At 45.1% G+C, this 233784-nt stretch overlaps 3 protein-coding genes and 1 non-coding gene across 10 annotated transcripts in view; 1 reads left to right on the top strand and 3 right to left on the bottom strand.

The window, feature by feature from the left end:
* LOC137300344 (hemicentin-1-like) overlaps window positions 1-49138 on the top strand; it is a 270914-nt gene extending 221776 nt beyond the window's left edge. Inside the window, exons 82-106 of the mRNA XM_067969428.1 lie at window positions 701-891; window positions 2999-3212; window positions 5914-6048; window positions 8799-8989; window positions 9532-9613; window positions 10816-11085; window positions 12303-12473; window positions 13759-13929; window positions 16908-17078; window positions 18635-18805; window positions 21901-22071; window positions 23334-23483; window positions 24993-25130; window positions 27374-27495; window positions 30455-30698; window positions 32063-32122; window positions 34219-34338; window positions 34748-34882; window positions 36725-36844; window positions 37211-37336; window positions 38955-39083; window positions 40100-40438; window positions 43695-43814; window positions 45158-45284; window positions 45402-49138. Of these exons, the coding sequence (XP_067825529.1) occupies window positions 701-891; window positions 2999-3212; window positions 5914-6048; window positions 8799-8989; window positions 9532-9613; window positions 10816-11085; window positions 12303-12473; window positions 13759-13929; window positions 16908-17078; window positions 18635-18805; window positions 21901-22071; window positions 23334-23483; window positions 24993-25130; window positions 27374-27495; window positions 30455-30698; window positions 32063-32122; window positions 34219-34338; window positions 34748-34882; window positions 36725-36844; window positions 37211-37336; window positions 38955-39083; window positions 40100-40438; window positions 43695-43814; window positions 45158-45284; window positions 45402-45759 (4226 nt within the window). The 3' untranslated portion in view covers window positions 45760-49138. The remainder of the gene's footprint in view (window positions 1-700; window positions 892-2998; window positions 3213-5913; window positions 6049-8798; window positions 8990-9531; window positions 9614-10815; window positions 11086-12302; window positions 12474-13758; window positions 13930-16907; window positions 17079-18634; window positions 18806-21900; window positions 22072-23333; window positions 23484-24992; window positions 25131-27373; window positions 27496-30454; window positions 30699-32062; window positions 32123-34218; window positions 34339-34747; window positions 34883-36724; window positions 36845-37210; window positions 37337-38954; window positions 39084-40099; window positions 40439-43694; window positions 43815-45157; window positions 45285-45401) is intronic.
* Window positions 49139-54074: 4936 nt separating this feature from the next.
* prdm12b (PR domain containing 12b) lies at window positions 54075-71028 on the bottom strand. The gene is made up of 5 exons (XM_067969497.1): window positions 70692-71028; window positions 68864-69054; window positions 60868-61023; window positions 58877-58991; window positions 54075-55903 (listed from the first exon to the last, which is right to left on the bottom strand). The coding sequence occupies exons 1-5, from the start codon at window positions 70909-70911 to the stop codon at window positions 55518-55520; spliced, it is 1068 nt and encodes a 355-aa protein (XP_067825598.1). The 5' UTR covers window positions 70912-71028; the 3' UTR covers window positions 54075-55517.
* A 20861-nt stretch (window positions 71029-91889) lies between these two features.
* fubp3 (far upstream element (FUSE) binding protein 3) lies at window positions 91890-184628 on the bottom strand. 7 transcript variants are annotated; one of them, XM_067969842.1, is made up of 19 exons: window positions 184492-184628; window positions 149425-149530; window positions 146634-146664; window positions 145455-145504; window positions 143570-143641; window positions 143235-143292; window positions 141439-141604; window positions 137667-137765; window positions 134902-135000; window positions 133552-133654; window positions 130802-130902; window positions 129532-129676; window positions 121030-121193; window positions 117853-117926; window positions 116838-116917; window positions 114753-114869; window positions 110333-110401; window positions 95986-96125; window positions 91890-93574 (listed from the first exon to the last, which is right to left on the bottom strand). In XM_067969842.1, the coding sequence occupies exons 1-19, from the start codon at window positions 184600-184602 to the stop codon at window positions 93566-93568; spliced, it is 1794 nt and encodes a 597-aa protein (XP_067825943.1). In that variant the 5' UTR covers window positions 184603-184628; the 3' UTR covers window positions 91890-93565. The 7 variants fall into 7 exon arrangements, with proteins under 7 accessions (XP_067825943.1, XP_067825941.1, XP_067825947.1 ...); XM_067969840.1 differs by having other exon boundaries at window positions 146634-146667; XM_067969846.1 differs by lacking the exon at window positions 184492-184628 and adding an exon at window positions 170591-170713 and having other exon boundaries at window positions 146634-146667.
* Window positions 127635-127706, bottom strand: trnag-ucc (transfer RNA glycine (anticodon UCC)). Its single transcript has one exon. It is a non-coding gene; the product is annotated as a tRNA-Gly (tRNA).
* Window positions 184629-233784: the final 49156 nt, after the last annotated feature.

Raw genomic sequence — 233784 nt, forward strand, 5'->3', positions numbered from 1 at the left:
TGGTCATTTTGTCATTGCTGTTTGTGGGATCTTGCTGTGCGTAAATTGGATGGCACATTTGCCTACATAACAACAGTGACTGCACTTCAAAAGTAATAGAATTGAGTGTGAAGCGCTTTGGGACAGCCTGAGAATATGAAAGGTGCTATATAAATGCAAGTCCTTCCTTTTCTAAATTGTTAGTGGGACTAATTGGATAGCACTTTCAAAGAGCCAGCACAGGCACGATAGGCCGAATGGCCTCCTTCTGTGCTGTATGATTCTATGCAAGACACCAGCAAGGTTGGTTATTAGAAGAGAAGCTGACGTACAGCAATAAGTAATGATTTCGTGACAATAAACCCTAGATTATAGAGGGAAGGAAAGACTGGGGGAGGTGAGGAGTTGCACAGTTTTGAGGTCCTGGAAATGTGAGTTAGAGTCGGACACAGTGAGGGTGCAAGAAGGACAAATAGTGTGTAAAATGGAGCATCCGGACCTTAGAAGGAGCAGGAGAGAAACATTTAGAGGAGTCATGACCACTGGAGTATTAATAGAATGGAAAAAGATTGCAATCGAGAGAGGTTGGAGCTGATAAAAGGATTGTCTGCAAACTTTTTCTTGTGTTCCATCTAGGAGTATGACAGAGATGCTAGAAGAATCTCCCCAGATACGGGTGAGTGTATCACACTCCGTTTCACAGTGCTTTCTTTTGTTGCAGTTCCACCATCGATACTAATTGGTCAGTCCGAGTTTTCAGTGCTGGAGGATTCGCAGGCCCTCTTGCCCTGTGCTGCCCAGGGATCGCCTGAACCCATTGTATTTTGGGAGAAGGGTGGTGTGGCAGTGCCTGATATTCCAGGAAGATTCACCGCGCTGCAGTCCGGGGAACTGATAGTGGAAAACGCAACGGTAGGCAGCTGCTCAGCCCACAGACTTTTACCTGCGTCAGAAAAAAGCGCATCAAGCACATTCCCATAGTTTCTTGTTGAGACTCCTGTCTTCTCCTGAAGGTGCTGGCTCGTACTGGAGTGTAGTTCCATAGACGCGGACAATCCTCCAGCACTCTGTCCGTTTGTGAGACCTGATAAAAGTCTTGACGTGATAATAAGTTGTGGAGAGTATTACAGCCCGAGCCTGTTCTCAACTGTTGTTCTCGCACACCCTCATTTTTCAAGCAGGGCTCACTTTGAAGGGCAACGTTGAGTGATTTTCCTTTCCCGAGAGACCCCTTGTAGCACCTGTACCACTGCCACTCTTGACTGAGATAATCTAACAGACTGAGAGGCAAACTTTGGCCCTTCCTGTGTCATTGTGTCAGCTGTGGCTCAGTGGGTAGCATTCTTGTCTCTGAAGTCAGGGACTTGAGTATAAAATCTAGGTTGACACTCCCAATGCAGTACGCTGAGGGAATACTGCACTGTCAGAGGTGCTGTCTTTTGGATGAGCCGTTAAACCGCAGCCCCGTCTGTTCTCTCAGTTGAACGTGAAAGATCCCACGGCACTATTTTGAAGAAGAGCAGAAAAGTTCTCCCCGGTGTCCTGGCCGCAATATTAACATCACAAAAACAGATTATCCGATTATTATTTCATTGCCGTTGGTGGGATCTTGCTGTGCGCAAATTGGCTGCTGCGTTTCCTACATTACAACAGTGACTACACTTCAAAAGTACTTAATTGGCTGTAAAGCGCTTTGGGACATCCTGAGGTCTTTCTTTTATTGGGTCAGCACCACACCAGGTGGCAAATTTATCAGCTGAACCATCAGGCAACCCCATCCACTTCTTCTTTTAAAAGTTATTTTCTCTCCCTTTCCCCTTCTCTCTGTCTCCTTGTGCCATTCTGCAGCGGAGTGAGTGGGCAGCCAGCTCCTTGAAGGTGGGCAAGATCAGCCACCAGTCGTTTCTCCCTCTGAATTTCTTTCCTTCCTTCCAGAGAAGCCCCCAACTGTCCATTCAGCACCACCCTGATACTGTGGCTGAGATCATGCATTCAGTGTATGGACAATAACAGGCGCTAACCCTTGAGTGGGAGCTCCAGCACTGTGCCACCGCGCAGTCTTAACCATGGTTCGGATTGGTAATGGCAGGTGGTTGGGATCCACTTCTATCAGTTCAGTTCTCGTTCATACTGAGAACAGTGTACTGGCACAAAAGCATCATTTACATTATTTTATTTGTTGTTAATATTAGTGGCTATCCCCTGGTGTTTAATCACTATGAGTCAGATGGTATGTAGTTTTATAAGGATAGGAGCATTATATCACGTAGTGTGCAATGTATTAATCTGCTGCTAAGGAGCAGGTGTGTATCATGGTCTGTTCCTTGAAGTCAACGGGGCCTAATGGCTGTAAGATCCTGAGGTCAATTAAAGGCTAATTGTTCTTAAGGATATGCTGTGATCAACTAGAAAGTGTTTTCTGTTCCTTGGAAGTTTCTCTGTAGATTGGAAATGATGGGCTTTTTTTGTTTAAGTGTGACATAGAAATTAACATGTGTGACAAAGTGTGACAGCTGAAGTGTGACAGTTGAAGTGTGATGAGCATGTCTCAAACGTTTTATGTATGTCTAGATTGGTGCTCATCGAGATGAGCGACAGTGAGATGCAGGTCATTGCTGGAAAATGGAATACCTCTCTGGTTGTTTGGGCTCTCGAAGGCCGATTTTTCTGAAGACGTGCTGCTGGGCATTGTCGGGGGTGGGGGGGAGGTGGAGGGGTCCGAGCCTCGCCTGACATTTCCCGTCCATTAATTTTACTATTCCCTGCCGGTACCGTACATTCGCAACATCAGCCCATCAGTATCAGCGTCAAACGCCACCAGCACAGGGATAGTTGCAGAGTAAAGCTTCTCCCGCCTAACAATTTGCCTTAATCCCAATTTGCCTTAATCCCAAGGAATATTTCCATTTCCCATACCAGCCCGTTTAAAAACTGTCAGTTTAGTGCTGCATTTTTGGGTAGCCCTGTGCCCACAGGAAGTGGGCTGAGAATGATTAACCTTCTTTTCTTCATCCCATAGCCGGAGGATGCCGGAGTCTATACCTGTACGGCAGTGAGTGCTGTCGGAAAGGACAGCCATGACATCCACCTGTCTGTAAGCGTTCACCCTGCGTTCACGGAGCTCCCTGCAGATGTGTCTCTCCACAAAGGGGAAAGGCTGTTATTGACGTGTGCAGCAAAAGGCCTTCCAACTCCATCCATCAGCTGGACCTTCAATAACAAGCCTGTAGCAGGTATGAGTGTGAACACCAGCGACATACCAGTACTCCCAGTATCCACTATTTAACAAGGGAGTCATCTTCATGGAAAATGCAGCTTTAGTAATTCATTTGTTATCTTCTATTATACTAGTTTAGCCGCCTTCCTTTCCTCAAGGTGCTGGCCTTCCTCACCCAAGTGGCTATTCTTCACTCGAGAGCCGACACAGAGAGTGTTGGCAGGCTATCTGAGCAAATCCTGATCCTGTCCTCACCTCTGGTTAACACATGTGCACTTGCCAGTAGGGATCACTGGACAGCAATTAAGAGCAGGAATCCTGGCTGATTTCTCTGCTCCCTCGCCCATGGGCCGTCAAGGCCAATTACGCCCCCCACCCCCACAGTTAACCTGGCTGAGATCCCACCAACTCAGGACAGACTGGGATTCAAACCTTTAAATCATTTGTTTGAAAAAAAACACGTGGTGAAATGATGATCCCATCATTGCATAATTTGCACATGATGTGACGGAAATGGTGTGCAGCTCTTCTGGATTTCTCCCCAGACACACACATGTTTTCCAAATCCTTCTTCAGGGAAGCAGTGCCTTCCCCGTCAATGTCTCAATCGGTACGTGCACTGCTCGTACTGAGCGGAACTGAACCAGACAGACCCACTGAAAGACCCCGGGTTTGACCCCTGTTCTGCCTTGAGCCAGCTAATCTCAGCTATAGTTGGCTTCAGCACTCCTGGATGGGGAATAATCAGCCAGCATTCCTGCTCCCACTCGTCATCCAGTGTACAGACATAGGGTGGGAACAAAGATGTTTTTGTTGGTGATGGACATCACAGTCGAATGGCCTGCTGAGGCTCATTGTTCAGGCTTAAGCGTGAAGAATGGCCTCTTGGTTGAGGCATTGTGTGGGGGGTAGTCAATGTCTGAGGAACTCTATCCCATTGTACATTATTGCCTTCACAAGAGGAAGACTGGGGTAGGGAGAATAAAATACATAACCTCAAACACACATTTACTGGCTTCATTAAACATTCCAAGAGGTTTTATGCTTGACCAGGGGATGTCGAAGTAATGGTTCTACCTCGTATTTTAATTATCTCTTTTGTCCCCATTGCACTATAAAACCAGCTAGATCACTCACTGCTGTCATTATTAGCTTTACTTGGTGTAGGTGAGAGTACAAACGGAGGAACTTAAATCCTAAATAAATACATTCTAAAATGCTGAAAAACTCCCATTCTTGAACAATGGAACTAAATCTCTATTTTTTGAGTAAAACTGGGGCATTTACTGTAGATTTACCCTCTAGATTTGTTGGATTAAAGATCAGAATTAGATCAATGGAGTTTCTGTGTTCAGATTGTATTAGCCAGGCTGAATTATAACCAGGTCATTGTAATATGGCATACAAGAGGATTTTTTTCATACAGATCTGCAGTCTTTCTATGGGCCATTTAATAAGCTGCGAGACCAGTGAAAGATGACAGATATATGAATGCCAGATCATCAACACAGGTTGTCCTAGTCATAAGTATCAGGTTTTCTGAGAGCGCTGTGGTAGCTTGCTCATGTACAGTCTTGTTGTGTCATGGAATTATAGAGTGCAGCATAGGAACAGGAGTAGGCCATTCAGCCCCTTGAGCCTGCTCCACCATTCAATTAGATCATAGCTGATCTGTAACTTCAACTCCATTTACCCACCTCAGGACCATAACCCTTGATATCCTTACCTAACAAAAATCTATCGATTTCAGCCTTGAAAGCTGCAATTATCCCAGCATCCACAAACTTTTGGGGGAGAGAATTCCATATTCCTACTACCCTTTGTGTGAAAAAGTGCTTCCTCATTTCCCTCCTAAATGGCCCGGCTCTAATTTTAAGATTATGTCCCCTCGTTCTTGATTCCCCCTTCAGAGGAAATAGTTTCTCTGTATCTACCCTGTCGAATCCTTTTAACATTTTAAACACCTCAATCAGATCACCCCTCAATCTTCTATACTCAAGGGAACTCAAGCCAAGTTTATGCAACCTGTCCTCATAAATTAACCTTATAAGCCCCGTTACCATTCTGGTGAATCTGCGCTGCAGCTCCTCCAAGGCCAATGTATCCTCCCTGAGGTTCAGTGCCCAAATCTGAACGCAGTACCTCAGATGGGGTCTGAACGAGGCTCTGTGCAACTGACGCATAATTTCCTCCCCTTTGTAATCCAGCCTCCTTGAGATAAAGGCCAACATTCCATTAATCTTTAGCATCTGGCTGGGTCATGCAACGGTAGTGTGTAGACTCGAGCCTGTGAATTTCCCCTTGCAGGCTAAGATCCTGAATTTCAGTTGTGCCTTAATCTGCGTTTGTGTGGGGGAGATGTGGGGATGGAGAAGAAGGAGATGTGGATTCAGAATGAGCATGAGGCAATTCCCATAGGGAAGGAGGGAAGGGTGAGTCTCCCCCAGATCTGCTTTAACGCACCTCCTAATAAGCAGCTCAGGAAAGGCATTAAAAGAAGTCTGGAAATGTGCTACCCACTGGCCAGCGAATGGTAACTTGTATAGCAGAACCAAAGAGGGGGTGGATTCATATTTAAACAGTTGGGGGTTTCACTAATCGTGAAATAAGGTGAATAGCATTGAATTTTTTTCTACATCGGGTTAAACCAGGACATTCATCCAGCTGCTGAATCAACCAGATGTGCTCATCCTGTCTTACTCTGTTTTGTCCTTCAGTGAAAGTTTCTAGGAATGAAGGTCTGAGTGAATTAATTATAGAAAAGGTTTCCAAAGAAGATTCCGGTACATACGTGTGCACAGCAGAGAGTGCTGTAGGGATGATCAAAGCAATTGGATTTGTCTATGTGAAAGGTAAAACTGCCGACCGCTATATTGTCTGTTACATGGGCCAGTGATTACCTTACATTATCTTTTGGGAGCAATAATAACTTTCCGCCAATCTTGGGAGTAAAAGTAACCTTATGCACGGTTTGGGGGTAATGTTGGTTTTCTAGTGGGAATAAAGATAATTGTTCCTGATAAATTGTGCAGGACAATAGTTGGGTTATGTGTGCGGGCAACTTTCTCTGAGTGAAAGACAATGCAATATTGGAGAGGGTTCAGAACAGACCAACAAGGAAGATTCTGATGTGTAGAGTTTCAAGTTAGTTGAAGAAACTCACACACTAACAGTTTTCAATTGGAGGAAAGAAAGTTGAGAGGGGCGAGTGGAACCTTGAATATCCACCACCTGACCTATAATGAAAATTGAGAATCGACACTATACTTCGTCTGACACAGTGAGATCTCAGCTCCAAATTGGTCATTTTAGATCACCTTGTCACTTGTGCAAATAAGGCCTCTATATTTCCATTTAAAAAATGAGATATTCTTGGGGGGAAAAGACTAGCAGCTCGACTTCTGGAATCAAAGTCCTGAATCCCACCGATCTCCAGGGTCAAAGCTAAATATCAGAGCTGCATTGGTGGGATGTTCCAGCAGGTTACGGATGGTGGGATGTTCCAGCAGGTTACGGATGGTGGGATGTTGCAGCAGGTTACGGATGGTGGGATGTTCCAGCAGGTTACGGATGGTGGGATGTTCCAGCAGGTTACGGATGGTAGGATGTTCCAGCAGGTTACAGATGGTGGGATGTTCCAGCAGGTTACGGATGGTAGGATGTTCCAGCAGGTTACGGATGGTGGGATGTTCCAGCAGGTTACGGATGGTGGGATGTTCCAGCAGGTTACGGATGGTGGGATGTTCCAGCAGGTTACGGATGGTGGGATGTTCCAGCAGGTTACGGATGGTGGGATGTTCCAGCAGGTTACGGATGGTGGGATGTTCCAGCAGGTTACAGATGGTGGGATGTTCCAGCAGGTTACAGATGGCTGGATCACGAGGACGTACACTGCTTTATCAAGAGCCAGAATCTGTGAGAAGTTCATTAAAAACGCTCAGTTACATTATAGCCAGTTTATGCAAAACTAAGACCTCAATCTCACAAAAATTATTCAAGAGCGTGGATAATCAACGTTCTCCTGTACCAAGAGGCACAGCTGACGAAGTTGTAACAGACTATTTAACTTAACCTGTGATTGGAAAAGTAGAGGACATGGGTTTAAAATTAACAAGCCTCAATTGAGCTTGGATGGTTTCTCAACAAAAAAGTGGACTAAAGTAATCAATGCTATGCTGATTAACTCCTTTCAAAGGAAGCTGGATGACGTTTAAGAGGTGGATTGGAGTTTATGAAGATAGATATAAATGAACAAATATCCGAGGAATATGGTGGGACCCAGGAAAGGTCATCTGCGGAATGCAACTGGTCAGAGTTGAATAATGTAGACCAGGGATGCCCAGACCTTAGGCCCCTTACTTATGTACCATAGAGTCCTGCAGCTCACATATAATCAATGACCGTGCAAAGCACTGACCACCACTTCAAAATTAAAGATAAAAAATAAAACTGCAAATGCTGGGGATATAAATTAGAAACTGTCTTTGTGTCAATAAATTCAGATAGAAGCACTCCCGCTAAGGTGAGTAACAGATGCGTTTAGAATTTTCCCACCAGTGAGAGTGCGTTGCTGTCAAATTACCTCTCCAAGTGGCCGGGCCTCCAAAATTAAAACAGATGAACCCAATAGAGTAAGGAATAGAAACCGAAATCGAAACAGTTTCACCAGGACACGATGAGCTATTGCGGGCAGTGAGCTGCAGTATAGATAGCCCAGATGTAGTCTGTAATATTCCATTGATATCCCAGAATTGTCCTAGGTTACGAGGAAGAGCCTGCTATGAGCTTTATCTGCCCGGAGGCCTTACCTGAGGTCATTGACCTAACTACAAGTGATCAAATAGGTTTCATGGAGTCCATGATAGTGCAAGTTATACATGTTCTGTAAAACAATGGAGATGAGGGGCCAAATATTTTTTTCTCGCTCCGATTAGTCAATAGTATGACCAGTTCTCTACCTCACTTTCCTCTGGTTGCTAAGCATTTAAAAACATCTTATTCATACTGGAAAGGTTTCCTCTGATTCCTGATCCTAGTGAAATCATAAATCTGTTCTTTTAGAACACTTATATGTTTTCATTGAAAATAACGAAAAGGAAATCTTCCTGCTATTTTTGCGATGTCGCTAACGCAACGCAAGCAGATGATATCTTCCTGCTTACTGGCCACCATCATGGAAAGATTTACTTTGTCTCCTGCCACTGATGTACACCCTCCACTGGTCAATTCACAGTGTAACATGGTGTCAGGAGCAGTGGCGGAGGGGGAAATTTTAACCTAACTCGCCGGGCGGGAAACCCAAGGGATCGGGTGGAAGGCCGGTTTCACCCCCCGTCCAATATTACTCTCCGTTGACTTCATTGGAGAGTTAAATCGGACGGGGTGTAAAACCAGCGTTGCATCCGATCCTGTCAGTTTACCAACAGGCGAGTTAGCTTAAAGTTGCCCCCTCTAGAGTCTCTACCCTACTGTAGCTTGTTGCCCTGTTGTCCCACCTGATAGAGGCTTTGTAGAATTTGCCAACTTTGAAAGGGACCAGGCCAGAAAAAGAAGATGCGTTGATAATCCCTCTGTAAACGCTGATGTTATGCTCCATTTTCAGAGGCACCAGTTCTCCGAGGAGAGGTCAGTGCTTACCAGACGGAGCCCCTGGGAGGGAATGTCGTTTTGAACTGTGACGCCCATGGTGATCCAGCACCATCAATAAACTGGAATAAAAATGGCAGTCCCCTCACCATTAGTAATCGTATTCGCCAAATGAATAATGGTTCCCTGGCGATCTACGGGACGTTGGTAAGTCTCACTTCATCGCATATCAACTCACTCATGGCACAGACTGTATTGGAGCAAGCTTGAAAATTTCTGTTCTCCTCACTCATTCTTTTCTCTCTCCCTTTTCTTCCTATTTTTTCTCCTGTTGTACCGATCCTCACTTCTGGTTGTATTGCTGTCCCGTATTGTTCTCTATCTCTCTCTCTCTCTCTCTCTCTCTCTATCTCGCTGCCCGCAGCTGCAGGCCTCTCCTTTCCTCCCAGTTTTTCAGGCGCGGGGCTTAGCCAGGAGGCAGTGCTGCACCTGGACTCGGTTCAGGCTACGCAAATGTCCTGATAGAGGACAAACAGGGACAGCTGGCTTCTCGCGGGCACAGCGTACAATGGTCAGGTACAATGCGCCTGCTGGGAGTCGGCTGGACACCCAAAAAATAGAGCTCAGCAAGGTTCATACCCATTCTGTTGGTGTGGGTTTTTTCCCCCATTTCACAGTTAAGCTGTTTTTAATGCACAGGGTTGATTTCCATTTCCTTTTCACTGAAACGTCTCCTGACTTCCCGACAGAACGAAGACGCAGGTGATTACAAGTGTGTTGCGGTAAATGAAGCCGGGGTCGTGGAACGGAAAGTCACTCTGATGCTGCAGAGTAAGTACACCCACGGGGGCACATGACCACCCTGTTAGAGGCCCAAATGCCGCTCTTGCGTCGTCTTGTGGCAATTGGTGATTCTTAGGGTCTTTTGACTTCCAGTATCGATCTTAACAACTCATCTCACCGACACACGGAACCAGAAACATTACCTCCTCTGTAATACTGTACGATTCATTGAATTTTACTCCCAAGTACATTATAAACCCGCAGACCCTTGATTGCGGGAGCCTAAATAGCACCATGTTAATGGGTGGATTGGCACTGTGGTTACTATCCTTTGCCAAGTCTGGGACCAGGCTGGGCAGAAGCCCTGGCTGCAGCCTCCCTTTGAATGACGAGCATCACTGAGGTTGCCAGGGGTGACGGAGACCGCTGAGAGTTGAAATCTAGGACAGCCGATCGCAGGTCACACCAACGTCGGATGTCAGGGGAGGAACTTATTCATCAGAAGGAGAATATAGCAGATACTGCAATTCCACAAAAGGAAATGTTTCTTTTCCAGAATTCTCCAGTGAAGATTACCTCCGTGCTCTTTGTGTTGTGCTCTCTATAAATGTGCTTTCTATACGTGTTTTATGATTTTGCTGAAAAGCGCACAGGTCAAATCGTCCCTGTTGGCTTCCAGTTTATATTTTAGACATTTCCCTGACAGCCTGCTCAAAACAAGACTCGTCCAAAAACGAGACATATGGTCACTAGGGTCTGGCTGACTTCCAATAGAAGAGCCTCATTCCCATAATGCACTGTTTTAGTGAGCATACTCTGTGGAAGAGGCCCTTTTCCAAGCTGTAGAAAATAAACTCTTAGGAACAAAGGAATTGCTGGACCCCCAAATATCTTGTTCGCCTTCTACCATCCTGGCATTCGTATGATATAATGATAATGCACTTGTTGACTAATTATAGCAATCTATCTCTATCAATTAGTCTACAGCAGACCCAGAAATGGCACGAGGAAAACCCCCAGTGGTAGAGAGATTTGGGAACCATAGGCTAAAGTCACGTTTTTCCTCCCAAGCCTGCTGCATATGTCATGTCTTGTCATCTGAAATGCTTGGATTTCACATTTCATTGCAAGGATTAATTTGCATTCTGCCATGAAGTGAGGCACGGTAGAGTAGTTCCACTCACGGTGAGCTCCACTTAGTCAGTCCGTCTGATTTTAATTTGTTGAACAAATTGTTTCCCTTTCTGCAGGTGCACCTGTGTTCACTGTGGGACCTTTGGCCACGGTTGTGACTGTAGGGGAGAGAGTCTGGTTGCACTGCCAGGCGGCAGGCGAGCCGTTGCCCACAGTGGAGTGGACCCAAAATGGGCAACCAGTCAGGGAGAACGAGCGAGCGGTAGTGTTACCAAACTCCACTCTACATATCCTCTCCACTGAGAAGGAAGATACAGGAGAGTATGAATGTGTAGCTCGGAATCTCATGGGATCTTCCTTCATAGGAATAACTCTAACCGTGCAAGGTAGGGAGGACACTATTATGACTAGTTTTCTCTGGGGGGAGAGGGATTACTGCACTGGATTCAATGACCTGAAAATGGGCATTTTTCAATGCCTGACCTTTGCTTGCATTGATTTAATGAAATAAAGACCTGCATAAATATCTGGTCTCGATTGAAGGATAAATACAGATAGAGATGATTGTGTATATAAGTGATATACTTATCAGGAAAGATTGAACAGGCTGGGGCTCTTTTCTCTAGAAAAGAGAAGGCTGAGGGGTGACCTGATAGAGATCTTTAAGATCATGAAAGGGTTTGATAGGGTAAACCTAGAGAAGATGTTTCCTCTTTTGGGGATGTCCAAAACTAGAGGTCATAAATATAAGATAGTCGCTAATAAATCCAATAGGGACTTCAGGAGAAACCTCTTTACCCAGAGAGTGGTTAGAATGTGGAACTTGCTACCACAAGGAGTAGTTGAGGCAAATAGCATTGATGCATTTAAGGGGAAGCTAGATAAACACATGAGGGAGAAAGGAATAAAAGGGTATGCTGATAGGGTTACATAGAATTACATAGAATGTACAGCACAGAAACAGGCCATTCAGCCCAACAGGTCTATGTCGGTGTTTATGCTCCATATGAGCCTCCTCCCTCCCTACTTCATCTAACTCTATCAGAGGGGTGGGAGGAGGATTGTGTGGAGCATAAATGCAGGCATAGACCAGTTGGGCCGAATGGCCTGTTTCTATGTTGTAGACTCTGTAACTGTATGTAATCAGTGGAACATCATGGTTCCTGAGCCACAGAGGGAGGGCAAGGAGTGTAAGGTTAGGTGGATATTCTGGGAGCCTTGGTTTCACATCTCATCGCATCTGTAACAACACAGCACTCGCTCAGTACTGCACTAAAGTGTCAGCCTAGACTATGTGCTAAAGTCTTGGAGTGAGCCTAAAAATTCTCAACCTTCTGATTCAGGGGCAAGTGGATGGCAACTAATGCAAGCTGACACTTTGAGTTGTTGAGAGGGAAGATTGGCCAACACCATTTATTTTTCCAATTGACCAGAGAACATTCATTCATCATTTTTGTAAATACCAAAATACAAATTAAAGCTAAAGAAAAAGGCCCAGGACTGTTTCTTGCAACCTCTCAGAGGAGGTTGCTGAATGCTGGTGTATTCTGGTCCCATTGGTGGGCCATCCTGTTGTTCCGACCAGTTACTTTCTCTGTTCCAGTGAACGGTGGGTTCTCCGAATGGTTGGAGTGGGGGCCATGTAGCGTCACCTGCGGACAAGGAATAGAAGAGCGAATCCGTTTGTGCAACAACCCCTTACCGGCCAATGGAGGAAGACCATGTCGTGGCTGGGATGTAGAATCAAGACAATGTGACACAAAGCCTTGTCCAGGTAAGGATCTGAAACTGTGTCACTAGTTCATCATAACCCATTGCTAGTTACATAGAGCCTACAGCAGAGAAACAGGCCATTCGGCCCAACTGGCCTATGCTAGTGTTTATGCTCCACACGCGCCTCCTCCCACCCCCCTTCATCTAACCCTATCAGCATACCCTTCTATTTCTTTATCCCTCATGTGTTTATCTAGCTTCCCCTTAAATGCATCTACACTGTTCGCCTCAACTACTCCTTGTGGTAGCGAGTTCCACATTCTTATCACTCTTTGGGTAAAGAAGTTTCTTTTTGAATTCCCTATTGGATTTATTAGTGACTATCTTATATTTATGACCTCTAGTTTTGGACTCCCCCACAAGTGGAAACATTTTTTCTACATCTATCCTATCAAACCCCTTCATAATCTTAAAGACCTCTATTAGGTCAACCCTCAGCTTTCTCTTTTCTAGAGAAAAGAGTCTCAGCCTGTTCAATCTTTCCTGATAAGTATAACCTCTCAGTTCTATTCATAGGAAACTATGACTGTGACCAGTAGGGTCCAATGTTGCCACGGTGATTTCCTAACACTAATAAATAGCCTATGGCATTGCGCACTGTCAGTAAATGAATATAAATTTCTCTATATACAAGTTGGCGATGGAGTTGGGCGAGAGACTTCAGAAACTCGCTCCACAGCACCAACTACTGGCCAGAGCCTTCAACTGCATCAATGTAGGCGACTGTTTACATACAGGGCTTCCATTCTAAATGTTTACATAGGCAGTTTCAATGTTAAATGTCACCATAAAAGCATGACCAAAAATCATGACAACAGGAAATTTACATGCACGAGATATTTAATAATATCTGGATTTATTTATTTAGTATTTTGCCCTCTCCTCTCCTGAAGATGCTGACCCTTGCTGAGCAACAGTTCCATGGGTATCAGCATCCCTCTGGTACCTAATGGCCCCTTCTTCATGTGTGAGCCTGGACAGGAAATGTCAGCAGGCTGTTCAACTCTTTAGGGCATCCGACCTTATCCTTAATCAAAATCCACACAAACGTACTTTCCAGCGGGGGGGGGGGGTGTAGCTGGATAAACGTTTTTCCCCCTCTAGCCCAGGGGTGCTGATGCCAGCTGCAGCTGACCCGACTGAGATCTCGTTAGCTCAGCGGCGAACCCGGGTTTGAACCGGGGACCTTCCTGGTCTGAAGAGTTCGGGAGTGCAGCTCCCGGCGAGCCGCAGCGTAACTCCTGTGCCATCGACGGTTTGTAATTGAGCTGTCCGTTCTCTGTTAGTTCACGGGCGGTGGTCCGAATGGAGTGAGTGGGGAGACTGTTCACGGAGGTGCGGACAGGGGAACCGGACCCGTGCGCGAAGCTGCAACGACCCGCCAGCGCAGCACGGAGGCCGTCCTTGCGAGGGGAAATCAACCGATGTGAAAAAGTGTGCCTTCATTCCATGTCCAGGTAGAACAAAAAAAACGTTTGTTTCCAACCGATAAGAAGTGTGTTCATTCAAGCCCATTGCCAATGAGAACATTGTACACAAATTCATCAGCCTAAAAAATCAGAACCTCATAGTCAGTCACATTCCAACTCACATCACATCATGATGTTTCATTGTCTTATCATTTTGCTTGCTGAGGTAAATGTATGACGAACTCAATTCATTTTGCTAATCTTCAGACTCCCAACGGGAAGTTCCTTTCGCCTGGGTGAACTGCTATTGTACATTTTCAAATTGTGCTGAAACAAACACTAATAATACAGTAAAAAAAGCTACTCGGGTGTTGCGAGTATCTCTGTCTGAAACACAGCCCAGTGTGTGCATCGCGCTGGAAAGGAGGGAAAATGAATGATTGGATTACTTTCCCCAATCCCTTTAATGATGCACTTCATCAGTTGTAGTTCAATATCGACGCCAAGTCAGAGCGTTTCTTATGAAAGTAGCTTGGATTGTGACTAAGAGTCTGATATTCCACCATTTCAAATACCCACTAACATAGTGAGGCTATAATGGGTGACTATCCCTCTGGGGGTTTTTTTTGCCTTCCTGCCTATGGGGAATCAGCCAACCTCCCCTGCACAGTCAAGGTTGAGATCATGAACTCAGCATGTTAGAAATTGTGTTCGCAATTCTGCGTTCTACTGTTCCATGTGCTATGTTAGCACATAATCCCAGTGTGTGACATCTGGCTCTTTCTCTCTCTCCCTTTTACCTGCTCTGTTTCTCCTCACTGCCGTACTTCTTGGTTGAGCCAAGAGAACGAGATGCTCTGGGCTGGACGGTGAGAAATACAGTGTATTATTCCGCTGCTGAAGTGTAGGTTTGTGTCCCTTTAAGGTTACAAAGTCTAATTGATAATTAAACACTAGATGAGTTCATATGTCGGTTAGTTCAGAGGCTGCAGATATGTGGTTCTGGCATGTTGCTAGTATGTGTAAACTTTTATATTATAGAGACAAGGGAGCATGGAATAAAAAAAGGGCATTTAGCCCATTGCACTCATTCCTTCTATGGACCAATGCACAAAATGTTCTATCATGGACTCCCCTCGACCTATTTAATTTCCTGAGGGAAAATTCTACAGAAATTTTCCTTATCCCAGAAGTAAGCCAGTTGGAACTCCAGAATATCTATCTAACCTAGCCCCACATCCCATATAATGCATCATAGGCCCTCATTGCCCTACATTCACATGGTCCCAATTGCCCAGGAATCATTGCAATCCAATACAGCATTTGATCAACTATCCCTACTTGACTTATAATCCTCTTGCCAGCTATTTATGCATGTTTTTTTCTGAATTTGTTAGTCAAAACAGCATTAACTATTTTAATTCCATGCATTTATTACTTTCTGGGTGTGGGGAGGGAGTCCTTCTAATCTCAGGTCTTGCGTGGAGCTTCTTGATTGTACACTCACAGTATCATAGTATCACAGTGTGGTACAGCACAGAACATAAGAAATAGGAGCAGGAGTCGGCCATTCGGCCCCTCGAGCCTGCTCCACCATTCAATCAGATCATGGCTGATCTTCGACCTCAACTCCACTTTCCCGCCCAATCCCCATATCCCTTGATTCCCTTAGTGTCCAAAAATCTATCGATCTCAATCTCGAATGTACTCAATGACTGAGCATCCGCAGTCCTCTGGGGAAGAGAATTCCAAAGATTCACAACCCTCTGAGTGAAGAAATTTTTCCTCATCTCGGTCCTAAATGGCCGACCCCTTATCTTGAGACTATGACCCCCTAGTTCTAGACTCTCCAGCCAGGGGAAAACAGCCTCTCAGCATTTACCCTGTCAAGCCCTCTAAGAATCTTATATGTTTCAATGAGATCACCTCTCATTCTTCTAAACTCCAGAGAGTATAGGCCCATTATACTCAATCTCTCCTCCTAAGACAACCCCCTCATCCCAGGAATCAATCTAGTGAACCTTCATTGCATCCCCTCTAAGGCTTCCTTAGGTAAGGAGGCCATTTGGCCCATCGTGCCTGTTCTGGCTATTTGACAGAGCTATCCAATTAGTCCCACTCCCACTGTGGCTCTTTCCACACAGCCCTGTACATTTTTTTCCCTTCAAGTATTTACCCAATTCCCTTTTGAAAGTTATTATTGAATCTGCTCCCAATACCCTTTCAGGCAGTGAATTCCAGATTATAACAACTCGCTGCGTAAAAAAAGTCTCCTCATCTTGCCTCTGGTTCTTTTGCCAATCACCTTAAATCTGTGTCCTCTGGTTAGCGACCCTTCTGCCACTGGAAACAGTTTTTCCTTATTGACTCTATCAAACCCCTTCATGGTTCATTTCTTCTTGTTCTGTGCACACAGAATAATTTTAATAACCTGTTTGTACTGACGTTATCCATTTTACTCGACTTTTTTCTTTAAAATCCAGTTCATGTCCCCTCTCAATTATCTTCATGCCAATGAACATAAATTCAGTTCCAAAAGTGGTGAATTCCGAACCTTAAGCCTGTCCATCGTTAGGACGAGACAGACTAGATGCAGGGAGGATGTTCCCGATGGCTGGGGAGTCCAGAACCAGGGGTCACAGTCTCAGGATACGGGGAATGCCATTTAGAACCGAGATGAGGAGAAATGTCTTCACTCAGAGGGTGGTGAACCTGTGGAATTCTCTACCACAGAAGGCAGTGGAGGCCAAGTCATGAGATGTATTCAAGAAGGAGATAGATATATTTCTTAATGCTAAAGGGATCAAGAGATATGGGGAAAAAGTGGGAAGAGTGTACTGAGTTAGTCGATCAGCCATGATCATTTTGAATGGCGGAGCAGGCTCGAAGGGCCGAATGGCCTACTCTTGCTCCTATTTTCTATGTTTCTACTCAGCGGTTCGGCCTGGTGTTTCACAGAATGTGATCGCTGGCTGTGCAACGTTAGCTGTTCAGAGACTGACCTGACCAATGTTTCCTCTCGACAGTGGACGGACAGTGGACAGTTTGGAACAGCTGGTCTCGCTGCTCAGCTTCCTGTGGGGGAGGTGTTCACCAGCGCTCCAGGTCGTGTTTTGACCCCCCGCCTCAGTACGGAGGCCGTCTGTGCGAAGGGAGTGATGTCGACGTTGAATTGTGCAATATCGAGCCGTGCCCAGGTACAAACATGTCAATCAGGAAAGGGGCGGAGCTCCCAGGGGGGTGGGGGACACTCCACTTGAACTATTTATTCCAATCGGGCGAGCCGGTAAATGAAGGACGGGCGGAGGGACAGTGTACCGAGCTCCTGTGTGCCCCACAGAACCGTAAGGATGCAGCTGGTCCCATCGCCTCCCCGCGTGGTGAGTTCCCAATCTCAGCCGTGCTGCCATCAGTCAGGAGGCACTGAGTGGAAACCAGACGCTTCCCACAGGGGAAAGCGAATTGGAGGGAAGAGTCTCTCCCTCGTGCTCTTTCAACACTCCTAGTGGCCGGTTACATTGTAGTATTGTTGGAAGCCTGGGAATGGGCCTCCAATATGTCCTCGTGGCATGGAAATAGCAAAGAAAGTCTTGCATTTATATAGCGCCTTTCACAATCTCAGGACATCCCAAAGTACTTTACAGCCAATGAAGTACTTTTTGAAGTGTAGTCGCTGTTGTAATTTAGGGAAACGTGGCAGCCAATTTGCGCACAGCAAGGTCCCACAAACAGCAATGTGATAATGACCAGATAATCATAAGGGAAAGTACGATGAGGAGAGGGAGAGAAAAATAACAGGGCCAGGAGAGGTGAGAGGGGGCCAGGCAGTGTATTCAGTTGGAACGATTTGGCCCTGAGAATCCAAAAATCTATCGCTCTGAGCCTTGAATATACCCAACGTCTGAGCCTTCTGGGGTAGAGAATTCTAAAGATTCACAACCCTCTGAATGAAGAAATCTCTTCTCATCTTAGTCCTAAATGGCCAATCCCTTATCCTGAGACCATGCCCCCTGGTTCTGGACTCTCCAGTCAGGGGAAACAGCTCCTCAGCATCTACCCTATCAAGACATCGCAGAATCTTATATGTTTCAATGGGATCATCTCTCATTTTTCTAAACTCCAGAGAATATAGGCCCATTCTACTCAACCTCTCCTCATAGGACAACCTTCTCATCCTGTTAATTGTATCCATATAAATTGATTTATATCATTCAGTGTCAATTGTATTCAGGTGGTGCGCATCAATTGGGAACTCTCTTGTATCCATTTATATGAGAGCGGATCTAGGGTGTAGTGCGGGTAATGTGGATCTCTGTGAATAAAGGCTTGGAAGCAACTGAAGACCAGGCTCTAGTGTTCTATCCTTCACCACCTGGCTCTTCAATTCGTAACAATCCCAGGAATTAATCTGGAGAATCTTGGCTGCACTGCCTCTAAGGCAAGTATATCCTTCCTTAGGTAAGGAGACCAAAACTGTACACAGTACTCCAGGTGAGGCCTCACCAAAGCCCTGTACAATTGCAGCAAGACCTCCTTAATCTTGTACTCCAACCCCTTGCAATAAAGGTCAACATACCATTTGCCTTCCTTCTGGCTTGTTGTACCTTGCATGTTAACTTTCTGTGTTTCGTGTATGAGGACACCCAAATCTCTTTGAACACCAACATTCAATAGTTCCTCACCTTTTTAAAAAATATTCTGTTTTTCTTTTTTTTCCTACCAAAGTGAATAACCTGACATTTCATGTTTGCAGTGAAAGGGAACTGGAGCCCCTGGGGGTCTTGGAATCCGTGCAGTCGGACCTGCGGAGGCGGGCAAAGCAAGCGCTACCGATCATGCAGCAACCCCCCTCCTGCCAGTGGTGGCAAGGCTTGCTCAGGGGCGGACGTGCAGATGCAGAGATGTGGCACAGACCTGTGCCCTGGTAAGTTTGAATTGAGCGCCCGCCCGGCAGAACAAGAGGTGGATCAGTCTTATCTCGAGCCGGACAGGGATTCACAAAAAACAAGAGGCTGGTGGACGACGCCTGCCGGGCAACGTGCTGACAGCCCAGAGGTAAAGTCTCAGTCTCCGGCCCTGAGGCTTACAGTCCAGCAAGATCCCAGCTTCTCTCACGTTTTGGTTGCTAGTTAGCTGGTCTCAGCTCGGGCTGCTGTAGGGTCACTACAATCGGTCACTCCGCTTTTTAAGAAAGGAGAGGGAGGGAAACCGGGGAATTATAGGCCAGTTAGCCTAACATCTGTCGTGGGGAAAATGCTAGAGTCTATAATTAAGGATAGGGTGACTGAACACCTCGAGAATTTTCAGTTAATCAGAGAGAGCCAGCATGGATTTGCGAAAGGTAGGTCGTGCCTGACAAACCTGATTGAATTTTTTGAAGAGGCGACTAAAGTAGTGGACAGGGGAATGTCAATGGATGTTATTTATATGGACTTCCAGAAGGCATTTGATGAGGTCCCACATAAGAGACTGTTAGCTAAGATAGAAGCCCATGGAATCGAGGGAAAAGTACGGACTTGGTTAGGAAGTTGGCTGAGCGAAAGGCGACAGAGAGTAGGGATAATGGGTAAGTACTCACATTGGCAGGATGTGACTAGTGGAGTCCCGCAGGGATCTGTCTTGGGGCCTCAATTATTCACAATATTTATTAACGACTTAGATGAAGGCATAGAAAGTTTCATATCTAAGTTTGCCGATGACACAAAGATTGGTGGCATTGTAAGCAGTGTAGATGAAAAAATAAAATTACAAAGTGATATTGATAGATTAGGTGAATGGGCAAAACTGTGGCAAACGGAATTCAATGTAGACAAATGTGAGGTCATCCACTTTGGATCAAAAAAGGATAGAACAGGGTACTTTCTAAATGGTAAAAAGTTAAAAACAGTGGATGTCCAAAAGAACTTAGGGGTTCAGGTACATAGATCATTGAAGTGTCATGAACAGGTGCAGAAAATAATCAATAAGGCTAATGGAATGCTGGCCTTTATATCTAGAGGGCTAGAGTACAAGGGGGCAGAAGTTATGCTGCAGCTATACAAAACCCTGGTTAGACCGCACCTGGAGTACTGTGAGCAGTTCTGGGCACTGCACCTTCAGAAGGACATATTGGCCTTGGAGGGAGTGCAGCGTAGGTTTACTAGAATGATACCCAGACTTCAAGGGTTAAGTTACGAGGAGAGATTACACAATTGGGGTTGTATTCTCTAGAGTTTAGAAGGTTAAGGGGTGATCTGATCGAAGTTTATAAGATATTAAGGGGAATGGATAAGGTGGATAGAGAGAAACTATTTCCGCTGGTTGGGGATTCTGGGAGTAGGGGGCACAGTCTAAAAATTAGAGCCAGACCTTTCAGGAGAGAGATTAGAAAACATTTCTACACACAAAGGGTGGTAGAAGTTTGGAACTCTCTTCTGCAAATGGCAATTGATACTAGCTCAATTGCTAAATTTAAATCTGAGATAGATAGCTTTTTGGCAACCAAAGGTATTAAGGGATATGGACCAAAGGCGGGTATATGGAGTTAGATCACAGATCAGCCATGATCTTATCAAATGGCGAAGCAGGCACGAGGGGCTGAATGACCTACTCCTGTTCTTATGTTCCAATGTCTCAGTGACCCCCCCACCCCACCCGAGACAGGGATAGGAAAAATCAACCAGATTGATTCTGATTGCTGCTCAGTGACTTCTGCTGGAAAGCGGGAATATGTGGATGTGGGATGAGAACAGCACTGGGCCTGGTTGTGATGCTCGCTAACCCCACCCCTACCATGAAATGTCGTACACTGTGCAGTCTTAACAACAGAATGGCCATTCGCACAGACTCAAGAATAGTTGGACAATTGCACCATCTACTGACTAATGGGAGCAACTGCAGCTCGAATCAAATCCAATTAAAACACACCCAAACTGTAACATTCCCTGATATCCAAACCTGTTGCCACGTTTCCAGCTCCCACTGCTACAGAGAGATTGTATGTCACCATCCTTATTGACCCTGACAATGCTGTGGTGACTCTTTGCTGAGCCAACTGTGCCATTTCTGTGCTGGAACACAGCCGAGGTCCAAAATCAGCCGTCCCTTCCTCAGGATAGTAAAGCAAGTGGCATCGTACGCAATAAAATTCACATCGCCATAAAAAATAGCTAAATAAATTATCAAAAAGCAGATTTAGAACTTCTAATGCTGCTCTCTAACACACTCACTGCCGTGGGTGTCACTAATTTCTGACACACTCATTGTAGTGGGTGTCACTACTCCCTGACACACTGGCTGCAGTGGCTATCACTGCCTCCTGACACACTCGCTGCAGTGGGTATCACTGCCTCCTGACACACTTGCTGCAGTGGGTGTCACCAATTTCTGACACACTCGTTGCAGTGGGTGTCACTGATTTCTGGCACACTCGCTGCTGTGGGCATCACTGCCTCCTGACACACTGGCTGCAGTGGGTGTCACTGATCTCTGACACACTCGCTGCAGTGGGTGTCACTGATCTCTGACACACTCGCTGCAATGGGTATCACTGATCTCTGACACACTCGCTGCAATGGGTGTCACTGATCTCTGACACACTCGCTGCAATGGGTATCACTGATCTCTGACACACTCGCTGCAGTGGCTGTCACTGGTCCCTGACACACTCGCTGCAGCTCATGATGCTCTCAATGAGAACTGTATGCAGTAATTGGGCAAATCTGAACCAGAGTTATACCAAATGCCACGTTGATGTGAAGCTGAACTGCAAAATATGTAGCACAGCCGGCTTATTACTTGAGAGAATACAGTGTAAAATAATCCTAATATTAACACCTGTAAATTGTAACACTGCCTTTTTCAACTGGTTATTGACCCTCAGTCATTCCATTTCAATTTAAAGGGCCTAGCCGTCTAAACCAAGTGCCGGGGAGCAGAGGTTACAGTTACGTCCAGTATATCGGAGCTCTTTTAACCTGTATTATTAATTCCTTGTTGATGAAATGCTCTGTGATGCTGTCTGAATGTTATCTGTGGCAGTGAATGGAGGTTGGAGTGCCTGGCAGCGTTGGAGCGAGTGCTCGGCCTCCTGCGGAGCAGGGAAGCAGTTAAGACGGCGACAGTGCAACAGCCCCCCCCCGAACCGCAGCGGAAGAGCCTGCCACGGAGAGAGTTTTGAGACCGCCAGCTGCAACCGGCGTCCCTGCTCAGGTGAAAGGGCAGCGAAAAACAGGCCAAGGGCCTGCTTCAAAAGCACTAGTTAAAGTCTGGGTGGCGGAGTGGGTTAAAGTGCATCGTTCGTCCGGCAGACCCGGGTTCAAATACAGCGCCATTAGAACGTGAAGAGTGTTTCCTTTGGGTGCTGGGAAATGAGTTTGGGTCAGTTTCAAAAACGACGTTTTGCTCGCGCCTCTGAGTCAGAAGGTCGTGGGTTCAAGTCCAACTGCAGATACTTGAGCGCGTAATCCAGGCTGACGCTCCCAGTGCCAGTACGGAGGGAGCGCTGCACTGTCAGAAGTGCCGTCTTTCAGATGAGACATTAAACCGAGGCGTAAAAGATCCCACAACACTATTTCAAAGAGCAGGAGAGCTCTCCCCGGTGTCCTGGCCAATATTTATCCCTCAACCAACATCACTAAAACAGTATAGCTGGTCATTATCTCATTGCTGTTTGTGGGATCTTGCTGTGCGCAAAGTGGCTGCCGCGTTTCCTGCGTTACAACAGTGACTAAACTTCAAAAGTACTTCATTGACTGTAAAGCACTTTGGGACAACCTGCGGTCGTGAAAGGCTGTTGGAGATGGCAGCATCATGCTCGTCCAGTAGGGGGTGATCTTTTGAGCTTGGGGTTAGGACACGTTTCCCCTGTTCACCATTTATAACAAAGCTGTAAACAGAGGATAATTTCACTACAAAATAGCGAATAAGAAGAATCACTGTACCGTGTTGGGACAGTGCAGAGGGAGTTTCACTGGTCCTAACCTGGGAATCTTAATGGGACAGTGTAAAAGGAGCTTTACAACAACAACAACATCTTGCATTTATATAGCGCCTTTAATGTAGTAAAACGTCCCAAGGCGCCTCACAGGAGCGATTATCAAACAAAATTTGACACCGAGCCAGATAAGGGGATATTAGGACAAGTGACCAAAAGCTTGGACAAAGGGGTAGGTTTTGAGGAGCGTCTTAAAGGAGGAGAGAGAGGCGGAGAGGTTTAGGGGGGGAATTCCAGAGCTTAGGGCCCAGGCAGCTGAAGGCACGGCCACCAATGGAGGAGCGATGAAAATCAGGGATGCGCAAGAGGCAAGAATTTTACTTTGTGTCTAGCCTGCACCATCCTGAGTGGGGAGTGCTTGAAATTCTGACACTGGGTGCCTGCAATATCCCATTCCCCAGTGAGCACAGAAAAAAAAGCCTTTTGTCTTAAACAAATCTTTGGATTCCTCATAACAGACGCTCCCCGTTCGTTCCAGGTGTTCCGCTGAGAGCCAGAGGGAGCCTGATCGGGATCATTAATGACAAAGAATTTGGAGTCGCATTCCTTGACGCTAACATCACGGAAAGCCCAGCTACAGGCAGCACAACCGTTCAGGCAAACATCCAGAACATTCCAGGCCCAATCGGTTGGTATTTCACTGCCCGTTGTGGGCACCGCCTGTACTGTGTCATAAACCGTCAGCCACCGCTCTCTGTTAGCTCCGCTATTTCCTTCCCCCCTCTCCCCAGTTATAAATATGTTCAGATAGTCACTTATTCCCTCTCCTTTGAGATGTTTCGATCTGTGACGGACAATTTTTTTTATTGCCTCTTCTCCTGATTTGGCATTAAGTCTGTCGCGGGCACCGGCCTCCCTCCCAGTACCCTGCCCGCACGGTCATCCTTTTCTGCGTCAGCCTAGACACTGAATGTTGGCAGGACCGTTCAACCACAGCTGTCCTCACCCAACATCTGATATTATAGCAGGGATCACAAGATAGTGATCGGGAGTGGAAACCATTGCTGAAATTTTTCCCCTCCCTCCCTGCCTAGCCCAGGGGTGGTGAGACCAATTGTAGCACCCCAGTTAGACTGTGTATTAAGCTGACAGTTAGCATTTGAAACCTGTGTCAGTTGGCCAGCTGTGTATCCCCTGATCTGCGTAGCTGCTCATCTGCATATCTGCTCGTCTGCATATCCACTCATCTGTATATCCTCGTCTGCATATCCACTCATCTGTATATCCTTGTCTGCCTATCTGCTCAACTGTATACCCCCTGGTCTGTGCGTGCCTCGTCTGCATATCCATTTACCTTAATGTCCCTTGGTCTGCATTTCCGCTTGTCTGCATAATCGCTCATCTGTTTATCCCCTGGTCTGCGTATCCCCTGGTCTGTGTATGCACTTGTTCGTTTTTTCCAAAAAAAAATCCCAAAAGCAAATAATGCAAAGACTGTAACAATCGCACAGCCAATAGGATTGTTTGGAGAGCAGGTCTGCGGGGGTGGGCGGGTCAGTCGGTCGAGTCTCAGGGACCGAACCAAACTCAGCTGCAGCCAATCACAACCCGCAAGTTCAGTGTCCATCAGCCAACTGAAGCCCATCAAGTTTGGCCAAGCTGGAAATCACAACATAGCAAGCTCAGCTTACCGAGCAAATCACAGGCTCCCGAACCAGACCCCAGACAATCACAACATAGCAAGCTCAGCTTACCGAGCAAATCACAGGCTCCCGAACCAGACCCCAGACAATCACAACATAGCAAGCTCGGCTTACCGAGCAAATCACAGGCTCCCAAACCAGACCCCAGACAATCACTGTCTAAAGTCAAAGGTGTGACGGAGTGTTGGGACATAGTTTCCTGCCCGTAGTCCCTCGTGTCTCACCAATCTTAGTCATGTTGCTATACACCAAACTCAGCATTCAGCTCTCTGTGAGATATAACTCAGTAGAAGTATTAATGTTAATAACCGTTCTGATGAAAGGTCATCGACCTGAAACATTAACTCTGTTTCTCTCTCCACTGACTGACCTGCTGAGTCTTTCCAGCATTTTCTGTTTTTATTTATGATTCATTTTAATCTTTTGTTTTAAAGGATAAACGAAATATTTGGGTTTCTTCATTTGACCTGTGCTACGTTTGTTCGATGTTCTAGGTCCTCTGATGAGAGTGCTGGCCTCCACTTTTACACCGATTTACTGGTCAGCGGCCTATCCAGCACCTGGAACACTCAATGGCTTCTCACTGACAAAAGGAGTTTTCAGGCAAGAGTCGCAAATGGAGTTTGCAACAGGTGAGGGAATGTGAATAAGGGGGATCACTGGTGAGGGAAATGGGCTTTATTATTGAGAGAAAACAGTGCTGCAATTGGAAATGGAGGATGAATCTAACCCAAGGTGGGTAATGTCTGATCAGCAAAATCTGACCAGAATCCTAAAATCAGAGCCCAAAGCTCCTCTGGTGCCAGGTGTGTCTGATCATTTTGATTCATAAATTATTTTTCCCAGTTTATCCTCAGTCATGAGCAAAGCTGGGGTAATATAGAGGAAATGTTCTAACTGAGAGCCCTGTAATGAGAGTGGAGTGTAACAGACAGTGTTATAACTGGCTGATTATATTGAGAGTGGAGTGTAACAGACAGTGTTATAACTGGCTGATTATATTGAGAGTGGAGTGTAACAGAGAGTGTTATAACTGGCTGATTATAATGAGGGTGGAGTGTAACAGAGAGTGTTATAACTGGCTGATTATATTGAGAGTGGAGTGTAACAGACAGTGTTATAACTGGCTGATTATATTGAGAGTGGAGTGTAACAGACAGTGTTATAACTGGCTGATTATAATGAGGGTGGAGTGTAACAGACAGTGTTATAACTGGCTGATTATAATGAGGGTGGAGTGTAACAGACAGTGTTATAACTGGCTGGTTATAAAGAGGTTGGGGGATAAATATGGGGGAATTATTTGTGTTTCAGATGTCATGCTTTCTAATTCTCAAATGGAAATAACCCAGGATCTGTGTCACGGCTGCTTTTGCCATGGCAGCCTGGGTCATGGGAAACTAAGTGTGCTGCAAACCCACATCTAGTCGGGAATAGTGCACCCAGACTTCCTGTTGACCAGATGCACTGTTCAACTTGCTAGTCCGTGACTGCACAGACTGGCCAAGACATCTTGCGTCACTGCTGAGAGAATATCTCCTTGTGAGTGATGATATTGTGCTGTTGTGTCGTGACGTCACTACCAGAATGTGCTGTCACTGGAAAGGTCCATTTGCTGGTCCATGGGGGGAGAGCAGCAACAGTTGGGAACAACCAATTAAAAGGGGGTTTTAAGGGGCCATTCACGTCACAAAAAAAAAAGCCTGTTGTGTTTATCATGACGCCACTGCCAGGTGAAGGAGACTCGCACTGTGGGTGTTGTCAGGTGTTTTTTAATTCATTCATGGGATATGGGCATCTCTGGCGAGGCCAGCGTTTATTGCCCATCCCTAATTGCCCTTGAGAAGGTGGTGGTGAGCCGCCTTCTTGAACCGCTGCAATCCGTGTGGTGAAGGTTCTCCCACAGTGCTGTTAGGTAGCGAGTTCCAGGATTTTGACCCAGCGACGATGAAGGAACGGCGATATATTTCCAAGTCGGGATGGTGTGTGACTTGGAGGGGAACGTGCGGGAGGTGGTGTTCCCATGTACCTGCTGCTCTTGTCTTTCTAGGTGGTAGAGGTCGTGGGTTTGGGAAGTGCTATTGAAGAAGCCTTGGCGAGTTGCTGCAGTGCATCCTGTGGATGGTACACACTGCAGCCACAGTGCGCCGGTGGTGAAGGGAGTGAATGTTTAGGGTGGTGGATGGGGTGCCAATCAAGCTGGCTGCTCTGTCCTGGATGGTGTCGAGCTTCTTGAGTGTTGTTGGAGCTGCACTCATCCAGGCAAGTGGAGAGTATTCCATCACACTCCTGACTTGTGCCTTGTAGATGGTGGAAAGGCTTTGGGGAGTCAGGAGGTGAGTCACTCGCTGCAGAATACCCAGCCTCTGACCTGGTGTAGGTGACTTGTGCTGTGGGCGTTGCCAGGTGTAGGTGACCCGTACTGTGGGCGTTGCCAGGTGTAGGTGACCCGTACTGTGGGTGTTGCCAGGTGTAGGTGACCCGCGCTGTGGGTGTTGCCAGGTGTAGGTGACCCGCGCTGTGGGTGTTGCCAGGTGTAGGTGACCCGTACTGTGGGCGTTGCCAGGTGTAGGTGACCCGTACTGTGGGCGTTGCCAGGTGTAGGTGACCCGTACTGTGGGCGTTGCCAGGTGTAGGTGACCCGCGCTGTGGATGCCACCAGCTGACGACCAATATAAACCAGTGAGTCAGATCTTGTACGGAGGCAGCGATCTGTTTGCATCGAGTGCCGTACGTTTATCCTACACGTCTGTGTCTATTCTGTGCCGTGCACATTCCCGAGCTGGGTGGGTGCCCACTCCTGGCACTCTGGCAATGCTGCTGAAATACCCAGTTTGTGCAGCCTGATGGGCTGATTGTGGTTTCTGTTTTTCAGGTGAAATCCTTCGAATGACACATGTTGCCCGGGGGGTGGATGCAGACGGCGTGATCCTGTTTGACATTGTGATCAACGGTTATGTTCCCAGAATCATCGCGAATGTGGACATTGCTGTGAAGGTGGGTAGATCTCTTTAACTATGCAACTAGTGTGATGGTTACTAATCATACACCCTGTCCTGGTTAACCACCAGGCAATTTGACGTTAACCAGCTAAGTACCAGGTTACCAGAGCAGATTTCATGTATCTTCTCATTCCTAAATTGTCGCTGGGTTAAAAGTGTTGATTTTTGTATATTTTAAGGGTCAGATTCCCCTTTTCCAAAGGTCTGTCTTCCCTTTCTTTCTCTTGGGCGTTCCTCAACCTTAAGTCCAACCAAGAGACTCCTACGGATGACCTACTCCCCCCAACTCCACCACGGCGTCTCTGAATGTGGCCATTTTGAAATGCATGAGAAAAGCCTTTGTGGGGGAGGGGGAAAGAATCTCCATCCGATCTTTTCCTTTCTCCTTATAGGGAAGCCCCTGGCGCAACCCCCCCCCCTCCCTGCCCCCAGCAATGAGCCTGAGCTCAGGGGCTCAACGTGGATCAAAGGGAAGGGAGGGATTGCAAGCGCCAATCAGCATCTTAAGACTCCCATAATGCCCTGTGTTAGTTCTCCATCTCAGCTCTATCTCTCAGCTCCGACTCTCAGCTCTGTCTCTCAGCTCCGACTCTCAGTTCTATCTCTCAGCTCTGACTCTCAGCTCTGACTCTCAGTTCTATCTCTCAGCTCCGACTCTCAGCTCTATCTCTCAGCTCTATCTCAGCTCCGACTCTCAGCTCTGTCTCTCAGCTCTATCTCAGCTCCGACTCTCAGCTCTGTCTCTCAGCTCCGACTCTCAGCTCTGACTCTGAGTTCTATCTCTCAGCTCTGACTCTCAGTTCTATCTCTCAGTTCTATCTCTCAGCTCTGACTCTCAGCTCTGACTCTCAGCTCTATCTCTCAGTTCTATCTCTCAGCTCTGACTCTCAGCTCTGACTCTGAGTTCTATCTCTCAGCTCTGACTCTCAGCTCTGACTCTCAGTTCTATCTCTCAGTTCTATCTCTCAGCTCTGACTCTCAGCTCTGACTCTCAGCTCTATCTCTCAGTTCTATCTCTCAGCTCTGACTCTCAGTTCTATCTCTCAGCTCTGACTCTCAGCTCTGACTCTCAGCTCTATCTCTCAGTTCTATCTCTCAGCTCTGACTCTCAGCTCTGACTATTAGCTCTATCTCTCAGTTCTATCTCTCAGCTCTGACTCTCAGCTCTATCTCTCAGCTCTGACTCTCAGCTCTCAGCCCTATCTCTCAGCGCCGACTCTCAGCTCTAACTCGGCTGTTGTGTTATCTGGATTGATTCCCCTATGAGAAATGAGGGCAGTTGCCAACCATCATGATGTCATGGCAGGAGAATCTCCGCACAAGATGGCTGCTCCCAGTCTGCCTCTAGCTGGCAGTTCTAGGGTATATAAAACAGGGTAACAAGGAGTGACTGAGAGGCTCTTGCAAGAATAATGATAGTTCTTTTTAGACTATTTATGATTATGGAGCAATTCAGTCGACTTTATTTTCCTTTAGCCCAGTTCAAGATAAGTAGGAAAAGTGTTAGGCCTGTGTCAGTTCAAACCCTCCCCATTTAAGTTTATAAAGTGTTTGGCCTGGCGTGGATTAACTTTTCAGTTGTATTTATTTATTTGTGCCTTTGAAAGAATGGAATCTGTTCTGATTTAATGATTGTTTAAACTTTGACTCATGATTTTAATACGTTGTAATCGTCCATTTCCATTTAAATGTCAGCATACAACTTACATTCTACTGACCATATTACATTTTGTACACTTTTCAATTGGCTGGGCTTATTCCAGATGCTTTCCAGACTTTTAGTAAGTCTGCTGAGACATATGGCAGAGATTAAAAACTGTTTGCTTGGTGTGATTGGCTCTGTCCTGGTTTATTGGTGTTAAACAAGGTTTCCCATCTGTGTGCTGCTGTACAAATTAAGATAACACAAAACAGAGGCAGTTCAGTGCAGACATTTCAAATGTATGTGGGATTTTTTTTTTTAATGACCAAAAAGACATAGGAAGGTAGGAATTGCCAGACAAAAAGACCCATTTAGTTGGCCTTCTACCATCCTGGTCGTCGCACAATACAACGATAATGGAGTTGTTGACTAATTGTAGCAATCAATCTCCATCAATTAGTCTACAACAGACCCAGACACGAGACGAGGAAAACCCCCAGTGGTGGAGAGCTTTGGGATCCATAGGTCTAAAGTCACCTGTTTCCTCCCATGCCTTCTACACTTACCACAAGTCATGGACAAAATGATGGGCAGCTTTGTGAACACAGGGAGAGATATGTGTTGGACACAGGGAGAGATATGTGTTGGACACAGGGAGAGATATGTGTTGGGAGGACCACTGGGGTTTGTTTATGTTGCACCATTATGAACGTTAGTAGCTTGGCAACACCTGGACCAATAAACATTTCATGAAGCTTCAGCATTGATGTGTTTGCTGTCCATTGTGTTTAGTGCTCGTTTCTCGGGCTTTACAAAGAATCCACGTAAAGTTGTGAGATCGAGCTGCTGATAGTTTAATTAGCAAATATTGGCCAAAGTGCTCCTGAGACGTACAGACCAGGCAGGTCCCAGTTTTGCTCCCTGAGCTGTGTTGACTTAATTGATTTATCTTGGGCACTACAATTGGCCTCAGCACCCCAGGGATATAGAGGGGAAAATCAGCCAGGGTTACTGCTCCTGATCACTAGGCAGTGACCCATACTCGAAAATGTACATGTGGCAACATCGGGCGCAGGCAGGATCCGGCTCGGCTGTGGTGCCCCTCATGGGCAAATAGCCTGATCTGCGGCTCAAACATGAAGAGTAGTCACCCGAACAGACTACCAAAGTTTGTCCCTCTCCAGTGGAACCATACCCCACCAAACAGTGAGCCAAATGCCAACTTTCCATCTATGGTCGTTGATAATGAACTTATGGAAATTAGCCTATTTTAATTCTAGTCCATCACTTACTCTTATTGTTTTAAATGTAGGATTTCAGTGAAAATTATGTTCAGACGGGCCCAGGGCAGCTCTACGTTTGGTCGACCCAAATGTTCCTTCAGGATGGCTCCCCTGTTTCTTTCCAATGTAACCATACCATCGTGTACGAGCCTGGGCTGGGTCGCCAACCTTCGCTCTTTCAGATTCTGAAGGCTGAGTACATCTCTGTCTACTACACCGAGGAGACAGAGGAGCTGAGTTTCCAGATCACGACCTCCTTCAGGAAGGGTGAGTGCTGAAGGTTCAGAAACTGTCGGCTAACAGGCTCAAGTGAGAAAAGATGTTTCTCAGCATCTCTTGAAAACTTCCGACGTCCGTTTTATGCTCATTCATTTGATTTTCCGTCCATCCAATGAATCTCACTCAGGCAGGGGGACAGGCTGAAGACCTGCTACTAGGCCTCTGCCAATGAGCAACAAGGATGATTCCAATTGTTCGGAGGAGGAGGGTGAGGAGAGGTTAAAAAAGCTAAGTCCCAATGGAATAATCCGCCCGGTAGGGGAGTAGAGATGCAGTCTTTAGGGATATTCAAATGTTGGACTCTAAACTGGGAGACTTGAAATACCAGAGAGAACATAAGAAACAGGAGCAGGAGAAGGCCATACGGCCCCTCGAGCCTGCTCCGCCATTCAATCAGATCATGGTTGATCTTCGACCTCAACTCCACTTTCCCGCTCGATCCCCATATCCCTTGATTCCCCTACAGTCCAAAAATCTATCCATCCCAGCCTTGAATATATTCAATGACTCAGCATCCACAGTCCTCCGGGGTAGAGAATTCCAAAGATTCACAACCCTCTGCGTGAAGAAATTCCTCCTCATCTCAGTCTTGAATGGCCGACCCCTTATCCTGAGACTATGCCCCCTAGAGGTGGGCCAAATACAAACATACAAATGGGCAGGTAAAGACCAGCTGGTCCATCAAGCCTGCCCCACACCATGACGGCTGGGGCATCATGACTAGACACTTCCTTACCTCCCCCCTCCACCCCACCCACCCTGCCCCCCAGCCACGCAATCTTCTGGGGGAGGCAAAAAAAAAACGAGAAAAAGCCCAGGGCCAATAAGGGAAAAAATACTCTGGAGAATTACTCTCTGACCCCCCTCAGTGGCTTACCTCATTCTTTATTTTGATTTATAATGTTTTTATTGCCAAGCATTAGAAGAGAAGAGAAATAACTTGCATTTATATAGCGCCTTTCACTAACCCCGGGACGTGCCAACGTGCTTTAGAGACAATTGAGTACTTTTTGAAGTGTAGTCTCTGTTGCAATATAGGAACCAAGGGATTTGGCAGCAAAATTGGCCTCACTGTGATGGTTTCATCACTGGAAAATAGAAACTATGCTCTGGGTTGCTCTGTCCCCTCAGGTGTATGTCTAGAAATTAAAAATACTTGAACATTTCAATTTACTTTGCGTTTGTAACCTCAGCCAGTACTGTTCCGGTTTTTATCTTTTGGTAAATATTTAATCTCTCCTGAAGTGCAGCAAATAAAAATAAATATGTCTTGGGGGTTGGGGGAGGAGGGGTAGCTTCGTGGATCATGGATCTTCCCACTGAGTTCTTGTTTGAGTCCCTCTTGCCATGCGTTTCAGATTCCAATGGAGGCCACTGTCCCAGGGGATTTATACTTGATTCAGCATCGTACTGTGCAGGTAGGCTCTAGTTAAAGTTACAATTGCTGAGGTTGAATTAAAATAGATAAGGCTCTGCATCCAGGGATCAGTAGTGGTTAGATGGCACTCCAGTTGCTTTGGAGCCGGTAGGTTCTGCTTTTCTGTGGAACTATATTAAAGCCCATTGCAGTTCCAAAGCCACTTGCCATTGTTATCGAACTCTCTCTCAAACAATTATTGAGTCTCGTATCCAGAAGTGGAAACAGTCTTTAGACGATTGGGACTTTCAGCTCTGGGTTTGGATTCAGCCTGGGCCGATGAGCTGAGATTCGTCCCTCTTCCTCCCTGTATGTGAACCCGTGCAGAATGGGTTTGGAATAGCCTCAAGCCAGTTACCAGTGGGCATAGACCCACATTGCAAAAACTGTCCCTGTCTCAGCATTGATTGGCACTGATTTAGTGGCTGGTGTGAAAAATGGGAAATGCCACATCAGTGCAGTAGGAGGTGCGGTTCTGAGGTTGGGCCTGAGGCACGTCATTGGACAGCAGACAGAGGGGTTTCCTCCGTGTTGATGCTGACACTGGGGGCACAAGGTCGGAAAGTATTCCCTATCCCAGCACTAACATCCCTCACCAATATTCATAGATTACATTTTTAAAGTTTGTTCTTGGGATGTGGGTGACACTGAAAAGGCTGCATTTATTGCCCATCCCTAATTGCCTCGAGAAGGTGACATGGGCCCTCTCCGTGATCCTCCTGCGGTGATGGTGCTCCCACGGCGGTGTTAGGTTTGGGGATCCCAGGATATTGATCCAGCGACGATCGAGGAATAAGGATATTTGCCCAAATCAGGATGGTGTGTGACTTGGAGGGGATCTTGGAACCGGGAGTGTTCCTGCAATACTGCTGCTCCTGTCCTTCTCGGTGGTAGAAGTCACACCAAGTGTCTGAATAACCAACTAATGTGATTGGAATAATGAAGGTAAGATGTTGGGAGGCCTTTGGTTGCCTTTTAATGATTTGGGAAGCTCCCCATGCCTTGTGTTTCTTCCTCTCATCTCTTGCATAGAAGCTGTGCAGTTTGATAAAGTTGAATTATTGGGTTGTCACCTCATCTATTTTAGGCCATCTTATTTACCCTACTCTTGCCATCTGTATTTTGCATGTTTAAATGTCGTAACATGTTATCCGGACAATCAGAGATTAGATGCGACTTATTTTGTGCTCAATATTGGTAGGAATTTGTTGAGACAAACTATGGTATCAGGGAACGACTACCTAATGGCCCTTGCTGGAAAGTGCATGTCCGGGTGTCACACAAACACAGAGTCAGGTTCAGCTGTGGTGCTTCCATGGTCGAATAGCTGCGGACTCTCCCGGCTCAAACGCAAAGAACTGGCCCTTGGGTCAGGTGCTGGAGGGCTGCCAGAGCCCGCGGATCTGTAACCCCAGCAAGGTTCAGGAGTCTTTGGGGGAGGGGAGAAAATTGGGGAACAAAATAGATGGTTCACGATAACGTTAACTGATTTTTAGTTCACTCATGTCTTAAGAACAATTAACGTCTCATAACTCCACACTGTGTGAGAGAGTCGACATACCACAATTTATAGTCTGTCTTATTCTTGTCCTTGAGCGCTCATTGCAGGCTCTCTCTGGATGATACCAGAACTGAGAGGTTATGACTATCAGGAAAGATTAAACAGGCTGGGGCTCTTTTCTCTAGAAAAAAGAAGGCTGAGGGGTGACCTGATAGAGGTCTTTAAAATTATGAAAGGGTTTGACAGGGTTGACGTAGAGAAAATGTTTCCACTTGTTGGGGAGACAGAACTAGGGGCCATAAATATTAGATAGTCACTAATAAATCCAATAAGGAATTCAGGAGAAACCTCTTTAACCAGAGAGTGGTTAGAATGTGGAACTTGCTACCACAAGGAGTAGTTGAGGCAAATGCATTTAAGGGGAAGCTAGATAAGTAGATGAGGGAGAAAGGAATAGAAGGATAGGCTGATAGTGTTAGATGAAGTAGGGAGGGAGGAGGCTCGTGTGGAGCATAAACGCTGACATAGACTAGTTGGGCCGAATGGCCTGTTTCTGTGCTGTAATTTCTATGTAATTCTCTGTCCTGTTTGTTTAGATGAGAATGAGTGTGCCGCGGGCAGCCCCTGTTCACACACCTGCCATAATGCCATGGGCAGCTTCTCCTGCGCTTGTCCTGCTGGCTTTACCGTGGGATTCAATGGGAAAACCTGTGAAGGTAAGAGATGCCCAAGGGGATGGAGAAGAGCTTCAGCGATATTTATAACTCTGCTTATTATTGTTAGTGGAAAATTTGGCACGAGCGTAAAGAGGGGAAAGTATACCGTCTGTGTTTCTACCAAGAACACGAGAGTTGCTGCAGCTGCTCCTCAACGATCTTTATCAATCCAAATACAGCATTGTAGCAGTGAAGCTTCATGTAGCCCTGGCCCTGCCTGTGGAGCTCTGTCCCAGTGCTGGTGACCATTGACACAATCCTTCTCCTTTTCCGATGACCATTTCCCAGAGAGTGTCCTCCAGTTCTACGCTCACAGTCTAAGTCCAATTGTCTGGTTACATCTACATCATCTGTACTTTAAGACCTGGATCACCTCCTCTGATGGTCCTCTTTTCTCCATTATTGACAGATGTTGACGAATGCCAGCTCGGGACCCACATGTGTAACTTTGGGCAAGACTGTCAGAATGAGGCAGGTTCATACCGCTGTCTGGTGCGATGTGGAATTGGTTTCAAGCAGTCCGCAGAAAGAGCTAGTTGTGAAGGTAATGGAAGAGCGAGACACGTGAACTGTATTAAAGGATCGGGAATATCGTGCTTAGAAAAAATAATCAGGTAAAAATAAACAGCTCCAATGAGCTGTGCTACAGAACGGTGGGGCCCAGTTGCAAGTTCTCACTTCCCTCAAGATCCATACCCATGATGGACAAAAACTGCTCCTCCTCCTCCTCCTACTGTCCTACCATCCTCCTCCCCCACTCCTCCTCCTCCCCCACTCCTCCTCCTCCCCCACTCCTCCTCCTCCCCCACTCCTCCTCCTCCCCCACTCCTCCTCCTCCCCCACTCCTCCTCCTCCCCCACTCCTCCTCCTCCCCCACTCCTCCTCCTCCCCCACTCCTCCTCCTCCTCCTACTGTCCTACAATCCTCCTCCCCCACTCCTCCTCCCCTCATACCTCCCCTACCCTCCCATCCTCCTCCTCCCATCCCATCCTCCTCCTCCCTCTTCCCTCCTCCACCCCTCTCCTCTCCCATCCCATCCTCCTCCTCTCTTCCCATCCTCCCCTCCCATCCCATCCTCCTCCTCCCTCTTCCCTCCTCCACCCCTCTCCTCTCCCATCCCATCCTCCTCCTCTCTTCCCATCCTCCCCTCCCATCCCATCCTCCTCCTCCCTCTTCCCTCCTCCACCCCTCTCCTCCTCCTCCCTTCCCATCCTCTCCTCCCATCCTCCTCTCCCCTCCTCCTCCCCTTCCCTCCTCCTCCTCCTCCTCTCCCCTCCTCCCATCCTTCTCCTCACCTCCCATCCTCCCCTCCCATCCTCCTCTCCCCTCGTCCTCCCCTTCCCTCCTCCTCCTCTCCTCCTCCCATCCCCTCCTCCTCCCATCCCATCCTCCTCCTCCCTCTTCCCTCCTCCACCCCTCCCCTCCTCTCCCCTCCCATCCTCCTCTCCCCTCCTCCTCCCCTTCCCTCCTCCTCCTCTCCCCTCCTCCCATCCCCTCCTCCTCCTCCCATCCCATCCTCCTCCTCCCTCTTCCCTCCTCCACCCCCCCTCCTCTCCCCTCCCATCCTCCTCTCCCCTCCTCCTCCCCTTCCCTCCTCCTCCTCCTCCTCTCCCCTTCTCCTATCCCCTCCTCCTCCCCTCCCATCCTCTTCCTCCCCTCCCCTCCTCCTCATCGCCTTCCCACCCTTGGCTTCCCCATACCTGCTAACAGTCAGAGTGACAGAAACAGAAGCCTGTGGGAGTAGGTGGCATCTCACTCTCCGCTGGAGTTCTTCCTGGTGCCTCTGATAATAAGGAGGAGAAATGGACTGAAAATGAGATTACCATGGAAACCATTGGATCGATTGCCATTTAATTCTGTTTGCTTCACCATTCATCCCTTATTATATTTTCGGAAAAAAAACTGTAACGTGGAACTGAGCATTCTAAGAAAGAAAGACTTGCATTTATATAGCGCCTTTCATGGCCGCAGGATGTCCCAAAGCTCTTTACAGCCAATGAAGTAGTTTTGAAATGTAGTCACTGTTGTAATATAGGAAACGCGGCAGCCAATTTTCACACAAGGTCCCACAAACAGCGATGGGGTAATGACCAGATAATCTGTCTTTCTGATGTTAGTCGTCCGATATCCACAGCACTTAGTGGGAGACACCGGATAACTTACTGATCAAGAGCAGGAACTTTGGCTGCTATTTGATTTCCCTCCCTCCATATGCCAGGAGCACTGAGGCCAGTTGTAGGATCCCTATTTCTGCCCTGGTTGAGATCAGCAAACCCAGCACAAACCAGGAGTCTTGGGGGCTAGCATCGCAACGATGGTTTAACAACAGAGGGGGGATAATTTTTTTTTTAAAGACTCAATCTCTCTCTTTCATTTCTCCTTGTAGATATTGATGAATGTGAGCAGTCAGCCAGCTCCCCGTGCCACCAGCGCTGCCTCAATGCCATTGGCACCTATCGGTGTGCGTGTGAGCCCGGTTACCAGCTCCAGGGACAGCACTGTATCGGTGAGTGTCCATTCCACTGTCCGAAGGCAGTTTTTGGCCTTGGTTATTTATTTATTTTCTCCTCTCCAAAAAAAAAACTCCCGAGAGAAAACAGCCAATCAAGAAAAGGAATATTAATAGTGCCACTGGATCTTTTCACATCAGCCTGAGAGGGCGGACAGGCCTTCAGTTTAACGTCTCATCCGAAAGACGGCACCTCCGACAGTGCAGCACCTCCCTCAGTACTGGACTCAGACTTTGTGCTCAAGGCTTCTGACCCAGAGGCGAAAGTGCTGACATCAAATGTATCGTTTGACTGTATCACGCAGCCTCTTTAAAAAATGTGGCGGACGCAGTACTCAGGGGGGTTTATCTTTCCAATCGCAGATATCAACGAGTGCATCATGAACGTGTGTCACCCGGACCAGCAGTGCCAGAACACGGAGGGAGGTTACCAGTGCATCGAGAGCTGCCCTCACGGCACCATGAGGCTACCCAGCGGAATCTGCGGCGGTAAGTCCCTCGCACGTTTACCCCAGCCCACCGAGCGTCAGTGGGAAGCTCCTTCCCGCAAACTCTTGGGGCAGCCTTTCCCTGAATGTTTTCTTTTTTCAAACCAGCCTCTCCCATCACGAGCTCCATTTTAATTTTGCCCATATTGGGGAATGAGCACTTAACGTGTTGTTCCTTCTACTCGCTAATTTAACCCGGAAACAACTCACGTTTTTTTTTTAGTCTCTCCACACCTGCCTCTCACTAAATTGGTGCTACGGCCTCGCCCCTCCCCCTAACTCTGTAACCTTCTCCAGCCCGTGACCCTCCGTGAACTCTGCGTTCTGCCTCCTGTGCATCCCCCACTCCCTTCGCCCCACCATTGGCGGCCGTGCCTTCGGCTGTCACAGCCCTAAACTCTGGAATTCTCTCCCTAAACCTCTCCACCTCTCTCTCCTCCTTTTAAGAGGCAGCTTAAAATCTATCTCTTTGCCCAATCCTTTCGACTCCTGTCCTAATGTCTCCTCCTTTTGGCTCGGTGTCAAGTTTTTCTTGTTTGATTACACGTTCTGTGAAGCGCCTTTGGGACGTTTTACTACATTAGTTGCTGTTAAGTACAGTAAGAAGCTAATTGAAGCTAATGAAGATTTTATGACTAAGCCACATTACACAAGTACACATCAGAGACACCTAGTTTGCACACAACACACCACTCATACTGCAGCTGTACTGTCCTAACTCAATTCATGCGTTATGCTTGCAAGTTATGTTGTAGCAACTGTTTGATGGAACAGCAAACACTGATAATTAGACAAGCAAGTAAAGTGTTCAGTCACGAAATCCCGTGGGGTTTCACAGGTCTCGTGCCAGAGTTATGGCGGGGGTCCAGCGGGACTCCAAGGCAAACGGGGGGAGAGTGGGGTCGTACAAGGACTCTGCTCTTTCTGGGAGTTTCCTGATTGTCCTTTCCTTACGAGGCAAATGTCAATAATTGGTGGGGGTGGGGGTTTGGGTGCGGGTGGGAGCATGAGACCAGGAGAACGGGAAGGGGCAGCCTACGCAGTGAGTTCCCACTCCTGAGGCTCATCTAGGACCCTCAGCACACTGAATGGGCGGAGGTGTGCTGGCCTGGCCTCCAGGAAAGACATACACAGCCCCATCCGTTGAAGAGATTAATTTTTTCTTTTGGACAGTCAGCTCAGTTTGGGGGGGGTGCACTGTGTGCCCCGATATCATCACTGGGAGAGCAGTTGCTCCCCCCTCCTATACCCCAAGTGCAAGGGCTTAACAGCTCAGTACCTCACCACGCCATTGTTCATTTTTGCACTGAGTCATCAGGGGGTGCTGTGTGTCACTTGATCCAATTGCTTTTTGTCAGTAAGGAAGTATTTCTCCCACAGATTAATAAATTTAATCCCTACTTTTTATTTTTAACTATTCCAGGAGCGACTTATACGAAATTGGGTTTAGATTAAATTCGAACAGTCTCGAGCGACATTTCATCCCAGTCATCGCCGTGCAGTGTTGGGTTCGACCCTTGACCTGCTACGGCTGGTTGCTTACTCCTCCCCCATGTCCATTCGGAAGAGCGGAATATTCCAATTTCCCAGTTCCCTCACCCACTGTTTCTTCTCCCTAGATGTCGACGAGTGCAAAGGAGGGACCCACATGTGCCGCTACAACCAAAAGTGTGAGAACACGGTGGGAAGTTACCGCTGCAGCTGCCCGCGGGGATATAGGTCGCAGGGGATGGGCAGACCATGTCTGGGTAAGTGGCTGAGAGAGCGGGGAGGGGGGGAAGAACGGAGGATGGAAACGCTCAGAAGAGCCCCGAGCCTCATGGCCTTGCTGCAGCTCCCGCCAATGTTGTTGTTTTATACCGGGTCGAAGCCAAAGTTGTCAGCGAGGGCGCACTCGCCCGCCCCCCTAGTGGCTGGATGTAAAGTGGCATCGCTGGCGGTCTGGGACTCGGTTGTCCGTCTAGGCTTAAGGTTAGCGGATCTGGTTGGACGTATTCCTGGAGGTATCGTCACATGAGCCTCCCGTCTCCAACCGTCAAACAGACTTCCCCTCCCCCACACACTTTTACAACTAATAAACAAAAGTGTTCAAAGAAAATGGAAAAAAAAGACCCACGGTTTTTTTTAGTGCCCTTGTGGTTTTTCTCCCGGGGTGTTTTTTGCTCGCAGCGATGTCCAGGAGATTAACCTTCAATCCCTGGAGACTCCAGGTCAATCCTGGAGGGATGGTAACCCTAGTCTAGGCTTTCAGCAATGGACATTGTGCGATGTGTGGCAACTGGAAAAGGAGGAAATGGATGGAAAAAATATCCCCCATGTAAAATAAAAGTCATTCTAACAGTGAGGCTCCCTCTCTGAAGAGGGCCGTTGGTAGCGCTGCCTCTTTAAAAGGGGGTCCTGGTGCTGATACATCCTCCAGAATGTTGTGAAGCCCCCTCCCCGTTGCCTGCAAGTTCATATAGTTATTTGTTACACTTTTAAGCATTTTGAAAAGAGACCCTTAGTTCCCAGCAGATCTGAGGGGCACTGCCTGTCGATCAGGAGGTCTTACTAATGACATCGGGTGGGAGAGGGGACTATGTGGAGTTAGTCACTGTCCAGGTTCAAATTCAGAATCAGCAGAGAAGTCTCGAGTCCTTAAGAACCTTCTGGAAATGTGAGTGCTATGCATGGAAACTTTTCCTGCTTTCCCGCTGCTTCCAATCGATAATACTTTATTAAACCCAATTTATTCCCCCCCCCACGCCCCATCTCCTTGCAATAGATGTGGACGAATGCCAACAGATGCCCAAGCCCTGTGTCCACCAATGCCGAAACCTGGCCGGCAGCTACAAGTGTTTGTGTCCTCCTGGGAAGCTGCTCCTGCCCGATGCCAAGTCCTGCGCGGGTTTAGAAAAGCCTAAGCTGGGCAATGGCACCATCTCGAGCTTCAGGCCGCAGCTGGTCTCCATCGGTCAGTTCAGTCACGGCCAGCAGACCGGCCAGAACCAGATTAACCCCTTCTACACCTGGCTGGGGTGGAGCACAAACAGGGAATTTGAGATGCAAGACAACAGGAAGTCGTGTCCCGCTGGCTACAGGGAGAGAAACGGGGTGTGTACAGGTGAGTGATGCTTTCGGCAAGAAATTCTGATTTAATAATTCATGGTTCCCAAGGTCTTGTCTTTAGCACAATTCCGTCCATTCTCCACTGAGAGTCCAGTCTTTCAAGAACTTCCTGTAGGAACACAGGGAATATCATAATCACCAAGTCCATGGAAACTAAAAATTGGCCACTGGGATTCTCGAGATGCCCTCGTTGCCGGGAGTATGTGTCGTGCTTAACTTTTGGTTCAGGGTTATGGGCACTCAGGAGTGAGAAAATAAAGAATGGTAGGGTGGGGGGAGAGTGAGAGAATTGAAGAGAAAGAGAAGAGGAGGAATAAGAATAAAAGAAAAAATAGATTCATGTAAACAAAACTGGAAATCAAACAAAAATGAAAAACAGCAAGTGATGTACAACAAGTCGGTCGGCAGCTGAAAGATAAAGGGCGGGAATTTGCTGTGACCGGCTCTGAACATCCTGTGGATAAAAAGTACGAAGATACTTACTGCATGGCCCACGCCGTCCACTTGCTCCGTTTTCAATTCTTCTCGAGTGATGCACTCCGAGATCAGCGTAGGCCCTCATGCAGGCAAGTAAAACTCATTCATTTAAAGTGACATTCCCTATATTAGTCTAAATAAAAAATTTAACAATAAATAAAAAGTCAAGGAAATGATTTATAATGTAAGGAACCATACAGACATTTAAAAATTTTTTAAATATATGTTTTAATTTTTTTTAATGATCAAAAAATATTAAAATAAGAATAATTAGACATTCCGCATTTTGAAAATGTAATATTTTGTTTTGCAGTCATTATAAGTAATGTAGGGCTGGTATTTTCAAGTGTACCTTCTCGTGGTGTAAGTATCTTTGGTCCAGATGGGTGAGTTTATGGATATTTGCTGATTGTAGTGTAGGTGGCCCTTTAATTCGTAACTTGTCAAAACACCGGTGAACTAATCTGAGCAAGTTTGCGATTTCGGGGTTTTACTGCACATGTGCGCTTTTGCGAACTTGCTCCGATAGATTCGACAGCGGTTGGAGAGGGCGCCGTTATGGAGCAGCGTCCCGACTGAGTAAATTCTGCCCCAAGTTTCAGGGGCAGCCTGTTCATCAGAATCCAAAGGCAGAAAGAGTCAGAAAAGAAAAGCAGCAAGAAAGCCAAAGAGGACCAGGAGATGGAGAGGGGAGAGGGGGCAGGGGAGACGAGGTGGGGGAGAGGGGGTGGGGAGACTCGGCGGGGGTGAGGAATTGGTCAGTCTGGATGGGCCACCTTCTCCCTGATCACTGCCGGTGCTGCAGCTTCATTGCCCAGCAGATGGTGCCATTGGTCAACCAAATCTGCCTGTCCCAGATTCTGGCTGCAACTACCAGAAGATACTGTGACCGGGCAGAAAATATTTAAATGGGATCATTTATATCGGCTGTGCAAGTAGATTAACTCTGTGATTAAGGGATTAGATTTGGTTCCAGTGCAGTCTCTGCATGTGCAAAATTCCAGTGTATTTGCAAAGCATGTTGAGTATTACAATTAAAGCCCCTTTAATGTCACAGAGCTGCTAACACTGTACTGCACCTGTGTGAAATTCCCACTCCCCATCAGCCACTGTTGTCACCTCTTGAAATTACACTGCCCCATCGGCACTGAATATACAGGAGAGTTGTGTGCTGTGAGTTTAGGCCTCCCAGGAAACTGGGATCCAACTGCTGAAACATAGGAACGTAGGCCATTTCGCCCCTCGAGCGTGTTCCGCCATTCAATGAGATCATGGCTGATCTGTGACCTAACTCCATTTACCCGCCGTAGCCCCATATCCCTTAATACCTTTGGTTAACAAAAATCGATCACACTCAGATTTAAAATTAACAATTGAGCTAGCATCAAATGCCGTTTGGGGAAGAGAATTCCAAACTTCTACCACCCTTTGCGTGTAGAAGTGTTCCCTAACTTCACTCCTGAAAGTCCTGGCTCTAATTTTTAGGCTATGTCCCCTAGTCCTAGACTCTCCAACCAGCGGAAGTAGTTTCTCTCTATCTATCCTATCAGTTCCCCTTAATATCTTGAAAACTTTGATCAAATCACTCCTTAATCATCTAAATTCCAGGGAATACAACCCTAGTTTGTGTAATCTCTTCTCGTAATTTAACCCCTGGAGTCCAGGAATCATTCTAGTAAAACTGGGTGAAGATCTGGTTTGGAACAGGTTTGTGATTTCTACACACAGATGGAGAAGGTTGAGTGCTGAGCGGGAACATGAAGGGATCTGGGATGCTGGGGCCGTGGACCTGTCAAGCCAAGGAGATTGGCTGGTCTACAAACCTCCCAGTCAGAGGGGGATTTTATGAGGGTGCCAAGTGTCAAAGGTGGGAGGTGTAGCTAAACTTACTGGGGAGTCTGGGGCTCTTTAGACCCCTGGAAGCTTTGGCCTGTCACAAACCCTTCATTTATTCTGTGTTGATGTAAAATGTAGCCAGTATAATGAGATTAGCATTGTGTATATTATAAATTACAAGTGATTGTTCAGCTACTCAGTATGAGGGTAAGTTGGAAGGGCAGGGTCAAGATATATAATTGAGGTTAGATAAGCACGCCCGAGTTTTATTTGATTTACCTTTGGCAATACGGTGTGTCCCGTATTGAACGGGAAAGTCTGTTTTTAGTGGTCTCCACCCCAGTAACTGGGCCCATTTCACGTTTACACAATCGATTCCCATTTTGTGCACGCTCAGTCGGACGGTGTTTTGCACCCAGTTTCGATCTGAGCAAAGTGACGCTCGGCGAGAATTTGGGACTGTGGGAGAATTTGCAAAACTTTTTCTTAAACTGGTACAACATGGAGCCCTTACAGCCTTTGGCGCCATCAGTCTGGACTGCATTTAATCACAGAATGGCAGTGATCAACCCATGGCACCACCCAGTGGCTTCTTTCATTATGTACCAGTTTAGGACCAAACACAACTTGTTACTTTATTGCCCTCCTCCCCCTCAGCTCCTCACTTAAGAAAGAAAGAACCTTGCATTTTTATCACGCCTTTCATGACCTCAGGACGTTCTGAAGCACTTTACAGCCAATTTTGAATTGTAGTCACTGTCGTAATGTAACGTATCGTGCGATTAAACAATGTGGGCAGGTGAGAGCTAATGAAACAAGTGGGGCAGAAACGGTGCCGGGGTCCCGAACCAGAATCCAGAGTGATGTGACCCGCGGATGCCTGGCGACATGGTCTGTGGCTGACTTGTGTGTGTGTTTTTTTCTCCCCCCCCCCACAGACGTCAACGAATGTCAGACTTGGAATTTCTGCCAACACGATTGCAGAAACACACAGGGCAGCTACCACTGCGTGTGCCCGTCTGGGTATCGACTGCTGCCCAATGGTAGGAGCTGCCAAGGTGAGTGACCGTGGGCCGGTAAATAACGCTGGTGGAGGATGGTGCTCGCCATGGTGACAGCTGGTTCCTTGCGGTTTACCCCATCGGTGAAATAACCGACTTTTTCCCCTCTCTGATTTTCTCCGGGAGATGCCGACTCCTGGCTGGTTCCCGGCTGGTCAGTCGCTTTCCGGTGCCAGCCCGTGTGTGTGTAGTGTATGTGTTGTGTGTGTAGTGTATGTGTTGTGTGTGTAGTGTATGTGTTGTGTGTTGTGTGTGTGGTTTTTGTGTGTGTGTGTGTGTGTGTGTGTGGTTTTTGTGTTTTTGTGTGTGTGTGTGGTTTTTGTGTGTGTGTGTGGTTTTTGTGTGTGTGTGTGGTTTTTGTGTGTGTGTGTGGTTTTTGTGTGTGTGTGTGGTTTTGTGTGTGTATATGTGTTGTGTGTGTGTTTGTGTGTGTATGTGTTTGTGTGTATGTGTTGTGTGTGTTGTATGTAGTGTGTGTTGTATGTAGTGTGTGTTGTATGTAGTGTGTTTGTGTGTGTGTTTTTGTGTGTGTGTTTTTGTGTGTGTGTTGTTTTTGTGTGTGGTTTGTGTGTGTGTTTGTGTTGTGTGTTGTGTGTGTGTTTGTTTTGTGTATGTGTTGTGTGTGTATGTGTTGTGTGTGTGTTTTGTGTGTGTTTGTTTTTTGTGTGTTTGTTTTATGTGTTGTGTGTGTGTGTTTGTTTTATGTGTTGTGTGCGTGTGTGTTGTGTGCGTGTGTGTTGTGTGCGTGTGCGTTGTGTGCGTGTGTGTTGTGTGCGTGTGCGTTGTGTGTGTTTGTGTGTGTGTGCATGCGTGCGCCTAGACAGTCGGCAGGCTGTTTGACAATGGAAAGCAAGACGACCAATTTTGATTCTGCAGTCACCCGATGTCCAGCATCAGTCAGGAGAGTTCAGGAGAGGGAGCTACTGGTTACTTTACCCCTCCCTAATCAGGGGCACTGAGATTAGTTCATTCAGCACCCACCAGCAATTGAACCTGACACCTGCCTGGTCTGTTTGGCTCAGATGTTGCATTTATTAACTGAGACCTCCCGACTTTGGCAAACCAGTCCCCAGATTTTAGTGAGGACTTTGCAGGATCTTCTGGGCTGGTGTGCCTTTGTCATGTCCTGATTCGATGCCTGGCTCACAGCCGAGTGGCCTGTCCAGTTTGATTCTTTTCTAGCGGTTTGATACAACTGAGTAGCTCGCTGGGGTGAGTCATTGAACAAGAAAGGATGAACTTTGATGGGCCGGTTGCCCTCGCCTTTTGTTAGGTACGCTGAGCTAGTTTTATTCTTATTATTAACACCCCTCCCATCCGTCTTCATTCTTTTGTTTCAGACATTGACGAATGTCGGGAACAGAACATTAAGTGCGGACAGAACCAGATGTGTTTCAACACGAGAGGCAGCCATCAGTGCATTGACACGCCATGTCCAGCCAGCTACCGCAAGGGAGCCAGTCCGGGGTAGGAGGCAATGTTGTACTATCAAGGCTTGGGAAGAGTCCAAGGGTTTCAGTGGGGACCTTTATTTCTTGAGCCCGAAATCCATTGCTGTCTCTCTTTCTCCCTTTTCCCTTCCAGGACCTGCTTCCGACGCTGTGTCCTGAACTGTGCCTCAGGACCCCTCGCCCTCCAGTACAAGCTGCTGACCCTCCCGCGCGGGATCCCAGCGCAGCACGACGTGATCCGCCTGTCGGCCTTCTCGGAGCGCGGCGTGCTGCAGAGCAGGACCAACTTCACCGCCGTCGAGCTGGAGCCGGGGAGCCCGTTCGCCATCCGGGCGGAGGGGGGCCGTGGGATCGTCCGCACGACACGGCCGCTGGTCGAGTCCGGGGTGCACCGGCTGAAAGTGCGAGCCGCCACCTACAGCGAGCGCGGGCCGCTAAAGTACCAGAGTGTCTTTGTCATCTTTATAGCAGTGTCCCCCTACCCTTACTGAGGCAGCGGCTTAAAGAGGAAGGAACACGTTGGAGGGAAACAGTGTTGGTTCAAAGTTCTGTCCTTCTATGTTGCGAAAGAAAAAAGATAGTTCGTCGTTTGTTTTTTTTTTCCCCTCAGTTTTTCCACCTCAGACAGTGTGACCTGTCGGCTCTCCGGAGCTCAGCTCTTCCACGGTGTGTGTTCATGTCCTCGTCACGGTTATGGACCAACAACCCAGAGATTTTTGAGTTCAGATCCCACCGTGAAACTGAATTCAATAAAAACTGGTCATTTGTTGGGGGTGACACCAGAAAGAAAATGAATGTTAAAATTGCCGTTTTGTTTTTTTTTAAAAAAAAACCCCCAGCTCGTTCTGCAGTTTCCTTCAGATTAGAGAACCTGGGCCTATGGGTGACGCTCGTCCACACCGCTGCACCTTAATGCCCTCTGAGCGGACGAGCAAACCATCCACAGTGGTTCAAGAGGGTGACGCACCTCCTCAGGGTAAGCAGAGTCGGGCAATAGATGCAGTGCAGTAACAAGGAGCAGCTCTGTCATACGCTACCATTTGAAAACATCGGGAGGCGTCTCTTCAGGCTAGCCTGAGAGCTGAGAAGGAAACATTCAAGCCCGGTAAGAGCCCGCTGGTCCCAGCAGGACACTGAGAACTGGTGCCTTTTTTGAGCAAAGCAGCAACGAGTATTTTTTTTTTGTTTCAATAGTATACTTTATTCATAAAACTTGCAACGGTACATATCACACTTCAAACAATACAATTACACATCACACATGGTACATTACAGTCCATGACACTCTGGGGTGCCTCATTGCATTACAATCAGTACAGATTTTCAATTACAGATACAGTACGTTACATTACATGCATTAGTTCTTATACGTTCAGCCCGAGGGAGTTTTTCTTGGATTCCAGCCGTGACCGTTGTTTTTTCGATATAAAGTGGTGCAGAACTCTGAGCAACATTGGTTCCCCAAGGACTTGCCATCCCCTTTAAGAGAAGACGGAGGTGGACCGCTCTGTCAAATTGAGGCCGAGTCGGAGGATTGACCGAAGAAGCCTTGACCCCCCCTCAAATATTTAGCTTCTCCTGAATTTGACACAACTTCCACGGATATTCCGTCGCTGCTTTTCAAAGGGATTTGTTTAAGAAATTTTTGTCAAAGTTTTTTTCAATGTGTACTTTTTTTTTAAACTTAACCGATTGTTGGCTGCCTGTTTGAAACGAGAGTCAGTCCTCTCCGTCAGACTGTGTGTGAGGACCAGTAACAAGTAAAACAACACAGTGAGGGGTCTGTTAACAGAGGATGTACATGGTGCAGGGACCCTGTTTATGTGTTAGGGGGGAGGGGGTTGGTCCATCTCGACTCGATTGGAGAATGTTCGGGGGGTTGTGTCTCTGTGAGAGAGCCATAGACGAAGTGCAGAGAATTACATCGAATGTACAGCACAGAAACAGGCCATTCGGCCCAACTGGTTCCCGGTGTTTATGCTCCACACAAGCCGCCTCCCACCCCTCTGCATCTCACCCAATCAACATATCCTTCGATTCCTTTCTCCATCATGTATTTATCTAGCTTCCCCTTAAATGCATCTACCCTAGTCGCCTCAACTACTCCTTGTGGGAGCGAGCTCCACATTCTATCCGCTCTGGTTAGAACTAAAGAGGTTTCTCCTGAATTCCCTATTGGATTTATTAATGACTATCTTATATTTATGGCCCCTAGTTTTGGTCTCCCCCACAAGTGGAAACATCTTCTCTATGTCTAACCTATCAAATCCTTTCATTATCTTAAAGACCCCTCAACCTTCTGTTTTCTAGAGAAAAGAGCACCAGCCTGTTCAATTTTTCCTGATAAGTATAACCTCTCAGTTCTGGTATCATCCTTGTAAATCTGTTTTGCGCCTTCGCCAGTGCCTCTATATCCTTTTTATAATATGGAGACCAGAGGCATGTGATTTGTCAGTACCTGTAGCCTACCTGAAGCTCTGTATTACAGAGAAGGCAGCTTACATGGTTTCTCTAGTAGTTCCCCACCCACAGCTTTCCTCCCTGCCTTTAAAAATCTCCTCAAAACCTATCCTTTTAATTGCGCCTTCAGGCAACTCTCCTATATACTCCATCACTTGGTTGATGTCTCTCCTAAACCCTCTACCACTCAGTCCCCCTCTCTCCTAAACCCTCTACCACTCAGTCCCCCTCTCTCCTAAACCCTCTACCACTCATTCCCCCATCTCTCTTAAACCTTCTACCACTCAGTCCCCTCTCTCCTAAACCCTCTACCACTCAGGCCCCTCTCTCCTAAACCCTCTACCACTCAGGCCCCTCCCTCCTAAACCCTCTACCACTCAGTCCCCTCTCTCCTAAACCCTCTACCACTCAGGCCCCTCCCTCCTAAACCTGCAACTCAGTCCCCTCTCTCCTAAACCCTCTACCACTCAATCCCCTCTCTCCTAAACCCTCTACCACTCAGTCCCCCTCTCTCCTAAACCTGCAACTCAATCCCCTCTCTCCTAAACCCTCTACCACTCAGTCCCCTCTCTCCTAAACCCTCTACCACTCAGTCCCCTCTCTCCTAAACCCTCTACCACTCAGTCCCCTCTCTCCTAAACCCTCTACCACTCAGTCCCCTCTCTCCTAAACCCTCTATCACACAGTCCACCCTCTCTCCTAAACCCTCGACCACTCAGTCCCCTCTCTCCTAAACCCTCTATCACACAGTCCACCCTCTCTCCTAAACCCTCTACCACTCAGTCCCCTCTCTCCTAAACCCTCTACCACTCAGTCCCCTCTCTCCTAAACCCTCTACCACTCAGTCCCCTCTCTCCTAAACCCTCTACCACTCAGTCCCCTCTCTCCTAAACCCTCTACCACTCAGTCTTCCCTCTTTCCCAAATCCTCCACCGCTCAGCCCCCCCTCACAAATGTCCCAGCACCTCCTGCCTCAGTTTCCTGGGTCTCCACTTGCCAGACGTCCCAGTGGAGGTTCACTGTGGGCCTCACTGTGTGCGCTCAGAGTGAAGGATCTGAGAGAGGCAGCAAGCAGTTGGATGGCCGAACAAAAGTAAGTCCTTTATTTGTTAGGGTCATTGTCAATATACAGTCACCAAAATATGTTTAATGTTCCTCAGTCCTGATTGAGCTGTTTTATATATTGCAGCCCTCGATGCCTCAGAATGTGTTGCGCTGAATATGAGATCCAGTGTTTGGAGGGGCAGTACTGGCAGAGCAGTCACAGCCCTGTGTCAGACAGCTTTGATTTTTATTGTAAAACAGTGCCACAAATTCTGTGTGAAATGCTTTTTTTCCCTATTTATTTGTCCTTGTGCAGTGTCCGACCACGGTCAAGGGAACATTAAAATGAGGAATTTAAAATAAAAAGTTTTAAAATGCATGTCAACTTTTATTTCAGCAAAGTGTGAAAGGACCGAGCACTCTGGATTTGGTCTCATACACGTGCACACAAACACACGCACACACACTGACACACACATGCACACACAAACACTCACTCAAACACATGCACACGCAAACACACACATGCACATACACAAACACTCACTCAAACACGCACAAACACACATGCACATACACAAACACTCACTCAAACACGCACAAACACACATGCACATACACAAACACTCACTCAAACACGCACAAACACACATGCACATGCACAAACACTCACTCAAACACACACAAACGCTCACTCAAACATGCACACACAACCACACACACACAAATACAAATGCACACGCACACACACACAAAACTACAAACCTTTTCGCCTGATTTTACATTGCCGGCCACCCATTGTTGTAGCGTAAATCGAGCAGCTCCCAGCGATCAACAGCCGCGATAGCCCAAACCCCTCGATGCCACCAAACATTTCTGCACACGTACCTGACAATGACCATGAAAGAAAGATTTGCATTTATATCGCGCCATTCATAACCTCAGGGTGTCCTAAAATACAGCCAATGAAGTATTTTTTGCGTTGTAGTCACTGTTCTAATGTAGGAAATGTTGTGATGTTGCATTGAGGGTCTGAGTGAGCAGAGAGCCAGATGTAGAGCCATAACATCTGTAATTAACATGCGAAATAGACTAGAGGCCGAAGTCTTGGCTCGATCTCCTTGCAGACATGCTGACCCGTAGGAGAGGAGAGGACGACCACCCTCACAACCATCTCCTACAGCATCACCACCTTCTCGGCCACCAGCGGCTAGTCGGGGCGAAGCTGCTCTCCCTCGCCTGCCCCTTGGGGTTTCTTCTCCATGTTTGTCTCTTAATCACCTGACTCTTCCACTTTGGTAAAGGCGGTGAACGGGTTAAATTGCCTTTGGAGGATCTCAGAATTTTTGTCATCCGACTGGGACGCACCCTTTAATTGTCCTCAGCCCCTTAAAATTTCACTTACGCTACATTTTCCATTCCCACCATTAATGCGCCCCCTGCACCTGGAGCTTTGCTGCAGAGCTGACCTCAGAAAATTGGGTGCAAACAGCACACTTCCAGTTGAGTCTCTGCAAACCCACCAATGGCTGTTCCAGGCTAAACTAGGCCAACAGAGGATCATAGAATGATACAGCACAGAAGGAGGCCATTCGGCCCATCACGCCTGTGCTGGCTCTTTGAAAGAGCTAGCCAATTAGTCCCACTCCCCTGCTTCTTTCCCCATAGCCCTGCTATTTTTTCCTTATCAAGTATTTATCCAATTCCCTTTTGAAAGTTACTATTGAATCTGCTTCCACCGCCCTATCAGGCAGCACATTCCAGATCATAACAACTCACTGCTTGAAAATATTTCTCATCTCACCCCTGGTTCTTTTGCCAATTACCTTAAATTCGTGTCCTCTGTTTACTGACCCTTCTGCCACTGGAAACAGTTTCTCCTTATTTGCTCTATCAAAACCTTTCATGATTTTGAAGACCTCTATCAAATCTCCCCTTAACCTTTTCTGCTCTAAGGAGAACACTCCCTACTTCTCCAGTCTCTCCTCGTAACTGAAGTCCCTCAAGGATTGTGTGTTCATCTCATCAGCGGCATGTTACATAAGAGGTGAATGAATGGGATGCTTAGAGAAACAGATGGATAGAAATAAATAGACAGGTAGATAGAAAGATTAGTATGGATGGAGAATGAATGGACAGACAGATAGAGCCGAGTGCATATTAACCGTGGTCCTGATCAGCTCCTTCTATCCCGGGTTGACTGACTCCAAGTACAAAGGTTCTACATTACTTTGTTCAGTGGATGATATCAAATGGGAGACTTTTTTTTTGATATAAACCTTGCTACCGCTAAATTCAATGTATGCACAGAACTGATCGGAGAGACTGGGAGCGACACAGGGACTGAGAGGGAGAGCGAGAGATTAGATGGAGAAATCAGCCGATCAGCAGAGAGAGAAAAGAGGGCAGCAGGAAAAGAGTTAGAGACCCCACAGAAAGATAGAAATCGAGAGACATACAGAGAGAGAGAGCTCTGCAAAGAGAAATAGAGACTCACAGGCAGATAGATAGAAACCCACAGAGAACTCGAGAGATCTGCAAAGACGGGGAAGTAGTTAAAAACAATCTGTGGAGATAAACACAGAGATCCACAGAAAGATAAAGAGGGATCTGAACAGAGAGAGAGACACCTTGAGAAATAGAAAACAGCAGAGAGATAAAGAAAGGGAGACTGGCGGAAAAAATAGAACCGCAGAGCGACCCACGGATAGAAAAAAAGAGAGGACTGCAGAGAAAGGAGAAAGAGAGAAAACAGCAGCAATAGATTTAGAAACCAAGTACCAAAATGAGATCTACAGAGAGATAAATAGATTCGCAGAGAAAATGACACCTGGAAAATAGAGACCGGCAGAAAAAGAGTAGAGACCAATCAGCAGAGAAATGGAGAGATCGGCAAAGGAAGCAGTTGAGAGAAACCATTAGAGAAAAGGGGACCGAGAGAGAGCAGCAAATGGAGAACCTATGAGAGAGAGAAATAAGTTGGAATGTGCGCCTCTTCATAGAATCAACAAATCATACAGCACAGAAGGAGGCCATTCGGCCCATTGTGCCTGTGCCGGCTCTTTGAAAGAGCTATCCAATTAGTCCCACTCCCCCGCTCTTTCCTCATTGTCCTGCAAATTTTTCCTTGTTAAGTGGAGATCCAATTTCCTTTTGAAAGTTACTATTGAATCTGCTTCCACCACCCTTTCAGGCAGCGCACTCCAGATGGGTATAGACTGGCAAATGATGATAAAATATATGTAGCGATGAGCCAACCACAACAAAAAATACAATTTCTTGCTGCGAACTCGGCAGTGAGTGAATCACTGGGTCAGGAGCGAGAGAATGCAAACATCACCACCTCTCCCCTGTGCTGCCCTTCAGTCTCCGATAATTGCGATTGATTTTTTTTTTAAGTCTTTTTTATTGTACCTGGGCTAAAATATTTTGCTGTTTCTCACCACCAAAAAACATTTACAAATGTTTCTGCGCAGATCTAAGTGAGGTCAGTGACTAATAAACCAGCTCTGGGTTGTTCAGTCGTTCAGTGAATGAGTTCACCCCTTTCAACAACAACAACTTGCATTTATATAGTGCCTTTAACATAGTGAAGCGTCCCAAGATGCTTCACAGGAGCGATTATCAAACAAAATCTCACACCGAGCCACATAAGGAGATATTAGGACAGGTGACCAAAAGCTTGGTCAAAGAGGTAGGTTTTAAGGAGCATCTTAAAGGAGGAGAGAGGGGGGAAGAGATTTAGGGAAGGAATTCCAGAGTTTAGGGCCGAGGCAGCTGAAGGCACGACTGCCAATGGTGGAGCGATGAAAATCAGGGATGCACAAGAGGCCAGAATTGGAGGAACGCAGAGATCTCAGTACTTGGTGTCTCAGCCCACGAGGTGCCCTGTTGTGTATAAGTAAATCACTGAGTGAGTAGTTAGCTGGGGATGTGGGTAGACAGGCAGATGGCTGGACTCGCCTCCTTCTGGCTCAGAGGTGAGAGTGCTACCAGCTGAGTCAAGTTGATGGTTTTAAAACAACAACTTGCATTTATATAGCACCTTTAATGTGGTAAAACGTCCCAAGGTGCTTCACAGGAGCGATTATCAAACAAAATCTCACACCGAGCCACATAAGGAGATATTAGGACAGGTGACCAAAAGCTTAGTCAAAGAGGTAGGTTTTAAGGAGCGTCTTAAAGGTGGCGAGGTGGAGAGGCGGAGAGGTTTAGGGAGGGAATTCCAGAGCTTAGGGCCTAGGCAGCTGAAAGCACGGCCACCAATGGTGGAGTGTTTAAAATAGAGGTTGCGCATGAGGCCAGAATTGGAGGAGCGCGGAGATCTCGGAGGGTTGTAGGAGGTCACAGAGATAGGGAGGGGCGAGGCCAGGGAGGGATTTGAAAACAAGGATGAGAATTTTAAAATCGAGGCGTTCCTGGATTGGGAGTCAATGTACGAGCACAGGGGTGATGGGTGAAAGGGACTCGATGCCAGTTAGGATACGGGCAAAGTTTTGGATGCATTCAAGTTTAGGGGGGTGGAAGATGGAAGGCTGGCCAGGAGAGCAATGGAATGGTGAAGTCTAGAGGTAACAAAGGCACGGATGAGGGTTTCGGCAGCAGATGGGCTGAGGCAGAGGTGAAGATAGGCAATGTTACAGAGGTGGCAGCAGGCAGTCTTGGTAATGGAGTGGATATGTAGTTGGAAGCTCATCTCAGGGTCAAAAAGAGAGAGGCAGCAAATAAATCTAAATTTCCCATCAAAACACATGTGATTAGTGGAATTTTCAGAAATAAGGTACAGTTTATTCAGGAATACAAGAAAAAAAAGTACAGATTTATTTATACATTTGCATACAGTAAACATTTACAATTCAATATATATAATTACAAATGCAATGATATGTCAGGCAAATATCTCGTTTAAATATTTACAAAGTAAAGTGACAATTATTTTCATTTTCTTTTGGAAGCTGCACACAGTCACTGCAAACAATGTTTTTTTGTGGTGATTATTAATATATAGTTCACTTCACAGCTTTCGCAAGTTGACAAGGTGTACATGGCGCTGCAATAAGTCAGTGTAGACAACAGGGGGCAGCCAACACCAGTGCACTTTGATACACAGACCAGGTGTGTGAGGACGGAGTGGAGACGGGGAAGGGACTGAGTCTGGTGCCCAGTTACCCCACTAAGGACTTATTAATAAATCAAGTGGGACTAACTCCGAATTGAAATTATAGTCAAACTACAATAAGAACGTGATCCCCTTTATAATTAAATAATCTGAGTGTTTCAGGAGCTGACATTAACCCCACTGGAAAAAAAAATTGAAATAAATTCCATTATGGTGAGAGACTCACAAGTCAGTTGAATTATAAAAGGATTTCTTTTTATTATTACAGGGTTTCATTCTAAAAGGGGGTTTCGTAACAAGGTTTACTATAAAAAGAGTTTCATTGTAACTTGGCAGTGGTGCCATTTGGTCCTTGCAGAAAGAAGCACTTTATTCAGTCCCAGGGAGCCTCCTGGTCGTGTAATATTGAGCTATACACATCGAGATGCTCCCAAGTTCACTCCCTGGCCTCTATTATGTTAGCTGATGTCAGTATAATTAGCTTTAGCCCTTTCAAGCTAGGGCAGAGAAAATCAGACAGGGTTCCCACTCCTGGTTACTACCTAGTGGCTCCTACTGGAAAATGTGCCTGAATGGACATCGGCCTAAGAATACACTAGGCTCGGCTGTGACTCCCCACACAGTCGAATAGCCTGCACAAGACTCTGCCTGGTATGAAGAAATACAACTACAAAGAAAGACTAGAAAACTTGGGGCTGTTTTTGTTAAAACATGCGGGGATTACAGGGGTGATTTGATACAGGTGTTTGAAAGGAACGCGACAAGGTGGATTGAGGCAGATTGCAGAGTCGAGAACGAGGGGACAGAGATATAAAATTATATTTAGGGCTGAGAGCAGAAGGGACTTTTCTTTTTTTAACGCCGAGGTTTGTGAGGTTGTGGAAAGTGATTGAAGCAGCGACACTGTCAACAATTAAGAATTGTTTAGCTGGGTGGTTGAGGGAGAGGGGAATAAAGGGATTTGGGAACAAAGCGGGCAGATGGGATTAGGACTCCTGCTCATATGGAGAATAAACACCAACACAGCCCAGCTGGGCCAAACAGCCCTTTCCATTTTGTAATTTCTATGTCATTCTATGGTGGACACATGGGCGTGGATGTCAGGACGTGCTCAGTTTGAGTCAATACCTTCAGGAACAGAGGACTAAGGGGAATGGGTCAGTTGGGTAGAGCCCATGGTGAGGTAGCTTGGACATGATGTACGGAGCAGACTTTGATTGCCTCATTCCAGGCTTCCTTATGGTCTTGTTATCTACTGGATTTTTTTTTTGCATTTTGATGATTAATTGCAGGACATTTTACCACTTTTTTTTAAAACCAGACATGGAAACCGATACAGCAGACATCATAGCGTACGTCAGCTACACGTGGGAGAGGGCGAGGGAGAAAAAAAAAACAGACCGACTTCAGGCAAACATGACATTTCTGTGCCTCTGACCATTTCCTTAGCCCTCCGATACGCTTCACAGGTCAAAACAGAGGGTGAAACTAACCTCCATTTGGAGGAACGAGTCTGTTTCCATGGCGATGTTGTTCATGTAGACGGCAGTGAAAGAGTCTGTGTTCTTCTACAAAAGTTTTTAATTAAAAAAAAAACAATAATTTCTAATCACGACGAGACTCCAGTCACAGCACCATGGTGGGGATGTGGTGTGCCAGGGTGGCAGAGTGGGGCACTGCCAGAGTCGGGGAGTGGGGCTGGAGCGAGCCAGGGGGAGGCCGGTGCCTGGCGCTCTTTTGGTGGGCCCGGAGTCCTGCCAGCTGGGAGTAGGCGCTCTGGCACACCTGGCACTTGTATGGGCGCTCGCCCGTGTGCAGGCGCACGTGATTCCTCAGCGTGGACGACTGGCTGAAACGGCGGTTGCAGAAGCGGCAGATGAAGGGCTTGTCCAGGGTGTGGATGCGCATGTGGGAGCGGAGGTTGCTGCGCGAGTTGAAGCCTCGATGGCAGATCACGCATCGCATCCGTCCCACGCTGCTGCAGCCAGAGCCGTCCGCTGCGTTCAGGTCATCTGCGGAGAAAGATAAAGCAAATGTCTGTAGTGGACGTCTCCCATATTGCCAGAGTATTGCGTCCGATCCTGGAAGGACATCGAGGCCTTGGAGAGGGTGCGGAGGAGATTTACCAGAATGGGTACCAGGGATGAGGGAGTTCAGTTATGTAGAAAGACAGGAGAAGCTGGGATTGTTCTCCTTACAGCAAGATGGTTATGGGGAGATTTAATAGAGGCATTTAAAATTATGAAGGGTTTTGATAGAGTAAATAAGGAGAAACTGTTTTCACTGGCAGGAGGGTCGTTAACCAGAGGACACAGATTTACGATGCAGAGAAATTTTATTTACGCAGCAAGTTGTTATGATCTGGAATGCACTGCCTGAAAGGGTGGTGGAAGCAAATTCAGTAGTAACTTTCAAAAGGGAATTGGATAAATACTTGAAAAGGAGACATTTGCAGGGCTATGGGGAAAGAGCAGGTGGGAGTGGGACTAATTGGGTAGCTCTTACAAAGAGCCAGCACAGGCACAATGGGCCGAATGGTCTCCTTCTGTGCTATAAGAGTCTATGATGCTGTAATTCAGATCAGCACAGTAGAGGCATTGTGGCTAGTAGGCTGGCAGGAAATGAACAGAGAGTATTGTGAAGTTTTTTGGGCTTATTAAGGTGAGGAACATCAGTAGCTAAAAATATTTAAAACCGCCTTCAGCATCAAGCAGTCACGGATGTGGCACAAGCAGCGTTAAATTCAAGGGAAACTTCCAACTACTCAGCCCCATCACACACACCAAGCTCAGGTTTTTTTTTATTCGTTCATGGGATGTGGGCGTCGCTGGTGAGGCCAGCATTTATTGCCCATCCCTAATTGCCCTTGAGAAGGTGGTGGTGAGCCGCCTTCTTGAACCGCTGCAGTCCGTGTGGTGACGGTTCTCCCACAGTGCTGTTAGGAAGGGAGTTCCAGGATTTTGACCCAGCGACAATGAAGGAACGGCGATATATTTCCAAGTCGGGATGGTGTGTGACTGAAGTTAATGTAGATTAAAACTCCATGGACACTGCCTCATCCAGGTCAGTTACAGAAGTCAGATACAGATTAACACTCCTTTTACACTGTCCCTTCATGCACTCCTAGCTCAGGTACAGAAATTAGATACAGATTAACACTCCTTTTACACTGTGCCTTCATGCACTCCTAGCTCAGGTACAGAAGTTAGATACAGATTAACGCTCCCACTACATAGTCCCATCTGTATGCCCAGGTCAAGAACAGCTAACTTTAGATACAGGGTAGAGTTTCTTCTGCTTTAATCTCAACACTGTGCCAATCACACAACAGTATCCCATTCCATCCTATGTGACATTCCCATTTCCCACACAAACCATCCTGAAGGCATCTCTAAATAAAACTCTCAATTTGGTTTCCAAATAATCCCCAGTAAAGGGCACTTTTTACCCAAACTCATTTCACTTACGAACCTTGCAGCCAACAGAGAGGAGACAGTTTATCCCTTCAGTCTGGGCTGGGCGGAAGCCAAATCCCAGAATGCAAAAGGCCAGTGTGATAGCTCACTGCAGCCCCCAGTCCCAGAGTGGGAGAGGACGGTGTGATAACTGACTGCAGCCCCCAGTCCCAGAGTGAGAGAGGACGGTGTGATAACTGACTGAACCACACAGTCCCAGAGTGGGAGAGGACGGTGTGATAACTGACTGAACCACACAGTCCCCTAATTCTAAAGCTTTTATTGATTTTAGTGTGCGACAAACTCCTAAAACGGTCATTTTTATTCCAAGTGTCAGTATCTGTGAGACAAAGACAGGAGCGTGGTAGTGTGATATTAGGGTGTGATTTCCAACATTTTTTATCAAATTCCGATGTCCACTATTTTAACAGAGGCATTAACCCACTGGGTAAGTGATCACAGGATCATAGCATCATTTCCAGACTGTAATGAATGCCCAGGTCTCAAGTTACCAGCTGCTGACTGTGGCACAGCACGGCTGAGCTAAGGCAACAGAGCGTTAAGGTGCAAGTTGATAGCTACTCATTGAGGGAGAGGCTGAAATGAACTGAACATTTAGGAGGAGTTACTAAGTGGACATTAGACGTTTCCTCAGCGAGGGTGAGGGAAAATAAACGAGCTCTCGCGCCCCATGGCCACTGTTGTGCCGATACAATTGTTCGGAGAAAGGGAGGCGTGGGCAGAGAAGGCTGGCAGAGGGCCCCTTGCCTGCCCTCTCAGCTGCTCAGTTACATGAGACCTGGAGAGACCGAAATTTGTTTCTTTCAAAATAACCGACAATATTGAGGCCAGGATCAGGCTCAGTTGTGATGACTCCACACCCATCCATATAATCAACGCACCAATCAATCTCCAGGGTCATACAGGAAATAAATCTATTTGGGAGGAGATGATGGAAGGCGATCAGTGCCCACAGATCACTACCCAAACACGAGGGAAAGTTTTCGTATTTAAATACAAACAAGTACAGCCTATCTGGAGCGATAACTACAAATCGAATATTCTAGAAATGAGGCATCGACCAGGAATTGTCAGCGGTTTCTACGCTGGGAGCTGTTCACAATCTGCCTCCATACTCTGGAATGCTCTCCTTTCTGCCCTTTTTACCATCAAAAGCCCTCTCAGAACTTAGCGCTTTAACCACGACTTTGCTCACCTCTTCTAACTCTTCTCCCGTGGCTGATCAGCACCAGTTTTTGCCTTGGGACGTTTTATTACAGTGAAGGGGCTACATTGGATGCAAATGGCAGCCACACCCTTTTGAATGTGGTAATTCTGGTAAACTAGTTTGCATTGAAGGGCCATCTCCTCGGGGTAACAGGTGATTAATCGATATGATTTTTTATTTGATAGTGTTTAAATAATCAGAGTCTCCGTTCCTTAACATTCCCCCTCCCCCGATAGGCCCGCCACTGTCAGATAACCATCAGTCTCTGCCAGTATTATTCTGCTGGTGTAAACAGTAATTACCATCTTTGTTCTTTTTCCTGTGTTCCTCCTCTATCCCTGGGACGCCTGGGATGCCGAGGAATGTGTTCTGTGTATTTCCGTACCACACCAGCAGCTCCTGGTCAGGGGGAATGGTCTGCGGGAGAGGGGGGGCGGGGGGGGGGGGGGGGGGGAGGAGAGAAAGAGAACAGGACGTTGCTTTAATCCATGTATCTATTACCATATTAGAATGTTTAACTGCTGACTTACAGTATTAAACTTTACATACATCTACTCCGCATCTGCAGACCTGTAAATCCATGGTTTAGACACAGTGAATACTTCCCTTTATATGCCCCCATTTGATGCTTATCAAAGTGTGAGATATCAGTGCTAGGGATTGGGACATTATCCCATTTCAGACGTCCATTGTCTGCAGCCAGCACAGCCAGTCAGGTACAGCATGGGTCTGATGCAGAGTGAACCTCCTGCTGCTCTACCCCATCAACCACTTCTAGATCAGGTACAGCACAGGTTGGATGCAGAGTGAAGCTCTCTCTAATCCACCCCAACCCAGTGAGAAATGCTCCAAACTAATTTCACACAAGATCCAGCAGGGAACAAAAAAAAGAGAAAGAAACCTTCATCCCAGCAGAAAAAGAGAAAAAACTTTTAACCCATCATTCTGGGCTTATTTATTCATGGGACGTGGTCATTGCTGGCGAGGCCAGCATTTATTGCCCATCCCTAATTACCCTTGAGAAGGTGGTGGTGAGCCGCCTTCTTGAACTGCTGCAGGTTCAACCGAGTGGCTTGCTAGGCCATTTCAGAGGTCATGATGTGGAGATGCCGGTGATGGACTGGGGTTGACAAATGTAAGGAATCTTAGTTGGACTATAACCTGGTGTTGTAAGATTCCTTACATTTTTCAGAGGTCAGTTAAGAATCAACCACATTGCTGTGGGTCTGGAGTCACATATAGGCCAGACCGGGTAAGGACAGCAGGTTTCCTTCCCTAAAGGACATTAATGAACCAGATGGGTTTTTACGACAATCCAGTAGTTTCACAGTCACCGTTACTGATACTAGTTTTTTCAAACCAGGTAAGGGGGATATTCTAACCCACTGTATCACCCAGTTTCCCTGCACCCTTCTAAGTGAAAAGCATTTATGTAGCGAAAGAAATTGTTCAACAAAAGCACCACACGGAATGTTAAATCTCCTCCAAAAGGTGTGCTGTAAGCTGAGCTTAGCCGGGTGAACAATGGAGCACTGGAATAGGGAGGGCAGAGAGGAAAATGTAACTGAGAGCCCCTCCAGACTGGTTTCCATTGACACCCCTACTAGAAAAACGCGGGCGTAGGCCAGCTGATCTGTGATGCCCCTGTGGTTAAATAGCTCACAATGGCATTCACTGTCTGGACTCACACGTGGAAGAATGGTCACTTAGTTCAGACTGGCCAGTGCCCTTGGAACCGAACATTGGTCAGCTCCTTCAGCAGGGGTTACAAGGAGCAAATTAAAGGGAAAATAAACCTCCCCAAAAATATAAAACAGCAGAGTAGTTAATGAGCAATGATTTTTGCGTGTTTCTAATAACAAGTAAGTTGAGGAGACGTCTGGTTAATAACACTGACCCTTGCGATTACAATAAACCATTTAGAAGTTTATTCTGACCTGCTGAGTGTTTCTGTCTTTATTCTGGATAAATATCATTATGTCCCTCTGTAAATTATGCTCCAGTTTCAGTCCACTTGTTGTTAAACCTCTGGAGCAGCGGTTTAGGTCACCAGGGACCTCTCGTGTAGCAAATCCCACAGCCCACACTCGGCTCGGCTCGGACTGCAAACCGGCTGGAGCGGGACTCGACCCTGCACTAATCCCCGAGCTCACCGGCCGCAATCAAACCCAGGATACAGTATGACCCGGGCTAGGAAAACACAGCCGGCCCGGCCCGGCCCAGCCCGGACTGAACCCAGGTGAAACTTGACACAAGTCTCTGGTCCCGGAGTTGCGGGCCGGGCTCCCCTCACCTCGGTGGCTTTATAGTAGATGTTGTTTCCGATCTGGACCACTTCTAAATTCTGCTCCTGCTCGTTCCTCGCACACTTGATGTAGGTCATCCAGCTCCGGTGGTCCTCCTGACTGGCGTCGATGAAATATCGGACGGTGCCATCGTCATTAAAAACCTGGGACAGAGAGGGAGAGGTCAATCCTGGGACACCGACCCCCCCCGGCCCCCACCTGGGACACCGACCCCCCCCGGCCCCCACCTGGGACACCGACCCCCCCCGGCCCCCACCTGGGACACCGACCCCCCCCGGCCCCCACCTGGGACACCGACCCCCCCCGGCCCCCACCTGGGACACCGACCCCCCCCCGGCCCCCACCTGGGACACCGACCCCCCCCGGCCCCCACCTGGGACACCGACCCCCCCCGGCCCCCACCTGGGACACCGACCCCCCCCGGCCCCCACCTGGGACACCGACCCCCCCCGGCCCCCACCTGGGACACCGACCCCCCCCGGCCCCCACCTGGGACACCGACCCCCCCCGGCCCCCACCTGGGACACCGACCCCCCGGCCCCCACCTGGGACACCGACCCCCCCCCGGCCCCCACCTGGGACACCGACCCCCCCCGGCCCCCACCTGGGACACCGACCCCCCCCCCGGCCCCCACCTGGGACACCGACCCCCCCCCGGCCCCCACCTGGGACACCGACCCCCCGGCCCCCACCTGGGACACCGACCCCCCCCCGGCCCCCACCTGGGACACCGACCCCCCCCGGCCCCCACCTGGGACACCGACCCCCCCCCCCGGCCCCCACCTGGGACACCGACCCCCCCCCCCCGGCCCCCACCTGGGACACCGACCCCCCCCCGGCCCCCACCTGGGACACCGACCCCCCCCCGGCCCCCACCTGGGACACCGACCCCCCCCCGGCCCCCACCTGGGACACCGACCCCCCCCCGGCCCCCACCTGGGACACCGACCCCCCCCGGCCCCCACCTGGGACACCGACCCCCCCCGGCCCCCACCTGGGACACCGACCCCCCCCGGCCCCCACCTGGGACACCGACCCCCCCCGGCCCCCACCTGGGACACCGACCCCCCCCGGCCCCCACCTGGGACACCGACCCCCCCCGGCCCCCACCTGGGACACCGACCCCCCCCGGCCCCCACCTGGGACACCGACCCCCCCCGGCCCCCACCTGGGACACCGACCCCCCCCGGCCCCCACCTGGGACACCGACCCCCCCCGGCCCCCACCTGGGACACCGACCCCCCCCGGCCCCCACCTGGGACACCGACCCCCCCCGGCCCCCACCTGGGACACCGACCCCCCCCGGCCCCCACCTGGGACACCGACCCCCCCCGGCCCCCACCTGGGACACCGACCCCCCCCGGCCCCCACCTGGGACACCGACCCCCCCCGGCCCCCACCTGGGACACCGACCCCCCCCGGCCCCCACCTGGGACACCGACCCCCCCCGGCCCCCACCTGGGACACCGACCCCCCCCGGCCCCCACCTGGGACACCGACCCCCCCCGGCCCCCACCTGGGACACCGACCCCCCCCGGCCCCCACCTGGGACACCGACCCCCCCCGGCCCCCACCTGGGACACCGACCCCCCCCGGCCCCCACCTGGCACACCGACCCCCCCCGGCCCCCACCTGGGACACCGACCCCCCCCGGCCCCCACCTGGGACACCGACCCCCCCCGGCCCCCACCTGGGACACCGACCCCCCCCGGCCCCCACCTGGGACACCGACCCCCCCCGGCCCCCACCTGGGACACCGACCCCCCCCGGCCCCCACCTGGGACACCGACCCCCCCCGGCCCCCACCTGGGACACCGACCCCCCCCGGCCCCCACCTGGGACACCGACCCCCCCCGGCCCCCACCTGGGACACCGACCCCCCCCGGCCCCCACCTGGGACACCGACCCCCCCCGGCCCCCACCTGGGACACCGACCCCCCGGCCCCCACCTGGGACACGGATACTGACCCAAGACAGACTCACAACTCACTGTACTAAAGGATTTCTGTGTTTTATATTAATAAAAAGCAGGAAACCTATTCTGGTTCCGTTTACAAACAGGTGACGGAGGTGTAAATGCATTTAGAGTAAACAGGGCACAGAATAGGGAAAATTAATCTGATTTTTTTTTTGCAAAAGCAATACCATTTTTCCCCTGAAGATCGTGTCCCTTTAAAACACACGTTCAAATATTTCGATTTAATTCTATCCTGATTGAGCTGCTGAAACTCAGACCTTCACCTGGTTACCCAGGGTGACAGGTCCATCTCCCCTGATTGAAAACCGAAGGCAAGTCTTTCAGTTTCTTTTGGAATGTCCCCATTCACCCAAACCGCACCTTCCCCCTTTCCCTCCCCAACACAACTTTACACCCTGAGCTCACCTTGAACCCCAAACTGCACCTGGGTCTCTATCTAGCTGGAAATCCCGAGCTCCCAACTGTCCGATCCCAACCAGTCTTCAAAATGAGAAAGAAATGTACACTTCAAATTCCGAGAACCATAAATGGGCAAATGGGAGAGAGTTTGATTCAGACGGGGTCCATTCCAAACTGGACCAGAGGAAAGTCGCAGTGAAATTGAGCTGAATCAAAGGGAGCCAGGTCACCCTAAATCCTTAAGGACCCAGGAGAAGGTCACCCTAAATCCTTAAGGACCCAGGAGAAGGTCACCCTAAATCCTTAAGGACCCAGGAGAAGGTCACCCTAAATCCTTCAGGACCCAGGAGAAGGTCACCCTAAATCCTTAAGGACCCAGGAGAAGGTCACCCTAAATCCTTAAGGACCCAGGAGAAGGTCACCCTAAATCCTTAAGGACCCAGGAGAAGGTCACCCTAAATCCTTAAGGACCCAGGAGAAGGTCACCCTAAATCCTTAAGGACCCAGGAGAAGGTCACCCTAAATCCTTAAGGACCCAGGAGAAGGTCACCCTAAATCCTTAAGGACCCAGGAGAAGGTCACCCTAAATCCTTAAGGACCCATGAGAAGGTCACCCTAAATCCTTCAGGACCCAGGAGAAGGTCACCCTAAATCCTTAAGGACCCAGGAGAAGGTCACCCTAAATCCTTAAGGACCTAGGAGAAGGTCACCCTAAATCCTTCGAGGACCCAGGAGAAGGTCACCCTAAATCCTTAAGGACCCAGGAGAAGGTCACCCTAAATCCTTAAGGACCCAGGAGAAGGTCACCCTAAATCCTTAAGGACCTAGGAGAAGGTCACCCTAAATCCTTAAGGACCCAGGAGAAGGTCACCCTAAATCCTTCGAGGACCCAGGAGAAGGTCACCCTAAATCCTTAAGGACCCAGGAGAAGGTCACCCTAAATCCTTAAGGACCTAGGAGAAGGTCACCCTAAATCCTTCGAGGACCTAGGAGAAGGTCACCCTAAACCCCCAGGACCCAGGAGGTCACCCTAAATCCTTAAGGACCTAGGAGAAGGTCACCCTAAATCCTTCGAGGACCCAGGAGAAGGTCACCCTAAATCCTTAAGGACCCAGGAGAAGGTCACCCTAAACCCCGAGGACCCAGGAGGTCACCCTAAATCCTTAAGGACCCAGGAGAAGGTCACCCTAAATCCTTAAGGACCCAGGAGAAGGTCACCCTAAATCCTTCGAGGACCTAGGAGAAGGTCACCCTAAATCCTTAAGGACCCAGGAGAAGGTCACCCTAAACCCCGAGGACCCAGGAGGTCACCCTAAATCCTTAAGGACCCAGGAGAAGGTCACCCTAAATCCTTAAGGACCCAGGAGAAGGTCACCCTAAACCCTTAAGGACCCAGGAGAAGGTCACCCTAAACCCTTAAGGACCCAGGAGAAGGTCACCCTAAATCCTTAAGGACCCAGGAGAAGGTCGCCCTAAATCCTTCGAGGACCCAGGAGGTCACCCTCAGAGTTCCTGGTGGGTGACCGGCCCCAGTAGAACTGTAGTCCAGAAAGGAGTCAACTACTTCAGGAGAGAAGGGGTGGGGGTGAAAGCTGATGAGGGAGAAAAAAAAAAGTGAGTTTGAAAAGTGCAGAAATAAAAAACACACTGAAATGGTTAAATGTCCTGAAGAGCTTTGGGAACCGGTCAGTGTGTTTTATTTATAGATTAGAATGGTTTAAATTAGAATCGATACTTAAAAATAGAAAAATATAGACAAATCAAAAAATTACTTGTAAAAGTAAAGTTGTTGTTAGACCTAAACCATCCGAGAGTGACGGAGAAAGACGACACGAGAGGCAGAGAGGCAGATGGAGACAGAGAAAGAGAGAGATGGGGGAAACAAAAGAAAGACAGAGGGATGGGGAACAATAGAGAGAGATTACATAGGATTACATGGAATGTACAGCACAGGAACAAACCATTCGGCCCAACAGGTCCATGCCGGTGTTTATGCTCCACATGAGCCTCCTCCCACCCCTCTTCATCTAACCCTATCAGCATATCCTTCTATTCCTTTCTCCCTCATGTGTTTATCTAACCTTCCCTTAAATGCATCTACACTATTCACCTCAACTACTCCTTGTAGTAGCGAGTTCCACATTCTCACCACTCTCTGGGTAAAGAAGTTTCTCCTGAATTCCCGACTGGATTTATTAGTGACTATCTTATATTTATGGCCCCTAGTTCTGGCCTACCCTGCAAGTAGAAACATCTTCTCTACGTCTACCCTGTCAAACCCTTTCATAATCTTGAAGACCTCTATCAGGTCAGCCCTCAGTCTTCTCTTTTCTAGAAAAAAAGAGCCCCAGCCTGCTCAATCTTTCCTGATGGGTATAACCTCTCAGTTCTGGTATCATCCTAGTAAATCTAGATGGGGGAACAAGAGAGAGAGCAAGAGATGGGGCAATATGAGAGAGAGAGAGAGAGAGATGGGGTACAAGATTGAGTGAGAGTCTGGTGAAAGAAGATGGAACAGGACACAAAATAGATAGGGTTCTCTCCCAATTATTTCTACAGTTCATTTCACAGGCACATTTATAAATCAGACTGGGCTGGGACCCAGCACTCCTTTTACATACACACAACTTTCCCAATCGGGAAATGTTACAACTCTCAGGATTGCTGCACTTGTCGGATGGTGTGGAGAGAGGTATCAAATACAGTTATCCTGCCTTTATTCCTGGTCTACTTTTACACCATCTGAATCAGTCTCAATTCCATGTCCAACTATTTCTGCAAGGATTCTGTCTCTGATCCCAATCTAAGTCCACCTGTATAGAACCACTGTGCAAGAAATGTTGCCCTCTATAACCCCTATACAGCCAATGTAATTTTTTCTGGTCAGCACAAGTGTCTTGAGACATGTTAGAAATCCATCAGCTTGTTGAAGAATGTCCAAACCAAACTACTCAACAATCTATGCAAGTAGACTTTCTATTGGCACAATGTTGGAAGCACACTCTCCCCATCGGGACAATCCCAACTCCGAATTCACAGAGCGTAGATACAGATGGACAGAGCCAAGACTTTGCAGCCCCCAAGTGTGTTCAGGGGAACTGCTGGAGTTTAACCAAATAAACCGGTCAGTGTAACTGACCAGCACAGAGCACTGGCAAACTTCCCACAGCTTGTTACCCAACCAGTTTGGGCATTGGATTTTACGGTTATATTAAACTGAGGTGGAAAGATCCCAGCCCCAGCAACAGGTTTACCCCATCCACATTCTAATACTGAGTCAAGTTGGCTGGTACCAATCATCCATCGCCAGGTGCGTGGGGGCTGTTATCCCCCTAGGGGCTGTTTTCCCCAAAAACCAGGTGTGGGGGGGGGGGGGGCTGTTTTCCCCTATAACCAGGTGTGGGGGGGGGGGCTGTTTTCCCCTATAACCAGGTGTGGGGGGGGGCTGTTTTCCCCTATAACCAGGTGTGGGGGGGGGCTGTTTTCCCCTATAACCAGGTGTGGGGGGGCTGTTTTCCCCTATAACCAGGTGTGGGTGGGGGGGGGCTGTTTTCCCCTATAACCAGGTGTGGGGGGGCTGTTTTCCCCTATAACCAGGTGTGTGGGGGGGCTGTTTTCCCCTATAACCAGGTGTGTGGGGGGGCTGTTATCCCCTATAACCAGGTGTGTGGAGGGGCTGTTATCCCTATAACCAGGTGTGTGGAGGGGCTGTTATCCCCTATAACCAGGTGTGTGGGGGATGTTATCCCCTATAACCAGGTGTGTGGGGGGGCTGTTTTCCCCTATAACCAGGTGTGGGGGGGGGGGGGGGGGGAGATGTTATCCCCCTATAACCAGGTGTGGGGGGGGGGGGGGGAGATGTTATCCCCCTATAACCAGGTGTGGGGGGGGGGGGGGGGGGGGGGGAGATGTTATCCCCCTATAACCAGGTGTGGGGGGGGGGGGGGGGGGGGGGAGATGTTATCCCCCTATAACCAGGTGTGGGGGGGGGGGGGGGGGGGAGATGTTATCCCCCTATAACCAGGTGTGGGGGGGGGGGGGGGGGGGAGATGTTATCCCCCTATAACCAGGTGTGTGGGGGATGTTATCCCCTATAACCAGGTGTGTGGGGGGATGGGCTGTTATCCCCCTATAACCAGGTGTGTGGGGGGGGGGCTGTTATCCCCCTATAACCAGGTGTGTGGGGGGGGGGCTGTTATCCCCCTATAACCAGGTGTGTGGGGGCTGTTATCCCCCTATAACCAGGTGTGTGGGGGCTGTTATCCCCCTATAACCAGGTGTGTGGGGGATGTTATCCCCCTATAACCAGGTGTGTGGGGGATGTTATCCCCCTATAACCAGGTGTGTGGGGGATGTTATCCCCCTATAACCAGGTGTGTGGGGGATGTTATCCCCCTATAACCAGGTGTGTGGGGGATGTTATCCCCCTATAACCAGGTGTGTGGGGGATGTTATCCCCTATAACCAGGTGTGTGGGGGATGTTATCCCCCTATAACCAGGTGTGTGGGGATGTTATCCCCCTATAACCAGGTGTGTGGGGGATGTTATCCCCCTATAACCAGGTGTGTGGGGGATGTTATCCCCCTATAACCAGGTGTGTGGGGGATGTTATCCCCCTATAACCAGGTGTGTGGGGGATGTTATCCCCCTATAACCAGGTGTGTGGGGGATGTTATCCCCCTATAACCAGGTGTGTGGGGGATGTTATCCCCCTATAACCAGGTGTGTGGGGGATGTTATCCCCCTATAACCAGGTTGTGTGGGGGATGTTATCCCCCTATAACCAGGTGTGTGGGGGATGTTATCCCCCTATAACCAGGTGTGTGGGGGATGTTATCCCCCTATAACCAGGTGTGTGGGGGATGTTATCCCCCTATAACCAGGTGTGTGGGGGATGTTATCCCCCTATAACCAGGTGTGTGGGGGATGTTATCCCCCTATAACCAGGTGTGTGGGGGATGTTATCCCCCTATAACCAGGTGTGTGGGGGATGTTATCCCCCTATAACCAGGTGTGTGGGGGATGTTATCCCCCTATAACCAGGTGTGTGGGGGATGTTATCCCCCTATAACCAGGTGTGTGGGGGATGTTATCCCCCTATAACCAGGTGTGTGGGGGATGTTATCCCCCTATAACCAGGTGTGTGGGGGATGTTATCCCCCTATAACCAGGTGTGTGGGGGATGTTATCCCCCTATAACCAGGTGTGTGGGGGATGTTATCCCCCTATAACCAGGTGTGTGGGGGATGTTATCCCCCTATAACCAGGTGTGTGGGGGATGTTATCCCCCTATAACCAGGTGTGTGGGGGATGTTATCCCCCTATAACCAGGTGTGTGGGGGATGTTATCCCCCTATAACCAGGTGTGTGGGGGATGTTATCCCCCTATAACCAGGTGTGTGGGGGATGTTATCCCCTATAACCAGGTGTGTGGGGGATGTTATCCCCCTATAACCAGGTGTGTGGGGGATGTTATCCCCTATAACCAGGTGTGTGGGGGATGTTATCCCCCTATAACCAGGTGTGTGGGGGATGTTATCCCCTATAACCAGGTGTGTGGGGGATGTTAAGCTCCCCTCTGTTGCCCAGTTGCCACTCTCCTTACCTCCCACATCAGGTTGTTGTTCTTGTACAGGTCCACGTGTTCCGGGGAGATGACCCTGCCGGTGAACGGGCCCATTTCGGTGCCGGGTTTAATCCAAGTCTTGGAGAAGATGCCCAGCCCTTCCCCGGGGATGGAGCTCTGGGCTATAATCACCTCGGAAGGAAGCACCAGACTCGACAGCTTCTGTACTTCTGAATCGGAGGAAAGAGGAGGTCGGTGAAAGTTTCCCACTAAAGACCCTGACTACAGCAACACAACGGTTGAATTGTGGACGGGGGAGGCGCTTAAAATAATTAAAGTCGGCAGATTAAAAAAGTGTCCGTCTTAAAGGAAACGTCGAGTAGAGAAAGGACATTGAAACAATATTTATTAGTTAAAAATTAGAGATAAAACATTCCTGCAAAGAAGGAAACTGCAGTTATTATAAATTCTAGGAATAAAAATACTGGAATCGCCGCAGGAAACTGCATAAAATTAAAATTCAGATGTTTAAGGAAATAAATAAAAATTCAGGGAATGGATTTCATCTTTAGATTGTAATTTTATATTTTTTGATAGCTGATCACGGAGTGAGATGGACACTTTGAAACACACAACCGGACGAGCCGGATTAGGGCACTGAGCTCAACAGTGAGAAAGGCGAGAGAGTGAAAGGGGACAGAGGTCGAGATTCCGAAATTTAGAGGGGCTGCGGCTGGAACGGGTCGCTCGGTGGGAGAGCTGGTTACAAAGGACATTCGTTTGGGCATGAACGAAACTTTCCTCCCTCTCTCTCTCTTCAGTGCACAGAACTGGCTCGTTCAACTGGAGATTTTTATTTCAGGTCAGAAATTCGAGTCAGCAAATGAATTTAAAAAGCCCCCGTCCCTAAAAAAAAACCACACAATTACCCACTAAACGTGTAATAAGTGTAAATACTGGTGAGCAGATGGCTAAATATTACCCTAAATATAGAGAAGGGGACGAGGAGGGGGTTGAGATTGGAGCCGCTGAGACCCCGGCTGACAGTCTGTTGGATACCTGATAACCTGCCCATTACAGGCAGACTCTCTGACAGTTCGCTATCTCTCCGTCTCATTCCTGGTTTTAAAAATAAAAACCCTTTTCTACTCGCGCCTTCCTCCCCACCCGCTCACAACCATTGGGAACCGAATAAATTCAATTGATATTGAATCAAAAGGGAATTAATTAACTTTCAAAGGGGAACTGGATCTCAGCTTAACAAGGGGGAAAAAATCACAGGGCTATGGGGAAAGAGCAGGGGAGTGGGACTAATTGGATAGCTCTTTCAAAGAGCCAGCACAGGCACGATGGGCTGAATGGCCTCCTTCTGTGCTGTGTGATTCTATGATTTAGATGATACTCTAACCATTCACCTGCACCTTCCACCTGCGATAGCTCAAAATATTCCAGAATATTTCAGATATCAAATACAAATCCATCTTTTCGTTTTTCGATCGAAAAACCAGGACGGTAAAGTTTCATTTATTTTTTTTATCCTGAACAATCTATCATTTTTCTTATCTAAATATAACACCGTATTTATTCATAATCTTTATAGGGACCCGTCCAAATTCAATTGGTTATATTTCCGTGGTCCTTAAAAAAATGAAAGCATCGAAATATATTTTTGCAAAACGCTTATTGACCAAAAATAATGTTCTAAATCTCACGAAAGTACTTGAAATAAAACCAAAAGTGATTTCAGCGGGATCTATACGGGATTCCGCCTGTATCTCTGTATTTTACATCTTTGATGTTTTAAAGGTCTGTATCAATTATTGCAAAAAGTTTGGAGCCGATTTCCCGGTTGCAGTTTTTCACTCACCCCCGGTGAATGACTGAGCCAGCGCCTCGGCGGTGAAGGCAGTTTTCTGGCCGCTGCTGTTACTCTTGTCTTCGAAAAGTTGCTCTCCCAGGACGTTCCTCCATCTCCCGTACAGAAAGCTGTGGAGGATGTCGGAAGTGATGATCTCCGCCAGCGAGAAACCGTGAGGCTTGAAACCGGCTTTGAGAGCCAGGGCGTCGGACGGCAGGACAGAGCCCATGGTCTACGGGAGACGCTTTCCCCCCCCCCCACAATGGCAGTGGATGCAATGGGGAGAGACGGGAGGGTGAGAGGAGAGATGCTCTGGAGGAGGAAGAGGGAGAGACAGAAGTGTGTGTTTGTGTCTCTAGCACGCAAAAAAAAATCTCAGCCCTCTTTATAGCCGCCTGAATGACCCCCTAATTGGTTATTAATGACCTGACGTCTTAGGAGAGGCTGGTTACAGGACAGACTATGAGCACTTCATTCTGTAGAGGGAGGGAGGGAGCGTCCAGGACTCGTCCCACCAGCCCTCCCCTGTGCACCTGTTGGAGAATCTTTACCGGGAGCCCCACAGTCTACATGAACATTATTCTGTCCTGCTTATAATTCAGGGAGAATCCGACAGATAAGGAGTCTCCTGCCTCCAGGGACTAAACACAAACTTTGCTCCCTGACGCTCTGCGGCTCCCTGTGCAGGTTTACAGATCGCTGGAGGTGGAGGAGATTGTCAGGGCAGATAACCGTGCGGCACCAAACCCACGTGTTTTACGCATCGTTAATCGACTCAAAGCTCATTGTAAAAAAAAAAATTCCCAGAGAGTCCTCCCCCCTCATATATATTTATATATAAATATGAGTTCACACTGGGATTAAATCTTCTCGCTTTGAAACTTTTAAATTCTTTCACCGTCCTATGAAAAGGATGGTCAAAGGAGTTGAGAGGAGGAGAGCCTGTTTGAGACATTACTCAGTTCCCCATCTCCCAGCAGCACAAAGTTAAGGAACCGAATCCAACTTCGAATATTACCAGAGAGAAAGAAAGTTTCCAATTTAATATTCATTGCTGCTAATCAGACGGGGCCGCGCATTGTCAGGAGGACTACAATATTTGTCGGATTTTCAATAGTCCGCTCCTTTTTTCATCTTTTTAAATACATTTTAAATGTTAGACAGGGGCGATTACAGTGATTGATTTGGAACAGAAAAGCAGTCTGGCCCGCAGCGTCCCGCTGATGGAACATCTTTATTCTCCTCTTACTCTCTCTGGTTCCTCATTCACGGCGATCAGAATATAATGTCAAGGCGGATAACAGTGGAGAACATCGATCTTTCACGCCCATTCTTGATGAGGGTTTTTTTTTATATATAAAAGCGATCTTTGACACTTAAAGACGTGTTCTTTCTCCCCCCCCGGCAAATATTTAAGACCCAAAACTGAAGGACCCGGCTAAACCTGGACAAGTTTAGGAGCCTGATCGGGAGCGGGAATGAATGGGGAGGATTAATGATATAAATATCTCCGATATATTTAAAATGCAGAGTGAGAAACGAGTCGGGGGTGGCAGGGTAAAGAAACTTGCGAATGAATGACAGTGGAGAACAGAGATTAGCGATAAACAGCTGCCTGGCTGCTTTTTTCATTGCTCGCTCCTTTAGAATTTAATAGAGTGGGCCCAATAGGTTCTACACACGCTGGGATGAGTTAGATTTATAGCAGTTTAAACATTTATTACATTCAACAGAAAAAGAAGGGGGGAGGGTGGGAGGCAAGAAAGAAAGCGTTCATTACTTTAAAGGGATCCATCGGAGCCAGAGAATATACCCGGGCAGAGGGGCGCCTGCTAACTTTTATATCGTGGTCTTGGATTTTAATGTCAGATCGATTATAAAAATCTCCTTCACTCATCATTGGAGAAAGGGAATATTTTTTTAAAAATGCTACATTTCCCTTCGTTTTGAAGTTTAGGCAGCAAAAAAAAAAACCACCCCAAAAAAGTGATTCTCTGCCTCAAATGGAGGTTTTTCTCAACCTCTCCCTGAGTTCAACATCTGTTAGAAAATCCAGGCTCCGAGGCAATCAATCGTCTCTCCCTAAAATCTTATCCTAATTTAGTTCATATTAAGCCGAAAGGCCGGTACCCGTCGCCCGCCCACCCAGGTTAAATGAGGCAGCTATTTAAAAACAAAACCCCTCCTACATTATCATAGAAAATAGTCGCCTTAAATATTGTGAACAAATAAAGGACAAATTAGATATTAAAAATGTATTTAAAATGGAAAGAGAATGAGAACCAAAGATTAGATTGTTGGTTATTTCATTTTCTGTGTAAAACGAATACATTAATATACAGCACTCAAACCGAACACATTGGACATCGTTTTGTATATAATAAATCGATATAAATTCGACTCTTATTTTCTATATGCTGCCGGCTCTCAGTCGCTTATTTCAGTTTCTGTGTGTCAGATCTCCCACACTTTTATCATCCGTTAGTTAAAATCTAAATGTTATTTCGGGGAATTTTATCTCCCCCCCCCCTTAAATGATCAGAAGATTCGGTCAATAAACTATGCGCCTTTCCGATAGATGTTTAAAACTGCATTTTTAAGAAAACGCAACCGAATCGCAAATATTACCGTCCAGTAATGGGGTCAGGTTTATTCCATCATTTCTATACATTATTATTTAAATTGCTTTCCTTTCTTTCACACGCGTTTTCGCAAAGGTCTCACTTGACTCCACCTCAAGCGGTTTTAAATTTCATCAAATCTTATTATTTCCTCTAATTTTGAGCCCAATCAAAATTCAAAAGAATTTTTTTTAAAACAAAAGTTAAGCCGAACTCTCTGTACATCGCGTGAACGTCCCTTTTTAAAAAAGTTTTAAAGTAAAACTTCTTGGGGAAAAAAAACACACATTTAAATAAAAAGTTGAAAACGCGTAAATATATCCTAGTATGCAAGGGAGTCTTTCTTTCCAATTTGGTTCAATGGCTCAAAGCGGCAAGCGGCTGTTCCTCGCCTTTCTAATGGAAAATGGCTACAAGATCGCGAGGACAATAGACTTCTGCAAATGTTTTTCAATAGATTAAACTCACTGAGTGGGCATATTTTAAGAAATAGTGCACAGAACCTGAATGCAAGTGCGGGATGAAAGCGGAGTTGGGATTAATGGGTGGCGACGTGCCTTATTTGTTAGGATCAAATTTAATTAGCCCTGTACGACCCTCGACAGACAAAAGACCCTCAATATGTATCCAATTTGAAGCTCATTTTGTGGAGGTTTCTGTGCAACAGGCTTCATAAAAGTCAAAGGGAGGAAGGAGCTGCAAAAAAAACAATAAGGAGTTTGGGAAGGCAGGTGACTCACACGCGTAAAGAGTGTCCTTTGGCACATACTGAACGATAGAGACTGGACCTGGGCTGTTTCCCCTCAGGTTTTTTTTCTATATCTCTCTCTTGTAAAAACAGATGAAGATCGACATGTGAAAGGACTAAAAAAAAGCAGAAAAGGATCGAAGCAGCTTGTATTGAACAGCCATTCTCAAAGCTGACAGCACTTGGGGATGGAGGGCTGTGGGAATATCGGCAACTGCTTCCCTGGTTAGGTACACGCAACGTTTACCCACAATAAAAGGTTATTATTGAAATATAACAAGGGGATGTTTCAATGGGAAATGGCTATATAAGCGACTGCATCGGCTGGAGACAGGCAGCGGGTGAATTAGAGACAAGGAGAGAGAGAGAGAGGGAAAAGTCACAGGGACAGAGGGGGCAGATAGAGGGAGGTAGAGAGATTTAAAAGTGACTGAGGTAGAGAAGGTGAGACGGAGAAAGACAGCGAAACCGAAAGAGGCAGAGGGACAGAGGGAAGAGACAGGTAGACGGAGAGAGATGGTAGGAGAAAGATAAAAGGGAGGAAGAAAAGGAGAGAAGGAATGACATAAATGGGGAGATACAAGAGACAGAATAGATAGATAGATGCTTGATTACAAAATTGGTGCTATTACTGGCCCCACTTTAACACCGACATCAGCGCATTTCCAGTAGAGCCGAACAGCCAGGCAATGTCAGCTCCTATTTCTGGATGTGTATCTTTGTGAGTATTGTAGCCGCTTCCAGTGAAGCCCAGTCCACCTGGCCCGTGTCGAGCCCCTCGGGGAGATTGCTGTCTCCAACACTCATCTGGAGACAAGTGGAAACAGTTGTGGAGTCGCGTGTACTGCGTGTACCTGTAGAGCCCCTTCACTCCTCCAATTTAGACTCCCATTTACTCAGCAATATTTGCTGCTCCGTTTTGAAATCATTTCGATTTTAATTCAGTTTTGCATCAGTAAACCGACCCTTCGGAAAACTCACCAACGTCATTCAATTGTGGGAAAGGGATTCATTCGATAGCAATCGGTTTATTTCACGTTCTTACACATACGTGTTGGGAGGGCGAACACCAAGGGTGGGTTAATCGATACCCGCTGTGTTTAACCGATACCCGGTGGGTTTAACCGATAATCTGCGAGTTTACCGATACCCAATGAGTTTACCGATACCCAGTGAGTTTAACCGATAATCGGCGAGTTAACCGATACCCGCTGAGTTAACCGATACCCGCTGAGTTTACTCCTCTCAGGTCTCTTGAGTATGTTATTGCTCTGGTGGCTGGGATCGGGTGTTTGAGGCCGGATTAAGCGGAATTCCCAACCAGGAGCTCCCCCCCTCTAGACTCAGACTTATAACAAGGTTACAAAATATTCTTATCCGGATCTTTTACATTAAACCCAACAATCCAAACCAGCGAATCCCCGGTAAAAGACACATTCCAGAATTCGATGGCGCTGTTGAAGCAGCGCAGTCCTGGCAGGTTAACGGCATTGGCCAGAAAAGGTGGTTAGACCAGAAGACAAGACACCACGGAGGATACGGAGTTATATTATTTGAATTTACAAGCAATTTAAAGCAGTGGGAATCGTGGCCCAGGTTCCCCAGTCCAATGTTAAAATATTTTGATACAGTATCACACACCTGCACCATAAATGAAACACATTATCCTGAGTTTTTTTGCCGCTGTGTATCTGCCAGGTTGTTTTATGATATATATAAAGAGAGTATAATTTTATAGCACCTTTCACATCCTGTCTAACCTGCCCGCCTGTTATTTGCTGCAGACGCTTTTTCTCCTGTCCAAATGCGCGCACTGAATGTGGTCACTGAAGGGGGTGTCTGGCTCTTCAGGATGAGCGAAGTGAAAAGGCGATGACAATAATGTTTGGAGATGAGACTCCAACACACAATCTAAGCGGACAATGCAGGGCAGTACTGAGGGGGGAGGATTCTGTCCTTGGATAAGACATTAAACCGAGACACCACTTGGTTCTGGTGGTTCAAGTGAAAGTTAAAGAGTACGGTGTTCTCTCCTGACGTTCTGACCAACATTCCTCCCTCAACTAACAGATTAACTGGTCAGTCACCTCATTGCTGCTTGTGGGATCTTGCTGTGTGCATTATGGCTACCCATTGGCCTAGGTAACAATGACTGAATTTCATAGCAGTTCGTTGTGTGTGAGGCCCGTTGGCATGTTTCTGATATAAGGCTCTGTGTCAATCATAGAATCATAGAAGTTACAACATGGAAACAGGCCCTTCGGCCCAACATGTTCATGACGCCCAGTTTATACCACTAAGCCAGTCCCAATTGCCTGCACTTGGCCCATATCCCTCTATACCCATCTTACTCATGTAACTGTCCAAATGCTTTTTAAAAGACAAAATTGTACCCGCCTCTACTACTGCCTCCGGCAGCTCGTTCCAGACACTCACCACCCTTTGAGTGAAAAAATTGCCCCTCTGAACCCTTTTGTATCTCTCCCCTCTCACCTTAAATCTATGCCCCCTCGTTATAGACTCCCCTACCTTTGGGAAAAGATTTTGACTATCTACCTTATCTATGCCCCTCATTATTTTATAGACTTCTATAAGATCACCCCTTAACCTCCTACTCTCCAGGGAAAAAAGTCCCAGTCTATCTAACCTCTCCCTATAAGTCAAACCATCAAGTCCCGGTAGCATCCTAGTAAATCTTTTCTGCACTCTTTCTAGTTTAATAATATCCTTTCTATAATAGGGTGACCAGAACTGTACACAGTATTCCAAGTGTGGCCTTACTAATGTCTTGTACAACTGCAACAAGACATCCCAACTCCTGTATTCAATGTTCTGACCAATGAAACCAAGCATGCCGAATGCCTTCTTCACCACCCTATCCACCTGTGACTCCACTTTCAAGGAGCTATGAACCTGTACTCCTAGATCTCTTTGTTCTATAACTCTCCCCAACGCCCTACCATTAACGGAGTAGGTCCTGGCCCGATTCGATCTACCAAAATGCATCACCTCACATTTATCTAAATTAAACTCCATCTGCCATTCATCGGCCCACTGGCCCAATTTATCAAGATCCCGTTGCATACATCAATGAAGCTGCGTACATCACAAGACCGATACAAAGGGAATACTTTTTTTTGGAGGAGGGGGAAATATCTCAGAATACAGCAGAAAATAGAATTTAGTACAAATTAGACGAAGATCAGGGTGGGGAGTGACCCAGCAGGCACTAATCCGGGCACCCTCCTCCACACTGTGTTCCACTGCCCCATCCTCACTCTGCTCCACTATCCTGGGCCTTACTGCACTCCATTCCCTGGAGCCCCCCCTCAACATTGTGCTCCACTTCAAATCACATAGAATGAACAGCACAGAAACAGACCCCATTCGACCCAACTGGTCTATCCAGTGTTTATGCTCCACACGTGCCTCCTCCCACCTTACTTCATCTCACCCTATCAGCATATCCTTCTATTCCCTTCACCCTCATGTGTTTATCTAACTTCCCCTTAAATGCATCTATGCTAGTTGCCTCAACTACTCCTTGTGGTAGCGAGTTCCACATTCTAACCACTCTCTGGGTAAAGAAGTTTCTCCTGAATTCACTATTGCATTTATTAGTGACTATCTTATATTTATGGCCCCTAGTTCTGGTCTCCCCTGCTAGTGGAAACATCTTTTCTACGTCTACCCTATCAAGTCCTTACATAATCTTAAAGACCTCTATCAGATCACCCCTCAGCCTTCTCTTTTCCAGAGAAAAGAGCCCCAGCCTACTCAATCTTTCCTGGTAGATATAACCTCTCAGTTCTGGTATCATCCTAGTAAATCATTTTTGCACCTTCTCCAGTTCCTCTATATCTTTTCTATAATATGGAGACCAGAACTGCTCACAGTACTCCAAGTGTGGTCTAACCAAGGTTCTATACAAGTTTAACATAACTTCTCTGCTTTTCAATTCTATCCCTCCAGAAATGAACCCCAGTGCTGGGTTTGCTCTTTTAATGGCCTTGTTAACCTGTGTCATTATTTTTAGTGATTTGTGTCTCTGTACCCCCAGCTCCCTTTACTCCTCCACCTCATTTAGACCCTTATTATCTTTTTGTCTGCTAATTTTTCTCAGTAACCTAAATTTCTTAAGTCAAAATAAAGTTTCAAATAAAATATAACATCAAAAAATGACACATTTCACAATAACATGATTAAATTTACCCATAGAATCGTTTTGGCTCCATTTAGTACCTTAATTATAATTTTTAGTTCTCCCTCTCTCAGAAGCCAAGGTTTGCAGTTGATACTTTCCCCTAGAACTATGAATAAACTGCTATCTGAAGGGAGATTCTGTAATCTGAGTATATGCAGTGTGCACCATTTCTCGGGAATTTGTCAGCCCAACAGGAAGACTATTTCTTTTCAGCTTGTATTTATCTGTTTGATTATTTTTCCAAATTATTTGAAGAAAAGTTTAAAGGCTGAATTTCAAAAGTTTTACTGAAGGAAAGTGAATATGGAGTGTTTTTCTGTCACAGGGAAGTTGTCAGAAAGGGAGAGAAAAACAGAACCAGGCAAAGACCTCTTCCAGCATGACAGACAATGCCGATTGTGCACTTTTTATTTTAGTTTATTTTGGAACTTCAAAACAATCCATTATTTTTCTCAGTAGAAAAATAAAATTCTGGCTTTATGTACAATAATATCTCAGTTTGTGTTTTTGAAAATGATTTGAATGCACTCTGGATGAAAGCAATCAATTTTTTTATTTCAGAAAGCAAGTCAAGCTGAGAGAAAGAGAGAGAGAAAGAAAGACACTGCCCTCTATTTACATTTATAGTGCAAAGCAAATCTCTGTTGGCAGAAGATTTGTTTATGCAGTGGGTGAGTGAAACATTAATTATTTGCTGTTGAATGGCAAAACCTAGAAAGGTGTCAGGTAGTTTTTTTTCATTATCGTCTAATTGACATAAATCATTTTATTAGGTTCATGTCCTAAAAAAATGGTGGAACTTTTAGGTAAAGAATGTTTCCTGAGGCAAATTTGGAGAGAGGTTATAATCGACAGCAAGACTAGACAGAAGATGCTGTTTGTAGCTCGAGCTCCTCCCAGCAATGTTCCAAAAAAGGAAACAGAATTTTTCTGGTTGAAATAAAAAATAATTTCATTAAAGCAGCCGTGTGTTTATTTATTGTTACAGAGAGATAGTGGAATCTTTATATTTATTTAATACTATGGCACTTAGTTATCTAAAGAAAACAGTATCTTTCAGGAACCAATCAAAAATCAATGTCTCTGTGGAGATCTCTTACAGGCTTGTGCTGCCATACTTGGAAGCCCTCTCCCCTTAAATGCTGTCAGACTGGATCTCCTCTGCCCCATGTCTTTCCTCCTGTCAGACTTTATGAATTTAGTGAGTCAAAGCTCACTCCACAGTTCCTGCTCCATAGTGCTGTCAAAGCCCAGGACCTAATGTACTGCTGCTAAAGCCCAGCTCGCACAGTGCTGCTAATCACTAGGCATCTACCTACAAGCTGATATGTCTTGTGTGCTACCTTGCTGTATATTCCGGGATTTAGAAAAGGTAACAGATTTAAAAATATACAGATAAAGGGATATATAATAATAAACGTTATTATGATTTTCACAGAATAATGGACAGTTACAGAAATCAATCCCAAAATACCTGTAAAAGTCCCAGACTAGCATGTAATAAGAACCGAATTTGATTTATTCAGTCTCTGTAAATCAGCAGCTCTAATAATAGATCGTGCATTAAATGGCTCATCATCCCTATTGTTATAAAACATATCCAACTCACCATGAACAATGCCATGAGAGATCCATTATTATTATATAATGATTATACTGTACAGTTATAGAATAGCACTACTATACATAATAACATCATCATTGCGCTGTACAGATTATATAACACTGCTATATCTAATATATTATTATGCTTGTCCTGTCAACCCTTTGCCATTATAAATTTCTGTGTCCACATTTATAATAGGATTTTCCTATGTAAACTTGTTAAGCTGTAATTACATCTTCCCTCTAGTGGAGGCACTGCATTAGCACCACGGCTGGGAAGTGTGACAAGTTACATAGGCAGTTTCCCAGTTTACTTTACAAATGTCGGCACAGGAATTTTTAATGGAAATATAAAAACTTTACATCTGCATGACCTGATCCAATTACCTCTTCCGCCTTCCACCCTCTAAACCTGCTTCGCCTGGTCTTGATTCCCTGTATCTATCGCTATGGGCGATCGACTAGTAATATATTAAAAATTCTTATGGCTGCTTGTGCTCCTTGTCAACCTATTCCATTACAAATTCCTGTTTTGCTATTTAAATATAAATAATAATAGAAACTCAAAGTATATAAAAGGACAAAATGTAAGACCTTAAAAAAACTATTTCTGTGCACCTTGGCCCAATTATCCCCTGGCGTCTAACACTAGCTGCACTTGGTCCTGATTTCATGGCCCCAAAATTCTGACGAGGGGGAGGGAGGGGGAAGGGTAGAAATGAGGTGGATTGATCAATCGGGGGTCAGAATTTGGGGCAGATCCCTGGGATTAAGTCAGGATGATGTCACCCACCCTAAATGCCATCGATTTTGCCTTCGAGTCCGCCCACATAACAAATGCTCGTATTTGACAGGTGTTTCTGTCAGAACCTGAGGACATGGTCAGAAGTAGTTTCTTAGAGGGGAACTGCAAAGGCTAAAATCATCCAAAACTTTTTGTTGCCTTGGTGTTTCTGGAACTTTTTTTTCAGGGCTGCACCTTGGGAGCATCAGGCTTAAAACTGCAGTATTTTGGGAGAGTCCATTTGCATTGAATGTGGAGAATGACATCCAAGGCTTCAGAATGGGATTCCCAATGGGCATTCCTTTGTATGTGCCTTATCTGTTGAAGGGAGAAGAGTAAGATGAGCAAGAGGCTGTCATGGAAGCCTGGAGAATCAGGCAGCATCTGAGAAGAGCCAGACTCTCCTGGAGAAACCCTGCGAGCAGAGGCTACAGATCACGGCGCTTGTTTACCAACATCTCATTACAGTTACGTCTCCAGAGCCTTCATTTTACTCCTCGGGTCTTGGAAGAGCTTTGCTTCCTCTTGCAGGATGAGCTGCAGAGCTCTTCAAGAACAAGGAAAGCGCTCCTAGTGCAGGAGAAAGTAACAACCGCACCTAATTTTTTTGCCAGCAGCTCATTCCAGGGGGCTACTGGCGACGTTTGCCGAGTTAGTCAATATGCAGGGCATTTTTGCCTTGGACAGGTTACAAATGCCTTGTGTGCCAGGGTACCTCAGCTCATCTCATTTGACCGTGGAGCCAGGCAGATGAATGAGCTGGCTATCAATTGTTATGGAATTATAGGTGTAAACTGTGGCTCAGTGGCTGAGTCAGAAAGTTATGGGTTTGAGTCCCACTCCAGGGACTTGAGCATGGAATCGAGGCTGACAGTACAGTAGTGACGGGGTGCTGCTTTTTGGATGAGACGTTAAAGCAAGGCTCCATCCGCCCTCTCAGGTGGATGTAAAAGATCCCATGGCACTATTTCAAAGAACACAGGTAAGTTCTCCCTGGTGTCCTGGCCAATATTTACCCCTCAACCAACATAACATAAAAACAATTATCCAGTCATTATCTCATTGCTATTTGTGGGATCTTGCTGTGTGCAAATTATTTGTTGCATTTCCTACATTACAACAGTGACTACACTTTAAAAGTACTTAACTGGCTGTAAAGTGCTTTGGGATGTCCTGAGGTCATGAAAGGCGTTATATAAATGCAAGTCTTTCTTCTAGAATCTCAGACATTCCCAGAGTTTTTGGGGTAACCAACTACACACAAACAACACTGCTGTATAGTATGTAATAATAATATGGCTATATGTTATATAGTAATCAGTGTTCTGTTCACATTATACAACACTGCTACATATTAAATAACAGTGCTGTATGTTATATGATGCTCATACTGCTATACAGATTATATGATAGTGTTATATAATCAGACTGCAAACTGAGAGTGAGATTTTCACCAGCATGTATTCGCTGAAATTTTTACCAGTACTATGTTGTAACTGAAAATGATTCCATTTAGAATGGGGAGATCTGCATTTGAATCACTGATCATGGAATCATAGAAAATTTACTGAAGGAGGCCATTTGGTTCATCGTGTCCGCGCCAGCTGAGGAACGAGCCACCCAGCCTAATCCCACTTTCCCGCATTTGGTCCGTAGCCCTGCAGGTCACGGCTCAAATGTTTGCATCCAACTAAACATTTCCCTTCTAAACTCAGATATTAGATTTTGGACAGCGTCCCCTAGCTATATTTTTGGTTACAGTCCCAGTTACACCCAATCTGCTCAAAGGAGCCTCAGAGAGAAAAGAAATAAGAGCAGGGAGGTAATGAGTGTAGCTATTAGTGGTGGTGCTCAGCTAAATGCAGAACTACCTTCCCCTTTAAAAGGCTGCCCTGGAAGAGCTGGCCTGCGTCCGAACTGTTTAAAGGTCAGTTTGCACTTTGTAAAGAAGCTCTATCTGATACACTGCGGTCAATAATTAAATTCTTCTGTCTGAGTGGGTCCTATCGGCTTAGGTTAGGAATGACTGGAGCAAACTTGGTCCAAAATGACTTTGGACAGTGTCAAAGCAGGTCCCAGCGGACATGAGGGTACAGCATCAAACTGTTCACAGTTCAGTACCAATTAAACACTAAACTAGCAACCTCACTCAGACAGAGCACAGATTCAAGTGTTGCTTTATGTCAGGTGGGTAGAGTCGAAATTTATAAAGAAGGGACAAGCTTCCTGGGTCTAATGGCCTTGTTCATAAAAAAATCATGTTCTCATTCTAAATTGAATCCAGAATAATCTCATGAGTTTGTGTCCTGGCAGTGTCAGGAGTCCATTATCTATGTAATTAAAAGTCACACCTCTGCAGCATTACAGCTCCATAATGGTCAAGAATTTGTGATTGGCCCAACTAACCATTACCTGTTGATTGCTTCATATTTAACCAATGGGATAGTGCAGCCAATCCCAAACCAGTTTCATTCACTAGATAGGTAGGAAAGCTTCCCATCAGCAACAAAGAAGCACCACAAACCATTCAATCGAATGATTGATTCTTTTTTCAAACCCAGCAAACTGGAATTAGTAACGACCAGAAAATGAACCATTCAAATTGCTCAAATCATTCCTTTGTACTGTTTTCAGATGCCATCTTCTGCATCGTTCACTTCAGTGTATAAGCTGAAATTAACATTTACTCCAGAGCTGAATCCACACCAGAGTATAATTTGTTACGGAAGCAGTCAGTGTGTGCTCAGGCACTCGTGTAAACAAACACTTGGAAACATTTCCCATTCTACGTCAACAGTAGAGGTGCCAGGACAAAATGTTGAAACCTTACATTAACTTCATGCTCCAGAGTCCAAGGCTTGTGCACACACCACAGCAGTGTGTTGTCTACAAGCAGCAAGAGCTACTGTCTTCAGATGGTCCTGTGGGTAAGAAACTGTGTGGTATGGTGCTGTGCAATACAGACCAGAAGGTTAGGGTCCATCTCTGGTCTGTGTTGAGTTAGTCAGCCGAGGCAGCATTGGGCATATGGCTCAGTATCCCTGAGCAAACAGGGAGGGGGGTAGGGAGAGGGGAGGATTTAAATTGGCCTGATCACTGCCAAGTAACTCCTGCTGGAACTGCACGAGGTGGACATCTGTGGAGGGCAGGATCACGGTTGACTGTGATGCCCTACATAGCAACATACATGGCCTTGGTTCACACATAGGTGTGTACTGGAAATTGTCTGTTGCGTTTTCTACATTACAACAGAGACTACCCGTCAAAAAGTACTTAATTGGTTGTAAAGTGCTTTGGGACGTCCTAAGGTCGTGAAAGATGCTATATAAATGCAAATTCTTTCTTTAAACATCACCACTTAAAACTATACGATTCAGAATTCAATAAGCTTAGTAATAAATAAAGAATAAAAATAAAACCTGATGCTGGATTCCCAACAGAATGGATTTGAGATAAATATTTGATTCAACATGACCCCCCTCAGATTAAAGATGGAATCCAAGCCTTGGGGCTCATTTTAAAAAGCAATTACAAAGATTTATTATAATACTTTTGTTTTTCTGTTACATTTAAAAGAAAAATGAGTGGCTGCCTCGATAGCTGAGTTGGTTACGTTTACTGCCCAATGTGTATTGAACTATATGGACAGGATGGTCCTGGGTTCATTTCATAATCTCTGCTGAGTTAGCTGACTTCAGCTGGCAGCGGTGCTACAATTTGCCTCAGCACCCACAGACCAAGGAGGTTGGAGGGCAGGAACTCAGACAGGGTTCCCACTGCTTGCTTCTTGCTTCACACTTGAAGAATAATCATTTGGATAAGTTACCAGAGGGCAGCTATGGAAAGACCCACGAGAGAAGAAAAGTAGAGGACAAAAAGAGTTACTGAGCCTGACCACGAAAGAAAGGACTTCCATTTATAGAGCGCCTTTCACGGCCTCAGGACATCCCAAAGCACTTTACAACCACTGAAGTACTTTTTTTTGGAAGTGTAGTCACTGTTGTAATGTAGGGAGCTGAATGAACCTTAGTACAGATATGAACATAAACCCAGGGATGATTCATCACCAACTTTATGTTATTGGGCTCAGTAACCCTTTCATGTCAGTACTCCTGACGATGCAATCAGCGCTCACAGTTTAAAGAAGAATATTTTAGCAACTGGTCTGAACTTGAGAGTTGAACTATTTGATCTCAGCAGGTGTTGGTAGGAGTTCTATAATTGGCTTCAATTGTCCCTAGGATGGAAAGGGGAAAAACCTGCTCCTGATCGTCAACAGTGATCACCACTGAAAAGTGCACACGAATGGAGAGAACTGAGCTCGGCTTTGATGCCCCAAGCAGTAGAAAGCCGGCCAACACTCACTATTTAGGCTTACGCACAAAGAATGGTTATTGGTGCAAGATAGCAGAAGAGAGCTGAGGAATGATACCGCAGCACAACCTAGCACCTTCAGGAGAGGGAGAAAACGGAAAAGATGGAGGAAGGGAGAGGGGGATGGGGGAAGTCATAAAAATTGCTTTTTTATTTTACTGGAACATGCTGTGAAAATCCCTCCACCGCCCGATCGCAAGAGGAAGACAGCTCTGCAGACAGCCCCAAACTGGCGTGGTATCACCTCAACACCAGCTGATCTTAAGTAACAATTGAATGGACACAAGTAATCATGCGGTAAGCACAGGTTGGAGGCGCCAAGAAGACGACCCTGGCTGACAGCACAGAGAAAAGGAAAGGCTGGGCGGCTGGCACCTGCAGCAGGCCACTGACCGCGTCTCAAGACACATCCAATCAAAAGGAGATAAGCATCTCTTTCATGTTACAATCGGATTTCCTTCTAGTAAGAGACCCTCCGGATAATCGGATCACCAGTCAGTGCAATTGTTACACTCATTGCCAAGGCTTCAAGGAAGAAATTACACGTGGATTATTAAGTACTGCTGGTTATTTGAAACTTATTAATGACACAAGGTCAGTCATTCCACAGAGCGACTGAGGCCTCTCTTCCTCCACACATAGCAACAGCTGGTAAAAATCCAAATGGAAAATACCATGCTGCTTGCATTTTATTTTATTGGACAGTTGGTCGACCTTGAGAACTGACACCTAACCTTTTGAATACTGAAGCCAGATAAACACCAAGAATTTATTTTTTTGGGCAAGTAACCAGATTGTGTGGATTATCCAAACTTCTTGTACTTTGTCTTAAAGGAGCGGTGTTTCTGGGAGAATCACTCGGTTTCTACTACCAATAATTCCAACAACGAAAAGGTAATTCACTGCCCCCCCCCCTCCCCTCCCACCACCGTCTCTCCTGAAGGCGGATTCATGCTGCCATTTGGTTCTAAAGGTTCCCCATGTGGTCAATCTTCAAGTTTGAGCCTGGACAGTGAATGTTGGCTGGGTATTTGCCAGGGGGCAGAAAGGGGCATCGTTGTCAAGCCTGATAATGTCTTCCTCAGATATCCCCACCCCCACCACCCCAACCAAAACAAGATTTTTAAGCATGGGTCCCCAACAACGATTAGAAGTGTGAACCCTGGCTGATTCTCCCCTACTCCCCCTCCCTAGCCCAGGGATTCTGACGATAATTGTAGCACGCTTAGTGCCACCCTGGCAGAGATCAGTTAACTCAGATGAGCACCAAAAGTTCTTTCTGAAATAAAAACAGAAAATGCTGGAAACACTCAGCAGGTCAGGCAGCATCTGTGGAGAGAGAACAGAGTTAACATTTCAGGTCAATGACCTTTCATCAGAACTGGAAGAAATGAGAGATTTAACAGTTTAGAAGCAAGTAGAGAGCCAGGGAAAAGGGATGGGGGCGGGGGGATATAACTCTTGTATTCAAATAGCACCTTATGTCATTAAAATATGTTAAAATGCTTCATATAAACATCTTTCAGAGTGCAGTGGCTTATGTGGGCAAATACAACATCCATTCTGTGCCAGCAACATGAATGGTGGCCAGGCCACTGGGAGAAACTCCCTGCTGTTCAAATACTGCCATGGGATATTCACAGCCACCTGAAAGGACAGATGAGATATGGATTAAGGTCTCATCTCTGACAATGCAGCACTCCCTCAATGCTATTAAGGAGTGCCAACTTAAATTATGTGCGCAAGTGCCACAATCTTCTGATCCAAAGGTGAGAGTGCTACCAATTGAGCCAAGCTGTTCTGCCTATATCTTGTTATGGAACCTAACAAGCAAAAACAACAGCCTTGTTCCATTCAGGTAGCGAATGGGGCAACGGCATAAAATGTAAACATGTACACCGAGGATTTTACACATACAACAAAATCAATTTGAGGACAGGTATAAGAGGAGAAAAAACAATTCACAAACTTATTGTATCAAGAAACTACCAATATCTATTCTTGAACTGCAGCCACAATCATTATTCTTCTGCTAAGCAACGTACCTCAGACCATTGCCCATTGGTTTCCACAGCTAATTCAGGAGCTGCTGTGTTCTTGTAGCTAGACACCTGCATGGTGGAAAGTTCTGAAGATGCCTTTATGGATAGGAAAATCTCAATTAATCCACAATGCTCTTAAAAACTTGTACATGAGCACCAAAAATAGTTTAGAGATTGGAGAAAAACCATCAGTGCTGGTCAGGTTGGTGGGCTCGAAGAGCTCCCACTCTTTTTGGGGTTGCAGGGGTTGACCTGTATCAACCTGTGCGATACCACATCCCCAAAGGGGAAAGAGCAGTCAAAACTATAGAACTTCTGCACTGTCAGAGACTCCGAACAGTAATACTAATTGCAAGAACTACAGCATTAGTATGGACCAGCAGAACAGCATCACATCTAGTCCCTACCCAGGCACTACCGCTATAACCTTGGTCTAGGAGAGTTTGGCATTTTGAGGCATATTTGGCACATTTTTAAGTGCTGCTGCCTTGGCAATGATCAAAATCTTGAAATTGATGCCGAGTACTTAGAAAGGCTTCTCTGTTTTGTCTGCCACAAAAGGATGTAGCACCTTTATCAAGGTAATTAACTATCTTGACCTGGCTATTGCTTCTCATTTCTAGAGTTGCCTATGTAAGAGCAGTGACTGCACTTCAAGAGTAATCCATTGATTGTAAAACACTTTGAGAATGTCCTGAGAATGTGATAAGGTTTTATATAATTGCAAGATGTTATTGGGAGATTCAGCCATTTTAGTTGCAATAAGATTACTAAGTTTGCCTTCCAGAAAAGCTTTACTAGATTTTGTAGGTCACAAGGCCAGTGAGTCGTAGAGGTGGTAAAGTTTAGTATTGTTGCCATATATATGAAAGGTGACCCTATGCTATGGATAATATTGCCAAGGGGCAACATACAGATGAAGAGTTGGGCAGTTAAGTTTCAGAACCTGGGGGGTGTCGGAGATCGGACTGCATTCAGAAAAGGTGGAGGGATTGAGGGTAGGTTTATCAAGAAGTAGTGTGATTACAGCAGTTTTAAAAGGGCTAATCAGGGGGAGGGGAAGAAGAAAATGTGCTGAGGCGAGGGAGCAGTTGGCAATTCACTAGTAGGTCATGGAAGGTAATTGACTTGTCAGGAGCTGAGTTGGGAACAAGGTGAAGTGACCAGGCAGAGTTGTAGATGAATCTGGTGAGATCTGGGGCGGAGACAGGGAGAAGCTATAAAGTCAGGGGGTAATTAGGGAGGAGAGTGAGAGAGATTGGAGGAGGTTGAGGCAGATAATTAGATAGCCTCAATTTTGCAGACAAAAAAAAATCATCAGCTCTTCATGTAAGGCTGGAGAGAGCAGGGGGGCGAGCTCAAGAGGATACTGACAAGTGGAAGAGGAGTTTGGGATCACATTTGCCTCCAGGATAATACTGGATAGGAAAAGGATTCCTGCAGAGAGATAGAGCTAAAATCTGAAATTGGCATTAAATCAGAGGGTAGCTGACTGCTTGTTGTAACACTATGTCATAGACCAGGGTTCCAGGCTGGTGTCTGGCTGATGCTGAGTCAGCTATTCTCAACCTGAGGAGTAGTCAATTTCTAATTGGCCTCAGCACTACTGGAGTAGGGAGAAGTAGGGGAGTGAGGGGAACGTGTCCCTGTACCTCATCGCTATCCAGTGACCCCTGCTGGAAATGCACAGGGACATCAGATTGCGACAGGATTGGGCTCAGCTGCAATGGCCACCACAGTTGATAAACCTGCCAATACTCATATCCTAAATGGCTACTAGGGAAGAGGTAGTAGAGAGATGGCTTGTGCCTATGCAACAGTACCCAAATCTGAGCAAATACTTTGGGAAGGGAAAAATAAATGTGGTGGGGGAAATCAAAAGCTCAGTCATCTTGTACTACTATTGCATGTCTTCCAGTGTTGGAAAAGTAGTGCCATCAGGGAAGCCCCTGGAGGAAAAAGGAGAGTAAAAGAGCAGAGAGGATGTGGGCTACAGGCACAAAACTGCACATACATTGGCTCAGGGGCTAGAATTGGTTTGGGAAAGTGGGGCGGGAAGAGACTTCACATTGGTGCAGCACAAGGCTCCCTTCTGAAGTTGGGATTAAATCAGAGCTGGATTTTTTACATCTGGTGAGACTTGGGAATACTTAATACCGACACGGTGTAAAATATTCCATTCTCCCAAACCAATAGCCCTGATCTTGAGTACAAAAATCTGCCCCAAAAGTTATAAATTGCAACATGACAACTTAATTTACTGAAATTACATCAAGATGGTGTAAGCTTTGCTGTACAATATTCCAACTTCTTGGAGGGGCTGTAATTCTAATCACTGACATATATTCAAAGTACCTAGGCACGCAAAACCTACCAATAATCCGCCCAAATGAGGGAGATATCCCTATGTCATCAGAAACACTTCAAGAGACTCAATCTAACATATCCCTGAAGCCAATCACCCCTCCAAGAACAGCAACAACCTCTCTAGTTCATTTAGAAAAAGTAAGTCAATTAGGAAATATTTTGTTCCATTCCCTCTATTCAATGTTCGATGAATCAATGTGCAGCTGTATTTTGAAAGCTGAAGAGGACACTTGGCACTCAGTGGGTTTCTGCAGGTAACAAGGCCTACCAGAAATGAACGCCAGGAGTTCATGGCTCATGAAGCTGATGCACGCTGGGATCAGAGGGCTTGGAGCGATTGTGCTGGGATACCAATGAACTTAGCTGTCTCCCTAGCCTCCGGTACACTCCAAAAACCCCAGGCTCAGATGATGATTTGAGATTTTGCAAACATGAGTTTCAGGTCATCACAGGACTGGGAGAGAGTCCTCATTAATAAAGCTGGTGAAGCTTCATAGTAAGATGCAGGTTCACAGCCATGATCCTCTACTCACTGAACTCCAGATCCTTTCTCTGCTTTTGTGGTGGGGGAAATTCAGGCCACATACAAGCAACCAGCCTCAGAAACAGATGGAAAAATACTTCAACAGGGGCAAAATGACAATTCAACTTTTTTTAAAAAAATTAAATTTGAGATAGATGGTGAGAATCAGTCTTTGAGGAACATTTGTACAGCACAGATTCAGACATTCAAATTACCTACTACCCACTGTGGCTCAAATAACTAAGAAAATAGATGATTGCTGTTCTGATAATTGTAGATATTCAAACTAGGGGAAAAAAGCTGGTTGAATAAGTGATCCTCTGCCAACCTCTCCTCTCCACCCCACACTCCTGTTGCAACCTCTCAGTGAATCCATCGTCCAGTACTATGCAATGCTTGAGTATACATTTTTCGCTGTGCAGTTTTATTTTATTGATACTATTGTCTGATTCTCTGAAATTTTCTCATTCCTCCTGAACTCTAAATGCACTGCCCGTTCCCCTCTCTCCCCCTCTCACTGTCCGTTCCCCCCCTCTCCCCCTATCCATTCCCCTTCTTTCTCCCCATCCTCACTGTCCGTTCCCTCTCTCTCGCCCCATCCTCACTGTCCGTTCCCCCTCTCTTTCCCCCCCCCAACCTCACTGTCCGTTCCCTCTCTACCCCCCAACCTCACTGTCCGTTCCCTCTCTACCCCCCAACCTCACTGTCCGTTCCCTCTCTACCCCCCAACCTCACTGTCCGTTCCCTCTCTACCCCCCAACCTCACTGTCCGTTCCCCCTCTCTACCCCCCAACCTCACTGTCCGTTCCCCCTCTCTACCCCCCAACCTCACTGTCCGTTCCCCCTCTCTACCCCCCAACCTCACTGTCCGTTCCCCCTCTCTACCCCCCCCTCACTGTCCGTTCCCCCCCTCTACCCCCCAACCTCACTGTCCGTTCCCCCCCTCTACCCCCCCAACCTCACTGTCCGTTCCCCCCCTCTACCCCCCCAACCTCACTGTCCGTTCCCCCCCTCTACCCCCCCAACCTCACTGTCCGTTCCCCCCCTCTACCCCCCAACCTCACTGTCCGTTCCCCCTCTCCCCCATCCTCACTGTCCGCTCCCCCTCTTTCCCCCCATCCTCACTGTCCATTCCCCCTCTTTCCCCCCATCCTCACTGTCCGTTCCCTCTCTCTCTCCCCATCCTCACTGTCCATTCCCCCCCTCTCTCCCCCCCCCCCCCATCATCACTGTCCATTTCCCCCCCCCCTCTCTCTCTCCCCATCCTCACTATCCGTTCCCCCCCCTCTCTCCCCATCCTCACTCTGTTAAAATCAAAGTTATTATACATTTATTGCTATGGATTGACTTGCTGGCAAAACAGCCAAGTATGCAGTGTGGGACTGGAGTCACATGTAGGCCAGACCAGGCACAGGTGGCAGTTTCCCTTCCTTGAACATTAGTAAACCAATTGTGATATTAAAGACAAAATAGCAGCTTTCATGGTCATTTTTTAATCTGGTGCTAGCCCACAAATTACCAGATTTTTTGAATTGAATTTTACAACTTGCCATTGTGTGATCTGAAATTGCGACTTCTGGGTCGCTAATCCAGTACAATAACCACTACATTGCCCTAATCCAATTACACCAACTCCTACTGTAACTCATTCTCTCTCAAGACCTCAAAATTAACTCCTTAACTCCATGATATCTTCCTCCTACAAGCCATCAAAAGCCAAGCATGGCATCACCTAATCACTATGTCTTGATTCGTTCCATCCTTTCTTCTACCATTTCTAACCCTGGTGGTGTTCTGCATTAAGGATTTTGGCCCTTTTCCAAGGGCTCCTCAATAAAAACAAAATCTGACAGATTTCAATGTAGGAGTGGCGAGAAGAGGATAATACCAGAGGTCAGCTCTCCATACCCACCAGCAAATTAAGCAAAACCAAAAAAAGTCAGGCCAAATTTCCCACAAAGAAATGTTGTGGACATTTTATTATAGAGTGTAAAATGCAAGTGTCAGTAAAATAAAAGGGATACATCTCTTTAACATGCTGCACAGAGCTGTTTTTCTCATTTTAAACCAGTCGCACTTTCCAAAGTTAGACATCTCGAGCATTAATAGAAAAAAATCAGTACAATTTAAACGGAATGTCCAGTAAACTTCAGGTCATTAAAAACAGAACCGAAGTCCCCGGTTATCTACACTGTTAACTGTACAAAGGCAAATACTACAAGTTAAACAGCTTCAACTTAATAACATCCCTTTTTTAATCAACGTAATTTTTTGTTTCACATACGTAATTAATACTAGGATTCATTCACTTGCTAAACATAATCATACATATTAGATCACACCACGTAAGAATAAGAATTAAAAAATAGTCATTAGCATGGCTCGTGGAGACTTTGACGAGTCCATATTTGAGAGGTGTATACCAAACACAACCAACCTTTTTTGTATTTTTTTTTCATACTAAAAAATAAAACCTGTACTTTCATTTATTTGTCTCATCTTTTCTCATCAGGCAATTACACAGACAGGTGCAATCTAATCGCAGGACAGAACCAGAAAGTGTACGATCATCAAGTCTTTAGCACTTTGGGGGCCCCTTTCAGACATGCTTACAGTCCAGGATTTTTTTTGGGGGTGGGTGGTGGCAGGCTACAGTGCGAATGGTATTGTTCTTCCATTACATCCACATGCAGATGTGCACCCTGCTGCTGTTCAATTTTCATTCAACAATTACAAAATGTGCCTAGATTTGTTTTTTTTTATTTTTTATAATATTTTTAAATCCTCATCTTTGCCGACAGTCACCTACGTAAAACATGTATTTTGGAAAAAAGTATTAAATTATTATTCACAGTTCTCATTTTCAACTCCTTATAAAAAGAAGTTTCTGTTGTGCTAACTTCTTTTTTCTTCTTTCCCCCCTCCCTCCCCACACAGTAGAATTAATGGACCAGTACAAAAATTTACCAGTCCAACACAGTTTTGTATTTAGTGCCCACTCACATAGGGATGGAGGCACAGTTTCACAAAAGTGAGACATATTATATATATATATATATAATATATATTATATATATACTGTGGTCGTTAGTACCTTTCGGTCAGTACTGTACAAAACTCCAGACCGATACCTGTGACTCGTATGTTGCCATTACCGAGTACCAGGATATGCAGTACCAGCACCAGTATTCCTACCCATCTATCGCTGGGATGTATACAGTTCAACAATGCACCGTCTTTGAACCCCCACATCCACACTACTTTATACTTTTAAAAACTTAGCCTGTAGTGCTGCTGATGTAGGGGAGTAATCTTTTTTAAAAATTTTTTTTTAAAAAAAAACAGAACCACCATTCGCATTTTAGCCTGTCCATACCGTGGTGTTGATTTAAGGGTCCCCGAGTGTTCAATCCACAACATCTGCACCCCTCATGTTCACTATTACTCCATTAATGGTAAATCTAGAAAGTTATCGTAATAAGTATTTTTTTCTCTAGTGTTCAGAAACAAAAGTATAAGTTTTTCTTCTTCAAGGCGTCATAAATCTTTTCAACCTTTTATTAAAAAAGGCTCCACACCCATAAATGATTCAAATATCTTCACAAGGACGTCAAATTATTGATCCTGCAACAGAGAAAGAAAGACAGTGAATGTTAGAATGCATGTTAAGATTGCCAGGGCAGTAGAACAGGAGTATTGAGAAGGGTAGAAGCATTTGCTGTTGATTTACAGGAGAAAGTAAAAGGTTTTCCTCTTTTTCTGAAGGCACTCACTGTTGCTGGAGTATGGTTCCTTGGGCACAGCCGCTCTTCACTATCTTACCCAAGTGCTTATTCTTCATGGGGAGCCTTGACCTAGAGTGTTAGTCAGCATTACCATATTGGGGGCATCACAGCTCTATCCTATTCTCATCCAACATCTACACATATTTTCCACTGAATAGTGACCAGGAGCAAACCCTCAGGCTGGTCTTTTTTGTGTCCCTATTACACAGATGCTGAGGATAATTCTAGCACCCATACTATGGTCAGTTGAGATGGGCTAATTCAGCACAGGCCTGGGAGCTTCCTAACCTGCATGGCACAGTATCACACATGGCAATGCATTCACCCACAACCATAAAGTAAAAGTTACTGTTCTATTCCTTACATCAGTGCAGATAAATGTTTCTATATATTTAAAATTATGAAGGGGTTTGATAGGGTAGACGGAGAGAAAATGTTTCTGCTTGTGGGGGAATCCAAAACTAGGGGGGACAAATAAGATAGTCACTAATAAATCCAATAAGGAATTCAGGAGAAAGTTCTTTACCCAGGGAGAGGTTAGAATGTGGAACTTGCTATCACATGGAGTAGTTGAGGTGAATAGTATAGATAAGCACATGAGGGAGAAATGAATAGAAAGTTAGACTGATAGGGTGAGATAAAGATGGGTGAGGAGGATCACGTGGAGCATAAACCAGTTGGGCCAAATGGCCCATTTCCATGCTGTAAATTTTAGGGACTATAAATTTATGTTCTGTGGCTCAGGATTATGATTCAGTTAGTAGCTATGCCATTAAAGACCAGGAAGGTCTTAGGTTCAATCTCCGGTCTGTGCTGAGTTAGCCAGGGTAGTAATAAGGGTCGTTAACTGGCCTCAGCATCATCGGGTTAGGAAGGGGAAAGAAAACCACAGTCAGAGTTCATTCCTGATCACTAAGTAGTGAGCCCTGTGGCCTGAAGTGTGCGTGGACGCTGTGCAAGGACAGTGCTGGGTTTGGCTAAGGTGCTTGTTGACATTCACTGTGAAGACTACAAATGAATTACAGCTAATTGGATACGGTACTGGTGGATATCTGGCAACACCCGTGGAACCACACCCAAGCCAGGAAAGGAAGGGAGAACACTGACAAGAAAACAAGTATAACAATTCCATTCACTACAATGTAATTTAATTTATAACAATCAACTGCTTTACAAATAAAAGCTGTTTAAAACCTATATGTGGAAAGGAGAGGAAAGAAGAGAAGAATCGATAATCATAATGGAACCTGTCCACTTTCAGAAGTTAGACGCTGCATTAGGTAGCACAGTATTTTAGTACCCGATTCCCACAATCTTATAAAGATGGTTTTGCCCAGTAAATGAGATTAATAAAATCCCAATTTCCCTTGGTTGCCCAGTGGTTTGAAGGTTATTGACCGATTTCTTTGCTGCTACCCATGGGATTATAGTAAGTGATTCACCAGCTGGCTTCTGCCAGGGACACCTCAGTCTGGCAGCATTGTGCCTTTTCAATCCATTTGGAAGTGGCAATTTATATTCACATGCACTGGATAACGCAAACAACTTGCATTTATATAACATCTTTAACACGGTAAAATATCCCAAGGCGTTTCACAGGAGTGTTATCAAACAAAATGACACCGAGCCACGTAAAGAGATATTTGGACAGGTGACCAAAAGCTCGGTCAAAGAGGTAGGTTTGAAGGAGGAGACAGAGGCAGAGAGGCAGACAGGTTCAGGGAGGGAATTCCAGAACCTGGCGCCTAGGCAGCTGAAAATGCGGCCGCCAATGGCGCGGTGATGAAAAATCAGGAATGCATAAGAGGACAGGCAATCTGAGCAGTTGCCGGTAAATGCAGTCAATGCAAATATTGGAAAGCATTTTTAAACTTAGAGGAAAAAAAGGACTAATATGGACCCCAATACTTATTTTTACATTTGGCTTCACTTTTACCTTCCACCCCAATTTAATATCCCTATATCAACCAAGCTAAGAGAGAGTGTGTGAAGCCAACTGCTTCATACAATGCTCCTCAGTACTCGAGGTATCTCAGGACAGCCGTTTCCTCAGATTGCCCCTTCCCTCCTTGCAGGAAGTGCACTTTGGACTACCACATGGTGACCCAGCCAGGATTGGGGACTCAATGCCGTGAGGGATAACTGGCATTACTTGTGTCCCACCACTCCACAGTGGGTGTATTACTGTTCCAGGGCATTGTGCCACTCTACCAGCACCCTGGTAATTCTTAATCAGCACTACTTGCATACCTGATGACCAGGGGCCTGCCCTTGCTGTGTGGCCTGTCCATAGTACGCTGCCTGCTGTCGGTAATATTCTGCCCAGGCTGCACTGTAATCTGGTTGTGAGCTCTGCTGTGGAGTCCCGGGGGCAGTTCCTGTGGCCTGAGCTGATGAAGGGGGGAAAAAAGGCAACAGGATTATATCGAATTTCACACAAAAAGGCACCAAAATTGTAAAATTTAGCATGACAGATGTCACAATGAACTGGAGCATTGATTCAGCAAATTAGTCATTTTTTTCCTATTGAGTAGAAAGGAATAGAAACTAGGGAGGGTGGTGGGGGGTGGTAGGAAAAAGAAAGAGGGCAAAGGTGCTGTGAGCAATAACAAGTGAAGCAGGTGAGCAGTAATTTGCATTCTGCAACTTTACAGTGTAGAAACTTAGCAACAGGAATAGGCCATTTGTCCCACTGAGCCATCTGTCATTTTGTTAGCCACAGCAGGTGTCTCTATCTCATTTTCTCACCCTTCTTCTATATCCCAAGTATCTATCTCCCTTCCAAACACGATAATTGATGGCCACCACCCAGGCTTCAAACAATGCTGCTCAGTACTCTAGATACTGAATACCACCTCAGGACCACCGTTTCCTCAGACTTTCCCTACCCTGCGTGCAGGAAGTGAACTTGTAGCTGCCACACAGTGACACAGGTTTCAATGGTGAATGACATGCATTTCTGGTGACCCACCATTCCACAAGAAGCAACTGATTCTCCCTAGCCTCGATTCACTTTTAACTGACTTAGTTCAAATGTTATTTAAAATATATTGGGCATTTGTACTATACTTCCGAGCACCAAAGTAAAGAAATCATAAAACAAAAGCTTTCTAAAACCATCTTTAAAAAAGACTTGTATTTATGTAGCGCCTTTCATGACCTCGGGATGTCCCAAAGCACTTTGCAGCCAATTAAATACTTTTGAAGTGTAGTCACTGTTGTAAAGTAGGAAATGCAGCACACCACAAGTTCCCACAAACAGCAATACGACAATGACCAGGTAATCTGTTTTAGTTGTACAGGACACCTCTACAAAATAGTGCCGTGGGATTTTATTATTCGTTCATGGGATGTGGGCGTCGCTGGCATTTATGGCCCATCCCTAATTGCCCTTGAGAAGGTGGTGGTGAGCCGCCTTCTTGAACCGCTGCAGTCCGTGTGGTGAAGATTCTCCCACAGTGCTGTTAGGAAGGGAGTTCCAGGATTTTGATCCAGCGATGATGAAGGAACGGCGATATATTTCCAAGTCGGGATGGTGTGTGACTTGGAGGGGAACGTGCAGGTGGTGTTATTCCCATGTGCCTGCTGCTCGTCCTTCTAGGTGGTAGAGGTTGCGGGTTTGGGAGGTGCTGTCGAAGAAGCCTTGGCGAGTTGCTGCAGTGCATCCTGTGGATGGTACACACTGCAGCCACTGTGCGCCGGTGGTGAAGGGAGTGAATGTTTAGGGTGGTGGATGGGGTGCCAATCAAGCCGGCTGCTTTGTCCTGGATGGTTTTGCCCAGTAAATGAGTAATAAAATCCCAATTTCCCTTGGTTGCCCAGTGGTTTGAAGTTTGAGTGTTGTTGGAGCTGCACTCATCCAGGCAACTGGGGAGTATTCCATCACACTCCTGACTTGTGCCTTGTAGATGGTGGAGAGGCTTTGTGGAGTCAGGAGTTGAGTCACTCGTCACTGAATACCCAGCCTCTGACCTGGCTCTTGTAGCCGCAGTATTTATATGGCTGGTCCAGTTAAGTTTCTGGTCAATGGTGACCCCCAGGATGTTGATGGTGGGGGATTCGGCGATGGTAATGCCATTGAATGTCAAGGGGAGGTGGTTAGACTCTCTCTTGTTGGAGATGGTCATTGCCTGGCACGTGTCTGGCGTGAATGTTACTTGCCACTTATCAGCCCAAGCCTGGATGTTGTCCAGGTCTTGCTGCATGCGGGCTTGGACTGCTTCATTATTTGAGGGGTTGCGAATGGAACTGAACACTGTGCAATCAGCGAACATCCCCATTTCTGACTTGATGATGGATTTTACATCCACCTGAGGGGGTAGATAGGGCCTCAGTTTAATGCCTCAACCGAAAGACGGCACCGCCGACAGTGCAGCACTCCTTCAGTATTGCATTAGAGTGTCAGCCTAGATTTTGTGCTCAAGTCTCTGGAGTGGGACTTGAATGCATCACCTTCTGACTCAGGTGAGTGCGCTACCCACTGAGCCACGGCTGCCCCCGATATTTAGTGGATCCGGTTTAAGACTTTTCTCTGAGTCAGATTCCTAATTAGAGGGATTATAATTTGCAAAGAAAATTTGATGCCAAAGTTTGCACTGCAGTGACAAATGCAGCATTAAAAAAAATTACACATTTTGTGGTCAATTGAAACACTGTGGTAAATTAGATAAAATTCAGTCTTGTTCTGGACATGCAAGGAACATTTACTGCAGTTATATTGGTATGTATTTTGGTGAAAGGGGAAGGCATGGGAGAAGGGGAGAAACAGCTACCTGTGCTTCACTGGATTAGGTTTACTAGAGTTTATGATTATGCAGAACAGAATGTGGATTCTAAAACTACTGTGATCTCCATACACTATGCACAAGCAGCATATAATATCCTTGTAATGGCAAGTGGGAGTTGGAGATAATCGATTAATTTGAGTGGGCTTCTTGATGTTGGGGGCATAAATCAGAGTCCCACCCTCAGTTCCTGTGTAAGCAGCAGCAGCAACGCTGAAAGCAAGGGCCGAGGAAGGCTACCATCACAGTTCCTCGGAAAGACAGTGACACAGTCTTGCCACCACTTGCCTGTAGAGCTTTCCCAGCAACTGAGGGCATTGTTGGAGCCAGAAACAAAAGTTGAAATGTGAGTGCTTTTGAAAAATCACTAAAAACTATTAGTCTGGCTCCAATCTCCCAGCTACTAGGAAAGTTCTGTGAGGATGGTAAAATTGTTTGGGAGAATTCCAGTTAGTCAACTATATCCATATTCTTAGTGGCTCTTTCACCCTCCTACCCATTAACCGCTAACTGCACTGTAAATACGGCAAAATTCAGTATTTGCAGAAACACTCTGCTCCACCCTTTAAATGTCCTATTCATTATGGGTCAGTTTTGACTGGTGCAAAGATCCTTAATAACTTTCAAACACAAAAGACCTTTTGGGTATATGGTAGGGAAGAAAACAGAAGACCCCAATCCCTCCAACTAATCTTTTCATCAGCACTTTATTCCGATCCTTTTGTTCCATGCTCATACTGTAGCAGTTATCCAATCAATTTCATTAAATTTATGTTCTTTCCTCTTTTTTTCCCACCCTCCTCTTCCCCTCCCCCCACAGATGTCATGCATATGTGGATATTGAATTACATCCATGGATTGACATCAATTTTGATAGACAAGTATTTCCTTTCTTCAAAATCAAAGCAAGAACAATAATCATGGGGAAGTGCAGACACTAACCCGTCAACTATTTGCACCATTTTTGCTGGTGACTGAAGTGAGCCTAGTTTAAACATACTGGACCATTTTGGCTCAGCTACTTAACAGGAAGAGCACATGCAAATTAATCAGAGGCTATCGGGAGTGAGAGGCCTGTCGAAACCCTTTCATGCCACTCCTGAAACACCTCATTTTCTTCGTACTTATTTTGATGCAAACTTCTAAGCAGAGGTGCACATAAAATAGGGAAATCAGGGAATGAGTATAATAGACTTATACCATGTGTGCTATATAGTTAGAGATTTAACATCGGACACCAGAACAAATTAATGTGCGACACCCAGTCTAATCGCCCAGAAATGGAGCAATTTCCTCAATTCCTAGCAGAGTTTGAGTAGAAGCTTTTAATATTTTACAATAGCTTGCAAGGCTATGGGGAAAGAGTGGGGGAGTGAGGCTAATTGGATATCTCTTTCAAAGAGCTGGCACAGACACGATAGACCGAATGACCTCCTTCTGTGCTGTATCATTCTATGATATCACGCCTTTAATGTAGAAAAACAAGGTGCTTCAGAGGCGTAATCAGACAAAAATGGTCGCCGAAACAAGAGAGATATGGGGGGGGGTGACCAAATGCTTGGTCAAAAAGGTGGGTTTTAAGCAAGGTCTTAAAGGAGGCGAGGGGGTGGAGATGCAGGGGTTCAGGGAAAGAAATCTAGCACGCAGGGCCTAAACGGCTGAAGGCCAATGGTGGGGTTGGGGGAATGCACGAGGCCAGAATCAGAGGAATGGAGTAATGGGAGGGGATTATAGAGCTGGTGGAGATTACAGAGATAGGGAGGGACAACAACATCATGAAGGAAGGGATTTAAATACATGGAGGAGAATTTTAAATTGAAGTTGGGGGAGTGGTATGTCAGTAAGGACAGGAGTTCTGGGTGAGTGGGACTTGGTATGGGTAGCACACAGGCAGCCGAGCTTTGGGTGATTTGAAGTTTAGAGAGCATGGGAAGCCAGCCAGGAGAACAACGAATAGTCAAGTCTGGTGGTGACAAGTGCTTGGATGGAAGTTTCAGAAGATAGGCTGAGGAAGGGGCAGAAGCAGGCAACAATGCAGAGATGGAAGTCGGCGATCTTTGTGATGGAGTGGGTGCAGAGTCGGAAGCTCTGTTCGGGGTCGAATTGAATGTTGAGGTTGCGAACAGTCTGGTTTGACCTGGGACAATGGCAGGGGAGGGGGCTGGAATTGGTGGCTAAGGTTATAGTTTGTGTTGGGGGCCAAAGATGATGGAAAAATTTTTTAAGATTCTTATAATTTATGAAATGCCAACCTCATCGAGAAGTGACTATCTTCTTGTGTATCTAATAAACTGTAGATTTCCAAAAAGGTGCAAAAAGATGATAAATGGATGAACTTAGTGAATGTCTACTCAGAAATTCCACAAGAAATTACAAGTAGTTCCAAATTTCTCATTTTCAATTATATGGTGGTGCAGTCGTGAAAAATATGCTTTTTGCTGATGACACCATCCGCAGAGTGGTTATACCAACCCCCTTAAACACAACTGGTGGTCAAATCACTGCCGACCGGGACAAAACTGGATTGTGGGGGGGGGGGCGGGGGGGGACAAACAGAGCGCTATGTATGGTGCCGAGACCAATTTGGTAACTGAGTGTGATGGGTCAAAACTAGGGCACTAATTGTGGCATGGCAAGCTTTGGGGAAACAATTTATAGATTAGGCATGGCAAAAATTTCATAAGTCGTGGAAATCATAGTAAAAATCATGAGAAGGTTTTGAGGGGCCATGGCTCTGATCTTTTTGCTGGTGTTCCTGAGTGGGGTACTACGGAGGGCTGTGTAAAGTACTGGCTGCTATGTCTGAAATCTGGAGAATAGAGTTGCTTGAGATGCTATCGTGTTTGTTGGTGGTGGGGCAGGGATGTACCAGTTGGGGGTCTTTGCCACTTGGGATAGGGGGAAGAGGTGGGGTAGGGGGAAGAGGTGGGGCATGGGTTGATACAGAGATCACATTTAGCAGTTTACTGGTGTTCCAGGTAGACCCAGTTTAAGGATGGAAGGATAGGGAGCTGTACTTTTACCACATACGTTCTTCCTGAAGGTGCTGGATTTCCTTGCTTCCTGGCAAATCTGAGATAAGCTCTGTCTGTTGTGTGAGGGATGTATCATTTTCAACATGGATTTGAAGTAGATATTTTGGGGTGCGTTTATGCTTGGACCCATTTAATCTCCAGGTTCAATCTCTGTACACAATGCTCCGTAATATGAATTACACTGCCCTAAACGAGCACCATGATTGAGACATGCTCAATTTATAAAATTCCACTCAGTAACACAGATCTGCCGGCTGGGATTTTGCATGTCGAGCGTTTTCTGTTTGCAGCACTCATCCAAGCTGAGAGATTCAAATTACAACAACTTGCATTATAGAGCGCCTTTAACGTAGTAAAATGCCCCAAGGTGCTTCACAGGAGTGTTATCAAAGGAGTAGTGTACAGGGATGGAATGTAAAAATTCTGAGAGGATCAAAATTAAAAATACACCAAAAGCATTCCAATCCAATTGGTGTTAACTCACCCTCACATGCAACAGAAATAGTCTACTTCATAAGTGCCAAAGAAAAGGAAGATAGAAATAATTGGAGGGTAAAAAAACAGAACCAGATTGAAAATCACCAGATCCATTACAAAGGTACAACCTCAGTCATGATGTTGCTCCACCTCCATTACATTTATTGAACTCCTCGGTTTGGTAATTATAGCTGCTCTGTATTAAGACAAACAACTAGCAGAGGGGTCTGGAAAATCTTCTGGGACACACAACAAACTTGCATTTGAGGACATACAGCACTGTATGTCCTCAGATGTCCCAATGTGCTTCACAGCCAATTAATTACTTTTCAAGTGTAGTCACTGGCAAGTTAGCAACATCCCTCAAACAGCAAGTGAGATGAATGTTTTTTTTAAGCTGGTGTTGCTTGAGGGAGGAATGTTGGCCAGAATGCCAGGAGAACGCCCTACTCTTCATCCAATATCATGGGATCTTTTACACCCTTCGTTTTAATGTCTCATCCAAAAGACGGCAATGCAGTACTTTTTGCGTATGCCACTGAAGTGTCAGCCGAGATTATGGCTCAAGTACATAGCGAGGCTTACGGTGAACGTGTTACCAACTGAGCCAAGTTGACAATTGCCTCAGTTGGTATTACTCTTGCATCTGGTACTTCAAGAAAGTTCAGTACCCACCAGCAGTTTTGCTGTTCTACAATACCTTCATCTGCCCTCTAATAGAATATTGTATTTCCGCTCAACAGGACACAAAGAAAAGCCATCATTGCTCAACTAAATCCATGCAAGGGGATAAGAGGATGATTTGCCTCACACCAGGATCACTACATTAAAAAGAGACGTGACTGGGCAGTTAGTTCTCTAAGGTTATGAGTGTGAGCACCGCTGGTGCTTAAGTGAGACCTTCACAACCTTCTGCATCAATTCAAAAAGTCCACACACAATACCAGCTGCAGAGTTTCATGCACTGTTTCTGCAGGTGGAACACTCTCTTCTAGACAGTATCACTCCCTGCAATTCTATCCCCTGTATTCAGAAACTTCAATGCGAAGTTAACCATCATTTGCTGAACCAGGGTCACTGAGACAAGCATTAGCCTATAAGAAATCTATTGATTTGTTAGTACCTGCTGCTGGATATGCTACATGCTGCTTTCCAATCATCCCTCCAAATGAAAAAACTGTAAATATGTAGTTATTAAAACTAACCTGCACCTTCAGAGGCAAAGTACGATAACATCAACTACCTGTTAGTTTATAATGAAACAGTTCTAAAGACAGATCATAAGAATGTACCTTGCGATTATTCCATTTTACAAATACAAATCCTCTATTATTCACCTAGTTATTTCCTGCTTTTTGAACTCCCATTCCTGCTATTTTCTCTTCATGCAATACTCGTTGCTAATTTAGATTTTCTGTTACAGCTGTTAAGTTTTGTAGTCAGTTTATTCTTCACCAGCTTATGCCTGCTGTCCTCCAATCATTTATTTAGCCTCTTGCTCTTCAGTTCTTCCTGCACTGATCCTTTTCCAGCAACTTACCTCAATCTCTCTGAAAATCTACAACCGATGAACATATTTTAATGTATTTGGCTATTCCGCCCAGATTTGATCCCATATTCTAGTGCTTGCGTGGTTGACAAGTAACCAGCAGCACAGACTCTGCTCTTCACTCATTATAAAATGTGTGCAAGTCATTTAAAAGCTTACCCTAGTCAAATCTGAAGTCCCATCCATCCAGATAATTAGATTGTTCATCAGCGCGATTGCATATTTATACCCAAACTATTCATTTCATATACCTGCCAGCAGGTTAGGTTGTTAGAAGATAAGATTTTAATAGTAAGTCACACAATATATGATGTTAAAAAAAATGGTAACAATCAGTTCATACCCATTTGATGCACATCTGAGCCCCTTAGTAGAGATAGCTAAGTAACAAGCCTTACAGGATAATAAAACATGGAGATAATTTTATACCAGATGTTTCCATTCAGCGAAGTGACAGTGTTACAACAGATGAAGCGCTCTGCTGGTAATGAGGTCACAACCCACCGATGGTTCATGGGGATTACATTTATGAACAGCATAATAGCCAACTGCCTGTGCTAACAGCTACAATTCAACAATGGCTCTATTGTAAATGAACATACTACCCTTAAACAGTAATCTGAAATAGAGGACACAGCAACAATGAAGTACAATACTATTTTCCCTGGTTCAATCATTCCCTCCCACCCTCCCCACCCCCATAGATGGAGCTCTAACCTGTGTTCCACACGGGGGCGGGCTCCTTAACTCCTCCAAGTGGAATAACCTGCACGTCTCAAGGCCCTCTATGCTGTGAAAAGGCAAGTCAGCAGCTCTATGACGCTTTAAAAAGAAACTATTAAGTACAAACAGTATGTCAAAAGTTTCGCAAAATGTTGGATGGCTTGTTACTCCCATCCAGTTGGAGCAATGTTAGATGATGCACTCGGATACTTTGTCAATGGCTCCAGGGAATCCTGGTTCAGCACGTGTCATGGCTATAATTATAGCATACAAGGTGGCAAGTAATCCAGGTCATCCTATTCCAGAGAGCTACCATCATAGCTTAAACTTAAATTCACCATCCAATTTTGTTTGTATGTTATTTTGGGACCATGTGAAACAGCCAGTTGTTCCACACCAGCTTGTGCACTGAGCACAAAGCTTGCACTCAGGCTGTTAAAATGACTGGAGCAGAAAACCACAAATTGCATTCTACAGGTGTTTAAACTAGGCCATAAAATGGTTTCAAAATGCAGCCCAGAATGGCAGATTTAAGGGAGAGAAATGCTTGTGCAATACACTTAGTGCAGAGTCAGTGACTCCCAAGGGTTGTGAATGTATTAATCACAAAATAAAGGCAGTTAACAGATTAGCACTTACAAATGAACCACGGGCAAGGGACAGAACTTCACAAAGGTAAAGCATCACACTAGGCAGAACAGATTTCTGCGCACAGAGAAAATGAATTAGAATTAGTTGTTGTATGGCGTTTTTTAAAAAAAAAACTGAAGAAATGTCCATAAGGGTATACAACGATTAATTCCATGTATACTATTATTAATGGCTCAGGCTTATAGCAAAACTATTGTTCCAAAACCCTCATTTAAACTGCCTAGGGCTGTTTCCTGTTAAATTGATTTCAGTGTTTGCTTGTGCCAAGGACGAACAAGATTACAAATTTCACATTTAAAAAAAACTCCAGCATTTTGGAATCAGAAAAAAGTGTTAGATTAGTACGGTACAGCACAGGAGGCAGCCATTCGGCCCATCGTGCCAGCTCTTTGAAAGAGCTATCCAATTAGTCCCACTCCCCTGCTCTTTCCCCATAGCCCTGTAAAATTTTTCCCTTCAAGTATTTATCCAATTCCCTTTTGAAAGTTACTATTGAATCTCTAATCAACCAGAACTATAACAGCTGAGTTCTGTTAAGTTAAAAAATCTGACATCAGTCTTCCATGCCAGCAGTGCGAGAACTTTCTTGATCCTGGATCCAGTCAGCAGACCCTTTGCTTTAACAATTCCAACACTTCACTCCTGAAGCTTCTACCCCAGGCTGGGGCATAGTTGGCACTGCAGTGAATTACTCAAGTGGCCATTCTTCATACAAGCAGAAAGGCAGTGCCCAGGCTATTCCATCATAATAGACACCTCAGCTGAGCCCATCTCTGGCTTTTACAAGAGGGGGTTACGGGATAATAATCATAATAATAATCAGGAGCAGGAACCTTGGTTGGCTGCACACCTCCCCCAGGGTTGGGGGGGAAAGGAAGGGGGGGTAGAGAGACACAGAAACCAACCATAGCATTCCAACAACCACTCAAGCTATTAACAGATTGAACACGGGACTTTCAGGTTTGCATGGCACAGCACCACATCAGGCAGCACAGGAGAGACAAAGAGTTGACTGGGTTTTGGGAAGGGTATAAGAGACAAGGCAAATGCACAGGGATCAGAGGGATGATATGTGGGCGTTTCTTCATTGCTACAGAAACCCCCAAAATTTAAGACCATGCCCATGCAAATTATTACCTAAGGCTAGCCTGGGACTGAGTCTGATGGACAGCAATATCACTGTCAGAAATGGCCAATGATTGGAATTGACAACAATAAAAAATTCTTGGAGACTGAGGCAATTGCTTGAAGTTTACAAATTGATTATAATTGTTAAACATTTACACATTTGCTATCACGTCCCTGCCAGTTCTATAGACACCAGAATTAATAAAAGCCCAAGAGTTTGGTCACAAAATGCTGTGAATTAAGCAATCATATACACTGAATTATTTTGGTATTGTCCAATATTAAAGCTGCACTGACCCACAGCACCTCTCATTACTACTCTCTGGCAGCTAAGTGGCCTGTGCATACAACCCAGCAACAACTCATTCTCCAACCCTAACCCCAACCCCTGCGCACCGGAGCGGAGATCACGGCAGATAAGTAAGGGATCTGTCTTGCGTTTTTTCATACTGGTGCTACATCAGCAGCTGGGTGTTTAAAGGCCAGCTTCTTTTGTGAGCCTTTACTTAAGACTTCAGAGGAAAATAATCATGCAGTAACTGAGAAGCACTGCAGCTTTAAAGGAAAGTTCAGAGCTCCAAACAACGTCTAATACAGTTGCATTTCATGGCTCCCGAAAGCATAGTCAAATCAGGACCTTTCAATAAAAATGAGATGGACCTTTGGCAGTGATTAAACAGCAGCACCTGATGCGTTGTCTCATGCAATCTGTTTCTTTTTCACTTGAGGGGTGTTGAGCACAAGAGAATGAAACAAAATTTTTTTCCCAAAAATCATATTCATGCATTTCAGCCGGTAGCAAGCAGAACAATGGCCGACACTGAAAAGATCATCACAAGGTTCCCCCAGAACATTTTGCAGCTGTTGGTCAGAAGATGGAGTTCACACAATCTGAAGAGTTCACCTTGCAGACAATGTTTAAAAATTGAGACTGGAAAGAAAAATAGTTGAAATTGGACAGATTGGGTTGTATTACAAGGCAGTAACAGAAGGATGCAGACAAACCTCAGCTTTTCTTCCCTTACTTGCATTGTGGATCAATTTCAAAAAGCTGCACCGACCAATCTTCGCGTCGCTACCTAAACAGTGAGCATTACTGGCCAAATGGACCATAGAACCGTCACAACCAAGTCCAGTCCTATTCTTAACCAACCTCCAAACTTCCAGCAAGGGCATATGAAAAAAGCTGACTTCGCCCTTTATTAACTAGGGAATGGAGAGCCAAATTATAGCGATATAACACCAGGGATTGAACTGGGGGAATTTCCCCAATCTGTATAGCGCAATGCCACAGTAGTTGTTTGGTCATGTGATTGATGTTTTTAAAATTTAAATCTCGACCAAGAGCTCCTTTGATATGTACAGAATAAATAATTTAAAGCTAGAAGTGAAAATGGATCCATCTCAGCGAATATCAATTCCGCCCTCATGCCACATAATGAAATTGTTAAATTGTGTAATGGAAGACCGTTGAGCCCTTGATGTAGAAGTTAATTTGAAATGGCTCCAATTCCATCTTTTAGTCTTCAAATTCCTTTTATCCTGCGCGTGTTCACAACAGAACTCTGCAAGAAGGTGGCTAGCATTTGCCCTCGGGGCACTGCAAGGCCATCTTAAATCAGCGACAAACAATATCAGCAGCCAGGAGATGGCACAAGTCACCAAGAGGCGTGGACCCCAGCAGCAACCACAAAAAAAACCCTCTACATCAATAGCTCAGGAATCCTTTACTCTGCTTTTTGAAGAGCTTGCAGTGCTGCTTTGACCCTGAAGGGCTTCTGTCCTTCACATAGGCTACAAATGGCATTAAAGAGGCAGGGGAAGGGAGCATTTAGACATAAAAGGCTGTAGAAGAACAAGGAAATGAAAACAGAGCGAGAGACTTGGCCAAAGTCATAGGACAAGACCCTTCAAAAAGGTCAGGACCAACTACAGGTTCCACCTGCTATAGGCGACAAAGGATCCTTCATGCTTTATCATTTCAAGATAGAACTCTTAATATTCAACAAGTTATTGATTTGGATAAAGCATTAAATACTACAGATGTAATCAGGTTTACAGTACAGAGAATGGAGTCGTTTAAAATAGATCTAGGATTGCCTTGTTAGAAAATTAGATCCTTGGATTAGGATCACCTGCAGATACTCCCAATAGTTCAAAAAGACAATTGCCACTGCCTCCTAAATAAAGCAGGCAAAGCTCTCAGGCAAAGATTACATTCACAAGATGTGTCAACATAAAAGTCAACATATAATTTGTGCACAACAAAAATCAATTTACAAAGGGTCACTTTAAGGCTGTACGAAATTGCCCAAAAGCACTGCATATCACGCTCAAATATATGCAACTCTTTTAAAACTATACTTCGAAGCCATTCCGGTGTGTCTGATCACAGTTGCTTACTGCCTGATTTGCTGGTCACTGAGTGAGATGAGAGATGGATAGAACCGATCAACAGGGATTTTCATAATATCGCCACTGCTCCAAGTTACACAGGTCTGATCTGAACAGCCACACAAAGCAAGACTGCCGAACCACAAACCTCCAACAACCAAAAATATTAGTGAAAAGTGATTAATGCACATCCCTTCAACAAAGCAGTCTTTCAAATCCTGCAGCTAATTGAGGGTCTTTTCACAAAATAACAGAAAAGGTTAAGAGATCTGATAGGGGTATTCGAAGTTATGAGGGGATTCGATGCGGTAAATCGGGAAAAACTTTCCACTGGTTGGCGAGTCGGTAACAAAAGGGCATAAATTTAAGATCAACAGCAAAAGGATGAAAGGAGAGATTAGGAGAATTGATTTTAAAAAAATATATAGTGGGTTTTAGGACATTGGATGCTCTACCAGAAAGTGGTGGAAGCAAAATTCATAACTTTTGAAAGGGAAATGGATATATACTTGAAAAGGAAGAATTTAAAAGGGTGCCGGGAAAAGGGCAGGGAAATTGGACGAAGTGCATTGCTCTTTTAGAGAGCTGGCACAGGCACTATGGGCCCCACGGCCTCCTTCTGTGTTGCAAAATTCCATGATTCTGATTATTTCTATTAGCTGGAGTTTAACACAAATACAATTCACATCTAACCATCCAAAACTGGCCATAGTAAGCAACTTTTATGAAACAAACTGCACAGCAGTTACAAAAAAGCCCACTCCCCATCTAGTATTTGGACACTCTGCCCCATCCTTCTAATGTTGCAATCTTGCTCTTCTTACCCCCCACCCACTACTCCACCCAGACGTTCACTGTGCAAAGTATGAGATGGGATTTTTATTGGGCTTATTCTCCTTACTCACCAGATGAACAAGCCAAAGCTGGCAAACTTGTATGGCATTAACCTCACAGCATTGCTGCAGCAGCAACCCAGACGTTGGTGGCAGAGACCTGAAATAAGAGAGCCACTACGGTCCCTGGAGGCATCAAAGCCCTTCCGGAGAAATATTTCCGGACTCCCTGGCGGTAGTAGCAATGGAAAGTGCTGACATCACTCGCCGCCATCTTTTGGCTACAATACAGGCAAGTAACGTGGTGTTCTGCTCACTAGCTAAAAATAAAAGATACAATCGGCATGCAGTGTCACTGGTGGTGCCATGAAATCAGCTGTGCAGTGTAAATAAGGCAGATCCCACAGCACCGGGAGTCCACTCCCCACCATATTACAGCAGCTTCCACTTGCAGTTCTGTACACTTTCGAGCAGCAGGACTAGACTCGAGTCTGCAACTCCCTGCGCTGCATGTTCCTATTCTGGTTGATTTGACTGGGGTACTGACCAGAGGTCAGCCCTGTATAATTCCTCCTCCTCCCCCACCCCAGAGGAATAGGTAAAATTCAGTGAGCAAGTTACCTGAGCCACACATATTTCCCCAAATCACTGCTAATAAAGCAGTGCTGGAAGTGTCCTGTGTAGTTTGTCAGTTCTATTTCCCAGATAACCATGAAAGCTGCAGGCTATTAGAAAAGTTAAGGGGAAGCTCGACCAAAGCAAGGTTTAAAAGGGCATAACTCTTTTGGGGAGGAAGGGGGAGACAGAGACACAGAGATGGGGTGAGAGAAAGGAGCGAGAAGGAGTGAAGGAGAAGACAGAAAGAAAGTGAAAAGAAAAATGGAAGAGATAGAAAGGGGAAAAAAACATTTCCCTATTCCACAAAAGATGCTTTCTGCAAATACCCTTTGAGAAGACAACTCAAGCTCGAATGCCAATAGTTTGTTCATTTGTACAAAATATCAGTCCAAGAAAGGTGCATACCAAGTTTTTTGTAGTAATCTTCCCAGGCTTTGGAATAATCCAGCTGACCAGTTTGGCCACCATTCTGATCTGTGGGCAGGTTTAAAAAAATTACATTTCACAAACTGATATAAAATACATCATATTTCAAAAAAGATCAGAGATCTTTTGCAAAACAAAAGGAGCCCTGGTACTCAGAACATCTTCAGACCAGACTAATCTCAGTACACTGATGGCAGAGTAGTAACGTGCAGTTAGCAAGTGTTACTAACTTTTGACCAAGATTCATAATCCCGACCAAATTTTGCTTGAGGACAACTCAAACTTTACCCCTCCCACACAAATTGTGTTAGATTCTTACTCCATCTTATGGTCTTCTGATTGTTTTTTTTTGGGGTGGGGGGGGGCTGTATTCTCCTCCCCTCAATTAAATATTCATTTCTTCTGCTATCCATAATCAGATTACACCAGATGACTCAACATGCTGTACTACAGAATGACAGAATGTGGGCCCGCATGGGAAATTCCTAATTTAATACTTGGCATTATGGATTGTGCACCTAGCCCCAAAGTTCCAAATCTCAGCCTCGTCACACAGATGTGGAGATGCCGGTGATGGACTGGGGTGGACAAATGTAAGGAGTCGCACAACTCCAGGTTATAGTCCAACAGCTTTATTTGAAATCACAAGCTTTCGGAGCTTTGCTCCTTCGTCAGGTGAAGTGAAGAGATGCATGTAGGCACAGCATATATAGTCAGAGAACAATGCCTGGCGATTACAGATAATCTTTCTAACTGCCCTTTATCACACCTCCCCGGCAGAGAGATAATCACAGCAATCAAAGGAGTGAATGGTGTTCAAACAGGTTAGTCAGGGAAACATTACATCCAAGAATACTGAGGTGGGGTCACAAGGGGTCAAATGTAGCAGATGCTGGGGTTTGTATTAAAAAGAGATAACTTTTTTTTGGCTGGAAATTGCAGCAGATCCGGCCGCATCTGTGTATGGAGAACAAGCCAACTACGACTTGAGTCTGGATGACTACGTCAGGTGGGGTTACATGTAGCGTGACATGAACCCAAGATCCCGGTTGAGGCCGTCCTCATGGGCTGGACCTGCTGCGATTTCCAGCCCAAAAAAAGTTCTCTTTTTAATACAAACCCCAGCATCTGCTACATTTGACCCCTTGTGACCCCACCTCAGTATTCTTGGATGTAATGTTTCCCTGACTAACCTGTTTGAACACCATTCACTCCTTTGATTGCTGTGATTATCTCTCTGCCGAGGTGTGATAAAGGGCAGTTAGAAAGATTATCTGTAATAGCCAGGCATTGTTCTCTGACTATATATGCTGTGCCTATATGCATCTCTTCACTTCACCTGACGAAGGAGCAAAGCTCCGAAAGCTTGTGATTTCAAATAAAGCTGTTGGACTATAACCTGGTGTTGTGCGACTCGTCACACAGAAGCAGTGAGCAAAGACCAAGTGTTTCCAGACATGCAAAATTTTCACAGCAGCACCCAGCAAAGGCCTGCACTCTTAGTTGGGGTGAGCCTTGCAATATGGAAAACCAAAGGGAAGAAATAAGACAAGACTTCTCCCTCCCAAACTGTTACATTCTTTAGTCTAAATTGTATGGTCGTTCAATTTTGGCTGCCGGGGGGGGGGGGGGGGGGAAAGAGAAGGGGGCTAGAAACTCTATTTTCTTTCCCACCACTGAAATATGTTTTTGTGCTGTCACTGATCACATTACACTAGGTAGTGTAACTGCTGAGCAGATCCAATTGATATCATCGGAGGCTTTATCTTGCAGTCCAAACACATATCCTGCTTTGCATGCCCATTTCTGCATGAGATGCCCAGGAGAGTTGGAGGGGGCAAGCACAATAGCATTTATCCATCCGAAATTTATAATTAAATTAGACAACTCTGCCAATGAGCCACTATCCTGAATGAAACATGGAAGAAATACAGGAGGCATAGCTCCGAAGCTATTACTGAACTCTGGAGGTGGGGCAAGGGAAAGGAGGTCCTGAATTTTGAGGAGGGGGTGGAGAGAAGAGGTGGTCTTAACTCATTGCAATCTGCAGGACGACATTTAAAATAGTTTAGAAGCATCAACAAGAATCCTACATTGAATTTTAGTCCTTCATACCAGGAAGTGCATGGTACTGCACAACATTTTGACCTTGAGACAGTGGAAAGAGGTTCTTCAGGACCATTTAATGGTAGGACAGCTGATCAGGAAAACAATGAAGTACAATAGGCTTTGGACAGAATATAACTAACAGGCCACACGAAGGTAGAAGAGGCAACCAAGGAATTCCCCGCATCTTTGGAGAAAGGGTCGGGGGGAGTTTGAGGCACAACTGACTAATTTAGGAACTCTCAGAGAACTGCAGCTACAAACTCCTACTCAGTCACTCTATGGAACTCCAATTCATCACATGAATTAGCAAGGATCACTAATCAGCAGTGAAACATTCATCCTGTATCAAAGCTCTGCAACAAACCCCTCTCTCCTCCATCCCAACAAGTCTGTAAACACCAAAATATTCGTAGCATCACTGAGCTTTTGAACAGTTTCCGAAATGTAAGCATTCTCATTTGATAGAAAATATCAAGTGTGGAAGTTGGTTGAGAGGTTGATAGTTATTCGAGCCAGAGCGAGTAAATTATTTTGTTTAAAAAGTTAGGAAGACCCTGCACATGGCACCACAAAGTACAATTCTTTAAGAGTAAAGCTCCATTTAATACAAGGTTTCAGGTTAAGTTTGAAAAAAATCATGGCTCATTTTGAAAGCACACACATTAATATGACAGTAGTGCTCGTGTAAGTTATACTACTAAATGCCGATGAAGAATGATCCCAATATGAAATGAGCTACTTGGATCATGATTTCTGGAAAATGGGGATTAAAAATAACAGACATTTAAACCTTTGCAGCACAGCTCAGTTAATACTGTTTGGCAGCTGAACGCCGATTAGTCAGCACTGCACTGGTTACTATCGAAAGTCGCTCAGCCAGTGCTCTTCTGCATTTCTCAGTGGTCCTGACAGCTTGTTTGTTAACACGTGTTAAAACTCAATAGTGCAGTTCAGAGTCCACGTCACTTGTGATCCTGGGCTGACAAGATCTGATTGGTTAAGTGTAGTTCAAGCATTATTTTTAACCCAGTCTATTAGGGTTTGTTCTTAACAGGTTCTAAATTACAACTGGGACAAACCACTTTTGGCTACAAACTGAATTTTGAACCTTGAAAGGGATGCGAAAGGGACTGTGCTCCAGTTAGAAGCAAATAAAACAATGCATTCTATTTTAGATTAATCTCAAATGAAGGATAGTTTCATGGATAGTCTTTCCTGTTTGGTTAACAAGCAGCTTTCACAGACCACTAAAGAGATAAGAAGCTCACCACAAAGGGCAACATATTGTACACAAGTTCTGAGGGAAAAGGTAGAATATACTGTTTCTATAATGACCCACACAACTGTAATACTTTTCAAAAGTCTTAGCTAGTGATTCAAAAACTAATTTGCCAAGTTTAAATAACTTAAATTGTTCTTCATATAATATCATAATAGAGCCAGCCTACAATACAACAGCCCAGTGATGGGTTCCCATCTGCAATGTTTTTCAAATGCTTCAATTTAACTACAGTGACATAGCATGTAAACACATAGAACAACACTTATTGACTGAAACTAGACATTGTAGGAATACACATTTTGCAATAAGGATTATTTGGTGGTGGGCCATTTTTTGTACCCAACCCTAGTATTATGCAATCCTGGGTCAGGAACAGCACAGAAATCCCCTCTACACCAACCCAACAATCTGCTTCAACTCCTAATCTCAGAAGACCATCTCCCCGACTGTACACTGACATCTCCAATTCCCACACCAGGGATTCTTGGGCATTGCCAATTTAGTGGACAGTTTTGTGCTGCGGACTTGTACACACTAAAAATAGCAGAAACTGGAACTATACTTCAGTCCATAAGCATCTGTAAAGATGTTAACATATTGTATGTGGGCCCTTCGTGAGAAATGGAAATGACAGCCCCATAATAGGGGAGGTGGGGGGCGGGGGGGGGGAAGAGAAAAGAGAGAGAGACCAGCAATTTGTGTTTTACCTCACACTTGAAATTGTGTTGAGGCTATCCCAAACTCACAGCACCCTTAACAGATAGACAGACAGAAGACTTTCACTCCAAATGCTTGGTCTTGATTTGGACCGAGGTCTCAGATGAGAGGACAGTTTAGAACATGTGCCATGCCCCTAATAGGTGGGGGGGTAAAGTAGAGTTTTAATATTAGAAGTGATACCACCGTTGATTCTGGAACTGCACAGGTAATAGCTGAAAAGTGCTGGGCGGCAGAAAGTGGAAGGTATTTGCCCGCTTTGTTGAAAAATTTCTCTTTGCAAATACACACCTGAATTTTGTTGCGAGTTCTGCCCCATTGTTGCTTGCTGTTGCTGGCTAGGCTGCTGGTAAAACTGGGAGATGTAGGCTGACCAGGCTGCTGTACCCAAATGCTGTGCAGTTTTACCTAGACACACACACAGTGTCACAGTAACTATCACTGACTAATTTTGGTAGCTATTACTTGTGTGGTAGGAATAGTTCATTATGCAGTGACATTACTGCCTGTGATCTCAAATTCCAATTTTTAAAAGTCTAATTTTGAATCATGTGAAAGTCCCCCCCTCCCCAACCAAAATGTGTATCTAAAGGAATCAGAATCCAATCCCTGTTAATGCCGTCTTGGTTGTTACCAGTGATATTGGATTATATCAGTTTCCTATTGAATTCCTCTTCACGGGAAAGATCACCAGCAAGGTCAACATTAACCATCTCAATACATCCACCCTGTCACAAGATGCTTTAGTGAAAGCATAAGTGATAAAAACAGGATAAGATGATTAGTCAACCAAGTGAATGGGCTTTCAAATAGCTTTGTCAAAGTATATGCATAGCTTTTGAAAGGGATTTGGGAGGTGTGGGGGGGGGGGGGGCGGGGAGGGAAGAAGAGTTAATGCCCCATTCAAGGCTACCCATATCTTCCACAGTATACAAAGAAGCTGAATGGTAAGAGATACTGCACTGAGTCTAACCTAAAACATTGTGCAATGCAACCTCCACTTAAGAAGCACCCTCAATGAGGTGATAGTGGGAAGGAGCAGCTCTCTGCTTCTGCAATGGAATTAGCTGGGAGATGGTGGAAGACTTAAAGCCAAGCACGCAAGCTGAGAATACAGTTAACAGGCTAGTGCTGCCCAGTATGTAGCAGCTCCACTGTAGTTATTTAACTGGAAAAAAGATGAACCCAGTCTGGTCAGAACAGACACCATCTCCTCATCCCTTTGTCCAGGAATCCATACCAGAACATAAATTATTCCTATGCAGCATTTGATTCGATATGAACAATATTCATCCATAAATTATGTTAGTACCATTTTGTCCCAGACTTTTCATCACCCTTTACTCATCAATTTTAGCCTTCTGTGATTCATTACACTACCCACACATTCACATGCTGGACTGCTTTTTAAAAAATTATAAACTCTCACAATTCAGGACAAACTGTATAACAGGGGTAAAAGAAAATGGTTAGAAAGCAAATAAAAAACAGAAAATATTGGAAACAAACAACTGGTCTTTCAACATTTGAAAAGAGAAAAGATGGGATAATATTTTGGGTGCAGACCTTTTGTCAGAACTGTTCCAAGGATCCACATCCAAAATGTTAACTTATCGTTCCTCATTTATTAATGAATCTCCTCTGGCTGTGCTCATAGGAAGTTGGAGGATATGTTGTTTGAAGAGGAGCATTATATGATGTGATGGAGAATGTATTATTGTGGTGGTATATTTTAAGCTGTTGCTGGACATCATGGGAATGTTGGTAGGTTGCTGAATGGCGTGTGAGGTTGCACTGCTGACTGAATGGAGTAGGCCTCATGGTCTTTTCCTGCCCGTCTTCTCACACGTCATACGTAGAATGCTGGGTTTGTCTGACTGACAGGTCTCCTACAGCTTGGAGCTGTTCAATTGTTGAGTTTGATTTAACTAGTCTGTGCTCTGCTGCAGCTGTTGAGAAAGTAGAGGTCAGGGTTTGGAGTTGATGTTGGAACTAACCAATTAGAAGTAAAATAAATTTGGATGCACTGGAATAAATTGGGAAATAATTGTAATGAATCTGACTATGATTAAGACTGGCTGAGATGGATGATAGAAGCAAATCTTGCACTTACAGGAACTGTGTGTAGTGCAATTTAACATACTGAATGGATGGATAGAAAAATATTGCTTAGCCTGTTGAATTTCAATAGCTGCATGTGCAGCATGAACTTTTACACACTCCGAGAAGGGTGATGAAAAGCCTCTGCTATACCAGGCCTTTAAAGAATAACTGGAAACCAAATTAAAACATCCAACCAATAGTACATTGGGCTGGTAAAGCTCCGAAGGACAAAAAGAAAATACAGCTGCTGTTAGATGTAAACAAATCACTCACTTGGATCCTGCTGTCCTTGCTGCTGCCAAGGCTGATACGTACTTCCCCAACCCTGTGTCATAAAGGCTTGTGGAGGACCACTATGTTTGAAAAAGAATAAATTAGCAAGATCAAAATTTAAATTGAACCACATCCCCACAGAAGTAAAAATTTCTACATTGATCTTGGTACGTGCTATCCACCCAGTGAGGATTCAATCCCATGCTCATCAGTTGTTCAATGGTTAATTAGTGACTTCTTTGGGAGCGGTGGTAAATTAGACTGTCTTTCTTCCAAGATGATTAGAAATTAAATGACAGACTTGGCATTGATACCCAAACCAGGCAGGTCTGCAGCACTCCAGGGTCTGAGACGAACCAGCAAGCCTGGTTCACGAAGAGGACTTTGGGGGTGGGGGGGGGGGGGGGGGGTGGTGGTGGAAGAAGAGAAGTAGTTGTCCCCCGTCAGACAAGCAGTGGTAAAGTTACCAGTGATCTGTGGTGATACGTGGCGTTGTTTTAGGTTGCTAAATTGTGCACACCTGGGTTACAAAAGCCTTGGGTCTGGTCAACCTGTGCCTTTGCTGTCTGGACTTACTGCGTGGTATGTGTCCCTAAGGGCCAAATGTGTGTGCACCCAATATTAGACAAGGATTTCTCAGTAGTTTGGTTTGGAGACTCAAAACATGGTAATTGGCTTCCACACGTATCAGAGACCTGGTTGACCAAAAAACTCTGAAAACCCTGAAACATGGTATTAAACAGACACATTGTTAAAGCCCCTCCGGAACCCTCCCCCAAAAAGAAATTAAACAAAACATATGGAATATGGAACATGGAACACATCAGAAAGAAAGTGCATGAGAGGCAGTGGTAAACTGGCCTGACATATTACAGTTTCCATTCCAAAGCAACCACTCCTCGTCAGCTCAACAAGGAGTACGAACATTAAGTGAACATGGATTCTGCTGAATGAAGCCAAGTGAAGACAATCATCCAAGGATAAAATGTAAATACTGCACAATTATGACTCTTACTTTTGATGGTGTCCAGGTGGTCCTTGACTATAAGGGCTTGTGTTAAATCCTCCAGGGCCACCAGGCCCTGGACCCTAAAAGTACACAAAAAACATAAGCTAACAAGAGAAAGAAAGAACTTCAATTTAGATAGCACCTTTCACAACCTCAGGATATCACGAGCACTTTACTTGAAGAATTTTATTTTGAAATGTAGTCGCTGTTGTAATGTAGGATCAGCAAACAATTTGTACACAGCAAGGTTCCACAAACAGCAATGACACGAATGACCAGAGCATCTGTTTTAGGTGTTGGTTGAGGGATAAAACTCCCCTGCTCTCCTTTGAATAGTACAGATCTTTTATGTCCACCTGAGATGGAAGACGGGGTCTCTGTTTAATGTCTCATCCAAAAGACAGCACTCTCAACACTGAACTGAAGTGTCAGACTAGATTATATGCCCAAGTCTCTGGAGTGCGGTTTGAACACACTGGCTTCTGCATTAGATATGAGTGCTATCACTGAGCCAAGGCTGACACCTGAAAATTCAGTCTCCATCAGGTGGATTAATCCAAGCACTACCATTTTAAAAAGATGTTTTATAGAATATTTCAATTTTCGCGACACAGAGCGGGCGGGGGGCGCGCGCGACACAGAGCGGGCGGGGGCGCGCGCGACACAGAGCGGGCGGGGGCGCGCGCGACACAGAGCGGGCGGGGGCGCGCGCGACACAGAGCGGGCGGGGGCGCGCGCGACACAGAGCGGGGCGGGGGGCGCGCGCGACACAGAGCGGGCGGGGGCTGCGCGCGACACAGAGCGGGCGGGGGGCGCGCGCGACACAGAGCGGGCGGGGGCGCGCGCGACACAGAGCGGGCGGGGGGCGCGCGCGACACAGAGCGGGCGGGGGCGCGCGCGACACAGAGCGGGCGGGGGCGCGCGCGACACAGAGCGGGCGGGGGCGCGCGCGACACAGAGCGGGCGGGGGGCGCGCGCGACACAGAGCGGGCGGGGGCGCGCGCGACACAGAGCGGGCGGGGGGCGCGCGCGACACAGAGCGGGCGGGGGCGCGCGCGACACAGAGCGGGCGGGGGCGCGCGCGACACAGAGCGGGCGGGGGCGCGCGCGACACAGAGCGGGCGGGGGCGCGCGCGACACAGAGCGGGCGGGGGCCGCGCGCGACACAGAGCGGGCGGGGGGCGCGCGCGACACAGAGCGGGCGGGGGCGGCGCGCGACACAGAGCGGGCGGGGGCGCGCGCGACACAGAGCGGGCGGGGGGCGCGCGCGACACAGAGCGGGCGGGGGCGGCGCGCGACACAGAGCGGGCGGGGGGCGCGCGCGACACAGAGCGGGCGGGGGGCGCGCGCGACACAGAGCGGGCGGGGGCGCGCGCGACACAGAGCGGGCGGGGGGCGCGCGCGACACAGAGCGGGCGGGGGGCTGCGCGCGACACAGAGCGGGCGGGGGGCGCGCGCGACACAGAGCGGGCGGGGGCGCGCGCGACACAGAGCGGGCGGGGGCCGCGCGCGACACAGAGCGGGCGGGGGGCTGCGCGCGACACAGAGCGGGCGGGGGGCGCGCGCGACACAGAGCGGGCGGGGGCGCGCGCGACACAGAGCGGGCGGGGGGCGCGCGCGACACAGAGCGGGCGGGGGCGCGCGCGACACAGAGCGGGCGGGGGGCGCGCGCGACACAGAGCGGGCGGGGGCTGCGCGCGACACAGAGCGGGCGGGGGCGCGCGCGACACAGAGCGGGCGGGGGCGCGCGCGACACAGAGCGGGCGGGGGCTGCGCGCGACACAGAGCGGGCGGGGGCGCGCGCGACACAGAGCGGGCGGGGGCGCGCGCGACACAGAGCGGGCGGTGGGCGCGCGCGACACAGAGCGGGCGGGGGCGCGCGCGACACAGAGCGGGCGGGGGCGCGCGCGACACAGAGCGGGCGGGGGGCGCGCGCGACACAGAGCGGGCGGGGGGCGCGCGCGACACAGAGCGGGCGGGGGGCGCGCGCGACACAGAGCGGGCGGGGGCGCGCGCGACACAGAGCGGGCGGGGGCGCGCGCGACACAGAGCGGGCGGGGGCTGCGCGCGACACAGAGCGGGCGGGGGCGCGCGCGCGACACAGAGCGGGCGGGGGCTGCGCGCGACACAGAGCGGGCGGGGGCTGCGCGCGACACAGAGCGGGCGGGGGGCTGCGCGCGACACAGAGCGGGCGGGGGGCGCGCGCGACACAGAGCGGGCGGGGGCGCGCGCGACACAGAGCGGGCGGGGGGCGCGCGCGACACAGAGCGGGCGGGGGCGCGCGCGACACAGAGCGGGGGGGGGCGCGCGCGACACAGAGCGGGCGGGGGCTGCGCGCGACACAGAGCGGGCGGGGGGCGCGCGCGACACAGAGCGGGCGGGGGCGCGCGCGACACAGAGCGGGCGGGGGCGCGCGCGACACAGAGCGGGCGGGGGCGCGCGCGACACAGAGCGGGCGGGGGCGCGCGCGACACAGAGCGGGCGGGGGGCGCGCGCGACACAGAGCGGGCGGGGGCGCGCGCGACACAGAGCGGGCGGGGGCGCGCGCGACACAGAGCGGGCGGGGGCGCGCGCGACACAGAGCGGGCGGGGGCGCGCGCGACACAGAGCGGGCGGGGGCTGCGCGCGACACAGAGCGGGCGGGGGGCGCGCGCGACACAGAGCGGGCGGGGGGCGCGCGCGACACAGAGCGGGCGGGGGCTGCGCGCGACACAGAGCGGGCGGGGGCGCGCGCGACACAGAGCGGGCGGGGGCGCGCGCGACACAGAGCGGGCGGGGGCTGCGCGCGACACAGAGCGGGCGGGGGCGCGCGCGACACAGAGCGGGCGGGGGCGCGCGCGACACAGAGCGGGCGGGGGCTGCGCGCGACACAGAGCGGGCGGGGGCGCGCGCGACACAGAGCGGGCGGGGGCGCGCGCGACACAGAGCGGGCGGGGGCGCGCGCGACACATGCAGAAGAGAAAGAGCACTGACAAGATGTTAAACACTTCTCATAAGGAGGAGGAAAGATATCAATAGTGTCTCCCCTCACACCTGATTTACAACAGCACTGGCCAGCATCTGGGATTTTTTTTTGCAGATAAAGTTTCTGAACCAATAGCTAATCTGTAAAGCAACAGTTGGGGATGGAGAAAAAAAAAATGGAAAATTTAGGTGGCAGTGAAAAACTGAGAAAAATCTCACCCCATTGATTTTTTCTTCTATTAACTGTCTAGCATGTTCGATCTGTTGTAGAGCTCCACGGATGATGAATATTCGGATATTAGGGTCAGAATTTGGTGGAGGGTTTCTCTGTAGTTCTACATGTGCTCCTGTTTGCTGGTTAATGCTTTTGATGGTCTCTCCACCTGAAGAACAGGATGGAAATGTTAACGTGCCCTCACAACAGTTTCAACTATACAGTTCTTTCCAGAATACAATTAGTTGAATTATATATACACGTTATCGCCTAGTAATCCTGCAGTAATGTCAGGTATCCTTAAACCACTTGACACGTAACTGAAGTCACTGGCCTATCTAAAATGAACTACACCGTAATCGGATGCAGATGTTGAGGCAGTTTGTGAAAAGCCTCCCCCGTGAAGCTTAATTGCAGTAGTGAAGCGTTCACTGATTCATCTTGAAGGATTTTGGACTTTTCAATATGGACTTTTAATACCAGTCTTAAGGAAAACTAAAAGGATGGACTAGAAACCCTGGATTACTTGCTAAAAGAGCAGAATTTGGTTACAAGTATTAACCGAAGGCTAGAACACAGAACTGTTAAAACCTGACTGTTGAAGACGGCTTGCTGGGAAGCTTGACCAAGTTTGGAAAGCTATTATTGCTCCAGACCGTTGAAGACTAACTGAAACTTGATGTATTTTAACGGATATGAGGATGAGGTTCACGATAAGACAGCTAGCTGCCTGACTAAGTCTTGGAAGACTGTGAGAAACAGTCATATACATCAGCAATGCTTTCACACTGGCGAGAAAGATATAAAAACAGCCATTTTCGTAAGTTCAAGGAGACAATCCAGAAGCAGAGACCAAGAGACTTGGATGTTAACCAAGAATTAACCTCCGTCTCCTGAAGCAGAAAAATTGATTACGTTTCAAGATGTACTACTAAGGTTTAAGCATCTCGATGTATAAAACTGCTGTTTTAATGCCAATAAAAACAATTATTTAGAAAAGTTTTCAGCCTTGGTTGATCCTCACCTATGGGTACCCCAAAGTGTAAAGAGTTTTAAAAAATCCTATAATCTAATCAGTCACTAAATGTAGTCAATGGTTAGTAGACCAGGCTTCACCCTGAGCCCTAGTAACATGGTCTCAAAGGGACCATAAGACAATTCTACAAATGCATCACATGTAAACTACAGCTCCCAAAAATATGAATAAACTCTGCAACTTCAGAAATCTCAACAAGGCAGTGTAGCTTCTACAATGCTCTATATCAAACAAAATAGAGATTTTACACATGTAACTCCAAGTTGAGAGCTGGGATGGGGAGGAGGGGGCTACCTAGCTCATTAACACCTCCCAGAAATCAAGTCAAGTACAGCACAGCACAGGCCTAAGAGCAGGTTGCTTGCCATTCCACTGGGAAATGGAGGGGGTTCAGGAAGCCCAAAAGGGAGACAATAACATTGTATAAAGTTCCACAGAGAGCATGCATTAACTAACCAAGGTTTATAGGCTCCAACATAATCCCAGGGATCTAATCTTCATAAAGCACCTGGACATTGCTTGTTATGTTCTGATCATAGAATCATAGAATGATACAGCACAGAAGGGAGGCCATTCGGCACATTGTGCCTGCTCTTAGAGCTATCCAATTAGTCCCACTCTCCTGCCCTTTCCCCACAGCCTTACTAATTTTTTCCTTTAAGTATTTATCCAATTCCCTTTGGAAAGTTATTATTGAATCTGCTTCCACCATCCTTTCAGAAAGTGCATTCATTTGAACCATTTGTAGCTCACGCACAAGCATCAACTATTTGACTTGCAGCATATGTACCAACTTTAGTTAGTACTTAGGAAGTCAGAACATTTCAAATGTCATGCAGGAGAGAAGATTGCTGTAGTTTAACCTGAAGACAGCCATTATAGTGAAACAAATATAGATATCAAAAATGGCCACGTTCTCCAAATTGATCAAAACACAAAAGTTGGATGTGTCGGAATCTCCTTCACAACTAGACATAGCATTCTTTGTCAGAAAACACCAAGAATAGGACAGCTGCCTTTTGCTAATTGTACGTATCTCACTATTCAGTGTTAGGATTTCAGATTTGTTTTTCTTGGTTACTTAGTTGGGGGGGGGGGGGCAGTGGAGGCAGAGGGAAAAGACTAATTGATGGCTAAAACAATTAATTAAGTTTTAATATCTGATACATGGACCTTGTACTTGTTACTCAAGATGATTACTGGAAATACTCCTGTATAAAAACCACACATTAGAAATACTGACAACCTAAATTGTTCACTAAACACAAGCAGAAATTAGTGCCAACACATCAGCACCACAACCATCATTGGAAAATGCCTAACAGTACAGACCAACTATGCAAATATAATGCATAGGAATAAAATGCAATCACATCTTTGAGAACACTTTATAAAAAAGACAGCATTAACCACAAGCAATCATTAAAGAACTATGCGAAGTCAGAACGGCAAATGTGTGAGACCAGCGCAAGCTATCGTGTTAACAATTCCTGTGACAAAATCAGGTCAGGACATTTGACTTATTACCAACAAGCACAAGGGCCCAAGCAAAAACCTCATCAATGAACAATGGTGCTAACTTTATTAATGCTGTTTGACAACATCACTGCAAAATTCAGAAACATGCTGCTGCAATATTTGCTGAACCCTGTCAGCAGTATAGATCAAGCTGGATGCACTTAATGGTCCAAAGCATAGAATTCAAACAGCCTGCAACTACAGCAAGTTTTTTTTTTAAACTCTCAAAAAAGGGGTTAATGTGCTGAGTTTAATTTGAAAAAACTGTTCTGCAATTTGCTCCGTACTGCAAAAAAAACCCCGGTTAATCTGTAACTACGTATTTAGAAAAACAAAAGCTATCCTATAAAATTTAATAGACTGTAAAAAGCCTGTGAGCAATTACTAAATTGATATTCATGTGTTAAAGAAATTCATTCACAAAGATTTCTCTTGTAGCACAATTCTTCCCCTCCCCCAAACAGTTACTGTGGAAAGTGCCTTTTTAATTGCATCCTTTTGTAATGTTTGTAGACAGCAGGGACAGTACCTGTTAAACATATGGAAGCCAAGGAACTTAAAAAAACGATGCTATTCTCCAACTAAATCAATTAAAGCGTGGCCTTCCTAGATGTAGCCAATTTACGCCTTCTCTTTACTGCTTTATTCACCGAACAATCTGAGCTCAAAGCCTTTTCAAACCCGCACACTGATTAAAATCTAATGTTTATGTCCTAACATCAATTACTTGTTGAGTTGTGTGTGCTTGCTCTGACTGCTTCTCTCACTCCGTCCCCCCTCCTCCAGTGTGTCCAAAGAGCTGCCCTTGGTGGTTAATGCACCCACTGGGGGAGGTCACTCACAAGACGCTTGGTGGCCAGTCACAGACACGTTCAACAGTCAGTCTATTCTTCCGCCTGACAGGGGTGCAATGTGAAACCAACTGCAATGGTACTTGATGAAAATTGTAAAGCAATTAATCAAACCACTAAAAAGACAGCAGTGACACTATCCAGCACTAGAGAATTATCCATCAATTTTTTTTTTTATCATGGTAATATGGCGTAGAGAAGTAACGATTTATCTTCTAGCTCCTGTCTTCACCCAACACAGAAAGCACTTGACGTTTCTATTGCCTCGTCACCTTTTCAGAATTCTTTCAGCTGGTCAGAGCCACTGAAAAGGCAATGCCGGACATCAACTTTAGAGACTGGGAGATAGAGTGATCCTGAAAAGACCCATGAAACATTGGTTATGCAGTCAGATTTCAATTGCGCTCCCTCCAAAAGAGGGAAGGGGGTTTGGGGGGGGGGGGGGGGGGAGGAGTTTGAGAGGAGAGATTCACACAAGATCATGAACCGAAACCTCAACCACCAACAATTAATGTCACATTAGCCTCATATTGTAACTCACATTAAGCTGTGGATGTGCACAATGAGGTGCTGGGTTTTCAAAGCGTGTGCTTCTTCACCCGCCCCTGTTCTCACAACCACAATATAGTTAAATGAACTGGTCTTTTTTATGTGTGTTTTGTGATTTTTGGGGGGGGGGGGGGGAGAAAGAGAAATAAGAGAACCAATTTTCCGTGATCTCAAGTCACGTTTCATGTTAAAAACAGCTCCATTCAGCCATCATTAGTTTAGTTAAAACAGGTCAAGGGTTGTGTCAGAAATTTAAGCCACTTCATTATTCTCTTCATGAAAATGTAAAGGAGTCCTACAAAGTTTAAGTCTCCAAAAGACAGGCTTCAAAGATCTCTCAGACTTGAAAACGGGAAAATATGTCTTTTACATCTCAAGCTACTCTTTTCTAGCTAGTTTACGTTTTACCCTCTTGCTGTAAATTAAAAGGCTAAAATTTGAATCACTCCTTTCACACGTTGGACATCAATAATAAATGCTTCTGAACGCTAACATATGTAGTGTATATAACATAACATTAAGGCAGTAAGAAAGGTTTGGTTAGGATAGCTTATTAAACATATTGTTGAAACAGTTCAGACCTTAAACTCAATTAATGAAAAAAATGAGAGTAGGCACCGATAAACCCCAGTGTAATTTTTGGAAGAGAGGAGTCAGTTTTGGCCAGTTACTCCACCTGTGACTTTAATTAGCTTTGTGAACTATGCATTCAGTATCATATGCTTATGCACTTGTCCACACTTCTTAAGACGTCTTCACTTAATAAAATCTTGAATCTGCCCAGAACACACTTTAAATCCAGTATTGTCACCAGGTTCGTTTAGTGTACTGTTAACAGTAAGCTAGAGAGAAAATCATAATTAACCAATATGCTTTAATAGCATTTGACATTCTTAAAGCAGCTCCTCAATCTGCTTCCATCACCACCATCACTAGATACTTTACCTTAGCGTTATACAGTACAAAATTCTCATCAAACGTCAAGTCCAGAGTGAGAAAAAGTCTCAGGCCATCAAGCCCACCCCATCCAGGGCCCATGTAATTATTCTATCATGGACTGAACCTTGACAACCACCACCCCTGTTGATCCCTACTTTAAGGAACACCAAGTTTCTTGCCTCACATCCCAAGAAGAAAAAACAAGCAGTGCTGTTATAATACTAGAATCCTCAATCCTACTTTTCAACAACCACAGATCCAGCATTTCTTTTAAGCACTTGACCCAGAATCAACTAGCTTCACTTGGAGTCTGTTCCACATGCCCATTACTACATAAGGAGGAGCGGGAAGGGGTTTCTAATCTATAGCCTTGCTTGAAGCTTGTGAATGTTGTACTTGCATTGTCTAGTTATTGCTCATTATACAATCTAAATAAGCTTGCTTACTTCAAGGCAAAAATCGAAGGACAAAATCGGTAATTGCATGACTCGACTTTTAAAAAAAACTTTTGAGTGGACAGTACAAAAATCTCACGCTCACAATTACACTTTACAAAAAATAACTAGTGACAATACTGAATATCCATATAGCACATTGGAGGAGAGGGAGGCAGAATGTATAGGAGAATGCGGATTTCTTTCGTTATACTTTCAGTGGACATCAGACTACAAGAGTGAAGACACAAAACTGGTTTGAACTGGAACGTCACTTTCACTAGACTTTTAGCAATTTATGCTTCACCATCACAGGCAATAAACATGGAGTAAAGCAAACTGACAGCAGCCACAGCACAGGGAGCACAAGTGTCACACCACTCACTTCTAGTACAATGCTGAATTCAATATACACTGCTGTCCCGACAGCAGCTCCAACCTCAGTGACAGCACCACAAGACAAAGGAGGCAGAACAGTCACCTCAAGAAATACAAAGATCGCTTAGAGGTGAATTTAGCAAAAGCCTGATTTATGCATTGCTGCCCCAGCAGCAATACAAATGCTGCCACTGGCAGGACAAACTCATCTTTTCTGGCCTCCTGCAAGCTGTTTTGCTCAGCCTGTCACACAGACCAGTAATAACATTCCCTTCACGAGCTTGTACCCACCTTTCTAACCTCCAGGGCAGTTCCTGTGACCAGGAAATAAAAGTTTAAAATTGTGCACAAGCAATTTTGATGGTGTTTCAGTGTTACAGAATCTGCCAATTGCCCCGTAATACAACCAGAGTGATTTCCCCAGCATCAACACCCTCAGACTATACTACTGAATCATTGAAGTGCACAAAATGGCGAGGGTACTGGGAAATTGCAGAAGGTCGAGGCAAAAATTGCGGCGATTCTCCATCATACTCTGGAGAAATTGCAAGCTATAGCGGGCATTTCACCACCACTACTCTATTTGGGAGTGCATTCTAGTTAGAATCATAGAAGTTACAACATGGAAACAGGCCCTTCGGCCCAACATGTCCATGTCGCCCAGTTTATACCACTAAGCTAGTCCCAATTGCCTGCACTTGGCCCATATCCCTCTATACCCATCTTACCCATGTAACTGTCCAAATGCTTTTTAAAAGACAAAATTGTACCCGCCTCTACTACTGCCTCTGGCAGCTCGTTCCAGACACTCACCACCCATTGAGTGAAAAAATTGCCCCTCTGGACCCTTTTGTATCTCTCCCCTATAGGTTTCTGATGGAAATAAATGAATATGAACACTTAACTGCGATGACCGGGAATCGAACCCGGGTCAACTGCTTGGAAGGCAGCTATGCTCACCGCAATACCACCATCGCTTCACCGCAATACCACCATCCTGGCCTGAGTTCTGGTATTCCTTTTCCCCACCCCAATTCACAGGCATTCTTCCCTTTTCCAATTTACACCTGCCTTCTTCCCGCCTCCAGTTCAAGCTGATACTGTTATCCACTTGCTCCAGTTCACAGATCAAGTGGCAGAAAAGTAATTCCCCGGTCCACCGTTTTGTCTCTCCAAGCATGTGTGCAGTGGCAGTAGGTTGCTCATTTGCATGTATGGCACTAATGTATGACAGGGGGATCACAACTGGGGAAAGGGTTGGTAAGAATACATAGTCTAACTTGCTGCCTCTTACCTTGGTTTAAATATAATTCAGTGACACCAGCCACTATTGTGCCTGAGACCTCCATATATTAGCCTTTATGGTATAACAACTGTTTCCCACCATTTATTAAAATACGAGCAGCTCAAAGCATGGAATTAAAAGGAACATCACACGCCAATGGTCTGACCCCAAACACTAAAAGATCCTGGCCTGAGTCATTCTGTTTTGTGGAGGCACCAAGTGGGAACCAGAATTCGAATAGAGAGAATCTCCACAGGGTATAGCTAGCAGCTGGCTAAAAATCAAAGTTGGCTTGGGAGAATATATAACCCGTCCCATCAAAACCGTAGGAAATGCATGGCTGTGAAAAGTGTCAACTCTAAATGCTTCAGTTTGTAGTGGAAAAGTTTTATCCTGCAGCACTGTACAAATTGGAATGGAAATGCTATTGCAGTTCTCAAGAGGTTAAAAGAATCCCACTGCATAAACAGTTTAAATCAGAACTGCAACTGCATTTCCACTCCATACATAGTGATGCAGGATAAAACTTTTACACTAAAGCAAATGTTTGACAATTAACCCCGTCACCACCACTTCTTCAGCGTGTATATGCTCTGTGATGAAATCGTCTCATTTAAAAAGCTAAATTAGACATATGAGAGAATGCATGGGAATGGTAAAATGGGAAGAGATACTGGAAGGAAAAGATGTGGAAGGAAGGTAGAATAGTTTCAATGGGATCGTTTTTAAGATGCAAAAGGAATTTATCCTTGAAATAGGTCAGGGACAGAATAAAAGAGTAAGACCAGTTGGGCTCACTAACAAAGTTGTAAAACACATTAGAGATAAAGACAAAAGATACAAAATTTTTCAATGTTCAATAAAGGAATACGACAAGATCTATAAAGATAGGCTGAAGAATGCCAAGAAACTGAAAGGGCTACAAAGAGGGATCACAAGGGAAACATAACGCAGAACAGTAGAGTGTTCAAGTATGTCAGGAGTAAACAAAACGTGCAAAGAGGGGTTGGCCCACTAATAAATGACAATGGGGAATTGGTATCTGAAGATAGAGAAATTGCTAAAGTACTTGACAATTTTTCAACAATGTTCACAAAAGAAATGGGGGAGAAATGCCAGAATTGGGATATAGTTTAAAGGTGAGTACAGAGAGAACATTTTTAAAATCGTGAGGGGACATATTGGAGAGGTTGTTGAAGCTCATGATGGACAAGCCTCCTAGCTAACAACTTTCATCCCAGAGTTCTGAAGGAATTGGCTCAAGCGATTGTTATTCCCAAATACAACAAACGATTAAGCAATTGAAGTCTTTCACAAAGCCGGAAGAGTTTTTTTCTCAAATTTTCCTCCCTCCCCTACCAAAAATGTGTCCCCCAGTAAAAAGTTCTGCTATGCCATTTCTAGTTTTCTTTCAATGTCATAATTACCATAATCTTCTACAGTTGTACAATTGCAGTAATGTGAAGTTTCCAGTTAATTATTAAATTCAATGCAATTATTCAGTCAGATCATCATACCTCTTCCAATAACTAAGCCACATTTATCAGCGGGTATTGTATACGTTATTTCCTGCATTCCACCTGGGGGTCCCATATTCCAGTCGCTACGTCCCCTACCCCGTCCTCTTCCGGGACCACCAAAGCCAGATTGACCATCCCTCTCCTGAAAGAATGAATATGTATTAAACAATGCAGAGCAGAAATACAAATACAGTTTTGATACTATTTACACCGAGACGTTGATTAACCACCGTCAGAGTATTGTGCAGAGACAGGTAAAACTGATTATTTTAATGTTGGGGTGGACGACCAGTTTTATGATCCAGAAGCAGACTGGTATAGCAACATTACACAAACCCGTTCAGTTGCAGCAGTTTTACTTCCACTAGAAGCGTTCATTGAGCTCTGTAAATACACTCCATCCAATGCAATGAAACTAGTGCTGCAACATGTCAATTTACTTCATCGGTCCACCAGATTCTCTATGTTTTAGTAGGACCCATTCCTCCCTCAAAAATGGTACAATAGTTTAATATAGTAATTCAAACTGAAATGGGGAAAGAGAAATGGGACAGGACATCATCATTTGCTTTAAACATTAACATTGCGCCCACAATCAGGATATTTTAAACATTACTTGTCAGATCTCACGTGACGTTGCAGACGCGGAATTAAAACCAAGTACAACCTTCAAGTGAGTCAGGGTTAGAGGGCAGAGAATAATTTCTGCCGACATTAAAATGAAGACTGAATTAAGTTATTTATTCTGCCCTTAATTTTATATCATGCTTTGATTTGATATTATAGTTAAACAAAACTTAGGGAAATTTGAGAAGCAGAGCTTGTTGGAACATAGGGATTTCTCAAATCTACACTAAAAGATCAATAACACACCATACCTTATATTGACTGCATAGTAAAGTTTCCCTTAAAACCAGGCAGATATATCAGGCACGGATGTAGCTTTTAAACTGCAATCAGCAGCAACACTTTACAAACAAAATATTAAGTATTGAGGCCTTTTGAATTAGTCTGCCCACACTTAATGTCTAGGCTCATATATGAAGGACAGCCCCTTGGGTAAAGTGCGCATGGAATCCTATCCCACTGTGCGCCAGTACCTTCAGAAGAAGGGAAGAAATCTAGGTGGGGAAGGAAGGGAGAAGAAAACGATTGAGGCAAAACTAAACAAAGTGACCAAAGAACAAGAATATAGCAATCAACAGATTTGTTAAACTATACATACTATGTATTTTTCTTTGCTTAATAGAAGCATTTACTTCCTCACCTGGGCAGTGTGAATAAGTTCATTAATCATATGAGCAGCATGTTGACACCTGTCTGGAGGTCCCATCACCTGAGCAATTCTGTCTGGCATAACACCATCGTCTGGAAGAAGAAACAGGTTGGTGAGAGATACATACTTCCTTCTGACAGTTCAATGTATCTCTTACAAAGATTGGGAGTGGACAGGGAAAGGCCAAATGAAATCCTATTAATGATGGGCAGAGAGCCAGGATATGTTTTACAGTTTTGAGAGCTTTAACTATTCCTAAACCAAATGACTCAACTCTTTCATTTTAATTGATGAGTAGCAACTCATGCAGCATAGGAAGGGTTAAACAGTAAAGTCAGAATTTTGTGTTCAAAATTATAGGGGGATTTGATAATAAATAGGGAGAAACTGTTTCCACTGGCAAGAGGGCCCATAACCAGAGGACACAGATTTAAGGTAATTGGCAAAATATCCAGAGGCGAGATGAGGAAAATATTTTTTACACAGCGAGTTTATGGTGATCTGGAATGAACTAATTTAAAGGGCCGGTGGAGGCTGATTCAATAGCAACTTTCCAAAGTGAATTGGATAAATACTTGGAAGGGGAAAAAATTGCAGGGCCATGGGGAAAGAGCAGAGAAGTGGGACTAATTGCATTGCTCTTTCAAAGAGCCGACACAGGTGCCAAATGATTCTATGATCTTATGACTGCTACCACTAAACAATCTTATAACTCTCAATGGTCCCAAGGCCCCCTCATTGGCACTATGGATAAAGACACCACCCAATGTAGCACTCGTCACACAGACAAAACATTTGAACTGAATTAGCTGATCTCTGCTGGAGTAGTAGCTGCGATACTACAACTGGCCTCAGTAACCTTAGACATGGAGGCGGGGTTCCAAAGAAAGAATCCAGGCAGCATTGCTGCTCATCTGTTGACTCCTAGTGAGGACATGATCACACTTAGCAGTGACACCCTCCAGAGTCAAATAGCCTGCCAACAGTTTGTCCATAAAGAATGGCCACCTGAATGACATACTGTTCACTCCGTGCCCATAGAGCCTCACCCGAGCAGGAATCGATATCTTTGGAAAGAGCATTGGAATGGGGATGGAGGGAGAAAAACAGAAATGGAAATCAGAAATGGAAAAAAAGTCAACAAATTGTAATGGGTAGGTTTGTTTCCCAGCATAGTGAATGAAATGGCCTGCTATTTTTGCAGTGTGGGACAACCTGAATATCTCACATCCAAACGCACTCGATACATCTTGGATAGAAAAATGTGACCATTAGGACCCTTTCATTGAAGTATTTCATCTTTTCCCTAGCAAATTTTATGTTCAAAATTATGAGGGTTTTTGATAGAGTAGATAGGGAGAAACTGTCTCCACTGGCAGGTGGGTCGGCAACCAGAGACAGATTTAAAATAATTGGCAAAAAAGTGAGGGGGGAGATGAAAATTTTTTTAAAATTTATTATTCAGCAAGTTATGATCTGGAATGCAATGCCTGAAAGGGTGGTGGAAGCAGATTCAGTAGTAACTTTCAAAAGGGAATTGGATCTCTCCTTAAAAAAAAGGAAAAATTTGCTGGGCTATGAGGAAAGAGCAGGGGAGTGGAACTAATTGGTAGCTCTTTCAGAGAGCCAGCACAGGCACGATGGGCCGAATGGTCGTCTTCTGTGTTGTATGATTCTATGAAATACACATAAGCCATCTGGAAATGAACATCTAGCAGCAGTTATATTAATAAACAGGCTTATTAATAGACAGCCAATTTTAAAAACAACCAGTGCTTCTTTTCATTCTAATGAAGGCCCTTCAACACCATGATCAAATATTAGCCTTCTGAAACATAATTGCTGACCTATGCAGTGATTTAAAAGTTGCTGTGCTGGATATCAGTCAACTGGATGGGAAGAGAGGTACATCACAGGCATGGTTTGAAAAACAAAAATGCAAAAACTTGAAGTGACTATCGCTTGTAATTAAAGATAATTGGAGGTTGTGTTTTATTGTTGCTCAAGTCAAACAGGATTATTTTGGAAGGTTTCTACTGAATTTTACGGCTACCTTTTTAATCCTGCCCCTTAGTCCTCTAGGCGTCATGGCCTGAGGATTTGTTTTAAACCCAACTCTTATTTCCAGTAAACTCTGAAATGGATTTTGCTGAGCTACTTTGTCAGACCAGATTCAATTAGCTCAATGCAACTATGTAAATTATTCAATCTGCATTTGGAAAACCTTCAACTTCAGTGCTGTCAGTAGGATTTCAGAGAAGTAAAATGATAGAAGTGTTAGTTTTTCAGACATTTTCCATTTTCAGTAAAGCACAGTATCCACTTAAAAGGTGAAGAACATCCAGCAGTAACACACTTGGGTTTTTATCAGAAGAGCATTTTCAACTACTTAACTACTGAAGTATTGGCGGTTACAGGTTGGTAACCGGTTGTGGTAGAACAAAAAGCTAAAATGATTTTGGGGTGACCCTTCACTTTTGCACTTCCTGATGAATTACTCTCAAATATTACCTGTGAGCACTTGGCTCCAAATTGTACAAGTTCAAAGAATATGGGTAGAGGTGCAGGAATGTTTGGGGTTGCTGTGAGCTGGTCAGCAAAATAAAATCAGGGAAGTGTTTTTTTCTTTAAAAAGATGTAGGTAATTTAACAACCTACAATAAGAGCTGTATTAAAATCCAAACTGAATGGATCCCTTTTAGAAAACTGCCCCACTCACAAATCAAGCAATGTCTCTTTACCTGGTTTAAACTGAATCCTGACACCAGCATCATTTTGAATCTTCTTTATCATTTCACCATTTCTTCCTATTACAATACCAACAGCAAACCTAGGTACAGCAACCTGGGAAAAAGAGAACATTTTAATTCCACATATACTCTCGTAAGTTGGTCTTTACAAATGTTTAGCACAGTACATCAACTCCAACCTACCTACTCCAATCAGTGGGATGACTGTTTTGAAAGTAACAAGAATTTTCAGGAACAGGAAGAGGCCTTTAGCCTCAGCAAATCTGTTAACTTTTTGACAGATCAACTAACCGATCTGCTTTTTTCATAGAACTTCACAAACAATTAACCCTGGCAACCAGGCAAATATGCTGGACCTGCAGAACAAGAATCCAGCATTTTTTGTTTATAAGATTTTGTTTATCTCCTACACCAACTTTCTCCACTTCCTTCCTGAAGGAATAGACTCCTTGCTGGGTTACAGTTCCTTGGACACAGATGCCCTCAGGTAATTTTCCCACATGATCATTATTCATGTCAGTAATGAGTGTTGCCAGATTGTTCAACCATGGGGCATACCAACCAAGTCCAATTCTGTCCTCACCCAACGTCCATTTCCAGCATGGGCCACTGGATCATGACCAGGAGCAGGAATCCTCTCAATTTTCCACTCCTTATCCCAAGGTGCTATAATGTCTCTATTGGCAACTGAGACTAGCTCAACACAGACCAGGAATTGCACCTTGGACTTTCCTGGTTTGGAGAGTTTAGCTACTCACTGAATAATCCCAGGAGCCACTTGGGGAATTAGCAAGACCTGGCTGATAAATATACAAATCACATTACAAAAATTTCAAAAAAAGTCTCAAACAGTTAAACCTTAATAGGATCTGGATTAATTGAGATATGTGGGAGAACCAGCTGTTTTCAAGTGCATTTAAATCCATATTGATGGGGATAATCCAATGTGTGCATCCTAATTATACTTCAACGACGCGCCATGGTTATACTTAACAGGCATCTGTGAGGTGAATCAGTCACTCCTGCTAACATAGGCACAGCAACTAGAGCACCTAGAGTGTGTGTGCAGTGAATATAACCTAGCTGTTCACACCTTGAATAAATTTACTGGTATAAAAAGGTCAAACTCATGCCAACAGGTAAAACGGCTTTTTCATAATGTATGACGCAATACAGGTAACTGTGGTTTTATGGTGTATGATGCAATGCAGCTGCAATGGAAAGAAAGTCAGGCCAAATATCATTGGAAAACATTATGTGCCTATTATAATTTCAACCCCAGTCCATCACCGGCATCTCCACATTATTATAATTTCAACATACAATTAATCCAGTACTTACATCTACACTATTTCCTCCCATTCTGGAACCAAATTCATTCCGCCTGAAATCACCTTGATCTTTATCTCTTATTATTTCCAAGACCATCTCTTTAGCTTGCTGGGGATGGGAAGGAAAGGCAGAGAGGGGAAAAAACAAGGTTATTGGAGTAGATGGTCAACCATTTGCACAAGGACCATGCATCTGTGAAAAAAATCATTTTGAGCAAACATTCATCACAGCTTTCAAGGCAGTTTACCATACTTGGCTGCAAAAATGAAATTCTTTACATTTTCAATGTTAAATAAAGGAATTTTCAGTGCTCAAAACAGTCACTGAAATCAGCTCAGCAAAGTACAGTACTTTTTTTGCTCCCCTATTAAAAACAAAGTTCTTGATCTTAGTTGTCAGGGCAGATTCTAAGCAGAGTCTTAGAAAGCAGCAAACAAACTATGTTGCTCACGATCATGATAGAAGAACAGTAACCGAAACACGGCAGCCCTGAATCAGAATTGGCAATTAAATATTCCACGGTATCAAACCTTCAAGAGGGATCAGGAAGGAGGGGCAGCAGTGAGAAAATATTTCATAACGCCAGGGTGTAAGGATTCGAATAGAGAAGTGGTCCAAAATAGAATGACTTTGGATTGAGCAGAGAAATAGCAAAGGATCGAGTCACATTACTGGAGTATATTATAGACTGCTGACTAGTGGAAAGGAAAGAGAGGTCAACATTTGCAGACAAAATGAGTCATAAATGTAGGGGATCTTAATTATCCAAAAATAGACAGATAAAGTAAGTGTGTGTAAGGGAGGGTTTCTTCCCATGTGTTCAGCACTTCAGTCAATATGTTGCTTCAACAGGAAGCACGCACTACATGACCTGGTTCTGGATAATGAAGTGCAGCAAGTAGGGTTCCTAAAGGCAGGCAATCATTTCAGCAACTATGACCACAATACAATTAGGTTCAATTTAAGAATAGAAATGGGAAAAGAAAAGTTAAGGACAAGGACTGGGGGGGAAAAAAAAGGAAATTATAGCGAGAAAAAAAAAATCTTGCCCAGATCAAATGGGAAAAAAAAATTGGCAAATAGAATCGTGGATTAGCAATGGGAATTAAAAAACAGAGGAAGTAAACTGTAGTGTGCTCTGGTCAGGCCACACCTTTTGTACTGAGTCCAGTTCTGGTGAAAGACATGAGGGAGACATTCAAGTACTGGAGGCAGCGCAGGGAAGAGCCACTGGGATGATCAACAGTGTTAGAGGTCTGATTTATGAGGAAAGGTGGGTTAAACTTGGGCTTTTCAGAAGGGGTCTGAGGGGTGATATCATGAGGTTTATAAAACAGTAAACAGTGTGGCAAAGGTAAATCCAAAAAATTAAGTCAAACTAAATTGAGAGAGTAAAACGAGGAGACACCGGTTCAAATTAATAAAAAGCAAACTTGGGACTGAAATCAGAATTTTTCTTCACGTAAAGAATAAATAATACACGCAATGTAATCCCAGATAGAATAGTGGCGACGAAGAGCCTAGAATCATTTAACAAACAACTGGATACTACAATGGAGGAATTTAGGTCTTTCTGGATGGGTGAATTATGATGGGCTGAATGGCATTCCTCATTCACAAATATCTAGTGGACCTATGGCAAAGATAACGGCACATGGCATGAAAAAGAGCATGGTGATCCTGGAGAGAGAGATCGCTGGAGGATAGAAGGCAAACAGTAGGTGGAAAACAAGTTTCATGACCAAAAAGTTGTAGTGAGCAGTATTCCACAGGGGTCTGTGTTGGGGGGCACTCTTATTTTCTACATACATATATGATCTGAGCTTAGGATTTAAGGGAACATCGAAATTTGCTGATGCCACCAAATTGGGGCGGTATGGTAAACTGCAAGTGTGATTGTGAAGTACAGCAGGACTGAGGCAAGCAAGACAGATGGCAGACGCATTCACTGTAGAAAAATGTGAATTAATATATTTTGGAAGAAAGGAAATACTCCTGAAATGGTTAAGATTTTAAATGGAGTGGAAGGACCTTTGTGTACCCATACACTGGTCATTAACAATATCCGCACAAGTAGATAAGGCCAGACAAAAGGCAAACAAAATTCCTGTCTTTTTTAATCTACAGGCATAGACTACAAATGCAAGGAACCAATGAACTCGTAAAAGACCGTAGTTAGGCTGCAATTGCAGTATTGTGCGTAGTTTTGGGCACCGTTATAGGAAGAATGAAGGATTGTAGCTATGAAGAGACACTAGAAATTAGGTCTTTATGCACTAGAAGTTCTGTGTGAAATAATTTGCTGCCACTTTCACAGATATAATTTGAGAACAGAAAATTTAAAGAATTTCATATTTACACTGACACACATCAAGCTATCTTTTCAGTTGCAGAATGACCTAGGTCCAGCATTCTGTACCTATTTCAGATTTTCCATCTTTGCAATATTTTCTTCATCAGAATATGGCACGACATAGAAATGAAATTGTGCCTGTTCTCCCAGAACCCAAGACACGGAATTTGCAGTTTCCCATTTTACCAAGTGTTAAGCAAAGTCAACACTGACATGGTGAAATGGCAAGGTTAAAAACGGCACCGGTTTTGATTAAAACAAAATCAGTGTGCCCTTGAACACTTTCACACAAGGACTTCAGTTTTCAATTAGGGAAACCCAATTTTGATGAGTAGCATAAAGTACACTGGTATAAATTACAAGGAAACCATGCACTAATCAGCTCTCATTGTCTCAAATCTGTGCACTGAGGTCAACTCACCTGTACTTTGTAAGGATCCCCTGTAATCCTCAGTGGTTTGTCTGCACCTGTGGGAAGTGGCCCATCCTGAATCATGATCATTTTTACACCAGTTCTCTCCTGAAAAAGAAAAGGAAGGGTCATGCCCCCACAAGTGGACACAAACACCCCATAGTCTGTTAAAAAGGAAGTTAGCACATTCAGTGGTCCAGCCACATGGTTAACTTCTCATCATGGGTGTTACGTTAAATTTCTAGTTATGGGCTTTTAGCAACGCAAACCTACCCGTTTTAAGGGATAAAGTGGCTCAGGATTAAACAGGTAGGTGGATTTAACACTTATATTTGCCATAAAAGGAGATGCAATTGTCATTAAAAGTGATCACTGAATAGGTAACTGTCTCATAGCAGAGGATGGCTGAAGAGCAACAGTGTAGATGGCCTGTGCCTAAATGGCCACAATAAAGTTCAGCTCAATGTAACAAACTATACAATATAGTTGTTTACATCAGGTGTACCATAACTTCCTCTCTGACCCATCACTATTCAAATTACAAATACCAATTTGCCCACATTATGCACCTAGAAAAAGGACTGTAAAGGTTCTTAAGTGTTCCTTCAATCACACAGCAAGAAAAAAAGTTAGATTTTTAGCATATGTACAAAGTACGCCCTCCTCTTTTCTATGCCCTCTCCCTAAAATGTGCAGTTTCAAAAAAGAAAAACTTTATGGAGCATTAACACGCTCCCCTCAGAATACTTTTTGCAGACTTGCAAAAATGACTAGTTACGGACAGCCTCTAACAAATGGGGCAAAGCTCAGTTAAAGGAATACTCACACTTAACGGAATACTCCAAGCTAAGATTGCCTCATCCGATGACATTCAGCTGACAAATGCATTCTCCAAGACTCATGTTAAAAAAATTTGAGGTGCCTGGCATCTCGATCTGGATTTCCATCTTTGCATTTCCATTGCTGGGTTATGAAAATATGACATTACTTGGGCTGCCAGTGGTCCTCCCCCCTCCCTGGCTGCTCACTGAAAATGCTGACCAGAGAATCCTGCAAGCCAAGGCTGAAATGATGCAGCATCATGTTTCTGTGCTTGGAAAGTAGAGCAAGTCCATTTGGAAAGACATCCAGCTCATTAGCAATTTTTAAAACGATAGCCACGGGCACTTTTGGATGAGCCAAAAACTGACGGGTAAGGTCCATTTTAGCCTTATCCTCGAGTTTCCCTTAGATGCAATAAGCCTCATTTGTACCTATCCAAAGAATTCTCATCGTACAGAAAATAGGGGGTTATTACAGCACTGTTTTTTGCCCCTAAGGGGGAGAATGTTTGTTTACAACTGTTGCAAAGGATGATAAAGACTGAATAACACTTAGATTGAAAGTCTGTACCTATAGCATACATACTCAAGAAAACTTTCCCACGCCCCAACTAAATATATAACATCACTGAGCAACCCTGGTGAAGCACCTCCAGTTTTCCACAGCTGTGCAGAGTGAATTGCACAAGAGCCAGTTTAGTACAGCTCATTCAGACATTTTTGATATAACCACTATAGCTGCTCACTAGGAACAAGCATTGATTTTTTCTCTTTCCTCTCAACCAGCCCAAAAACAAAGGATTAAAGATAGTCAAACCCTATTAAAAGTTCAATCTGCATTTTGCTGAATGCTATTCAAACTCTACAGAGCAAAATTAGGGCAGATTGAGACGGAATGATGCTTTCATAGGACATTATGTGACAATTGTCAACCAGTCACCTTCTTCATTATACCAGGACTGAATTCTCTACTATTGTTGGAACCTGTGCAACAATTTGTGGAGGTTGTAAGAAGGCCAGAAAAATAAGGCAGCGAGCCAAACAGCAGCAGAAAACAGTCAGGGGTGTCTAAACAATGGCACATGGGCCACTTGCAGTCAGCAAGTCCTAGTTATCCAGCCCATGAATGCCAGGTAACTTGGTTCTATATATGGCTGTATTTCTTACTCGCTGGTTTGTGCCATTTCAATTTTGTGGGCCTGGAGGTTTGCAAAGAGATGTTCTTAATGCTGTTCAAAACCAAAATACTGCAGATGCTGGAAATCTGAAATAAAAACAGAAAATGCTGGAGAAGCTCAGCAAATCAGGCAGCATCTGTGGAGAAAGAAACAGAGCTAACATTTCAGGTCGATAACCTTTTATCACAACTGGAAGATGTTAAGGGTTAAAGTTTTTGAGCAAGTACAGAGCCAGGGGAAGGGGGAGGGGAGGAAAGAACAGGGAAGGTCTGTGATAGGGCAAGAGTGATTAAATAACAAAAGGGATGATGGTGCAAGGCAATCTGAAGTTAATGAAACCATAACCAGATCATAACCACTGCTCCCATTTTTTCAGTCAGTTAGTGCTGGTAATGGTTCTGCTGCTGCCATTTACAGTTACTCCTGATCAATCTTTTGTTTCTTAACCTGTCCCATTACCACCTTCCTTGCCTCATCATCCCTTTTGTCCTCTACCTATCACAGACCTTCTCTTTTGTTCTTTCCTCCCCTCCCCCCGGCTCTGTACTTGCTCAAAAACTTTAACTCTTAACATCTTCCAGTTCTGACAAAAGGTCTTCGACCTGAAACGTTAACTCTTGTTTTTCTTTCTCCACGAATGCTGCCTGATTTACTGAGCTTCTCTAGCATTTTCTGTTTTTATTTCTTAATGCTGTTACCCCATTGATGGATAAATCCTATATCAGAACACCAAGGTCTGTTAGTATTAGAGACTTGAGATATATGCAAATTAATGGAAGTGAATGAACAAACAAATTTGCATTTATATGGCTTTTCATGTCAGAATTCCCCAAAATGCTTCACAATGAATTACTTTTGATGCTATTAGGTAGGCAAAAACAGCAGTCAATTTGTGGACAGCAAGGTCCCACAAGCAGCAACAAGATAAATGTCCATTTAATCTGTTTTGGTGGTGTTGGTTGAGGGATAAACGCTGGCCAGGACACCAGAACTCTTTTGCTCTTTGAATAGTACCAATTTACCAGACAGACAAAGCCCTCGGTTTAATGTCTCAACCAAAAGACAGCATCGCCAACAATGCAGCACTCCTTCAGTACTGCACTGAAGTATCAGCCTAGATTTGTGTGTTCAAGTGGGGCTTGAATCCACAACCTTCTAACTGAAGAGACAAGAACAATGATTTGAAGTCTGTGAAGCTCTATAGTCTGTGCCTAAGCAGCCCACAATGACAAAAAGCTTGGACATATCTTGGGAATAGTAATACTGGAGCACTGCAACTAGAATTTCAAGGAAGTGCAACAGATGATGCATGAACTTTTCATACTTTGGCCACTTAAGCTGTGAAAAGCCAGATGGTAAATTATAGATTATAACTTTCAAAACATAGGCTGTGTCTGAAAAGGGTATTTTTAACTATAACACACTAGGGTAAAGCACTGGTGGTTACAGGTTTGTGGAAGCAATTTGAGGCCGTGAATTTAGAGCATTTAAAATTAAAAAGTATTAGCTTAATTGCATTTTCCTCCAATATATTAGTACCAATACACCAAATAAATTTGTTCACTGTAAAATGGACTCTGCGGATGAATTTAAGACAGCAGGCCAACTACCAGAATGTATCAGTCTGTCCTGAATGTTCACAGTACAGGAGGTATGACCAGTAAATTGTTGGGCCCAAGTAATTCACAGATTTTAAGATCACATAATATGCTTGTAGTAATTGAAGATTTGAGATAAGTTTGTTAGAACCGACTCCACCATATTGTCACAGGCTTCTCTTACCTGCAGTTGTTTAATGGTTTCCCCTCCTTTGCCGATGACAAGACCCACTTTGCTGGCCGGGATTTGGATTTCCTGTATAGCGCTGTTGGAACCATCAATGTCGTTGTGAAAGCCAGGTCCGTTCCGACACCGATCCACAATCTGTCCTAGGAGTCTTTTCGCTTCTCTGATTAATAAACCAGCACATCACAGTGATCGGCCAAGTCAGTCTTAAAAGTACAGAACTACACAATTCAAACAAGTTTGCATGACTGAAGTAATTAAATTACATTCAACAAAATACTCCACAGGAATGTCATAGCATCAGACTGATGTAACCCTTTGCTACAATCATTTAGTTTTGTTGTTAGCTGGTTGAAGATTTCCTTTGGCCAAAACATTAAAGAGCTCGTTAAATACTTAGCTTCCAGAAAAATTCAGTCCATTTCAGGCAGATAGTTCCATGAGCCTGATTTCCCTGGGATGGGGTTTCAACACACCAGCACTCTAATGTGCTGTAGCACAGGACATAGATTCACAAGAATCCCTCAATTCCATCGTTCCTAGCAGGTGAAGACATCAAGCAGAGGCTGGGTGCTGCCTCGTATTTTGAAAGGGAAGGGAAGGAACAAGAGGAGAATCACTACAAATCATTCTCATGCGTCTCTGCACAACGCATATGTATCATTGGCAGAGGTCCGGGAGTCTGAAGTGGAGAATGTTGTTCAAAAACATTGAGAACAAAAGATTACAAGCCACAGGCAAATGTGCCGCTGCTTTAACTATCTTTTGTGCTAGAAATGACACATCATTGACATATCAGTGTTTGAAAAGGCATTTCAACACGAGTCATACAATTAAAAAAGAATTAGTCTCTAAACAAACCCTGGAGGGCTTATTTATAAAATCTACACTAAGTCACATTTAAGTCTTTACTATTTAAGTCTTATTTCCCATATTCATAGTTATTAGTAACAACCGTGAAACTCATACCAGTGTACAAGTTCCCTTATATTTAAGCTATTATCCTAGTGCAGTGGTCCTCAGCTGGCAGACTATGATCTGTGTCAGGTCTTGGAACCACACTGTGGGCCACGCAGGACTTGGCAGTACAGGTGGCATGAGCCCAGCAGTCCATCAACTTTTGTCCCTTCTGTTTATCTTTGGTTAACCATCGCTCAAATGAAGCCAGTTGTGCACATTTGATTTTTCTTGCAAGAGTAGATATAACAGCAAAATCTATCTTATCTTGTCCATTCCAACCCCCTGGGGTTAACTAAAGCAACACTTATCTGGGGTCAACTAAAGCAACACATAAATCTATCTTGTACAGAAATTTAGCAATTCTTCTAGTTTGAAGTGAAATTCAAGTTTCTCCTTTTGACACTGGACAGAAATAAATGTATGGCATGAAAATAACACAGTTGCTGAAATAATACCCATTAAGAGTTTTTGGCAGCTGAACATAGAGTTGGACCTGGACCTCAGTAAGATCGATAGCATTGGCAAGTGGACGTTGGCTGAATATAATTGGTGGCCCCATGTCCTAAAAAGGAACAGTACCATAGCCACAGACTATTTGGTTCCAGGTTCAAGGGTGTCAAGTCAGAGCAGCAGTAGGTGTGCTATAGTTAATCTCAGCACCCTGGGCTTTGGAGCAGGGAGGATGGTTGGTAAGGCAAGAACATTTGTGGGAGGGAGAATGGATACAAATGGACATAACAGCATGCATGAAAGTGCAAATTATATACCAGATTTTACAATAGCTTACTATGTCAAACATATACTCAGGAAAACAGAAGACAGACAACACTTACTCTATGTTCTCTGGGGAGCCTGTTAATGTGCAGGACCTTTCTGGGAGACCTCCACTATCTTGGGGGGAGGGTGCAAAAAGTAAAGTTAGCTTAACAGGAAATGAGAGTTCCTGGTACCACAGCATTACTACAAAAGAGTTTAAGACAATATTTGTCAAGCCAGAACAGTATCAATATTGCACATCAACCTATATTGGTTAGACAATAATGGTAGCAGGATTACATCACAATATCTAAGACAAACAAATGCATTTTAAAATAGACTTGAAAGGTGTAATTTTTTTAAACCAGAAACTGAAGATGATCTAGCCTAATCTAAACAGCCAAGTGCTTACCAGGTGCAATCTGAATCTTGCAGCCAGATTCCATCTGTATCCGAGATATCTGTTCTCCTCCCCTGCCAATTACTGAAGAGAGCAATAGCAATAATCTGAGTCAATATGACAGGAATATCAATACTACCTTAGAGAAAGCAGCCCTATTCTGGCCTACATAGACTTGATTTGAATACGGCCTGTCTAAAGATACTCAGTTCATCTTTCATGATGCATCAAATGCAAAATATATAGAACATTAAGACAGCCATCTTTGAGGAACTACAAAGAGTTATCTCCAATACATTTAAGTAATATTTAGACAAGCAACTCAGCAGCAGTATGCAGGGACTCAAAATGGCGGCTGCTAGTTGACATCCCAGAAATGACCAATATTCAAACTACACTGTGCCCAAGCTGCAAATTTCACCAATTCTCAGCTGGGGCAATAAAAAGAACATTCCACCAGTAGGAGGACGACGACACAGCAGGTCCCACCCCACCAGGAAAGCACTTCCCACCAAAAAGATTATGTAGAAGCATCAACCTGCACACAGAAGCTCATGGCTTGTATGGCTAAAGGAGGAAACTTGGTGGCAGAAGTACAGAAACAAAAATAAAACACCTGGACAATCTTTGGGGATACTGGGGAATTTCAAAACTTTGCCTTTCACTCACCTCCCATATCCTCTAAACTGAATATCTGTAGCAGCAACCGAGTTAAGTGTAACACTGTAATCAGATACATGTATATGGATTCCATTCAATTCTTAACTGCAGCTCAAGCAGGCAAAATGGACATAGTCAAATCACTTCTTGTAAGAGTTACTATAGGTTATGATCCTGTAGATTTATACAGATTTTTTTTTAAAAATCCATCTAAGAGCTTCTCTCCCTAACTGGAAATATAAGCACGCAATCCTTTGCCAGGCCTCTACAAATATTGTTCTATAGCTAACCATTAAGTATGCAAGAGCAAGGTGACACTTTTTCCTATTAGGCAAACCTCACCATTCGGTTCAGCATCTCCCTAGACAATGCAGTCAATGGATTGACGCTCAACTATTCAAATTCTGCTGCACTGAACTCACATCTTATCAAATTACTTTTTTTTCTAAAAAATGAAGCATGTAGCCACTGACTGAAGCCCCATGTTCCTCCTGGCTGTGGCTCAGCAAATTGAACACCTGCATCTCACACCAGTCACCACCTCAACAGCTGAAAACACCAAAGAGGCACGAGATAAGATGCAGGCAAAAAAAAAATCTGAACTTTTTTCTTCTCCTACCTTCTCCTGCATCAGTCAGGGAATAACCAGGTTGGCATGTTTCATTCCTCTGTAAACATACCAGCAACTATGTGTACAATACCAACCCGAGTAAGGTAACCTTCCTAAAGAAAGACTTTCTGTAGTCTACCCTTTCCACCTCCACCCCCGCCTCCCCCCTCCTCCTAAACAGAAACCAGCTGAGATCAGAAACTTGCCATGCAGACAAAATTAGAGCATGAAACCACGTTTTACTACTGCAGCAGGTTTATAAGATCATGTACCAATCAGGCTCTTATTGGATTTCAAAACAATTCTGATTTCACAACACCTGTATGTGGATGTGGTAACTAATTTCTGAGCCAATTTGTACTGGTTGAAAGAAAGCAAACATTTTGATCCTAAATTTTTTAAAAACATGCTTAAAATATCCAACTGTACAACAAACATCCAGAGATCCAGCAGAGATTCTAAATTCCAATATATGTGAAAATATGAGATCAATCTGGAATAGTGAGATCAGTATAATTAATATTTCACAAATAGAATTTTGTACAAATGTTTAAATGCAACCTTACTGCGTTTAAAAATTAAACTGCAACTTAAACCATTTATATTCTCCAAAAGTTTCATACTTACTGAATCCAACCATTTTATCAGGCACTTTGTACTCTTCAGACATTATAGTCCTGAAAGAGAAGAATATTACAAGATGTAGTTTACGAAAACATTAGAATATCCTGGTTTACATGCACATTGCAATATATAAAAAACAAGGTAACTGGAGCATATTCCTCTCCACAATTGTGACAAAATTACATTAGTATAGGAGGCAATTTCCAGGCTTTAATCACAATAAAGGGGGCATTGATTGTAAGGAAAGTAACTGGCTATTCTCAAGTTGACCATTTTTTTCCTTTTAAACTCTCAAGACTGTGACTTGGTTTCCGCCTGGGTCACAGCCAACATTACAGTTGGATATTGGTGGTTTTGGGATGCAAGTGATGGAAAAAGACTGAAGTCAGCTGGGGCTCTTCCCTCCTTTGAGCAACCACCTGGCAGTCATTCATTATTTCAATGATAGCTCAAACGAAATTAGAACTCACTAAGGGGAAAAAAATTGCAGGAGCAGACCATGGTTTTATCCTTCTGTGCTGCATTATGCAGAAACCAAACAGCTTCTTGCTACATTCAGCAAAGCTCTTTTAGAAATCACACAAGGAAACATTTTTGTTTGGCCGGGAATGGGGGAAAAAGGAGGGAAGTGGGGGGCACGTGTTTGGTGCAAACGTGCCCGTATGATCCACTCAATCCCAAAATGTGTACAGACATCCTGCAACTACAGAAACATTACATCTCAAGAATAATCACAACAGCTAAATCTCCACAATCCCACCATCCAGTTACAGTGCACTTTTTGGAACTGGTGCTAATGGAAGCGAAACCCATGCAGGTACTGCAACTACTGCAAGCTGTGCAGCAAAGCACAGAAGTCAATATAAAAATTATGCAGCAGTGTTGCAGAAATAGTTGTAATACAACTGTAAACCAGTTTTCTTTGCAGATTGTGTGCCTCATATGTAAATTATGCATGCATCTCTGTATTGCCACAATGTTGGGTGATTCTACATTCACACACTTTTTAATAGGACCATCTGGAACAAAAAGCAAGGGTCACATATGATAAAAAATAATTTCAAAAGTATTTTTACTTTCAGCATCTGGTACTAACTGCTCTGGGGAAGCTTAAAGTTGTGTAGAACACTTGCATACATACTACAGATAGATACATAATAATTACAACGGTCTGTTACTTACCTTTGATGTACCATTCCCCCAAGCTGGTTCCCTACTGAGAAAAGGGAAAGGAGAATTAAAGTCTGAAAGCACAAATACACCTCATGCAGATTTCTCCTAAAGACTCTTATGCTGGTGTTAACACGCAGGAGTACAATGAACCAGATTCCAGAATGGACCTTGTCTTGGTACCATATTTATAGTTACGCATTATAACCATAATTTTTTCACTGAGGTTTGCTGTCTGCAAGGCAGCTACATGAAACAGAAAGATAATCAGCATTTTCCCAACTATAAATGCAAGCAGCCTCCCAGTGGTCTGTACTGGGCCATGCGCTTACAACAGGTTGAAGAAAAATAAATTTGTATGCAAACTATTTTTTTTTAAAAATCGGTAAGAGACTGAATGTTGAAAAAAACTATCTTTCTTGTGCATTTACTTTAAATCAAGAAACCAAGGTGAAGGACCAAGTTCCATAGTGCAGAGCACAGAGGTTAAAAGTGAATTTATTCAACAACAACTTGCATTTATATAGAGCCGTTAACATAGAAAAACATCCAATGCACTTCAGAGGCGCAGTCAGGAGAAAATGGACTCCGAGCCAAAGGGAAGGATCCAATGGAGAACGAAGATTGAACATAGTTCTTAACTTTAAAATAAACCCAAGAGGTAAGCAATTTCTTACTGGGTAGCTGAATCAAATTTGACTATAGTAAAAACAGCAACTGTACTGCATACAATCAAGAACATTTGGACTCAAATGATGAAAAGATACTTAAAATTGCCTTAGAAAACTGCTAGAAATCCTTAGGAGAAATTAATCTTTAATAGAATAAAGAGTTTAAGCAGCTCCGTTAGACTTCGAAGGAATGCCTAGAAGTAATACACTGGGGAAAGGAGTTAGTGGAAGAGTGGAATTATATTTCAAATCAAACACACTCAGATCAACTGAACAGGCCACTTATAAAGAGCAGAGAGTTTATGATTTCTAACTACAAAATAAAAACATAAAAATATTGTTTTTTGGGTGGGAGGGGGAGAAGGCAGAAGGTGGAGGACAAAAAAGCAGCATGTTCTGAGCCACAATTGTGTTATAGAAACTTTATCTTGCTGTTCAGCTACATTACTTCACAATGTTAAATCAAAAATACAAATACATTCTCCTTTTTTGTCCTGTGTGCACCTCTGGATGTAGCAATACCCCCCAACAGTACCAGATTAGCTACCGGTAGCACCAATGTTTTCTGGTCACCAGCCGACAATGCCTGAACGCAGTCTTAACAGGCCAGCAAAGCAGTTTTGTGCTTGCTGGCCTGTACAGGGCATCCCAGTCATCGAGGAAGATATAGTGACCAGCTAATTGGGAACAGTGACTTCAGCTTCCATGTGCATGGCTACATGGTCCCACAATACATCAGCACGGTTTCTATATCAGGCATGAATCTGGTGCTACAGAACTCCTTTCTAAAACAGTTCCGCAATATAAATGTGCCACTAATCCAGCACTGTGCTCCTCATTCTCCAGCTCCACTAATCAACATTATTTAGCTTAATAAACTTGGAACTATATTTTCACTACTTTTGTTCTCAAAAGTGCAGTTTTGGAACTGATGGGGAATTGACAAGTTCAGCTTCAGCATTTGGATCGCTCATCAGCAAATGTTATTTCCAAAGACCAGTTTAACAGTGACTGCCAAACAGATAAAGCATAACTGTGCTGAACACCATGCTGCCTGACGCACATGTTGCACACGGATTCTCCCACCGGTATCAGGTCAAAGTGTATACCATTTCTCCCTACTCCAACTAAAAATGGAAGAGCAACTTTCAGCTACCAATTTTTGAAATAAGGTACATTTCAGAGCTGAATGAGTAAATTCTTCACTTTATCACATACGGAATTTTTCTTCTTCAAGCAGATAAGCATTAAAGATGCACAGACAATAGCAAACTATGTGGACAGCCAGTTACAACCAGCTTTGTAAACTGCCAATAACTTCTTTCTCTTACTTAACCACTAGATCCAGAACTGTGAGACCCAGAAAAAGAAACTGGTGGATGGAGCACCAACTTTAAGTTTTTTTGTTCTATTATGTTGTTCATGAAAACAATATTATAGGCCATGAGAAGATTGTAAAATCTATTTTGTTCTAAGCTTAACTAACAATGAAAGCATATCCATTGAAATTGATTCGCTGAAGGTTTGATTTTATTACAGCTTTACCTCCCCATTACCACTGGGCCAGCCATTAGTAAGTGGAGGTCAAGTATACGAGGAATCGCCAACAAATTGGGAGAAGAGGTAATCTACCTCTATTGGTAGTCTCGCTCTTGCCCCCTACGTTGCACTGTAAAAGTCTGTTCCAAAGGGATCGCGGTGCAGAGAATACTGTCTCCCTTTCCTTCGTCCATTAACGCCAAGCATCACCTTTGCTAAGATGACAGGTAAGTAGCTTTTCTGCTCCATTAAGTCTCAAACCAGCTGCTCAGCAGTGTACAATTATCAAGTCTTGCTTAAGTGACACCACTGTGGGAAGTGCCTGGCCTCCTTGCAGTACCTGATAAAAGCTTGAGAGTCGTACCAACGAATCACTGGTGTAAACACACATCCTATTACTCTGGACCAGTGGACTAGAGCTTCTATGTTCTGTGCCATGTTTGTTCTGATAAGATTTTAAATCTCATTATAAATGTGACTAGCAAAGATTATGCAAATATAGTCAGAGCAAAAGAACTCTAAAATCAAGTGGCTAAATTGAGAAACAAGAAAAAATAATGCTGTCAAGTTTGGTCAGCAACACACTGGCTTACCCCCATCATCCAGTGTCCGTTTTTGAGTCCCATAGCCATAAACTGCAGGATCTACCACGGGAGTAGAATTGTTCAGATGTGACCCACCATCTATTTTAGCAGCAATCTTCAACAGGGGAGAAAAAAACAGCAGCATATTAGCATTTTAAAATCAAGTGCAACATTTGAAACTTTTTTCATCTGAATATTTGCTTTACAACTCGCATTAGCATTAATACTAGATAGTACCATTCAGGATAACTTGGGTTTAAATGGAGAAGATTCCATCAGTGCAACTTTGAATTATATTTATAAAGCACCACTGCTATAGCAAGATGCCCCAAGGTGCCCCACGTTTGGAGTCAGATACGAGTAGGAGCAAGGGTGGAATTGGAGAAGATGGCTAAAGAGTTAAATTTTAAAGAGGCTTATGAAATTGAGAGGGTGAAGCAAGGCAGATGGGTTCGGGGAGAGGATTCCAAAGTGCAGGTGGAAGGGTGACTGAAGACTTCGCCACCAGTGGTAAAGTGTAAGGAGAAAGGAACACGCAGTGGACCAGAGTTGAAGCACTGAGTGTAGAAACAGGGTTATAGGGCTGAGGAAGTTGCACAGGTAGTGAGGATTGAGGCCTTGGAAAGATTTGAAGACAAGGATAAGAATTTTGAAGTTGATGCGCTAAGGAATGAAGAGCTAGCAACAATCAGCAAGGATAGGAGTGGTTGGTGAACAGGACAGAATGTGGACTACAGAGTTCTAAGATATTAATATTGAAGTATTCCAGTGCTTTCCTCATCTTTCGTCCTCCAAACTGGTTCAGTACCAGTCTAGTACACCTTTCCTACACAGCATTAATTGGCAAGCACATCAGTGTAACTGTTGCAATATTCCAGGTATCACTGTCATGGTGTGTACACAGCACAACACTAAACATTACTCTAAAGTTACAAATGCAATTGTGAAACAAAGTAAAAACAATGCACCTTAATCTGACATGCCCCAGGAGCAACTTAAAATGGAACAGCACCAAGATCAAGTGTTTTGACAAAACTACCAAGTAATAGAAGTATTTAAAATTATATACTGAGGATCTATGTTCTTTTTTGGGGGGAGGAAGGAAGAAACGGGCAGAGCAAGAGGTGCCGACTGTGGTCGGAGCATGTAGCAGGCCTTAAAAGCTTTGAATGCTTGTGCACTCAAACTGTAGAGTTCAAACTCTGCCAAGTGTATTCAATGGCCAAAGTTACGGACAGGTTCAATGAAAGCCCTGATTTCCAAGTGGTGAGTAACTTAAAATTTTGCCAGCACTGGTCTGGTAATGACCAACTCCATAGAGTTATACAAACCTGGGGCAGAGATTATTTAGTCAGGACTACTGGTGTAAATCAGGTGCACGATTCCACAAAATATTAAAATTAAACTAAAATCAACAGCGGAATATTAAAGAGACTTAATGTGGTCAGAAGCTAGAAAATATAATTGTACTACAATAAGGGAGGGTACCTAAACCCCACACACCATGGAATACTGGAAAGATCATAATGGAGACAGAAAAGAGGGGTGGGTGGAGTTGGGTAAGAGAGGAATATGGAGAGAATGCATTTCAGGTGGAATTGCTATAAAAAAATAGGATGAGCTAGTGAGGCCTATTGATCTTTTCCGGTGTCTAAAATAAATTTTATGACCAGAAATAAGCTAGTGAATTTGGAATTCTAAGGGAATACTTGAAGTGGAAATGCCCCACTATCCATTCAATAAATGCTGATGAATAAATCTATTGCACCTGGTCCCAGGGTAAGCATTTTAAGACATTTTTCATTACACTACACAAGTACAAGCTTGCAAGTCTTGATCTGTTACTGGCAAAGGAGGGGCACTGATCCCTGAACACCAGCCGGATTTGGCTGAACACATGGTGCTTGAGCCCGTCTGACAAATTGGTGAAAGGAGTTCTTTTTGCCATTGTGTTTGGAAACACTTTCATATCTGGCTACAATTCTAGATTGTACTGGCTGGAAGATACTAAGCACACTGATTATATACAATGTATCTAACTTTTTTGGGCTGTTTTCTCTCATCTCCCTCCCCTGAAAGTGTTAATTTCTGTCAGGTTATTGTTTCCACTTCACTGGGACGAACCTTGCCCAAGTATCCAATACTTATGTGCAGGCCTGGGCAGTGACCATATTTGTGAGTGGCATATTAACATTGAGCCAGCTCCCGTCCTCACCAGGTACGCACACGTACATTTCCCAGGAGTCGTCAATGAATAGCAATCAGATTCTGGCTGATTTTCCAGTCACTAGGTGTCTCTCGTCACCCCAGCTGAAATTAGCTAATTCGGCACCTGGACTTGAACCTGAGGCTTTCTGGCCTTTATAGAATCATAGAAAGGTTACAGCACGGAAGGAGGCCATTCGGCCCATCAAGTCCGCGCTTGCTCTAAGCAACAGCAGTCCAGCTAGTCCCACTCCCCCGCCCTATCCCTGTAGCCCTACAATGTTTTTCCTTTCAAGTACTTATCCATTTTCCTTCTGAAGGCCATGACGGTGACTCAGTTACACATCGATTTTTTTTTAATCAACTGAGCCATTGGGGGAGCATGTATATTATGGGATATATTTACTGAAGTCTTACCAAAAGTTAAAACAATATTGTACTTTTAACCAATGATTCCCAAGCTATCTTGTAAGCTCCACGCAATACACCCTTTCTAACCAACACAAAGATTTAACAGTGACCTAGATTATCAGGAATGCACACACAAAGCCATTAGTTTGCCTTAAAATCTGTACAGTCTGCTGAACCCGAACAGAATAAAATATATCTTATTCTCCAAATATGGTCCGAACAGTTACAATAATTGAAAGCGCTGCAAGCTGCTGCTTTGGCTAATGTACTAACAGATTGATTTGAAGCACAGTTAAGCAAAAAGGTGCCCGTTCAGTGACTGTCAGTCACTAAAAAGGTCCCTGACACTAAACCACTACTATTACCTGGGCAGTAAAGAAGTCACTTGACCACTAGCTAGTGACAATCAATACCACCAAAAAACAGATTAAGTGGTCATTCATTCTATTACTGTTTGTGGGATGTTAATTTGTGCAAGATGGCTGTCGCATTTTCTTACATAACAGTAACTACACTTCAAAGTAATTAGCTTGCGAACTGCTTTGGAACATTTGAGATGTGATAAGGCATTAAGTCAATGTTCCTTAATGTACAATACTCTTAATTCATCACCAAATTGCTCCCACCAGTAACAGAGCTGTAATCACACTATTATAGAGCTCAAAATACAGTCCTTCATACATAACCCAAGTTTGGAAAAAAAAAAAATCTATAATTGTACTGCTGGCTGCTTTTCACTACTCCCCAAATGGACACAATGGGCCGGGTGTTCCTGTGAGTGGCGAACGAACAGTGCCATTCGTTATATTTGCACTTGCCCACAGACTTTTCATGGACTTTTCCACGGCAAGTTCCTCTCATCAGGTACGCAATCCAATGTGGCGCCCTCTACAGGGCATCTGTGACCTGTGTGAACGGGGCAAGTAACTGTATCCCCATAACCAGATTGAAGCATCGTTAATGAGCAGCGTAGAGTCAGAATCAGGAAGTTAAGTTAGAACAGTGAATTCAATGTCAAATCTGGAACAGAAAGCAAAATAAAGTGTAAGAAATATTGAATTAAGAGATAGTTTTTAAAAACTCTAATGTCCAACAATTAAAATCTGAAGAAATGAAACTCCACACTTGTAAAAGTTAATTTTCAGTGCCAGTTAGGTTGTTTGGCAGTCATTAAGATTTACCACACCATTAAAAGGGAGTTTAAACTCGAAATGACTTGACGGACCTTTTTCTGGGGAGATTAGTTCATATCGATCAGGTCAGTGCAGGAACTTCACGTCGTTTCATTCATTTGAATGGGGAGCCAGCTGGCGAGGTGTTGTTCTCGCGAAGCTGACGGAGCAGCAGGGCATCTGGTACAGCAACTTCCGGATTTCCGCATTTAACTGCGCACGTGCAGTTGTGAGAAGTTGCTCTACCATTTGCACAGAAATAACAGTGAGCTGTTAGCCTCGCCATTATTTTTACAGGAAAACCTGTCCCATTATGAAGTTTCACCGTGGCTGGTGGTAACACTCTTGCCCGAATCAGGAGGTTGTGGATTCAAGCTCCACTGTCGAGTTGAACACATAATCCAGGATGACAGTTCAATGCAGTACTGAGGGAGTGCAACATGGTCAGAGGAGCTGCCTTTTGGATATGCTAAACCAAGGCACTATTCAATGAACAGCCAGGAGTTTGCCCGGTAACCCTGCCTCAACCAACACCACCAAAAATGGGCTGTCCGGTCATTCGTTCGCTGTTTGTGGGACGTTACTGTGCACAAATTGTCTGCCACGATTGCCTACAACAGTGACTGCACTTCAAAAGCAATCCACTGTTTGTAAAACACTTAGGGATATTTTGAGACACAAGATACAGTGACACCTGTAAATTAGGGACACCTGAGGGACTTGTATCAGGTGTCTTTTATTTGCAGATGTCCCTATTTTCAAAATGGTCGTTTTATGTATAGTAAATTATTTGGGACTGTCAATCAGTGTCTCTTTTTTGGAGGTGTCCCTTTGTACAGGTTTCACTATAAATACAAGCTCTTTCTTTAACACAACCACCAGTACACATCACTGAAATCCTACTGACCACAGTGGTAAACCTTGGAAGAGATCTCAGTTTTCTCAGTCAGCCAGGAAACAAGAGGTTGCCGAGTGGATCGGTAAGCTTTTTCTTTATGGTAACAGGTTTTCTAGTAGGGATATTCTTAAAGCTCAATGCAATGGCATTCAACACCATACATAAGTAAGCACGGCTTGCATTCTCGCTCTTCAGAGAGAAAACATTACGCAACAGTTGTAGCTGAACTCTGCCAAGTATTGAAAAAACACCACTGGTATCACACACGAGTTTGAACATCAGCTGATGCAATCCTAGCAAAGGCTTGCTACAGTTTTTGATAACTACTGCTGTTCAGGAGCATTTTAAAGCAGAGTCCTACTGAACTTGGGCAGCTGAGAACACAAAACTCAACAGAAACAAACTTAAACAGTAAAAGTGATTGCTCCAAACTCGCAAGTATACAAAAAAAAGCAACACAGAACTTTATGCTATTACTGTACTCACTTCTCAAAGATAACCAGTTATGGGCTCTCCAACATTTGAATGATTTTACCCCCTATCATTTCTTTCTTTCAAAAAAGCCGGCACATGCACGACGGGCTGTACGATTCTATGATTCTATCATTTTTCTAACCTCTTCTGAAGCTGCTAACTAATGCTGAACATGGTTTCACAGTCAGGGAGCCAGCTGGTACCTCATTCAAACCTCCATTAGTCACATATAGCGTCATACAATGATATAGCACAGAAAGGGGCCATTCAGCCCATTGGGTTTGTGCTGGCTCTTTTAAAAAAAGCTATTTAATCAGTCCCACTCCCCTTTCCCCATAGCCCTGCAAATTTGTCCCCAAGTATTTATCCAATTCCCTTTTGAAAGTTACTATTGAATCTGTTTCAACCATCCTTTCAGGCATTGCATTCCAGATCATAGAAATGTTACAGCACAGAAGGAGGCCATTTGGCCCATCGAGTCCACGCCAGCTCTATGCAAGAGCAATTCAGCTAGTCCCACTCCCCCGCCCTATCCCCGTAGCCCTACAATTTTTTAAAAAAACTTTCAAGTACTTATCCAGTTCTCTTTTGAAGGCCATGATTTAATCTGCCTCCACCACCCCCTCAGGCAATGCATTCCAGATCCTAACCGCTCGCTGTGTAAAAAAGTTTTTCTTCATGTCACCTTTGGCTCTTTTGCCAATCACCTCAAAGCTATGTTCTCTGGTTCTTGACCCTTCCATCAATGGGAACAGTTTCTCTCTATCTACTCAGTCTAGACCCAATATGATTTTGAATACCTCTACCAAATCTCCTCGCAACTTTCTCTGTTCCAAGGAGAACTCCGATTTCTCCAGTCTATCCACGTAGTTAAAGTCCCTCATCCCTGGAATCATTCCACTAAATCTCTTCTGCACCCTCTCCAAGGCCTTCACATCTTTCCTAAAGTGCTGTGCCCAGAACTGGACAGAATACTCCAGTTGCAGCCGCACCAATGTTTTATAAAGGTTCATCATGACTTCCTTACTTCTGTATTCTCTATTTATAAAGCCTAGGATCCCATAGGCTTTAACTGCTTTCTCAACCTGCCCTGCCACCTTCAACAATTTGTGCACATATACCCTCAGATCTCTCTGTTCCTGTACCCCTTTTAGAATTGTACCCTCTAGTTTATATTGCGCCTCCTTGCTCTTCCTACCGAAATGTATCACTTTGCATTCTTCCGAGTTAAATTTCATCTGCCACATGTCCACCCATGCCACCAGCCTGTCTATACTATATCCTCTTGAAGTCTATCACTATCCTCCTCACTACCCTTCCAAGTTTCGTGTCATCTGCAAATTTTGAAATTGTGCCCTGTACACCCAAGTTCAAGTCATTAATATATCTCAAGAAAAGCAGCGGTCCCAGCACAGACCCCTGGGGAACACAACTGTACACCTCCCTCTAGTCCGAAAAACAACCGTTCACCACTACTACCTGTTTCCTGTCACTTAACCAATTCTGCATCCATGTTGCTACTGCCCCTTTTATTCCACAGGCCACAATCTTGATGACGAGCCTATCATGCGGCACTTTATCAAACGCCTTTTAAAGTCCATATACACCACATCAACTGCATTGCCCTCATCTACCCTCTGTTACCTCATCAAAAAACACAATCAAGTTAAACATGATTTGCCTTTAACAAATCCGTGCTGGCTTTCCCTAATCAATCCACACTCATCCAGGTGACTTAATTATGTCCCGGATTATCGTTCCTAAAAGTTTCCCCACCACAGAGGTTAAACAGACTGGCCTATAGTTGCTGGGTTTATCCTTACACCCTTTTTTGAACAAGGGTGCAAAATTTGCAATTCTCCAGTCCTCTGGCACCACTTCTATATCTAAGGATGTTTGGAAGATCATAACGCGCTGCGTAAAACAAATTCTCATCTCACCTCTGGTTCTTTTGCCAATTACCTTAAATCTGTGCCCAATATGAAGCAAGGCAGCAAGTAGGTTCTCTGACAATGAATCTAATTATACCACCACAACCTCCACACATGTATTTTCCAGGCAGCCTCACTGAATCAGCTAACAGAAGCAGGAACTGGCTCATGTTCCCCAGTCTAGCACAAAAGCACTGAAGTCAATTGCAGCACCCTAACTACTGTAATATATATTTGAGCACAAAACACACAAAGCCAATATACTCTAGAATACTTCCAGAAGAACTTCTGTCCATTTATGCTCATATGGATTGCGCTTTTGATTCTTAGTTGAGATGAGCTAGCACATGGAAATGCATCTGTTTATATGTTAGTTGGCATAGCAGGATAGTGAAGTTGTGCAGTATTTAAATAGTTTTTAAGTTACAGATTTCTTATAGCCAAATATTTACTCCAACACTATCCAATGAGGCCGCAGATATGTGAACATTGCATGAGGGTATGACTGGGCTTGGCTGTGAAGCCCTTCATGGTTGAAGAACCTGCCAACACATGCTGTCTTGGTTCACATACAAACAGTTTGACTTTCTGCATTAAAAGACAGAGCTCCAAATGAAAACACTGGGAGGCAGTCCTGTACTTGGTATTGTGTTTAGTTGGATAACTGTGTAGACCTTTTGGATCAATACTGCAATGAACTGACAATATACCACAACGTCTGTACTAGGGCTAGACAACTGCTCAGCAAGCATCTGCACTTTAGTGAATGTTAGTTTAAATATTCAAGGAATGTGAAATTAGGGCTGGTGTGCATTCATTGTAACCATATAGAAAGCAAATGTCTTGGAGAGGAATCCCCAGCGGTATGCATCTCCAAGCATCTTTATTAACAGCAAATATTTTCTAATACAAGGCATTCAATTTTTAAAAAACATTTTATTAAAGTTACAATAGGGCTCTCTACATCAAGGACAACTCAACCACTGCAGCCACAAAAGCAGAAACTCTATTCTCTCCCCCCACCCTCCCCATCATTATATTGGATCAGTGGGCATCAGATGTGCTACATACCAGGGAGCAATTTTGAGACAGTAGACAGATTTGGGGATTCTGTTAGTTATAAACTACTTTGTGTGTTATGTCACACAAATAGATCCCTACACCAGATCACAATCTTAAAATTCAAAGATCACACAGATGAGGGAAACCAATTATTTGGCCCACCCAGTTCATCCTACCATGGAAAACTACATCCCCCTTGTGCTTTGGTGACCAGAATTTAACAGAGTACCAAAGCTGCAGCCTAACCAAAATTCTGCACCTCTGGCATTAAAAGCCCAGACTTATAACTTATTCATTGGGCAATACAGCTCAGAAAACTGCTTTGCTGCTCTGCGTTAACTGGGCATGTTAAGCGATGAACCTATTAAACCCAGATTTCTTTGACACTGTCTCAGGCTGAATCAGACTGTTCGCAACCTCAACGTTCTATCTGACCATGAACTGAGCTTCCGACCCCATAGCCCTTCCATCACCCAGGCAGCCTACTTCAACCTCCATGACATCGCCCGTCTCCGTCCCTGCCTCAGCCCATCTCCTGCTGAAACAGTCATCCATGCCTTTGTTACTTCCAGACTCGACTATTCCAATGCTCCCCTGGCTGGTTTCCCATGTCCCACCCTTCATAAGCATAAGCTTATCCAAAACTCTGCTGCCTGTATCCTAACTCACACCAAGAACCGTTCACCCATCACCCCCATGCTCGCTGACCTACATTGGCATCCGTTCCACCAACACCTCAATTTTAAAATTCTCATCCTCACGTTCAAATCCTGCAGTGGCCTCGCCTCTCCCTATCTCTCTAACTCTGCGTTCCACCAACCCTACGATCCTTCAAGAACTTAGCTTTCCTCCAATTCTGGCCTCTTGTGCATCCCTCACTTCCTTCGCCCTACCATTGGCGGCCGTGCTTGTCTAATCCTCAAGCACTGGAATTCCCTCCCTAAACCGCTCCATCTCTCTCTCTCTCCTTCTTTAAGATGCTCCTTAAAACCAACCTCTTCTACCATGCTTTTGGTCGGTCACCTGTCCTAAAGATTCCTTTGGTTCCGTGTCAATTTTTATCTGATTGCACTCCGGTGAAGCGCCTTGGAATGTTTTACTATGTTAAAGGTACTATATAAATACAAGTTGTTGCTGTCGCTGTTTGGCCATTCATTCTATATGCCTATTTCTTTCCCCAAATGTATAACAACTTGAATTAATCTGTATTGAATTTCATATATCATAGTTCAAAGTTTGTTTAAGTCTTTTTGTAGTTCATTGGCTGCTTCAGACATAGTTGCCCACAATACAGCGTCTGAACTTTTACAGCCAGATAACAAGATGAGCATTCAAAGTGCACTTCATAAGCAAAGGAAAAACATTTGCCATTGAATGTCACATCCAAGTAAAAATTTTGCTCTCTCAGGGAATACTAAGACTAGATTCACACCATACAGTCATAGTTTTCTCCGACCTAGCCAAACTTAGTTCTGACATTTGCTGGCAATTTTTTTTCCGTAGTTATGAAACCCACTTTGGATGATCCACACTATAGTCATATCCAATTGATGCATACTTTTGAGTTCATTGCGTTTCCCTTTGCTCCTTTTTTCCCTGGAAAACACCATTTTTTAAATACATATTTATGAAATCTTCAGATATCTAAGATTGTTCAAAGGCCACTTTCTCCCCCCAGTCGCCGAATGTAGAGGAAAAATTTGAACTTGTGGAAAGTAATCAATTGCTTTTCATATAGTCTGGTACTCTTTATCTCACATGAACACACTCACCCCAGCTTTAACTTGATCTTAAATACTGTTAAGCGAACATTTAAAAAAAAATGCAAATCTTTCATCGCATCTCAAACTATAATGCATCTATCCCTCCATACATGACATTCTGTATTATACATTACACAATACATATCTAAACAATCAACCAAACTTGCACAAAGTTAACAGCGTAAAATAACTTCCCATATGTTGAAAGACTGCGGCAAAATGAATTCCTGAATAGGAAGTTATCACTATTTCCACTGATCCTCAATAAACACAAATTCTAACAGAAATGGGAGACACGTTACTTTTACAGAAATTAATGACATCAGACCACTAAAGTTTTATACACAAAGATGACATCCAAAGATTTATTTCAGAGTTTTTTTTCTGTCAAGGCCAAGACTAACCTGTTTATTGTTTTCAGTTTGACAAACTCTATACATATAATCACTACAGGACCATCTTGGTCCAGTCTGTTATGTTTTTAAACTAGATATTTAATTTAGGTTCAGTGTCACTCACTCCCTATTCGCCCAATATCTACACAAATGTAGCACAAAGAACCCTGATCGCTGTACTCCAGCTTACAGAATATATCACACATAACATGACCACCTCAACATCAGAGAGCTGGAAGAATAATCAGACTGTGCCTTCTGCTATAAATTACTAGTCAGATTTATTGAGCAGCAAAGCATGTAAACAGTGTTAAATACAAACAGCAGATTTATAGTAATCAGACTTTATTACTCTCCTCAGAAAATCAAAAACAAATGCATTTCTACTGCTAACACAACATAAAACAGACCTTTGAAACATAGCCCCTTATGTCTTGTGGCACTTTGCTAGTGTGTTTCCAGCCCTCCCAATAACTGTTGGCATCAGAATAAGACGACTTATTGCAATGCAGCCCAAGACATAGCTCAAACTGACTTTGAAGATATCCTACAACAAAGCGAATTAACACATTTATTTCTCAAACTCAGCCAGAGCTGCTGACTCCCTCAGCTTCCCTCTGTGCCCCTCTCCGCTTTCTCCGAAGGGCCCAAAGAACTCGTAGCTGCCTTCTCAAGAGAAACAAATGCTCTGTTAAACTCTTTCACCGACATTTCCAGCCAGCGCACCCGCTGGGGGTGAATCTGGCCAACCTCCTTCCCATCCCACTCACTGCCCCTATGAACTATCAGTGGATCAATAATCATTACACATCTCTGTATCTCCCTCCAGAATGTTTGTGGCACCTGCCACAAAGTCCATCATCCATCCCTAGCCAAAGTCTGAGGCTGAACCAGACTGTTCGCAACCTCAACGTTCTATGTGACCCTGAGCTAAGCTTCCAACCCCATATCTTCTCCATCACCCAGGCCGCCTACTTCCACCTCCACAATATCGCTCGTCTCCACCCCTGCCTCAGCCTATCTGCTGCTGAAACCCTCATCCGTGCTTTTGTTACTGCCAGACTCTACTATTCCAATGCTTTCCTGGCCAGTCTCCCATCCTCCACCCCCAATAAACTTGAGATCATCCAAAACGCTGCTGGCTGTATCCTAACTCGCTCCATGTCCCGTTCATCCAACACCCCTGTACGCACTGACCTACATTTGTACCTGGTCCAACAATACCTCAAATTGAAAATTCTCACCCTCATATCCCTATTTCTGTAACCTCCTCCAGCCCAGAACTCTCAGAACTATGCATTCCTCCAATTCTGGCCTCTTGTGCATCGCCTACTTCTTTAGCCCCACCATTGCCAGCCGTCCCATCACCTGCGTAGGCCCTAAGCTCTGGAATTCCCTTCCTGAACCTCTCCACCTCGCTGACTCCTTTAAGGCGATCCTGAAAACCTACCTCTGATCAAGCTTTTAGTCATCCATCTCCTATTTTGACGGTCAATTTTTGTCTAATTATCCTCCAGTGAAGCACCTTGGGACGCTTTATGTTAAAGGTGCTATATAAATGCAAGTTGTTTAAAAATGCTCACAGGATGTCAAATACAAAGAATGTTTGCTGGTCAAGGAAATTTTAACATCCTCTGAAGCTTAAAACCTACAAGACTTCACACCCACAAAGAAAGACTTGCCTTTACAGCCAATGAAGTATTTTTGAAGTATAGTCACTGTTGTAATGTAGGAAATGTGGCAGCCAATTCGCAAACAGCAATGTCCCACAAACATCAATGTGTTAATGACCAGATCATCTATTTTATGGTATTGTAAGGAATCTTACAACACCAGGTTATAGTCCAACAATTTTATTTTAAAATCACAAGCTTTCAGAGATTATCCCCTTCGTCAGGTGAATGAGTGAAAGGTTCTCAAATCGCATATCTTATATTAGGCTGGGACACCATCACACCAATCAGAAGGTGTCGTTGGTGTTCAGACAGGTTAGCCACGGAGAACAGTACGTCCCAGTACACTGAATATACATTGTGTCAAATTACAGACAGAGAAAGAGACCCAAATGGCGCAGAGAGAGAGAGAATATTAAAAACAGATAACTTTTTTTTTTCCCCTTGCTGGTGGGGTTACGTGTAGCGTGGTATTGGTTGAGGGCTAAATATTGGGATAACTCCCCTGCTCCTCTTTGAAATAGTGCCATAGAATTTTTTATATTCACCTGAGGGGGCAGAGACTCTCAGTACTGCACTGGAGTGTCAGCCTACATTTTGTACACAAGTCTCTGGAGCGGGACTTGGACCCACAACCTTCTGACTCAGAGGAGAGAGTGCTACCAACTGAGCCACAGCTGACACTATCCAAATATTAGCATATTAAACCCCTTTTGTTCCACAGAAGCATCCTGCACACAACTATTAGTTAAGTACCTCAATGAAATGGACACAGCCAACAGGTAAACATCGCCATATCTGTGCCTTTGAAGTGACCTATGCCACTTACTGAACAGCGAAACATGTAAAGGAACAGTATTAAATACGAACAGCAGATTTACAGCAACTACCATGGCACACCAGACCTCAAAGTGCATTATTTGCATCCTGCAGAAACAGCTAGCAGTAACTCACGCTTAGAGAGGTTCGGTGGTAGTAGCGTGGATTAAGCGCAGAGACGAGTATTGAGGAAATGGACACAGTTGGTCTTGTGATCGACAGGGTATGGGATTTAAAGCTCAGCTCAGGGTCAAATAGGACACTAATGGGTAGAACCGGAGACTTGGATGCAAAGCTTCTGCTGGGAAATAAACAGGGCGGCTTTAGTCGTCCCAATATTAAGACATAGAAAGCCCGACTCATCTATGACTTGATGCTAAATAGTGGTAGTTATGGAGTAGAAGGTTATAAAAGAAAAAGGAAGTCTTGCATTTATATTGAGCCTTTCATGATCTCAGGATGGCCTAATGCGCTTTACAACCAATGGAGCACTTCTGAAGTGTAGTCACTGTTGTAATGTAGAAAACCCAGCAGAAATTTGCAGACTGCAAAGTCCCACAAACAGCAAGGTGATAATGACCAGATAATCTGTTTTTTTAATGATGTTGGATGAGGGACAAATATTGGATAGGACATTAGGGAAAACTCCACTGCTCTTCTTCAAAACAGTGCCATAGGATCTTTAGTGTCCACCTGAGGGGAGACAGGGCCTCGATTCAAGTTTCAATCTGAAAGATGGCACCTATGACTGTGTAGTGCTCCCTCAGTACTGCATTGAAGTGTCAGCCTGGATTTTGTGCTCAAGTTGCTGAAGTGGGGCTTGAACCCACAACCATCTGACAGAGGCAAGAGTGCTACCACTGAGCCACAGCTGACACCATTATGATGGAGAGGTAGGGCTAGATGATATCAGCATATCCCAGATGAGGAAAAGCTCAGAGGGCTGCATGTGGACAAACAATAGGAGGGGGCCAAGGATGGAACCTTGGTGGATTTCCTAAGGTGACCAAGGGCAGAGGGAGTAGCCCTTGCAGATGATGTGTTGGCCAGCCACTGATCAGTCTAACAATCTCCATGGACAAACAGAGGGGGTGGCAAAGCAGAGTCCTCTGTTAGTACATCCACTCAATAATCATGCTGGTTTGAATCTTACTGGGACTACCAAGGGAACTACAACTTACAAAATAAAATCTATGGCAAATTCAATCTCCCTGCCACTGAGATTCTCATCTAATCTCAGCTACACTATTCTGGAGATTGTGGAATGTAAATTTGATGCTATTCTATTGCACCATTTGGGAACCTTTTATACATTAGTTTTTAAGTTCTTAATGTTAGGGAGCTGATGATGCTTCAAACACAGCTGACCCTGGGCAGAATTTGACCACAGAAGCCTGCAAATGACTTTGGTCTGCCAACACCATGGTCCGCACTATACCAGTCTGAGGCCAGTCCCTGTAGTATAATTGCTCCATAAATCACAACAATTTTCAGACAGTTCATACACACACTTAATTGTAATAATCCAGATCAGCAAAAATTAAGCTTTAAAAAAATATGGCCTGCTCCCTGGACAAAAGGTGGTTTGATTTAGGAAGAATAGTATTTTGCACATGATAAACTAGCATCATACTCTGATATCAGAATATCACAATATGGGTGTGCCAACATCACAATTGCTCTCTCCAACAATTATGGGCTACTGTTTAAATTTGAAGTGGTTAAGGGCAACCAGGGTTTCTTGTGAGCTTCTATCAGTCACTGAGCTAAATATTCATACCAACTGTGTGACACACAAGGGAATGCACACACTAAGGTGACCCTGAAAATGAAGCAACTAATCTTGTTTAGGAAGATTTAAAATGGTCATCCATATCCTAACAGCTCAGTGTCAAATAGTGAATGCTAAAACATCCTCTGTACTTGTAACAATCCTTCTAAAATTAAAAGTAACATTTTCAAACAGTATGCAATAGGACCAGTGTTCTCCACAAGTTTAAGCGTGGTATATTTCCACACACTAGCATATAAATACCACCTACCCCAAAAAAAAACTTCAGGGTATTCCTCCTTTCACAAACAGCAAGGGATTTAAAAAGAAATGTACAGACAATGGTTCTAAAAGCAGTGATAACAATTCAGATAGAACTAGGATCATAGGGAAGCCTCTCCACAGTATACCAGGGTCCTAATAAAGCCTGGGTCTTTTCTGCATATTGTCGTCCACCTGCCCCAAACTTCATAAAGTCCTTCACAGATCAGGTATCTCATTCATATTTCTAAACCTGCGGCAAGGAAAGAAGCAGATGCCCACAAGCTGCTCTAATCCACTCACGAGAAAGATTTTCATAATCAAGGCTTTCGTGGAACAACGTGCTCTCCCTCAGCTCTTCACAATCTACGATATTCTCTCCATCCAGAGCAGCTTGTCTGCAAGGCTTGCCGAGCCGGTTGGAAATCCTCCTTCATACCATTTGAGAAAGGATGGAGAACAATATCTATAGCAGCATCATCCAAGTCTTTGTGGGTTATTCAGTGATAGCATGGAAGCCTGCAGACCATGTAAAGTTTAAACCAATATTTCCATTCATTTCCATAAGACAGGTTAATTAATGTATGGCTGAAGAAATGGTGCAGGAGGGAGCTCTTCAGATTCCTTGGGCATTGGGGCCAATTCTGAGGCAGGAGAGACCTGTACAAGCCGGATGGGTTGCAACTCAGAGCTGGGACCAATGTCCTCGCGGGGAGGTTAACTAGTGCTGTGGGGAAGGGTTTAAAACTAATTTGGTAGGGGGGTGGGCACCAGAATGAAACATTAGAAAGGAGAAACATGGCGCACAGAGGACTGGGAGAGATAAAGAGGTCTAAAGAACAGTTCAGAAAAAGGAGGGATCAAACAGGGGGCAAATGTGAGGCAGTCTATGATGAGCTTGGAGGGCATGTGCTAAATGTACGTAGCGTGGTAAATAAGGTTAGTGAGCTGCAGGTACAAGTTGCCACACAGGACTATGATATAGTGGCAATAACAGAGATCTGGGTCAAAGGAGGAGAGGTACTTAATATTCCTGGCTACAAGGTATTCAGGAAAGGTAGGGAAGGAAACAAATGGGTTTGGGGGGGGGGGGGAGGCGGCAGTAGTGACCAAAAAAACTATTATAGCACTGGATAGGGATGATGTCGTTGAGGGGTCAAAGACAGAATCTATTTGGTTAGAATTGAATAGAGGAGCTATTATGCTACAAGGTGTACATTACACATTAAATTATATCGAAACTACAGCACAGAAACAGGCCATTCAGTCCAACTGGCCAATGCTGGCGTTTAAGCTCCATGTCAGCCTCGTCCCTCCCTACTTCATCTAATCCCATCAGGATATCCTTCTATTTCTTTCTCCCTCATGTGCTTATCTAACTTCCCCTTAAATGCATCTATGCTATTTGCCTCAACAACTCCTTGTGGTAGCGCATTCCACATTCTTGCCATTCTTTGGGTAAAGAAGTTTCTCCTGAATTCCCTACTGGATTTATTAGCAACTATTTTAAATTTATGACCTCTAATTTTAGACTCCCCCACAAGTGGAAACATTTTCTCCACGTCTACCCTATCAAACCCTATTATCTTATATAAACTTCTATCAGGTCACCCCTCAGCCGTCTCTTTTTTTTAAAAAAAAGTGCCCCAGCCTGTTCAGCCTTTCCTGATGAGGATATCCTCAGTTCTGGTATCATCCTTGTAAATCTTTTTTGCACCCTCTCCAATGCCTCTATATTCTTTCTATAATATGGAGACCAGAACTGTGCACAATACTCCAAGTACGGTCTAACCCAGGTTCCATACAAGTTTAACATAACTGCTTTTCAATTCTATACCCTCTAGAAATGAACCCTGGCATTGATTTGCCTTTTTTAATGGTCTTATTAACTTGTGTTGTTACTTAGCGATTTGTTTATCTGTACCCCCAGATCCCTCTGCTCCTCTACCCCATTTAGACTCATTTTCCAAGGAGAATGTGGCCTCCTTATTCTTCCCACCTCACACTTATCTATATTGAAATTAATTTGTCAATTACATGCCCATTCTGCAAGTTTATTAATGTCCTCTTGCATTTTGACGCATTCTTCCTTTGTATTAATTACAACCCCAATTTAGTGTCGTCCACAAATTTTGAAATTGTACTTCCAATTCCCGAATCTAAATCGTTAATATAAAGTGTACAACAGCGGTTCCAGCACTGATCCCTGTGGAACACCACTTTTGCCAGCCTGAGTAGCTACCCTTAACCCCTAACTGTTTTGTTTCGCAGCCAATTTGCTATCCATTCTGCTACCTATCCCCAGACTCCACATGCTCTGACCTCAGCCATGAGTCTACAATGCGGTATCTTATCAAAGGCCTTTTGAAAATACAAATATATTACATTGACTGCATTACCCTTGTCTAATCTGTTACCTCTTCAAAGAATTCAATAAGGCTAGTCAAGCATGATTTTCCCTTCCGAAATCCGTGCTGACTATTCTTTATTATATTTTCGTTCTCTAGATGTCTATCACATCTTTGAGTAAAGATTCCATTATCTTTCCTACCACCGATATTAAGCTAACTGGTCTGCAGTTCCCTGGACTTGTTCTATCTCCCTTAAATATAGGAACATTAGCTGTCCAACTCTGGCACTATACCCTTTCCTAATGTGTATTTTACCCACACACCTGCTATCTCCTCCCTAACTTCTGTTAACATTCGCAGATGCAATCCATCTGGACCAGGGGTTTTATCCACCCTAGGTTTGATTAGTTTATCAATTATCTCCCCCATTTCTATCTTAAATGTTTTAATATCTTTTTTTAAATGTCCTGCCCACCTTGTTAGTCTACCTAGTAAATACGGAGGCAAAGTAACTATTCAATATTTGCCATTTCACTGTCGTTACCTCTGAGCTTATCTTGTGCATCCCTTAGTGGCCCTATCCCTAGTCTGATTTTTCTTTTGTTATTTGTATCTGTAGAAAACCTCACTGTTTCTTCTTATATTCCTTGATAATTTAATCTTAGTTCCTCTGTTTTCCCAATTGTTTTTTAAATTTGTTTTCCTAACCTCTTCGCATTCCCTTTTGTCATCGTCTCCTTTATTGTTTATGTACTTAGCGTATGCCTTTTTCTTTAGTTTCAATTTTACCCTTATCTCTTTATTTATCCATGGTGTTTCATTATTGGCTACCAAATAGAGGGAAGAAGATAGAGGAGCAAATTTGCAGGCAAATTGCAGAAAGATTCAAGAACTATAGAGCAGTAATAATGGGGGACTTCAATTATCCCAATATAGACTGGGATAGTAACAGTGTAAAGGGCAAAGGAGGGGAGGAATTCCTGAAACATCGCAAGAAAACTTTCTTGATCAGTGTGTTTCCAGTCCAACGAGGAAGGAAGTAGTGCTGGATCTAGTTCTGGGGAATGAAGTGGGGCAAGTGGAGCATGTTTCAGTGGGGGAGCATTTGGAGAACGGTGATCATATTAGGTTTAGAATAGTTATGGAAAAGGACAAGGAACAATCAAGTGTTAAAATACTTAACTGGAGGAGGGCTAATTTCAGTGAGCTGTAAAGGGATCTTGCCCTGGTGGATTGCAATCAAAAATTGGTAGACAAAACAGTAATTGAACAACAGGAGGCCTTCAAGGAGCAAATGGTTTGGGTGCAGAGTAGACACATTCCCAAAAGGGGAAAAGGAAGGACATCCAAAGCTAGAGCTCCATGGATGACTAAAGATATAGATTAAAATGAAACAGAAAAAGAGGCTTATGACAAATGTACAGTTCATAATAGAGAACCAAGCTGAATACAGAAAGTACAGAGGAGATCTAAAAAGGGAATAAGAGGGGCAAAGAGAAGGTATGAGAATAGATTAGCAGCTGACATAAAAGGGAACCCAAAAGTCTTTTAAAACATATAAACAGTAATAGGATAGTCAAAGGAAGGATGGAGCAGATTAGGGACAAAAAAGATCTTGTGGAGGCAGAGGGTGTGGCTGAAGTACTAAATGCATACTTCGCATTGGTCTTCACTCGAGAAGAGGACTCTGCCAATTCAGCAGTAAAGGAAAAGGTAGCAGCGATATTGGATAGGATAAAAATAAAGAGGTACTTAAAAGATTGGCAGTATTCAAAGTAGAAAAGTCACCTGGTCCAGATGGAATGCATCCTACTAAGGGAAGTATGGGCGGAAATTGGAGAGGCTCTGGCTACAATCTTCCAATCCTCCTTGGATTGCAAATGTAACACCCCTGTTCAAAAAAGGGGAGAAGGATAAACCCAGCAATTACAGGCCAGCCAGCCTAACGTCGGTGGTGGGGAAAGTTTGACAGACAACAATCCAGGAAAAAATTAATTGGCACTTGGAAAATTATAGGCTAATAAATGAAAGTCAGCATGGATTTGTTAACAGAAAATCTTGATTGACTAACTTGATTGAGTTCTTTGATGAAGTAATGGAGGGGGTTAGTGAGGGTAGTGCGGTTGATGTGTATATGGACTTTCAAAAGGCATTTGATAAAGTTCCACGTAATAGAGTTGTAAGCAAAATTAAAGCCCAAGGGATTAAAGGGACAGTGGCAGCATCGATACAAAATTGGCTAAGGGACAGAAACCAGAGTAGTGGTGAACGGTTGTTTTTCAGACTGGAGGGAAGTATACAGTGGTGTTCCCCAGGGGTCGGTATTAGGAACAGTGCTCTTTTTAATATTTATGAATGACCTGGACTTGGGTACACGGTATAATTGTAAAGTTTGCAGATGACATGAAACTGGGAAAGTAGTAAACAATGAAGACAGTAACAGACTTCAGGAGTACAGACAGACTGGTGAAATGGGCAGACACATGACAGATGAAATCTAACGGAGAAATGTGAAAATGAGTTTTGGTAGGGAAATGAGGTGTCAATATAAACTAAATGATACAATTTTAAAGGGGTACGGGACCAGAAAGACCTGGAGGTACATGTACACAAATCTTTGAAAGTGGCAGGACAAGTTGACAAGGCTGTTAAAAAAGCATATGGGATCCTGGACTTTATTAAAAGAGGCAGAGTGTACAAAAGCAAGGAAGTTATGCTAAACCTTTATAAAACAATGGTCAGGCCACAACTGGAGTATTGTGTTCAATTCTGGGCACCACACTCATGGGAAGGATGTCAAGGCCTTCGAGAAGGTGCAGAAGAAATTTACTAGAATGGTACCATGGATGAGGGATGTCGGTTATGTGGAGAGACTGGAGAAACTGAGGTTATTCTTAGAACAGAGAAGGTTAAGGGGAAATTTGATAGAGGTGTTCAAAATCATGAACTGTTTTGATAGAGTAAATGTGAAACTGTTTCCAGTGGCAGAAGGATTGGTAACTAGAGGACACAGATTTAAGGTGATTGGCCAAAAAAAAGTGGCGACTTGAGGAAACTTTTTTTTTTGCGATGATGATATGAAATGCACTGCCCAAAAGGGTGGTAGAAACAGATTCAATAACAATTGTCAAAAGGGAATTGGGTAAATGCTTGAAGAGAAAAAATTTACAGGGCTATGGGGAAAGAGCAGGCATGAGCACGATGGACCGAATGGCCGCCTTCTGGGCTGCAACATACTATGATCAAGTCACTGATAGCAACAGATCTTGGCATTCTGATTTAGGATTCATCCACCATTGATGCAACACAGAACAGTCCTTTCCAAATCTACAGACCCATCTATAATATCAAAAAAATTACATCAGCACACATTTTCTGTCAACTTATTCCCCATTATATATACACCTATGCTCACATTTATAGTGGATACTGCCTTTTGTATAGTTGTAATTAGGTAAAATGATTTGTCACAGCTTGGTACCAGATGTCAAATCTCTAAAACCTCAGTGGTTTGCTGCCTGAGTACCACAATTTTACAAAAAAGTGGAGACAGTGAAAGTGCCAGTGTCTGAGTGAACTTGAGATAACATCACTTTCCACAACAAACCACTTGCCCTGGTCATTGTACATACAGCCACCAAATGCATAAAATTTTGACATATCAGCATGTGCTGCTCTAAACAGTGTGTAACCCTAGTATAAGGATACACCCTGGTGACCAATGACCTTCAAAAATTAAACTTCAAGTCACAACAGAACCTACACGTCTCAATAATCTACAAACCATCAACTTCTGCACCCATCAGCATCCATTATCCATCACATATTGCTGCACTGTGTATACACTTACACCGAAATTAAACAGTTAATGCAAATATTATCTTCCTACATTAAAATAGCAGGCAAGATATAAATCAACTGTACAACAGACAGGCAACAAACAGCCCGACTTTAAACATATGACCTTATTAGTCAGCATTTGCAATTACCTCTAAATGACCATCATAATCAGAATCTTCTCAAGTGACTGCTTTCTAACCCACCTTGAATGTTCGACTTAAAAACATAAAACTGTTAGACGAACAACGGTAACATTTCTCACGATGTCTCTCAACAACTCTTTATACAGTAAGCACAACGTGCTAGCTGCTCCACTCGTTACTGGTAGGCAGTAGCAATAAACAGGATCGTGACGTCCCAGTGAGTGATGGGCTATGTTGCTAAGATATCAGCTTACAAGGCACGTGATAGATATAAATACAAGCAGAAGTTCTGCTACTTTCCAAATTGGGCAATGCTCAAAGTTAGGCAAACAAAACATTGTGCAGGTTGTGCTTTAACTTTTTTTTGCCTTTAGTGGACTCTGATAGTTGGGCAAGAGCGCGAGCCCGCCAGAAAACAAGAGCGCGAGCCCGCCAGAAAACAAGAGCGCGAGCCCGCCAGAAAACAAGAGCGCGAGCCCGCCAGAAAACAAGAGCGCGAGCCCGCCAGAAAACAAGAGCGCGAGCCCGCCAGAAAACAAGAGCGCGAGCCCGCCAGAAAACAAGAGCGCGAGCCCGCCAGAAAACAAGAGCGCGAGCCCGCCAGAAAACAAGAGCGCGAGCCCGCCAGAAAACAAGAGCGCGAGCCCGCCAGAAAACAAGAGCGCGAGCCCGCCAGAAAACAAGAGCGCGAGCCCGCCAGAAAACAAGAGCGCGAGCCCGCCAGAAAACAAGAGCGCGAGCCCGCCAGAAAACAAGAGCGCGAGCCCGCCAGAAAACAAGAGCGCGAGCCCGCCAGAAAACAAGAGCGCGAGCCCGCCAGAAAACAAGAGCGCGAGCCCGCCAGAAAACAAGAGCGCGAGCCCGCCAGAAAACAAGAGCGCGAGCCCGCCAGAAAACAAGAGCGCGAGCCCGCCAGAAAACAAGAGCGCGAGCCCGCCAGAAAACAAGAGCGCGAGCCCGCCAGAAAACAAGAGCGCGAGCCCGCCAGAAAACAAGAGCGCGAGCCCGCCAGAAAACAAGAGCGCGAGCCCGCCAGAAAACAAGAGCGCGAGCCCGCCAGAAAACAAGAGCGCGAGCCCGCCAGAAAACAAGAGCGCGAGCCCGCCAGAAAACAAGAGCGCGAGCCCGCCAGAAAACAAGAGCGCGAGCCCGCCAGAAAACAAGAGCGCGAGCCCGCCAGAAAACAAGAGCGCGAGCCCGCCAGAAAACAAGAGCGCGAGCCCGCCAGAAAACAAGAGCGCGAGCCCGCCAGAAAACAAGAGCGCGAGCCCGCCAGAAAACAAGAGCGCGAGCCCGCCAGAAAACAAGAGCGCGAGCCCGCCAGAAAACAAGAGCGCGAGCCCGCCAGAAAACAAGAGCGCGAGCCCGCCAGAAAACAAGAGCGCGAGCCCGCCAGAAAACAAGAGCGCGAGCCCGCCAGAAAACAAGAGCGCGAGCCCGCCAGAAAACAAGAGCGCGAGCCCGCCAGAAAACAAGAGCGCGAGCCCGCCAGAAAACAAGAGCGCGAGCCCGCCAGAAAACAAGAGCGCGAGCCCGCCAGAAAACAAGAGCGCGAGCCCGCCAGAAAACAAGAGCGCGAGCCCGCCAGAAAACAAGAGCGCGAGCCCGCCAGAAAACAAGAGCGCGAGCCCGCCAGAAAACAAGAGCGCGAGCCCGCCAGAAAACAAGAGCGCGAGCCCGCCAGAAAACAAGAGCGCGAGCCCGAAGAGCTTACTACAACAAGGGGAGGACAGATCAGGTGGAGCTTTTGTTTACCTTGGGTCTTAATCTTAGCAAACTGATTAAGAGACAAGGTGAAATAATTCACCCAGAAGGTGGCTGGATCTGGCAGCGATAGACAGCAAGCTTGGCAGGACAACTAACTGGATTAATGCATTTGTTCCGGCACAAATTCAACTCATTGTCCAGACACTGTAATGGAAATATTGCTGGGCTGGCACTTTGAAAGTACAATTCTTACCCAGCATTACAAATGATCCAGCATTGGATTGCAGGGCTCGGAAAGAAGTCGCACTAGGCAGCAGGCCAGCGACCAATAATCAATGGCCTTCAGCAAAAGTCATTGAACTGCAATAGGAATTAAGTGATTTTTGTAGAAATACCTGTTATAGAACCACAGTACTGAATTTCACAAAGTGCTACTGAAGAAAACTTCACTTGTACCAGTTTGCATTTGTTTTTTTTGTACCACTGTATGTACGTTTGATAAGTCAAACAAACAGTTCAATTTTATAGAGGTACCAAAAAAAAGTGTTTCAAGTTTCACGTCCTCTACCACTGCTCTCCCACCCAAGCACTCCCAAGAGGATAGGACATAGAGCTGCTTCAGGCTCCTTCCATGTTCTCTGAAGCCAGCTGCTGAGAGGCAGGCAAGAGCGTTCAAGGCAGGACTCCTTTTGATCTACCCGCTCTCCCTGAGCAGCCTCCTCTGGGTACTTCCCGATGAATGAAATTCACAAGCTCACCATGTGAGAAATTGAGGTATACAGTCAGACCTGCCCTTCTCATTCTGTGGTACAGCACGCATAAGATCCAGACTACCGACCCATTCACTTCTGAACTTTTCTTTCACTGTCTCCCATTTCTCCCGCTCCACTTGCTTTGTCCCCAAGCAATTTCCTTTCCCCTTTCTCCCATTATTTTACACAATGTTATACAATTTTATCTAAAACAGGAGCAAAGTAGAAACAGGAGCCTGGAATGAAAAGGATCTTAAAATTGAAGGATTCCAGTAACAAAATCTTAAAAGCATAAGGAGCACATGAATACAATAAAGCCCCTTGGCATGAAAGTGTCACGAACTTTCCTCATATCCTAAATCTACACTAAAAGGACATTTGGCCCTCTTCAACTATCTACAACTCCCACTGTAAAACTATTGCTGTTATTCCAAGTATTGAAAATTGCTTTTAACAAATATAATTCCAGCTATATAGCATCTATCACACAAAGGTGAAAGTGCTTCACAAAATTATCTGTGACTTATTATGTAGATAAACATAGCAGCCATTTTGCACATAGCAACCTCTCAACAATCATGAGATGAATGATCAGATTGCTTGAGCGAGGAATGTTTGGCTAGGACATCAGTACTCCCTGCTCTTCAAATAGTGTCATGGGATCTTTAATGTCCACTAGAACAATCAGAATTCACAATGAGCTTAGGCTTCATGTCCCATCCAAAAAACAATATCTGACAATGAAGCTATATCAGTATTGCACTAGAGTTTCAACTCAAAATATAACCAGACCCTGGTATGGAGGCTCTAATCCCCAACCTTGTAACTCAGGAGAGTGTGCTACCAACCGGAGACAAACTACATAAACAAAAAACTGTAGCAAATAATAAATTTCATATCTTTCGCTATCAATAAATATTTTCCAGACAGTTTGAACATAACATTTCATATTTTCAAATTATATCACAGCCTTGATCAGGAGTTCATAAATACGGAGTTCCAAAATTGCATACTCAATTGCGAGCCTCAAAATAGCACACATTAGAAACATGACACTTTTGATACAATACTTTTCCAGAGATATGCAGGGGGTAGGCAAAAGAGATTGAGGGCAGAATTTGCATCAGTAACAACTTTCATTTGTATAGCACCTTTAACATAGCAACCTCCCAAGGCACTTTACCAGGGGCTGAGGAAAACAGACCAAGTCAAAGGCAAATATTAGGAGGGGTGATTAAAAGCTTGGTCAAAGGGGTGGGTTTTAAGTAGAGTCTTACAGGAGGAGAGGGAGACGTTGAGGCAGAGGAGTTTAGAATGGGACCTGGCCGCCAATGGAACATATGAACAGGAGTAGGTCATTCAGCCTCTTGAGCCTGTTCCACCATTCAATTAGATCTTGGTGATCTGTATCTCAACTCCATTTACCTGGCTTGGTTCCATATCCCTTAATACCCTTACCTAACAGAAATCTATCAATCCCAATTTTGAAATTTTCAATTGACCTAGCCTCAACAGGGGGAAGAGATTTCCAGATTTCCAGTACCCTTTGTGTGAATGGTATGGTGAAGGGAGGGGGATGCAGAGGAGGCCAAAGTCAGAAAGAGTTCTGGGACGGGATTTTAGAGCTGGTGGAGATCACAGATAGCGATAGGCATGGCCTGTGAGGGATTTAAAGACTGTGACGGGAATTAAAAATTTAAAGCGTTGAGAGACCATCAATTGGAGTAACCAAGTCACATATGTAAAAAAAAATGGCACTGCACAAGGAAAATCAGCCAAAACAAGAAAAACCACAGGATGCAGCACTTGTACTATCAGCCAGCATTCTGTGATTCCAAAAATATCTTTGTCAATGGTGCACCATACTGTACAGTACTTTCTGCACTGCAATAAACATCTACACAGCAGTAAAAGTGACACAAACTTCAAAAATTACATTCTGAAGGAGGAAATCAGATGTCCACACAATCCAACATTCAGCTTTGTGCAACAGCTTCGATATTGTAAGTTTTCAGGGAACTTTAAACATTCCCCTAATGAACTGTCATCTTCCATTTGCGTGTGAAGTAACATTTGACAAAGAAGTGGAAATGATATGTCAGTTAGGCATCCACCAGGAAACCTCAAACTACAATCCTCCGTGTTAGTTTGGAGCATTCATTTGCTTCTCAAAACACTCCCATATATTTTAATATCAGAAAAGTAAAAAAAATTAGCAAAAATCTCTCCCAGCACTTGTACCAGGTCAAAGGGGCACATATCAGCACTAAGGAAAAAATAAACCACCCAATGGGGCAACAGTTGAGCTGGTAAGAATCTGTTGGAACAGGGAATGTCTAGTAGGTCCAAAAGCCAATTTTTGACACCATCAACCAACTTTATCTTGTCCAGAAATATATCCAATTGTCCCTTGATCCTATATACACTGTCCACTTAAAAATTCTGCCTGGCTGCTCATCACTATTTAATTTCTCTTTCGTATCTTCTGGTATTTGAACCCTCGAAAGTGAAAAATTTGCCTGTTTTGAAGTTTTCAAAATTATGAAGGGAACACTTAGGTCCATTTCTTTCTTCAATAAACAATTTTCTACAAATGTAGAATGATCAGTCACTTGCATTATTTAGAAGGAAGTGGTGGTTTATAAGAACATAAGAAATAAGAGCAGGAGTAGGTCATACGGCCCCTCGAGCCTAGTCCACCATTCATTAAGATCATGGCTGATCTTCTACCTCAACTCCACCTTCCCGCCCATTACAAATAAACAATTGAGTGGAGCTGGGCTGCCACTTAAAATGTGGGATACACAAACATATGACACTTCAATACAGGAATCAAAGTGCAGCAATCACATTCTTACTGCCCTTTCCCCCACCCCAAGACAGGCTTTCCTCTGTAAATGGCAAATAATTAAAACGTTTGACAGTTTAATTACTAAGCTCTAATGTGGATCAATTAAAGCAGAAAACTTGATAGGAGAAAAGCTAAGAATACTGGCAATTGAAAGTACACCACCCAGAAAGAGAGCTTAAAAATGGTATAGAAATATTCCCACTTTGATGCTCAGAACACAATCCACCACCTTGTCTCTTCCGGTCACTTGTCATTATTCTAACCAGGATCACCATCATTCCTGGTCTTGGATCTATTCCTGATGACAATGCCCAGGAATGAATACTTCAGAGGTACAGGTCCATAGGATCACTGGAGGAACCAGGAAAGATACTATTCTTCAATCAGTGTAAGGCCAGCCAGCTAAAGACAGCCCTCCTAATAAATCACCAGAGCAGAGATTTAACTTGGCAGGTCTCAGGCAGGCTTCTTCTGATTTTAATAAAGGACTTGAGCACTTTTAATGTCATTTAGTATTGCAAACTCCATTTAATTGAATATATGACTGCTGAATAAAGCATAAATGTTAAGATACCAACTGAGGGATAGTGTGAATTCCCCAGTTCTTCCTGAGCACAGACAAGCCGAAAAGAATCTTAAATTAAGCTTCAGCGGTGACAGCACAAAACCATTGCACAATGCTAACCAATTTTACTCAGTCTTGTTAAAAAGAAAGTTGAAAATTATTATGCATGAGATGGAAGACAAGGCTGTAATAACCCGCCAGTGTAAAGCTTTAACAGTTTTTGGACATTCATGCATTGGTATGAAGCTTTGCAATAAGCCCTGATTCTTGTTCTGCTGTTCTAAACCAACTTACACTCAAGCTAGCTGCTAATGTGCAGATACCTAATGCTTTGGTATAAGCCACATCCAGAATTTTGAAGACCTCAAAAGCATTCCTTACCACCTTAATTTCAAGGTCACACGAATGCAGGAAAGGCTGGGCTTCTTGGCTTGAAGCTGGGAGAGTGCAAGAGCGCTCTAGCCCATTCAGTACATGACCAGGAAGTGGCGTGTTACTGCTGGGAGCAAAAAAGGAAAACATTTGGTTCCACAGTATCAGTATGCCACATTGCAGCAAGCAAAATCACCTACAATAACCTACTAATTTTTAAAAATGGAGACTACAAGGCAGTAAATAGATTGTTGAGACAACATAAACAAAAAGAGCGAAGCTCTTAGGGTTTATAGCTGTCACCAAAACAGAGATCAGATTACATCCTTATAACCACTCATGGCCTTTTGTGATTTGTCATAATAATATACTCATGGCATTTACAGGGAAAGCTTTTTCCTTCTCTCTGCTGAAGGTGATGACTTCTTGCTAGGGCACAGCTCCACTGGCACCTCCAGTACCTTGTCTAGGAGCAATTATTCAAAGAACCCAGAAGACAATGCAGATCACTGATTCTGGCCTAAAAAATGTCCATACATGCATACTTCCAGCAGTGACCAGTGCTAAGCAAGTAAGATTTGGAGGTCTGGCTGCACCTCCTCCTTAACCCAAGATACTGATGCTAACTTATTGGATAAATACACCAAGCCATTGGGAAAGCTTAGGATGGGTATTCGTTAAATGTCATAATACATACTGCACAGCTTATGGGGAGAAGCTTTGAATTTTTTTGTTTGTTTCAGCTGGTCACTGACATTTATCCAGCCAATAGTCAAGGCACTCCAGGTAATGTGATAGGATATCCACACCAAAGGAGCTGTGATTGTGATGTGATCCTTTTAAGAACAGTTGAAGGGAAATAACATCAGTATATATATGGCTGTAAGCTCCTGAAGGAGTTTGGATGGAATTATAAAAACCACTAGAACTATTTGTAGCCACCATCTGAATCCCAAAAGCAGATTATAGCCCTGATGTCACTCGTATATCTATTGCTCGCAATATTCTAGGAAGGTCACGAGGTAGATTTATTGTCTTGATCCGGTAAGTACAAAGCAAATATTGGAGCTAATTCTTCCCCTACTACAGGACATCTGTGCACCACAGCTGCAAGGGTGCAATTCTTTAGCTTGTTAAGTGAACTGGATTCTGAATCTGCTTAGTCTAAAAGGTTTTATTTTGTCATCCGCATGAATGAGATCTGACTTTTTCCCCAGAGGACTGCATGTCGCATTAGAACCCCGCACTTCCTTCTTGGAGACCTGGTTTTGAGCCTCTCTCATTGGGTAAAAGGATGCTATGCAAAGAGTTTGAGCAGTACACACCTGGCCACATCTTAGTGACTGCCTCTACATTGACAAACTCATGCAATTACTTCACAACTGTGCTCCAAAAAAAGTTTAGAAAACCACCATCACTTAGCCATTAGAGAGATTAAAACGGGATTAAATTATTTTTTATAATTTACTTTGTAAAACTGAAGTTTATCAATACTTCTTGTCTTAAACCATTTAACTAGCACAGCATTCAAGGGTCCACTAAAGGCAAGAACATCTGAGTTTATTTTGATCGGTTGGGTGCCTGATGTGTGCAGAAATGCCATCACCAAGCTTAACATTCTCCTCACCAAGTTACAGCAAAATTCAGACAGATTCTTTGCCCAAAATGGAGTGTACACTCACCCTGTAGGGACGTACCCACTGGCTTGTGTCCAAAGGCGCTAGTTGCAGGTTGACAAGGCCAAGAGATACCAACTAAGCATAGGGGTACTGCTGAAGCTGTTCTAGCTACCTTGCAGCTTAACAGAATGCAGCACTGTAAGCTTCCCAATGCTAGTGCATCTATGACCAGCCTACCCATTAGGGTCTGGCACACAGTTAGTACAACATAAAGTCACTAGAAGTACTTGTGACTTATGCCAACCATGTCACGAGTGAGTCTCCACATTGAATTACATTAAAACAGTACTGGTTTGTATTGTGCCCTGTATTCTGCAGCATGGCAGTTGGGAATACCATATGTGTTATACTTTTTGAGTGGTGGGTTCTGTCTCCCAATTCCACGACCCATTGATTACACTAGGGAACACCAAGGAAGAAAAAGCCCGCCATCAGAAGAGCAAAAGGATAAAGAACCATCCATCCCGATGTAGCTTTCAAACTGTTGCTGCTAAATACATGTGGTGTAGGCCTAATGACTGCAAAGCTGAAGTGGCTTTATGATCTGAATTCCACCCCTGAAAAATATGTTCCAATGTTTCAACTCAATTATATTAGAGAAGTTCAAGGTTTGGTCAATGTTGAGTTTGCTGGAGTCAGCTAAGGTGCCACAACAGCAAGGGGATCCAGCACTTGCTAACTGCCCAGTGATCCCTACTGGAAAGTCTGGGAATGTGGACATCAGTAATGACTGAATTGGACACAGAGGTGCCTTACAGTGGAATAACCTGCCAAAACTCAGTGTCTAGGCTCACACGTAAACTTTGGTAACTTGGGTGAGGTACTGCAGAATGCCCAGAACCTAAGAAACTGTACCCTGTTTTGCATCAGCACCATCAGGAAAGGAAGGTGAGGGGAAATAGAAAAAGAGATTATACACATATATCTCACACCTAAGCATGCAAAAAAAATTAGTGGTAGACATTCTAGCTGCACTGATGCGGAGTAGAAACAGTGTGGAGGTAGAATGCTAGCTGATGCCTGACCACTATTCCAGAGCCAAGTTCCAAATTAAAGTTGCATGACCCATACTTGTATCAGACTATAGATAGAAAGCATGTCAATATAATTGCCAAAAACAAGTTTAAAATATAATTATGCTGCAGCAGTTACATACAAGGTCAAGTAATGATTGCATTAAAAGAATGTAACCTTTATTTGAACACTAACTTCATAACATGTACTGTAATTATTTAACATATGGGTCCCTTTTAAGCAAACATTGTTTAGATACACAGGGAAATGTAACTTTCTCAATTTTGGATCTGCCAAAAAGGTCTCAAGTAGAAAAATACAACTCTGGAATCTACAAACCCGAGTGTATTCCAATATCCAAGTCACAAAATGTGGAATATGTTGGTACAAGTACGTGGTAGTCCAATGCAGCTCCACGTACCACTGAAAATACCCCCAAAACAGCAGTACTGTAAACTATTTTTTAGTAAAGCATATGGGGAGGGGGAGAATTTTCAGTTTCACACTTTGTGGACAATACCTAGATGCATTATAGAGACCATGTTAAATTTGGTCCGAAGAGAGCATTTTGAGATATACAATACTACAGCAAACTACTAGTAATTACAGGCCCATTACAAGTAGTATATGCAATTTAAGGTCATGAATTAAGATAAACAACATTCTGGCACATTAGTTCCATTAATACAAGTTTTCCTATATTTTTTTTACTATCAATACACCTAGACAACACTGAAAAGGCAATGATACACTAGTAAGCACTGGAGCTACATGAACTGAAACTCAAACTGTTTACTTTAAAATATTGCTCTTGGTTTGGCTAATGAAGCAAAATTAAAATTACACTGTTCAAGGTCTCTGCCAAGTCTAGCTCTGAACCATAAACCAGTTCCATTACACACCAGTAACAAAGCCAAACTGGACCAACCCAAACCCTGCCCCCCTTCCCAAGCATATATTAAGAGCATCCCACTAGTGAACGTCATTAGTAAGGGCATTCGTGTATTGTGAAACATTAAACATGCAAAACCAACTCAGTCATCACCGTACATATGTCCCCCAACAGGAGCAAAATGACCCTCTAATTTGACAACTTGTGTGTACTGTAGTGCTACAATGTATATCCGAGTACACTAAACAGCAATGAAATGACACTTAAAAAAAACAATGGATATTATGAAAGTGATTAAAAGGCAATGATTCTCATCAGGGTGGGGGATGGTCAGATGACATTAGAAACATTTAAATTTGATTATAACCTTTCCTGAGCCCAAGGAAATTAGAGCTTTTGATTACTCCAAAATATGTATTTGGTGAGTTAGAGCAAGGCTTTGGGGTCTTATTCAGTTTTCTTTTGCTGCAGTGACTGATGACTTACATGCTCCATATACTTGACTTGCAGCTACTGCACAACTATGAAATAAGCACTGCAAGTTTAAAATCAAGTGATCAACACCAGGTACCATGGAAGCAATACAGTCCATATAGGTTCTCAATGGAATGGATACCAGGGAACCATCACGTGGCACAGTCAGGCAACATGCTAAAGATCAGGTGGCAAACTCATACATCAGAACTTCAAGACAGTAGCTAATACACTGCAGTCAGTTGTTGATTTTAAGACTGGATCTTGTATATAGCTTACGATGATCCTTCCTGTGGAAGTGATGCAACAGCAGAGGATAAATGGTATTGTGTGACGCCATAAACCTTGAGCGCTTAAGTCTTGAGGCACAAAGTATTATTCCTTTTTTGTTAGCAAATAGGCAACAAGACTGTACAAGTTATTAAAAAATAGAAATACCAGACTCAAAGCTGTGGTCTAATCTCAAAATTCAATAGCGATCACTCAGATGAACCGGTGAGAATAGACATCACCTTCAAATTCACGTCTAAAACGATTTTTCTTTAAAAGCGTGGCTATCTAAAGCCAATATCAAGAGATTCAGGCAAGGTCTTATGTACTTGTATGAAACACAAAACTGCAACCACTCCCAAGTATTTACTGTTAATTAATTGCACAACATTGAATAATTGATCAACTGTTGCATATCCACGAATATCTGGACCTTCGCCTCCAAGGGGTCCTCAATGGGATCCTGGGGATCCCTTTAGGTCATCAGGTTTCTGTTCATGTCACCAGATTTCTGTGGTTTTCTTTATTTGACAATTTCTTGGTATGTTACGTCTACTGCTGCATATACTAATATGATAGCATTGTTTTTCTTTGGGTATCTGAAACTTTCATTCAAAATTTAGGACAGGGATTCCAGAAGGGTGTCAATGAGGTGTCCACAGCTTTAACATGTTTCAAGAATCACAGAAGGGTTACAGCACAGGAAGCAGCCATTTGGCCCATCGAGTCCGTGCCGGCTCTTTGTAAGAGCAATCCAGTTAGTCCCATTCCCCCGTAGCCCTGCAAACTTTTTCCCTTCAAGTATTTATCCAATTCCTTTTTGAAAGCCATGATTGAATCTTCTTCCACCACCCTTTCAGGCAGCACATTCCAGATCATAACTACTCACTGCGTAAAAAAGTTTTTCCTCATATCGCCTTTGGTTCTTTTGCCAATCATCTTAAATCTGTGTCCTCTGGTTCTCGACCCTTCCCGCCAATGGGAACAGTTTCTCTTTATTTACTTTATCTAAACCCTTCATGATTTTGAACACTTCTATCAAATCTTCTCTCAACCTTCTCTGCTCTAAGGAGAACCCCAGCTTCTCCAATCTATCCACGTAAATGAAGTCCCTCATCCCTGGAATCATTCTAGTAAATCTTTTCTGCACCCTCTCTAAGACCTTCACATCCTTCCCAAAGTGTGGTGGCCAGAATTGGACAATACTCCAGCTATGGCCGAACCAGTGTTTATAAAGGATCAACATAACCTCCTTGCTTTTGTACTCTATGCCTCTATTTATAAAGCCCAGGATCCCGTATGCTTTTTTAACCGCTTTCACAACCTGACCTGCCACTCCTCGTTCTTCCTGTCAAAATGTATCACTTTGCAATTCTCTGCATTTAATTTCATCTGCCATGGGTCTGCCCATTCCACCAGCTAGTCTATGTTCTCTTGAAGTCTATTACTTTCCTCCTCGCTCTTTACTACACTTGCAAGTTTTGCGTCATCTGCAAATTTTGAAATTGTGCCCTGGACACCCAAGTCCAAGTCATTAATATATATGAAAAAAAAGCAGTGGTCCTAGTACCGACTCCTAGGGAACACCACTGTATACCTTCCTCCAGTCCGAAAATCAACCATTCACCACTACTCTGTCACTTAGCCACTTTCGTATCCATGCTGCCACTGCCCCTTATATTCCATGAGCTTCAATTTTGCTGACAAGCCTATTATGTGACACTTTATCAAATGCCTTTTGAAAGTCCATATACACATCAACCGCATTGCCCTCATCAACCCTCTGTTACCTCATCAAAAAACTCAATCAAGCTAGTCAAACACAAAGTCCCATAATTTTTTTTTAGAAATCTTTCACCCCAACAATTTATAATCCTTTTAAAACAGCAGAAAATACAGTACAAAGCCACTGTGGCTTGGCATAAATTGAGAAATTTGCCTCCACTGCTGGATTTCTAGGAATGGTGCGGTGGTTTTAAGTTTCCCTGCTACAGAGAAATCAAACCCATCTTATATTAAGGAATTAAATCACAGCTCACCCATATAAAATATTTTAAAACTGAAGACTCCCCATACAAGTGTAATCCTGCCCATTAAGCTGAGATGCTAATTTTAAAAGTAACAGATATGCTAAACTTATATATTATGTGACTCTCCACTCATTTAATGATCTCACAATTAAATTGCATCACAAAATATGGATAAGGAAACCCATTCTGCCCATCTTAGCTTATTCATCTAGAAAACTTAGCTCCCCTCATCATAGCATCCAACTGTCTCACAACTACAAGGCATGTGTCTGTTTGAGTCAATCCAGGAGCCCATCCTAAGTGTTTTTTATGAAGTGTGAAGCACGTCAGTCTTAAATTTGCCTTGCACCAACGTCAAATCCTCAGTGGAATTACTGTGATGCGCAGAATATTAAATTTCCCATTCCCGCCACCTCAAAAACTCAAACCTTCTCTTTCTTACGTAGATAAGATTGAATTTAATAAACTGTCTTCTCCTGGCTTTATGCAGGATTTCTACTGGTGCATAGAACTCTCTACATTGAAATGAGACTCTCCTGGATTGAAATTCAGACAACATTTCAAGAATGTTGCACAGCGTATAAACAAATATACTGCGACTGGGCCATAGATAGAATATCAAGTTCACCAAGATGAAAAAAAAATGTTTTCATCTCAGATACAATGCAGCTCTGCAGTGAAAACTTCATTTTTAAGATATGTATATACATGTATATGTGTGTTTATATGTGTATACGGTTGCAAGTGTTTTATTGTAGAGATAAAGGAGACTGAGGACTAGGACATCTGTAACGTATTGCCAACAGGGCAGGCTTCTATGATAATAAAAGCTCATTTCAACTTTGAAACTGTGTATATATATTAGATTAAAACTCGAAGCAGAATTCTGACAATACTGTGCAGTGGATTTAATGCCCTGGTGTGAAAGGTCGGAGCTTTGGGAGTGTGGCAGGCTCAGGGGGCTGAGACAGCGCTGATCCGGGGGATTTATGCTGGAGTAAAGCTGCGACTCAGTTCTGGAGGGATCCAGGTATCTGCGTGTCTGAAGTCGACCACAGAGAAGACCATAGGCCTCGGGCGCCATGTGTCTTGTCCCCCTCAGAAGCCTGTGAGAGGGAAAGGAGCGGGAGTGAGGGGAGAGGGGAGAGGGGGGGCTGCAAATGGAGGCGGTTCCGGCCCGCGAGAAGAGGCTTCTCCCAAACCGCTGCCTCCACATCCCTCCCGCCGGGTGGAGAGGGAGAAGCGGTGGGTGGTGGTGGTGCGGGGGGGGGGGCGGGGGGCAAGGTCTCTTTTTTTTTTACCTGCCGCGCCCTCTGCAGCGCGTCGGCGAAAGCTTCCACTTTGGGTCCGGGCGAGTGTCCGGCGTTGAGGCCGAGCGCCGCCGTGGTGAGGATGCTGCCATACTCCGCCATTCCCGTCTCTTAGAGAGAGCATACTGGGAAACGGAAGCGGAATCTGCGTCACTACAAATCCGCGCTCGTGCCGCCCGCCTGTCTCGCGAGATCTCGAGCCGCTCCAACACATAGACCCCTTTTGTGATGACGTCATTCCCGTCACCCCATTCATTCCTGCCCTCATTTCCGGGAAACCGCTTTCCCCCCCTCAACATGTATCAATTGTTATCTAGTTTCCTGGGGGTGGGGGTTTAACAAAAATTGTTTGAGAAAGTTATAAGAAGGTTGGAAATAACTATCCAAACAACATGTATCAATTGATATCTAATTTTCTGGGGGGGTTTTTTTTACAATAAAGATTGTTTGAGAAAGTTATAAAAAGGTTGGAAATAACAATCCAAACAACACAAGAAACATAACAACCAAGAATAGAAAACAATTTTTAAAAATCCAAGCAAATGTACCATCGAATGGCAGTCATTTTAAAGAGTAATACTACAAACATCACATTTACCCAGAAAGAAATCATGGGCTCTGCAGCCTGGAAACTACGACTATCTGAAAAGATGACCGAGGTGTCATCTTACCTGAGCCTGAATACTATCTTTCTGTCTTTGTTCACCTAATTATCACCGTTAATCATATTATACGATTCTGCTGCAAGTGGTGGTCCACATGGATGCCCAATTTTGAGCTGCTAGATCTGATCTTAATCTATTCCACTTAGCACAGTGGTAATGTTACACGACATGGTGGAGGGTGTACTCAGTGTACACTTGGTCTCCACCAGGATTGTGTGGTGGTCACTCCTACCAATACCGCCATGGAAGATGGGTCTGCGACAGGTAGATTGGTGAGGACAAGGTCAAGTAGCTTATTCCCTCATGTTGGTTCTCTCGCCACCTGCTACAAGCCCAGTCTGGCAGCTATGCCCTTCAGGACTCAGCTCACTCAGCGGTGTTACACTTGGTGATGGATAGTGAAATCCCCCACCCAGTGTATATTCTGTGCACTTGCAACTCCAAGTTGAGGGAGGGTGGGAGGTGATAATCAACAGGAGGCTTCCTTGTCCATGTTTGACCTGAAACCATGAGACTTCATGGAGTCTGGGGTCAATGTTGAGGACACCTAGGGCCACTCTCACCCAACTGTATCCCACTTTGCCAGTGGGACAAGACATACCTATGGATGGTGATAGAGGAGTTTGGAACATTGGCTGATAGGTATGATTCTGTGAGTATGACTATGTCAGTCTGTTGATTCACTAGTTTGCAGGACAGCTCTCCCAACTTTGGCACCAGTCCCCAGATGTTAGTGAGGATGATTTTCCAGGGTCAACGAGGCTGGATGCACCTTCGTCATTTCTTAATTTGATGCCCAGGTTACAGCCGAGTGGCAGGTTTCCTTCCCCATTAGTGAACCAGATGGGTGAGCACAGGATCAGTCTCAGTTTGTAATGACACCAATGGTTGAATAGTTTGCTACAACACACTGGCTAAACCCACACATGAAGAACAGCCACTTGAGTGAGATATCAAAGGGCTGTTAGTGCCCATGGAACTGAACTTCAGCACCTTCTTCAGGAGAGAATGGGAAAAATGGGAAATAAGTACAATTTTCTCCTCTCTTCCTGAAGGTGTTGTCTTATAGTGGAGTGTAGTCCCACAACCCTCCAGTACTTGACCCAGTTCTCCATTCTTCATTTGTCAGTCCAGTTGATATGTTTTACAACAACTTGCATTTATATAGCAAAAGAGATATTAGGACGGGTGACTAAAACCTTGGTCAAAAGAGGTAGGCTTTAAGGAGTGTTTTGAAAGAAAAGGGAGAGGTGGAAAAGTTTAGGGAGTGAATTTCAGGTCTTAGGGCCTAGACGGTTGAAGGCGCGGCCGCCAATGGAGGGGCGAAGAAAGTGGGGGATGCACAAGAGGCCAGAGTTGGAGGAACACAGAGTTCTCAGAGGGTTACAGGACTGCGGGAGGTTACAGGGATAGGGAAGGGTTTGAACACGAGGTTGAGAATTTTAAAATCGAGGTGTTGCCGGATCGGGAGCTGATATAGGTCAGTGAGCAAAGGGGTGATGGGTGAACTGGACTTGTTGTGAGTTAGGATACAGACAGCAGAGTTTTGGATGAGCGCAAGTTTATGAAGGTAACAAAAACATGGATGAGGGTTCTGGCAGCAGATGGGCTGAGGCAGTGGTGGAGACGGGCGATGTTACGGAGGTGGAAGTAGGCGGTCTTGGTGATGGAGCGGATATGTGGTTGGAAGCTCAGCTCAGGGTCAAATAGAACACCGAGGTTTCAAACGGTCTGGTTCAGCCTCAGACAGTGGCCAGGGAGAGGGATGGAATCAGTGGCTAAGGAACGGAGTTTGTGGTGGGGGCCGAAGCCAATGGCTTTGGTCTTCCCAATGTTTAATTGGAGGAAATTTCGGCTCATCCAGGACTGGATGTCAGACATGCAGCCTGACAACACAGAGGCAGTGGAGGGGTCAGGTGAGGTGGTGGTGAGGTAGCGCTGGGTGTCGTCAGCATACGCATGGAATCTGATGTCACCAGATGTCTTTGGATGATGTTGCCGAGGAGCAGCATTTAGATAAGAAATAGGAGGGGCCAAGGATTTAGACTACTATTCGACCGTGGTGGGAGAAGCATTTAAGCCAAGCTGATTCTGTTCTAATGTTGACATATATGCCAGGCCACATGTTATTGATCAATAGCGAGAACACGAGTTGCTTGTTCCTTCCCTAACCCCGAGGGGACTAAGGCCAATTGTAGCACCAAGATCCTCACTCACCCAAATGATTCCGGCAGTGTGAAGGATCTTAAAATCAATACATGCAATCATTAGCTCAGGGTGCTTCTAATGTGTGTACATTCAGTTCTTCATAACATTGGACATAGTCTCTCCACACCACATAAACCCCTCCCCATAACACTATGGGGTAGATTTTCAACTTGCTGCCCAGGGTGTTAAACTGGTGCTGTGAATCGACTGCCTCTTATAGAAACCACCCAATGCTCATTTCAAATCGGGCGTAACCAATAGCGGGCGGCCAATCTGTAACGCCAATCAGCAACGTCTGTCTATTGCCAATCAGCATGCCAGTCTGACGTCAGTCTAACACCAGTCTAACACCAATCTGCAACACCAGTCTATTGCCAGTCTAACACTAGTCCACAACACCGTCTAACGCCAGTCTAATGCCAGTCTAACACTAGTCCACAACACCGTCTAACGCCAGTCTAATGCCAGTCTAACACTAGTCCATAACACCAGTCTAATGCCAGTCTAATGCCAGTCTAACACTAGTCCACAACACCAGTCTAACGCCAGTCCAATGCCAGTCTAATGCCAGTCTAACACTAGTCCACAACACCAGTCTAACGCCAGTCCAATGCCAGTCTAACACTAGTCCACAACACCAGTCTAACACCAGTCTAATGCCAGTCTAACACTAGTCCACAACACCAGTCTAACGCCAGTCCAATGCCAGTCTAACACTAGTCCACAACACCAGTCTAACGCCAGTCCAATGCCAGTCTAACACTAGTCCACAACACCAGTCTAACGCCAGTCTAATGCCAGTCTAACACTAGTCCACAACACCAGTCTAATGCCAGTCTAACACTAGTCCACAACACCAGTCTAACGCCAGTCCAATGCCAGTCTAACACTAGTCCACAACATCAGTCTAATGCCAGTCTAACACTAGTCCACAACACCAGTCTAACGCCAGTCTAATGCCAGTCTAATGCCAGTCTAATGCCAGTCCAATGCCAGTCTAACACTAGTCCACAACACCAGTCTAACGCCAGTCTAATGCCAGTCTAACACTAGTCCACAACACCAGTCTAATGCCAGTCTATTGCTAGTCTAACGCCAATCGCAACACCAGTATAATGTTAGTTTAATGTCAAACATCAGTCTAACGCCAGACTAATGCCAGTCTAACGCCGGTCTATCACTAGTCTAACGCCAGTCTAATGCCAATCCGCAACACCAGTCTAACTCCAGTCTATCACTAATCTTTTTTTTTATTCGTTCACGGGATGTGGGCGTCGCTGGCGAGGTCAGCATTTATTGCCCATCCCTAATTGCCCTTGAGAAGGTGGTGGTGAGCCGCCTTCTTGAACCGCTGCAGTCCGTGTGGTGACGGTTCTCCCACAGTGCTGTTAGGAAGGGAGTTCCAGGATTTTGACCCAGTGACGATGAAGGAACGGCGATATATTTCCAAGTCGGGATGGTGTGTGACTTGGAGGGGAACGTGCAGGTGGTGTTGTTCCCATGTACCTGCTGCAAGTTGAACATCCATCCTGATGAGTACAACCTGTTTTTTTTTAAATACAAAAATATGAGAAAATAATTTAAAAGGGTGCTAAATAAACTTGTCGTATTTCTCTTTCATGGTAGATTTTTGAAGGGTGATGATGAATCTTCCTCTTTAAAAAGATATTTAATAACGCCGTTCACAAGCCTGCCAAATCTTGTTTATTTCCAGTGACAGCTACTGTTTGTATGAAAAAGTAACCTTTCTAGGAGTTAACACTGGTAAAAATAAAGCTCTGTTTCCATTCACTTCACTGGGTTTGGAGCTCCTATCACACTTTCCATCTCACTGTTGCCAACACTCCAACCTTGGCAATACTAAAATTAACCAATTTTCAATGACAATAACTCCCCAAATTATCATTAAATTCCCACTGTTTTGATGAGGGAGGGTGACCTATCACCTAACTATGTAATTATATCAAAGTTTTGAGAACTTCTGATACAATCTGGACATCGTGGTTCATCGGGATAATTTTCCAGCTTTGTGCTCCCGACGGGAAACCTCCGTATCCAGCTGCCCAAATCGGAAATCGGGATGCGGTCTCTTATCTGGACCAGTTTGAAGAAACTGCCAACATTGGTTAAGCTTCCCAAAGGAAGCAGTCACCGAACTCTGTATATCCCAATGCCGCCAGACATGGAGACCGTTGCTGTACAGGTTCAGCTGGCAGTGGCTGTCGAGGCTACAGCTTTGAAGTTTTATCCAGACAAGTGCGGGAGATCTCTGTCACGTCTCCCCACCTTCAGTCCACATGTGCACGCAGCAGGTAAGAGGTGGCAATGTTTGCCCGGACCAGGGATTCCATCGCACTTGCCATGGAAAGCAGCCAGCAGCAAGAAAGAGCCCTGCACTTCTACCACGTGACAGGATGCCCACGGGCGCAGAGCGTAATTACTGCACTCACAGAATCATTGAATGATACAGCACAGAAGGAGGCCATTCAGCCCATCGTGCCTGTGCCGGCTCTTTGATAGAGCTATCCAATTAGTACAACTCGCCTGCTCTTTCCCCATAGCCCTGCAAATTTTTCCCCTTCGAGGATTTATCAGAGCTGCTGATGTAGGAAGTCCCACCCCTTTGACCTCAGGTATGTTGTGTGGAACGCCAGTATAGTACTGGGCTCGGTCAGCCTCAGGCATGGCCAGCGCTCAATGCAATTGTTGGTCCCATCTCAATCAGGGTGAGCTGAAAAAGCTATCGATCATATTGTAGATGTTTTTTTCTTTCCCTCCAATGTTCCCTGCCTCTCCCCGAAGCCATGCAAGGGTTTGCTTCCACAAGCACTAGTGGTTCTCCTCTAGCCTGGCCAGGCGACCGTTCTTCATGTGTAAGCCTAGGTGGTGAGTATTGGTAGGCTGATCAACTGTGGGAGCATCACACGCCCAATCCCGTGTTCACCTGACACCACACGTGCAAGGTTTCGATACCGGACCCGGACTAGAGGCTGGATTGGACTCAGCGGTGATGCCCTCGTGGTCAAATAGCTCACTGGCCCTCACTCTGGCTAATTGGGTGGAGGTTTTTGAAAAGTGGTCAACAACTCTGGAGCAGTGCCCGGTGCTTATAACGTTGGAGAGGAGGGAAGAAAAGCGAAAGGTGGGAGGGGGGGAAAATCTTTTTTTAAAATAATTTTAAATAAAGGGTTGCAGTAACCAGCATTTACATCCTCGATGAGCACAGTTTCACCCTCCAACCTCTTTTGGAAAGTATTTTTGTCTCATGTCTTCTGCTGTTCGAACTGTTTGTCATGCAATCACTTCCCGACATTTTTTTGGCTGCAGGAAATATGTTGATTGACTTGTAATTGGAAAGTACTTAGTCTCACTGACATGCTCAGCGAGCACTGGGAGGACAGACTACACCCAGCGAGGCCATACCTACTGAAATCCTATCCCTGAAACCAGTCCCACCTCTGATTCCTTCCATTGTCTGATTTCCCAGGTCACTGAGTCCTGCTGCTCCCTAAAGTTTTCCCATTATTTTATCCCATAGGCTCATCACAGGTTCCCAGAGCTACGAATGTCACCGAGCTCTTGTCACGAGCGGGCACGCTCCATTTCATCCACCTGCCTGCCTTTAGCTTCTCCCGGCAGTTTTATGAATGGAGAGATGAGAGTAAAGGCACTGTCCCACCACCACCACTGATTTGCAGGAAAATGTCTTTTCTTTTTAAAACGACCTTTAACAGCACCTAAATGCGTCTGGTTCCAGCCTCATAGACCTCCCCAGTGACCGCCCGCTGTCTCTCAACTAAGTGGTGCGCAGCCTCTAGCTTCTGCTCAGCAATGGGTTGACCATCCTAACCCATATCGTGTCAGCTGCCAAGATGGCGACTGTCCACCCATGGATCCTCACCCAATTGCACAATCCCTCTCTCCGTCTGCTGCCAAAAACCTCATCCATGTCTTCATCACCTTGACAATTGGTCCCTCAAAACTCTTTTCACCAACCTCCTCTTCTCCTCACTCACACCCTTTGCAAACTCCGGCTTATCGGAGTGACACTCTCCAGTCATTCCGACTGGCCACCCTCTACCCATCCTATTCCAAGCTACCATGTGTTAGCTTGGCTCAGTGGTAGCATTCTACCTTCTGAATCAGCAGGTTGTGGCTTCTAGCCCTGCTGCAGGACTTGCGCACATAATCTCCCCTGAGCCTTCTCTGTTCTGGGGAGAGCAATCTCAGCTTCTCCAGTCTCTCCACGTAACTGAAGTCCCTCATCCCTGGCACCATTCTAGTAAGTCTGCTCTGCACCCTGTCCAAGGCTTATCGTTTACCATTATTTTCGTTATCTTCCTCTTTCTCCCCTTCTTTCCTGAGGTGGTGTCTCTTGCCGAGATGTGAGTCCTCTGCTACCACACTCAGTCGCTAATTCTTTATGTGCGGACCTGGATGGTGTCTCAATGGGCTATTCAACTGTAGGAGTCACTGCAGCTGAGCTCCGTTCTGCTCTCAGCTAAAAGTCCGCACACTTTTCAGCGGGGGGGTCCATGGATAGCGATCAGGATTGGGAACTCTGCCTTATTTCCAACGCTCCCTAGCTCAGGGACACTGAGGCCCAACTGTAGCTCACCTACCAACACTTCCCGTGCGATCAATAACCCAGCACAGTCAAAGGGACGTTCGGCCCGGTGTGTCTCCGCATCACAGGGAGTTCCTCCAACGGGCAGATTTTTTTGGGGGGTCCAGCCGGAGCGGACAATAAGAATGAATGTTATAAGGTGCCGAGAAATGGATGGGAAAGGAGAGGGAGGGGGGGCAGCATCCTGGGGTGTAGCGAGAGCTCCGCCCACAGATGTGAAACATTTATTGATTGAGCAGGGGCAGGAACACAGCTTTAGAGCGTGAAACACAGGTTAATGACTTTATTCAAACTGTACTTCAGACAGTAAACAGCCAGAGCAGTGTCATGATCGAGTCCACTCTGTTCTTTTGTTTTAATCCGCTGCCTGGTGTGTGCGTTAATTTAAGCAGCGCGTGAATGAGAACTAAATCGGCAATTCACTAATTAAGACTCTGCTTAAAACCTCCCTCTCTGACCAGGCTTTTGGTCGCCTGTCCTAATGTCTCCTTCTTTGGCTGGGTGTCAATTTTTTGTCTGATTACGCTCCTGTGAAGCGCCTTGGGACGTTTTACTCTGTTAAAGGCGCTATATAAATGCAAGTTATTGTTGTAATTAAAGTTCCCTCTTAACACAGCAGGGTAGTGAGCAAAACACTGCTGCCTTCATTGAAATCAGCTCCGAGGAGCTCGACAGGTGAATATTCGGTCCTGTGTGGAATTGAGCCAATCAGACCTTAATTCCCTCCGGTTAACACATTTGGGGAAAATTCCTTTACGTGCTGTTTTAATGCGATCGCTAATCCATTTATTTTAAAAGAGTTAACAACTGCACTTAAACCAGCACACAAAGGAACTCAGTAACCAGTGCGCTAGCAGAGGGAATGAAACCTCAGCAAGACCCTCAGTCTTGGGTCCAGGCCTGTGTTGAATTGATCTCAGTTTGGGCAGTGTTATAAATACATTTTATTTGTAGACAATTTTCTTCACAAATTATCTCCCCCTTCCCACCTTTCCTGAAGCTGGGAATGGTTCCACAAGTGCCGGGCATTCTCCAGGACATCAGCCGAGTGGCCAGGATACATGTATGGACCGTAACAGTGAGTGTCAGCAGACTATTTGACCACTGGGGACAAGCACATCACAGAGGCTGATTTTGGTCCTGATCCAATATGCACAGACACACACTTTCCAGCAGGGGTCACTGGGTACCGACCAGGAGCCAGGACCCCGGGGGAATTTCCCTCTCCCTCACCCAGGGTACTGAGGCTAACTACACCGCCCCATTGCTGCCCCGGCTCAGGTCAGCTAACTCAGTATAGGAGAGGGACCAGACCTGAGCACTTCCTGGTCTGTACAGCCCACCTAAGACTGGATAAATTCACCAAACCATCGAGGAACTTTAATCCCAGATCAGGGTATTTCTTTTTTTTTCTGCCTAAAAGTGGATTGAGACACTGCCTTCAGGAGACGAAGGGAGAAAAGGGAAGAAGATTGCCTTAAACGTTATGGATCTCAGTGGGCCCCATTACACTGCAGCAGATAAAAGAGAATCAACTCCTAAACACTGATCAAAGCAGTGAGTAGTGAGTGTAGGCTCTGAAACACAAACAGTATTTCTCTTGAGGGGGGATGGGTGTGAGCGCATTTAACATCTGCACATATAAATAAGGTAGGCCGAAGGGCTGAGCGAAAGGTAACCCTATAGTTGCTCTGACCAGCTGTGTGCTATTTAGCTGCAGTAATGTCCAGGTGCCCGTGTAATGCATTCTCCCATGGAGGGATGCCCCGCAGCAATATATCAAACCTTTCCTTTCACAAACTTTAACTCCTTCCTGGCCCCTTTGAGTCTCTTTCAAAGTGTAGACCAGAAGCCTAAAAGGAATTTTCCGGGAAGTGCAAGGTAGGAACTGAGCAATTGTAGCTGGGCTGCCCCATGAGCCACTGTAGGGATACCGATAGGGGTTCGGAAATTTCTAGAAACTGCACGATAATCCGCGTTCTATATTTGGATATTACCCGGTACCCAAAAGGACTGAAATGTCTTTTCGTTTCAACTTTGTGCTGTATATTTTCTGTCTAATTTTCTCGCCTCCACCCCTGGGGTACAGTTCCACAGGGCTGAATGCCCTCCAATAGATTCCCTAAATGACCATTCTTCATATATAACTGTAGACACTGACTGACGGAAGACTGTTCAGCTGTGTTTACCTGACATCTACACACATGCACTTGCCAGTAGTGGTCACTGGAGAGTGAGCGGGTGCAGGAAACAATTAATTTACAGAACTGGACATTTTTTTTTGATGGGATCCCCTCCATTTTTCTTTGCACACTGTAGACTGGCACTAGAAAAGCTTAGTGACAGCCTCCCACTGGCCCTCCCAGCAGAGAATGGAGCACAGAAGAGAAGGTTGTGGGTTCAAGACCCATGTGTTGGGTGTCACTCCAATCTGCCACTTCTGTCAGGCAAGAGTCACCAGTTTGTCACTCCTGCTGTCATCAACAGACTTATCCCCATCCCCAGTTTACTCCTGTCTACACTGCAACCGGGGTGGAAAAAATTGTGTAAAATCGCAAACAGTCAACTCCAGGTTGCACAAAATTCCAAACCATTTCCCGCTGTGTAGAATACCAGCAGGCTGAACCTCTTCCCATTTTCTCCCAGTCCGCAGATTTCCAGTGGATCAAATCCCTTCCCATTCACTTCCAATGGGGAAGCCGGAAAGAAATCATGACAGTCCTTGCTATAACACTCAGGTACACCCTATCCAGCGGTGCACTGTTTGGTGCTGCCCTGAAGTCTCAGTGAGTAAATGCACCGCACAGTATGGTGCTGACCCAAGCAGACCAGGGAGGCCCTAAGTGTGATCCTCAGCTCTGCCTGTGCTGAGTAAGCCGATTTCAGTGTTAGCAAGCTCTACAGTTGGCTAAAATTGGTTTTCCTTGTGCTACGAACAAATAGGTTTGGCCAGGAATCCCGCCCCTGGACTCTACTGTGTGACTCCTGCTGGAAGGTACATATAAGTGGACATCAAAGTGAGGACAGGATCGGGCTGGCTGTGATGCTCCCTGTAGTCGAATAGTTTGTTGACACTCACTTTCTGGGCCCATACATGAGGCTTGGCCACTTGAGTGAAGTATTGGTGTCTGTGGAACCACACTTTTGCATGGGACTCCAACTCGATGAGGAGAGAGGAGACAATTGGGGAAATGCATTGTCAGTGCATTTTAAGATAATTGGCAAAAGAACCAGGGGGGTGATGAGGAGATTTTTTTTATGCAGCGAGTTGTTATAATCAAGAATTCGCTGCCTGAAAGGGAGGTGGAAGCAGATTCAATAGTAACTTTCAAAAGGGAATTGGACATATATTTGAAAGGGAAAAAATTTGCAGGGCTATGGGGAAAGAGCAGGGGAGTGGGACTAATTGGATAGCTCTTTCAAAGAGCTGACAAAGGCACAATGGGCCGAATGGCCTACTTCTGTGCTGTATGATTCAATGGACCGCCCACTAATGGAGAAGCGGTTTAAACCCTGTGCCCCTCAGTAGAACAGGTTATTGACAGTTCCCAGACTTTTCCACACTTTTCCCCTGCCAGTTTTTTCCCTTTCCCTCCTGACAGCATTGACTCTCTGCTGGGTACAGTTCCACCAGCACCCTCCAGTACCGTGGCCAAGCAGCCATTCACACCTGAGCTGAGACAGTGCGTGCTGCTATTCAACAATGGGGGCTTCACAGAGAGGCCCAATCCTGTTCTTATCTGGAATGCAGCCCGTACATGCTTTACAGCAGGGTCACTGGACATCAACCAGGAGCAGAACCCTAGGGCCTGTTGTTATTATTCGCTGCCTTAATGAACCGAGCCATTGAAGAGCCGTAGACAGTGGGAAAGATTTCCCCTGTGCACTGTGTGTGATGAAATTAGAGACCTGTTCTTAATAAGCAGGTTTACGATTTCATTACACATTAAGCACAGGGGGAAAGCTCCCCCTGCGTTAGTTGAAAGGACCCACTCTGCCTTACACTGAAGGGTTACTGAACCAAGGTTCCTCAGTGTGTGGCTCAAACTGCGGAGGACACGACTAACGCAAGAAGGAAGCTGGAGACAGTGAAAATCTCGCACATACTGGGAAATGGTTAACATGTGAGGCTGATGGATCAGACAATGAGCTACTGCACAAAGAGAGGATGTGAAATTGGGGCCTTTAAACACTTCCAGAAACAAATTTCAGATGTAAAAAAAAATATTTTTTGGGTGGGAGGGGTGGGCGGGGAATTGGAAGATCAAAATTAGTTTTGACAGTTCAAAAATTGAATTGAGCTTGTCAAAAGGGCAGCGGGAAAAAAATTATTTCATGTCCTGCTGGGGGCCTAAAGTGTCAGGAGAAGGCCCAATTTGCCCTTCTTAGGTTTCAGGTTTTCTTTATACTAGTGCCTGCTGATAGTCTTTTTTTCTCTCCCTTTTTTCTTTTTTTTAACAAATAGCCCAATTACAGCGATCCCCATGGTGATAATTACAGATGTTTTCCAGTATTTTTCTGGCTTTTTTGGACAACAGCAACGTCATTTTAAACATTATAAGGCGCTGGCTTTCAAATCTGTGAAGATTATGCTGTGTCTCGCTGAGCAAGTGAGTAATAGGTAAATTGGTTTTCTTGTGTGATCATTAGGATATCGCCTGACAGAGTTTCCAGTTTTATATGTTCGTGTTCCGGTTGTAATCACATCTTGTGATGTTTCCACATTAAAGCGAGAGAATTTTTTTTAAAGTATCCCTCAAATTATTTGACAGACCAAATCTCTTAACTGCACTGCCCAGTGTGATGCTTAGTCTCACACACACACACACACACACACAGACAGACACACAGACACACACACCAGGAAGACTCCTCTGGTGGGAGAGTCCAGAACAAGGGCAAATAACCTTAAAATTGGAGCTAGGCTGTTCAGGGGTGATATCAGGAAGCACTTCTTCACACAAAGGGTAGTGGAAATCTGGAACTCTCTCCCCCAAAAAGCTGTTGAGGCTGGGAGTCAATTGAGAATTTCAAAACTGAGATTGATAGATATTTTGATAGGTAAGGGTATTAAGGGTAACGGAACCAAGGCAGGTAGATGGAATTAAGATACAGGTCAGCCAAGATCTGATTGAATGGCGGAACAGGCTCGAGGGACTGAATGGCCTCCTCCTGTTCATATCTTCCTACGCTCCTCGTCTGACTCCTGGTCTATGCTGAATTGACTGGTCTCAATCGGCGTCAGTGCCCCTGGGTTGGGGAGGGGGAGAAATTGTCCAGGTTCCCACTCCTGGACATTATTCAGCAGCCCTGTGTTGGAAAGTGTTTATGTGCGTGGGCTTCAGGGTATTGGTTGCGTTCCCCCTTCCCCGGTTGAATAGCCTGCTGGTTTAATGTTCAGCGCACTCACGAGAAACGGACATAACCAAAGTATCAGTGAGCTGGTCCAGTGTGTGTGTCAACACCTTCAGGAGACAAGGACGGGAAATTAGAGAGACCTCAGTCCAACCAGTGATTGGTTCACCCCAATTGCCATTTCTCTTCAATTGGCTTCTCCAATGAGACTAATTAGCAACTTCCTTATTTTCAATCTGCTTTGGGATTCGTTCAGTCCCAATACTGAATAAAAAAAGATGTTTTTATTAAGGTTCAAAGCCAACATTAGATACAGCAGCAATTTAACCACAGCGAACAGAATCCCAAATTCAATGCTCTGCCTGGAGCTGTCTGGTTCAAACCAGTTGTCTAATTGATAAATGATCAAACAATGATTGTCAAGGGAATATCTTTAAGTTACTCAGTCAAACTGGTATGAAACACTGACACTTACTAGAGTCCAGTTCCAGGATGCGTGAGATCGCCAGGAAAGGTGTGTCTGACTGTTTGCCCACGTGCCTGACTGACCACACAGTCTAACCACACAGGCGTCCACTGATAGCCAGAACTGTTCCGCAGCCAGTGGGCACTGAAGAACATTAATTTGCCTTATCCACCCAAACCCAACAATTGCAATTTAAAAATGACTGAAAATCAAGTTTAGTTTGTACAGATCACTCATTTATTTTATTTAATGGGGGTGTTTGTGGTCTTCCTGACGGGAGTGGGCATTGTCCAATCTCATCATTCAGCTGTCTGCGCAAAGCAGGACACATTCTGAGGTCTGCCTGCTTGCCCATGTTTCGATATTTAGTAAGGTCAATGAATGTGACCACACAGTATTGACCAGGTTTTAAAAATTCATTCTCGGGATGTTTGCATTGCTGGCGAGGCCGGCATTTATTGCCCATCCCTAATTGCCCTTGAGAAGGTGGCGGTGAGCTGCCTTCCTGAACCGCAGCAGTCCGTGTGGTGACGGTTCTCCCACAGTGCTGGTAGGGAGGGAGTTCCAGGATTTTGACCCAGCGACGATGAAGGAACGGCGATATATTTCCCAGTCGGGCTGGTGCGTAATTGGAGGAGAACGTGCAGGGGGTGTTGTTCCCATGTGTCTGCTGCCCTTGTCCTTCTAGGTGGTAGAGGTCGCGGGTTTGGGAGGTGCTGTCGAAGAAGCCTTGGCGAGTTGCTGCAGCGCATCCTGTGGATGGTACACACTGCAGCCACTGTGGGCCGGTGGTGAAGGGAGTGAATGTTTAGGGTGGTGGATGGGATGCCAATCAAGCGGGCTGCTTTGTCCTGGAGGGTGTCAGGTTCACTGGAAGCTCTCCACTGCCTGCAGATTGAATGTCGCATTGATCTAAAATTCTGAACATTTACCACATGTTGAGTTTTAGTTTGGACAGGCAGTCTGTCATTTTATTAGTGGTGCCCTCCTGTTAGAGGCTGCTTGCAGGATTTGTCCAGTGCAACCACTTATCAATCTGACACTGACTGAAGTAAAGGAACATCTATAAATACTCACACTGTATCATTACATAATCCACCAAGAAAAAGGTCACATCAGGGTTAATACCAGGCATCCATTGTGATAGCAACGGCCTATTTTACCTACCATCCTCTCCCAGCCTGCTACTCAATAGTTCAAAGGACTGACAGTTCTCTGATAAAGAGCACTTCCATCCATCTCTTTGGGACTCAACACCCAAGGTCGCAAACGCTGCCCACTCGCTGTAGAAAGTGGATCCAGTCCTTTTTATTCAACCGTCGACCTGTTTCTCGGTGACCCCGAAATCTTTCGGGTCTCAGAGGCTCTGCCTCATTCTGCAAACGCATTCTATTCTCGTGACGGGCGTCAGTGGGGGAGAATGAAGCACTTCCCTGTTTCAGGCACCTTGGTGTCAGCATCGAGCACTCCCAGGTCAGGTATGGCATGGGTTAAATATACTTCTGACTACCCAGACTCATAAGTTCAGAGAAAGGAGACTTTCATAATCAGGCAACACTGGATTTAAACCCAAATTCCAGAGGTGAAAGGGCAGTCTGCTAAACTACGGTAAACCCCCAAGGATGCACTGCAGCAACTCGCCAAGGCTTCTTCGACAGCACCTCCCAAACCCGCGACCTCCACCACCTAGAAGGACAAGAGCAGCAGGTACATGGGAACAACACCACCTGCACGTTCCCCTCCAAGTCACACACCATCCCGACTTGGAAATATATCGCCGTTCCTTCATCGTCGCTGGGTCAAAATCCTGGAACTCCCTTCCTAACAGCACAGTGGGAGAACCTTCACCACACGGACTGCAGCGGTTCAAGAAGGCGGCTCACCACCACCTTCTCAAGGGCAATTAGGGATGGGCAATAAATGCCGACCTCGCCAGCGACGCCCACATCCCATGAACGAATAAAAAAAAAGTCCTTAATCTGGAATTGGTTTAATATCTGATTCACACATGGAGCCAGAAATCCCTTTCCAGTCCAACATTGTATAAGAAAACCCCTTTCTTTAACCTTTTATCATCCATACTTTCCCCCCCAGTGTTCTTTCCTCCTGTCCTGAAGACACGGACTCATACCGGGGTGTGGGCAGCCCCTCCAGTGTCTCACCAGTGTTCGTGTATGAGGCAGTGAGCTATTTAACCATATGGGGCTTCCCTGCCCTCGTCCAACATTCTCATGTGGCACCTTCCAGTATTTGCCTACTGGGCCAATGGGGGAGCTCCTGCACAGCATCTCTTAGATTGAGAGCCTTGAAAGGCTGCACCATTGGAAGGTAAAGGGACATTATAAATGCTATATCATGCACATGCCTCACTCCCTAAAAAGTGACGGACGGGTAGAGGCAGTGCCAGGGTCAATGGTGGACATTAATGGCCACCACACATGAGGGTTGGCACAGTCACTGCATGGGGGAGGATTCCATCATTGTCAGTCTTCACTTATTTATTCATAGAATCATACAGGACAGAAGGAGGCCATTCAGCCCATCATGCCTGTGCCGGCTCTTTGAAAGAGCGATCCAATTAGTCCCACTCCCCTGCTCTTTCCCCACAGCCCTGAAAATTTTTCCTCTTCAAGTATATATCTGATAACACTTCCCAATTTAAATTTAATTCATACCACCCTTTTAAAAATACCTTAATAAAAAAAAATCGAATGACATGATATAAGGTTCTCTCCGTATTTCCCAGACTGCGGTTTCTATCTCTCTGTGCGTGGAGCAGGATGAAGGGATTGGGCTGACAGTGCAAGGTGCCACAGAGGCATGGCTCCTGGGTTCCCAGCACCATGCTCCTGCACAGCGAGTTCCCCATCAAAAGTGCTGCTGGATTGGCAGCTGGGGGTGAGAATGGGTCAGAAAGCCTTGCTCCCGGATACACTCCAGCGCCTCCTACTGGCCAGCTAAAGTCCCGACCGGTTAGAATGTGGAGCTCGCGACCACAAGGAGTAATTGAGGCGAATAGCATAGATGCATTTAAGGGGAAGCTGGATAAACACATGAGGGAGAAAGGAATAGAAGGATATACTGATAGGGTTAGATGAAGAGGGGGGGGTGGGAGCTTGTGTGGAGCATAAACCTGTTGGGCCGAGTGGCCTGTTTCTGTGCTGTACATTCGATGTTATTCTATGTAAATTCACAAAGAGTGGAAGGGGAAGGTGTAGGGGCAGGGCCGGAGAGGGGGGAGGTGGTTGACATGGTGCCTGTCTGAACTCTCAGGCAAGAACTGTGTTTGGCATGGAAACGGGGAGAAAGAGAAGAAAATATAAAACTAACTGATATGTCTTACAAACTGCCAGAAATAATCTTGCTTTGAAAGCACAGGACATGGAGTCATGGAGCGGCAAGTAAGTACAGGCTTCAGAGCGGGTACCTTTACTGTGAGAGCTCTGAAATGTATATTTCTGTGTGTAACAGACTGGTTTGACAGGAGGAGAGATTTTCCAAGATTTTTTTGTTGTTCTAATGGAGTTTTAATGTTAGGGAACAGCCAGTGCCAGTTTAGTCGGTAGTTACTGAGCTATCTAGGTGACAGATGGGCAGCTCCCAGTAACAACAGTAATCCTTTCATTTCTTTTAAAGTCATAGAGGGATTTAACTCCTTGCCGATCAGACACTACACCAGTCTGGTACTTTCGAGCCTTAAACGAGGAATCTCTGAGCTCTGGGTCCCACCTCAAAGAAGGAACTTCCATTTATATATCGCCTTTCACGACCTCAGGACGTCCCAAAGCGCTTTACAGTCAATAAAATGCTGTAGTCACTGTTGTAATGTAATGTTGAATAAGGACCTCCATGTTTTTATTCCCCGAATGTTTGCCTTTTCTCTTATGAAGGCAGTGACGAATTCCACTGGCACCAGCAGTCCTGTGTTACCTCACCCAACTGCCTTCTCTTCCCAGCTTTAATCCCTGGTATTTTTAAAATTCATTTTCAGGATGTGGGTTTCGCTGGGAAGGCCAGCATTTGTTGCCCACCCCGAGTTACCCTGAGAAGGTGATCATACAACTGAGTGACTTGCTAGGCCACAACCAAGGGCAGTTAAGAGTCAACCACATTGGTGGGGGGACTGCAGTCACATACAGGGCAGAGCAGGTGAGGACAGCAGGTTTCCATCCCTAAAGGATATTAGTGAACCTAGTTGGGTTTTTAACCACAATCCCACGGCCACTTTTACTAAGATCTGCTTTTTTATTTCCAGATATTTTAAACTGAATTCAAATTCTCAAACTGCTATGAGTGGGATTTGAACACACGTTCTCTGGATTATTAGCCCAGTAATATGACCACTACACTACCTGTAAATGCTGAGTTACCTCATCTCAGCAGTTTGAGTACTGCAACTGGCTAAAAAGCCTGCTGACACCCACTACCTTAGGCTCACGCATAAAGAATGGCCACTGTAGGGTCGTTTGTACCCATGGAACAATACTTCAGCATTGAGTATAGTAGCTGTTCTTCATTTGTTAGGCTAGGCAGTGTTGTCAGATTATTCGACTGCAGAAGGTATCACCACCTAGCCTGAATGTGTCCTTACTGACATGCACACCTGTGCACTGTTCAGCAGGGTTCCCTCCACAGAATCAGGAACACACATGTGTTTATACACATATGTGCGTTTGTACACACGTGTGTATGCATGTGTTTGTGCACGTGTGATCCTGAAGTGTGTCATACTACTATACCAGTTTGTACAACTATACCTACATACCTGCACTTTGTCAATACATGAATGGAAATAACATAACTGCACTAAACAAGTCAACCCACAGAAAAGTTGTGAATAAATTATTTTTTAAAAGTGCAGAAAGTACATTCAGTTCTGAAAGGGTTAACATGAGATCTGGTCGAACACTTTTTAATGTCATTTTAAAGCTGGTCACATTTAGATACAGTACTGGAAACAGAGGTCCACAGGAGAGGTCCTGCCCTCTAGTGGCGAGATCGATAACATGCGCCACTTTGAACAGATTCAAGACCCAGACGGTGAAATACAGTCAGTGTTCACTCTGGGGACGCAACTAACTGCTTCAGGCAAATTATTTTCGCTTTGAACCTTACTTTTTATTTAAATACATTTTCCTAGTAGTGCGAATGCAAAAATTGCAATGTGAACAAAGCAGAAGAAATAAATCAGGCAAAGCGAGGAGTTTAACAAGACTGAACTGATATCAGTATAATCAAGAGACAGACAGACAGACAGACACCTGGGCATCATTTAAAATCATTGAGAAGCTGTTGAAATGTAAATATGTCGGGCACATTCTTTGTTAAGTGGAGAAACGGTTAGAACCAGAGTCGCAGCGTCGAACTTGTGCGCATTTGTAAGAAACAGTCAGAAATAAGGAGCCCTGAGCAGTAAAGAACCTGCTGGTGGGCTTCAGTTCTCTGTGTGCTGGTTAATGTGCTGCCCTAAGTTTCTATTTGTTTTATCGCAGTCTGTAACCCGTCTATTTTTAAATGGATTAACAGCTATATTAAAAGCTGCTTTTGTATTACTGTATTCGTTTAATTTAGATTCTGGGAGACTGGCATCTGGGGCACAGCTCCCGCGGGGGTGTTGACCTGACGGGTTCTCAGAATCCAAATTAAAAGATGACCAGTGCAAAAGCAGAAAATTAGCGCAGACAGGAATTTATTCAAACACTTTAACCAGTGCACTAAAATACAGCACAAATGAAATGAAGTTCATGAATGAATGAATGGAGACATCATTATAAAGACAAAGATACTGGAATCAGCTCATCTGTGAAGAAACGTCTCAGGACTCAGGTCCCACATATTCCCTAGCTAGTTCCCCTGACCTATAACCCCTGGTGTTACCCTAACTGGGACTACTCACGCTGGCACTGTGCTGCAGGAGGATTAGGGAAGGAGTTGAAAAAATTGGCAAGTGATCGTAATCTGAAATTCAGCAATGAGGAAAGGTGATTCTGAGTCTCCAGGTCATTTCTCGTTTCAGCAGCAATTTATGAAACTGGTATCAAACCTTCTGTTACATCAGCACCCAATTCTTGGTGACACAGGCAGAGGTAGCCAGACCCTGGATACAGGGGAAAGGGAGAGCTCCCAGCTCCTTGGTACAGGGGGAGAGAGGGCTCCCAGCTCCTTGGTACGGGGAGAGAGAGGGCTCCCAGCTCCTGGGTACAGGGGAAGAGAGGGCTCCCAGCTCCTGGATACAGGGAGGGAGGGCTCCCAGCTCCTGGGTACAGGGGAAGAGAGGGCTCCCAGCTCCTGGGTACAGGGAGAGAGAGGGCTCCCAGCTCCTGGATACAGGGGAAGAGAGGGCTCCCAGCTCCTGGATACAGGGAGGGAGGGCTCCCAGCTCCTGGGTACAGGGGAAGAGAGGGCTCCCAGCTCCTGGATACAGGGAGGGAGGGCTCCCAGCTCCTGGGTACAGGGGAAGAGAGGGCTCCCAGCTCCTGGGTACAGGGGAGAGAGGGCTCTCAGCTCCTGGATACAGGGGGAGAGGGCTCCCAGCTCCTGGATACAGGGGGAGAGAGGGCTCCCAGCTCCTGAGTACAGGGAGAGAGAGGGCTCCCAGCTCCTGGATACAGGGAGGGAGGGCTCCCAGCTCCTGGGTACAGGGAGAGAGAGGGCTCCCAGCTCCTGGGTACAGGGAGAGAGAGGGCTCCCAGCTCCTGGGTACAGGGGAGAGAGGGCTCCCAGCTCCTGGATACAGGGGGAGAGGGCTCCCAGCTCCTGGATACAGGGAGAGAGAGGGCTCCCAGCTCCTGGATACAGGGAGGGAGGGCTCCCAGCTCCTGGGTACAGGGAGAGAGAGGGCTCCCAGCTCCTGGTACAGGGAGAGAGAGGGCTCCCAGCTCCTGGATACAGGGAGGGAGGGCTCCCAGCTCCTGGGTACAGGGAGAGAGAGGGCTCCCAGCTCCTGGGTACAGGGGGAGAGAGGGCTCCCAGCTCCTGAGTACAGGGGGAGAGAGGGCTCCCAGCTCCTGGGTACAGGGGGAGGGAGAGCTCCCAGCTCCTGGGTACAGGGAGAGAGAGAGCTCCCAGCTCCTGGGTACAGGGGAGAGAGGGCTCCCAGCTCCTGGGTACAGGGGAGAGAGGGCTCCCAGCTCCTGGATACAGGGAGAGAGGGCTCCCAGCTCCTGGATACAGGGGGAGAGAGGGCTCCCAGCTCCTGAGTACAGGGGGAGAGAGGGCTCCCAGCTCCTGGGTACAGGGGGAGAGAGGGCTCCCAGCTCCTGGGTACAGGGGGAGAGAGGGCTCCCAGCTCCTGGGTACAGGTGAGGGAGAGCTCCCAGCTCCTGGGTACAGGGAGAGAGAGGGCTCCCAGCTCCTGGGTACAGGGGGAGAGGGCTCCCAGCTCCTGGTACAGGGAGAGAGAGGGCTCCCAGCTCCTGGGTACAGGGAGAGAGGGCTCCCAGCTCCTGGGTACAGGGAGAGAGGGCTCCCAGCTCCTGAGTACAGGGGGAGAGAGAGCTCCCAGCTCCTGGGTACAGGGGGAGAGGGCTCCCAGCTCCTTGGTACAGGGGGAGGGCTCCCAGCTCCTGGTACAGGGAGAGAGAGGGCTCCCAGCTCCTGAGTACAGGGGGAGAGGGCTCCCAGCTCCTGGGTACAGGGAGAGAGAGGGCTCCCAGCTCCTGGTACAGGGAGAGAGAGGGCTCCCAGCTCCTGGATACAGGGAGGGAGGGCTCCCAGCTCCTGGGTACAGGGAGAGAGAGGGCTCCCAGCTCCTGGGTACAGGGGGAGAGAGGGCTCCCAGCTCCTGAGTACAGGGGGAGAGAGGGCTCCCAGCTCCTGGGTACAGGGGGAGGGAGAGCTCCCAGCTCCTGGGTACAGGGGGAGAGAGAGCTCCCAGCTCCTGGGTACAGGGGAGAGAGGGCTCCCAGCTCCTGGGTACAGGGGAGAGAGGGCTCCCAGCTCCTGGATACAGGGAGAGAGGGCTCCCAGCTCCTGGATACAGGGGGAGAGAGGGCTCCCAGCTCCTGAGTACAGGGGGAGAGAGGGCTCCCAGCTCCTGGGTACAGGGGGAGAGAGGGCTCCCAGCTCCTGGGTACAGGGGGAGAGAGGGCTCCCAGCTCCTTGGTACAGGGGGAGGGAGAGCTCCCAGCTCCTGGGTACAGGGGGAGAGAGGGCTCCCAGCTCCTGTACAGGGGGAGAGAGGGCTCCCAGCTCCTGGGTACAGGGGGAGAGAGGGCTCCCAGCTCCTGGTACAGGGAGAGAGAGGGCTCCCAGCTCCTGGGTACAGGGCAGGGAGAGCTCCCAGCTCCTGGTACAGGGAGAGAGAGGGCTCCCAGCTCCTGGGTACAGGGAGAGAGAGGGCTCCCAGCTCCTGGGTACAGGGGGAGAGAGGGCTCCCAGCTCCTGGTACAGGGGGAGAGAGGGCTCCCAGCTCCTGGGTACAGGGGGAGAGAGGGCTCCCAGCTCCTGGTACAGGGAGAGAGAGGGCTCCCAGCTCCTGGGTACAGGGCAGGGAGAGCTCCCAGCTCCTGGTACAGGGAGAGAGAGGGCTCCCAGCTCCTGGGTACAGGGAGAGAGAGGGCTCCCAGCTCCTGGGTACAGGTGAGGGAGAGCTCCCAGCTCCTGGGTACAGGGAGAGAGAGGGCTCCCAGCTCCTGGGTACAGGGGGAGAGGGCTCCCAGCTCCTGGTACAGGGAGAGAGAGGGCTCCCAGCTCCTGGGTACAGGGAGAGAGGGCTCCCAGCTCCTGGGTACAGGGAGAGAGGGCTCCCAGCTCCTGAGTACAGGGGGAGAGAGAGCTCCCAGCTCCTGGGTACAGGGGGAGAGGGCTCCCAGCTCCTTGGTACAGGGGGAGGGCTCCCAGCTCCTGGTACAGGGAGAGAGAGGGCTCCCAGCTCCTGAGTACAGGGGGAGAGGGCTCCCAGCTCCTGGGTACGGGGGAGGGAGATCGAATTTACAGAATAGAAATGGGCCATTCGGCCCAACTGGTCTATGCTGGGGTTTATGCTCCACTCGAACCTCCCTCCCTACTTCATCTCACCCTATCAGCATATCCTTCTATTCCTTTCTCCCTCATGTATTTATCTAACTTCCCCTTAAACGTGTCTACGTTATTCGCCTCAACTACATCCTGTGGTAGCGAGTTCCACATTCTAACCACTCTCTGGGTGAAGAAGTTTCTCCTGAATTCCCGATTGGTTTTAATAGTGACTATCTTATATTTATGGCCCATAGTTCTGGCCTCTCTCACGAGTGGAAACATCTTGTCTACGTCTACCCTATCAAACCCTTTCATAATCTTAAAGACCTCTATCAGGTCACCCCCTCAGTCTTCTCTTTTCTAGAGAAAAGAGTCCCAGCCTGCGCAATCTTTCCTGATAGTATAACCTCTCAGTTTCCTGTTGGAAAGTGCGAGTGTTTTAACATCAGGTGTGGGCAGGTTCCCACTCAGCTCAAACAGTCGGCCGACACTTCCTCACTTCACGCACGTGGTGAATGTGTCACTCGGACGAGGGCCTCCTGTAGAACCGACCCAATCAATGAGTCAGCAACTTCATTGGAGGAGGGGAAGTGTGGGGGGGTGGGGGCCGGTGGGATTTGGACAAAAAGTGTGGAGATAATGGGCTTCATTGCATTTTGAGGATACATTTTGAACCATTGACTGGAAGAGTGAATTTCAGACTCACGCACAAATCAAAATGAGCTTTGCAAGAGGGACCTGTTGCTTAGTGAAGTGCACAGTCCTTTCATCTTTCAACTCTGATCTCTCTTTCAATCCAGGCCACACAAGTTAAAGGTTCACTGTTGTAGGGACCGGACGAAATAGGTCATTTGGTCTTCATCAATAGGGGCTCGACATTTATTTTTATATCTATTTGCTCACACCATACAATATAATGATGTAAATCACATTGAAGTGTCTCACTTACTGTCTGATATCATTAGGTTCAAAATGACAGACAACCCTTCCCACCCACCCCCCCACCCCCCCAAAGCAAACACCCAAAAAATTCCCAATTTTCTCTTTAAGGGCTTTGAGTGAAATGATCTTGGAAACTAACTAGAGGCTGCTGGGTTAAATTTTTTTTAAGTCATTCACAAACAGGGGTTAAAAAAAAATCAAATAGAGAAAAAAAAGTTGAACTGAGAGACTTCCCTCTCGCAGAACCCGTTATGCCCCTGTTGTCAATAATATTCCCACAAGATATTGGGGCCTCCTGACTGTGAGCTGAGGTTGGACGGAGAAGTTTAAGTGGAATTTCAAACATAGGAAGGGACAGGCGAGCACCGTGAGCCAGTGACACTGGACAGCAGAGGGCTGGAAACCAAGACTGTCTAATGTCCATAGGCGTTCCTCACTTTGGTTTGATACAAGTGGATCATGGAAAGGGATGTCAATAGCTCTCTCACTGGCTCACTGGGGAAATGCTTCTTTTGTGTAAGGCTGAACTGCACAGATCAGGAAGATCCCAGGTCCCCTTCTGGGCATGAGCCCAAGATAGCTGATCTCAACAGGGACTGCAGTAGGGTACTGCAATTGGCCACAATGTCCCTGGATTAAACTGGGGAGTGGGGGTGAGGGGAATTGGCCAGGGTCCCTGCTTCTGATCGCTATTCAATGACCAATGCTGGACAGTGCGTTTCGGGTAAGGACCGAGTCAGGCTCGGCTGTGAGGTCTTTGGAAAGAATGAGTTGCAGTAGGAGATGGTGCGATTCTGAGAAATCCTTTGGTGCGGAGGAGATTTACCAGAATGGGTACCAGGGTTGAGAGACTTCAGTTATGTGGAGAGACTGGAGAAGCTGGGGTTGTTCTCCTTAGAGCAGAGAAGGTTAAGGAGAGATTTAACAGAGGTGTTCACAATTATGAGGGGTTTCAGTGGAGTAAATAAGGAGAAACTGTTTCCATTGGCAGGAGGGTTGGTAACCAGAGGACACAGATTTAAGATAATTGACAAAAGAACCAGACAGGAGAGGAGGAGATGAGGAGACATTTTTTTTAAAGCAGCGAGTTGTTATGATCTGGAATGTGCTGCCTGAAAGGGCGGTGGAAGCAGATTCAATAGTAAATTTCAAAAGGGAATTGGATAAATACTTGAAGGGAAAAAAATTGCAGGGCTAGGATGGAAGGACAGGGGATTGGGACTAATTGGATAGCTGTTTCAAAGATCCGGCACAGGCACAATGGGCCGAATGGTCTCCTTCTGTGCTGTAATATTCTATGATTCCATTAGCTGCTCCCTCCTATTTCCAAAACAATGGAAAACCTGGGCTCGCGACTTTGTGGAGATGAAAGATTTGCATTGTCCCATTGAAGAACGTACTTTGATGCTCTGTATTGGGTATACGGAGATCGGATGGTATCGGCAGTGATGGGGTTTTAGTGAGGCACACTAGACAGATTCAGAGGGTGCTGACTGGAGAGGTTATGCAGAGGAGTAAGTAAGGAAGGGATAAGAAAGCTACCAGCCAAGCCTGTCCGCAGCATAAAAAGGCAGATTATTTTGTTTAAATCCAGGCATAAAAGATTTATAATAAAGTTTTAATAGGTCTGTATTGACACCGTCGTATATTCAATTGTCCTTCAGACAATAGAGGTTTTAGATTTAGTGAATTCATTAGATTTTTGACTGCCGCTTTCATAAAGGAAACTGGTTTAAAAAAAAACACACACACATAACCGAGACTCACAGTAGGACGGAATGGGGCAGGGGGGGTGGTGGCTGGTGGGTGGAATTGCTTAGAGGGGTTTTAATGATTTTAAATGGATGGAACCATCTGCCCCCTGCAACTCTCAGAGGTAAAAATGAGACCCAACCAGCCATTAATAAGAGCACGCTGAAAAACACAATATACACAGGAAATCATTCAGACCAGTAATACAGCAGTTTGCTTTGACCAGTTGTTCAATTAAGCGACTCCTTTCCCCCCTCCCCTTTTGTGTACATCTTTTAAGCTTTAATGGAAGTTAATGTACTCAAACTGTCTTTATATCTGCATAGAATTGTTATTTCCTTTCCCTCTTACAGCCCCCACCCCTCCACTTTCTCTCTTAAAGGGATTGTTCATGTCAATATAATCCATTATGGTCCAATACAAGAACTGGAGTGGAACCTTTGCACAGAGGTCAAATGTTACAAATGTAAAATACACACATCATTTTTTTCTGTCTTATCGCTGCTCATTCAGACACAGACAAGATGTAAATGTTTTTTTTTTGAATAATAGGAAGCTGCAAACTCCTGGTGCAAATCACCGTGGAGTCAATAAAACGATCCCTTTAAATTGGACCACTTCTGTCCTTGAGTGGGTCTTGAGCAAGGGCACATTTCATAAACCAGAGTCGATTTAGCACAAGGTGTATCAGTCCTCTTAACAGGATTATTGTGTTGCTGTTATTGTGAGCAACAATTCTTTCCCGAGCAGAGCACACAGGCTCATCTGTTGCTCGAAACTCAGAGAGAGGAAGGGAGGGGGCGGGTGGGTTGGGGGGGAGAAGGAAAATCATTGAGTGTTGCTCACAATTAAGAGCACATTTGCTTGTAGCTTGTGTAATAGTAATGTAGCTTGTCTTTCTTTTCTTCTCACCAGCAGGAATGTCAGCTGCGTGGAAACTGCGTGCTTTAAAACCAATGCGTTCCCTGTTGTCTGGCTGACTCTCAATGTTTCACACTCTTAAAAACCCAATCAAGACACGTCAACCTAGCTCTATACAAACCGTACACTTATAGGCTGATTTTTCTTCATAAATTGTAAATGGCCGCTCTGATTCACTGGGACTAAATTCAGATCTTCATCTCAGCAATGTTCATAGAGATGATTATATATTCATATTCCAAAGGGTCAGCAATGATGAGCTGGCTTGATTAAGGTGAGATTTTCACCTCTGTGGTCTATTGCGTGTCTCCTTCATTCACTTCTTCCTCTCCCACTTTCTCACACTGTTCTTCTTTTGCCTTCTCTCTCTCTCTCTCTCTCTCGGTGCTGACTCACGCTGAGCCTAGATCCATGGACAGAAGGAGCTTTCTTTATCACTGCCTAGGCCCATGTGTGAACAAAGGCAGTGGATGTCAACAGGCTATTCAACTGTGGAAAACATCACAGCTGAACCTGAGCCGGTGCAAGGGAGGCCCAGAGCTTCACTGTGGGGCCTGGAGGTGCCCCTGCTGGTCTCACAAGGAAACCTGAAAAATAAATCGCATACTCACCTTCCGGGCCTCGTCTGGTCCAGGATTTGGCTCCTGGCAGGTTTAGCTTAATGGGGGAGCCACTAGAGCCCCCCTCCACCCTCGACACTGCCCCCATCCTCAATACTGCCCCTCCCCGACTCCGCTCCCCCGACACCGCCCCCTCGCCACTGCCCCCACCCCCGACACTGCCCCCACCCTCAATACTGCCCCTCCGACACCACCCCCATCCCCGACACTGCCCCTGCCACTGCCCCCACCCCCGACACTGCCCCCACCCTCGATACTGCCCCTCCGACACCAACTCACAACCCCGACACTGCCCCCTGCCACTGCCCCCACCCCCGACACTGTGCCCCCCCGACACTGCGCCCCTCCCCGACGCTGCACCCCCCGATACTGACCCCCCCCCGACATGAACCCCCTCCGACACAGACCCCACCCCCCCCCGACACTGACATCATCAGACTCGATCTGCATATTTAAAACAGGACCCTGCTTCCTTCCTGTGGGTGCCCTGCTCGCCTGCTCAAGAGAGGAGATTAACATGGGGATACGACGGGAAGGAAGTGGGATTGGTGGGGGTGACTGACTCCCATTATTTTAACTGGATCCCCCCCACCCCCGCCCCACGGCAGGTTTCCGCCAGGCAAGTGGCAGTTAAAATCGGGCCGTTTTTCTCCACGGGTCACTTAGATGATTACATTGGAGCCATGAGGGCCAAATATGAAGTTTAAATTAATGTATCCATAATGTACCCAAGCCTTGGTGTCACCTAACGACTATTTTCTGATTTATGACTTTTCTCTTGCTGTTTTCAATCTTGGTGGTTGTCCTGCCCAAATAAGGCCTTGGCCCTTCTCTTTACAAAAATCTAACTGGACAAGTGCTGTCCACCAACATTTTTGACAGAAAACAACTTCTGCTCTGAGTAGCAAAGTTGAAGTTGAATTCTGACGTCCAAATGTTTCATACTCACTATCTCCTTGCACGTGAAAAGCCAGAGAAATCTGGTTAGACTGGGCATCCATTTGCACAGCAGATAACTGGGTCCCAGGCTCTTTAATTCCTTGTTCAATTACGCTTTTCCCATTATTGGTACATTAACCAGCGTCATGAGTCATCACAACACTGCTTTACAGTGTAGACCTCAACATGAGATGATCTTAACAGGGTCAAGAAGTCACGAGCAACAGCCGGGGCCTAATTTTTATCGCCCTCACTTTAGCACTTTGGCAAAACCTCTTGAGGAATATCAAGATTCGGAGATGAGTTCACCAGCTCTCTAAAAACAAACTCGGAGACAATCCTAGTCAATATTTAAAAAGTGACGAGTAGGCCGTAGGCAGATGGCCGCTGTTTCCTAAGTACAACTGCACTATCCCCCTGGCCCTTAGAGCCTATAAAGAATTCAGTTTACCTCAATCAATATTTCCCCCCAAGGTGTCTTTCAGCTCCCAGTGGTGTTAGATTTGTTTTAAACCAGTAGCCAACCTCACAGTGTCCGCAAACAATTTGCTTCTCTTACTAGGCAAAAACATAACAGGGGGGAAGTATTGCTTACCACACACAGAGAACATTTATTTTTACACTTCTTCTTCACCCATCCCCCATCCGTTGCCCTTCACAGAGTACAGTAACCCTTTCTAACCACAGTCTGTGATATAATGCACGTATTTAAAGACTTACTGATTAGTAATGGAAGCTAAAATCCTACAATAACATTATCCCAAGCATAATACAACATTGTACAGTAACTGCCAAGAAGAGCCAATCCTTCTTTGCTCATGGCCTCCAACCCTTTTCTCTTTCTACATTGAATGTCTCTTGCCTTCTCTATATTATAGACACACTAAGATTATTTCTCCTCTGAATTTTCCTTTCCAGCTTCATCTAAGCTCCAAAACACTCTTCCTCCTTCTTGCAACCTCACTGTGTTGAAATCAAGACTTGCCGCACCATCTCCTACCCTGACTTATTGCTCCCCCCAAGACTGTAAATCTGTCGATTTCCCTTCCCTGCCTTCTGCAATTTACTGATCATCCTTCTTTTGCTCATGGTCTAAATCATCACCTTCAGCAGAGGAGGGAAAGACATTTATATGGTGCCTTATCACATTAAAACACCCCAGAGCATTTCACGTACAAAGTGTTACTTTCGAAGTGCAGTGACTGTTGTTATGTAGGCAAGCGACGGCCATTTTGTGCACAGCAAGGTCCCGCCGACAACAATGAGACGAATGACTCGTTAATCTGTTTTTTGTTGGTCTTGATTGAGGCAGGAACATGGGCCATGACACTAGGAGAAATAAAGGGAGACTAATGCAATTATCAAAAAGAGAAGTCGAATAAAAGCTAAGGAGTTTATATTTCTTTCCTCACAATGAACTCACTCTGATTGAAATAAAAACCTGGTCTTGTCATATTTGTGATTTTGGTCCAAAAACATTATTGCGACACTAAAATGATCTCAAAACTGTGTTTTACCCTGAGCGCAAGGGGTTAAGAAAGACTTTTGAGGCAGTTTTGAGTGTCTTAAGACAAACTGTTGTCTGAGTGCAAATGTTCTATTTTCTGGAAAGTATTTTAAAGCACAGCTTTTAGTCAATGCCTCAACCATAAGGAGAAAGGGAAAGAAAAAACACCATTACTTGGGATACAATCTCCATTCAACACAACATGGCAAATCACAACAGGCTTGTCAGGACCTTCAAAGAAAAAAAATATATAGATATAAAATAAAAATTAAAACAATTCACACTGACTGCGTGGGGGAGGGGAGTAATGCAGGGCCTAAAATAGCAGTCTGCTTCCCAGGCACTAGCAAGCAACAATTTCATCAACAAATCACCCTGGGAGGGTGACAGCTGTAGCAGGAGAAATTACCAGAGAGGTAATTCTGACACACAGGAACCTGCCAGTTACCACTTTGGTAATGATGGTAATTATACTGCTGGTGGTTAGGCTGCAGTAATAGCCAAAACAAGAAATGAATCACCGGCCTCAGTATAGAGCTCGACCCGTCTGTCAAGTGAGTCGGGCTGAGAGGGTCTCTATCCGATTAATCCCCATTGTGTTACGATAATCCCACTGGTACTTTACTCTTTTGTCCTCTTCTTAGATTACTCATTCACTCTTTAAACACGTGAAACATTTCTTTTTCTTGTCTCCCCCGTTGTCTCCGTGCTCAGCTTCGTCTATTGTCGATTTGTAATTTGTTTTTTTCTCTCTCTCCTGAAGCTCTGGGGTGCAGTCTTTGCAGACACCGTGGGCGGCCTCTGGCACCTCACCTGTTCTTTACGTGGAACTTCAGACAGCGAGGGCTGGCGGGCAAGTCAGCCACGGAGTGCATCATACCAGAGTTGGCATCTACCAGACCTCAATCCTGCCTTCGCCTACCATTCACACACATGGGAGGAGGGTCAGTAACCAGGTGGACGACACAGATTTGAGATAGTCGGCAGAAAATCCAGGGGGGAGGTGAGAAGAAATTTTTTTTTTTACGCAGCGAGTTGTTATGATCTGGAATGCACTGCCTGAAAGGGAGGTGGAAGCAGATTCAATAGTAACTTTCAAAAGGGAAATGGATAAATACTTGAAAAGGAGACATTTGCAGGGCTATGGGGAAAGAGCAGGGGAGTGGGACTAATTGGACAGCTCTTTCAAAGAGCCGGCACAGGCACGATGGGCCGAATGGCCTCCTTCTGTGCTGTGAGATTCTATTCTATGATTCTATGCGGATAGATTTTCAACTTGCCACCTGGCTGTGAAACTGGTGCTGCTGTTTGACTGAAACCACCTGATTTCCATTTCGAACAGGAGGCTGATCCGTATCGGCAGATTCACACCCAGGCAGCAGGTCGAAAATCTACTCCACGCACTCTCCAGCAATAGTCTCAAAATAGCAGTACAGAGCAGAAACCCTGGTTGATGGCTCTCCTTTCTAGTCCAGGAGGCGCTGAGACCTCCTACTGTTACCCCAGGTGAGATCAGCCAACTCAGTAAGGGACAGGACTCAAATATGGAGACTCCATGGTCTGTATGGCTCAGTATCACACCAACCAGTGCAACTATTATTTTCAGGTTGTGCTCTTCTTTATAGGATATAGAGGGTCTGCTATTTGTAATATATACACGGTGCGCAATTTGCAATATATACGTGGTGCACAATTTGTAATATATGCACGATGTGCTATTCACGGTGTGCAATTTGCAATATATACATGGTGCGCAATTTGTAATATATACATGGTGCTGGATTTGTAATACATACACAGTGCGCAATTTGTAATATATACACGGTTCACAATTTGTAATATATACACGGTGTGCTATTTGTAATATATACACGGTGCGCTATTTGTAATATAGTCACAGTGCGCTATTTGTAATATATATGATACGCTATTTGTAATATACACAAAGTACGCTATTTGAAATATGTACACGGTTTGCTATTTGTAATATATACTTGGTGCACTATTTGTAATATGTACACGGTGCGCTATTTGTAATATATACATGGTGCACAATTTGTAATGTGTGCACGGTGTGCTATTTGTAATATATACTTGGTGCACAATTTGTAATGTGTACACGGTGTGCTATTTGTAATATATACTCGGTGCGCTATTTTTAATATATACACGGTGCACTATTTGTAATATATACATGTGCGCAATTTGTAATATATACACGGTGCCCTATTTGTAATATATACATGATGCGTTATTCACGGTGCACTATGTGTAATATGTACATGGTGCACTATTTGTAATATGTACATGGTGCACTATTTGTAATATATACATGTGCGCAATTTGTAATATATACATGGTGCCCTATTTGTAATATATACATGATGCACTATTCACAGTGCGCTATTTGTAATATATACATGGTGTGCAATTTGTAATATATACATGGTGCGCTATTTGTATTATATTCACGGTGTGCTATTTGTAATATATACACGGTACGCTATTTGTAATATACACAAAGTACCCTATTTGAAATATGTACACGGTTTGCTATTTGTAATATATACTTGGTGCACTATTTGTAATATATACAAGGTGCGCTATTCACGGTGCGCTATTTGTAATATATACACGGTGCACAATTTGTAATGTGTACATGGTGTGCTATTTGTAATATATACTTGGTGCACTATTTGTAATATATACATGTGCGCAATTTGTAATATATACACGATGCAGTATTCACGGTGCACTATGTGTAATATGTACATGATGCACTATTTGTAACATATACACGGTGCACTATTTGTAATATGTGCACGGTGCGCTATTTGTAATATATACACGGTGCGCAATTTGTAATATATACATGTGCGCAATTTGTAATATATACATGTGCGCAATTTGTAATATATACACGGTGCACTATTTGAAATATATACACGGTGCACTATTTGTAATATATTCACAGTGTGCTATTTGTAATATATACTTGGTGCACTATTTGTAATATATACATGTGCACAATTTGTAATATATGCACGGTGCACTATTTGTAATATATTCGCAGTGTGCTATTTGTAATATATACATGGTACGCTATTTGTAATATACACATGATGTGCTATTTGTAATATATGCACGGTGCGCTATTTGTAATATATACATGGTGCGCTGCTTGTAATATGTACATGGTACACTATTTGTAATATATACACGGTGCACCATTTGTAAATATATGCACAGTGCACTATTTGTAATAGGTACACGGTGTCCTATTTGTAATATATACTCGGTGCACTATTTGTAATATATTTACAGTGTGCTATTTGTAATATACACATGGTGCTCTATTTGTAATATATACTCCGTGTGCTATTTGTAATATATACATGGTGCGTTATTTGTAATACGTATACGGTACACTATTTGTAGTATATACATGGTGCGTTATTTGTAATGTATGCACGATGTGCAATTTGTCATATATGCACAGTGTGCTATTTGTGATATGTACACGGTGTGCTATTTGTAATATGTACATGGCACACTATTTGTAATATGTACACGGTGTCCTATTTGTAATATCTACACGGTGTCCTATTTGTAATCTGTACACGGTCTGCTATTTGTAATATGTACATGGTGTGCTATTTGTAATATATGCATGGTGTGCTATTTGTAATATGTACACGGTGTGCTATTTGTAATATGTACACGGTGTGCTATTTGTAATATGTACACGGTGTGCTATTTGTAATATATGCATGGCACACTATTTCTCTATAATATATACATGGTGGACTATTCTCTCTAATGTACTGAAGATGCTATTTTATATAATATATGCAACAGTTGCTATTTACTATAATTAGGGCTTGCCATTTGCCATGGGACTTCTGCCCTAAAATCAAGGACAATGACTGCATCTTCCTGGGGTACGTTTCACATGCTCCACCATCAGGTGCCTCACCAATGTGGCCCATTTACTCACTAAACCATTGGAAGAACAGGTTGTTGATTTCTTAGCTTTCTGTATCAGAGTGGGTGCCAGGTACCCTGCTTGTTATACCTTAGACTGGGATGCAAGCATTGTAAAGACTGCTGTACTGGACTGTGCTGAGGAAAGGGTTAAAGCATTAGCTGAAGCACATCATTCCATGAAGTTTAGCGTAGCCCACAACCCATTGTGTTGCCCATCTGAAAAGTCTAACTTTTAAAAGAATGTACTTACTAATGCAATATGTTTCAGATTCGTAAAAGGTTTTTTTTTATCATAAATGGTATTTAGGCGGAAGTCATCATTACAGTGTAGTGTTATTGTCCAATTCTTCCATTAAATGGCAAGAGATCTTTTCATTGGAGTCAGAAATCAATTAGAGTATATACAATCCACAAAAGCTTAGTTCAGAGCAAGGCCAACACTCTCAGTCGCCTTTTCTGCCTCTTTAAAAGGCATGAGCATTAACCCCTTTTCCTGACATTTTTTCTGTTGAAAGGCATTCAGCGCAGCTCCAAGTCCTGTCTTATGTGATGTTACATTTGCAAATTGAAGTTCTTTGATATTCAACTGAATTTTTTTTTAACATCCTTTTAAAATTGTTTATCAAAATGAAGCGGATTACATTCCCTGGTTTTCTTAATTCATCCTCTTTTCTCTCTCTGTCTTCCTGTGGAATGTCTTTCTAATGAGTTTTACTCAGGTAAGGACTAAATCGATCTGTCTGTTTGGAGGGGCTTTGTTGCTTGTATGAAAGATCTGTACAAGGTTAAATTTAAGAGGGGTCCACCACAAGGCAGTGCTTTCGACAATATACCCCAGATACAGTCTCTGAGTCCTGGATACATCCGTCCTCGGAACCAGCGGAGAAAAGCACGCACCGTCCCATTAGAAATCAGCTCCCAAACTGCGTGTTTAGAATAGAACCGGCTACTCAGTGACCGGGAACAAAGAACTGGGCTCGGCTCTGATCTCCTCCACCGTCTAATAGCTCTCACTGTTTGGGCTCACTCGTGGTAAATGGGGGTAGGAATTAGTTATGGCCCCAACCGGGAGGCCTGAGGCTCACCTGAAATCGGGCCTGCGGCCTCATTCACTTAATTTGCCTGCATTTGCCGTTTGCCTCGTCAGCAGCAGCCCGAAAGTAAGTCTCGGAATGGGGGTGGGGGATTGGGGGTAGTCGGGGGCGGTGGGGGGGGGGGGGAAGGGTGAAGCGGCAATGGGGGAGGGGCACGATCGCGAATACTGTGGAGTCGGGGAGAGTACCGCTGCTCCGCACCAATGTTTCTGGAAACATTTTTCTTAAAGAAACTAACCTTGCCTAGGCCGCAGAGGCCGCTGACGTGTCCATGAGGATGCCTGCCACCGCAGACCGATATTTGTACAGGGTCCTAAAACAGCCATGAGGCCCCTCATTTACATATGTAAGGGCGCTAATGCCTATTTTAGGTGGACACCAGGGATGCCTGAAAAATGGCTTGATCCAATTTCGGGTTTGACGTCTTTCAGGCATCCTTGGGGTGCAGGACATTGGTTCCCAAAATTGGGCCTTGTTGTGCCTGTTTTATGCCAATGTGGTCCAATTTCTACCCCAGTATCTGAGAGAGAATAGCGTACTATGTATATATTATAGAGATATCTTACAGAGAAGGGCACAGTCTGATAATATATAGTGAGTGTATATTACAGAGGAAAATGACACCCAGTATAAATTATAGAGAATAGCACACCCTGCATATAATTATGGGAAATAGTACAATCTGACGGAGCAGATTCACCACTCTTTATAGAACCTGGTGGGCGATCTGCTTTGTCAGCTAACTGTCCATGCGGCGAAGTTGAAAATCTACCCCTATATGTACTATAAAGACTAATACACCCCGTACGTAATAGATCGGTTATGGTACTAGACTAGCAACCCAGAGGCTATGAGTTGAAATCCTACCATGGAAGATTGTAAAATTGATTTCAATAAATCCAGTAATTTGTGGGCTGGCTCCAGAAAAGGTGACCATGAAAGCTGCTGTTTGTTTTGTTAAAAAACCCAACTGATTCACTAATGTCCTCGAGGGAAGGGAACCTGCCACCTCGATCTGGTGTGGCTCACACATGACTTCAATCTACTCAATGCGGTTGACTCTTAATGCTCATGGCAACTAGGGGCAGGCAATAATACAGCATTGTCACATCGTAAGAACAAATTAAAAAAATGAAAACCCTATATTCTAGAGAATAGTACACCCTGAATACATTATAGGAATAGTGCCAGTCCTAATTACAGACAATAACTGACCCTGTTTATATCATGTAATACACGTTATGAGCTGGGACATTCACATTATGCTACCTGAGGACCACATTCAGTCTGTTGACCAGATGTACTATATTACCCGCCAATCTATCACGGGGGGATTAGAAGCCCAGCCTGGTTGGTGAGATGCTTCATGCTTGGTGAGGAAACAGCACAGAGGAGAGCTGGGATTTATAATATTGGTGCTGGAGTGTCACTGGGCTCGGTTGGTAACACTCACCTTTGAGTCCCAAAGGTTGAGGGTTATAACCTCACTCCGGGGCTGCAGCACATAGTCTGGGCTAACACGCCAGTGCAGTAATGCCAGAGCCCTGCATTATCAGAGGTGTCGTCTTTTGGATAAGTAACAAAACTGATGCCCTATATGCCTGTTCCAGTAATTCAGCTGGACGGTAAAGATCCCATGACAGTATTCGAAGAAAAGCAGGGAATTCTTCCGTTACGCTGGACAACATTCAACCGACACCCCCTAAAAACAGATTTGTGTCTGAGGCACTCGCTGCAGTATTGAAAAAGGGAGAGAAGCAATTGTTAAAGAGAGCAGAAACCATCTGAACGTTTCTAAAAAAAAAATGACTCCGAATGTAGGAGGGCAGAAGAGAGGGCGGGGGGTGGAGGTGGTGGGTGTTGGGGATGGTTAAAGCTAGGCCCTCTTCCTCCTTTTCTGGAAATGTTGTTCTTCCTGCTGCTACAATCTACGTACAGAACCACCAGCCCAGTCCTAGTCGAGCTGTAGGTGGGTGACATTGCAGCAGTCCATTTCCTGAGGCTTCACTCCCTCGCCGTCGTATAAATGCAGTGGGGTTGGTGAAAGGGCAGGTAACTAACATTCGTGCCTGGGGAGGGGAGGGGAGGGGAGGAAAATTTTATAGCCCCCCATTTACGGATGGGGTCTTGGCGGAAGGTCCCCTTTCCCCTGCCCGAAAATGAGAGGTTAGCTGGAGGCTAATCCAGGCCACTGTCTTGGGTCACCCACATGACAAATGACCACTTGAGTGAGGTACCACAGGGGCACCTAGAGAGTCAGCGCCTTCAGGAAAGGCAGAGAGAATTTTTTTGTGTGTGTGTGGGGGGAGGGATGGAGGAAAACAGCCTAAGTACTGCGGCTTTAAGCATTTAAGGTTGGGGGGAGGGGAGGGTAAGGGAAGAGGAGTTTGATTTAAAAAAATCTCAGCGGTTAAATCTGACCAGGCTGCTCCCCCCTGGGAAGATCAGTTAAGCTCCTGTTATTGCATATTCCCAGGCTGAGCACTTGATCAGGCATTCAGCTCACTACCTGAGAAAGGTGCTCCCTGAGGTCCTGCAGCCTGATACTACCCTGGCCAAACATGACAATTTTCAGCCACAAGGTCACGGAGGTCACCGCACTGTTATTATCCTAAATCTGTTCTTCATGGGTTTCGTATCAGGGCACAGCGAAGGGATGTGAATAGTCAGCGGTGTTGGGTTTCTAAAGTCCACAGCAGTCACCTGTTCCTCCCCACCCTGCGGCCCTCAAACGTGACTCCAACTATTTCACCTTTCCCTTTTTGTATTGTTTAATTCAGTCTTTTAAAATAGTCTGCCCTGGAAAAGCAAGCATCGGAGTGGGCAGCAGGTCACTGACCATTATTTAATGACCATATGGGATTGCTCTTTTGGACCCTATTTTGTTTTTTTTTTGCTTCACCACATCAGTCTCCGCTATCTGTCCCCTCAGGGGAACTTTTCTTTTCCCAGTGTTCTGATTCAGGTTAAATAGGGTCTAAGCCTCAGCCAACATATCAGAGAAAATATAATGTTACCTTTCAGCCCATAATGAAGCTAGGTTACAAAAATAGAACAGAACAGGGAATGACACGGTTATTTTATACTTAAGACGGTCTCTCCCTGTAAACGAGGAGTCATAGATAAAACCCAGATCAGGTACTTTCTTAGTATCCTTTTTTAATGACTTACAGAAACCCCGATCCCATAAAAATTCAGATTTATATACTGTGCATTACATACAGGAATACACGCAGGCTGCAGTATATTACAAACAGGAATACACGCAGGCTGCAGTATATTACATACAGGAATACACGCAGGCCGCAGTATATTACATACAGGAATACACGCAGGCCGCAGTATATTACAAACAGGAATACACGCAGGCTGCAGTATATTGCATACAGGAATGCACACAGGCTGCAGTATATTGCATACAGGAATGCACACAGGCTGCAGTATATTGCATACAGGAATGCACACAGGCTGCAGTATGTTACATACAGGAATACACGCAGGCTGCAGTATATTGCATACAGGAATGCACACAGGCTGCAGTATATTGCATACAGGAATGCACACAGGCTGCAGTATGTTACATACAGGAATACACGCAGGCTGCAGTATATTGCATACAGGAATGCACACAGGCTGCAGTATATTGTATACAGGAATGCACACAGGCTGCAGTATGTTACATACAGGAATACACGCAGGCTGCAGTATATTGCATACAGGAATGCACACAGGCTGCAGTATGTTACATACAGGAATACACGCAGGCTGCAGTATATTGCATACAGGAATGCACACAGGCTGCAGTATGTTACATTCGGTGGGGATGCATTAAACTTGGCCAAATCGGTGTTAACCAGGTGGTAACGGCTTCAAAATCAGGAATTACTGCCCTGGTAATGCCAAGGCTCTGGCCACCGCTATTACTTAAGGCAGCATTTAGTGACACCACCCGGTGTTTTTTTTTATTCGTTCATGGGATGTGGGCGTCGCTGGCGAGGCCGGCATTAATTGCTCATCCCTAATTGCCCTTGAGAAGGTGGTGGTGAGCTGCCTTCTTGAACCGCTGCAGTCCGTGTGGTGACGGTTCTCCCACAGTGCTGTTAGGAAGGGAGTTCCAGGATTTTGACCCAGCGACGATGAAGGAACGGCGATATATTTCCAAGTCGGGATGGTGTGTGACTTGGAGGGGAACGTGTAGGTGGTGTTGTTCCCATGGACCTGCTGCTCGTGTCCTTCTAGGTGGTAGAGGTTGCGGGTTTGGGAGGTGTTGTCGAAGAAGCCTTGGTGAGTTGCTGCAGTGCATCCTGTGGATGGTACACACTGCAGCCACTGTGCGCTGGTGGTGAACGGAGTGAATGTTTAGGGTGGTGGATGGGGTGCCAATCAAGCGGGCTGCTTTGTCCTGGATGGTGTCGAGCTTCTTGAGTGTTGTTGGAGCTGCACTCATCCAGGCAAGTGGAGAGTATTCCATCACACTCCTGACTTGTGCCTTGTAGATGGTGGAAAGGATTTGGGGAGTCAGGGGATGAGTCACTCGCCGCAGAATACCCAGCCTCTGACCTGCTCTTGTAGCCACAGTATTTATATGGCTGGTCCAGTTAAGTTTCTGGTCAATGATGACCCCCAGGATGTTGATGGTGGGGGATTCGGCGATGGTAATGCCGTTGAATGTCAAGGGGAGGTGGTTAGACTCTCTCTTGTTGGAGATGGTCATTGCCTGGCACTTGTCTGGCGCGAATGTTACTTGCCACATATGAGTCCAAGCCTGGATGTTGTCCAGGTCTTGCTGCATGCGGGCTCAGACTGCTTCATTATTTGAGGGGTTGCGAATGGAACTGAACATTGTGCAATCATCAGCGAACATCCCCATTTCTGACCTTATGATGGAGGGAAGCAGCTGAAGATGAAGCAGCTGAAGATGGTTGGGCCCAGGACACTGCCCTGAGGAACTCCTGCAGCAATACCCTGGGGCTGAGATGATTGGCCTCCAACAACCACTACCATCTTCCTTTGTGCTAGGTATGACTCCAGCCACTGGAGAGTTTTCCCCCTGATTCCCATTGACTTCAATTTTACTAGGGCTCCTTGGTGCCACACTCGGTCAAATGCTGCCTTGATGTCAAGGGCAGTCACTCTCACCTCACCTCTGGAATTCAGCTCTTTTGTCCATGTTTGGACCAAGGCTGTAATGAGGTCTGGAGCCGAGTGGTCCTGGCGGAACCCAAACTGAGCATCGGTGAGCAGGTTATTGGTGAGTAAGTGCCGCTTGATAGAACTGTCGATGACACCTTCCATCACTTTGCTGATGATCGAGAGTAGACTGATGGGGCGATAATTGGCCGGATTGGATTTGTCCTGCTTTTTGTGGACAGGACATACCTGGGCAATTTTCCACATTGTCGGGTAGATGCCAGTGTTGTAGCTGTACTGGAACAGTTTGGCTAGAAGCGCAGCTAGTTCTGGTGCACAAGTCTTCAGCACTACAGCCGGGGGATGTTGTCGGGGCCCATAGCCTTTGCTGTATCCAGTGCACTCAGCCGTTTCTTGATATCACGTGGAGTGAATCGAATTGGCTGAAGACTGGCTTCTGTGATGGTGGGGATATCGGGAGGAGGCCGAGATGGATCATCCACTTGGCACTTCTGGCTGAAGATGGTTGCAAACGCTTCAGCCTTGTCTTTTGCACTCATGTGCTGGACTCCGCCATCATTGAGGATGTGGATTTTTTACAGACCCTCCTCCTCCCATTAGTTGTTTAATTGTCTATCACCATTCACGACTGGATGTGGCAGGACTGCAGACCTTTGATCTGATCCGTTGGTTGTGGAATCACTTAGCTCTGTCTATAGCATGTTGCTTCCGCTGTTTAGCATGCATGTAGTCCTGAGTTGTAGCTTCACCAGGTTGGCACCTCATTTTTAGGTACGCCTGGTGCTGCTCCTGGCATGCTCTTCTACACTCCTCATTGAACCAGGGTTGATCCCCTGGCTTGATGATAATGGTAGAGTGAGGAATGTGCCGGGCCATGAGGTTACAGATTGTGCTGGAATACAATTCTGCTGCTGTTGATGGCACACAGCACCTCATGGATGCCCAGTTTTGAGCTGCTAGATCTGTTCTGAATCTATTCCATTTAGCACGGTGGTAGTGCCACACATGTTGGATAGTGTCCTCAGTGCGAAGATGGGACTTTGTCTCCATGAGGGCTGTGCGGTGGTCACTCCTACCAATACTGTCATGGACAGATGCATTTGCGACAGGTAGATTGGTGAGGATGCGGTCAAGTAGGTTTTTCCCTCGTGTTGGTTCGCTCACCACCTGCCGCAGGCCCAGTCTGGCAGCTATGTCCTTCAGGACTCGGCCAGCTCAGTCAGTAGTGGTGCTACCGAGCCACTCTTGGTGATGGACATTGAAGTCCCCCACCCAGAGTACATTCTGTGCCCTTGCTACCCTCAGTGCTTCCTCCAAGTGGTGTTCAACATGGAGGATTACTGATTCATCAGCTGAGGGAGGGCGGTAAGTGGTAATCAGCAAGTAGGTGGTAATGAACAAGATTTGTAGTTGCACTGCCAGGAAGTAGTTACACTGCTGGTGCAATTAATGAAGAAGCGTAACGTGATGCAGTCAGGCTGTAGATTGAGAATTACTGCATTGAAGTTCTCTCCATGGCTAGGTGGGGAACTCAACAATGTATCGCGCTTCAACACAGCACAGCACGAACACTCGGGCCGGGCTTGAGTGACTGAGCAACGTTACGTGCATCATCGGCTTGGTGGCGGTGTCAATGTTCACTCCAATTATTAAAGGGGCCCATCGCTGAGTGGCTGAAGCGCCTACCTGTTTCAGGCAGTGGGTCCTTTTAATATGCATACCGGGGTCTATATGATGATACACAAGACCCCGATTGCCACTTTAAGACAAAACTGTGCTGTGCACTCTCTAACCAGTTTCACTGCCATGACAGCAGAAAAGGCCATGTAAAGGTAAGTTTGAAATTATTTTTGTGGGGCTAGGAAGAGTAAGAATGCTCCTCCGAACCCCACAAAAGTAATCTGCGCTGCTGCTGACGGGGCCTCCCGCCCCACACGATCACTAACCACCCCACCAGGACTTACCTTTTTGTCGGTCGGCCACCTCTGGGCCACCCAATATTGGGCTGGCCTGATTCCGGCGAGCTGCATCGGGGACACCCGTTTGACACCCGCAGCTCACCCGTTCTATTTAAATGAGGTCCGGTCCTCACAATGGCTCCAGCCTCTTCGCTTTTGGCCCAAAAATTAAAATCTCCCCCAGAATAACACACAAGACTGGAAAGTGTTACATGTAGGCTAGCACACAAGGCTGGAGTGTGGTATATTCCTGGGATGAGAGGGTTGTCCTATGAGAGAGATTGAGTAGAATGGGCCTATATTCTCTGGAGTTTAGAAGAATGAGAGGTGATCTCATTGAAAAATACAAGATTTTGATGGGGCTTGACAGGATAGATGCTGAGAGGTTGTTTCCCCTGGCTGGAGAGTCTAGAACTAGGGGCATAGTCTCAGGATAAGGGGTCGGCCATTTAAGACTGAGATGAGGAGGAATTTCTTCACTCAGAAGGTTGTGAATCTTTGGAATTCCCCACCCCAGAGGGTTGTGGATGCTGAGTCGTTGAATATGTTTAAGGCTGAGATAGTTAGATTTTTGGACTCTAGGGGCCTCAAGGGATATGGGGATAGGGAGGGAAAGTGGAGTTGAGGTCGAAGATCAGCCATGATCTGATTGAATGGCAGAGCAGGCTCGAGGAGCCTACTCCTGCTCCTATTTCTTATATATATATATATATAGGCTAGCACACAAGGCTGGAGTGTGTTACATGCATGTTAACACAGACTGTAGTGTGTTGTATACAGTGTAATGCACAGTCTGCAGTGTGTTACATACAAGATAATACGTCGACTTGTGTTGATTTGCTTGTGGCAGTTTAAAGTTAGGTTCAGATGACAGCTGCTGCTTTGATTTGCTAACGGTCACTTAGGGGTAAAAAGCAGATGGTTCCCGTATCCAGAAAAAACATTATGGTTTCTCCATTGCGTTTGGTAACATGTAAATGGTATGAAATTATGCAGACTAAATGTGTCTTAGCTTCTGCAGGATTTTGTGGTTAATTGAATGTTGCAAGAAGCTGTAGCATCTATAGCATTCAAAAGTAATGCTGTTAATCAGACAGCGTGGCCAGATTTATATTTTAGCATCTGAGCATAACAGTTGCCAGCCATGGCTCAGTGGGTAGCACACTTGTCTCCAAGTTAGAAGGATGTGAGTTCATAATCCCACTCCATGAGACTTGAACACAAAATCTAGGCTGACAATTCAGCGCAGTACTGAGGGAGTGCTGTCTTTTGGATGAGATGTTAAACTGAAGCCCTATCTGCCCTCTCATGTGGACATAAAAGATCCCATGGCGAAGAGGAGCAGGGACGTTCTCCTTGGTTTCCTGACCAATATTTATCCCTCAATCAACATCACTAAAAAAAAATATTTCTGGTCATTATCACATTGCTGTTTGTGGGACCTCGCTGTGCGCAAATTGGCTGCCTTGTTTCCTACGTTACAACAGTGACTACACTTCCAAAAAGTACTTCATTGGCTGTAAAGCACTTTGGGACATCCTGAGGTTGCAAAAGGCGCTACATAAATGCAATTCTTTCTTTTGCCCGTTGGGTTGCACCTATCAGAAATTCATTGCGCTACCTATAATTTATCATAGACTAAAATTAGGCAGAAAATCAAGGGCAGATGAAGAGCTGTGTAACATCAAACCTGCCTTACATATGTCATAGTTCAATTGATCTCCAGATGAAAAGGGTAAAAGAAGATGCAACCTATTGAAATCACCTTCCCTGTAATGAGCACTAAAACATAAAAGCCAATTAGAATTGTTTAGAAGGTATGGAAATGGGTATTTACCCCATTATGGACTTTGCTTATTATACTTCTCTATTGTACAGTACTGACAGTATTTGCCAAATTATTTTATGCTTCATATTGCCATTTAATTCTAAATATTATTTAGCCTGCAAAAACTCTGGTCCGTGCTTAGTACAATCCAAATTGCAGTGAAGTTAAAGCCCAGATGCTCATTCTTTTCTAATGGTCTCTTATGTGAGGGTATCCCTGTTTTCTTCTCGGTCTCCTGATACCAACTGTGACCTTGACGGCAGGTAACCAGCTCCCAAGTTTCCATCAATGCCACTGTAAATTGGTTGTCTAAAAACTGTGCTTGCCCTGAGCACGTGGCTACAATTGGCTGTCGCATTTCCCTACATTACAACAGTAACTACACTTCAAAAGTATTTCATTGGCTATAAAGCACTTTGGGACGTCCTGAGGTCATGAAAGGTGCTGTATAAATGCAAGTTCTTTCTTTTCTTTATGGCTAAGATTGGCAAATCAGCAGCAGAAGGCATCAAATTTGTGCTCCTCCCTTCTGTAAATATGAGATATTGCATTGAAAAGAAGAAAATTCTGGCCCAAACACACTTGATACAATGTTTGTTCAATAGCAAACTAGACCCCGGACGCAGCCTAAATATCCCTATCCTCAAAGGATGCTTCAGCTGTAAGTCACAAAAGGCAGTGCTTGCAGGGCTAAAGCTGGTGTTATCTGAAGGAGTACTGGCAACTAGCACACCTGCTGGGGTACAGTGCATCTGGTGGAGATTACCCTGCTTCATGAGTGGAGTCATTAAAGGCCTACCCTGCTTCATGAGTGGAGTCATTAAAGGCCTCGAATTGATCATCACTTCCGCTACAAGACTCAGTAGATTAGATATTGATCCTGTTGACCTGCAGGAGGCCCTAACAGCCAGCCGGAGGCATCTATACTTCAGTACCTCTGTGCAGTGCGGCAACTGGTGGGTTAAGCCATTCGAAATAGAATCGTGGTCAATATACGATTATTCCTAAGCTCTCCTGGCCTTGGGCTATCTTGCATGACCTACTCCTTGCTGAGTTCTTAACACTACAGAAATTGGGGTCACACTAACTTGCCCCAAAAGGTTCTGTCAAGAGGACTCAATCAAGTTTTTTCACTTTAGTGTACCACATACTGGTTTGTCATTATTGTACTCCAAAAGTTAATTTGAAACTTTTTGAAGAAATCATTAAACTTTAGTGTATTACGAGTATCTGAACACAAACTTCAGACCAAGATTCATTCATTGGTTCTCTACAACTTGGCTACAGTGTTTTTCTTCTTTTTAGGTCACTATAACTCAGCTCAAAGATTTTGAAGCTGCACTTACCTCATCTACTACACAAGCCAAAATCATATACTGTATATGAGAATGAGTTCCTGTTTGCACCATCTTCAACTGGAGAAAACTTACATGTACCAAATGCTCTGTAATAGGTAAACAGAGACCTGAACATAGCAGTGCCAGATACACCAAACAGAATGGAACAGGGTAACCTCATCCAGATCAAATTTATTTTGCTTCTGAGCCCTTATCTCCCAGCCAAGAGGCAAGAGGATGACCTGTCCCCGGCCATCGCATTGGCTGCTCTTAGACCCACCAAGTAAATATATTGGGACTTGGGGTGCAGTCCTTTCACCTGTTGGAGTCTAAGATTGAACCCCAACTAATGGGAGGAAAGTATCTCTCTCTGGGGGCTAGAAGGTTTCTTGTATTATGAGTTTGGGCAGAGCTCCATAGAGTTCTTGATGAGGGGGGGGGGGGTTTATCAGTCTAGAACTGCACAACATTTGCCACAAACTGACAAATTTCACTCAGGGTAATGACCTCAAAGATGGCTAGTATGGGGAATGAAAATAAATCTATAGGGTGTCAGGGGTGCTTTTTTGAGGTTGTGATTAACATGTCATTGGGATAAGTATGCAAGCTGGGCTAGATACATACACTTTACTTTACCATCAGTGGGAAACAAGATGTGATTTGGGGGGGGGGGGGGGGGGGGGTTCAAATTTGGGAGTGCCCACTTTTGCACCCGCTCCCCCCGCCACGGCATTCTTCCCTCGCGCACAAATGAAGAGGTCCGAGAAGCCCTGGACCTTATCATAATGAAGACGACGTGTGGGAGGAGGCAGCAATCGATTCCTTTGGAATCAATCCCCGGTGGGTTTGGGTTCTGTCCTGTTTTTGCACCACTGGTTTTATATTAAAATTGTGAGATTTAGATCAAGCAATTTTTCCTTTAAGTAATTTATCATGTAAACAACTGGGAACAAGAGGTTTTGGTGGATGGATGGACAAAATTACTTATAAAGTGACAAACTGTATTACAAATATTTGTTTCGCTCCCCCTTCCTTAATATCAGTAAGGGATAGAATGTATTTACATAGAATTACGTAGAATGTACAGCTCAGAAACAGGCCATTCGGCCCAATTGATCTATGTCGTGTTTATGCTCCAGATGAGCCTTCTCCCACCCAGTCCTTTCTCGCTCATGTGTTTATCTATCTTTCCCTTAAATGCATCTATGCCATTTGCTTCAACTACATCCTGTGGTAGCGAGTTTCACATTCTAACCACTCTCTGGGTGAAGAAGTTTCTCCTGAATTCTCTATTGGATTTATTATACTGTGACTATCTTATATTTACGGCCCCTAGTTTTGGTCACCCCCACAAGTGGAAACATCTTCTCTATGTCTACCACATCAAACCTTTTCCTAATCTTAAAAACCTCAATCAGGTCACCCCTCAGCCTTCATATTATTTGCGTCAGGTGTCGTTGCACACCCCGCAGTCTCATGTCTCACGACCAAACTTTGTCTTCATGATTGGGTTACACTTAGACCTGGACCAGCAATTGCTCGCACTGTGGCCCATTTTGCTACATCTGAAGCATCTGAGAGCTCTGATATCACCTTGTGAGGTCTTACTCTGTGGTGCAGGCTCTCAGGGCTGTGGACACATACCAACAATAACTTCGATTTATATGATGTGGAGATGCCGATGATGGACTGGGGTTGACAATTGTAAACAATTTTACAACACCAAGTTATAGTCCAACAATTTTATTTTAAAATTCACAAGCTTTCGGAGGCTTCCTCCTTAGGTGAATGTCAAGAAATCCTCGAACCTCTCGCATTTATAAATCACAGAACAATACCTGGTGATTACAGATAGTCTTTTCAACTGCCCGTTGCCGAGGCAACCAAAGTGTTCAGATAGATAGGTGTTACCTACAGGGCCACTGAATATACAAACGGCCAGAACAATAAAAAGAGAAAGAGGCAGAAACATAGAAACATCCGGAAGGAAAAAACAGCAATTGACCCGTTATATTAAAAATAGATAACTTTTGTTCACTGGTGGGGTTACGTGTAACGTGACATGAACCAAAGATCCAAGACAGGAGGGTTCCCTCCCAGTCGGGGAACACTTCAGCAGTCAAGGACATTCAGCCACCGACCTTCGGGTAAGCGTACTCCAAGGCGGCCTTCGAGACACACAATGCAAAATTGTCGAGCAGAAATTGATGGCCAAGTTCCGCACCCATGAGGACGGCCTCAACCGGGATCTTGGGTTCATGTCATGCTACACGTAACCCCACCAGTGAACAAAAGTTATCTATTTTTAATATAACGGGTCAATTGCTGTCTTTTCCTTCCGGATGTTTCTATGTTTCTGCCTCTCTCTTTTTTTTTTTGTTCTGGCCGTTTCTATATTCGGTGGCCCTGTAGGTAACATCTATCTATCTGAACACTTTGGTTGCCTTGGCAACGGGCAGTTGAAAAGACTATCTGTAATCACCAGGTATTGTTCTGTGATTTATAAATGCGAGAGGTTCGAGGATTTCTTGACATTCACCTGAGGAAGGAGGAAGCCTCCGAAAGCTTGTGAATTTTAAAATAAAATTGTTGGACTATAACTTGGTGTTGTAAAATTGTTTACAATTCGATTTATATGGCACCTTTAACAAAAATCCTACAGCACTTAACAGATTGTGGTAAGTAAAAGAAGGGATGCTGAGAAAGGAAGGCAGAAATTAATTAGGGTGACTGAAAGCTTGGCCATAAAGATTGATTTTGACAAGATTTTTAAAGGTGGAGAGGCAGAGTGGTTTAGAGAGGGCGTTGCAGACAGAAGGACTAAAACAGCTGAAAGGGACGAGAGGATGAACACCAGGCTAGAGTCACAAGAATGGAGTGCACAGGAAGGACACCAAGCTCTGGTTCAGCTTAAATAAGTGGTTGGGGAAAGGGATAGTGAGTGACAAGGGAACTGAATTTGTGGTGGGGGCTGAAAACAATGGCATCAGTCTTCTTGATATTGAGCTGGAGGAATTTGTGACTCATTCGTTTCAGACAAGCAGTCCAACAACGGGGAGGCAGGTGAAGGGTTGAGACAAGTGGTGGAGACATAGAACTGGGTATCATCAGCATACAAACGGAAGCTGACACCATGATTATTGGTGATGTCACCAAAGGGTCGCATGTCGATAAGGAAGAGTAGGCCGAGGTCAGATCCTTGGGTGACTTTGGAAGTGATGGTGCAGGGAAAGGAAGAGAAGCCATTTTTAGAAATGAGCTAGTTGTTTTCAGAATAGCAGAAGTGGACCCAAAAGTCATAAGCAGTTAGAATAGCAAATGCTTTGCTGTTTCACAGGAGGGTAATTTTAACCACCCCCCTCCCCCGCCCCCCCCCCCCCCCAACAATGGGCAGGAGATGGTCGGGTGAAAAATTAAAAATCATGTAATGTGACCCCAACCCACTGTGTATGCGCCTACTGCCATTTTTATGGCGGTGGGTTGCGCACTTTGTCGGTGTCCTGCTCTCGAGTTGGGACAGTTCATTATAATAATTACTGTGAGTTAGTGATAAATTTGTGAAGGGTAGGGCATGTCTGATTAACCTAGCTGACTTTTGTGAGGAGGTCACTAGCACAGTGGATAGGAGAGTGCCTATGGATGTTGTCTATATGGACTTCCAGAAGGCATTTGATAAGTTTCTGCGCAAGAAATAGTTTGCAAAAATGACAGCACATGGAATCGGAGGTAATCTTGTAACTTGGATTGGTAATTGGTTGGGAGACAGAGAGTCGTAAAGGGTTTGTTCTGACTGGTGGGAGGTGACAAGTGGTGGTTCCCCAGGGATCTGTACAGGGGCCTCAGCTTTTCCCAATATATATTGCCTTGGATAAAGGAATACAGAGTTGTATATCCAAGTTTGCAGACTACACTAAGTTATTAGGCACATTAAGTTGTGTGGATGGGAGCAGGAAGTTACAAAGGGATATAGACAGGTTAAATGAGTGGGCATAACTATGGCAGATGAAATTCAATGTGGGGAAGTGTGAAGTTTTTGATTTTGGATCAGAGAAAGACAAATTGGAATATTTTCTTAATGGCGAGAGACTAGGAGCTGTGGAGGAGCAAAGGGATTTAGGTGTCCATGTACTCAAATCACTAAAAGCTAGAGCACCGGTACAAAAAGTAATCAAAAAGCTAATGGAATGTTGGCCTTTATATAAAGGGGGTTGGAATTCAAAAGTGAGGAAGTAATGTTTCAGTTGTAGAGCCTTAGTTAGACCCTATCTGGAGTACTGCATTCAGTTTTAGGCAGCAAAACTTAGGAAAGATATATTGGCCTTGGAAGGGGTGCAGTGCAGATTAACCAGAATGGCACCAGAGCTTAAAGGGTTAAATTATGAGGCCAGGTTGTATAAACTTAGCTTGTAATTCCCTCCAGTTTAGAAGGTTGGGGGGTGACGTAATCAAGCTATTTAAAATGATTAAGTGATTTGATAGGATAAATATAGAGAAACTATTTCTTCTGGTGGGGGAATCAAGAACAAAAGGGTATAATCTTTCAATTAGAGCTAGGCCATTTAGGACTGAAATCAGGATGCACCTTTTCATACAAATAGTGGAAATTTGGAACTCGCTCCCCCAAAAGGCTGTGCATGCTGGGACAATTGAAATTTCCAAGACAGAAATTGATAGATTTTTGTTGGGTAATGGTATCAAGGGATGTGGAACAAAGTCGGGTAAATGGAGTTGAGGTACAGATCAGCCATGATCTAACTGAATGCCAGAATAGGCTCGAGGGGCTGAATAGCCTAAGTTTCTAAAACAGAATTTTTTGACTTTAAAGGCAAAATTCATCACAGCATCTTCTACTCCAACTGATTCTTTTGCAGGACCTCAAAACAGTAGAATTCCTTACCTTTCCTTCCTCCTACAATCTGCAGCCTTTTAAAACCCAAGCTTAATATCACCTGATCACTTCTTGATTTAC

The sequence above is a fragment of the Heptranchias perlo genome, chromosome 31 (assembly GCF_035084215.1).
Source record: "Heptranchias perlo isolate sHepPer1 chromosome 31, sHepPer1.hap1, whole genome shotgun sequence".
NCBI lineage: Eukaryota > Metazoa > Chordata > Chondrichthyes > Hexanchiformes > Hexanchidae > Heptranchias > Heptranchias perlo.

What these genes read in the sequence shown, in the direction of transcription:
- prdm12b (XM_067969497.1), bottom strand. Translation starts at nt 70,911, where the DNA reads ATGGGCTCTGTCCTGCCGTCCGACGCCCTGGCTCTCAAAGCCGGTTTC. An exon ending in ACAACAACCTGATGTGGGAG is followed by an intron (nt 61,024 to 68,863) that starts GTAAGGAGAGTG and finishes TCTCTGTCCCAG; the next exon opens with GTTTTTAATGACGATGGCAC. An exon ending in CAGGAAAAAGAACAAAGATG is followed by an intron (nt 55,904 to 58,876) that starts GTAATTACTGTT and finishes CTTTCTCCGCAG; the next exon opens with ATGACCTGAACGCAGCGGAC.
- fubp3 (XM_067969840.1), bottom strand. Translation starts at nt 184,602, where the DNA reads ATGGCGGAGTATGGCAGCATCCTCACCACGGCGGCGCTCGGCCTCAAC. An exon ending in AAACCATTAAACAACTGCAG is followed by an intron (nt 137,766 to 141,438) that starts GTAAGAGAAGCC and finishes TTTCTTTTTCAG; the next exon opens with GAGAGAACTGGTGTAAAAAT. An exon ending in TGGGAGGAAATAGTGTAGAT is followed by an intron (nt 133,655 to 134,901) that starts GTAAGTACTGGA and finishes TCTTTTTCCCAG; the next exon opens with GTTGCTGTACCTAGGTTTGC.